This window comes from Oryzias latipes, chromosome 23 (genome assembly GCF_002234675.1).
Source record: "Oryzias latipes chromosome 23, ASM223467v1".
Taxonomy (NCBI): Eukaryota; Metazoa; Chordata; class Actinopteri; order Beloniformes; family Adrianichthyidae; genus Oryzias; species Oryzias latipes.
Window position 1 is genome coordinate 15,222,096 of NC_019881.2, and position 288,358 is coordinate 15,510,453.

The following is a 288,358-nucleotide window of genomic DNA, read 5'->3' on the forward strand; positions in this document are numbered from 1 at the left end:
AATGCAAGGGCGGGGTCATCTAAGATAGCACAAGGGTTAAAATGTGTGGAAATTATGTTACATTGGGAAAAATCATGAATCAATTTTAGAAGCAAGTGAAGTAATATCATAAGAAATTAATCAATTTAACCACATTCAATGATTAATTGAGCATTTTTTATTTTTTATTATAATAAGGTAATGCTGTGAAATAAAATAAAAAAGGGTCCATAATCTGTCGACTACCAAGGTTGGTTTTTCTGATTATTATAAGTGTCTTAAATGCGTTCCAAACAAAAACAAGAAAACTACAGTCATTTATCAAAATGTATCAAAAGTATTGTTGTTTCGAATTGTTTTTTGCTATGCCTTTGCCTATTTTTTAAATTTCGTTTTGTTTTTTTCTGTATGAACATTTATAACATTTGTTCACCCTAACTAAAAAAGAAAAACGACACACAGAGCCAAACACAGGGCCTATTACGATTATTGTTTGGTTTTATATGTGTCTTTGATATTTGCAAATGTTTCTTTATTGTGTAACTAAATGTGAATTTCTGTATTGAATTGAAAAATGTGCAATAAAGTTGATTGGAACAAAAAAAAGAACATTGAATCTTTTGAAGAAACGCCTTTTTTTCCTTTCTTATATTCAATAAGATAATATGAACCTCTGGACTGTGAATGTTGTTCATTTATCTTTACTGTCTTGCACTGTTTTTGTATTGTGTTCTTTACCCATTGTCAATCTAGCCACAGGGGTTGCAAGCCAGTAACTTCTGTGCCGGTCCCAAGCCCGGATAAATAGAGAGGGTTGCGTCAGGAAGGGCATCCGGCGTAAAAATTGCCAAAATAACCATGCGAATCATCCACAACACTTTAGACATACCGGATCGGTCGAGGCCCGGGTTAACAACGACCGCCACCGATGCTGTTAACCTACAGGGTGTCGGTGGAAATTTGACTACTGTTGGTGGAAGAAAGAGGGGAGGCAGAAGGGTCCGTTGCCAGAGAGAGAAGGGAAAAGGCAGGAACATAGGTTTGAGAATAGGGACTCTTAACGTTGGCACAATGACAGGGAAAGGCAGAGAGCTGGCAGACATGATGGAGAGAAGGAAGGTAGATGTACTGTGTGTGCAGGAGACAAGGTGGAAGGGCAGCAAGGCACGTAGTATTGGAGGAGGATACAAACTTTTCTATCATGGTGTTGATAGGAAGAGAAACGGGGTAGGAGTGATTCTGAAGGGGGAGTTTGTAAACAGTGTTCTAGAGGTGAAAAGAGTCTCAGACAGGATGATGAGCCTAAAGTTAGAAATTGAAGGGGTGATGGTGAATGTAGTCAGTGGGTATGCGCCACAGGTTGGCTGTGAGTTAGAAGTGAAGGAGAGATTCTGGAGTGAGTTGGATGAGGTCATAGAGAGTTTTCCCAGAGGAGAGAGAGTTGTTATTGGAGCAGACTTTAATGGGCATGTTGGTGAGGGCAACAGAGGTGATGAGGAGGTGATGGGCAGGTTTGGTGTGAAGGAAAGGAATCTGGAGGGACAGATGGTGGTGGACTTTGCGAAGAGGATGGAAATGGCTGTAGTCAACACTTACTTCCAGAAGAGAGAGGAACATAGAGTGACATACAGAAGTGGAGGTAGGAGTACTCAGGTGGACTACATCCTATGTAGACGAGGTCATTTGAGAGAGGTTAATGACTGCAAAGTGGTGGTAGGAGAGAGTGTAGCCAGACAGCACCGCATGGTGGTGTGTAAGATGACTCTGGAGGTCAGGAAGAAGAAGATAGGGAAAACAGAAAAGAAGACCAAGTGGTGGAAGCTACAGAATGAAGAAACTTGTGAGGAATTTAGGCAGAAGTTGAGGCAGGTCCTGGGTGGTCAGGATGAGCTTCCAGAGGACTGGGAAACTACAGCAGAGATTATCAGGGAAACAGGTAGGAAGGTGCTAGGTGTGTCATCTGGAAAGAGGAAAGACGGTAAAGAGACTTGGTGGTGGAATGAGGAAGTACAGGAATGCGTCCAGAGGAAGAGGTTGGCTAAAAGGAAGTGGGATGTAGAAAGGACTGAGGAAGGTAGACAGGAGTACAAGGAAGCGCAGCGTAGAGTGAAGAGAGAGGTGGCAAAGGCCAAACAGAAAGCTTACGATGAGCTTTATGACAGGTTAGACACAAAGGAAGGAGAGAAGGACTTGTACAGGCTAGCCAGACAGAGAGACAGAGATGGGAAGGACGTGCAACAGATAAGGGTGATTAAGGACAGAGATGGAAAGGTGCTAACAACCCAAGAGAGTGTACAGAAAAGATGGAAGGAGTATTTTGAGGAGCTGATGAACGAGGAAAATGACAGGGAAAGGAGGGAGGAAGATGTGGTTGTTGTGGAGCAGGAAGTAGCAGAGATTGGAAAGGATGAGGTTAGGAAGGCTCTGAAAAGGATGAAGAGCGGAAAGGCCGTTGGTCCTGATGACCTACCTGTGGAGGTATGGAAGTGCTTAGGAGAGACAGCAGTGGAATTTCTAACAAGGTTGTTCAATAGGATTTTAGAGAGTGAGAAGATGCCTGAGGAATGGAGGAGAAGCGTTCTGGTCCCGATCTTTAAAAACAAGGGTGACATGCAGAACTGCAGCAACTATAGAGGAATAAAGTTGATGAGCCACACAATGAAGCTGTGGGAAAGAGTAGTGGAAGCCAGGCTTAGGAAGAAGGTGGAGATTTGTGAGCAGCAGTATGGTTTCATGCCCCGTAAGAGCACCACTGATGCCATTTTTGCTTTGAGAATGTTGATGGAAAAGTACAGAGAAGGTCAGAAGGAGCTGCATTGTGTGTTCGTAGATTTAGAGAAGGCGTATGACAGGGTGCCGAGGGAGGAGCTGTGGTACTGTATGAGGTCGTCTGGAGTGGCAGAGAAGTATGTCAGAGTAGTTCAGGACATGTATGAGAGAAGTATGACGGTGGTGAGATGTGCTGTAGGTCAGACAGAGGAGTTCAAGGTGGAGGTGGGACTACACCAAGGATCAGCTTTGAGTCCTTTTTTGTTTGCTATGCTGATGGACAGGCTGACAGACGAGGTAAGACAGGAATCTCCCTGGACAATGATGTTTGCGGATGACATTGTAATTTGCAGTGAGAGTAGAGAGCAGGTGGAGGAACAGCTAGAGAGGTGGAGGTTTGCTCTGGAAAGAAGAGGTATGAAGGTCAGTCGTAGTAAGACAGAATACATGTGTCTGAACGAGAGGGATCAAGGTAGAAGCGTTAGGTTACAGGGGACTGAGGTGAAGAAGGTGCAGGAGTTTAAGTACTTGGGGTCAACAGTTCAGTGTGATGGGGATTGTGGAAAAGAGGTGAAGAGGCGAGTGCAGGCAGGTTGGAGCGGTTGGAGGAAAGTGTCAGGAGTGTTGTGTGACAGAAGAGTGCCAGCAAGACTCAAAGGAAAGGTGTACAAGACAGTGGTGAGACCAGCTCTGCTCTATGGGTTAGAGACGGTAGCAGTGAGACAGAGACAAGAGGCTGAGATGGAGGTAGCAGAGATGAAGATGTTGAGGTTCTCCTTAGGAGTGACCAGGTTAGACAGGATAAGGAACGAGTACATCAGAGGGACGGCCCATGTTGCCTGTGTTAGCGACAAAGTCAGAGAAGCCAGACTGAGATGGTTTGGACATGTTCAGAGGAGGGATAGTGGATATAGTGGTAGAAGGATGTTGGAGATGGAGCTGCCTGGCCGGAGGGCAAGAGGACGGCCAAAGAGGAGATATATGGATGTCTTAACAGAGGACATGAAGTTGGCTAACGTTAGGGTAGAAGATGTTCATGATAGAGTGAGGTGGAAAAGGATGATTCGCTGTGGCGACCCCTGATGGGAAAAGCCGAAAGAGAAAGAAGGAGTTCTTTACCCATTGTCATGTAACTAAATCTTAATAAACTGATTTTATTTTTAAATGTGGGTCAACCCTCTACAGCATTACTTTCAGTACATGCTTGTAGTACACTTAAAAATACTACTTTTTGATAAGGGTATGTATGAAACATAAAGAATGGATTTGCTTCAAACTTTCTGTTGCTCAACACGCACCCAGGCATCAATATTGTGCTTTTTAAATTCTCAAGTTTCTTTCATCTTTTAAAATGTATCCAAGTAATAAAGCATAGCAGTTTTCTTTTTCTTTTATCTAACATTTTTTTATGGAAGATCTTTTTCATAAAGCAAAACTGTAAGAATTAGATTTACATAATTACCCAGGTTGTTATAATAAGATTTTAAATATACATACATCAAACAGGGCTAAATGATTTAATCTAGCATATCATCTCATTAGGATCATGATGAAGTTGTAAGTGTTCAGGTGAGGATTTTGGAACCAAGAAGAAAAAGTGGGAGACTTCCTTTGAACTTTCTTGTTTAATACTAATATTAATAGACAAGAAAACTGTACACATTACTTTCTTACCTTCAAGGAATTTTATAACAAACCTCCTATACTGAACAATGTCTTTTAGAAGAAAAGAAAAACAGCAAAATACACAACTAAGTAAGATCAACACAACACGTTATGAATAAGAGTTGTTTAAAACAGGCAAATGGGCCAACTTACTAAACAGTTCATGTTAAGATTGAAAAAAGTTGAATTAATCTAGTCATAGAAACTAATGGAAGTCTTTAAAAATAGAAGAAAAAAACTGAAGATGGAAAATGACATAAGGTAAGTAAACTGGAAACAGGCGCTTGTTAACTAGCCAGGTTTCTTCAATTTAGAATCAGCACAGGTCATTTGTGTCTTTCCTAATGACAGCAGCATCAATCATTTCAATGCCGTTTCAAAGCGGTATGTTCTTGTCTTGATGTTGAATCTGGTTGGGAACTCTAGATCCAAGTACTGACAAAAATGTTCTATTAAATTCAAAACATATAAGATAAGTGGCATGTTAGTGACAAGACAATAAACCCTCAAAGTTGGATAGTTTTCTTTCTACAAATATGTAGAAAACATTTGCACACCACTTTTATTTTCATCTCACAAACCAGTCATCAAAATCAAGAGGATACTGGGACCGTCAATTTTGATTATTTTATTTCTCAGAGACGGTGTCCATTAAAAACATCAGAATTAGCCCAGCGGCTATGTTTCATCTGTAGTCCTTGGACAGATGTTAAAATTGTCTCCAAACAAAAAACAATTGAAAATCTCAATACATAGAATACACAGTGAAATGACAATATAGGTTACTGCTGCTAGACTTGAACTTCTAAAATCCTGAGTAATGAGCTGCTCTGTTATCAGCTGTTATCAGCTACCGTGGCCTTGTGGTGAATTGTAGTTGTCCCCTAAAATGAAAGAAAAATGGAAGAAAATTTGTTTTATATTTCCTTGAGAATATGAAACACCAGTTAAATTTGACTGGATTTGTGGCCATAGATTCAAGCATATGGATGTTTTTGGTGTTAGAAATGGAAAAAAAATCAATCATTTTTCTTCTAAAATGACCTATGACCTCAAACAGTGCTATCAACAAACACCTGCATTTTCTTTTTAAAGAGTCTACATTTTGTTGCATTTTAGATTACTGTGATTTGCCTTATTTATTTCAATCCTTCTCGAGCTTTTTAAAAACAGCCCAATGTTCTCTCAAAATCAAAAGACTCATGTGTTTTATTCCATTCACACACACATGAGAAAAAAAACGACATTTCTGACAGCTTTCTCCTGACTTGATGTAAAGTTAATTTTTAAAAAGCACTTTACAACCATCACAGAAACTCATAAAACCTTGCAGAGCAGAAAAATGCTGTTGGAGATCTGATGTACCTCGAGGAGAGAGGATATGACAGTTCATCGTGTGAAGCTGATGTATTACATGCACGCTTGGAACTCAGAGCAACTCTTGTACAGCTCTTTTCTGCTTATTGTTGCATTTTGGTGTTTTCTGTTTGTGCATTTGTCATGATGTAGAATAATAAATCAATGGAAAGGCTTTTAGAAATTTGACACGGTACTATAATTGAGAAATTTCATGTAAACAGAGAGCTTAAGTAAATATTTTACACCAAATAACACTTGCCTTTCTCCCTTTCTGAGGATTTTTCTGTCTTGCAGGATTTTCTGACACACAGCAGAAATCCGAGTCATTTTCTTGTTGTCATATGCAAAGAGGATGAAATGAATCATTCACTGTGGGAGGGAGACTACAAAGACCCCATAAAGAATTGTAATGAGGGGGATTTCTTTTGGGGCGTCTCGGAAGTGCCTCAGGTTGAACTTAATAAAGCACTAACATGCTAAAGAAAAAAAAGACTTTCAAAATCTACAGCTTGAAACATGCATTGCTGCATAATATACCATTATCATCACAGCAAGAAAAATTGTTACCATAACAGTGCAGCATGGTAATTTGCAATACTTGACACTAAATATATGACTTTGAAGCAGAGGGAAAATAAAAACTGTTCATGTCCTGTATACCTACAAAAAACATTTACTTTTGCTTTAGATTTGTAAATTTATGTTACATCATTACGTCTGTTGAACTCGTGTATTCTATATCTTCCTTTTTTATTATTATTTAAAAAGGTTTACAGTGTATCATTTTACACATCAGTTTGGTTTTTTTTGCTGCTCCTAAACTCTTTTTACTCATGTTTTTCTCGTGGCTAAAAACCACACAAATCCAAACACATAAAAATAAGTACACAAGTAAAGAAGAAAAAAAGAAAAATAAGCTTATTCTTATTAATTAATATAATTTTTCTTCATAGCATTGTACTGACATATCGGTGTATTGTGCAATATTCTGCTGCATCTTTTTCCATTTCTAAAACTCACAATTTTACTTAATTTTATTCAGTATTTTCATGCCAATAAAAAATTTACAGCTAAAGCAAGAATTGTTGTAGATAAATCCTCCTTAAGTCACACTTCAAATGCAAATGTCCTCACACGTGCAGCAGGAGGATTTCTGCTTTCATTCACTGGTGTCAAGGCACATCTTAAGGCTCGTGTTTGAAATGACACAAGTAAGAAAATGTTTTCACGGTACAGTTTTCAAGCCTTTACTCTGTGAACTGAAACATTTAGCTTGGAGCGAATGTTACATTGCTTTTTACAGTATAGCTGGTGCATGGAAAGACTTGTGGGCTTCATTTCACACAAAAAAACAGCAATATTTTCATCGGTACGATGCAGAATCAGATTTACATGTAGTTAGAAAGGAAATCACTTTTTATATGTGTTTCTCTTCACATCAGTTTTGACCTTTTTTCATGTTCTTACTTTAAATTATTAGGTTCTTTGTTTGTTTTTTACTTTGACGACATTTTCAATATTTTTCTCAAGTTTAACATGCAATGCTAGCTTAATTGTAACAAATGGGCATGAAGGTTCTCACTTTTAATTTTGTGTATATCATGTGCAGAGCTAAGTACCTTTTCCAAAAAGTTTATCACTTTACTAAGTGAAAATCCTGTTTTTTGTATTAAATCCAGCTCAAGGTGACTAATACAAAAGACTTGTCATGCAAACATCACATTTCCATGGAAACAAGTAAGGAAACTAAACTGAATTACCATAAATTGCTATTTTTTTATTTAATCTAATTGTGGGTTCTTGGCATGAAACAATAATTCAAATTTTTCCTTATGTGGTACGATGTTCAAATTGTATTATTTGGCAAAAATGCTATTATTGATTGGTAAATGAAATTAAAAAAGATACATTAGGGGAATAAACATTAAGTATTTTGTAATTGCTGGAACACATTGGAAAGACTAACAAAAAGTAAATCATTTTTGCATTTTTTGATCCTTAATTATATGGATTTTGTTTAGAAGAAAGAATTTCCAGTATATGATAAACCTTCAAAGAGCAATTGCACCTCGTCGTGATCTTTAAAATGACTATTAGCTAGACACTGCGTAATTATCTAAGTTGACCACTTGCCCCAAAAGATAAAAAAAATAATCCCCTAACAACCATTTTTCTTTGGACTGAAATAAACAAACAAACACAAAAACTGGTCAGCTGAGAGCATCCGTTTGGTTTCTACTAAACAATCTTGTTTTAATCTCATTGCTGAACAGAAGCCTTGCACAATAACCACTAATGGAATGTGATTTTAAAGGTAAAGTGATAATAACTTCAGTTTGATTTGTTGCTTTCAAAATAAATAAGAACAATGGTTTCAATATTGGTGGGTAAGGAGATGGAAGGACACAAAAACTACAAACAATGTTATCTCATTGGTCCAGGGTCACATCAGTCAGAGCTTAGGGTACTAAAGATTGACTTTCTTTGCTCCAAAACAAAGGATTGCTTTTATTTTTACTGGTGCAGTTTCTACTGTCAGAAATACAGAACAGAGAACCATTGCATGTTATAAATGAGGTTGTCTGGAACATTTGTTTGGCACGACTATTTGGTTTTGACAGTGAATCATTACGATGCAAACTTGTGTTTTTAAGACTTATACATAAGAGAAAAACTATAGAAACTATATTTCTTCAATACTCTTTTACTACTACTCAATATTACTTCTATTATACTAATATTGATGTAATAAACAATAAGCCTATCAGATCAAGCTCAAGGGTATATTTTAATAAAGCACTACAACCAGGAAACTGTTCTATAAAAGTTGTACGACAAAGAAGACAAACAGAAAACATAAAAGAAGCAGCACGTACAATTTCAGTAAAATAAAATACAACTCAAAATAAAAATATCTTTAAAATGAGCCCTCTTAAATGTATGATTATTGCTTAATTATAACAGGGAGAAAAGTAGGTATGAAATATGTTTTAAAACTGTTAAAAATTGGGCTGATAACAATTCTTTTGCGATTATTTTTGTCATGTAAAATAACAATGATGAAATATATTAAAGTACATCTATATTTGTATTTGTTATGAAAATGTGAATATAATTACAGAGCTTATCTTACAACTCTTAGCCCAGACGAGCTTCTAAAACATTTTACATATAAAATAATACATAACAAATTAAATTAAATTGAATTAAACATTGAAGCCCTGTGTTATTTAGCCTTAATTCTGCAGCAAAAAAGTAAAAATTATAATTCTGGCATTTATTAAATGAAAAAAATGAAGGGAACCGGGTTTGCCCGTTCAGAAGTCATTCCGAACAACATTTCCCAGAAGCCTCGTGTGAAACCTCGCGCTCCCGACTTCCTGTTTGAGTGCGGCAGCTGGAAAGATGGCAGCTGAAACTGGGAAATACAAGAGTACTGTCAGCAAAAACAAAGACCCTTCAGGCCTTCTTATCTCTGTCATCAGGTATGTTTTCCTCACACCTTGCAAATGGGACTAAAAACATTTACAGCTGTACGATTCCCTTTTAAAGCGCGCCTGCATTTGCACAATGGCAGAAATTGACAGCTAGCATTGATGCTAAACCTTCATGGGCGGGGATAACTACATCCTCCCTGTTTGCTAACTTATCTTTAGAAATGTCCGCTGGTTTTATTTCTAAATTAAGGATATATGACCTTTAATACAGATCATTTTATATCAAGTAAGTTCCCTATGTTTTTTCTTAAGCATAAGGAAAAAATAGAGATTTTCCGGTTAGGTCCAGTTTAGTTAGCATCATGCAAAGCTAGTCGAATCGAAAGTTGTTTTGTTTTATTGAAAAACGATCTGCTTTTTAAAATAACCCTTAACAAGAATCTACCATGGAGGAGCTATAAAGTTGTATAGAAACACAACAACATTAGTGTACGTAGACTTGGTTTTGCAAGACGCAAAACTGAGTAATTGAATCTTTTGAAAAGCTGTTTTACCTTAGAATTATGTTTAAATGATATTCACTTGTCTTCTTTATCTTAGCTGATTTACCTGTGGATTTATATGTTTTATTCTTGTTGAATCTTGCCTCTTGTCTTCCCCTTTGCTGCAGGACTCTGTCCAGTAGCGATGACGTTCAGGACAGAGAAACAGAGAAAGGTCGCCTGGAAGAGGCCTTTGAGACGTGTGACAGAGATTTGGATAAACTGATTGTCCAGCATTATGCTGAGCTCACGACTGCGATCCGAACCTACCAGAGCATCACAGAGCGCATCACCAGCTCCCGCAACAAAATTAAACAGGTAGGAGGCAGAGGGATGTGCCTACATCTATTAGGAGTGAGATCCTAGATCAGCAACCTTTAACACTAAAGGAAACGTTTGTCCAGTTCCACTTTACTATTTAGAAAATACACTTTATTTATGACTTCTTATGCCGTTTATTGATTTAAATGTAGCGTATACACATTCACTATACAGGAATTGAACTGTACTTTTGATAGCAGCATATACAAGTTCCTTTTTAAAATATATTCAGTGTCAAATAAGATCCTCCTGCTGCAGTAGATTTACTTGCAATCATCTTTAAGAACTTTGCCTCTGAACAGCAAGTGGACATAAGATAAAAATGTAGGTTTAAAGTTATTCTAATAATAAACCTCTCTAAAAACTGATCAAACCTGTTACCATCATTTTGCTTAGTTATCTGATGTGTGCATTTTGAAGAAATAGTTAATAAAAAAAGAAAGAAAAGAAAAAGACAATCATTTTTTTCCTCATGAAAGATCCCCTCAGTTTACAAATGTTTAAAATAAATTATAAAACTTAACTTACAAACCTATTATTTTTACAAACTGTGAGCACGATGGAGGGATTAAAGAGCCACATGTGGCTCCGGAGCCTCAGGTTGCAGACCGCTGTCCTGTTTAGGATGAAATGAAAAAGGGGATCAAACATTCAGTATTGCCCTGCTTGAAGATATCTCTTCACAGAATGAAGTTTGAATCCTGACTAGATTGGTTTGTGTTCTTTATTTGTTTTTGTGTTAGCTCCAAGCACTGCCATAGTACAAAGAGAGGCATTTCTGTGAAACACATGCATGTGAAAATATTTCAATGAGTTTCCCTTCTATGCTATGTTTTTTTTTTTTGCAGCTGTTGATTAAACCGTGTTTAGTTCCAAAGCCTGTTTAGGTCAGCATTGATTTAGCTTTGCACTTGAAGGTTGCTGTTAAAATTTTTTTCAAGCAACTTGAAACTGTTAGCAAAGACATATGTATTAAACATTGGCTGGCACACTAGTCTGATTTTTAGTCTCATATTCTTTAAATTTAGGATTTTAAGTTCACTAAAAATAGATTTTAGATCACAAATTTAAATACTAAGCACAGTATTAAGCTGGGAAATGTGTACAGAAATAGCCAAAAATGAGATTCCCTGATTTTTAAGACGTACTTTGACAAATGAGTCATTTGGATCCCAAAGTATATGTTTCTTGGTGGGAATCGCTTTGTTCATTCAGCCTGTGTAGAACGCGCCGAGGCTCTACACAGGACTGTTACCCCGCCCTGACATCAGAGTGGTTGAGTTGGGACTGCAAAATGTGACAGAGAAGCAGAGAACGTTAGGATGCCAATCCCCTGTTCTATCAGTCCTAAACAGAGGAAATTCAGCCGATCAAACACGTTTCAAACACGACTAGTAGACCTGACTGATCTGTTGCAAAAGTTGAAAGTTGACAGGAAATATGGGTCCACAGCACAATCCAGATAACAAATAATCTCCCAGCTTTAGTTTCAGGGAATTTTTTTTTTTACATTTTTCATGTATGTCTCTATCATTTCAAATGGCCACCAAAAGGACTTTGTAATCTATCTTTGGTAGAATCTCTAGATCAACAGAGTTCTACTCTGTACAAAACAGAATGTTCCACAGAACAATGCTTTCAATGACTTTGTGTCATTGTGTTGTGCAGGTCAAGGAGAATCTCCTGTCCTGTAAGATGTTGCTCCACTGCAAAAGAGATGAGCTGAGGAAGCTGTGGATTGAAGGCATCGAACACAAGCACGTCCTCCAGCTCCTGGATGAAATCGAAAGCATCAAGCAGGTTCCTCAGCGTTTGGTAACCTATATGGCCAGCAAGCACTACCTTCATGCCACAGACATGCTGGTAAGAACAATCATGGAGGTGGAAACCATTTTACATATTATATACCAGGTTTTTGCCCCAAAAAAGTCTGTGTTGAGGGTTTAAATGTTTTACTAATTAAATACAAAGGGAGAACAAAGATATTTTTTCTATTCAAAAAAAAACAAAAACTAGTTAAAGTTATAATAGGACAAAAGGCTTTAATGGAGAAAAAGCAGTGACTGTAGTGCATCTCTTATATTTGAGTTCATTGCAGGTGTGTGTGAGTACCTGTGCTTCTATAGTGTGTTTTTCAATGTGTTCTGCAGGTGGTCGGAGAAGTGGCACCATGAACTAAATCAAGTTTTAGGGAACTGTTTGTTCATTTTTCTTCTTTTCCATCCAATTTCAGTCATATACATCTTTTTTTTCCTTTTGGTAATAGTCCACTCGCTAAAATAGGATTATGTGAGGAAAAAGCTGGGACCAAGAAAAAGTCATTAAAATTCCTTTTGTGAAGGTTAAAAGAACACAGACTTCATTCAGCCAGAGTTCAATCAAAAATGTGGGCTTATGACAAATTTGAATTCTGCTTGACGTTTTGCCTTCTTCGCTCTCTTTCTTTATTTGCAGGTGACAGAGAAATTATAAAATAAAAGTTTGTTTCAAAGAATCAGAAGCCAGAATATAACATTTCTGTAATTTGTCAATTCAATGTAATGGCTCATACATAAACAAGCTTTTAGATGCCAAAGTATTTTATAATAAAAAAAAAATCAATGGAAGTCTTTCATTGATTAAATTCAGTTATTGATTTTAAAGTAATCTGTCGTCTTTTTTCATGAAAAAAAATATTTTTTTGTATTATAATTTTAAACTTTTTTTTGCAATAAAACTTTCACCTTAGTTCAGTTATTATAGTTATTATTATAGTTATTTTATATATAAAAAATTAAAATACAAATGTTACATAAAATCAGAATTTTAATCCAATTTAATCAAAAACTGATTATAGATTTGAGAATGGAAATTGAATAAATTCAGTACAAACTATGCACAAAAAATGTGCATTTTATGTTTTTGAATATTTTTATTAGAGTTCAAACAACAATTTTTCTGAGATTGATTTAGATGTTGCTGCATATTATTCTGCTAATTTAGAATTTATAAAGAACTGTTGCAGTAAAATTTGTTTAAAAAGTCTTTTCTTTATCTTTTAGACCTTCTAGAGTAAAAGTCTAAAATTAAATGACTTTGTTTGGACTAAATGTTTTTTTTTTTTTTACATATTTTGTTGTAATTTATACAGTCTTTGTTTTTTGTGGTTGTGCTGGGTTTTAACCCTTGTGTTATCTTAGATGACCCCACCCTTACATTGACGTGTTCTTCCTACCATGACAAAGGCGGATAAAGGTGGAAAGATTTCATGTAATCCATGGACACCAGTGAAGATCACAAATCATTGAAGAAAAAAGGTTCAGCGCACTGTCTAGTGGGTCTAGATGACCCAACTCCCAACGTTAAAGTGCCTAGGATAGCACAAGGGTTACGCTACATTACTGAAAGGATTTGTTCCATTTTTTGACTTCACACTGATCTTTTTGGAGCTGTTCCATGCTATAAATATGAACCAAACATGTTTTTTTCTGTCTGGAGTGCAACCATTGTTAGGCTTCCCTTTTGTGTTTCCCTTTGTTATTTAGCTCAGACCATCTGTTGCATTTTCATGTCCTTATAGTCCCTCGTGACCCTCATATCTCCCTTACTCTCTAAACATAGATATTCTGGGATGCCAAATATCCATGCATGTTACTCGTCTTGTGCAATTGAAGGTGTTTGCATACAGTGAACTCACACTCACTGTTGATTGTGCTGCAATTTACCTTTTTGTTTTGGGTCAGTCATCTGCAACCTCCAATTTTTCCCTCAGTTTCTTGTCAGTTGAATGAATTCCTCTCATCTGTAGTGACAAACAGGAAAGAGAAAAACCCAGACAAGATATCTAGGGAGAAATTGACCAGATTTTTAAGTAATTTCCCAGAAGTTGTCACACACCTGATTGTGTGAAATTTGTTCTCCCCAATTCATCTATCCTCTGAGGGAGAGGTGAGCTGCAATCAGAGCTGTGTTTGGGAGCATTTAGTGGTTTTCAACTACCGGTACCTTGGTTGTGTCTGTGATGCAGGGAGGCATCAGGTCCTGCTGTTCCGTCTTTAGCGTAGAAGATTGTCAAATCCTTTTGTCTTAATGAAAAACTACCAATTTAATCACAAAGTGTTATCATTTAATGACAAATCTCTGATTTTTAGATTTTTATAATGTCAAAAGAAGTGGCGGGCACAGATGCTTTTGTTGGAAAAATGAGAACCCACAGACCCAATTAACTAAAATGTTGAGAGCGGATGTTATGTGTCTTTTAAAGGTGATGGGTTGAACTGATTATTGCAAACATTTGAGTCAAATGTTTAAAATAAGGAATTGTAAATCCCCTATGGTTTTCTCCTTTATGTTTAAAGTAATGCAGAAATTTTTGAAATGCTTTCAAAGTGACTGATGTTATAGGGAAATATGTTTTAATAACAGTCTGGAGCTATTTTGTTGGCTGTGGACACACAATAACAACACAATAAGTGTTTCTTTTTTTCTTTTGCTGTTTTGATTAAGTGCACATAGAGACAAAGTGAAAGAAAAAAAGCTGACCCCATTTAGATTACTTGTCAAATCCAAAGGACCAAGAGTGTAGTGACGAATGATTAGATAACATTTGATGTTTTTTCCTGCTATTATTTTTATTTCTGCAGAAAAAATTTGTTCTTTTTTAGCAGTTTTATCCTCACTTCATCTGCCTTTTTCTTGAGAACTTTCTGAATTGTGGAAATTGTGTTTAAAAACCCTTTATGTTTTTCTTCTAATCTTGTCCCGCTTTGTGAACGTGACATTTTATTTTTGTATTTTTTTAACGTTCTCCCTGTTTTTCTACCACATTAATGATTCTGATCTAGAATGATTCTAACCAGCCTTTCTTTCTCAGTTGAACCAACTCGGTGCTAATGAGATATGTCCCTCCACTCACGTGCTCACAGGAGATGTCATCACACAGAAATGTAACCAAACTCCGATCCATCACAAGGGAGTGTTTGTTACACGGAGAAGAATATGGAAGTGTCCCATCTCTTATCATATCCAATATTTTTTCTTGATTTTCCATTGAGGAAATCCACTTTTCCTTTTACTTTAGGACTGAGTTACAGATGTCCTTACAGGTACATACAGGCTACCTTTTGGCGTAAAGTAGACAAACGTCCATAGGACATGCAAATTGCAAGGTCATAGACCGCTCAGTCAGCCCATAGAGCAAAAATATTAATGCACGTTTTCATATACGAATAAGCTGTGAAAGACGGGTTGTAGTGAACACTTAAACTACACATAAGGGTGAAATAGATGAAACACATTTGTATGCTATGAATTTTTCACTCTTTACTTTATTATTTGCTGCTTATTACCTGGATCAGGTGTGTTTAGCCGATGAGGAGCTTCAATGACAGTTTAGTTGAAAAATATGTTGGAGACGGGCCCTCAAGGCCTGGAGTTTGACACCTATGGTCACAGTAGTGTGGTGTAAACACACCCTATGACGGCGTCACTTGTATGTCGTAAGTACATGCATCTTGCATTACCCTTACAAATGCTTTGCGATGCACTTTTTGCATACACAGCAATTGTAAATTCCATTTTCAGCTATTCTCAAAGGAACTGCAAGACTCACCTGTGCTCCCTTTAAGATGTGCCTTAAAGCGGCAGCTTTTCTCTATGACCCTCAACAGGCCCAACAACTTAATAATTCACAACACCTAAACGAATCAGTCCTATGTTGACCTGTGACATGTGACTGAGGCTTTAGAACAGGCCAGATTTGGAATTATATAATAACATAAAATGTAAATGAACTAGTTTATGACCACTGAACATTCAGTCATTGGTATTCTCACACACCTGACTCATACCTGCTGTAAACTCATAGTCTTCTGCATAATAGCTGTGGCCTCCTAACCCAACCTAACCCCAACCCAACCCAACATTAAGTGCAGGCAGAGCAGAACTGCTGCTGCCCCTGTAGAGCAGCTCGAAAGGTGAATAAGTTGTGAAACATGATCACCATGACACCTGCTCCATTCATAAAAACATCAATACACACAAAGCCCTCATAAACGGTGTTGAATTGATATATTAATGTATTTTTTTGTATCACGTCCACTGATACCATACAGAGGATCTCCCTTTTGTTGGTGTGAAGAGAGGAAAAAAATCATATTGCTTATACATTTGTCATTACTCCTAATGATTTTCTAACCTGCAAGGCTAGTTTGACTGCTGCAGATTGATGGGTTGACTTAATTTCCCAGTGAGACTTTCAACTTGATAATTGACCTATGCTGAAATTGCCTCCTAGCCCTTTCAGGTAGAACTATTATATTTCTAGCTTGTAATGTTTTTATGGCCAATGGTTGCAATATATTTAGATTTACAGCACTATAAGGTGCAGTTGGTCTGGTTCAGGTAACTCTGGCACATTTTCCTGCTCTGTTGACTTGTATTTTTGATGAAAATTACAGTCTTAAAAAAAAGCAGAACAGACATAATCTATCTTTCATTGAATATTATGCTATGTTGCAAATGTATTGTTTTTTTTTTTTTCTGAGATGGGCCTATTAAACCAGTAGATTTCTTTTTAGGAACACTTGAAAAGCTAAGAGAAAAAATAAAGCCAAATAGATTGAAGTGGATTTTTTGATGAGTGGAAAGAAGCCATAAATAATTTTTATTCTAGTTGATTGCATAGAGTTCTAGACTTGTAAGACAAAAGAAATCTTTAGAGGATACATAACATTTACCTGACTTTGTATGGTCAAACTGCATTTATGCAGTTTACAAATGCTGAAACTAAAAATAAGTAATTGATTTTTTGGCCTTTGTTGGGCAAATATCTTCTCAGAGACATAGTAAAAACCTTCATTTGAATCCTGAGTGGGGCTGGACTTAATTTGGGCCTGCTCGGAAGTCTCTAATATTGAAATGAATAACAATCCTGTCAATCAAAGGGTCACGGTTTGCAATGGGATGTTGTCCAATGCAGGTGACGGCTGTGGCGTCTTTAGAGGGCCCCTTACTGCAGGTCGAAGGGCTCGGAGACCTGCGCCTGGAACTCCACAACAAGAAGCTCAACATGCACCTGGTGCTCATTGATGAGCTGCACCGACATCTTTACATCAAGTCCACAAGTCGCCTCGGACACAAGAACAAAGACAAAAATGCCCCACGCCTTTCTGGGTGAGGAACGGCTTCTAATGTTGTATTATTACTGCTTTGGTAAAACAAGTGATCCACAAATGTAGAAAATGAGAAAAACATTTTTAGAAACACGTTTTTTGTGTTATGCACAGTTGACTTATGTCTTTAAGCTTTTGTACTGATGGGTTTTTAATGTTGTTGAAGCCTCAGGATGGCAACCAGTTTCTGCTCAAGTTAGTCTGTAATTACTTGAGTGTCTCATCCAGAACAAAGGCAAGTTTTCGGACTCTCTTCTGGAAAGAATGTGACTCCAAAAGTTTTCCAAATGAAGGTCAGGTACTTGAGAACAATGCCTTTCCTTGAGAACAGAGATCAAGCATGTTCTTTCAACCTTTCAAAGTTTAGATCCGATCAGCGAGTCTTCATTATAAGTCACTTTGTTGCTGGGTCAATTAGGTAAGAGTTGCCAATTATATGCTGAATGGAGATCAAGACCATTACGGTCGAAAACAATTACAGCTGGTGCGACTTGCTGTTTGTATTTATGCAGTGTGGTGTTAAACTCCAAAGGAATCCGATGAAAAGCTTTTCCACTTGCATACTGTTGGATACAAACAGAAGTAGTTCATTCCAAACTAATTAGGTGGCATGCAATTAATGGCAGTGGTAGGAATACTAGTCATGCTGTAAAAAGATCACAGAGATGTCAAGATAATTTGCCTTAAAAAAAAAAAAATGCGTCAGTGTCCATCATTAGTTCCCTACAGAACGACAACTGTTATTTCAGCATGACATCATTGATGCTTTTAATGTGGAAGTAGATTTTGCAGCCTCTACGAGATTGACTGTGACCTGCAGGCGACTTTCTTTGTTTCTTGATGTGGCTGTATAACCTATTAGGGATAATGCGACCCAGTTGCTGTGAACACACTATTGCTTCTGTTGTGCTTCCTTGGAAGGCATTCAGCTAAAGTGTTGTTTGCAATTTTACGGTTGTGTGTGTGCGTTTATGTGAAGGGGTGCAATAATTATGGTGGCAGGGGGTTGGTCAGGCACAATGATTTATTACTAAGGGTCAGCTAGTGACAGGTCCTGGCCTTCCTGTATTGGGTTGCCTTTAACAACACGCCAGCCTCCATACAACCCACTCACTTAGCAGGCACGCTGTGTTTATACCGCCCAACTTAAAGGAACTGGATTGCTTTTACCCTAGGCTTGATAAATAGCTCATTGGAAAGCAGCGCTGTGCTCACAAACCAGGGATGTAAGGTGTTTTTAACTGTAAATTTTATTTATTTTGCAAATGCAGTTGCACCCTTGTGTTTCTGTTACTGCATACTAATATATTTTATTTTATACTTAAGGATTGCAGCTTACTCAATTCTGCCTTAGGTTTTTCCAGCTCCGGGAGCATAGATACATGGGATGAAATAAACAACATTTAATTGCAAAAGCACATAAAGTTGATTTCTTTCTTTTTGTAGATCCATTACCAAAGACACATCTCCGATACCTGTGTTGGAAGTCAGCAGTCTGTCAACTCCACGCAAGCTTCTGGATTCATCTCAGTACAGCACACCTGGATCAAGCAGCGGTATGGTTTTTGGAGGAAATTAGACCCATGGGAGGAGGAGGATATGCTGATGGGGGAAGAAAAAGGAGAACACTTTAATATAATTGGTGACATAAAGCTAGACATTTCAAGTAAAAACTGTCAACATTTTAGTTTTGCAAGTAAAATGTTTTTTTAAACTTAATCACAACTGTTTTCCATTATGACAACATAAGAGATGAGAAAAGCAACACTTTTTTTTTTTAATTTTATTTTTCTCATCTTCAATGTGGAGTCATTAGCATTGCTGCAACTTACACCCATTTGCATGTCATTATGGTAAAAAACAGAAACACCAGTCCTTTTACTGTACTATTTTACATAGAGAAGTGCCGATTCAGCTTTTTTTAAAACCTTTTTTGACATGGACAAACCTACATAGTTAGTCAAGTCTTGTTGCAACTACACAACAACTTTGCTCAGGGACAGAAATATGTGTTTTTTTTATCTTGCAATCTAAATGGCACCATCTTCACCTGTGATCCTAACACATATTTCCCTGGCAGATATAATGACTATCACATCCCTCCTTACATGTGCTATTAGCCACCCAACCCCTCTTTTTTCACAGCAGGGGAATTGCATTTATTATGTTCTAACTGGTAACTAGCCCTTTTACCCCAAGCGGATAATGCAGGATCTAACTGTGTGCAAAAATGTATGAATTCTCTCTCAGTTGTAGGGGCGTAGAGTCAGCATTACATTTCTACCAAGCAGTGCACAGAGGCGCGCAAACAAGAAGATAATGAAAAAAGTTAATCCTGCAATAACTTGGCGTTCCCTGGGTGTTTCAGAGTTTTTATATTAAGCCAAGCACTTTTTTTTTACCACCCACTCGCTTTTGAGGTTAGCAGCTCACCACTTTTATCTGTGTTGAAATCAGGCAACCATATTGTCCATACCTTTTACTGTGCAGTTAGCTAAATCCTTACAACTGTTCGCTTCTCCCTTGTCATTAACTCATTTCCACTCATCAGCATGCAAATGTGTTCTGTGACCTCACCACACACAATAGTGCACAAATGTTGGAATAACCTGTAATGTGTTTTAAGCAACTGATCATTTCTCATGGAATTAAAAAAAACAAACAAACTAGTTTTCTCCAGAATATGCAAAAAGAGTTCTAATAATTAGGTGCCACCAGGCTGTAAGTGCCTGTTTACCGCTATGTTAACAGCCTTGGTCATGAAATGGCAACCAGCCTCCATCAGAGGCTTGGCTTGCCATTTTGTATAATAGCATTAGAGCACCTCATTTGTAGATTGTAATTGTCATAATTATTACAAAAACTGCAGTCGGAATGGGTGAAAAGAGGAAATACACCCAAAGTCCATTAACTTTCCATAAACATTAAGTCTCTTAATATGCTTTGATGGGGAATTTGAAGGCTCAATCTAATGGAAATTAGAGCATCACTCGATACTGCCATTCTCAATTTAGCTGTGCCTAAGTCAGCTGCAGAGGCTGTGGAGGTGTGGTTGTTGGGGAGATGTAGATGTTGGTTGTTGCTACGCAAACTCAGGAGTTCAAACTCAAACTGGTGTGTTTAGTTATTAAAAAAAGAAAAGATGAATATGGAAATGATTGGAGTTTTGCTAAGACATTGGATTTGTATGTGTGTCCACTTATAGTGCGAGAGATGCAGCAGGATACGAAGGAACTAAACCAAGCAGATCTTCCTGAAGTGGATCCAGAGGAGAACAGTGCAGAGTTCATGGGGATCCTCATAAGGGTAAATCAAGTTGAACCTCCTGAAGCACCTTGATGGGCCCATTTTTGTATCATGTATAGGGCTGTGGATTATTACTTGGCTGGTGATTCGATTTACTTTCAAGATCAAACCACGATTTGCACTATATAATGTTCTATGAATGGTTGCTATATGTATATGTCTTTTTTCTCTTCAAATGGCAGTTAAAATATGTATTTTATCCCCATTATTTATACCTTTTATCATGAACAGAAGATTAAAATCCAGTAAAACATAACATATTAAAACACAGAGTTTCAACGAAAGAAAAGGTATTTATCGCTTTAAACAATGTCACAACCTCCAAAGGTTTTCTGTCATCCTCCTGGTCAACTTCAGCAGTGAACAAAACATGAATGTCACTGTTCCTTTGGATCATTTAACATTAGGCCTGCACAATATACAGCAAATTTACCATTATCGCAAAATCCAGCTCTGCAATATCAATAACGCAAAGGACGGCAAAAATCGCAATAAATCGTAAACCTTAAATGTGTTAAAACAATATTATGGCAAGCTTGAGGCATTTAACGAATCAAATAAATCCCTTTATGCATTTGACCAATCGGATGGATGCCTTCACGTTGTTTTTGGGTATTTTGCTATCTGTTTATATACCGCAAATTATAACGTTATCGCAATAATAATCTCTAATATCGCACATCGCAGGTTTTCCTCAAATCGTGCAGCCCTATTTAACATCAATCATTTTCTATTTCTACTTTCATCTTTGACTGACTGCAGTTACTGATAGTCAATGTATCCCTAACGATATTTTGGTAAAAAATAAAGTTCAATAGATAGATAGATGACAAGAAGACAAGGTCCGGTGCGGCTTCTCCGCCATGCTAGCAGACAATCATATAATGTCAAATAATTGATTTTTGTAATATTCTTAATTTTACATTCATTAATATTTTATTCAAATTGTCAGCTATATTTAAAACAAAATCAGTTTTTTTCAGAATTTCTTTTTAGAAAACTGAACTTCAGTCTTGTTGTTTTCATTTACAAAAAGCACTTTACTTTGAAGGTTTGTTTACTTCCTCTGACTGTAGCGTGTACAGTTTGTTTAGTTTATATACCTTAAATCAAACATAATTCTGTAGTTTTAGAGCGACAGTTGATTTGCCTGCAGCGTATTTCTACTATCCTCTGCTATATTTATAAAGATAGGAAATCAGCAATCCTGGACATCACAAATATTCATTCTGTATTTTTCTGTAACAGATCGTGAATATCCAAGTATTTGGATACTCGATATTTGTGTCTGTGTAAATCCCATTTCCACTTCAGAGCCCTACCATTTGTTCGTATCTCTAATTGTGAGTTCATATTTAAGGGTTGGGATGATCTGTGAAAAACGAAGGAATGAAAAGTCAAATTACTTTGAAGTGTTATTAGACTCTTGCCTTTCCTTTATTAGCCTTTAAAAGAAAAAGCTTGGTTTAAGCAAAGGGGTGGCGCTTAAATGTGGATCTGAGATTCATTCCTTTTTTTTCTTCAGGCTTTGGCTAAATTGAAGAAACTCCCTGAAACTATCAAAGCCATAATGGAGCGACTGGAGCCGGAGCTGAAGCAGATTGTGAAGAGGTCCACCACCCAGATAGCTGACCATGCCTACCAGAGGGGGGAGAACCTTGCCCAAGAGAGCCAGCCAAGGTGCGGTAAAAGCAGAAAGACAGAAGAACCATTAGATTAGAAATGAATGACTGAAGCAGAAAATGAGCATACAGAAGTTTAATGATAACTATTATCATATTTTTCTGGCTATAAGTTGCATTTTTTTTGCATTTCATACTTAGGCGTGACTTCTGTGATTTAAAAAACCAAAAAACAAATAGCAACAGCCGCTAGAGGGCGCTGTGGGTTTGTATATCAGTATTTGCGACGGACAGCAACGCAGAATCGGCGCTGCTCATTTTTGCGTCCATCTTGGAGAAATTGTTCCAAAGCGACTCAGAAGATGAAGAATTCAGTGGATTTAGTGATTTGAAGTGATTTAAAGAGTTAAGTTGACTTGTTAGCATTTACGGGGGCCGGTTTAGCTCGTGCTGGTTTGCGGCGCCTTCCGTCCGTGAAACCAGGATTCGATTCCGGGCTGCTTCCTATTCCCTCCTCTGCTGCTGTGCCGGTCCCAAGCCCGGTTGGATTGAGAGGGTTGCGTCAGGAAGGGCATCCGGCGTAAAACATTGCCAAGTTAACCATACGACTCATCCTCGTGGGAGGGTTGTTTCGCTGTGGCGACCCCTGATGGGAGAAGCCAAAAGTGAAAGAAGTAGTTGACATGTTAGCATTTTCTTAATTATACGTTTATCTTGATTATTGTTCAAATGCTAATATAAAAGATTCCTCCTATGTTTTCATGAACATTAAAAAAGGATCAACGTGGTAGTGAAGTGTACATATTGTCAGTGAATTATCTATTCATTTATTATTATTTGCCTTTCAAAATTAAATGTCCGTTTTTGTTTCTGTATCTTCTTAAATACATTTTTCCCAAAAGTACAACTTATGCTCCAGTACGACTTATGGTCGAAAAAATATGATGCATGAATTGCAAAAAGGGAGATAAAGTCGGTAGATCACCATCATGAGAAAATTTTAAGCATTCATGTTGATAAATGAAAGCTACATTTTAATAAAGAAGCATTGCTGCCATTTAGAAGATAGAAGATTGAAAAGGGCAGTATGTTAGTGCTGGCTAAATACCAGTGTTGTTCATTGTGAAAGCCCATTGCCCTCTTCCTCTTTTTTTTGTTTCTGTACTCATGTTTGATTCCATTTTCCAGGTTGATAAAGTTGAGGAACTGGTTTATCAGCGTACTAACTTACCAAAACACTGAAGCTCATTATGAGTATTCCTTTTCGGTGGGTCTTTCTAGATGTATTTACACCTAACTGAAGAGGCAGGAAACAGTACGTTTTGAATGCAGTCCCAGAGAGTTCGTATTCAGACAGTCAAGCACGTGTGAGACATAGTAAAGGCTTGAAGCTGAAACCCACCTGCTCCAGACCATGAAAACAGAGCGTCTGCTGCTTTAAACATAGCTGTGTCATGCTTAAACACACCCATACACACCGTTTCACACCTGCCTTATAGGGCTGCCACCATTTAGAAGCAGTGGTGTCAGAGGCTGCAGACATACACAAACAGAGTGCAGTCCTGAGCGTCTCAGTCCACTGATCCTGAACCGTTTAGGAGGAACGTGTCTTTTTTTCTGTCAGAGATCTTCTCTCCCGCCTCATCTGCATTGTTTCTTCTGCTTCCTGCCCAGCCACGTCTGACCTCAGTGTAGAGGTCCACCTTTTAGCTCTGCAAGTCTCATTGATAATTGTTGGTGTTGAAGGCCTATGGATGCATACACTGCTACCGTAATTCTTTGTGTGTTGGCCTTAGAAAGTCGATGCTTGTTGCTGTGGAAACTTGCTCCAGCGTAGTATTTGGAGGAAACAATGGTCTTAAATTTTGCATGCTATTTTATTGCACTGCAGACCAGCAGGCAACACTTAAACTCTTTACAGCTGGAAGAGTAGTGGTTCTCACTTCAAGGTTTTAGCTGTTAACCGTTCTCTTGAAGTAGCTGGTTTTCATTGCATGGCAAACCAAAGAATTCTCACTATGATGGTTATTTAACTGGCAAATTAATCAGGTTTCTTAGACCTTTTATTGTAGTTTACGTATTACCTTTGTTTTTAAGAAACAATCAAGGTACTTTACCCTTTAGAGCTGACACTGTTAGAATGTTTTATTGTACCAAAGACGCATCAGATTTTGTTTCAAAAGCCAAATGTGGACTCCTTTGTCTCTTTTCTGCTCAGTAGAGTGATCATTAGAGCTTTAACACAGACAAGTCTGTTTGAAAACGGTTTTTGTTCTGCATGTCCTTTTTCTGTGTGCAGCACAATGACCTGACACACTCACTCATTATTTCAAGAACATTCTTTCAACACTCGACGGGCCACTATTTACAGTAATTTGATGATCTTTGACTGACAAGCGGGCTAATGATAATTTAATTTGGATGTTGCTCTTGCCCTTGTAAAATGAATCGCACACACTCCTTCCTGCTGCTGGTCAGTTAGTTAGAGACTGTTCTCCTGACGGTTCGTCGGCCCGGCGTGTCAGCTTCGATCCTGAGGGGGAAATGAGACGTGAGGTCTCAAAGAACTGACAATATGGCTCAGGAAGGCTTCCACGGGGAGATAATGAGAAGGACTAGGTTGTTTGCACTTCCAGGTTTCTGTCTGTTGTGGGTGCAAAAAATGAGGTGAAGACGGTAGAAAGTGAGGAGGTCGTGTCATATTTGTGTCTTTAGATCTGCTTTTTTGTCCTCTGTTGCTGGTTGATATTTGCATTTTTCTGCGCTTAAGGTGTTTTTTTTTTTGTTTTTTTTTAGCAAGTCCACCATATTAAATCACACTTGTCATGAATGTTCATGGTGTTGTAGATCACAGTGATTTGTTCTTCCCCTCAGTCCATTAATAACATTTACTCAACGCTGCTGTGATGTAGTGACAGTCAGCCAACTCAAATGGCTTCTAGCAAAAAGATCCATCTCATCTCTATGTTGTCTTTACGCCTTCCTATTCTGACTCTGCTCCATCCCAGCTCACTATCTTTTATTTTCTCTTTTCTGAAAACAGAATATGATACTGTGATACACAGATGGATGTGATGCATAGATGATCGACACTGCTTTCACTTGTGTTTGTGGGTGGCTTGTCTGCCTAGAAGGGCAGTTTTATCTCTGCATCCTCCTGATCCACTTTATTATCTGTACTTGAAGATTTTTTTTTTACGTTTTTGTAAATGAGTTCACTATTTGGGTATTAATTTTGTTGGAAAAAATAAAAGGATGCAGAAATGACTGAAAGTTCTTGTGGTTTAAATACTGAAAACTGGGGTGTGTATCCACATGGAACTTGATTCAAAGGCCTTTATGGGATTTTAATTGTCCTTTTTCTAATCCAATAAACCACAGCAAGAAATTAATATTTGGTAAATCCTGCGCATGATCGAGAAGAAGCTATTTTTGCAACCCACTATAGTTGACAGCGAGAGCTGTGATTAATGCTGTTGTCACATCTGTGTAAAATGATCAGGGGGTTGCAGGAGTGGGAGGTGAAACCAAAGCAGTTGAGCCTCTTCTCTGGATGCCAGGTTCAACACCTGAGGTCTTTGTTCTGTAGACTCCAGTTCACCGAAAGACTAATAAAGAATTCTCAGCTTCTCAAGCCTCGAGTCCCGTTTAGAGCAGTCTTTTTAATGAGTTATATTGATTGAAATTGAAAGACTTCATATCCGTCAGGTGAAACCCTGTAACATATGAAATGATGGGACTAAGAGGTTGGGTAAAACAAACACAATATTACTCAATATTTGTGCTTTTGCTTTAATGTGTCCACTAAAATTAAGTGGCAACTCACTTTTTATATGTGCGCTAAGAACTCAGTGACTCAACTAATGTATCCTGTCTTTTTTGCTTTACTTTGAAAGCCAAGTCCTTGTGCTGAAAGCGGATATATCAACGTCTGCTTTGAGACATTAGTGTAGATGAGGCAACTGTGAGTTTTCCAGCTGGAGTGGAGCACTCAGATCAGGGGGAAGGTCAGTTTAGTGCTGCTTGCACTTTCCTTTTCAGCTCCAGCCATTTAAGGCTAATGAGAGTGACTGTTCGTTTTGAGTCCTGATTGGGCAGCTCATGTGGTTTTTGACAATCCCTCCAAGTGCAGATTTATGACTAAAGCGCTGATATTGATGCACACACTTCAAATGGAACTGCAAAATCCTATTATCAATTAATTTTCTTTTTTTCCTGTAATGACATTTTTGTCATTAGTATTAGTTGCTTTTTTTCATCATTTGGACAGTTATTCTTTAGGATTTTAAAAAAAAAATCTCACTTTAAAAAATAATTATACATAAAAAGTACATGTTCTCTTTTTTTATACACACAACAAAAAGTCACACAGTGAAATGAAAACATAAAATGCACCACAAAGACCCCGCATTGATAGAGTTGTAATTCATTCATAAAGTGAAAATAGAGTTTAAACTGTTTTTAAACTCTAAAATATACCTATATTTGAGAATATAATTGATGGATGATTTTTAATCAATTAATTGCAGCATATCTTGGGTATGCAGTTTCTCAACTTCTTCTCAACGTCTAACACTTGCCCTCAAAAATATGATTTTCAGAAAAAAATCTTTTAATGTCTTTGTTGTCTAAATATTGCTAATTGTATTACAAGTAATAATGTTTTTAATCAAAAATTAATTTATTTTGCCTATTTTTGTAGAGTTTTTTCTTCCCCAATGATTCATTCACCTTTCAAGTGAATGATGTTTGTGTTTCTGACTGTAGCTGTGCCGTTTCTGTGCTCTCTGTCTCCCTCTGCAGGCTGCTACTGGATCTCCTGGAGCTCCTGTTTGAGAAGTTTAAGGCAGTTGCCCAGGCGCACAGCGTGGTGCTGTCCCACATGCAGCAGATTGCTGTGCAGGGTCCTAGCCGAACCCAAGAAGACCACATCAAACTTTACGAGCAGGCTGACGTCTCTGCCAAAATCCAGGCAGTGCTGCAGGTTAGTTTCATGCAACACTGGTGGAAAGACAAAAATTACAGTCACTGTTATGAGTTTAGAAATGTGCTTCATGAATAGCAATGTTACAAAGCTCGTGACGGATTTCTGTTAATAACCTACAGACTCAAAATATTATAATTATGAAAATACATCTGTAAACAGGGATTATTGGGTTTAGTGTATTTATGCTCAGTCTATATGGATGTTAGTGAGTGCTGTAAAAACTTGGCATTGTGCTGTACTTTTTTTCATTGCCATTGAATAGTAACATGGATTTATATTGTCCTACCATTTGTTTAAAGACGTGTTTAAAAAATCTATAGCAGCACATAGAAGGTATTTACATTGTCAGCAACCAAAAAAAAAAAAACATGCAAAGACTAAGGAATTTAGGTTGCTTGGATCAATTTTTTCCTTCTTAATTGCCGTTTATTTATGCTTGGTTCCTGATCCCTGCTCCTGTTTGATTGGCTGAGGAGGATGAACAGCTGTTCAGCTGACCCTGCGGTTGCTCTCAGAGGAAAATCAGTGACAGTTGTTGCTTTCAAAGTGCCTGGTGAATGTGTGCCTGCTGTGTGAGTGTGTGCACCCAAAACATTCAGTTCTCTGGGATGCTCCTCAACTAAAATGTGTTTTTTTGAGAATTTCTGCATTAAAAAAAAAAGATTTCTCTAAATATTATCCAATAAAAAAAACAGAAATGCCTCTATCTTTCATTTAACACTGGAATGTGTATAGTTGGAAAGAGATGGACAGATGGTCTGTGATATTTTCGTTGATTCATAGGGTTAATACTGCCATGTTGATTAACTGGTGAGAAAGGGCGTCATAAATAATCAATGTGCTTCTCACTTCATCTTCTCAAACACCCTTTTTTTCTATTCAATACTATTATTACTAAGGTTTTTGGTTCAATTCAATGCAATTTTATATGTATAGCCCAAATTCACAACAACAGTCGTCTTGATGGGCTTCGTATAGGTAATTGAAAAAGTTAAAGATAAAATCAAAAGGATCATGCAGACATAGAATTCAATAGGAAAATCATAAATGGAACTAACAAACTGACTAAACTAAACTGGACATCCCTGCCCTTGGACCCCCCTTCGCGGTAAGTAAAAACTCCTAAAAAAAAACGGATTCCGGAAAAAACCAAGAAACCTCAGGGGTGCCCACATGAAGGAGGGATCCTCCCCCAGGACGGACAGGCGACTACTAGAACTCATAGAGAATAATTACCTTATCTAACTCTACAACTACATATTTAAAGTCCAGCAGACGAGCTTCATGCAGACGGAATTGGGGGGACAGTCAGGGGCGCGAGTCGAGCCAGATACAGGATCTACAGCCAGGTGTAGGAGCAGGAGCAGAGACGAGGTACACGGTCAGGTACAGAGCAGAGACGAGCCGGAGGCAGGATCCACAGCCAAGTGGAGGAGCAGGAGCAAAGACGAGGTACACGGTCAGGTACAGAGCAGAGGCGAGCCAGAGGGAGGATCCACAGCCAGGTGTCGGAGCAGTAGTAGAGGCGAACCCAAGACGATGTTCATGGTAAGGTACAGGAGCACTCCCACTCCCCAGGAAGGGAGAGGGAAAAGAGGGACAGTACTGCACCAAAGAGAGGGAACTAGATGATGAATAATGATCAAGAATAGAGGAGAGAAGGAGGGTAGTAGTAGATGAGAAAAGAGGACAGAACCCCAGTGCACCATAGTTACCCCAGCTTCAACTTCTAGCAGCCTGCTAAGAACTAATTGTTATAGTTATTAAGTTTTATTTAAACACATTTACATTAAGTTAACTAATCTCAGAATACTAACTAGTCTGATAATAAGCCTGTCCAAAGAGGAACGTTTTCAATCTAAATTTGAATGTAGAAACTGTGTCGGCCTCTCTCACATAAGCTGGTAGCTTATTCCATAAAACAGGGGCTTAGTGGCTAAACGCTCTACTTCCAACTCTACTTTCACTAATTCTAGGAACCACAAGCAGTCCTGCATTTTGGAAGCGAAGTGTTCTATTTGGATGGTAAGGGACAATGAGGTCTTTGATATAGGATGGGGCCATACCATGTAAGGCCTTATAGGTTAACAGGAGGATTTTGAACTTGATTCTGGAATCAACTGGGAGCCAATGGAGTGAAACTAACACAGGAGTGATGTGATATCTTCTCCTAGTTCCTGCTAACAATCTAGCTGCTGCGTTCTGAACAAGCTGGAGACTTTTTAAAGAACTCTTAGGACACGCTGCTTACAAAGAGTTACAGTAATCCAGCCCTAGACATAACAAACACATGGATGAGTTTTTCAGCATCACTCTTAGAAAGTATATTTCTGATCTTAGCAAAATTCCGCAGGTGAAAAAAGGCAGTTCTACACGCCTGAGATATGTGAGCCTTAAATGATAAATCCTGGTCAAATAAAACCCCATGGTTTCTAACTGTGGAATTGGGGGCTATCTGAGCAGACAGAGCATCTCTGAGGTTTTTGGACCTAGTATAATGACCTCAGTTTTTTTCTGGGTTAAAGAGGAGGTAATTAATTGTTATCCAGGTCTTGATGTCTCTGATGCAGGCATTCAGTTTCTGTATATTGTCATTCTGGTCAGGTTTCATGGATAAATACAACTGCATATCATGGGCATAACAATGAAAATTAATGCTGTGTTTCCTGATTATGTTTTCTAGGGGTAGCATATAAAGCATAAACAGGATGGGTCCTAAAACTGAGCCCTGTGGGACTCCGTAGTTAACTCGAGTGCACTGAGAGGAATGTCGGTTTACATTAACGAACTGATACCTATCGAATAAATAGGATTTAAACCGCTGGAGGGCAGATCCTCTGATCCCCATGTCATGCTCTAACCTTTGGAGTAAAATACTGTGGTCGATAGTGTCAAAGGCTGCACTGAGGTCTAACAGGACCAGAATAGAAAGTAGGCCCTTTTCTGAAGCCAATAACAAGTCATTAGAGACTCTACTAGTGCAGTTTCGGTGCTGTGGTGAGGTCTAAACCCCGACTGAAAGTCTTCAAACTGGCTATTGTCCTGTAGGTGGCGGTAAAGCTGCCTAACTACTACAACTCTTTGTAGGATTTTAGAAATAAAAGGGAGGTTTGATATTGGTCTATAGTTGGCCAAGTTGCTAGGATCTAAACTGGGCTTTTTCAGAAGAGGTTTAACAACTGCATATTTAAAAGACTGTGGCACATAACCTGTTTCCAGAGAGGTATTTATCATCGATAATATGGAATCATTAATTGGGGGAAAGGTTTCTTTAAAAAGTCTTGTGGCAATTGAGTCTAACAGACAGGTTGAGGATTTGGAGGACATAATAATTGATGCTATTTCCGCTTGATCCACAGCAGTGAAGCAGTCTAATGTTACAGAGGTTTCTATGGATGCCTTCACTTCTACCACTTCAGCCTGCTCTGGGCTGATAGTAGGAATAACTTGATTCAACTTATGTCTAAAATTTAAGACTTTACTATGGAAAAATGTAAGAAAATTATCAGAGCTGAGAGAAACAGGAATATTTGGTTCTACTGAGCTCTGACTGCGAGTTAATTTAGCAATAGTGCTATAAAAAATCTTGGATCATTTCCATTCTCTGAAATTAAGGTTGAATAGTACTGGGTTCTAGCTCTACGCAGAGCTTTTTTATAATTTAATAGGCTATGTCTCCAGGTATTCAGAGACTGCTCTGAACCGGACCCTGAACCGGTCTTTCCAATGTACGGGTTTCTTGTTTAAGAGAACATGTTTCAGCGTTAAACCACGGTGCTACTCGGTTTTGTCTAACGAACTTAGGTTTCGGGGGGCAACAACATCGAGTGTAGTCCTGAGGGCTTGTAAGGCATCATTTTGGTGTGATGATTGTTTAGTAATTCAGGAAATGGTTGATGTTGTTTTAGGGCTGCATTTGAAAATGTTTTTTCTTATCAAATTAAATCGATTTTTACAAAAAAGATGCGATTAAAGTCATTAAAACCATGGATTGATTTGCCTTCAAATATTAATATTGAACTGGATCCAACTGCAGATTCAATTGAATCCTGACCCTATAAATGTTACTATATACATAAATTAATATTCCACAGACAACTGTCAGTAGTGTAATGACAAAAGGAAGGCAAATGGGAGAAACGACTCAACCATAAAGTGGTAGACCCTGTAGACCAAACAAGTGGTGTCATAGGATGCTGAGACCAAGAGGGCACAGAGATCTGCATCTTTTTGCACTCGAGTACTATTGGTCTCCAAAAGTCATGTGGCCTTAGGTTTGCTAAGGAACAATGCGTAGGGAGCTTCATGACAAGGGTTCTCATTAACCAAACATTAGGGCTGCACGATATGAGGAAAACTTGCAATATGTGAAATTAGCTATCAATATTGCGATGACGAGGTAACTTGCAATACATGAACAAATAGCAAAACAGCCAAAAACATAATTTCCATTTCACTGCAACAGCATAATTTAAGTAAGACTTAACCCTCATCTACATAGGAGGCAAACATCTAACTTAAAAGGGCTCTATCCGATTGGTTAACAACGTGAAGGCGTCCATCTGATTGGTCAAAAGCATAAATGGATTTATTCAATTAGTTAAATACTTCAAGAAAATTTTAGCACATTTAAGGTAATCATTAATTGGAATTTTAACCGTCTTTTGCAATATGGGTATTGCACAGCTTGATATCGTGATAACGATAAATTTGTGATATATTGTGCTGGCCTACCAAGCAGCTACAGCTAGGTGGATGCAGTAAATCATGCTATTAATAGACTCTAGAAGGCATGCTTTCTGGAGTGTCAAATCTCAATTCTTTATCTAGAAATCCTATGAATGTATCTTGGTTTTGCAGTTTCCAGAACAGTAGTTGGCTGGCTGTATTGTACCAAGTGTGACGTTTGGTGGAAGGGGATTGTGGTGGGATGTTGCTCCATAGAAGCTGGATTTGGGACCTGAGTCGCAGGATAAAGAGCTCTTTTGGGTTGAATAAATCAGTGAATTTTGGATAATTCTAAGGAAACTGTTTGGAGAAGGTGCATTTCGGATTAGTGCACCATGCAAGATCCATTAACCCTTGTGCTATTCAAGGCACTTTAACATTGGGTGTGGGGTCATCTGGACCCCACAAGACAGTGCGCTGAACCAAAAGAGTGATTTTGGTGTGAAAGAACTTGACTGGCCAGGATGGAGTTGAGACCTCAACCTGATGGGGGAAAAGTAAAGTGAGGAATGAAAATCAGACCTTCTGTCTGACATCAGTGTCTGAACTCACAAATGCACTTCTGCCAGAATGGTCCAAATATTCCAAAAAACACAGCCATAAACTTTGTGGAAAGTCATCTATGAAGGGTTGAAGCTGTTATAGCTGCAATGGGGGGAGTGCCATGATTTTAGACTCCAAAGACTATGGTAAATGTTAAATGGCGTATACTTATATAACGCTTTACAAAGTGCTTTACAGACACAGTTTCATTCACCCATGTACACACACATTCACACACTGATGAACATTGACGCCAACCTGTAACCACCAGGAGCAATGTGGGGTTCAGCATCTTGTACACTATGAATGGGATGCCAGTTAAGTTCATATATGTGGACATATAGTGAACACAAAAAACTGTCTAGTTACATTGTAAGATCTTCCCTGTTTGTGGTTCAGTGTAAATGTTCCCAAGACAGTCCCCAGAAAATGACCACTGCCATCATGAAGTCACCAGGGGCTCCACTTCCTTCTTGCTCTGTAACGTAACACCATGTAATCGCTCGATTTGAATACTCATTACTGGAAATTAGATTTTGACTTGGGTCACTTAACATTTCTAGAGTGCTTGTATTGGTATGAAGGCCCCTCATTCATTCCGCTCTCCATTTACAATTTTTCTCCCCCCTTGCTTGTTCATTCATCTCTCAATCCTCTTGTATTTCCCTCTCTACTTGCTTCTTTCGCATCATCCCCACTACCCTTGTTTTACAATCTCTCTATTTCCCACTACCTTGTGCATAAGCCTCTTGGTCCTTGTAATTTCCTCCTTAATCTCATTATCTGGCGTTCTTTTTTTTTTTCTTTCACAACTCCCCCACTCCCATTCACCTTCTTCATTTTGCCTACTACATCTTCCAGGGTCGCATATCGGGTGAAATGAGTGAAATTAACTTCCTGCTGCTCCCACAGTAGATACGTTAAATTTTATTGGATACTGAGCCAGTTGTAATCTTAGATCTTCAAACCCAGGAGTAAGCGGAGGCAGACAACACTTGCCAGAGTTATGAAACTTGTTGGAGTTCCTTGCTTCTAATTTACTGGATTGTTTTTCTGTTAAATTGTGACTTACCTCCATAGGGGAAGACACTCCCTCCAAGTAGAGTAAAACCTCGCAGAAGCAAATATCCAGTTAAACAGAAGCAGGCAATGTTTCCTTTGATTCTCATAGAAAATGTCTGATTGCTGGCAAATCTTTTCCACTCTACCAGCTAAATTTTTTGAATCCCCAACTGGCCGTTGCAGTTGATATATTTTACATCTGCAGAAACCATTTGATGGGTGTTTGATCCCCCCCCCCCCCCCCCCCCCCCACTTTCCAAGGTGGAAAAACCACCTTGACCTTTCCACATGACATACCAGTAGACAGATTCAAGAGTTGACAGAAACATAGGGTGCACCCAGTTACAAGGCTTTGGCTTGGAAATGCCGTTCATCAGTCTGTGACTGAAGCTGCGGGTAAACAAGCTTTTGAAAGTCCGGATTCATGTAAGGGTTCTAAGCCATCTCAGAAATGCTCAAGATGCTTCTGTGTATTGCTCATTTTCGGGGTGGGGGGATTGATTCCAGGCAAAGGAAAATGGGATGGTAATCAGTTGTATTGATGCACAGAGTAGCGTTTTGTTGCCACTTCACCATTTTTCAAGTGGCTTTCAGTGGAACCCGTGCAAAAGCATGATTGTTTACAACATCAGTGAATATACATGCACACACCTCCACATTCCCCTGCTACTCTTTTTAGATTTATCTAGTTAAAGTCCTTATTTACTATTCAAATAAAAAAGGCTTGAATGCGGATGTTTCAATATTTGTTTTTAGCCTTAAAAGAATGAAAGCATCTCTAACTTAAGGCATTTAACGATGTTAAACGGACTATTTTAATTGGATAATCTCCCATTTAAAACGTTTGTGAGAAAATGCACACGTTTTTATAGAAATAGTGAAAGATGTCACAATAAGTTATCAGATAATTGGATAACCTAGTTCATATAAGATCACACTGGACACATTTTTGGATGTCTGCTTAATTAAGACCACCCAATGTAAGTCCTACGATCTATATTCAGCAAAGGGTGTCTGTGTCCATCACCTTCTCACCTTATCTGCGCTTTGGTAATTAGCTTGCCATTTACGCTTTCTGCAAGATTTTGATTTGCCATGTAACTTCCTGCCACGTCCATTTTCAACTCCAAGTGTGTGAGCAGGGTGCAGATCACACTTTTAATGAGGGGCTTTTTATTTGCAGGCATAGGACTGTATTTGGAGGGGAAAATGGTTGATAGCTGTTGACTCTATAGCTTTAAGAAGTCACTCGGGGATTAAAGTTTGCAAAACTGGAACTGAAGTTGTATACCAAGCTTTAATGAAGATCTAAAAATGGGAAAAAATAAGACACGGATAAACTTTTTTTTTATCCCACCATTGCTATCTTTTTTCAGTCTCGTCTGATTTAACTGTGGATGCCATATATAAAACTGCATGGGTTTGTGCCAGAATGACTGCTTTAGTGGATTTGGAATCATTTCAAAATCGACTTTAAGTACAGAATGGCTATTTACAGATTGTTCTGATTGTCTGGCACCAGATGGCTCATGCACCTGTTTTCTTAACTAAAAATCTAGCATAACACGTTCCATTTATGCTTGCATGTTTGCTGTGTTGCTCACATATACGAAAATGTTAGTTTTTTATACCTGTATTAGGAATTCTGTTTGAATGCCTGCTTTTACGGACTACTTTGATAAGTTGACATTGACTGGCTTAACCTCATTCTGCTTGATGGACAGATGATTTAACTAACTGACTTCTGATAACCAAAAACTGTGTGTTATGTAAATGTGTTTTTTTAACATGTTCTTGTGGCATTTTTCTCATGATGGAGGACAAATATAAAGAAAACTAAGCTTAAAACTGCATTTCTAAGTATTTCTATATTTAAATAGTTGTGAATTAGGAGCAAATTAAAAAATGCTGTTTGAAAAAGCTTGTAGCTGTGACATAGGTGCTACAGAGCTGGCATCTGGTGCAAAATTGTACGGCTGGGTAGCTCCAAAATTGCTTGCCATTTTTGTTGCACCAGTAATGTTAGGTTGGGGATGTACGGGGCCATAAGCTAGCAGGAGAGCGTGTAAACAGATTGATGATGGGAAATGTTGGCAGGGTTACACCGTGCCAACGGACACAGCTTAGCAGTGATTCCAAGGACGTACTGCTGCTCTTTCATAGAAAACGACCGTTTTTAAAAATTTGGCTTAAAACAGCATAACCATAATTAAAAGACCACTGTGAACGTTTAGATATAGATTATCAGAGTAGGACTTGGAGGTTTTTGTTCAAAGTAGCCTGAAAATCCATTGATGGGGGAAGAAAAACCTTTTTCGCACACTTTAAAAGCATAAACACTGCTAATGTAGCTCAACGTTTAAATCCTTGACTCACCTCTTGACATATTGGTGGAGTACAATGAAGTCAGTGATGTCGATTGTCTTGTAAGCTCTATCCTTTTTCAGCTCTGCCTCTTTCTTCAACCAGACTTTCGCATTGATAGCCTTTATACCTACTTATACTGATCAGTACTGTACATCTTATTATGCAGTGTTGTGCACAGTTTTGTGTTTAGGCAAGGCAAGGCAAGGCAAGGCAAGTTTATTTGTAAAGCACAATTCGTACACAAAGTAATTCAAGGTGCTTCACAAAACAGAAAAATGCATTAAAATCACAATACATCATAGAAATAATCAACGTAAAATTTACTTTAAAAGAAAAGAAAAAAAAATAATAATTGAAAATTGATTTAAAAATAAAGGAAGGAAAGGAAAGAAAAGTGCAGATAGGACCTTTCAGTCATATACACGGCTAAACAGAAATGTTTTAAGTCTAGATTTGAACATGAACACAGAAGAGGCCTGTCTTACGACTTCAGGGAGGCTGTTCCAGATTTTAGCTGCAGAATATTGAAACGCTGATTCCCCTTGTTTAGTTCTGACTCTGGGAATCAACAGGAGGCCGGCCCCTGAGGTCCTCAGAGTACGAGATGGTTCATATGGCACTAACATGTCAGAGATGTACTTTGGTGCTCGGCCATGGAGAGACTTGTACACAAGCAGAGCTGCTTTGAAGTCTATTCTTTCAGGTACAGGGAGCCAGTGCAGAGACCTGAGCACAGGACTAATGTGATCATACTTCTTGGTTCTGGTCAGGACTCGAGCAACAGCATTCTGGATGTACTGAAGCTGTTTTACAGCTCGTTTGGAGAGGCCGGTGAGCAGGCCGTTACAGTAGTCTAACCCAGTGTTTTTCAACCTTTTTTGAGCCACGGCACACTTTAACCTTGAAAAAAATCCTGCGGCACACCAGCATCCCAAAAAAAAACAAAAACAGAAATTCATGGTCTGTATTGATCGACAGCCGCCCCCCCCCCCCCCCCCCCCCCCCCCCCCCCCAGCCCGCAATCTCACGTGCATTTTTGTGATAATTGTGGCCGGAAAAGCAGGAAGTTGCGGCTGTTTTTTCTAAGAGATGAAATGAAAGTTAAATTAGAAAATTTAGAAACTGTTTGTTTGTTGTGGTTTCAAGGCGTTTCTCAAGGACAACTCATCGTGCGCTGGGACACTGGCCCTTTAAGCCAATGCATCATGGGAGATGTAGTGTGAAAACTGCCGAAAACTTGCAGAAAGACTCGCGTCTCTGAGCTTCATTGTATTGTCCACTTGTTCTACGGTCTGACAACGGACTCTGTGGAAAGCTACACCGCTAAAGAAGAGCTTTAGCTGGTATTTTTGTTAGAACAGAGCGACTTTATCAGCAGAATTAAGAACAAGGAAGTGAAGACTTTAACCACTTCTGATTGGTCAGACTGATGACATGTGATTAAGCCTTCAAGAATGATTGGTGGAGACAGTTAAAGGGGCGGGACTATTCCGCAAACTGTCATAGCTGCAGGCAAATCGCGGTAACATCATTCTTATCAAAATGTCTTTAATAGAATTAAATAAACACAAAGAAAAAGTAATTTTAAGATCTTTTATATTCCTAACTACTCAGTGTTTTATCAGGGCCAGTTTGGATGAACAAAGAGCTGATTTCCTGGAGATGGGAAATGTTTTTAGATCAGTTAATGATTAATGAGGGCAATTTCCCACGGCACACTTGACCATCTCCCACGGCACACTAGTGTGCCGCGGCACACTGGTTGAAAAACACTGGTCTAACCTACTGGAGACAAATGCATGAATAAGTATCTCCAGGTCTGGCTTTGACACTATGTTTTTGATTTTGGCAATGTTTTTCAGATGATAAAATGCCGCTGATGTTACTGACTTGATATGGCTGTTAAAGTTCAGGTCAGAGTCCATGATTACCCCTAGATTTCTGACTTGATTTGAGGGTTTTAGAGACAGAGAATGAAGGTAGCTGCTGACACTTTTTCTTTGTTTCTGTGGGCCAAAAATAATAACTTCGGTCTTGTTTGAGTTTAGCTGGAGAAAGTTGTTCTGCATCCACGCACTGATCTGTTGGAGGCAGTGGCTGAGTGAATCCACCGGCCCATATTCACCTGTTGTCAGTGACACATAGATCTGAGTATCATCTGCATAGTTGTGATAAAATATGTTATTACTGCGTATTAACTGCCCTAGTGGCAGCATGTAGAGGTTGAACAGAAGGGGTCCCAGGATCGATCCCTGGGGCACACCACAAGTCAAGGCCATGTAGTCTAAGACACAATTCCTAATTTCAACAAAATCTTTCCTGTCTTCCAGATATGACTTGAGCCAACTTAGATCAGTGGGTTGGCATCAGATCCAGAGATGCCAACCCAGTCTTGGAGTCTGTGCAAAAGGATCCCATGATCAACAGTATCAAAGGCAGCACTCAGGTCTAGCAGGATTAAGACAGTGACTTTGCCATCATCAGTGTTCAGGCGGATGTCGTTGGTTACCTTGATAAGAGCAGTTTCTGTGCTATGATGGGGTCTAAAACCTGACTGGAAAACATCAAATTATTTGTTTAATAAGAGAAAATCAGTGAGCTGTTGGTAGACAACTTTTTCAAGGACTTTTCCTAAAAATGGCAGATTAGAGATAGGTCTGTAATTATTCAGTACAGTGGGATCAAGACCGCTTTTCTTCAGGAGAGGTTTAATGACTGCAGTTTTTAAGGCCTCTGGAAATATTCCAGATTGAAGAGACATGTTCACTATTTGAGTAATTGATGGCAACACACTGTTCAGGACAGACTTTAGAAATCTAGTGGGTAACACATCAAGGCAGCATGTAGACGAGCTCAGACGGGTGATGGTCTCTTGGACAGTTTGGTCAGTGACAGGCACAAAGTGAGTCAGCTTAGAGTGAGTAGGTGGCCGTTCGATAGTTATGTGTTGTGGAGTTGATGGCTTTTCTAATGCCCTGAACCTTGTCATTAAAAAATACAGCAAACTCATTACATTTAGGTGTGCAAACCAGTTCTATTGGTAGCTGGGTTGGAGGGTTAGTTAATCTGTTTACTGTTGTGAACAGGACACGAGAGTTGCTGCTGCAACTTCCAATGATTTCAGAGAAGTACCTTTCCCTTGTTCTGCATAAGATCTGGTTGTAAGCGTACAACTCCCCCTTATACATTTCATAATGAACCTGGAGTTTTGACTTGCGCCACTTTCGCTCAGCTCTGCGGCACTGTTGTTTCTGTGCCCTGACTAGATCATCGTTCCTCCAGGGAGCTTTCTGTCTATGTTTTCTCAATTTAACCTTCATAGGGGCAATGGCATCCAGAACATTCAAGATGCTAGAAGTAACAGAATTCAGCATTTCATCAACATTGGCACCAGAGGCGTTTTCAGGGTTAATCATTTCTACAAACTGTGCCCTAGTGCTCTCATTTATTTGTCTCCTTTGGACAACTGCAGGGCCTGGCGGTGGTTTCGGAGCAACAGTCAGGTCAAAGAATACACAGAAATGATCAGAGAGGGCGACATCAACCACACTGACATTGTAAATATTAACCCCCTTTGTGATGAGCAGGTCCAGAGTGTGCCCTCTGCTGTGGGTGGGGCAACTTACATGCTGAATTAGATCAAAGGTTTCAAGGACAGCATTGAGCTCTTTTGCATTTCTGTCATTGACATTATCAACATGAACATTAAAATCACCTGTAATGACTAGACCATCAAAGTCTGTGCACACAACTGAGAGCATTTCAGTGAAATCATCAATGAAACTTTGGCTGTGCTGAGGAGGTTTGTACATGACTATGCAGAGTAAGGGAGGAGTTAGTTTTAACTCAATCTTAAAGGACACATACTCAAATGATGAAAACACACCAAATGATAGTCTGCGGGTTGCAATATTATCTCTAAACAGTGCAGAAACGCCTCCACCCTTTTTATTTTCTCGTATTTCCGATACATGTTTGTAGTTGGGGGGAGTTGATTCGACTAGAACTATGTTTCCTGTGTTTTTGTCAAGCCATGTTTCAGTTAAAAACATAAAATCAAGATTAAAAGAAGAGATAAGATTATTGATTAAAAATGATTTGTTGCATAAAGATCTGACATTGAGTGCAGCAAGTTTGAGATTAGTTTCCTTGGGACTGGTCAAAACCTTCTTGCAAGGGATATCAACTAGATTTCTTTGATTGGACAGTCTAACTGCCCTTTTTTGAATTCTACGTGGTGCAACTACAGGTATAGCACCAGAAGGAAGCTGTTCATCACAGGGCCCCAGTTTGACATAACCTTTCCTAGGACACTGGGGGCCCGTTTCATCCTAGCTTTGTGTTTATTATATGTTTGGATGGTTGAAGTTTAAAAACCATTGGAAATGGCGCACTATTCGGACACCACTATAGTATTCTCCTTGTAACGCAATGACAAATGCATATATATATTCACAAAAAGTGTTGGACAATGCAAGGATACGGGGATTCACTGAACATGCAGGCAAATCTTCCTTCCTTCTGTCAACAAGATAGCCTTCACATGTTTGACTGTGTGCAGCCAGCTCCAGGTGGGAGCCCCCACTGTTCTGCAAGGGTTCAGTGTTGAGAGCGGCTGTGGCTGAGGCACTGTCAGAACTCATGAAGGTTATTGAAGTTACTGGAGCAAAATCGATAGAGGATGTATACAGAACCCTCTGTCTGACGGCCAAGGACACTTCAGGCTTTAAACTTTAAGCCAGCAGTCGAGGATATCAGTCAATATGTTTTGTGACAGTGTGCTTGCCAAAGGACTTAGAGGGAAAACGGCTGATTTTAATAAAATTCTGAGAAAGGAAGAAAGCTGATTTGTTCCAAACTATTTGTAAGATGACTTTATTAAGCAGAAAAGGGAGAAATAAATTGATATTTAAGTTGAAATTGTACTTCAAAGTTTATCCAGTGTCAAGTGCTCACCTGCAGAGCTTTTTCCTAATTGCTTTGATTGTTTAGCTGCTGCACACTAATGGAGAGGATGGAGGATGGAGGATGGGAAAACACTTCTTCCAAAAATAAAGTGTGACATCTGAACATTTTAGCAAGCACAGGCTAGATGGAGGTTCTGGTAATGAACAGCAAAGGTAGGCTTCCATTAACCCTTTTCCCTAGTTAGTCTACCTTGGCATTCAACCCAATCGACCAATTTACCAACCCATTCCTCTGCAGAATTGACTTTAATATTTGCCAGCGGAGGTGGTCTTTTTAAGGTGGAGTGTTGTGGATTCAGTTTTTTTAGAATTCAGTCAAACACACTTTAACTTTTAATGCTTAATCATTATAAATATTTTTCCATGTCCCTCAAAATTAGAGACCTCCATTTCTTTCCTACTGTATTTAACAACCTTTATTTTTAATCATTCTATTTTGCTATAGCTTACTTTTTATGGCCTTTTGGTGAAATTCACCATAGAGTTAAAAAATAACTAACGAATGTAACTTGAAGCTAACTGGAGGCTATCCTTTCCTGCTTTAGTCATTTGAAGTGGAGAGGAAATTTGGAAAGACAAAGTAGAGTTTGTCGTCTGTCTGTTGCTGGCTTAGCAGATAGGAAATAAAGATTATTTTAATTGTGCCTGTCCCTTCATTCCCACACTACTTGCATCAGATCTTATCAGTTCTCCAGGATTTTTCTAAATTAAAAGCTGCATCCATTTGGAACTGGGCTTTGGGGCCAATTCCTAATGACTATTGTGGACTATTTGTTTTGTTTTCTTCTGTATCTGAACTCTGAGCATTTAATCTTGCTCAAAATGCAGCCACAATAGAAGGTCTTTGTCTTGACATCCATTTAGTGATGATCACTCAACACCCTTTCAATGACCTTCTTTATTTAACACTACCTGCATTCTTGCCTTTGTATTTTAGTTTGTCTGTTGTTGAAACGATCTCTCTTTGCTGTGTGAAAACTGTCCATCTTGTTATATCTAGAGTTCCTTCTATGTACATCGTCTGAACATGTAGATACTCTAGTTGATGGTTGTTTTTTGTGACTCTTTGTGCTTTAAGCAACCAAATTTCAGGATAAAAGTCCTTCAAAGAGGACCAAAACTGTATTTCTTCTTGATGCTTGATGAATCGATGCTGAACCAACGATCAGTCAAGCAAAAGAAACTTATTAAAAATCATTAAATTAAAAAGATATCCAGGTTCAAATAAACATTTATCATTTTGATAAAGACTGACTAATTGTGTTTAATTATTAATTTTCGGAAGGTTAGTGAGCAACCTTTGATTTGTTATAGTTCTCAAACACACTTTTTGTTATGTTCCAAAGATCATTATAGTTCCTTTTTCCAGGACCATTTCCAGCTAATATAATTGACTTGACAAATAAAACTACAAGCTTAAAAACCCCCCCACATGTTTTCATTTTATTTTGTTTGTAATTTATTCTCCTTAATGTTTCTCTGGGGAGTTGTTTCGGCTATGACCCCGCCCCCCCCCGGGGAAAACCCAGGATACGCTGGACAGGCTGCGTCTCTCAGCTGGCCTGGGAACACCTCTGGATTCCCAGGAGGAGGTGGAGGAAGTGGCCGGGGAGAGGACAGTCTGGGCACCTTTGCTTCAACTGCGGCCCCCCGTGACCCGGCCCCAGATGAGCAAATGAGTAATGGATGGAATCCTTTCTTGTAATAATCTCCATACTGCATGGTCGGAATAAAAAAATCTACAATTAGAGAAGAAACCTTCTTGCTAAAGCTGCGCTAAAAAAAATCTGTTCCTCACTGGCTTTGTAATAAAAAATCATTGTTTGGAGCAATGAAACAACATTGTGATGGATGCTCAAATAACTGGATCTTTGTCACACAGTTTGTCTGTGCATAAGAGGAAGAGAGGTAGAAGGTTGGCTAACTGATTTGCACACATAATGGGAAGTTCAAAGCCAGAAATCAATGAAGGAGACCATTTTACACGCATTATCACCTTATTTAGTGTTTGTTCCTTATTATGTTCTTAGTCAGTCTTCCTTTCTTATTAGATTTTATTTATTCTTTAGATTTTTAGTGTCCACTTCTAATTCTTCAGCATTGCTGCCCCTCATCCCTTTCTGGCTCTATCTTTCTCCCTGTCCAAGCAGTCCTTTTAATTGCTTCCAAAGTTCACCCCGTCTCTCGGCTAATGCAATTTAGGAAGGGTCGGAACCCCTTCATCAGCCCAGCCCTTGAATTTCATTAGGTCTACTTGGGTGTTAGCTTGCGAGCAAGTGAGGTTTTTGCTCCATCAGCTCATCATTAGTAATTAATACACTGATAGGATTAGCTGCAGCATGAAGCCTGCGGCATGTCGCATCTCCGGTGTTGTGAGTTACAGAGGGTGTGTGATGGAGTGAATTGAAATAATGAGATTATGTATGTGTGGTGGAACACTTTGGTCTGACCTGCATGATTTCGACAAGTTTGTAAATTTGACATAACTTACAACTACATTTGATCCCAAGTTATCTTTATACTTTAGCATTTTTTTGACCATATCGATCAGATTTTAACCCATACAGGTTTTCTTTTTAAATCAAATCAAATCAAATCAAATCAACCTTTATTTATATAGCACGTTTACAACAATACATGTCACTCAAAGTGCTGTGCATAAAAACAATAAAATTTAAAAACAAGATGACAAGACAAACAGTGCCGACAACCCCCCCCCCCCCCCCCCCCCCCCCCAAACACACACAGACACACACCATAATAAAAAGGTGATAAAATGATGGAATGTACAGACATTCCATTTTATTTGTAAATTTGAACCTATGGACAGCCTTACTGTCATGCAAAGGCGTTCCCATTTATGATGTGGTTTGCATTAATTGCATCATCATGGTTGGGAAGGCCCTCCATCTGCTCAGGCATTACTCCTCTCCCATCCTGGGCTGACCCACACTGTGCCTCAGATTTAGACACACGGGGGCTAAATGGCTCTGTTAAATTATGAAGCTGTTAGAAATGAGTGGCTATTTTGGAACATATGTATGTGCACCGTGAGGAATGAAGAGGGAGAAGGAAAGGCATAGATGAACTGGCGTACAGCGAAGAAGAAGAAAAAAAAAGAAATGTGACAAAATGAGAAATGGAGCCCAAAAGAGATTTTGAAAAATGAGAGCAAATGAAAGCAACAGAAAGAATGTAGAGATATAATGATATAGTGGAGGAAGTGAACTTTTTCTGTCTGACCAGACTTTCAGTGTGCTTATTCCAGACTATTGTTAGACGTTGATAAGACTTTTATGAAGCATGATGGATTTCACCATGGATCATGCAGATGGATCAGACAACTGGAAGACAAGATTTTTATGGAAATCATTAAAATGCTCCTTTTTATGTCAGTCATTTTTCTTTTTCAGATTAAGATTTTTTTTAAGAATTTGTAATGCATTTTTAAGAGTGTTTGTGCAAAACATAGGTGTAAAAAGATTATTTTTTTTAAATTTGTTTCCTTTTTTAAATTCACTAAAAAGTTTAAGCACTTAAGTGTAGAAATGTGTTAATTTTGTGCAGGCTGATAAAAAATCTGCAGTTTTTTTTATTTTAATCCACAAAACTTTGTGGAATTTTTATCATTAAAAAAAATTTTTGTTTGTTTTTTTAAAGTTCCGCTGATACCTTTTTCACCTATCAACCTGGCTTTTCTGTCTGTTGATGTTTTTGTTCATTTTTTTTTCTGTAGAAAGTACATAAAGAAAATCACTGAAAAGAATACAAAGCCATATATTCTGTCTTACAGACATTGTTCTGTCGAAATAAATGCCAAATTCTGTTTTCATGGTTGTGTCTCTGCTTTGTTGTTTTTAACAACATGATTGATGTCTGTGTCGTACAGGTTCTGCTCATGGAGTACCTGGACGTGAAGAACAGCCGCAGTGCCACAGAGCCGTCCGCTCAGCTCTCCTACGCCAGCACTGGCAGTGAGTTTGCTGCATTCTTTGCCAAGAAAAGACCACAGCGTGCCAAGCAGTCTCTGTTCAAGTAAGAATCACACTTTGTTAAATGGATTATTTTTAGAGGAGAAACAAGTACAAAGAACAGACTGTATAAGAAAAAAGACTAACTATAAGCACAACATTTATTTTATGACTTTCCAATGTTATGACCAAAGGTATATTTTGATTTCTTTCTTTTATAATAAGGACTTCTATCATTTTGAAGCCTCTTGTCTTAAATAATGAGGGCTCTTTTTGATTTTTCAAGGCCAATGTGTTTTGTCTCGAGAGCTCTGAAATGGAAAACAATCCAACAAAGAAGTTCTGAAATGGATTTTGGTGCATCTTCAAGTTTAAATGTTGTTTTCCAGTTTTGTTTCAACCTTTTGTTCCCTGCAGGTTTGAGTCATCTTCCCATGCCATCAGCATGAGTGCGTACCTCAGAGAGCAGAGGCGAGAACTCTACAGCAAAAGTGGAGAATTGCAAGGTAAGGAGGCAGACGGGGGTTTAATTTGGCTGTGGAGACACAAGATAAAGGGTTTGAGAGGCTAATGGCTGAAACAAGGACACATGGATAGATAACAAGAAGGAAATGACAGTAGGAGGGGGAAAAAAAGAGTAGAAATGGGCACAAAAGTTATGAATTGGATAGGTGAAAGATACTGGAGAGATACTAATCAGTATACTATATCCAGAGGTAGAGATCGGAGGAGTTGAGTCAAAGAGGAAAGGATGAAGGTTATGGCTACACTACTGAACTATATGTGGCAGTATGAATAGAGATCAATAGGGGAGGGTAAAAACACTCCAAACATTGGAGATAAATGTGTAAACTGAAGTGAAAAGGTGCAGATATGAAGATTGAAAGGTGAAGTTTTTTTTGGGTCATTTGGATGTGAGGAAGCAGATGAAAAGATGGAGGGAAGAGAATTAGAGAAAGGTGAATGTGGAGACTGAAAGAGCATTTCACAGTTCAAGAATGTTTGCCTGTGAACCTAAAAAAGCAGACCTTTTTTTCTTAAGACAGCAAATCATGTAAGTTCCTTTGAAAATAAAATGCACTCTGTCTCTGTTGAATCGATTCTGGAAATTACTGGTGATACCAAGCCCTACTCTTTTGTTGTATGCTGATGTTTAAAACAAAAATGTCAACATTAATTATTTCTGCTTACAGCTTTTCATTACTTTCAATTTGTGATTACAACTAGCACTAAAAAGTTAGCCCTCCTTGAACTTTAGTTCTTCGCTCTTCTACTTTGGTCCAAGAGCAACTAAGTTTGCTTTTGTCCACCCTGCTTCCACAGCTTGGTTTTGTGTTTGCAAAATAATTAACGCTTGAATGTTTGAGGATTTTTTTCCCCCCAAATGTTAGGCATTAGTAAAGACCACATGATTTTATTTTATTTACTTGTTTTTCTTTAAAGTCGCAACTGGAACTAAAAAGCAAGTGTTCTTTGTTTTTCATGGAATTGTATTCAGCTAAAGAACCAGACATGCCAGTCATTACTATTCAATCCGTAGCTCTGGGTAAAAATCAAACATTGTCTTGTAAATAGAAAATGGAAGAAGAACATTGATTAACTGTGAATAAAAGACAACCACAAAATGGTCTTTATATAAAGAATCACTTTTGTTTTTAACTTCTATCTGTCAGTGCCTACGAAAGAAGGTGGAAAAATATTTTTTGACTGACTGAATGCCTCGAAGCGTTTATAAGAAGATGAGATTTCTCTTGGCTTTCATTTCACCTGTCACAATGCGTAGCGCGGGCCACAAGTGCAGGCCAGGGCCTGAATGGCTGAAAAGAGATTGAAGGAGTAAGAAATCATTTAGAAAGTGAAATAAGTCGACTGTGATGGAGAGAGTGGAAAGATGGAAAGATGTTGGGGAGAGGGAGGTTAGAAGTCATTGTTTTCATCTGGGTTCAGTGAAGAAGCCATTAAAAGATTTCTGAAGGAAGAAATTAGAAAAATTATGTAGTGAAACAGATGGTATGGGGCTTTTTTCTCTATTAGATAAGATGAAATATCAAGTACGGATGGAAGAACTGAGGTTGTTAGTTAATGCTTTAGCTGTGCGATTTGCCCCCCCCCCCCCGCTCCGCTCTGGGTAGGCTGCTCCAACGACTCAAAGTATCAACTCAATGGCATACCAACCCAACATAGGACAAAAGGTGCTAAGAGATCGAGTTGTCTTAGGATCTCTCATATTTCCTTAAAAAAAAAAATGTTTTTTTGTGTGTCAAAGGTAATATATTATCATATACATGGACATTGTCTACAATAAAAGGCTTAAAAATAGCATTATGTAGGCCAGGGGAGCATAAATCCAGGCCTCGAGGGCTGGTGTCCTACATGGTTTTTACAACCAAACTGTCATCCAAGCTCCTTATTGTATAAACACACCCGATGCAGGTAATCAGCAGCAGATAAGGCAGGATATCTGGAAAACCAGCAGGAGGTCGGTCTTTGAGGCCTTGATTTTGGCCCCCCTGGTCTAGGCCCTTTAACGAAGGTTCTCATTTTTCCTTGTGAAGTGCTTTTGAAGTTTTGTCAATAAGTGGTTTCATCAGTCTGACATGGTTTTTAAAGCTATTTAAAGAAGTATCTGTGTTGCTTAGAACTACTGCTAGTGCTGCAAAAATGATTGCACATTTTAGTGTCCTTTCAATTAAATCGCGAGGAAGGAAATATTATTAATTTAATTGTTTATTTAAAAACGGACTCAACTATTTCTGCATTTTAGGAAGATTTGTATGTATTTGTTTTTAAATTAACTATATCCTACATCTGCGTGGATCAAAAATCATTGAGAAAAGATCAATTGTACCAAAGTTTGAAAAGTTTTAAATATAAACCAAAGCATGAAGTAGCTCAGAAATGCCTTGTTCTAAAACCCACAGTCATGTTTTCGCAGGTAAATGTAGTTCAACTTTACACCTAAAGCTAATATTCCAAGTACCAGTCGGTAGGTATTTGCCAAAAATATATTCCAATCATGATTACACAAGGCCAACAAAAGTCAATGTTTTTGACCCAAATGTGATAATACAACATGAAGCAGTCTTAACCCGACATCTTAATAACGCATGCTCTTTTACATACTGTAACTTTTTGACCGTTTACACAATCACCGTGAATTTAACTTTGAGACTAAATGCAGCACTTTATGAGCGTAAAGTGTTGCATTACGGTGCAAAACTGCTTTTCTCTGTGACAGAATCAGAGGATTTACGTGGATTTCACAAGCACTTCACTACTGCGAGGGGCTGCATATCAGCAGCGCAAGGCTGCTTTTTCCATTTGAACAACTAGCAATGTCTTGATCCAATCAATGCTGCTTTCCTCCACTTCACAATCTGCTGGAACTACTTTAATTGTGTAAACAGTTGAAAAGTTACGGTAGTTGAAAGGGTTAATGACAAAAGTGCACATTAATCGATGACATTCAGAAATGAAGGACCACTACTTAAGGTTATCGAAAACTTAAGACTCCTTCATTATAGTGGTTCTGGGCAAACAGTTGGGCTTCCTGTGAACTCACCAAACTTATTACCATCATGAAATCCATCAACCTCATATAGTTTGCAGTACGACGACTGATCTAAAAAGAAAAAAAAATCGCAATCAAAGTCAAGAATTAACAGAAAGATATTTTTAATGATTATGATAAAAGAGTGATTCAAGTAATGTAAAAAAACAAAAAGAACCATTGGTAGTTCAAGGTGTTTCTGATCTTTTGTGCATGTCAAAAATCTTCTGTTGGATCTTTTTAGCATCAATAAAACCATCAGTGAGGTCAGTATAAATTATTGATCTTAACACAAGTTCCTAGACCTTCTGTAACTTAGGATCAGAGCAGTTGTATATGTGTGTGTAATACATTTGTAACCAGTTTACTTTTTAACATCTCTAATGAGTTTAAATTTAATCTGTAATATCTGTAATTCACATCTCTAGAGTGTTGTATGGACCTACCATGTATCATTATTACCCCACCCCTCTCTACACACACACACACACACACACACTCACCCCTATACACGACTATGCACATCGTCACATGCCCCATATACACATTTGAACACACAAGGGAACTTAATTGCTTTCCTTCTCATTGTGTATGCTTCAGTTAGTCCAATTCTTCATCTAAAGACTTAATTACAGCTCCATATGCGGCCACATCTGGAATGTGTGATCTGAATGTAAGTGTTGGGGCCACAAGTTTGCGTATGTATTTGTTGTTTTTACATACTCAAGGTCTTCAACTGTCAGTAGAAATAAACAAGGAGCATTGTATTATTTGTGCTCCTATGAACTCCTGGAAAAAGTCTACCATATTTCTCATGAATAAGAAATAACATGTTTTTCACCTGCAGATGTGTTACCATTCCCCGTGTCTCACAGTCTCTCGATTTTTTACACTCGTAGCTTCTGCTTTTTTTATTGCCTTTTCTGTATAGTGCAGACATGGAAGAAGCACTGTGGTCATTGGGGAGGTGAAGTGTGAATATATTTTAATAACTGCAGCAGTCTTGCAACACTTCGTAATGCATTTACAGCCCCTCTTTTGATTCATTTCTCTTTTACGTCCCAGCTGCTCATTGTGTTTTGTAAGATGTTGCCTTGCTCCAGGGCACGTTTGAAGTGACAATCCCCCCCACATTTGATGGCGGTACACTCAGCCCGGCTGTCAGCACACGGTAGCACTGTACGTGCACGTAAACTGGCGCGTGCATGTACCTCAATTCCCAATGCTCTCACCTTTGACCTCCCTCCTCCTCTCAGATGTGCTCATAATCAACTTCGTTCCAAATCTGTTCCGTGCAGGTCCCCCCTTTTCCTTTGATATTCAAATGGACTTATTTGCAGTATGTGTACCGAAGATAAGAGTGTGGTTGACTCTCCCTATGCAAGTAAAATAGTTACAAACAGCTCTTTTTGCTCATTCCTTAATACCCAATGTGAAGTATGTGGTAGAAAAAGGCTGTGCTGCATTAGAGACTTCTTCTGTGTACAGTGGCATCATTTTCCCCTGACAGAGGAAGGAACACGGAAAGGAGGAGGATGAGGAGGTTAGTGGGGTGACCAAAAGTGGTGTTCCCTGTCAAGCTGATTTGTACACCCCAATTGAGAGGAGAGGGAGAAGAGGTGCAAATGGAAAAATGTCTGGAGGGAGACAGAGGAGTAGAGGTGATGGCGGTTTGGATATTGGAGGTGGGGCTGCCAGATGTGCAAAGCCACTTGCTCAGCATAGGTGTGTGTGCGTTTGTAATGTGTAGCAACAACCAACATGGTCCTGCCAAGTGATGTGTGATGTTGCACTCCCCCGTCATTGTGGTTTCTTGGTGTGGAAAGTAATATATGGAGGCTGTTGTGAGCTTCAAGCCTTTTTTGAAGGTTTATGGGTCACTATTGAGGCTTTTGAAAGAACAGAAAAACTTTACTGTCTGTCAGAGCAGACCTTCTTCATTACATAGCGTATTAGGAAACTAATCTCTTTCCAGTTGTAATCTAATTTTGTGGCCAGCAAACATGACCCTCCACTAGTTGTTCTATTGATGCACCTAAATATTACCTTAAACCCTTTTTTTAAGGTCTTCCAAGAAGTCTTTGCTTTGTCCTATCAATTATATATTCCCTTGATGTCATGTTCTTAATTTATCAGCAATTTAAAAGATAGATTGTTTTTTTCATTTCGTGCAGTGATCAATAATTGACTCCAGCTGGCCTTGCAATTAAAATTAATCATCTTCGTAAATGAAGCATTATATAGAAGGTAAATTTGTCAGCAAAGGAAAGGTCATTGATTATTACAAGATGATAACGTGGGAATACCAAAGATATGCACTTAACTTGGTGCGAAAGTTCTTGCTTCACATTCTTTCCCCACTCATGGTTGTTCTTCATGGAATTAGTCATCAAATAATCCTTTAACTTCTTAAAATAGATTATAAAAATGATAAAAATATAATTGATCTAAACAAAAGAAAAACTAATAATACTTTGTTCCACCATCTTTTTTTTTCCTAGTTGTAATTAAACTTTTCAACGTTAACACAACATTGCTCAAATTATGTGTAAAATTTACTAAACATGCCACTGTTATATAACTTCAAATTTTAGTTGACAGGTGAAAGTTGCTCCTACACAAACATGTAAAAAAGTTTGCCTTATTTTAAAATAAATCACTGATCTGGAATTGTGTTGCTGCTGTGCATTTCTTCTGGGGAAACATGAAATTGCACTTCAAAAATTGGGGGGAAAAAGCAACCGCTTAAAAATTTGTACGCCCTCCCAAAGCTTTTAAATAATGATTGAAAAACATTGCAACTTTTTAGAAAAATGATTGCAACTTCAGGCTTTTTGTGTTCTAACATTCATAAAAAATGCTTGCAAGATCCTGGAGGAACTGCTTTACCTTTGAGTTTGGACTTCCCATGTTCAGTTTAGTTGCAGATATATATACCGGTACATGATGGTGTCAGGGACCAGAGTTTTCTTTATCATTTACCTCACCGCAACGTACACATTACAGACTCACTCTGATCATCTTCTGATCAATAGTAAAGGTGTTTCCACTGGTCTTTTAATTATTGTTTATACTATTTTTAGCCCAAATCAAAAAACCTGTCGTTTTGAGGACATAATTTCTGCAGAGCATCAGAAGTTCATCAGAAATTTGCCCTCTGAGTTGTGGCCGCAACTGTTGGAACGGAGTGAGCCCACTTTTACTTCCCATCATGCGTCTGTTAACATTCTTTTCCAGTAGTTAACAACCCCTCCCAATCCCGACCTAACACTACCGGTGCAATAAAAATGGCGAGCATTATTGGAGCTATCCAGCAGTACAATTTCAAGCCAGATGCCAGCTCAGATGAGGAAAACAAAAACATTCATGGATCAAGTCTACAAGTGGATGCATCGGCATGGAGTGGAGTAGGAAATTTGTGGCTCACCAATTGTATTTTCTGTTGCACAAAATGCTCTTTTTCTTACTGCATTTTTTTTAATCTGCTCCTGATTCACAAACATTTGAATAAAGAAATACTTGGAAATGCAATTTTAAGCTTAAATTTTCTTTATAAATGTCCTCCATCATCAGAAATATTCCACAACATGTAAAAAACATTAGAAACACACCATTTTTCAAGTGGGTCTTTGATATTTAATCCACAGAAAAGGGCCAGTAATGTGACCACAGTAGTTTTCTTGCTAAAGGAAAAAAACAATACCTTAAAAATGAACTCTACTTTGAAACAAAACGATTGATTTTCCCCCCTCTTTTTATCAAAGGCAACTTTGACAATCACCAGTAAAGTCCAGATTGATCTACACTTTGATAAACACTTGCTAAACTGATTCTTTCATCAGGATTTTTTTCTTCTTTTGTGAGTTAATTTATTTTTATCTTTGTCAAAAAACTACTCTGTAAGTAAGACTTGCCGAAAAATGTCAGTCTAAGAAAAAAAAAAAGGATAATTTTTAATTGTTTCCTACAATTTCACAAACTCCCCAGTTAAAGCTATTTCTTGTAGATAGTCTTACTAAGTAAGCAACAATAAAAACACGGCTACAGAAAGAAAAACATTCTTGTTTAATAAGGCATGACCTATTGTCAGACATCTTGTAAAATTATTTAGTGGTGCCTTATATAAACATGTTGTAAACATTCATATTCTTTAAAAGTTTATCACAAAATATGAACCTTTTTTGATGATGAATTTGATCAATCTAAACTACTGAAAGTAAAATTTCTCAGTCCAGATGACACCCTTTAGATCTTACAAAGGAGTATCAAACATGAATCTTTTATATGTTAAAGCATTAATAAAGTAAAACATTCGAACATAAGTTAAGTATTACAATTTTATAAGACAATCATGTGAATCATTTATTATAGGGCATTCAGGGGACAACAAAGAAAATAAAATGAAGGATATAATTGTTTACACAGTGCGGACGTTTAATCATAGAATTTTTAGTTTTCTAGCCTCCGGCTCAGTTTTATCAGCAGTGGACCTATCATCATTTCTGGCTTTGACTGTCACCTCTGTGTTTACATTTAATCTTGCACTTGCTGATTGGAGAACAAATGAAAAAGGATGGAACTTGTCAAGGGAAGGGTGGGTAAATGAAGGGCACAAAAGACACGAGGCTGGAAAGGATTTGACATCTGCACTGTAAATACATTGATAGTCCAGGCAGGTACATCGACAAACACACACTCTCAATTCTGGCATTCACAGCCTTCAACAGGTTGTTCCGGGGCAGCAGAGGGTGTGCAATATGCTTCCAGGTTCCCTGCTGGGTCCAATCAAACATTTGATGACACTTGGTTTGCTGGCAGGTTAGTTCTCCCAAGTCCCCAAACAAATAAATACACATTTATGTGCCTTGCCTGTCAGGTTACTTGTGTCTATTAAATGCATTTGGTATCCTATCTATCTCTTTTTAAAGTGTAAAACTCCTTGAGGAACATTTGTGATGTTGGCTATATAAATACAGTTGAATCTACTGGAGTAAACCCTATTTTCAGTGGTGTGTTTATTGCCTTTTTTTTTTCATTTCAAACTTTGCTTTCACTTTCTACTAGTATAAGATGATAAATTTATCTTTTCCAGCAAACGAAAAATGGCATCAATAAATTTGAATTTGGGCATTTTTCTGTTTTAAGAAAAAACAAAGGTCTAGTGTTATGAAATGCATGTTTAGGTCAGAAAAAATAAAAAAATTCTGTCAAATGATAGTCATTATTTTATGATAATAAGCCATGATTTAAAAATCACACATGTTCTCATGGGGGTTTTTCTGATGATGGTGGACATAGATACAAATATTAACTTAAAATTGTGTTTCTAAGTATTTTTTTATTCAAATCTTGAATTAGAAGCCGACTGAAAATTGCAGTTGGAAAAAAAGCAGTGATGTAGGTGCTACAATTGGCAAGCTCACTGTTTCGCTCCATTCCAATGCATCTACTTGTCAACAGGTAGATCCATGTACGTCTTTGTTTTCCTCATCCAAGCTGGATTGCTGTAAGCTAGCAGGAGCGCATTGAAACAAATGGATGATGGGAAGTTTGGGAAGGCCTACACTGCACTGACGGCCCTGCCCAAAACCCAGAGGTGAATTTCTAATTAACCAATGCCGCTTAACAGTAACTATGTCCTAGAAAACAACACAGGTTTTTTTTTATTTAGCCTAAAAAGTTATAATCATAATTAAAAGACCACTGGAAATGCCTTTGAAATACATTAAAAGATGATCGGAGTGAGAATTTAAAATACGTTTTTTAAAGACTTCTGTATTTTGTCATTTTACCTGGGAGTAATGTTGTTCAATGTAACAAATAAATGGCTTAGTGATTGTTTTTGCACACTGTGAGGTGCTTTTGATGCATATAGGTACCTATGTGCTGTCACAAGTTAACCCTATGAAGATGCATGTTTGAATGTAATGACGTACAGATAACTACAGAAAATCTACTAGCACCAATTCCTAATATTTTTGAGCAATGCACTTCTCTTTGTATTCCTCTTCCATGCTCTGTGAATCTATGCTCCATCATTGTGGAACATTTTGCTTTCTGTCTCATGTGGTAATATTAATTTTAAGGAGGCTATTGTTAAAAGTGCACAGAAAATATAGTTTAACAGGTCTTTTCAACTAAAGTGAAAACCTTTTTTAGATCCTTGGCCCTGGCAGTAATAAACACCTGTTTTTACAGGCTGGACTTTTATCAGAGTCGGCTCATAACCTTCATCGACAGAATTTCCAGTTTGCTCAGATCATGATTGCATCTTTGCTTCTGAAGGTTATGTGATGTTGGAGATTGACAGGTGAATAGGGGACATGCTTGATAAGGCCTGGTCTGCATTGGTCTTGTCTTAACAGACAGAGAGGCAAGCGAAAAGGTGAAGCTGTCAGTTTTCTGGCTGATTTACAACACAGCCCTCACTTATGACACTAAGTAGTGACCAAAGGAATGAGGTTATAAATATTGTCCTAAATAACTTATTTTTAAAGAGGGATTCGTTTCCTCTTAGGACTATGGTGAGGGGCTTGGTCATCCCTTTGAGGTTCGGAGGGAGCCAGTTCAGTTGGACATCAGATCAGCGATCTGTCCAGACATCTCCCAAAGGTAATGCTTCATAGGAAAGTCTTCATAGGAGTACTCTGGGGCAGACACAGGGTCCTCTGGAGAGACTATAACTTCTGTGCCACGAAGGAGCAGCTGGAGTTGGCATTCGGTAAGAAAAAGAGGTTTGCGGATCTCTGCTCAGACTATGACAGGTTCATGATGGTGACAAAAAATAAGCGAATAGGTGGATGAAAAAATTATTATCCAATTTTGAAGTTGACAACTGTAATTTAGCGTTTTCCTTGAGAGAAGGTGTAGCAGCCGTGGGCCATTGTGCAAACAGGGAGAGGCAGTTTTCGTTGGCTGAGGGCCCTACTCAGCTTTTCATGAGATTACAAAACCAGTTGTTTAAAAAGTAAAAAGGAATATATAGGCTAATCCAATTTTAGCCCTCAATATTCTTATTTGTCTATAATGGTTGCTCCATGGAAATTAGTCTAGGATTGATAAAAATCAGGTCACATTCTTCATGTTCAAGTCAAACGCATTCAAATGTATGTGCATGTTTGCAAAAAAAATTAGACTGGAATTAAGCTGCATATGTACAGAGCTTAAAGCTGCTGATCTAATAGGATCAGTTTTCTAGTCAATAATTCATGAATCTGGTCAGTGCCAAGCATCTTATTCTGCTTGGATCGTCTTCATGTCTGATTGGATCTTAATGAGAGGCTTCCATTATTAAAATTAATTTGATGGGATCTTGTATGCTGCTTCACCAGCCATGAAACCAGCCCAACTGAGAATAAAGCACATAAATAAATGATTGTAAAAATAAATGCAGGTGTGAGTTAAGTTGGATTAATTATTAAAAGTGTCACCATGGTACACATTGGGATTTAACTTTACGAAATGTGTATCTGTCAGGCTATTATGACAACACTAACCCTTAAATATTTACGTTTTCTATGCTAAGAATGATCTGCCAAAGTCAAAACTGACATGGTCGTTTTGTCTCTTGTAACATCGAATTAAAAATAAATTCGAAGAAAAATCTTAGTTGAGGCTTTATGACAACCAATTTTTACCAACCAAGTTTTAATTTTTATAATTTGAGTTTTACAGGCAAATATATTCATAAACTGGTCTTTAAGTACATGGCAAAGAAAGTGAGTTGGACTTTAATGAGTATCTGAGTACTCGGACTACTCAGATACTCGCAATCTGTTCCTGAAAAAACGAGTGCAAACATTTGTTTCTTGTGATTTGATATACGAATTGTAAATCCAAGTCATTTAATGGAGTTTAAAAATACACCTCGGGCTATGTAATTATCACTCCAAATTGGAGAATAATATAGGATTTTAAGTACGTACATAAACTAAACCAAACTGCATGCACTACTGTGACTGGAAGTAAATAAAACCTGAAGTGAAGTGTCTGGGAAGCTTCTCATTTTTAAATTAAAGCTATCAAGTGGTTTTTGTAGATGAATAAAAAAAAATAAGAGACTCAAGTTCTGTTTATTAAATATAAGAATGTGTTTAATTTGTTTCAAATATCATTAAAAAAAAAGAACTAAAATATGATGGATAAGAATTTTGGAATATTATAAAAATCTTGCGATCAGTTTCCTCTAAAGAGGAAAAAAATATAAAACAAATCTGTTGTACACAGTGTCAGTTTTGAAATGAATGGACTTTGACCGTTTCAAGTTGTTGCGTTTTTATTTAGGTGATTCTGTCTTCTTTATACATGCAGTGGACAGACACACTGAGATTTAGACAGGTCTTACTTTTTGGATCACAGTCACATCTATGCCTGTGTGTGGCTTTCCTGACCCGCCCTCTTCGCATTTGTCAAAAGCGCACAGACACAGCGCGCTCAGAGCACATTGAAGTGTGTTAAAGAAGGCATCACAAGTTCATTCTTCCTCTGCCTAAATAATGGCATGGCTGGAATTCATCACAGGATCAGACAATTTCTCATCAAACTCAGGAAAGTGTAGCTAATGCAATTTCACTAAGTCACTGACTGACTTGATTAAATGTGGGCTGGAGAGTTCATAGTTAGACAGAGCAGAGGTCTGTACGGGTGTCACTGTGTGTGGGAGGATATTCTAACATCTGATCTATGCGGTTTGCTTGAACTATTTTTATTGACTTTTAAACACAATTCATTTAGTTGTTATATTTTTTATATATATATATATATATATATATATATATATATATATATATATATATATATATATATATATATATATATATATATATATATATATATATATATATATATATATATATATATCCATTCATTCCACATTCTCTGCATTTAACCCCTCTGGGTGGGATTACTTGAGTAGTAGCATTCTAACAGAACCTTGTTCTCACATCTAGTCCATTTCCATCTTGTTCCAGTAGCTTACTTTCCATCAGGGTGCTCTGGTCCCTCAGCACCTGACGCAGACCTTGTTTGGCCGGGCGACGTCTGAGCCGGCATGACATGTGGTTCATTGTCTCTCATGTTGTGAGGTAGGCGGTAGCGTTAAGGGTGTTGCCCAAGGACCCTCACTGGGTGATGTTATTTGCCCGTCATTGTTATGGTAATTGCCCCATTTCCATTGTCATGGTAATTGCCCCATTTTTCATTGCCATTAATTGTTCATTCCGCCCTGGGAATCGAACCCGGGTTTCCTGCATGACAGTCCTGCACCTTACCAACCGAGCTACCCAGCCAAATGACAGTGTACTCAGTGAATGTCTCAGGCAATGGAGAGCAGAGGACACAGTGCTGGAGGACAGATCCTCATGGGAGGACAAACCCCTGCATGGGATGTACCACCGGACCATAACTGAAGTGGCTGATATCAAGAAGTCCTACCAATGGCTAGAAAGGGCTGGCCTACAGGACAGTACTGAAGCGCTCATCGTGGCAGCTCAGGAACAAGCCCTGAGCACCAGAGCGATAGAGGCTCAGATCTACCACACCAGACAAGACCCAAGGTGTAGGCTGTGCAAAGAGGCCCCTGAAACAATCCAGCACATAACTGTAGGATGTAAGATGCTGGCAGGTAAAGCATACATGGAGCGCCACAATCAAGTGGCTGGAATAATATACAGGAACATGTGTGCAGAATATGAACTGGAAACCCCAAGGTCAAAATGGGAAACACCTCCAAAGGTGGTAGAGAATGAGAGGGCAAAGATCCTGTGGGACTTCCAGATCCAGACTGATAGGATGGTAATGGCAAACCAACCAGACATTGTAGTGGTGGATAAAGAACAGAGGAAAGCCGTTGTGGTGGATGTGGCAGTGCCAAGCGATGGAAACATCAGGAAGAAGGAACATGAGAAACTGGAGAAATACCAGGGACTCAGAGAAGAACTGGAGAAAGCCTGGAAAGTGAAGGTGACAGTGGTGCCTGTGGTAATTGGAGCCCTCGGGGCAGTAACCCCCAAGCTGGAGGAGTGGCTACAACAGATACCTGGAAAGACCTCAGACCTCTCAGTCCAGAAAAGCGCAGTGCTAGGAACAGCTAAGATACTGCGTAGGACCCTCAAGCTCCCAGGCCTCTGGTAGAGGACCCGAGCTTGGAGGAGAAACCACCCGCGGAGGGTGAGAGGGGCGTTTTATATATATATATATATATATATATATATATATATATATATATATATATATATATATATATATATAATAAATTAATATTGGTGCACATTTTACATAAAAAAACCCTATTAATAGTTTTTTTGTAGATAGGGCAGTGGTCCTTAAGAATTAATTTAGAGAGATTTAGCTTGATTAAGGCCATGTCATACAGCCACTGTGTCCATCTTGCACATTTTCCACATATGATATTTTGATCTTTCGTGATATATGTAGTTTATAAGTGTTTCTTCATTCGTCAACATGTGCAGATGTCCGTCGAGGGGTTTCAGCGTATGGTCCTTACTTGCATTCGGTTTTGAGCTGTTTGAAATGTTTTGGTCAGTTGAGAAATAGGCAGTTTATGTGAATTGTGTGTAGTTTATACGCAATTATGACGTAAATCTTGTGCAATTGTGCATGATTCTTGCAAAATGCAGATGCAAATTTGTGGCTTTCCACTAACTCCATGTATGTCCAGGGCTCCAGACTGCGACCATTTGCTCGCATTTTGCGACCAAAATTTGAGACTGTGCGACTGAATTTTACATCCAGTCGCACATGCGCGACCAGTAAATTTGCCTCCCCCACCCTCCGTATTTTTTTATTCATTAAACGTGGAAGCGGCCCGTCAATGATCAATGAAATGACCAATGAAATCATCAATGAGACGCGAGCCCACACGCACGCAGACAGACACACACACACTCGTGAGACTGGAGCACACGCGAGCGCATATCGAATTACATAAATGCCAAAAATTGAAAGGGCGTAAAGACAACTAAGCGGGCGTATTTAGAAACTGAGTGAGTGAAACTTACAACTGTGATGGCGTAATTCTAACTAAGCGACCCCGCATTTTACAACTGAACGGCTGAAATCCTAACTGAGCAGTAATCCTGCTCGGTCAGTTCTCTTTTGCGCCCTCACCTGGATTTACGCTCAGTGTTAAGGGGGCGTTTTTGTCACTTGGGGGCGGTATTCAGGGGTGTGTTTGTCACTTAGGGGCAGGAACATTTCTGGTTGATCTGATTGGCTGAAATTTGCATGCCAAGCAGCGGGGCGGGACTTTCATTTTGGGGCTTTAATAGAAAAGGAACAGCGGCTGTAACGTGGATTAAAAGCATTAAAACTGTAACAAATGCTGTGAATTTCACATGAGAAAAACTTCCCACCACACCACAAAAAACCCGCTGCACTTTCTTACCTTAGTTTTGGGTCGTTGGTTAATGTTTTAATCCACGTTACATCCGCGTTTTTTTTTCTATGATTGCCTCTAACAGGGGGGGGGCAAACAAGTTTGACACAAAGAGCCGACATCTCTAACTGTGATAGTCAAAGAGCCACAACACACACTGACCTGCCAGACACACACACAATTAAAGCCATATTATTTCTCGTAACCCCCTCCTCTCCTCTCCTTACAACAGCACTGGATTTAAACGGCGCCGTTTCAGTTCTGAGTGTTTTTTCTGTATTTAACGTTAACACACATACCGGTGAAACGTGCACGCTGGTGTGTGTTTAAAAAAGGCAGCGAGCACAAAACTGAGTTGGTTGTGATTTATTTTTTCAGTCATCATTCAGCATTTCTAATCCATCAAAGTCTTCATCTTCTGTATCTGGAACAGCTGGACTACATCTCTATCAGACACGCCGGCTTCCCTTTCCTCATCATCAGAGTCCGTCTCTTTGCTATGCGGCTCCAAAGAACAGTGAAAGCAGACACCTCAGGCCAAGTTTAAGTCCTGCAGTCCCAAAGTGTAGCGTAACTCGCCCGTTGCTGCGTCCCGGTAAGGGGGGGATGATGATAAGCTTTTCACTGTCATCTGCTGGAAGTAGCAGCGCTGAGCCTCGAGTCGATCTTCCAACACAGGCCTTTCCTTTTTCGCGGAAACTCAGCTGCTGCTGCATCTTCTTGTCTTGTCGGAGTTGGTTTTCCAGCGTCCTCACTTCCGAACCATGGATTCATTATTTTAAATTCTCTGGCAGCTGAGGTTCGATAAGTTAGAAAGATCTTCACAGATTCAGACTTCCTGCTTCAATAACTCTTCTGATCAACGTTCAAATGTGTCAGCAAGTATCTCAATCCTTTTGTATTAACACAGAGAGTGAACCACAAATGCATTTCTGAAGAAAAAAGATCGTTTTTTTGCCTTTTAATCAGAATTGTTCGCTTTAAGCTGTCAATGCAGACATGCAGCAGCCGGCTGCCAAGGGACCGTCAACAAAGTGCAACCTCTGTGAAACACCACTGTGTAAAAATCAATAATCTTACAAAAAAATCATAAAACTATTATAAAGCATATTCTTGTTACAATACATATTTTGTAGGAAAGTCCATCTTTATTTTATCTTGTTGCGTATACTTTTTCAAATTTTAATAGATATGAATCATGACTAAAGTTATCAGTAACTTGACATAACCTTATTGTCATACTAAAATAAAGAATGTCAATAGTTCACTTTGTTTATTTATAGGAATTTTTCATAATTAAAAATGGATCAGATTTGGTCAAAAATCCTCAATAGCTCTGAAGGTGCCAATTTTTTTTTTTTGCATAATCTTTGTTGCAGTAGGACAATGAGGTCATGATTAGTCAGTACAGGAGGTTTGGTGACAGAAGCTTTAGTATCTTCAGAGCTATTGAGCATTTATGTTATGATTCATATCTCTATTAAATTTTAAGAACTATAAGAAATAAAATAGAGGTTGACTTTCTAACAAAATTTAGTATAATAAATAATAATGTAGCATGACTATGCTGACGAGTCTTCATTACCAGTTCATATAAATATAGACATTTATTCCCTTTTTAAAAGTTCACTCATTTTTACAGAATGCTGTTTCACAGAGGTTGCACTTTGTTGACGGTCCCTTGGCAGCCGGCTCGCTGCTCTGTTTGCATTCACAGCTTAAAACGAACAATTCTGATTAAAAGGCAATAAAAACGAACTTTTTTCTTTAAAAATGCTTTTGTAGTTCACTCTCTGTGTTAATACAAAATGAGTGAGATACTTGCTGACACATTTGAACGTTGATCAGAAGAGTTATTGAAGCAGGAAGTCTGAATCTGTGAAGATCTAATTTAACCGAACCACAGCTGCTCCATTCCCGTGTTCCTCCGCGTAGCTGGTAGCTGCAGTTTAAACTATGCCTCATAATCGTGTCTCTTTGCATTTCCAGGGTTTCCAAAACGAAGTTGTTCTGCATTATTCACATATCTGCTCCTTTGTACTATGGGGGGGGGGGGGTGTCTTCTTTCACGTCCTCTCCTCTCTCCGTACCGTCATCATGCTGTTCTCTCCTAGATCTTCTTTACCGAAGTCACACAATAACACATTAGGGCCGCTCTGTACATTTTGGAGAAAATGTAAGACTTTCACCTTATGGTTGTGAAAGCACTGAATATAGAAAATATGATAAAAGGCAGAGAGCGACATGCAGCTCAAGAGCCGCCTGTTAACCCCCCCGCCCTGAAAAATGAAGGTCCCGCCCCTCTGCCTCGCCGATAGGCCATGCAAATTTCAGCCAATCAGATCAACCAGAAAGGTTCCTGCCCCAAAAGTGACAAAAACGCCCCCTTAACACTGAGCGTAAATCCACATGAGCGCGCAAAAAGGAAGTGACCGCGCAAGATCACTTCTCAGTTAGAATTGCGCCTGCGCGGTTTTAAGGTTCACTCACTCAGTTCCTAAATACGCCCGCTTAGTTGTCTTTACGCCATTTCAGTTAATGGCAGAAACGTAATTCCATAAGCGCACACTCGCATGTCATTGAGTGATGCCTGAGGCGGCCAATGCGTGTGAGAAGAATAGGGAAAGTCACTGCAAGTGGCTAAAATATGTGGAGGGGCGGGGCCTAGAGATAATCGAGTGCGCGTTAACGTCTGTGGGAAGGAAACGGAGACAAATCATCACAACCTGATATGTGCGTCTGAGCTATGAACAGCTAGCGAACTATTGATTCGTTCTTTCGACCTGCGGCTAGTATACCAGTGCCAGAGTGTACAGCAGGGGTCTCAAACTCGCGAAGCAAACCACGGCTCTCATACACGGCTGTAACGACAGCACATCGCTCCCGCGGGAGATGGTCAGCTGAGGAGCATAAATGTCCCACACCTACATGCGTGACAGCTAACGGGGCTCGAACATAAACACGTGTGAGCGACAACACGATTTAGTCTTAGACGCACTTAAAACACGTGTGGAAAATGCAACGATAGACGTGTTTAAGATGAACCAGCGCCCGGGGGGGGGGGGGGGGGGCATGAAGGCAAAGCTGCAACAGGAAGTTGGAGTTGTCCTTAACATTCAATTTAATAATTATGCCTCTCCCCCTAAGTACGATCTGTGATATTACATCTTTTATAATTATTTCAATGTTTTGTGATGTATGTAGCCTTTTTTTAATCAGTTGGTATTTTAAATTATTTTAATTGATCAGTGAACTACAAAAACCCATCAGGACGCATGTCCCATAATGCATTGTTTTGTAGTCTGTAGGGCAGCTTTCAGTCAGTTCAGTACTAAATTTCCAGCTGTGTTTGGTCAGGTTGGGGTCTTGCTTCCGCCCCTTTCTGGTGATATTTTGGTTTTGATTGACAGGTGATGTTAGAACAAAAACAAAAATATGTCTCACACCAGGTGATCTGTGCAGCGTTACGTCCATCTGGGTGATCTCAAATTATTGTGCATCTTGGCTGCACCTATTTGGTTTCGCCAACATGAATTTCCATCCCCTAATGTTTACATACATTTAAGTATTGTTCTTAACTGTGAAATGACCGAAAGGTTATTACGGTAATCACTTGTTACTAAAAACTTTTTTTATTCTAAATTTATGGTATATTGTTTACTATTTTTTTTTGTCATGACAGCGATGCTGCTGTCAGTTTACCTTCTTGTTGCATCTTCAAAAGTGCAGAATAAAATCTGACACTGAATTTGAAAAAGCAGATTGTAATTTTTGCATCTATAATTAAAGTATTTATTTACTTTATTTATTTTATTTAGTGTATTTATAATACAGTGGAAATTAGAAGATCTGGTTTGCATGTTGATTTACGGTATGCGCCCCTAAATTTTCAGGTTGTGCCCCTAAAATTTTCATTCAGGGGCCACAGTGCTCCTAGTGAAAAAAGTTAGTCTGGAGCCCTGATGTCTAACAGACTTTTCACACATGTACCACCGATTTATAACTTTAACATCGTCCATATGGCGCACACATCACTTTAAAATTACGTAGTTAATGCACAAATCTTGCACCAGATTTTGACTTTTACGTTGATTTAAGCGTTCTTTGCCTGATTTGGTCATACTTCTTCCGTGGTTTTAACGTGGTACATTCGTGATATTTCTGTGACAATTTTACATGAAAGACCACAACTTTTTCACGTTTATTCACGTATATGAAGTGATATTTCTGCCACCATATTATGAACAAAAGTCAGTTTTGAGATTAAAATTTCTTAATTGCAAACAAAACATTCCGTTTTAAAAACAAAACTTTCAAAGTTGCAATAAAAATATTAAATGTTTGCTTTCAAAAGGCATTTTTGCGTTTGCAACTCAAAAGTTTTTAGATGTGTTTTCTCTCATCCCGCTTTCTCCCTATCTTTGATTTTGTGTTCATACGTATGGCCAATTTTCATCCACGGGCAAAACAGACATATTGGTTCTGTGACACGGCCTTAAGATTGTGTCGTTTCATCGTGCCAAGATTTTAGGTGTCGTCCCAGTGAGCGCTACGCCTTCTTCACACACCCTTCTTGCTAATCTTGGATCAGACTACGTCCCAGGAGATGAAAATCCACGTGTACACCTATCCAGAATCTACCAGCGCATACTGTCACACAAATTCAATCTCACAAGGTCTCACAAACTAAATTAAACTTTATCAGGCAGGGTAAGGAAAAGACTGGCAGTAGTTTGCTGACTTCCTGACCTGAAACCGCAGGCGCTCTGTCACGTCTAGACGACTCTAAAAATTGCCATGCATAATAATAGGCTCCTAATTAATATTCATCAGTGCTATGCCCTGTTGGCAGCTGGTCCAAGACCCGCTGGATCAATGAGACCTCTGCCTCGCTTCTTTGTCTGACACGGATGCAGATGTTTAGAGCATGAAATTAAATTGGTCACTGTCAGTGGGAATTCATATGTGGTTGTCTATTCTGTGTGTGGGTGTGTGTATTTTCTTTTTTATAGGCATTGGAGCAAACAAATAATACCATCTTTTCCAGTGTGTGTAACGTGAAGATTTTATGCGTAGAACCCTCTGTGTTTGCTAGTTCGAAACAAAAGTTTTGCCAGCTCTGTTTTCACAGTGGTGATCAGTTGGCGAGAGAGAGCGAAGCACTGGGGGTATGACGAAACTCGAAAGATAAACAAGAACGTGCGTTGGCTGGAGCTGTAATTGAGCCTTAATTGAATTGGAACCAAACGAAAAGGGTGAAACGAACACGAGATGGAAAAAGATAGTTAAAATAACCTGAACCTCATCTTCCCTTAGCAACAAGGAAGTTGGTTTTACCATTTAAGGAAATTTCAGGGTAACGGATTAGAATAAGACACCTTTGATGTGAAAGTGTGGGATGGAATGAAAGCTTTTCTTTTCTTTTTGAGATAAAATATGGGGTGTTGTCTCCCGTACTTTCAAATGATACTTGTTCCATTAGAAATGTATTTAAGTGCCCAGCATAGGGAACAATGGCCTGATATGCATTTGAATGCAGGCCCAGGAAGACCGCTCAGGCAATGCAGAGCAGGCTTTCGCACAGTGGCGAGGTGTCTTTGTATTAGAGCATGTGAGCTTTGCTTGGCTGTATTCATCTTAAAAAAAAACAGAAGGAGACAGGAGTGAGGATTTGTGCCAAGCAGAAACCCATTTCAAGCACACATACACAAACAGGTGCCCCTCATCTAACTCTCACATCCTGGTTTGATTTTTGATCAATCTTTTTGCCTAACAACTCTTCAAACTTCACACTTTTTTGCTTCAGGAAAGAACTGTACAGCCACGGTGATGGTTATAGTATGTTTCTGTGTCAGCTAATAAATAATTGCGTAAAAGTTATCCCATGCATAGTGAAAGGTTTCGCTGTTTTAAGTTGGAATCACTGACTATATAGAACTGGACCAAGTAAGTGTAATGTCACGTCGCCCAAATAAAAGGGTTAAGTATCCATTTTTTTGTAATTCCAAAGCAGCCGAGTTGGAGCCAGACCATGTCAACAAGCAGGAATTGGTCCAAGTGGGTTAGGGTTAGAGTCATTGGTTCTATGGCAACCACTTACCAATCAGGAGTGACCTTATTAGATGTCCACATCCCTTCCACTTAAGAACGGGCTTGGAAGAATCTGTCAGGCTATGTCCAAATTCCCTCTCTACTCCCTAACTACTAAAAAACGATATTGGACTATCTAGCGCCCTAAAATTTAAAAGCAATTCAGACACCATGCTCACCACAATTTATCAAAGTATCAGAAGTTCACAAGTATAAGACTTTATATGAATCCACCGTGTTTTGTAGTTGAAAACTTAGATGGTTAAAAAAAAGAAATTAATAAAATAAATACATTCTTTTCATGTGAAAGATGGTATATAAGTGATGCATTGTGGTCTATAATAGGGTTGTGCCGATGGACGATATCATCGTCCATCGTGATGGGTGACTGACATCCCGATGGAGAGACCACCATCGTGATGCCACGCCCCCGCCACGTTGCGCGTCGACACCATAAGCCGCGGTTACATGTACAAAATATCCTGATGGGATCAATGGTCGGATTAGAATCCAACCGTGTACATGGGCCCAGAAAAATGTTTTCAGAATATAAAAACGTTCACTAAGGTCACAATTTCGGTCGGAATAAATCATTCGCACACGCGCAGTATTCGCACATGCGCAGTTTGAAAACCGGAAGAGGATACAACTTCCGCCGAGCGGCTTTTTTTCCAAACTTTATTGAAGGTAACAATTCAATTCAAAACGATAACAGCGCCGAGCGGCTATATACATTGACATGTCAGCTCGGTAAAATACGAGACGATCTTCTAAACGTGCTTTTAATAATGTTACGGTTATTATGAAACACCTGTTAGCTCATCATTTGAATTTTAATCCGTGTGGTCAGTGCTTTTTCTGAACGTAGCCAGGATTAGCAGTATGCTAACACACGGGCTAACAACATTAGCTTTGGAGCTGCGGGACGGATCGCAGTCTTAAATCTCCCACACATACCGCTCATGTACCCCCCCCCCCCCCCTTCCCATCAAACACAAAGCTGTAAATCCGCACTCCGCCGGTCCACTCCGCTAAGTGCGGGAGTGGACTACTTCTTTTCTATTTTGCTTGTTACTTTTTCTGTTAAAGTCACTTCCCTCAGTTTATACTGGATCATCGCGGATTAACCATTAGTTGGGAAATAAAATGAAAAAAGCAAAATAACGAATAGCAGTTATATAAGAACGAAAAATGTAAAAATACCCCCCCCCCCCCCCCCCCCCCCCCCCCCCGACGATGTCATCGTCCATCCCGATGGTTGACAGCAAACATCGTCAACGGCCAAATTAGGGGACATCGCCCAACCCTAGTCTATAATCCCAGAGACTTCTAAGAGATTTCAAGGACACTGGCTTTTGGAGTTGCAGATTTTGAAGGCTTTACAAAATGGCAAATTTAGTGCACTAAGTAGTGAGTAGTGAAGGATTTGGGGACAACCATAATAAAATTTTGGACGCTCCACGTGAGACCACATACTTTTATTAAGGCATCTGATTTGCCAGTTTATAACTTGAACAACATGCACTACAGAAGTATAAAATATGAAAAAATAGGATTAGCAAGAAAAGGTATCAGAGCAAGAATGGTTATTCTGACAAATAGAATGACTGAGAAATAGTTGTTTATTTCTCAATAGAAGTCTTTGGGATTTTAGCTTCTTGGAGCCCACGGTTACTTCCTGTTTGAAAGGGAAAGGTTACTCAGTCCAGTTCTCAAATACAGACAATGGTCAGAATATTGTTAATTTAAAAAAATGTTTTTGTATTGCTGTGACCATAGAAGTTATTAAAAATGTGAAGAACAACTGTGGATCTTCTCCATGAAGAGAGAAAAACAGTTTTAATCAACTCATTAAAATAGATTTCTTGTGGCCGATAGAAATGCATGTACACACATGTGCTTTCACTCATACGTGATACTCTTAGAAAACATTTGTCAATGGGTGTGTTTGCACAGGCACTCTTTTTTTTTTTTTGCGCTGCAGTTTGCCATATTAATAACAAGTGGCAATTTCTTCTCCATCAATTCTATCGATTACTTCAGGATGAGTGAAGGTAATGAGCTTCGGTGTTCTTTCTCTCCCCTGTGATCTCACCTCTTCCCCTGTCTGCTGCAGTCTCTCCCACCCCCAGGATGTTGCATGACAATGATTTTCTGATTAACCCTGTTAGGTGTTGGGTTCACCCACACTGTGACGCAGGGGCTTGTGGGGGAGTAAGCATGTGGGAGCATTTTGATTTATGATGGAGAGCCTTGTTGATCAGAGGGTGAGGCTATTATTGCTTATGCTGCACCAATGTTATGATTGAGTATTTGAATATGAGGAATCATTACTTTGCACCAATGACTAATTTGTTTTTGTTTTATATTAAATTGTCTCTGGTAAGACGAACCTTTTTCAGTAAACATTTTTCAAAAAACCTAACATTAAATACTGACCTTTTTTGCTAACTAGGGACACGCTCATTTTTGTTTTAGTATAATTTAACTCTTAAAATGATTTTTCAACATTACTTTTTATCTAACTGGTGTATAAAAACCTCATTGGGGCCCCTATACTATTTTCAAATTAGTATATTTATGTCCAATTCTGTTTCTTGTCTTTAAGGTGGTGCAGATGACAACCTGATTGAAGGAGGAGAAATGAAGTTTGTCTGCAAACCGGGAGCGAGGAATATCACTGTGATCTTTCAGCCTCTTCTCAGGTGAGTCGCATAATGATCTACTCAACATAAAAACAATAATTGGTTGTGAAGGTGTCCAAAATTATTTTTATTAAATCAGAAAGCACATTTTAGTAAATCAAAAAGCACATAGAAGAGTGCAAAAACATCTTAAAGTGCACAGGATTTAACCTGTATAGAAACATTTTTTTCATTATTTATATTGGTTAGCTTTATATAATACTTCCAGCCAAAAGTGCATTGAAAAATGAAATTAGTCGTTTTCTTAGATCTTTTTTTTTGGTACTGCACAAGTCAAAGAATTGAGTGTTTTTGCAAGTTTGTTATTGATGACAAAAATGACAAATGACTATAAAGTCGTGATAGTTTATTTCCCTCAGCTATAAATTGATGTTGTTTTTGTATAATGTGAGAAACTTTTTGTTTTTGTATTTTGTTTTGTTTTTTTAAAGAGCCTCATCTTGATTTATTTTAAGCTTTTAATGAAGCACAGACAAATACAAGTTCATAAATCAAAGAAAAATTGAATGTTTTACTGAAGACTTTTTTAGGTTTTGACTTTGTGATATATGTTCAAAGGAGCTATTGTGCCATACTGGTTTGCTGAAGAGGAAACCTAAGGCCTCTTAAGACATATGACATGACTCATCCAGTGCCAGTAAAATGTAAAACTAATTACATTATATAACCTTTTAGTGGCTACATATTGATTTTAGCCTTTTTTTAATGTTTAGTATAATGCTATAAATCAAGCTTGATTCAATATAATGGATCTTAAGTTCAAAATGTTCCGTTGATATCATCCAGGACTGGTTGCCTCATTTTTATTTCCTTTCAGATTTTACTATTTTTGAAGGGCTGTCTTTCAGATAACATTCTGGGGGTTTTTCTTTACAGCACTGACGTCTCAGTGGAAAAGAGTAAATCTAATAGTAAATCAATTCAATTTTTTTCCCCAGGCAGTGGTACATTACTCTTCAAAATTATACTTTTGTTAGTACTAAATTGCACACATTTGAAGAATTTCATATCATGTTTTTTACATTTCAGTTTAGATTTTAGGTACTTACCTTGATTAGTTCCTACATACCACTATCTTTTGTAATATTGACCTATTTTTTTGCTATGTTATGCTAAAAGGCAACGTTTCGATGTGAGGAAACATATATTTCAGCCTATAACTATGTAGTTATGTCAGTGGACAAAATGGTCGTGCCGTGTCATTTCAATTGAAAGTTTGTATGCCAAGGATTGATTTTCCTCGTTTGAAATAGCGTAAAAGCATTTTGCAGGCTGTAGCAATTGCTTCTTTACTACGCACCTAAATGCCTCTGAAAAACAAACAGTTTGTAACTTAAACTAAGAGAAAATCCAACTCTTTGGGATGGTTTGATAAAATCGCTTCCTTATAATTCCATGTCATTTTTAAAGCAACATTTTTTTTTGGTTTTTGCTTTTCTTGAAAGAACATTACTAGTTGTGTTGTCGTTTGTGCCATGACTGTATGCTCTTAGGTCTTTCCTTGGACACTGAGTGTGTTTGTGTCCATTTTCTGAGGGTTTGGCCTTGAACTGCTTTTATTCTCTTTTGCTGTACTTCTCTGCTTGTCACTTTTCTTTTTGCCACACACTGACAAACTCTTGCAAAGCTTTTGTCTGTGAAAGAAAAAGGAGGAAAAAAAGAAAACAGAAAATAGCTTTTTACGTGTTTCTCCCATGTCGTCTATAATGTTTCATATCAATCAAAGCAAACTGCCTAGAACTCAGGGCTCACTGCTTTCTTCCTTCCTCCTCTCAACCGGGCCTTGCTAGACTTCTAGCGCCAGTGAAACGCTGTTGCTTGCAGATGGTTTTCTAATGGCAAAACTCTGGCACTCTGCTGATAGATCACTACATCTCCTGCCGTCAGCCAGGCAGGACCTTACCGCTTTAATGACAAAAGTGGTTGGGGGTTTCAACACAAGAAATCGACGGTGCATGGGAAATGAGACGAAAGGAGTCCTAATGTTCGATTGCAAATTGAGTTTTTTGATTTTTTTAAACGTGTTAGTTTTAGTACTTTACTTTTTGGTTTGTTTTGTCTTTGTCACTAAAACATCTGCAAAGTCTATCTGCAAAGTCCAACCCAGGGACAGATTAATAACTTCATGTGATTAGCATTCAATTAAAAATGGAATGTGACTAAAGAGGATTTACTTCAAGATGCCATTCACCCAGGACTGTTAGAATAATGCCACACAAAGCCAGGATCAAAGGAATTATACACGGAACAGTTGAAGGGTTGTTTGCGTGAGCAGTTGCAAACGATGCATCAGATGTTTTGTTTTCTAGATTAAATCCATTCGTTGACTTTATGATAACCTTTAATATTAACAGAACCACCGAGAGATGTTATGTGGAAGTGTTTCATTTTGACCTTTTGCACCTTGTCTTCAGAAGATTTTTTTGGAAGCGGTAAGATCCAGGACAGCACAGGTTACATTTTTGCATCTGAGATAAATGTATTCGGGAGTGATTATTCATCCCACTTGGCTAGCAAAGCTGCAGGGTTCTTCATACGAGTAAGAGGTGTTGGGGAGAGGGGACATCTGGACTACTTTGATTTCACGATTGGAGCCACAGCTCACCTCTGGCCAACTGCCAGAACATTGAGTGTAGAGAAAAGCACAAGATAGACTTATTTATTTTACCAACAGTTTCTTTGTCTGTTTTATATTTTGTGGTATTTCTCATCAAGAACATTCACTTCTGACATTTAAAATGTTTCAAATTACAGCTTTTTTTTACACAAATGTATCAAAAGTCTAATATAAGATTCACAAAGCTACTGGACTTGTTACAGTATCTTCTGAGCATGGGAAGTTTGCTAGTGCATAGGTAATCCCACTGCTTGCCATGTGTTTTACAGCTTTTCTTGCTCATGGATTTTTACCAGACTCTATGATAGCTGTACTGTTAGCTGTACCAGGGATAAAAAACAAAGCTGGAAAAAATGGTTGCTCTGAAAATGACAAACCAATAGCTCTAACCAGTATTCTATCAAATCTTTTTAAGATAATCTTGCTGGAGAGGATTACAGAGTTTGTGAAAACAATTTATAATGGATTTGGGTTTAACAAAAAGCTTGGTAATGATGATATGTATAGATTCTCTTGTAGAAATGATTTACAAATTTAGGAATTTAAATGTCTCTGTTTTTCTGTGATGCCTAGATGCCTCCAAAGAATTTGACAGTGTAAATCATAAGAAATAATTTAGAAAATGGGCGAAGAGAGGGGTACATAAATGTGTTGTGCCTTTTCTAGCATACTGGTATGCTCAACAAACAACACAGGTTCAATGGGGAATCCAGGTGTCGAAGCATTTTAAGTCTAGCAATGGGGTGAGACAAGGGGGTGACACTCTGTCCTATTTTTTTTTAAATTTATATTTAGAGGAATTATCTCTTAAAATGAAACCCTGTCTCACTGGTTGTGTGGCTAAAGATCTCATTATCAACAACTGGATGTATGTTGACGATATAGATCATCTATGGATCTGATATTCCGTGTTTTTTAGCTCTGACTCTGTTTCCCTGCCGCCTGCCCCGAATCTCGCCTGGATCCTGACTATCTCTGTTTCTTCTCTGATGCTCTCATGCTTGTCATTGACCCCTGCCTGCCTGACCCTGATTTAGTTTTGTGGACTTTTAGCTGAGCTAATAAAGCTGCTGCAATCGGATTCGTGCGTCTGCCTGTTCTTGTGACAGAAACCCTCTTCCTCAGAAGTTTGGCATGTGAACAGAAGATGTCAAGGTGATGTTATTTAAAGCATTTTGTACTCCTCTGTATACAGCTCATCTGTTGGCAAACTATAAAAGTGCCAGTCTGAGAAAGCTGCAGGTGGCATACAATGACGCTCTAAAAGTGCTTTTAAACAAGCCAAGGACGACAAGTGCTAGTAAGCCATTTGTCTCTCTCAGAATTAAGACTCTCTGGGTTTGCATGCACTCACTCATGTTCAGGTTTATCTGCAGGATAAAGGCTAAAAGCTTCAGAGAAGACTCTCATCTTGGCCTTAAGTAATGTTAGATTTAGTGCCAAATGCTTCCAGTCAAATTTGTGGAAACACTGGAGGGACTGCAGGGGTTGACATAGCCCAGAAATTTGCACTGGCCCACAGGGCCAGTAGTTTTTGAAAGTCACTGGCCCGACACCGCGCACAGCGAGACCCGCCGCTCCGCAGGTGCTTGCAACTTTAGGGGGGTCCGGGGGCATGCCCCCCCGGAAAATTTTAATATGGTGCAATTTGGTGCATTCTGGTGACATCTAGCACTTATTTATACACTTTTCAATGACTGAAAATAGAGCATATCAAACTTAAATCTGCTCTAGTCTGTTTCAGATGTTTTGAAGAGAGCGCTGCAGTGTAGTAGGAAACACTAGTTAAGAAGTTTTCATGCTGCTTCTAATCACTGCTATTTCACATTTGTTCCTAATCAATAGTTAAGAAGTTTTATTGACTTTTTTGCCCTGACTGCCTTAAGATTCTGCTTTTTGTTACTGTTGCAAAGTTACATTTACTTTTTAGTTACTTTAGTTAACTAATTAAATAAAATAATTGAAAAATTAAATACAATTAAATTACTGAGATCATTCAGCTAACTAGAAATACTTACTGCTTACAGTGTTGTAAAGAAAAACAAAATTAAGTAGTTTGACCTTATACTCCATTTGAGTCTGAGATTCAGGTATTTTGAGTTGCCTTTGATTCTTTGACATTCAGCTTAAAGCTTAGTGCATACAGTTTCATCTTCAATGCATTCATTAAATATCTTGCTGTCCATAGTACTAATTCCACCCGTCACTCCATCTAACATATTCCTATCTATTCCTGCCATGTCTTCCACATCTCTGACATGCTTCAGTCTCTCTTCAGTGACGGTGTTGGATTTATGATCATCGTGGTGAAAAACCACCAGGGGGCGCGCTGATATGTGTGTCAGTTTAAATATATCTGCCTAAAATGTAATAATAACCCACTGGCTTGTTCCTTCGTTGTTGCTGTTTAACATTGTTTAGTATTGAATTGTTACATTCAATAAAGTTTGAAAAAAAAATTGAGTGAGCGCGTGCCGCGTGGTGCTCGGCAGCGACAGCCGCGCGCGCAGGCGGGAGAGGAGGAGAAGAATGATAAAAGGTTTCCCATAGAAACCCTTGAAGTCTGAACACAGGACTAGCAGAAAAAGTGAATTATAGAGACGAGGTAAATCTACACGTTTTCGCAAAATATACTTTATTGTAAAAGGTGAAAAATGTATTAATTGTTAGATATTTTAGTGGCCCAAGCGGACAAGTAAAAAGTAAAGTCTTGTGGTCCGTACTGCTCGAAAAACAGGACCGGGCCAGCGGACAAATGGCTATGTCGAGCCCTGGACTGTCTTTTTATTTGTCCTTGTAACTGATGTTTATTGTGCGTTATGTATAGTTAATGTTTTTTTATTTTTTTTATTCTTTTTTAATGTATTTATGAATTTTAACCATTGTATTCTTAAATTGTGTATTCTTGACATTGTGCTTTTTTAAGTGGGTTTGTGTACTTCTTTTTATTGATCAGACTAAGAGTCTGGAATAAATTATCTGTCTCTCTCTCTCTCTCGCATTAAAGGATACCATTGTAAACCAACAGCTAAATGTTGAGATAACATAGTCACATACACTTATTACACAATGTTTTGACTTCTCTATCTACTAAATTATTTTCTTAGTTCATATTTTTTCAATATGATATATCTTTAACCAAGCAAGAGGTCTGTGTTTGAGGCATGGCCTTGCTCTTGTGTATGTTCCACAGATGTGTTGGAGTCTTTCCTTTTAGAGCGGCAAACACAAAATTGGGGCATAAGCAAGCGTTTGTGCCTGTAGTAGCCAATTTAGTTTGACTTGTACAGTCTTTTCATGACATTTGGGTGGTATTTACTGCCCTCACTCTGGATGTGTTTGGCATTTTGAAAAGTTATACCAAGCCCTTAATCTCATTCTCTTGGAAAACCACAGAAATACCAGAAAGGGATGTTTGCATGCCTGTACACATTTTTTTAAGAAGTACAACTCATTATGAGTTCACGCACTGGAAAAAATCCATAGAGACGTTATTCTTTCAGTGGAATTGCTTTTCTTTATGTGGCATAATTGACTTCAAACCTGGTATTTTAGTCCATTAGAACAATCATGTTTTTTTAAAGTCATAACCTTAGTTTTAAACTGAGATTACAACTTAATTTAAACCTTCAATCTAAAAGACTTTGACGTTTGCAAGTCCACCCTGAGATCTGCATACATGAAAAAATTGCAAAGTTGTTTAGCTGACTGTAATCTCGACTTTTTATCAAAATACTGTAAAGCTAAATAAAAGTTACATGTTTTGAATTTTGAGACCCGGGAAGAACTAGTTTACGTGGTATTAAATTTTGACTGAAGGCATAATTTATTTCTCACGTCCCTGCATATCCCACACAGCAAAACTATATTGAAAGTTGTCAACAAAATGATGCATCTCTGATATTATCAACACGTCAAAAAAAAATATTTTTCGCCTCCAGCTGCCAAATTACTTGTTGATGCACCTCATACACGGACTCACAGCTGTGCGGTTTGAAAGCCATAAAAACATGACTAGAAAAAGAAAACTTGAGATTTCAAAACCAGCATACTCGGGGGTGGTAAGGAGAGGGTCCTGGACTTCCCATTGATCTGTAAAAAGAGATTCCAGAAGTGATTTTAAAGCTGCAGCACCGAGACAAATTGTATATTTGTTTTGAGCAACCCCCCCTCCGATGCTATTTATGGAAAAATTGCAAAAGGTTTGTTGTGATGTTTACCTGTGTTTGTAGCAGTAAAAAACAATCATTTTATACTTGATCAGAAACAATGTTGTGTGCAAGACAACCACAGGACTATACGTTTCATATACAATTGTGGTTTTTTAATATTTTTGCATAACATCATCCAGCATGTATGCAAGTTACCAAACTGTCATGCAACATGTGCAATTAAAATACCGTTAAATCAAAGAGGTGATAATAGGCCTGCACAATATACCGCAAATTTATCGTTATCGCAAGATTAAGCTGTGCAATATGCATATCGCAAAACACAGCAAAAATTGCAATAAATGGTTACCTTAAATGTGCTAAAACAATCTTATGGCAGCTTAAATTATTTAACGAATCAAATAAATCCCTTTATGCATTTGACCAATCGGATAGACTCTTTAGCGTTGTTGACCAATCAGATGGAGCCCTTTTATGTTAGATGTTCCATCCTATGTCAATGAGGGTCATTTGGAGTACAATTCTTAAACTGTTGCAATAAAATGGGAATGATGTTTTTGGTTGTTTCGTTATTTGTTTATATACCGCAAATGATGTCGTTATCGCAATATTAATCCCTCATATTGCATATCACAAGTTTTCTTCATATCGTGCAGCCCTAGGTGATAAGGTAGGATTACAACAAATGCAAACTCTTCTTTTATAAATAAAAATAGAACAGGACACAATGGCATCTACAGTGGGGCAAAAAAGTATTTAGTCAGCCACCAATTGTGCACGTTCTCCCACTTAAAAAGATGAGAGGCTTGTCATTTTAATTATAGGTAAACCACAACTATGAGAGACAAAATGAAAAAAAATGAATCTAAAAAATCACCTTGTCTGATTAAAGAATTTTAGAGAATAGACTTTGTTTGGTTCTGAAGTACTTACCTGTATGTGAAGGTCATGCTGTTTATTCAAAAACCCAAAAGATAGCACTTTTTCCCCCTAGTCCCTCTTTTAAACCTGCCTGCCCTCACAGTATAGACCGATTGCCATAACAAAATTATCTAGAGAAAAATTTTACATGAAGTCCAAAAGGCCTTCTACCCGTTTTAATTTTGTAGAGAGGTAAGATCCCCCAAAACACAAAGCAAAACCATTGAATAGCATTGTCAAAGTACCGGTATGTCAAAATCTGCCCTATTGAAAAGCTGACCCAACTAAGCTTGTTATTACATGGATATGATTTGTGGGTCAAATTTTTTTGTTAAATTGAGAATGGAGTATTTATAGGTAGTTTTAATTTTGAATAATTTTAAAGATTTAAATATGTATATCTAGGCTTTGAAGAGTGCAACGTGTGGATTATGTAGACATAATTTTCCTTAGATGTAAGACTAATGGTTTATAAATAGATGATGAAACACCAAGTGTTCATTTGCCAGAACCTGTTAGACATAGAAACTGGAACTTCATCTACCAAAATGTTGTTACATTAAAGATTTATTTATCATTTTATTACTCACTTACTATTTTTAGAGAGGAAAAAAAAAACTTCTTGATTGTTGTTGCTGTCAAACAAGTTCTACCATTGTTGGCTCTGTGTAACACACTACCATGGAGTGTGTTACACATAGAATGAGCACCATTATTCTTAAAACACAATTTAAATGCTCTTAGTCCTGCAATTACAGTTTTTGTGATATTGATCAGCAAGGCCATTCACTTAACCTTCACTAGAAAGATATGACAATATAAAAATATCACATGGAATCTTCCCACCTACATCTCACAAAAAAAAAACCAACTAATCCAAAGAACAAATATTATTTTTGGAAAGGTTGGGTGTTTATACTTATTCAGCCTTTACCTTTTTTAAACTGACAAATTCTGTCAGACATACAACAGAAAATGGCCAAAGAGCACAACACTTTTATGGGTAAACGTCAATTTAGACATTTGCTATTATGTTAAGAAATATACACTGTGTGTAAATCTCCATCTCATGTTAGACACACACGTAACACACGCAGTATGGTTTGCCAGTAGATTCAATAGGAGATATATACTTACCATGTCAGTTTACAGAGCATTACATACGGCATATTACTGAGATACTTTGATTACTATATCACCGCGGTGATCAAAAATCCCACACCGTCACAGCTCTAGGGTTAGATGAAGGAACCTCCCTTCCACTCGTCATAATAGCATTCTCTGTTCTTTTTAAAACTCAGAATTGTAGGTTGCTCGTAATGTGCTCTCAATGTTAGATAAAAAATAACATCACACTTAGTCTGTTTAGTTTAGCAATCAGCTATTGTATTTTATAATGGATTTTATGTTTTGTACAATTAGTGAAGCCCCATGAGACACCTGTGTTGTAATATTGGGCAATATAAATAAAACTAAATTGAAAACAAAAAGTAGGAGTTGTTGTTTGCGACAGAGCTGGGAGAGTTCATTTAAAAGAAATGCAGTTCACACACAAAAAACAAATGGCATTCTATTGTATCACGTTTTGTTGTTGTTGATTTTGGTCTGTTTGTTTTCTAAAGGAACTGTCATTCAGTGACTTAAAAAGAATAAGCAGTGAACCGGTGCCACTTAGCGTATTTTTTGGACTATAATTTGCTCTGGAGTATTAGTCACAGCAGCTCAAAAATGCATAATAGAAAAGAGAAAAAAATCATAGTTAAGCCTCACTTTTGGGAGAAATGCATTTAATAAAATACTGCAACTGGAAGGGAAATTTCATGTCGAAAGGCAAATCATAAAAATGTAGTACTGTAAATAACAACAGACAGAATGTCTGCTCGCTTCACCACTGTAACACACTGATGCATAAAGCTTCATGAAATGTAGGAGGAATCTAGTATATTAGCGAAACATATTAACAATTAATATTCAGATAACCATTGCATAAAGAACATGCTAATAAGTCAACTAAACTCTTTAAATGACTTCAAACCATTATATCCGTTGAATCCTTCATCCTCTGTCGCTTTTGAGCTATTACGAAAAGCCCAACATAAGACTGAGCGACACTGCTTCTTCTGCATTGCTGTCAGTAGCAAATATTAAAACACACACCTACAGCGCCCCCTAGTGGTGAGTCATTAACCTCCCAGTATGTGGGCATGTTCTGAATAGTTAGACCCTTTTTTCTCATTCTTACCAAATATAATAAGTTTTTCAAATCATCTTTCAGGATTATTCATTTTGCCACAAAAAAACAAAATAACTTCTCTTCAAGCCACATTAAAACAGTGGTGCAAAAAGACAGAAAACTAAAAAAATAAAGCCCCCACTGTTATATAGTAATAGTCAAAATAGTTCTTATTCTTTAACCAAACCTAGCTAATTAAAAAAAGAGGAGGTCATTTAACTAACGGAAGCAATTCTTTTTTTTTAGAAGATGAATAGCTCTACAACATGCTGCATCTTTTTTCTTGTCGGACAGCTTACAAACATACTGCATTGTAGAGCAAACTGTTGTCCATTTCATATTGCTTTCTAAAGTGCCGCTTCAGCCTTGTTCTCGTCTTCCAAGCACACATACACAGGAATGGACAGTATGGGCTTGAAATATTGTCCAGATGATTAGATCCATCAGTTTGGGTGTCGTTTCTTTTGCTGCTGAAGGTGAACAAACTCTTTGATTGCGTTTATCCATTCCATAATGGAATCAGACTGAGCTCTCCAGGCAACCTGTCCAACAGGCTCATGTGAAGCAGGCAGTCGTCAATCGGAGCTTAAGGGGGTCTGATTTGTCTGAACGCTCAGTGGTAGACTTCTTATGAAGTCAGCTTAGAAAGTCCCAGGTGGTTTAGTATTTTGTGGGGGAAAATAGTACCACACTGTGAAATACTGACCTGTCGGATTAAAGGAAAAAGATGCGTTGAATTGCACATAAATATCAGCATTACAGGCATTGAAAAGGTCAGTACTAATTGAAATATATTTTACTTTCCCATATTTTGGAAACTCATAGCACTCAGTTTATGAAATATCATGCAGACTTAGAAGCTATTATCACATAGCTGTTGATATAGTCATGTTGTCTTCGTCAGTTGTGTCTCCTTGAGTGTCTAATTGTATCCGATTAGCTGGTTTTGAAAGATACTGAGTTGTTTCTTTAGGCGATTTGAGTGTGCGTATGTTGTGGCACATTGTGTTACCGAATGATAATTAAATTAAATGGAAAGTCTCCATTTTGCTGAGTGTATGATGATTTAATTAAGTCTAATGCTGGTCTTCAGACCTGTTGCTGTGAAAAGACAGAAGTGGGAGGACAGAATGCCCTTAATGCTCACTGAATGAATGCCAGAGGGAACTGCTGCCAGGAGAAGAATTACTGAGTCACAGTGGAACAGAGAGCGCCGGGTTTTTCATAAACAGTGCTCTGTTTTTTTGCTACATCCTATTTTTCTGTGGTATAATCCTACCCAACAAAGGTGGAAACCATGACAGCTCTTAACTGCTTATTAAAAACTGAAATTCTTCAACTCTTGTTATGCTCCAAGGCTGCATTACTTTCTCCCCTTCTCCTTCTCTCTGAGCAGTGTCAAGGTGAAGAGAGATTACCAGAGACGGCGGATTCCCAGTTTTTCTTTTGTTCCTGTCCCTTCACACTTTGTTCTTGTGTTTTTTGTTTCTTTTTTTTATTTCAGCCACAGTTGCCTTTCTTTCCTCTTTCCATCTTTTTTTTTTTCCTTGACACTGTGAGCTGCCACTCTGTGTTACTGTCACATGAGCGAGTGCCAGCCCCCACATCACAGCAGCCTTTGATTGGCTGGGCCTTTCCAGGTCGGTGAGCTGCTGCCTGATAATAACCTTGTTTGATTGCTGGAGCAGAGATGTAATTGATTGATCTGCTCACCCTGTCTGGGGCTGTGCTTCTGAAGAAGCCCTGTGTGTGGGTGTGTATTGAAGCAGGGGTGGTGGTGGTGATTGTTGCACAGGGTTCTAGATAAGCATACATGCACATGTGCACACGCATACCTCCACTCACTATGAAGAATAAAAGATCTTAACACACATTTACCCACTCTGTTATGGTAGTATAAAAATATATTCATGAGGCAACGGTGAGCAAAGATGATAAAAAAAGGTAGAGGGAATTTATTTTTTAAACTATCCCCAGCTCATCTTTCCTTTGTATCTCACTAAACAAACCCAATCAACCAATCGCTAAGACATTAAACCTCATTAAAATTCTCCCGGTTCCCTTTAGAAAGGATTGTTTACTTCCTAATTGGGGGTTATATAAGTCGGTTCATCTTTCGGGATGCTTAATTATTCGCAAAGATAGATGGCCTCCGTTCAGTTTACTTGCAAGCCAAAGTGGCAAAACAAGAAATCCAGACAGTTTAGAAAGGGTTTTGCAATAAATAATTGGGATTTGAGTGCTTTTCCTCAGCATGCATTTGTGTGGTTGAACTGAAGTCGACAAGCTAACACAGGCAGTGAGTTAATGTTTCTGTGCTGTCAGCTTCTTTCTAATTTGTTTGGTTTCTTTTTCATAGGGATGTTTGTGATATCACAGCATTTTGCACTCAATAGAAATACAAATAATTTATCTGCTTTTTTGTGATTCAACTTTCAAATCATTGTTTATCTTTTAAAAGGACGTTTTTGGCTATTCTAAACAATAGAGTTTAGAAAGACAAAGGCACCCTTGGTAAGGGCACTTTGGTAAAAACGTTAAGCCCAAAGTAACTAACCCCAAGCTGTGAAGTATTCTTTGAAAAACAAAACAAAAAGATGAAACCACCAACACTTAGAACCATTTTAGTGGTAAATCAGCGGAAAAATCAAACTAATTACTGGCTCTTTACCCCTCTCTTTTGCTTTGCTTTTTCTCACTTTGATTAAAACGTAACCTGCAGTTGCAAACAAAAATCAGTTTGTATACAAAAATCAGTTTAGCTTTTTTTCTTCAAAATCTACCCTTACTAGTCTGAGTATGTGTGGGGTTTTTTTGCCAGTAACTGAAAGAAAAAATCTCTCTGAAGTAAAACAAGTCGTTAGTGTTATAAAGGTGTGAAAAAAAAAAACATAAACTCTTTGGCTAAATTCTTAATATCCTTCCAAAACAGATCTTACATTCACAACAATAAAGATTGAAAAGGGATTTCTACCAGAGTAAACGTTAAAAAGAAAATGAACAACAGAAGGGAGACGAGGAGTGAAGGGAAAAGTCAGAAATCCATTATGTTTGATGTTAGTGTCTCAGCCTTGCAGTAGACTTTGTTGGAAAAGCCTTGGGAAATGACATTAGGGGCATCTTGTAATGTGATTTCTGTTATGTGTGAATATGAGATTTCTGATGGATCTGAGGCACATTAGAGCAGTCTTTATCTCCAGTATTTATTCCCTCTTGGTTTTCAAATGCAATTTACAAAGTACGACATTTCACTCTACTCTAGCTCGCGAGCTCTCTGCCTCGAGAGAAGGTGGGGGAGGATTATACTGTTTTTCTTTATAAGAGGGAGTACTACATAAACCCATGTGTTTGTGACAAACTGTTATGTTATGAGAAAGAGGAATTATTTCTGTAATGTGTGCCAAAGCATGTAAATACTACAGCTCTATTTATGGATGTTTGAGTGTTTATCTGTATGGATTAATAGTAATTTGACAGTATTTTTGCTCCGATGACAAAAACCTTGAGGAAATCTTATGATGCTTGTTGAATTACTACACAAAATGACAAGGCTGTGCTTGATTGAATATTTCAATTTTATGAACTAAACCAGTTTCTGACGGAAAACGATGAGGGACATGGATAAATATTTCCTTAAGGGATTATAATTTGTCACAACTTGTTGCCCATTACCATGTTGAAATCAATTAAAAATTCATCTTTAGAAGTACTGTCTTTGAAACAGTTTAAGGCTTTGCGTGTCCTTTAGATGACAATGACTGCATTCATCTGTTGATCAAATTAAGCTTGTCCTGTTGATGTCTTTTAACACCGGAGCTTTAGCTCCAGTATTTTATAGTCTTTCGACTACCGCAAGTCTTCATCCGTTAACACCGTTAAGGTCATTCGAGCTGATTCTAAAACAGAGAAAAGCAGCTTTGTGCTGAAATGCAACACTTTACAGTTGTATAGTGTTCACGCAATCCCTGTAAATCGGCTGATTCAGACGCAGAGGAAAGCTCCTTTGTGCCAAAATGAAAAGCTGCATTTCTCCGAGTCTGAATCAGCTAATTTGTGTTGATCCCAAAAACGGTTGAAGATTTAGGGTATTTCAAAAAGTGTGTGTTATTTGGATGTTGCCGGGTAAAGGGTTAAATATGTTTCTCTTAAAATTTTTGAAACACTTGTATAAGGACTTCTGTATTAGTAAAATTCATTTTTATTCATACAGACTGTGATGCTGCAACCTTTAGTTTTCATTTCTGATTGTTCTAGCTAGTTTTGCACCAGGCGTAACTATAAAGGTTCATATACAGAAAGTAAGCCTTACAATATATACTTATATAATTAAATTCAAATTCAAAATGTTATTTTTTTTAAAAAGGTAGAGTTTTTTGCTAACTGTTTTGATTTAACCTAAAATGAATCAGCGGTGAGCTACCCCAGACCTCAAGGATCAGTGTGTTTGCCTATTGTTCAGATATCACTGCCTTAATTAGGGCTACCTTGATCAGGTATGTCCAGCCAAATAGAATTTCCCAGAGTAGTGTATGTTGGAAAACAAGTAAGAATGCAGTTCCTGGTTTCCACCCTTGGTCCCAACAAATAAATTTGAGAAAAACAGGTTAATACAAAGTTTGCATGTAGCATTTCTTCACAGGGACAAGCAAAACCTGTCAAAGTCCCAACTGAACTTTTATTGTAGTTTAACCTGATTGTGAATGGGAGCAGGGAAACATACAAACCATGACAGTTGCAGAAAACTCACTTACATTCCAACAAAACAAAAGATTTGTGTTTATCATACATTTTTCTGGCACTCTAACATCTCATTTCCACTGATTAGGGCCTCATTATTGCCAGTTAGCATGCATAGATTCATGTTTTTTTCCCCCATTTCTCCAAATCGTCCCAAATTAACAAATAAGTTGCCCTCTAAACTCTCTGCAGGTTTATTAGCCTAGATTAAGAAGGGAATCATTTAACCCCTGCCTGCGACACAATCCTTTACACATCCGTTTGCTCAATCACAGCCTTGATAGGCAGACTTTCTCATGACAACCAAACAAGCAACAGCATACAAGCACGTACACACGCTCAAACTTTCTCGCCTCCGCTTTGTATTTCACCAGATGGGAGATGGAGCAGGGCCATTATGTAAATGTCAGGTGTCAAGTGTAAATGAGGTTGGAGGGATGGCTAACTGAAGTATTGAATATCACACTGGCTCCCTTGGCAACCACACTAAGGTACAGTAATGAGAGCATTCCAGGGTGTGGGCTGGCAAAAGCCTTCGATGCAGGAAAAGATGGCTCTGTGAGAATGATGAGTAACGTCTGTCAGGTCTCGGATATTACAAAAGCAGAGATGGCATGTTAGCTCCTTTCTCATTACTTGGAGTCAGACCGACAGACTCAAAAAAATTCTTAACACTTTATATAAAGTATATACTTTAATTTGGTTGATTCTGATCAGCCAAAATAACTGATCTGGTACCTTTAGTCATTCCAGTGGGATGCAGATGTCTTGGGCCTATTGTGTTTTTAGAAAGACATAGAACTCTCAAGGTGCACATCGAGCATAGATTTGTCTCAAAAAGTTGTAGACTCATTTTCTTTTGGTCATGCACCTTTTTCTAAGCAAAAACAAACTGCAAGGAATGTGAATGAAAAGGTAGTGGCTTAAGTTTTATAGGCAGACGTCTACTTATCCATCCATTTTCTATACCTGTTCAGGATAACGGAGCCTACCCAGCTACTTTAGGGCAAAAGTAGAGTACACCCTGGACAGTTCGCAAGTCCATCACAGGGTCACACAGAGACAGAAAACCACACACACACTCACATTCACACTTCAACACTAGAGCTTTAGAACCAGTGTTGATGTTCATTGAATTACCGCAATTTTTTGACCATCTATGCAATTAAGATAACCACGACTGCTTCTGTGGCAACACTTGTGTTGCGTGTCTACACAAAGCTACTTTTCTCAGCTTCAGAATCTATTGGATATGCTTTAATAGGGGTAAATGGTCAAACATTGACGGTAGTTTGAAGAGCGTGTTTTATTTCCTTGTCTCCAACGACAACTGTACTTTTAAAAAAATAATTGTCACCAATTAGCCTATGTATTTGGACTGTGGGAAGAAGTTGGAGGGCCACGCAGACATTGGGAGAACACAAAAAAGGAGCCAGGGCCTCCTCGTTATGGGCAATTGTTAACCCACTACAACACTGTGCAGCCTTTCTTAGGCAGACTTAAGATGGCTATTTTTTAAAAAGACAGCATAAATATGACAAAAGAATCATGATAACAACAAGCAAGGGCGGGGGGTATTTAGATTAAGACAAACAAACATTGACTTACAGTAAATGCAACAAAGAGCTCCACACTGTCCACCTTTCTCTGAAGACTCCTGCCTCTTTTGATAGTCCAATAGTATCAGCTTGAGAATTCTTATGACTTACTTTAGAATTTTATTTTAAAATGAATAAAGAAGCAACAAAAAAGTCAACTGCGAAAGTCTCCATTGTTGTCCTAAAACTCACAGCCCTGTCTCGTTCAGGGGTTTAACACATGGTTGAATATTTTCCGTTTCTTTGACTATTCCATGGTGGTAGAACTTTTTATTTTGTTCCTAGACGGATGGCAGTCCAGAGCAGAAGCTAAATAAGATTAGTTGCAAGATATTTCTGCCAAATAAGAGCCATGGCTGCTCCCACTGACTCAATAACTGTTTTCCCTGGACTCCCTTTATGAAAGAATAGATATTGCTGTTATCCCTCAGACCCGAATCTCCAGTCATTAGTACTTTTGAACAAATAATTGTGGAAGGGTCAACTAAATGTTAAAATTAAAGTCACCTCAATCAGTCTACAATTTTAAAAATCCTTACATATAAATGTTATTGCCTTTTGTGCAACAACAGATCTTAAACTTTTATTCTATATATACAACACATTAAATAAATGATATAAATTCACTGATAAAATCATTCATAACTAACGGTAATCAAAATCAAGAAAATCATTTTTTATAATTCTTCCAGAAATGGTTGGACTGTCTGAGAAGCAAACAACCAATTCTGTCTTTAGCTTTCTTTTTATTGAGCCTGAAGTCAAAGAACTTCTTTTCACTGGAAGTTTTGTGTGTTTGAATCGAAAGCTCTTATGAGTGCAATAAAAGACAAATTTCTATGGAGCCGCTGGACTGAAGTGGGGTTTACTGAGCATTCCTTTATTACCAGCAGCCTGGCAACCCTTCATCCCTGAAATAACCTGCACATTTTTGGTCCAAGCACTTTTGTGGAAGTTTACCAGAGATTATTTCAATTTAATAAGTCACCCCAGAGCTGATTATGAAAAAGGAAAATGATAAAAAATGTTTCTAGCTTTTCTTCTAGCACAGAGAGAAAAAGAAAAGTAAAAATACTGTACTTATTTTGTTTGATTTTATTTTTTTGAAGACATTACAAACTGAATTTTGTCTACCCTTTTACGCGATATTAATAGAATGAAAAACATGTACTAAAGCCAAATAAAAATTGAAGTTTTAATAAATATTCAAGTGGTTGATGTCTTTAAACCATTGTTTCTTCTAAAGTAGAGACAAATTAAAATTTTTGTTGGTTAAAACCAGAAAAAAATGCCGGTGCCATTGTTATCCAACCATTTACCTATATTTTACTTCTCTTCAAAGGGTTTGCATTAAAGTGATCGTATTTCAGTGTCAGATAATAACCATCAAATTACCAAATCCAGCTCAGGCTGCCAGTGTATGGCTCACATGGTTATTAAACTAAAAGCATTGAGATTTTTTTGCATTGTCTATTAGAACTCAACCTTTGTTGTGTGCTTTTTTCCGTTAATTGGATTATGTCAACTAATACAATGCATAGTATTTAAAAATCAATATTAATTAAAATTATCCTGTTTGGTAATTTAAAACCCAGTGATCTGCTCTGGATTTTACCCAACAGGGAATCTTTTCTCTTCGTCTTCATTCCTCCCCCTCATTCAGTGCCCTTTGGTCCTCTTGATACCTGAAATATTTCATAGATAGACTTTCTGTTTACCCAGATGGTTGTGTGCATAAAAGCTCAGCACACGCACACATTTCTCACACACCTGTCACTTTTTTAAAGTGAAACACTCAAAGTTAAAGGTCAGCCCCAGCTCAAGGTTGTCTCCACGCCTCCTTTCTCTTTCCCCAGAGAGCCCCTTTCAGGTGGACACACACTCACACACGGCACAAGACATGACTCTACAGAAAGCAACCTGGAAAAGGCTACGAAAGGATCAATGAATAATTTAACCCATAACTTCATATGTCCCCTGCCAGTAATGTATATGTTTGACGTGGGTGTGTTCATTTGGGTGTATTGCCACTTTCATTTTGCAGATGCCCTTATGTGCCGGGAGCTGGCTGTTTCGACACTGTAATGTGATGTGTGGGAGTGTTATCAGAGCTGTAGGTATGACAGACACACAGCCCTCAAGCTGACTTCCTAGAATTGCATTTTGTTGGCCGTCTTCAATATGAGACCTGTCACCTTGTTCCCTCCAGGCCATGCAAACTGTGATTGAGGCATTTTCTGTGAGGTGTCACTAACAAGGGGTACACGTTCGTGAGGCTTTTTGTGTTTCTGTCCATCTGCTTGCTTGTGATGGGTAATAGGCTGGTTATGGTTGTATGGTTGGGAGTTTCATACCTTCTCAGACTACATGTTTTTCTACTTTATCTGACTTTTTTGTCCTTCTTCGGTTTTTTTTTAATCCCTATTTAATTCTCATATTTCTGCAGTTTGTTGTCATTGCGTCCTTGTGCCTTCTCTTCTCCCTCTTTTCCTTTCTTGCCACCCATTCTCCCCTCCCACACCCCCTCCTCTCATTTCCATCCTTCTGTCAACACTGTCACAGGTTGGAAAGCCCTTCAGTGTATTACAGATCTCTCAGCAGCAGTTCTCTTTATGGCTTTTTCTCTTTTTAAGTTCAATCAGGCTTCAATGGAGCCACCAGAACCATTTCAATTTACTACCTGGATGCCACAGGATGGAAAGTCCCAACATAAAGCTTTAAATGGAATTGAAGACCACAAGAGGAGGAGGGAAAAAAAGAAAGATGGAGGAAATGTGTGGAAAAGGAAGGGGTCGATGCATTGAAATGGTGCCACAGAGATAACGGAAAAGGAGAAGTAAAAATAGAAAGAGGCAAGGGAATTAGAGGAGAGGAGGCAAGAGAGAAATAGAAGGCAGAGGGGAAAGTGGTGTTACTAGGGATAAGAGACCGGAGATGACACGCGAGGAAAGGAGGAGGAAGATTAAGGCTTGGAGATTAGGGAGGAAAAGACCACATAGTTACAAGACGAGGGGATAAATATTGTAAAGTATCTGCTTTTACTAACTGAAATGTTCACTGAAACTGCTCACCTACATGCTGACAGAATTCATCAATCCTGAGATGTCTGTCGTTGTGGTGTCAGTATACGGTGTACGTGTATGTTGTTGTTTTTTTACTGTTTTATATGCGTGTATGTGTGTGTATATATATATATATATATATATATATATATATATATATATATATATATATATATATATATATATATATATATATATATATATATATATATATATATATATATATATACATGTACATATATGTATATATATATGTGTACATATATGTATATATATGTATATATATGTGTGTGTACATATATATATATATATATATATATATATATGTGTGTACATATATGTATACATATATATATGTGTGTACATATATGTATACATATATGTATATATATATATATGTGTACATATATGTATATATATGTGTGTACATATATGTATACATATATATGTGTGTATATATATGTATATATGTTGAGCTGCCAGCCTCCTTAGCTATGAACTTTTATGGCTTACCCAGACTATAGATGGGATCAATGATGGTCTTCTGGCTAGTTATTGAGTCTGAAGTCTTTCCAATATTTAACCGAACTGAACCAATTCAATGACATCTGGGGAACCTGTGAAGGTGCTCTGGGTTAAGTAGATAATTAGTTGGTAAAACTGAGTTTAAAACATTCACGTTCTGCAACATTTGTTGAGATTTTAAATTTTATTTCCCTGAAATCCTGTTTTCATGGGTTTTATGAGCTGGAACTCAAATTTATGTAAAACAAACAAATAAATACTTGAAATCAATTAAACAGTGGGCCCTGAATCTGTATTCTAAGACAGTTTCATTTTTTGAAAGGAATTATGGAAATAAACTTTTCCACGATATTCACATTTTTTGGAACTGGTCTGAATAACCTAAAGACCAGATATGAAATACCCCCCCCCCCTTTATATAGTTTATCCTTTGAGTTTTCTTCTTGGGTTAAAATTGCAACCGTTGCTATTTTCAAAAATGCTTTTGACCTCCAACTTCTTACTTTCTTCTGGGCAACTTTCCACCCCCACTGGGCCAACTTTGACTCATGTTCATCCTAGCAGCCAGTCTATGGTGTGTTGTGTCCAGGTTAAGTGTTTTTTTTCAGTGCTTTTCACGCGAATTGAAAATGGCCTAACACTTTGCTCTCACAGGAATCGTTGCCATTTCAGGCTTGCTGAGTCATTCACTGAACCATAAGTGTCCTTCAGTGGCACAGAGGTTTATATTATCAACCATAATTAGAAAAAAAACTGCTGTATTTGCTTGTGGCAGTGTAAAGTGGAGCAAAGATGATTTTTTTTTTTTTTTAATTCTACATACAATTTTTGAGTTGTGTGGCGACTTTCTTCACATATGCAGCACTCGCTCAGATGCCTGCTTTTCCATATCCAGGAGCCAATGCATTGGCCTGCATTATAATTCTTTTCTCTGTCTCTGTCTCCAGTGTCAAGACGACTGAATCATTGTTTGGACAGTACTGTTAATGAGATCTAAAGCTTTCAGTCCTGATTTCTTTGAACTTTTGAATAAATGAAAGTGATCTCTCATTAAAAAGGCAAACAACAGCCAAAGCTTGGAGTATTTTTTTTTTCTTTTCTTGCTTTTAACCTTTCAACTCCAGTTTTGCTTCTTCAGTTCTGCCCTCAAACTTTAGTCAGAATAGATTCAGTTTATAGATTCATGTGATTTAATGATAACTTTAGTTGTAATGAATTGGTGTTAACTCTATTCTGCCTAATCATCTTTCTCCCCCTTTTTTTTTAACTTCCTTGCTGTCTTTAATAAGCAGGGGCTTTTCCCTGTGGGAGGCCACTTACAGCTCTGCTTGTTAATAAGACTTGTTTTATAAGCAGCAGGGGAACACTTACCATACTTAAGCACCTAGCAGAGTACAATCAGAACTAATACATTTTTTGTCTACACCTGGCCTTCTGACTAGAAAATGACTTGTGTCCGAACCGAGCAATTGGTTGTAATCAAGAAAATAAGCATTTGGGGGGGTCTTCGGGCCCTTAAACCCCAGACCATATACAGAGCCATCACCTGCTTCTTTGCCTGTATTGACTCATATTGTACAGTGTGCACAAAAGCAGTAATTTAGTAGCCCACTAGCCTCCCATTGTGCCATTCAGGCATCTTTGCCTCTCTGTGGTGTTAATGGCTTAGAGTAACTGGTGAGAGAGCTGGATCCCTCCTCACATCTCACAGACCTCCTCTATTCGCTGGATAGCAAATGAATAAACACGGGAGGGTTGCTGAAATGCTGCCCCTGAAGGACGGCAGATTTATTCCAGGTCTGCGGCTGTCTTTAAGGCATTGTGACTTTTCATGGTGGAGTCCATTTTCCTGGGGAGTTCAGAACACACAGCAGATAGAACAAAAGAAAAAAGGTGGACACTAATATCATCTGCATATATTTGCTCCGCCTTATAATTGCAACATTTCTGGGCATAAACATGCTAAAAAAAAACTAAAAAAATTAGGAATTTGAGAACAAAAAAATTCCTAAAAAATAATAAAATGATACTAGAAACTTGGTCTTTGGTCCACCCGTTCCTGAGACATGTGAGGCTTCTCTGGTGAAGGCACAGACTCCTTAACACGACATATTGAAATGTATGTAAATAGTTTAGCTAGGATGAAAATCCCCCGGCGATAAAACCTTGAATCTTGAATCTAGTGCTCTATGGGTTAATGAAACAAACAATGGATTTCAAAGAAATCAATATTCGATCAAATTCTGATGAAATGTGATTTAAATCAAATTGTGAAGCAAAACCTAATCCTACCCTGACTAGATAGATAGGTTTAGGTCTCGACAAACTTTGAACTGAATGCCCCTTGATTTCAGTGCTCTCCCCTGGAACGACTTAAAAGTCCCAATCTTTTATGGAATTAGTAGAAAATAAGGAGATGAATGGTGGGAAAGTTGGCTGACTTGAGATGGAGGAGCAGGCCAACGTGGCTGTAAGGTGGTGATTTGTCTCTGAAGCTCTGTGGTGTTGTTGGCGTTGGCAGAGTCAGCTAAACAAGGCCTTCATATTTCCTGTTGTCTGCAGGAAACGGCTGTCTGCTGCTACTGCTGCTTCTCCCTCTCAGAGCCCGCGGTCATCAATCTCCCTCTTTTAATTGGTCTGCACCACACTGCGACAATCCAGCGCGCGCATGCACTGACGCACACACACACTCAGTGGCATGTGCATATATTGATAAAAAATACCCCAAAAAAAGAGTGCAGAGGTATAAATGTCAACTGAAGCAATACACGTGAGATTGCAGTCTGAACTTCATTGCAAGTGAAAACTTTTCCAGACATCTCAGTTTTATCCTAATTGTGTCTCATTTTTATTTAAAACTGGTTGTTGTTCAATCTTTTTGTCCAGTACTTCACAGTGACACAGCGGTAACATTCTGTTCCTGCCCATTCGGCGCTGCACACAAAAACTGTGAGATTCTGCTTCCCAAGGTGTTAGTCAGGTGTTTGGCAAATTCCCTCTCTTGCAGCTATAGGATCTTTTTGACCTAATTGGCCATGTGCTTCTTTCCCTGCCTGCCCTTCGGCAAGGTTCTTCCACACGGACAAACAAAAGTGCATAGATCTTAGTTGTAATGACCGTTAGATTGTGGCTCTCTAACCCTGCCAAGCCACCCCGATACACTTTGATTGGAGAGGAAAGGGGAAAAAAATCGATAAGCAATTTACGGAGGTCAGCAATTTCTTCATCAAGTGGAAACTTACAGTGCAGTGTGGGATGTCAATAGTCTTTGACATTTCAAAAATACTGGAATCCCCAACACATATGTTTTGGGGGAATATTTTCCAGAATCCTATTTTAAAAACCCACTACGATCCTTTTTTGATCTATTTTAAAAGTGTTTCCAGTGGTCTTTTAATAATGATTGTGCAGTTCTTAGACAAAAAAAAAGCCAAAAGAAAATGGTGTTTTTTTTAGGACATTGCTTCTGCAGAGCAGCAGTAGTTTCATAGAAATGAACTCCATGTTCATATTAACAGGGGGTCATGAGCCCCTTATGGTCAATTTACCCTTTCAGTTGGCTGGTTTGTGTTGATACTTACTTGCCTTTGAGACATGTAGAAGTGCTCTCCTTCCATTTTGCTCATTAGGGGCGGTCAGTTTTACCCACTTGAGATGTTAGCCTAAAAGTTTCTAAAACACTTGTTCGAAAGTTTAGGCATTTTTAACCAAGGGGCTCTCGTGAGGGGACGAGGAATTGAAGCAGGAAGCTCATCAAATGACACCAGGTGCAGCATTTCTCTCTCTTCAACCACATGTGGATACGGAAAAACGTTCATTGGGAACGAGCAGAGGAAAATGCTGGGATTTTCTAAAAACAAAAAGAAAGTGGCGTGAGACAAATGTAATGTGGATGCTCATACTAAGTGTTGCACAACAACAGCTCTGTCAATGGCATTCAGTAACTAAGGGAACTTCTGATTGTGGAGGTTTGGAGTTGAAATCTTTTTTTCTTGTTTAAAACGGCTCTTTTTTTTTCATTTTGTGGCAGGGTCAATTAAAAACAATCATGAGAAATAATCAACACCAATGTTTGAGCTCATACATTATATGAATCGAATATGTTCTAAACAAAGGCTTTCTAGTTAGGGATGCAAGGAAATCAACCTGTCTTATAAATTATTTAAATTACATTCAGTTCAAAAAATTGCCATTGCAGTCCACTTCTTTCACTTCGAACCCAAGCATGTAGACACACTCATTCAGTTTCCATCATGCATTTTCATTTTGCTGTCTTCCTCCTTTGTTTTCGCTTACAACACTTCCTCAAGCCCCCACACCAATCCCTGCGCAAATGTATGTAGTACCCTCACAAAAAAAAAAAAAAAAAAAAGCACGTAAGCACAACAAAAGCCTTGAGCGCATGCAATGCAGCATCAGTTAGCAAGAACAGAGTAGAAAACAGCAGGGAGCCTGACAGAGGCGTGGGCGTTGTGTGGGAGGACCATATGCATTTCATCAGGGACTGATGAAAACACACCGTATTGTCACACACACACAAAGTATTGCTGCTTCTCTTTCGTGTTTTCCTCTTTGTCTTCTTCACTCCCCTACACACCCATGTAGAAAATCCCGTACAGGCTGCAGATGGCGCATACCAACTGGAATCTTAATTCTTGTTCCAACCTGTTTATGATTGTCCTCTATCAACTGGTCATGCAACCTGAGCTGGTAGAGAAAGCTGAGGCACTGCCATCTGGTGGTGGTCGTAGTAATTGTTTGTTCAGTGCACTGAAAATGATATATATTTTAAAATGTCTGAGTATAAACTGTGTTCAAGATTAAAACAGGAACTAATCGTTCAAGTTTTTGGAAATGTGTTGATTCCTTACTGTAAAAGGTGCATGTATGCCTCAATTATTTTTAATGTATAAAGAAAAATGAATAGTTAATTTAAAACAGTGTACTGGCCTATAGCCAAATACTTTTCCTCATTTGTTCTTTGTAATAAAAGCAGTATTATATGTTGTGCTGAAAAGGTCAATTTTCCAAACACTGCAGTGGAAGGTTGTAGCGTGAGAAAACATTACAGATAAAAGCTTTCACTTGTCTTATTGTGACATATTGATATCCTGTATTGACCTGTGGTGGGATGTGTGTGTGTGAGAAAAAAACAGATAGATTTGATAGGTTCCTCACCTGCAGGTATGCACAAACATGTGGCTGCACACCACCCCACTCCGTGTCTCTCCATTGCTGTAGTGCAGTTTGTCCTGTCCTTGGTGTGTGACAGAACAAGCCTTCCTCTGTGGGCGGCAAAATCAGAATTCATCGTAGCTGATCGGTTCGTGCCTGAGGGGAATTCTGGGAGATTTAAAAATGCTGAGAGCCTCATCGATCTTGGCACATTCTTACTAGGCTGTCTTTCTTTAGTCTTTGTCTTTATCCCATTTCTTTTTCAGCATCATTACTTTGCGGCTGCAGACAGAAAGGATGATGGCATCCCTATTCTTTCTGTTCAAAGAAGCATGTATTACCTTTGGTTTTCTTTTCAGCAGGGAATTAATTTGAAACTTTTGCAAAAATACCTCTTATTCTTTCTTTGATCCCACATGTTTTTGCTGTGATAAAAATATCAAACTTTGGCTGGATATGCCTCGTGCAATCTTTTGAAAGGTTACAGTCAGTTTACTCATCTTATCAGTGTTGCCATGAACACAGCATGTCTGTACGTTTTTCCTGTTTTCTTTTTCCTTCTGTGACATCCACAGTTATAGCTTCAGACCTGAAGCTCTGACATGCTTTCTAATGACAAGATAATTGCTAGCGTCCATACTGTTGAAGGTGTTCATCAGGCGTTGCTACCAAAAGGCTTAATTTTAAAAAGCAGTGATGCTGCAATGCAAGATCCTGTTTTCATGTTTTTTTTACCACTGTATATTCAAACTGTTTTACTCAATCTATTCCACTTTTGCTTTTAACAAATTTAATTTGAAAAAAACCCTAATTATTGCAATTTTTGGAATAGCAAAAGTAGGAATTTGGCTCTGTGTGTAACGGTAGCTGCTTATTTTAGCTCTATTCCTCAGACAGATCATGAAACATCTACAAAATGTTTATTTCTAAACTAGGTGTGTCAATTTATCACGTTAATCGCTGTTAATTAATTACAGATAAATTAAAATGCTTTTTTTTTAAATGACATTAATCCCAATTTTAATCTATAATTATCATTGTCTAGTTTATAAGAGATAATTCCTGACGAGGTGTTTTTTTTTAATAATATAAAGGACAAAGCGGAGGCTTGATTGTATCAGACAGTTATACTCGAGAAGTCCATTCATTTCTGAGAACGGACACCTAGAATGGCATGATCCTGCTTTTACTATAGTCATTCACAAAAAAAAGAAACAGTAAATTACTTATTAGTACTGTAATCTTGTAATTTTTTAGGTGAAACAGCGAATTTTAAACTGTGAATAAGCGGGGGAAAACCTGTATTTGATGCACAGTATGATGCCTTGTCATGATAACGGCTACAGCACTTGCACTGACCTCGCTCTGCAGCAGCAGAGGAAAGAAGGACAAACCATTGTTTCAGAGGAAAAGTTTGTCTCTTACCGCTTGTTTTGGTCCAGATGATGAAGGAAAAATTAGTCCAAATCGTTCAAATCCTCCGGTGTCATCTCCTCGTGTCTCATCTCCTCCTCCTGCTAATTGCTCAAAAATCGAATTGGTTGATAGCACTAATTTTAACGTCTTTTTACATCAATAAAGCATTATTTCCTTTTTTTGACACTAGTAGTTATTGGTTTGCAAATTTCCCAACTGTGATCGTTTTACCTTACTTAAATCTTTTGATTAGCCATGTCCCGTACAACATTGGGTTGTAATGCAACCTGAAATCCTTTGCCCTGATCATTACTGAGATCAGTGGTGCTGTTTATTGAAATTAATAAATTAAATGGCATCACTAAAGCTCCCTGCTGTGGTGTCCTTTTAGTGATCCAACAGTTATTCCCTCTTTATTATTAACAACTTCTATTATGGCCTCTTGTTACATCTCGCAGTAATTTTAGGGTCCTTAAACATGGGGTGTTTGTAATCGGGTGAAAAAAAGGGTGATGGAGCACAACTTTTGGAATTTATTGTGATTTTGTTACCTCTTATTTAAAATGTGTATAAACAATAAATTTAATTCCAGTACATGGATAAGATCTAGATATTTAGAATTCATTATATGTTCTAAACTGTAAATGAAAATACTGAAACTTTATGTTAAGCAAAAAAAACAAAATGCCTTTGACATAACCACTTCAGACCTTACGATCTGGTACTTTGGATATTTTAGACTGTTTTGTTCTGTCGTTAAAATAAAGTGTGTCAAATTACAGTATTTTATTCAGGCATTGTTTGCGGGGCTGTCAAAAAAAGGGTCATCATAACAAAACATACATCCCTCGATGTGGTTCACCTTCAGCCAATTGGAATTGAACTTAGTAGAGGCAAGCTTGTGATCAGACATCTATTTGTTTGCATCACATATATAGAAAAAGACAAAGACAGTAGAAAATACAAGAAGAGAAACTAACAAAGTTTGATAGAAAGTTTATTTTCTTCCAAATATATTTTTTTCCAACAGTATCTTGTTTGTATTTATGGTATTCAACCAATGCCACAGTTTCTCCCAGTGCTAGGTCAATTTTGAGATACACATGTTTATCCTTTGGCTCTCTGTCATTAGAAAAGTTCATTCTGCTCTTTGTTTGGATGTTAAAGATTTCTGAAAATACATATTTTTGTGTCAAAAATTCTTAGTCCCATTTATTGTCCTCTAAAACCCTACTTTCCTATTCTTTTATGCATTACGAAGGTAGGTCAAAGAGGGTTTCGGCTGTCGGCTCTTTACATGAAATCTGTTTTGAGCTGTTCAACAAATTTGTTCGCTTGAGAATTACGCATTTGACGTATTTTTTACGTAGTTTATACATAATTATTATCTAAATGTTACGCAATTGTGTGTGATTTTTGTTAGATGCATACGCAAATTTGTGGCTTTCCACGACCGTTTCGCCTGTCATGTACCACCGATGTATGACAAATTTATCACGTATACAGAGCACATATCTCGTTAAAATTACGTAATTGACACAAACATTTTGGACCAGATTTGACCAGATTTTGTTCTTTGCGTGGTTTATTCGTACTTCTTCCGGCATTTTTACATGGTACATTCGTGATACACCTGTGAAAATGGAACGTGAAATTAATGTATTAATATTAATTAATATTAATGTATAACCAATTTTTATCCTTGCAACATGTTCAAAATGTACGTAGTGGCTCTGTGACACGGCCTTGATTTTGTCATTGGGTAATGCAGTGAACATGTTCAACAAAAATGAAGGATTAATAAAAACAAATGTCTACTTTTAGTGTATCTTTTAGTATTATAGTGTAAATGTTTCAATCCCGTTTTTCTTTACTAAAACTGTAAATGTGCTTACATGCACTTTTGGAGCTATCTAAACGCGATGGGCCCCAGCAGTGTTTTTAGCCTAGTTAGCCATTCTAAACTCTCCTGCATCACCCTGCGGACTCAGTACACAGAAGAAAGAGTCTTGTTCCTCACAGCAGATGGCATTCTGGATAGACAAAGCCATTTTACTGCTCCATCGCTGCAACATTACTCAAACGTTATCGCCCATGCCTACAAAAATCCATCTGTGTTCACAAAGTAACTTAAAGATCCATCATTTTGACACTTGTATTGAAACAATGACAATAATGACAGCAAGCAATAGATTTTAGAACAACATAACATACATTATACTAAGCAACTTTTTATCTTACATTGATTTCGAGAAAAGGAAGTTGTCAAGAATATTTTTTTTGTCCTCCCTAAAATACCATCTTTACTGTGTTTCTTTCATACGAACGCTGTAGGTTGCTACTATGGTTTGGCAAGCTTGGCGTTTTTAATGAGGCCGCAGAAGAGTTTTTCCTACTTAACTTTCTGTTGTGGTACAGTTTCAGTGGGAATCAATGAAGGATTTAGAATGGGTTTAGGCTCCTTGCTCACTTTTGTCTTTTACTCAGACACACTAGGATGCACACACTGTGAAACACACTGCCTCTGCTTTTGCTGACTAATTGGGTACAGATGTTTAGTAGTGTGATCCAGAAGTTTGGATTTTTTATTTTAATTTTTTGCAACTGTATTTAGTCAGTCATCCATCTGCTCCAGTCTATTCTTATTTTGACCATATAGACCTTTTTTTTTGCTTGCTCTGCAACTTTTAGTATAACCACATTTACAAATAAATTCCCATTTGTGGCTTTTGTCCAATGCAAAGTCGATTTTCTGCCATCAGTTTTGCACGATTTGTTACAGAAAAACCTTTTCCTTCAATACTCCATGAAATGTTTCTCTTTGGAAGTTTATATCGTATATTAAGTGTCTCCCAGGTTAAAGAATTCTTTTGTTAGAGGTTTGATTTATTTGTGCGCTTATACGGACTGAGCGCTTGAGAAGGCACTTACTCTTGCATGGATTGCCCTGTGGTGTGTGTGAGACAAGGCCAGTGACCAGTGATCCACTGATAAATGATGTGCGTATGTGCCTCTGCAAACCCATACATAACTGTCTGACCCTATCTGATACAAGCAGACACCAGTGCTTGAGGAGAATATAGAAAGAAGACTCTTTATAGACCATAGATGTTTTTGATTATTAATTTTTAATGCAACTTTAGTATATTGCAGTTTTTTAATTATATAATAACTTTCTAACTATAATCTGTTGTGCATTCTGTTATTTTTAACAAGTTGCTACACATTTACTACTTTACAACCCTACAGATTAGATGGTTTCCATAACGATCTGTTCAGCTCCTCTGGAGCCATTTAGGTTTACTGCCTTGCTCAAAGACACCTTAAGAGACACTTACAGCTATCTAGATTGATCTCCCAAAACACTTTCAAGTTGTAGCTCGGCTGCAAAGTGACGTTGATGTTCTCAGCCCCTTGTTTGATTCTTCCCATGATAACCTCTCCAATGTTTACTGAACAAATGGACTCATCCTTATAGCTGTTTGTCGTAACTTTTTTCCTCAGATTTATTCAGGAGATTGAGATGAATATGGGGCCGGGTCAAGCCAAGCAGTGTCAGCTCCGAGCTTTTCTCACCTACTACATTAATGACCTCTTCCTCAATCAGGTTTGAAAATGACAAATTATTGTCTTTTTTTATTGTATTATAAAGCACAGTATCTGTACTTTTCATGACTTGATTCAAAATCCATTTGTGTTTGTCCCATTGTAAGCAGACCAGCAACAATTTTGTCTTTTAAATAGTATTTTTATTCTGTTCTTGAAAGTCTCAACATTGAATGGCAATGGTTCTGTATTGTATGCAATGTTTGTTGGCCAAAAGAAAAGTGAATTGTCTTTATGAAGAAGCGACTTAATCATAACTTTGCTGACAGAAATGAAAACAATCTTCCACAGACAGATTTATTTAATCTTTCCCAACTTCTGCCAGCTTTATTGTTAAATGGAAGATAGATTCTGTTTTTTAAATAACCGTTAAGACAGACACAATTTACAGGTAGATTTGAGTTTGTAATATTTTTTTTATGTTTCCAACATATTGGTCGATTGGAATTAATAGTATTTTTGCAAAATCCCTTAGATTTGCTTGATAGACATTACTAACAAGGATTTTCAAAGTAATCACAAATATTGTACAACTTTATTAGGCCTGGACGTTCACAAAGTCATCAACCCACAAGTTATTTTAAAAAAAATGTATACAAAACATGTTTATCCCTTTTATTTGCACATATGACCTCTTTTGGAAACTTTATGTAGGAATATGATATGTTTTGTAAGCATTCAAATTTAAAGTAAAAATAATACACTTTTTGATTTGGGATTGATATGTTGCCATTCAATTGCCAATGCCTTACAATACAACACTTTGCGTCAGGTGCGGACGGAGATCAACAAAGAAATTGAAGCAGTGAGTAAGATAGCTGACCCCCTGAAGATCCTTGCAAGTGCTGACACTATGAAGCTTCTTGGCGTGCAAAGACCTTTGCTGCAGGTGAGAGAAAAATTTATTTATTATTAGATCATACAATTACTAAAATACTGACATACAAATTATTATAAAGGTAAACTGTCTATTCAGTGGATACTGAGAGTTACTGAGTATATTATTGATAGACTGAACCATTTTTTTATTTCATGATACACTTTCCCTCTGAAATTTTTATTTGCATATTATCTTTACTCAAGAAACAATTTTTGATGATATTTATCTTTATTTGTTGTTGTTTTAAAAGCCTAAAGAACATGGTAGCTCTGCATGGTTATTGAGTTTTTTTTGTTTGTTGTTTTCACAGACGAATGATGTTTACAGAGATTGCAACACAGATGCATGCATAAGCATGTAAACATATCTATGTCTGTCTGAGTCACTTTTTGTTAAATTCAGAACAACTTTGGACATTGGACTTTTTGTTTTGCGTTTAGTCATTTTTTGATGTCTCTTCATGTTTGCTGTTGTGTGAATGGCATGCCTTTGACACATTTGTCAGTGTGTCTGGGAATGTTTCCCTGTGCTCTTGTTTCTGTTGGTGCTTTTTCATGACGGTCCTCTCACTGCGGAAGATTAGTGGTGGCAGTTTATTTCATGCAGAGTCTGTGGGCGTTTGGAGTTCAGCGAGGGTTTGTTTACCACTCTGGCCCCTCCTTGAGGACTTCAGCTTTTTTGCTAATTATGCTACTGTGGTTAATGAACCTTTTTCTACTGATAATGGAGAGAGTCATAAAGTATAGCTTTAGTTTGGGGATTTTTATGCATTTTAATTTAGCCCAACAACAGAAACCCTCTTTGCTTCCACCAATGATGATCACATTTAGGGTTCAAGGTGACATTTTTTGTATTTTTTTACGTGACATTTGTAGTAATCTAAATTGATTGCTGCCTGTCTGATACTGTGTTGTTGGTCACCAATTTGAGAGACATTCTACTGGATTTCTTTGGGGGGATGTTGTAAAAGTCTATAATCCAACGTATTCTGACATAGCGGTACATAGTTGTTTACATTTTAAATGATGTTATTACGCCAAGCGCACAAGCTGTTGCAGATGTCAATCTATCCAGCTTATATCATTAAGATCTCAATCCGTTATGGAATCCCAACGTCTTTATGTCAACAGAATGGTTAACGGTTGTTGATATTGATATTTGATAGTTGAAGCTGAAGATAAATGCATGTTTTTAATGAAATAAATGTAAGTCATTGAGTAAATCGTGGTCATATAGCTTTTTTAAAGAAATGTGTACTGCTATTATCTGAGATAGACACGCCACCTTTTAAGAACCAGCATGCTTGGTATAACGAAGAGAGCACCATGATGCTACACTACATTACACTACATTACACTCTCTCATGCAACTCAGCTGTAGCCATATGCAGGAAAACAACAGGGTACCGCATTTTATTAAGGCATCTGCTCTGTGCAGCCACTGATGCGCACGCATGAATGTGTAAGAGGGTAAATTAAAGAACGATATTTGCAATTGTGTGTTGTGTCTTCTAAGATAACAGCTGAGATGAAAAATGAAATGTTCTGTAACATGATGCATGCATGTGTCAGCAGGCGCAGAGACCTACCCGGCACGGCAACAGAGCAGAGTTTTAGGGTTTATTCACACTCGACGGGTTTGTTTTATGACATCAGAAATTGGTATGAGATCAATGATAGTGCAGAGTTGCACAGGTTTTCTGAAGCATCGTGGGTAATGAATTGGTTTCTGAGTCATTAAAATAAAACATTTGACTACGGTATGTAAATGTTATGGCAATGACCAGAGACATGCAAATGTGCAGGATTAATCTGAGGCTTACCTCTTGACTTGTCAATGTGCATCTTTAAAAGATTTATGTTCACACTCTTTCAGTTATTGAAGCCACTATTTCCCTGGTTGAAGTCGCACTCTAGTGATCTTTTGATCTTTTAATGATGATGATGTTGTTTTTAGCCAAAATAAGAAACAACCGTCATTTTCTAGGACAGGGGTCACCAACCTTTTTGAGACTTAGGGCTATTTAATGGGCACTAAGTGGCATGAAGGGTGCCACAGGACCTGTTTGCTAAAACAGGGGGGGGGGGGGGGGGGGGTGTCAAAATTAGTTGCAGAGGGGGCCTAATTCCAAAACAAACTTTAGGTTGTGGGCCGAACAAGATAAACATTAATTGAACACACTAAAGATAAACTTTTAAAACTTTAACTTAACTTTAACTTTTTAAACACAAGTATGAATAAAAACAGACAGGAATATTAAGCCAGAATAATAAATATATTCTATCAAAATTATGCAAATATTAACAAAGCCAGGAAATATTAACAATTAGAAATAATGTCTATGAAGACTCTCATTCATCCAGGTTGGTTCCATTGTAGTAGGTTTAGGGGATGTCATCTGGACAGGGGACAGACAGCTCCAGGTTGAAGTGTACAGGAAGCCTACTCACACAGATCAGTACCTGTTGTTTGACTCAAACCACCCCTTACAGCACAAACTAGGCGTTATCAGGACACTACAACACAGAGCCCAGGAGGTGCCCACAAGCTCTGACGGAAAGAAGAAAGAAGAGCAACATATCCGCCAATTCCTCCGAACCTGTGGATATCCCAAGTGGGCATTCACCAGATCCCAACATACACAAAAACAAGACAAGAAGGAACAAGAGCCGAAACGGAACAGTATTTCAATTCGGTATATCTCAGGCATGTCTGAAAAACTTAAAAGGATTTTCAAACAACATAACATCCCAGTTCATCTCAAACCAGTTAATACTCTCAGACAAAAACTGGTTCATCCAAAGGACAAAATTCCCAGCTACAAACAGAGTAATGCTGTGTACTCTATCCACTTGAGAGCCAACCCAGGTGGACCTGAGTCTGCAGTGCATATCCACCTGAAAGCCACAAACCACTCGTTCGAAGACAGTGAAGTCCGAATTCTAGCCAGAGAGAAAGGATGGTTTGAGCGAGGAGTGAAAGAAGCCATCTTTGTCAAGAAGGATAAACCTTCTAAGAATGGTGGTCTCAGGTTTATTCTTCCATCCATCTACGGCAGTGATTTGAAACCTAAACAAACCAAACCAGTTCCACCTGGGTTGTTATTAGCTAAAAGAGATGACCAGTTTGGTCAGGGGGTCACTGGCTCCCCAACCCCCAGCTGAGGACAAAGGACTCTTAACGACCCGAAACCATGTTGGCTAAGTTGACAATACCATCCAGTTTCAGGTCTGACTCCTCCCCCATGAGCGCATATATATATATATATATATATATATATATATATATATATATATATATATATATATATATATATATATATATATATTAGGGCTGCACGATATGAGCAAAACTTGCGATGTGCGATATTAGTGATCAATATTGCGATAACGATATAATTTGCGGTATATAAACAAATAGCAAAACAACCAAAAACATTTTAAAAAAATGATACTCCAAATGACCCTTGTTGACGTAGGAGGCAAACATCTAACATAAAAGGGCTCATCTGATTGGTCAACATTGGAAAGGGTCCATCCAATTGGTCAAATGCATAAATGGATTCATTTGATTCGTTAAATGCTTCAAGCTGCCATAGAATTGTTTTAGCACATTTAAGGTAACCGTTTATTGCGATTTTTTCTGACTTTTGCAATATGGATATTGCACTGCTTGATATTGCGATAACGATAAATTTGCGGTATATTGTGCAGGGCTAAAATATATATATATATATATATATATATATATATATATATATATATAGCAGAATTGACAAAGCCTCTTGGATAAGAAGTCAAATGTCTTCTAACTTTAAAACCAAGTCCAGATGACATCCCCTAAACCTACTACAATTCGAAATAATAAATCAAATTATTTTCTTTAATTCTCTACTGGAGATGTCGCTTTTTTTGTGTCCCACAAAATATAAACGTTATCTGCCTTATGTAACTCTACAAGTCAGTCAATTTTCCGTTAATTAATGAATTTTAGGCTTAATTTTCTTTATATAAATCCTCCATTATGAGAAAATGCTACTAAAACATTTTTTGTGTTTTTAGCATGTTTTTGTCTTTAAATATTTCGCCTCATAAATATAGTGCAGGAAATCCTTCGAGTATTTTCCATAATTTTGGTTAAAAAAACACCTTTTTTTCTCTTTACTTTCATAGGAACAAGACCTGCATTAGTAGTCCATTTTAACTTGTTTCTTTTTTAGTCATGTGTTTGAATGATTAGAGTTCTAAGCCACATGTTAAATTAAAATTTCAATTTGGAATAAGTGAATGAAAATAAATACAAAACAACATTGAATCACTATTGGAAGGAAAGACTGCAAGTAGGAATAATCTGCAGTTTTTTACTTCAAGCACTTCTGAAGAAGTTTAATTTTACTTTATTTAATTGTACTGTATGTTTTTTATTTGTAATATATTCACTGCATTCTTCATTTTTTCCCCCTCTTTTTTGTTTTACTTTGTTTATGTTGCTCCCAGGAAATAACCACATACAGTTACATTATCCACTGCTTAATTGCCAGAGATCCACAACATCATGCTGCTAATATTAAATTACTTGAGCTTTTTGGAAAGGGAAACATTTTTTAAACCTAAAACTGTTCTCAGAACTGTCTCAAATAATATATTCCCCTAAATATTTACCTATTACCCATTTATATTATAAAATCATAATTTATTGACATAAACTTTACTGAAGTCATTAAAAGTAATGAACAGTTGAAAAGCTGGCTCGAACTTGTTAATATACACAAGGTATATAAATCTAACTCAGATGTGTCAGTTAATTTTAATTTGTTTTAAGCATTAAAAAAGCTGCTCTATTTAAGTTTTTTTTTTTTTTTTTTTATATATAATTGCTGTTTCTTTTATGGCAACAACAGAATAACCAAATAGACTGAATTGAATCAAACAGTTGTGTATACGCACACACAAAGAGTTCATTTGTTAAAATACAATATATGAACATTTTAAACAACTTTCTGTGGACATATTTCTATTCAGAGAAAATGTACTTTGTCAAGGTATTTTATGTTAGAAGGATGTTGTAGTTTCTGTCCACTAATTGCAACTCAAAAGTCAAGAAAGAAAAAATAAATCAAATTCCAACCAGAATTACTTTACATTTATTTGTTCTTGTCGTTTATTTATTTATTATTGATTTTAGGTGATAAAACGATGCTTAAAAAATAGTTTTTCCTGAAACAAAACAAGATCCAAAGTCCTGCCAATGGCTTGCAATTAGGGTTGGGCGATGTCCCCGAATTTGGCCGTTGACGATGTTTGCTGTCAACCATCGGGATGGACGATGACATCGTCGGGGGGGGGGTATTTTTACATTTTTCGTTCTTATATAACTGCTATTCGTTATTTTGCTTTTTTCATTTTATTTCCCAACTAATGGTTAATCCGCGATGATCCAGTATAAACTGAGGGAAGTGACTTTAACAGAAAAAGTAACAAGCAAGATAGAAAAGAAGTGTAGTCGCTCCCGCACTTAATTAGTGAAGTGGACCGGCGGAGCGCGGACTTAAAGCTTTGAGTTTGATGGGAAGGGGGGGGGGGGGGTACATGAGCGGTATGTGTGGGAGATTTAAGACTGCGATCCCTCCCGCAGCTCTAGGGGTACAAGCAACCAAACTCAGAACCGGGTCTAAACGTGTGTCTGAGCACAGCTCGGATCGTCAGCACACACAGCGGTTTGAGCATCAAAGCAGAAATGTCGCTCAGTCCTTAGAAAACATTCAAACAATCACGTGGATTTGTGTTTAGTCGTGTCCCGACTAAATAAAGGCTGATGTTATTCTTACACGTTTACGTGCAGCGCCACCCAAAGCTAATGTTGTTAGCCCGTGTTAGCATACTGCTAATCCTGGCTCGGTTCAGAAAAAGCACTGACCACACGGATTAAAATTCAAATGATGAGCGAACAGGTGTTTCATAATAACCGTAACATTATTAAAAGCACGTTTAGAAGATCATCTCGTATTTTACCGAGCTGACATGTCAATATATACAGCCGCTCGGTGCTGTTATCGTTTTGTATTGAATTGTTACATTCAATAAAGTTTGGGAAAAAAGCCGCTCGGCGGAAGTTGTATCCCCTTCCGGTTTTCAAACTGCGCATGTGCGAATACTGCACATGTGCGAATGATTTATTCCGACCGAAATTGTGACCTTAGTGAACGTTTTTATATTCTGAAAACATTTTTCTGGGCCCATGTACATGGTTGGATTCTAATCCGACCATTGATCCCATCAAGATATTTTGTACATGTAACCGCGGCTTATGGTGTCGACGCGCAACGTGGCGGGGGCGTGGCATCACGATGGTGGTCTCTCCATCGGGATGTCAGTCACCCATCACGATGGACGATGATATCGTCCATCGGCACAACCCTACTTGCAATTGCTAATTAAAGCAACTTTGTTTTCTGCTGAATTGCTTGATGCCCTCTATTAATTAAAGCACACAGCTGGAAAGTGAAAGTTGAGTTGAATTGCGCCTATTTGTTTTTTCTTTTTTCTATAACTTGCCCTGTCCAACAGCTGAGCAAACAGATAACAGCTGAAGGCCTCTTGTGTTGGACACATTTTTCTGTTACAATAGGGTTATAACGAATCATTTCATACAAATTACTTACAAATAACTTATTAGGTATTATTAAGTTTATAGTTTATATATTTTACTGGGACATTATTTTGTATTGTTAAATTTTCCCAATTTTTTAACTGTTACCAGAATATCTTTTAAAAATCATATTAAAATAAATAATATGTATTATACTTAATATTATTATGCAGACTTAAGCTACAACATTATACATTTACAAAATTGAAAAAACCCAGGGTCTGTCACTTTCTAAAATCTTTGTCGCAGTGCTTTACGTCCTGAATATTTATAACAGATTTCTATAGCAATATCTTTGCTAGTGGACGCATGGTATTAAATACATTTTTTCTTAACTGTCTGACCTTTAGTCTGGGATATTTCTTCAGCAGAATTGAAGAAAGTCACTTTGTGAAAACACTATACAAGTGTCAGGCTGAATATTCCACTTAATGTTTGTCTAAACTGGCTTTTATAATAAATGCATGTGCATTTTGTACTTATGGGTCTGTTGATAATAATGATAAAGGCAGTGATTTAGTATCCATGTGGCAGCAGGGATGTCAAATACTGCCCTTTTATTTCATTTATATGTATTACACAGCTATTGATATGAACATGAGCTGCTCTCTATTTATATATCCTGTCTAGTTTAAGATAGAAGTCAGCAGGGCTATATAGTTTAGTAAAGAAGGTCAGTGTCCAATCATGCATCCGAGATAGCCATTCCTACAGAGATAAGTTCCCAAAGCAGCAGAGGGGTAAAAGACGAGTAGAATCTACATAAACCATAGACGTCTGTCCTTTTTTACACCTGTTTTTTTTTCTTAAATTAAATCCATTGTGACCAAAGGTCTTCCTACCAAAGGTATAATCCCCCAATCCACTAGGCAGCATTGTCACAGTATCACTCATACACATGCTGTTTTGCCTAGTAGTGTGATGCTATCTGTCCAGCTTTGTGCTGCTACTGATTGATTCATTTAATTAGAGCTGGATCAAAGGAAAGGCGTGGAGACATGGGGAATAGAACACAGGGATAAAACGGGATAGGGAGGGTGTAGTCACTCTGCTGGTTAACTCTGGAGATTGGCTCCATTAATCTTAGCAGAACCTGTGCACATGTTAACTTTGTGACACACTAGCATACAGGCATGTTCCCACATGAAAACTTAAAGACTTACTCCAATAAAAATAGTTTTATGTGTTTTTAACATGGACAAATACTAGGAAAATCAAGTTTAAAATTCAATTTTTGAGTATTTATTTTTTTAATTGCTGTGAATCAAGAGCAGACAAACAAATGCCGTTGGAAAAAGCTTGAAGATGTGACAAAGGATTTACAAGGCAAGCCACAAGCTCCCTGCTCTGCTCTATTCCGATACATTCAACTGTAGACAACTAAATCCAAGTACGTCTTCGTTTTTCTAATCCCAGCTAGCATCTGGCTCAAAACTGTACAGATGGTTGGAAATGAAAGCAGGCTAATTTCACGTTAACAGTCCCGCCCACATCTCAGAGGCTAATGAATCACTGCCACGGTGCATAAAGTATGTCCTTTAAAACAATACATTTTTTATTTTTGCGAAAAACTGCACACAAACTGCAATCATAATTGAAAGATCCCTGGGAATGCTTTTACAATAGATCAAAAAAATGATTGGAGAGGAACTTTAAGGAGACAGACCTTTTGTATTTTTACCTTTGTTCACTAATAACCTCATCAAAGCCACAACTATATCATTTTATTTTCTCTTTACTGCTAAACATTATGCTGCTTCTTGTGTCATCATAGAGGATGCTCTAATTGGACCTGTGGTGAGACCACATTAGTGTCATTATTGTCCCTGCTTTCAGGTGTGCACCAATTAGCTTATTTTGGGGATGTGTTTTGAATTCAACCATAACTTACGCTGGAGCCAACTGAGAACGGATGTAAAACTCTCACTTTGCTGTTTGCTACATCGCAGAGGTTTTCAGCTGCCACTGTCCTACTAATGATGTTGACCTTTTCAAATGCATATTCACATGCAGCTTTTGTGGAGGAGGAGTAGACACAGGCATCACGTGTTAATTGTGCATCCGCACACACCTCCTTCCCCAATGTCTGTAATGACACTGACCTTTTGATTTGTGATGATGTGTGTCGGCAGTGTTGTTTGCGGATGGGGAGGGGGACATTGATCAGCGTTTGTTGATTGGCTTTCCGGCCTTTCTCACCTTGAAACACACACACACACATGCAGGCATACATTGAGAAGATGGAGGTGGCTTGTTCTTCATAAAAAGAGACTTTCCTCCCCCCAGCTACCATCGGCAAACACAGCAGTCACAACAGAATATACCTGTTAGCTCCATCTACCAGGCCGATGGCTGGAAGAAAAGTAGCTGTGGGAGGAAGCAGGAAATTGGGGCATTTGAGAGAAAGGTGTACACTCAAGGGCATCAGGCAGACATTTAAACATGCAACAACTGCTCTTGCAGAGGTTAACAGCAACAGCAGGAAAAAGTAACCCCTCCTACTTTATTCTAGACCAGGGGTGGGCAAACCTTTTGACTCGTGGCCCATAAAGGGTTCTAAAACTAGACAGAAGGGCTGGAGCAGGAGCAGATGCAGAGAATGTTTTGGTTATCCACTTCATAAGAGAAAATAGTAACATGGAATCTGGTCAAAATATGCTTGAATTCTGATAGAAAATTAACATGTATATTTTAAATGCCCCATAGGGAAAATCACAAACTTGGAGAAATGTTGTGTTCATGTGGTGTTAGAATAATCAGAACAATGACTTTTTGACTCGGAAAATACACATGAACATCTGAAAAACAACAAATCTTCCAATCCTCCAATTTCTATACCCCTTGTGCTTTCCTAGGCACTTTAACATTGGGAGTTGGATCATCTAGACCCACTAGACAGTGCACTGAACCTTTTTTCTTCAATGATTTGTGATCTTCACTGGTGTCCATGGATTACATGAAATCTTTCCACCTTTATCCACCTTTGTCATGGTAGGGAGAATACCTCAATGTCAGGGTGGGGTCATCTAAGATAGCACAAGGGATACTTAAACAAAAGTTTATGCACTTGTAGTGCACCACCTATGGGGCGACACTAGAATTACAAGGAAAAACAAAGCACTAAGAAATTTTATCAACATAAATGATTCCAGTTTGTCGGGCCAGATTAAATATCTCAACAGGCCACACATGGCCCCCTGAGCCGTAGTTTGCCCGCACCTGTTCTGGACAGATTAACAGATTAAATGACTTAATCTTTTTTCACTCCATAAATGTGTCTATTCTGTTAGAGAAATTATAATGTCTTAAAAAAAATCTCATCCCAAAAAATTAAATTGAGAACTAGTAATTTTTTACCCTGACATGAAATAAAATCAACTTGTAGTTTTTTTTCCTTCTCTTTTACAAAGAAAAGCACATTAATAGGTTTTTAAAATCTGTCATTGTACACTTAATGTCATTCTATATATATATAGAGAGAGAGAGGAATTCATTTGTTTTTCTTTTGCTAAACGCAACATTAACCCTGACTCACTGAGTTTTTTTTTTATATTTATTTCTCATTCCTTAAACCTGTTTTGGTTCTAGCTCTTTCCTCACTGCTTGAGGTCTAACTGCCTGTTACCACCTACTGTCATCTGGTTATCTCCCACCAAACACATGTACTCCTGAGGCTCACACCCAGTTCCTCTGGGCCCCCAACCTGCCTGAACATGGAGATGTTCCTGTTCTCAAATGTGATGGAGCTCATCTTTCTTTTTATTTTTTATATTCACATCCACTGTGGTTCTGTGGTGATACAGCTATAAATATATGAATGTGTTTGTGTGTGTGTGTAAAGTTTTTGAATAAAGGGAGACTGAATTGAAATGAGAAAAGAAAACGGCGTTAGCAGCTACACCCCAAGGTAGCACAGGTTCCCTTCACGGAACAGTCAGTCTGTGTATAAAAAGACACAATCTGTGGTTTTTGAGTGTTGGTTAGAGGGTGAAAAGTTGAAATGTCAGCTGTATGACAAACATAGCCTTTGGTTTAGAGAGAATATGGTTTTGGGCTGTGGGTGCCTGATAAAAGTCGGAGCTTATATTTTCAAAGCAAGTTAGTGTTTTGAGGTTAGAAAAGTCAGTCTTGTCTGTGTGGCTGTGAGCGCATTTTTATGTGTGTGTGTTTGAGTTATTGCGTCAACCACAAATGCAGTTAATGGGGCACAAAAAAGATTGTACCCCCCACAGAACAAATTAACTTCACTAAATTACAGCTTTTCCCTCAGCCCTGCAACTTTCAGTTGCTGTCAAAGACAAAATAATTTAAAAGAAAACCCAAACTTTCTTTAGCTTCACTGCTCCACCTGTTTATGGTTTTGATCAAATTGTGTCTGGCCTTAAATGCTATACATTTTTAATGTAATTTTAACACTGATATTGCACCATATGCATTATTTTTTTGCTGCTGCAGTCAAGGCCGGCTAAGCGGTGCATTGTCAAGATACTGTGACAACTCACCACATCATGTATCAAAGAGCTTTTTGTGAAAAACCATTCTAAACCAAAAAAAACCAACCCCCCCCCAAAAAAAAGCTTCTACTTTGCGGAAGCGGAGCCTTCATTTTGGACGGTTCAGGCTTCCACAGCGTGCATTCATTTCTGATAATGCACACTTCGTCGGCCATAATCCTTTTATAGGTCTAAAGTTATCCTCAATTGTGTCAGAAGAGACAAAGTGGCTCCTCTGTTGTTTGTCTTCTTCTTATTTTTACATTTGCATCTAAAACCAGTTGTAAACAGATAAATTAAAGAATAAAAAAGAGAGTTGAATGTTTTTCTAATTCATTTTGACTAAATGATATTAAAATAACTTCAAAGCCCAAGGAAATTATAGTCATACACCTCTTTTAGTGCTACATCATCTAAAAGACCTTGTGTGCTTTTAAAAAACTCAATTATGTCCACCCAGAGGCTGTGCACATACATTTGTTTTATAGCCCACATATTTTGACACTGTTACCATCAAGGCTGACTTCCATTATTTTACTTCCTCATGCTTGTAATGATTTTTTAATGATCATGTACAAGCACAATGAAGTATAGAACTTTGTTTCTTAATGCTGCCTGAAAATAAATTATGATAATGATGGCACATGGCCATTGGCCATATGATGACTCTGTGGAGCCCACATTTCATTTAAAAAGAAACTTTTTTCAAATGTGATAAATTTGTGTGGTTTTAGTCTGGGTGTTAAAGTTGTCACAATAGAGTGCCTGACATTTTTTCTTCGGTTTTTACCTAATCCATGAAGAATTTAACCTTTAATACTTCATCTCAAACAGGAAACCAAATCGTCCGGTTGGAGTTAAGCCACAAATTCCCACCACTGCCTTATTTGCTACGAATATCTTACTTTTCTAAATTAATTACAGAACAATTTAGATTCATTGGTTTTAAAAACTTTTAAAGTCCTGACAGATTTGTCTACATGGTTTCCTTCTAAATTACTTTGAAATTTTTGTCAGAGGGGATTATAAATCTTAAATAAATGTAAGTTTTTTCTTTTGTTTTTTACTTATGCCACTTTGATGGACCTGCTCACATTTTAGCTGTAAAAAAATAACAAACTGAAAAGTCCATAAAAATGCACTAAATTGGGTTCTTCTGACACAATACCAGAGAAGAAATGCTGAGCCACTTCTTTTACAGTAGGGATTAAATGGGATAAATATTAATAGTGGTGAATTCTAATGCTCTAAAAAGTAAAACTAGAAAATAAATACAATGTTTACAAAATGGGAGTTTTATTTCTAAAATACAAACACTTTTTGTCCACTGAATTTTATAAGAAAACTCCAAACCAGAGATCAACACTCTGCATTTCAAAGTAATAAAAATGCTCATGGGAATTGTTGATACCAAAAAAATCAAAAAAGTTAAACAGTTTAAGCTGTTGTGAATCAAAATACTGCTTTGTTTTCCTGACATTAGAACCAACTCAAAGAAAAACGTTTCATGGTTGCGTAGGCACAATCATGTGGGCTGTCCAGTTTGTGTCCAGGGAGGTTTTAGAGAAAGGGTCCACGCTGACGATGATGAATGATCTGTCATGACGATGTCCTACACATGCCCAGTTTCTCTTTACCCAGGAGAGGGACATTCTGTATGAATGAAAAGTGGAAGGCAGAGGTTATCTCTGCATGTATTCTTGGCGTCGTGTGGCCCAGTGCAGATGTGAGCAAACACTGCTGAGTGTGTGTTATTTTGGCAACCCATGGTTGAGCATGTGAATGGCAGGGCAGAGGCATTACACGTGTCAGCGGTTTGAGGTCAGGGTGTGAGTGAAATGGCAGGGAGCGCCGGGTTAAACACTTTAACCTCTGCAAAATCTGGATGGGCACCCCACTATTTTAATGGGAAAAATCCCTGATCCATTTCCGAGTCAAACCTGAGACCCTCCTGTCCTGACAAACAACCTTAATAACAAATGGAAATCTCTGGAAGCTGTCGTTTTTCAGGAGCATTTTGGTTGTCTTGTTAGAATTCATTTTTTTTACCGTAATTTCCGGATTATAAGCCACTACTTTTGTCACACGGTTTCAACACTGCGGCTTATTCAATGATGCAACTAATTTATGCATGTCTTTTCTTTTTTATTAATTTTTTTATGCATTTTTTCTAACGGCTCGAACAGAAAGGGTAAGAGTGAGACTGTTACTGTTACTACCATATTGCTGCAGTGTTACTGCCAGGCACTGTTTGGAAAGAAAAGCTCAGGTATATTGTTAAAACTTGAGAACTCTGTGTACCGTCTTTCTTTGTAAATCCTGTGTTGAACCTTTCCTGCGATTACTTTTTTTCTTTCTGACGGTGGTTGGAAAATGCAGGGGAGATCCTCTCCGCCAAAGGCGGATCTTCCTTGGGGTTTCAATTACCGTTCGGACCCTCAGAGCCTCAAGAGTGGGTTAATAAAGAAAACCTTTTTATCACAGTTCTCCTTCACTCTGTATATCAAACATAAACGTGCACCCCAACACGCTTCCGCTGCGCGCTCTCCCTCCCTCTTGCGCTGCACATGCTCCCTCCTCTTTCTTATACAGTGCACGGTTTCAGCACATACACATCCTCATTCTACAACAACAATGTGGGCACATGCAGTTATAGACAGGTGCAGCTTATATATGAAAAAAAAATTCTTAATCCTTTAAACATGTAATGGGTGCGGCTTATAATCAGGTGTGCTCTATAGTCCAGAAATTACGGTATTTTTCATATAATCCCATTCAGAGATTTGACACATTAAAGTAAGAATTGTAATTGTTTTCATGCACTCTCACTTCATTGGTTGTTGTGTTTGTTTTTTTGAGTCACATTTATTACCTACTAACTGCAGGTGCTATGGCAATGTCCATGCATTTAGAGATTTTTTTTTGCCTGTTTTTTCCACGAGCCACCACTTTTTTCCTGCATTGTTGCAATCATTAAACCATCACAGCTGTGGTTTTCATTTCACGTTGTCGCCTCTGGGTAGCAATAGTAACTCAAGTTCAACCGATACATTTTCACACTGAAAGAAGAGGCTAGAAAGAGGTCTTTAAGAAGTATTAAGGTTTTTTTTCACTTGATTCCACATCATGTTGACCTTTAAGCTGGAAACATTAGAAAGACAGGAGCAAAGATGGAAAAGTCTCAGCGATACTCGTATGTAACAGTCAAGTAAGATAGAGGAGACATAGCAGGACTTGCTTTCCGCAGCACTCTTGCTCTCTCTGTCTTAGCCCTCCCTTTCTCAATCTGTCCCTTGATTGCTTTTTAATGATTGCTTCTGCGTAAGACGAATGGCTGTGTTAAATGAGCAAATTAGACGAGGGAGCTGAGTGCAAGAGCATTTGTTAGAGCAAGAGTAATGGATCGGGTATTCATTGTTTACTCTTCTCCATGCATTGGCTTTGCCTTCTATTCAGCATTAGAACATCATAGAGTTGAGGACAAGATGTTAATTGTTGCAGAATTTTTTTACATGTCCATAACATACTACTTTGAAATTATGCATCACATATATATATATCTTTAGTACTCTATGGTACTTGTATGTTTTTCCTATTTTACCTGTTCTCAAATTTAGAATAATTAACTTTTAATTTTGGTTTTGCAACCCCTCCCCTAACATATTGTGTGCAGTTTGATGTTTCTTTTTTATGTCAAATTATCTGCTGGGAAAACAACATTTTTAGCCTTAAACAGTTTTGGCATACTGTTTTTTTAATTTAATAAATTCAACAATGTTTTATACAGGAAAATAGAAAACATTTCTCATAAAAAGTGTTTTTTGGTGTGTTCTTCATATGTGAACACACACAATAGAAAACCATTACAACATTTGCAATTGGACTTTTTCTATCACAGGGAGCTTAAAACATGATTACACATTAAAAAAACATTTTTTGATGGTTTTTTTAATGTACATTTTAAACTTTACAATTTTAATAATGTCCTGTATTTACGCTTTTTTGCATTTTGATTAAAATTGTAAGCAAATTTAATTTTTTACGGAAAAAAAGGTCTATATTTTGTTGTGTTTTATATTTAAGAGGAAAAAGAACATCTTTTAGGTTTTTGACTTTTTTTCAAAGCTTAAGTTTAATTATTCTTAATCTTTTAATCAGTTGTTAACAGATTTTTAAATTAAAAGATAAATTATAAATTGTGACTAGAATGTGTTAGGTGCTTCCCAAACTACCTTTTGCTGTTTTTATGTACATATTCCTAACATTTTAAATTTATTTCTAATGAAAATTGCTGCTGCAGCTTTAACTACATTAACGGCCAACTCTCCTGCAGGGATGTGTAATTTTTCCATCCTGGCAGGCTGACAGGGAGTCAGGCATGGACAGTAAAGACTGCTCCCCTGGCAGAGACAAGGCCTTGGTTAGCGCTCCATGAGTATGGGCACCGCTATGGATCATTACGTCTCTCAGTGGAGCTGCTGTTGTTGTGCGGCTGTGTATGTGCTTACTTGTCTCTTTGTGACAGAATGAGTAAAGGAAAAACTGAAGCAGGAGTGGAGCAATTAATATTCATATAATTGCATCACATCAATAGTACCTTTACTTTTATTTTTATATATATAATTATTTTATTTTTTTAATCACTTACAGTCGCTGCTGCCCCCTAAGTTTGAGAAGCCTAGCTTTTGCAGACAATAATAGCAAAGGTGCAGCAAGTGCTCTGGATTGATGTCTGCCATGAGACCGGAAGGTCGTCAGTTCAAATCCCGGCCGAGTCATACCAAAGACTCTAAAAATGGGACCTAGTGCCCCCCTGCATGACACTCAGCATTAAGGGGGTAGATTGGTGGAATTTAAACCACCAAATGGTTCCCTAGCACGGCTGTTTCTGCAGCTAACCGCTCCCCAAGGGGTTGGGTCACATACAGGTGCGTAACAGCTAATGGGACTTTATGAGTCAAAGTTTGAAGCATTAGGCTGTAACTGAAGGTGAAGGGTTGGAGTGCAGAACAATTAAATGCAACAGTAAAACATGGTAGAAGTTCCTTGAACATTTGTTGCTGCATTTCTGTACCCAAAGTTGGAGATTTGGTCAGGATTAATGGCATTCTCAATGCTGAAAAATACAAGGAGACATGTATACATTAGGGAATGCCATTAAGGAGGTGTATGAAAGGCTTCAAGTTTATTCTCCAGACAGACAAGGACCTCAAACATATAGGGTTTACAGAACTGTCTTTGGCATAAAGAAGAACTAGAGGTACTGGAAATGATAGCATGGTCACCACACAGCCCTGATCTCAACACCTTACAATGTGTCTGGGATTACATGAAGAGACAAAAGGATGTGAGGAAGCCCACACCCACAGAAGAATTGTGGGTAATTTTCCAAATTTCTGAACCTACCAGCTGAGTTCCTCAAAAGGCTGTGTGCAAGTGTACCTAGAAGAATTGATACCATTTTGAAGTCAACTTTTTAAGTTAACACTTCTCTAACAGAGTGGTGGTCTGTGAGCTACATGGAGCACTGGTTACAATGGCAAAAAACATTTCTTTTTCCATTTTCCATTCAAAACTTAACTCTCTGCATGACACTCAAAAAGCCAAGGAAATGAGCAGAATAAAAAAAAATATTTTGGACTGCCCTTTGATGTGTTGGTGCTTGGAAATACTCTTTTCTATTCTTGTAGTTGATTCAATTTTGTGGGTGCAGCAAAGCTTTCGGCAGGCAGGTTGTAAATGATCACTTTAAATCTATATTTACAATAGACCATTTAAGTGTAAGGAACAACCACGCTGGGCGATCCTTAGCTGTAATCCTATTTAACTGGTTTTAATTTGCTCAAAGGTGTACGGTTTAAAAACTTTGCTGACTGTTTGTATGCATGAGTGTGACTGGGAATATGAAGCTGGGCTGCTGTTCTCGGGCCAACTATTAGTCACGCAGGATTGGCTAATCTGTAATGGCTGCTGTCACAGCCCTGCCATCGCTCCTAGTGATGGGTGCACTGTGAGAAATGAACACACACTCACTATGAGCACAAGAACATACACATACGTTGAAAACGCACAAACGTGTGCACTCACACTGATTCACTTACGCACAAAGAATCATCCATTCGTCTAATACGGTTAAGACTTCTGACAGTTTCCCCAGTACTAGTCATCAGTCCAGCCCCAGGTGACATGTCAAGAAGTTGAAGTCAACCTATTAGAGTTGCACTGCAGCAGACTGGATTTGAGCTGACATCAATGTAAAATCTAGTTTTGTCTGTTGTTTTATGTCACTGTCTGTGTTTGAAAGTTGAAGCAAATATTTTTATGCTTCAAAACGATAATACAGAACAAGTTTTGGCTTTGTCTTTTTGCATTTAGAGCACAGTGGTTGTGGAGAAGTCTATCCAAGATCTAATGAACCTGATGCAGGACCTAAGTGCCTATTCCAACCAGTTCCTTGAGATGATCTGCGACAAACTTAAAGAATACAAAGAAATCTGCAACACGGCATACAGGTAAGAAAGAGCAGACACTTAAAATGAGTTTAGAAGCTTCAAAGATAGTAGTTTCTATGTCTTGCTTCACAATTAACCTGTTACTGTTTCTTTAAAAACACATGGAAATTGCATGTCAGATAGAAGGTGAAAAGAGTGAATATAAAGGCTGGAAACACCTGAGTGGACTGACAGACTGCTGGGAGTCCATCTGTAGTGTGTCATAGGTCACCTTAAGTCTCACAGGGGGCCTCTGAGCCATGAAGACAAGGCCAAAGTGTGTTTGTGTATGTGCCTATGTGTGCATGTATTTATTTCTGCCCTGCATAATTTATGTTGAAGGAGTCTCTGCTTTACTGATCGCCTTATGTGTGACTGAACTCGTAGGTCAACGTACAACTGTGGAGTTGCAGCATAAGACTAGGAGCATCAACTCAAAGATGAAAAAAAAAAACATCAAATCATATTTTACTGTAAAAGAGTACAAATGCTACTAAATTACACATACAGCTACCCAAAGAAGATGCAAATCTATTTTAAAATACACATCAGGCTGCACCGGGCTCAGAAACGTGCGTTCAAGAGTCCACTTCCAATGAAAAGTCTATGTAAACGCGCATATGTGCGTTTCGGGCTTTCGCATTCAAAACTCTTGTGTTTACGCCTTGCTACGCAGGTTTTTAGGTCAGTTTTCAGACTCTACGTACAAAACATGCGGCCAAAGTGCATTAAAAGTTAAACAAGTTGAGCTTTCACCAATCAGGGACTCTGATATGGTAGCGGCCTTTTCGAAACACAGAGGTACCAATTGTTTGAAAACGGATCTTGAAGGAGAAAATGACTAACCACAGTTTGTGCCCGGCCGGAATTATGTGACGCCAAGTCATTCGAATATCAGAATAGAGCTGTGAAAGAAAAAGCCTGGAGCAAGATTCACCAGATTTGCACCGCTTTGACATTTCACATCAAGCCTCCTCCAGCTGTGAGTACATGCACTAGAATGGAGTAGCAACAGTCCTGTGTGAACACCCTATGCTAAAAACACGTACAAGAATGCATGTTTAGAGCGTTCTTGAACGTGCATCACATTTACGGTGTGTACGTACAGCAGTGTGAGGTGAAATGTGAATTGTTGTGTGTTACAATCTTTTGGTGGGCTTCCTGTGTTTGTTCTCAGGGGAATAGTCCAGTGTGAAGAAAAGCTGACCATTAGTGCATCTTGGTCTAAAGATGAGGACATCAGTCGTCTGCTCCAGTCCCTCCCTAACTGGAGAAATATGGCTCAACCCAGACAGGCCAGGCAGAAAAGGGAGGATGAAGAGGACTTCACACGGTAAGTGCTCAACACAATTGTTTGTATAAGAACACACTTTAATGAAGTAAAGTATGTGTTAATATTGGTTGTTATTATAAAAAAATTGGAGATTAGTATGCCCGCTTCTTTTTCTTATTCGTACATTATTAAACCGTAAAGAAACAGTGATAAAACAAGTTATGATTGCTCCTTATAGTACCCGTTTTTTTTTTAAAGAAGTAAGAAAATGGGAAAAGGAAAAAGAGGGAAGCATTAAGAGAGCAGACAGAGCCACGGAGGAGTTTGGGGGGGTCAGTCTTATCAAAATTGGCTTTGAATGTGCACTCTCTTCAGGGAACACTGAAGCTCATCGAGGCAGAATAGCAAACCAAATAAATAAATTGGTTATGCAGCCAAAGAAAGTAAATGTGTTGTGTGTGCCTCCTGTGCCTCTCTCAAACTCATTTTTAAGACACACACATATAGAGGACACAAAGATAGCAAAGGGGCCTATATGGCGGTTTGATTTGAGACCTATAGATGTTTTCATCACTGCATAGCAGGGATTAGCTTTTGCATGATTTACAGCCTGGTGCTTCAATCCACTTGTCATTTCCCTGTTTGAATTTTCTACATTTAAGTTTTCTACCCAGTGACACCAACTGACATTCTCAGAAACTGTGAAAATTGTTGAATTACCTTAAACAGCTAATGAACTGAATGAAATGTGAGAAAGAAAGTGGCTATTCGCTTATAATTTTCCAAATATTTGCGGCCAGTGCTGAACTTTTTTTCTTGGCCACACAGACCCAGAGTAGGGGTTAAGTTTAGGATTACGGGTTACGGTTAAACTGCATTCACACAGAACGCGATTCGGGCGGCAGAGTGGCCAGTTTCAATGTTACGTCAATGATACAGACGCAATCTGATGTTCAGCGGCGCGATTTGAGTGCCTCAACTATACTAACATTCATCGGTTAAATCAACACAAGGCGAATATTTGTAACCGTTTTGTCCATCTACATTCATTTTCAAATAGATTTTAGTTACAAAATAATGCAAGGTTTGAACAAAAAAAAAATTTTTTTTTCCTATGTTTCAACTTTTAACATTTGAACTATTGAAACATTTTTGTCTGTAATCTTTTCGTAGTCATTTTTACCACCCAAACTCCTAACTTTCACTCTGTCTCTCATTTTAGGGCTGCTTTTGCCAAGGAGTCAGAGGTGCTGACAGGGAACCTGGGGGACAAGTTAATCCCTCAGAATGAGATTCTACGGGACGTCAGTGACCTGAAGGCTTTAGCCAACCTTCATGAGAGCATGGAGTGGCTTGCAGGTCGCCTAAAAACATTCTTCACTAATCTTCCTCAGACTTCCAGTAAGTACAGAAAATACAGGACGGATAAAAGTCGTTTTATTTTTTTTTATAGATTCCTGTTGAAAACTAAAGCTTTATACAGTGTTTTGTTGATTAAGATGAATTACACATTTCAAGATTAAACCTACAAACAGGCACTCTCTGTCAGTCATCACAATTCTATCTTTTGAAAAAACATGTTTCTTAGGTTGCCAAAATTTCCCTGGATATTCTTTTGTCCTTTTCCCCTAGATTGCCTTTGAGGACAAATTTTTGTCAGACAGTTGTGGGAGCCTTTATATCTTGCACTGACTCATCATAACAGGATCCTTTACTCATGGTAATGATCGTGTCAGTCCCTGAGGTCTTAAGGATTCTTTAACCAAAGTTCCCAACGGCGTGTATTTAAATTTTCCTCAACTGTACGTGCAACGTTCCTGTAACGACACTTCTTACTTGTGCCTCATTAGGTTCTTGTTCAAGTCTATTGTCAGACGCTCATTACCTGCTTCACTTGACTTGTCAAAACACTCACAACAGTTGTCAGCTGACATTCAGCAGCTTTCTCTGTCAAATTGTCAAGTATTACATAAACTTCTAATCAGATATTGCTTTAGTTTCAACATTTTAGCCACAATTAACTACTCAAATCTAAATATGCAAATTCATACACTCAAAAGACCTTGTTACGGAGCTGTGGCTGCCTGCGGATTGATAGCCAATGTGGCTTCAGCAAGATAGCTGTCAGCTAAAACAAGGAAACAGATTATAAATATGTGTTGAAAAGCAGGCATGGACTGTGACTCGTTGGATAAACAAGATGCTAAGTGATGAAACAGCAGTTTGTCTTTGATAAGAACATTTAGGTAAAACCCTAGTTTGGTTCATTTTCCTTTATCCATTACAAGTGTGGATAAATAATCAGGAAGCACAGTTAAAGGTTCAATCTAATAAATAAATAAAGTTGAACTTGACTCCTACATCTACCATAAAAACTTTTACCTTTATGAATCTGACAAAATTTCATCTATACTTTACTTGTCAAAACAAAAAAAAACTATCCACTAGAAACTGACAGCAGGTTTGGGAGTTGATTTTTGTCTCCAACCCAAAAAGGTCCAATTAGCTCCTCCTTAATGATGGCAGTCCCTACTGGTACCCCTCCTCCACTCTTTTCACACCTAACTTTTGTGGTCCTCTGTGTCCATTAGCCCCAAACCCATCCATCTGTTCCTTCCAGAGTCAGTTTTATTTCATCTTTCCATAACCCTTAAAAAAACTTGGCAGTGGTCTGTTTCTTTTTTTTTTTTTTTTTTTGCCCTGTCTTTTTTTTAACCTTAGCCTTTTTGTGAGCTCTTGACAGCTCTTGACAGTTTTACAGACACCTCAGGTAGATCTTTTTGCAGGTAATTTTCACTTTTCTTCTTCGTCTGCCTTTTGACTCCTGGCTATTTCCAGCAGAGTGATTCATTGTTGTCTCATCGGTTTAAAATCAATTTCAATTCAATTTAGTCAGTCATTAGTTTTGTTTTGATCTATTATACAAATTATTGACCTTTCAAGCTTAAATGGCTTAAAAAGAAAAAAACATTTGCAGAAAAGGTCAAATTGTTACCCAAAAAATAACCACACAAGTGGTATACATAAACTTGTTTAACTAGGCAACACCATTATTTATTTTAACAGATTCGTTTTTACTAAATACTACTTTAGACATTATGAAGCAACATTTCTATGCAAAAGCTTACAGAAAACTGACCAAACAAACAAACATCTAATTTCCAAATCTTAAAAATATTTCAGTTTTCGAGCAGGATTGGGTTTTTGGGAGAAAATTGGGATTTGTTTAGAAATGATCAACATTGATGAGAGTGCCAAGTTCCAAATTTGTAATGTGTCTCATTGAAACCAGCTTGTTTTAATTTTAACCATATGAGTTACCCTGGCTTACTTAGCATTGCCAAAAAGCTAATTGGTTGTTCGGTGACACAGACACAGCTTGTCACTTTCTTAAGTGGAGCCTAAAAAAATAAATGTGATAAATTTTGTTATAAATATTCAATTCATTACATACTTTTATTCCCTTGGAATTGCAAAATCAAGTTCTTGCCAGCACAAAAGGAATAAATCTATTCTTGCAACTCAACATTTTTGAACCCAAAAGTCATGTTCAAACAATGTGGATAAAAAGTTGTAAATTAACTATAAAGTTCATAATTTTACAAACTTTTTTTTTGTTTTGTTGGGGACCTATTTAGCTTTTTTTCTTGTTTACCAAATCTGTTTTCTATTTAGTTCTTTTAGTAAGTTTGGTGAGGTAATCACAGCATTTCAGTGCCACCTGAAGCACATTTATGTGACTATTTATTGAATCCCTGTCCTTTGTAGTGATCCGCTTATCGAGACTACACAAGCCTGGCTGGGTTCACAGTCATTCCTGAATCCTCTTTGGTGCTAGAGAGGGCTTCATCTTTTATCAGCCAATGTCACAACTTTCTACCGTCAGACCTGATTGTATGTTGAACTCTCTCTATTTTTGCTGTCCCTAATCTCAATATTTGTTAAGAAATGACTAACCGTGAACTATTCTTATTTGGTCAGGACTTTCAGGATATCTTTTCAAACTCTTCCCTCTCACTCTGACGCCACATTTTTTCCGTTTATTCACAGATAAGGATTCAATAAAAGTGCAGAAAGGGACGTGACATAATTACCATTAATTCCAGCGGGTGGCACTAATGGGAAGGATAGGGCAGTCACTTATCATGCTGGGACAGCCTCCGTATTGTTCATTATTTAGTGTTTGGCGAGTTGATGAAGGGGGCTACATGCGCGTTGGGATACCTGTGGTTGTGTGCGAGCATGCACGAGTGTGTACATGGCTGTGCACTGTGCAAGATGGGACAAGGGTACTGCAGGGAAAAAGTCCCCACCTTATCTCATCCTCCACCTCCCTGCGCCCCTCACGTCTATGCCTCTTCAAATTGGATTTTATATTACAGAAGCAGTCAGGTATGGACAAGTCATTTTCCTCTCCTTATTTTGACTTTTTCTTTCTTTCTTTCTTTCCCTCTACGTACTTTTCGCTTTATTCTTTCTTGGCTTTTTTTTTTTTTTACTCGCCGCTCTTTCCTTCTCATAGAGCAAGCACGTAGAATTCTCCTTTTTCATTTTACTGGAGTGGAAAGGGCCCGGCAGACTTTGGCTATGCCTGGCTGAGCTCTGCAGTTGACATTTGTTTTGATCATTTTCTTGGGCCAGTTGAATTTGACTGGAAGTCGCATATATTGTCATGCTCTGAAACCTGGAGATTAACATAGAAATATCACACTTTTCTGATTACTTCCACTATGTGATTAATCTATTTCAAGTTCTGCACATACAGATGAGCTTTTTGGGGTGTATTTCTGCTCGTCTTGTTTGTTGGTGAAGCCTGAAAGTCAGTGTTTGTGTTTTGAGGAGCATGTGTGTCTAGACCAGGGTTCACCAACCTTTTTGAGGCCAAGGGCTATTTCATGGGCACCAAGTGGTATGAAGGGCGCCACTAAAAACCTCCTAGCCCCCCCCCCCCCCCAAAAAAAAAAAAAACCAACACAATTTGAGGACTTCCTTTTGTGTGGCCTATTTAAGCTAAACTTTTAAACCTTTAAAACTTTAACTTAATTTTAACTTTTTAAACATAAATGTAAATAAAAACAGACAGGAATATTAATCCTCACATTAATCTTTACATTACATTAATCATAAGAATGTCCAGAAATTGTGTAATTTATTTGATCTATTTAAACTTTTGTAATAGACCCTTACTTTTAGTGATTATTTTTTAAGTTATATTTGTTTACATATTTGGGTTTTCTTTGTCTACCTTTATCTCAGAATTGATATTGTTGTCATTGACAGACATGCCGTGGTTGTTTGTTGAATATTTGCTTCAATAAAAAAAAATATATATATTTTTTTGGGTGCATTCCCTGCGGGCGCCACAAGGGGTGCTCGCGGGCGCCACAAGGGGTGCTCGCGGGCGCACTGGCGCCCGCGGGCACAGGGTTGGTGACCCCTGGTCTAGACAGACCCTTGATGGTGATTATGTGTGAAGGTGGCTGCAGAAAAGGATCTCATCATCCATCTGGTTGCAACACAAGACTTCTGATCTACTCTGACAATATTTACTCAGCAACACACGCCTGCAGCAGCATGAGCATAGCCTTGATTTCCTTTTTGTTCTCCTCTGCTTTTTGCATACATTTAGATTTATTTTTATAAAAGTATGAATTGTTTCCCACAGGCTTAATGTGCCTTTGTCTGCTAAACATTCAAAAAGTGGATCCTTCAGAAAAGTTGATCAATAGTTGAGGTAGACGGTCTTCTTTCTTTCTTTCTTTCTTTTGTCCTTTGCCATGGCAACATTAAGATGTGCACAGATATAAAATGTGTTTGGTCGCTGGAGGCTTGACCATCATTAGGTGGGCGTAGATAAAGGTTTCCAATCTAGTCGGCTGGGTTTCCAAGCAGTAATCATGCAGCCTGCCCATGGCAAAGGTTTCTTCACAGTGGCTTAGGAGTGATTCACCTTGACTATAGCAAGTCCAGGTTTTTCCTCTATAGCAGTATTTTTTCTTGGCACCATTCAATCAAGGACACTCACTAAGAAGACATTTGTATTCAATGTAGAAACCCGACAACTAACAGTAATGGTTTAAAGTCATATGTCCTCCATTATTTCTCTTTAAGTTTTTAGATTTTGCTTTAGAGTCTTTTCTTTGAAGTTAATTGGATGTTAGCTACAACTTTTTGTGCTCTTCCTATTTATTCTGGCCCTCAGCAGTCTGGATTTCAAGGACCATTTTGTTTTTGCAATTTGTCTTTCTTTACTGCAACTTTGGGCAAAAACGTTTCCCATGCCACATACTGTGAAACTCACCAAAATTTGCACAGACCTAGTAATGGCCAGAGGACGTGCCCATCCCATAATAATGTGTGAAATTTGGTAATTTTTCTTTTTCCCCCCACAATATGATTAAAGACGATTCTTGTTTGAGTGATCTTCACGAAATTTAACAAATACGCAGCCGGTTAAGTCTACAACCACAACCGCCTTTCATTTACCTTTGACCTCAATAAAAAGCAACAATCTTGAATTTTTCCATAAAATTTCCTTTAGTACCAGCTACAAATGTAAACTCCTCATAGAGATTTCGATTGATTGTCTCCTAACTCTTTAAGCATCATTGGAAAGCTACTAGGGAAGAAACATTGAAATTTGAAGATGTAGATTTTGAACTGCGTTAGCGTGGCGAGCTGGCCAAAGATTTGTTCCCCTGTTGCTCCGAATAGTTTGCTTAAGCCGAACAAAAATATATGATGTATGATATGAACAAATTAGAAATGTGACAACTTCTGTTGCCAAGGAAATCCACAAGCCGATTGACCACAAAAGGGGCAGCAGGTAGTGCCTGCAGGCCATATAATGCCACCTGTTGTTTTATTCTTCTTCTTTCTGTTTTCTCATCTGTTTTTTAGTTTTTTTGCCAGACAAAAGTTCAGAGCTCTGCAGACCAAATTGACTCATATCTACTCTTGCTTCCCCTCTCGATTATTCACAACTTTTCACAACACTGACCCTGCAGCAGTCATTTATTCAGTCTTTTTCTTCATTTTTCCTGGTTTTGTTTTATATTTTTAGTGTACACTATTTTACTGTGAAACATGAGCCTTTTTGCTGGATTATAGACCAGTAAATATTATTTATCATGTAACACTACCTTTCATTTGAACCTTACCTGTTTATTTGCACCCGTATGGCTTTTGATTGTGGGAAGATTCCATCACTGATGACCCTTAATGCCTCAGCCCTCATCCTCTGCAGATGGCAAGCAGCAGATGTTCCTCTTAAATGAGATTCCAAAATAATTGGATAAGCACAAAGCACAAAGCACACACACACACACACACAAGTGTGCATGAATACACAGAATATTCACAGGAATTTTTTCACATCTAATCATGCCAGTATACAAAGAGCACATAAATAAGACATGCATGTAATTTTAATGTAAAAAAAAAAAGTATAAAAAGCAGCAAAGTTATAAATCACAACTAATGTATCGTCTTCTTTACCAGTCTGTTCCAACTCTAATGGTACCCCCCCATGCTGCGACGTCTCACTCGCATCAAAGCAGCTCAGACTTGAAACAGCAGGAGTCTGAGTGTAGTTTTATGTGCACGCCTGTGCATGTGCGCTTTATGGACACCCCCAAGAGAGACTCCCAGCTGTGTGTGCCACAGTAATACCCCTTTTTTTTTGTTTTCATTCTGTCAAAGTGACTGAGTGTCAAACACATGAGAAGAGATATACCTTCAAGCCTCTTTCAACCATTTGCCTGTGTACATTGACACAGAAACTCTAAGGGGACAAAACTCCCAGGAGCAGCGCACGTTGCAAGTGACCTTTTGCACATAGAGAGACAAATATAAAAAACAGAAAAGGCAAACAGGAAGAGGTAAATATTCTGTCAGTAAATATCTGAGTGCTGCTTAATATTAATGTTAGAAAAAGTTGGATTCTTAAGAATAACTCAATATAGTGTTTCTAAAAATGAAGATCCTGGCTGAAGGAAAAAAGTTGCTCATTTTTTTTTCATTTTAAGCCTTATTATTTCAAACAAAGACACCATATTGCAACATTGTCTATCTGGAAGCTGCAAATTGATCAATGAGGCCCAGTAGCTTTTTGTCCTCTTGATCATTTCATTTAGCACTCCTTTGAGGTGGCTTCAATGTGCAAGTCCTTGCAGTGTGCACTGTAGTGCCCACATTTGTTTCAGTGATCAGTTTTTAATCTGTTAATGATCTTATAAGTTGACCAGGGAAAGTAAACAGCTTCAGCTAAGTATAACATAATTAAATCAATTAAAGTTGTAATGCTCCGCTCCCCTGAGACATCATAGAGGATATTGTTTTTGATTAAAATGGTTCTTGCTTGTTGGTCCTGTTGCGAATTTAGCTGAAGTGTTACTGATACATTAGCATGGATAAGGTTTAAACCCTGGAAAAGGCAGATGTTGTGGGCAGTTCTTCTTTCTTTTTCGGCTTTTCCCATCAGGGGTCGCCACAGCGAATCATCCTTTTCCACCTCACTCTATCATGGACATCTTCTACCCTAACATTAGCCAACTTCATGTCCTCTGTTAAGACATCCATGTATCTCCTCTTTGGCCGTCCTCTTGCCCTCCTGCCAGGCAGCTCCATCTCCAACATCCTTCTACCAATATATCCACTATCCCTCCTCTGAACATGTCCAAACCATCATGTTGTGGGCAGTTACTTGTTGAAAAACATTTTTCACAGTGGGCTTTTATTGTGAAATAAAGCTCAAACATGTAGAAGAGTTGTCATTTTAGTATTTTCCAGAGATTTCACCTTGTTCTTGTTCTGCTGGATGGTTTTCATGATTTTATTTTCTTTTTAAAATGTGTTTGGTAGCAAAAAATAATCAGTTGCCCAGAAAAAAAAACCTCCACTTTGAAACGTGGAAAACATTTTTGTTAGAATTTAAAGACATTCTTGACTTAAGGGGGTCGTCTCTTGTCAAAAAACAACTTCACACATTAACATTAAAAAGAAATGTACCCAAAACTTTGTTTAAATAGATGGAATGTTTACAGACCTATCTGAGAGCCTGACTCCCATTCCATATCTGTGTGTGTCAGATACACCATCTGTAAAATCTGCTGTCAAGAGTGGCACATCACAAACCCGGTTGTGTTTGCTTTGTTGATTGGACGCCCGGGAAATAATTCGGTGGTGTTTTCTGAAGCCAGTGGTTTCTTATCTTCTCAGAGATTCATTTAAAATAATTGAAGTTTGCACAGCAGAAAGTGTTCGGCACATGCAAGATGTGATGCGATGTGTATGTGGAGGCACTCTCTATGCAAAGAAGCAGAAAATTGGTATGGATTTATATCTTTATTTATTAGAAAATATAGGGAGAGGTGCAGAGATTTTTTGGTAAACAAAAAACATAGAAAAGAAATTCAAAATATTTAGAAATGATTACACTTTTTTCTTTTACTTTTTTTTCTTTTAATAATTGTGAATATTTTAGTTTCCCACTGTGATTATACAACCAGATTATAAACATTTTTTTATTTAGATATTTATCTCATTAGTTTTAATAGTCTGGTTATTTCAAAATAATTTAGTCTCTAAAAATATCATACGAGTTTCCAACATTTTAAAAAATATGGAAAATGCATCATAAAAAAACAAATAACTAAATATTATTTGGAAAATATCATTGAAATCGGACTTTAGATGGATCTCCAGGTGCTTGAAAGCTTACAGTGATTCCCTCTGCTGTGTCTCTGGCGTGTGTGTGTTTGTGCACGTGCTCCAGTGTGCGTGCAAGTGCGACCTTCGGAAGGGCAAGACGCGTGAGAAGGGAGCTGGGTTTAACTGCAGCACATCGATCGTGGACCCCTGCATTCTCCCGCTCAACAGTCACTCATTGTGCCCCCACACACATACACATCCCCACACGCCTCATTGGCCAAATAGACTAACATATGAGTGACGGGGCCAATTTCTCGCCTTTTCCTCCCCTTGTTAATTTATGGCCATTGATCTACACTGAGCTGAATTTATACACACTCATCATGCTTTCTGGTTCTTGCACTCACGCACACACTTTCAGGTCTTTTGTGTGGCTTACAATGCTTTGCAGTGACACATGCTCCTGCTGCGTCAGCACAAGAGGTGAGCGGGAAGTACAAGAACATACTGAAGGACTCAGGAAGAGTGTGAAGTTGAACTAATGGGTTTTTTTTTTTGGAGGAGCTGTTACCATTGACATTAAATACTGCTCTAGAGTGGGGAAAAATGCATATGGCCATGGAAAGACAGTACAGTTTATGTGCCCTCACGCATAAGTAATATTTAGATTAGACTTTTTGACTGATCAAAATCAGCATCAGCTCATATTTGCTTAAGTTAATACTTTTCTGTAAAAGAGGATTTTTGTTGACCTTTCTGCTCTGCTTCTGTTTAGTGCGACTGCATTTTTAATCTGGTACCTTCTTGTATTCTGTCTCCATCCAGCTGCTTCCCCATGCTCAGCTGACAACCAGGTGCTCGGTGAGAGTGAACGCAGCAGGGAGCAGATTCTTCAGGCTCTCGTCGACCTGTCTCGGAGCTTTCAGGACATTGCCGACCGCTGTCTCCTAGTTTTGCATCTAGAGATCAGGTTTGATTGTCAAGTTCACTCATGGAATTTCCCTTCACTGTAGACATATTTTGTAAGGAAAAAATCAAAGGGCCCTTACAAATAAAAATGTAAAGAATTTTTTTATTCCTAGTCTCATTGAATAAAAAAATTTGCTTGTTTAATAGTTTTGCATAAACATTTATTTTATTTTCGCTTATCCATATTATGTTTTTTGGCTTAATTATTCCCCAAAAAGTGTGTTTGCGATAAACATTTAAAGGGCTACATAAAATAGAGTATTCCACCTTCCGTAACATGCTCCTCTCCATTACCACAGTCACAGACTCCAGGGGCAACGATGTAATCATAAAAAAAACTCTTTAAGACTCCAGCAAACTTTGGAGGACCCAGCCTCTCCTGCATTCTCTGGTCACTTCCCCAGCAGCATTTTGTTGTTGCCAAGCAACTTGTAAACCCGCACAATCAGCACCCGCAGTGTCATAAGCGGTGAAAAAACGCCCAAAAAGGAAGAGCGGGCATGCCACTCATCTCACTACAGTAAAAAAAATGTCTATATCAGTCTAAAAAAAGGGTTAACAACAAGAGAACAAGCAAAACACAAAAGCAAAGTAAGATAAGTACGATAACACAGAGCTAAGGGATGCCAGTTGGGAAAAAAATAAAATAACATTGACCCTAATTTCAGGTGGGTTTTAAAAGGGTTTTTAAAATATAGAATTCAAAATAAAAAATGTTTTTTTTTATATATCATTTCCCCCCCTAACCATTAACAATTCTAGTATTTGCTGAATTTGAATCACATTTTCACAGTCAATCACATCCAAAGTTTAGAAACTATTTTTTACCAACATACAATGTCATCAGAACATAACAACTTTCACTAGATCCCTTGGATAACAGAAATGTGTTGCATTATTATGAAAACAAAAGCTCAAAAACCCCATACACTCCCTCCATTATGTGTTGTGAATACTAATATAAAGTTAATTTACCAGTACATAAACTTTTTCACTCTTACAGCCACCAGTAGTTCTCCATCATTCCTTCCCATTTCCTCTGTTTTTCCCAGCAGGCCATTGTGTAGCTTATGCAATATTCTTGATGATTTTAGTAGAAAACCCTCCCCGAGGCTAATGTCTAGCTATATACTACACCCCATTGACTCTCTCCATATAGCGAATTTCCCCTGATAGTTTTACCAGTTAAATGAAGCCATGAAGAAGAAATGAGGGGAGGTGGCAAGAGATGGAAGAAAGATATGCACGTTTAAAGTGGCAGAAGGGGGTTAAAGAAGGGATCTGCAGTTGATAAGTGGAGAAATGAGTAAACAAAGGGAGAGATGGCTGTAAGATGAAGGCATTTCATTTGTTCAGTTGTTGTTGGCCCTGCCTTAGGCAGTGAGAAACATTCATCTATATTATTAGATACCCTAATCTTTGGTGTCCAGGGATTATGTAATTACAAAAGTATTGACTTTTTGGAGTCTAGACATATATTATCCTTTCAGGGACCTAAAGAAGCTCAACCATAGATATAGGTTTTAGAGTAAAGATTAGGGGGAAATAAAGTGCTGCTAGCTTTTACAGAAATATTAGATGATGCATTTTATTTTGTAGCAGTTTACCAAAAATGTTGACACAAGGTGAAAAAAGTCCTCAACATGTTTTTTTTGCTCTGACTTTGTTGGGAATCCAATGACATCAGTGGCTGCTTACAGCGGAAAAAATGTCCTTGTGGAAAAAAGTAAGAAATTGAAAGCGCAAGATTTTTTTCCCCCTTGTTATAAATAAAAAATCTGCCAATAAAGCCAGTCGAGTTTGTCTTGGTCAGATTATTTAACATAAATAGGGATGTTCTGTTTTTTTAAAGACAAAAATGAAATCTTGATATGAACAATGAACAGTCATATTTCAGTATATTCCTCTGGTAATTGTAAATGTTATGGCTTAAAATAAGCGTGCTTTGCTTAAAACTCAGTTTTATATTTTCAAAGTAGGTATATTCATACACTTTTTCCCCCAAATATATCCTACTTTAAGAGTTGCAACAGTCCAATTATCTTTATTTCTAGATCATCTTAAAGTTAGACTAAAATGAAATATTTTTAGATACATTTGTCTTAAAATCATAGAGGTAAAAAAAACTCTGCCATATAAACGGCTAAGGTGAATTAGTGTTGTGTTTGAAGCTAGAGGAAAAAATATATGGTTTCAATAACAAATACAGAAAGCAAAAAAACAACGAAAATTTCATTTTTTCCTGTGGTCATTTTACTCGCTGCATTTCACCAACCCTCTTTCTTTTTTTTTTCCTCCAGGGTGCACTGTTTCCATTACCTGATCCCCCTGACCAAGCAAGGAAATTATGCCATTGTGGCTAACGTAGAGAGCATGGATTATGACCCTCTTGTAGTCAAACTGAACAAGGACATCTCAGCTATAGAGGAAGCCATGGGGGCCGCCTTGCAGCAGCACAAGTTTCAGTATATTTTTGAAGGTCAGTGGACCCCTGAAAACCTGAAACATGAAGTTTCAGGTGTTGTTTATCCATCTAAATGTTAATAGCCTGACTGCTTTTCCTTTTCCAGGACTTGGCCACCTGATCTCATGTATTTTAATCAACGGGGCTCAGTACTTTAAGAGGATCAGTGAGTCTGGTATCAAGAAGATGTGCAGAAACATTTTTGTCCTCCAGCAGAACCTCACCAACATCACCATGTCAAGAGAGGCCGACCTTGACTTTGCCAGGTTTGTGTTTTTTTATTTTATTTCTCTTCCCTCTTTCTTTGTTTGAGGGCAAAACAACCCACCTGTAACAGTCCTTCTGGTTCAAAAGGTTGAAAAACGCCTTCAGGATGGTTTTGAAGGATCTCATTTTTCTATGTACTAAGTAAAGTAGAATGATTTAGATAGTGTTTGTATGAGTGAGCTAACTGGTTTAAAAATGACAGCATTTTTTCCAAATCTAAATCCTGATCCATCCTTGAAAATTTAAGTCATTTAGCAGCATGTATTTTATGACAATTTAGCTTATGCAAAAAAAACAGACTCTTGGATTATGCATAGAAATATTTTAACACTTTTACAGAACTTTTATTGTACAAAGGGCGCTACATAGCTGCCACCAGGGGTTACCATGTAATAAGGACCTCCTTTTTTCTGTTTTTTTTGCTTTTATTTTGCCTGTGTGTTTTATGCCCTAAGGTCAATTAATCACACAAAAAGCAATTTCCCAGCACAGCACAAGTATTCATAATCTTGGAGACTCATGTGTGATTGTAACTATATGCGTGGCAAGCTACAGCTCAATAATTGTAATTATTAAACCATGAAATAATTACAGCTCTTTTAAGGTAGACAGCTGGTTTTAAATGAGTCACATGTTTAAGTGGCAGCTGGTGCTAATTGAAAACTCTTTAAATTACTGAGCAGGAACTTGGGCAGCATGCTAAAGGCATCGGTTCTGCACTGGCTTGTGTTAGGCCAGCTCCAAGGTTTTATGGGACCCTTTTGCTAAATTTGATTTGGGGTCCCAGCTAAACCCTTTGCCAACTCCTCAAAACCCCCAAAACAATCAAATGCCCAGTAGGCTGTGTTCACATCAGGCATGTCACACGATTGAATGCTTTAATAGAGCAAGTTGTTAGCCTGCCAAAGAAACTTTTAGTACTTTTCATAGGATACCCTATTGAATTGCTTTTCATTGCAAAGGATGTAAATGATCAAACAGATTTCTCCTTGATCTCTTTGTAGAAATGTTTTTTCTATTTACTTGTCAGCAAATTTTAGGATCTAAAAAAAGTTTTAAAATATATACGTTTCAGCTGATTTAACTCTGATAGTTATCTATAAATTCAAACAAGCCCCACACTGCCCATGAAAACATTTTAATTTAGATTGAACATATATTATTTTGTACCTCCACTGACAATTGACTAAAATCAAGAGCCTGTGCTTTATGACTCCTCGTAAATTCAAACCTGATGGCAAAAGGTTTCATTTACTGTCAGAGCTGTTCTTTATTGGAATAGATTTAAAGGACATTTTCTCTTCCGTTGCACCACAGTGTTTCGTTGCTGTTCAGAGGCAAAGATCTTAAGGTATTTTAATGCATTTACATGTATAGATTTTTTTGAAAATTTGATTCTACACTATTATTGTCTTGTTTATATGCAATAGTAAATGTAAAAAAGGATGACGCCGCACCAAAGTCATAATGTTACAAAATTCCCCGTTTGACTTTCTTGCATTTTTTTAATTAAGGTTAATTTTATATATCTTATTTTGAAAGGAACTTGTTTCTAAAATAGATAGTATTAAATAACCTGTTTTATACAGAAAAGTATAGCACTATTATAACTATGTAAGTTTTTAAAAGGTACATTGTGTAAATGAAATGCTTAATGGGCACACAAACATATAAATAAAGTGTTTTTTTCTAAACAACAAACTGGAGCTTTGCGCTTCTCACTGGTTTTTGGTCACTAAGAACTGGACCAAATGGCTTTTTTATGGATAAAGGTTGCAGACCCCTGACATAGTATAATAGAAAGTACTTGACTGTATATATTTTTTTATGTTTCCTGCATCCTCAGCTCAACTTTAACTCTGTTACTGGGTTTATTTTTCCCTCAGCAATGGCAGATCATATCTCAACGCTGCAGTAGATCCCTTGGATAATATTTTAATGCCAGAGCCTTTGGCAAGCTGATTATTTTATTTTCCTTTAATGAAAGCTGCAGCCAGATGTACTGCAGTTAGTACGTGTCAAGCTGTACACACCCTCACCCTGCGATGTGTTCAAAGGTTTATGGCTGACTCAGCACTTTAGTTTTCTGCTGCAGTGTCCAACTAATCCTTTGTTTAGAAAATAAAAGACTCTCAACAGAAAAGTCACAACTGAATCTAAAAAGCTTTAGTCAATTAGAAGCAGTTTAGCGCGTCTTTTTACCAAAGTTTTTATCATTTAAGTGAAAGTAAAAATCCAAATAAGCTTGGTTGAACACTTCTATGCTGCTTTTTGGATATATTATCTGTCCTTTTTCTGACATAAAAAATAAATCTTTGCTGTAAAATGGTCTTATGATCATCTTGCAATCAGCTTTGTGGGTGATTACACCTCAGACACTACAAATAAACTCTATTAATGTTCATCTAAACTGATACCATCTAAAAACTATCATTTTTTGTTATTTCTTGTGTTTTCCGCATTCATTTTCTGCAATAATTTCTTATGTTTTATGTCTATAATGTCTAAAAAACCCACAATTCTGCAAAAAGCAGTTCTTTGTTCTCAGAACTGTGTTGCCAAGCTTTTTTTTTGTCATTTCCTGCACCTTACTTTGTCAGGATCACAAATGTTTACGTTCTACCAGAACTTAAAGAAACCTAAAGACTATAGTAAAGCTGAAAAAAATGTATTTTTGTACAGATTCAGTTTTAATGTGTTTGCCACGTTGTTAACCAACCATGTAATTGTTATTTCTGTTAATAGTAACATATTTTTAGGAAAAATTCCAACATTCATACCAAAATAAAGGTTGGACATAAATAAGAAACTAAAAATCACCAAACAGACTAGAAAAACTGAGTCAGGACAGCAGCAGTCTGCCTTCCTGCTCTAAAATGTAGAGTTGTAACAGAATAAAGTCATATACCCAGACCTGAACTCCAATCATGCGGCCAATGTTCTCAGTGGAAGCAAGAATCAGAGACAGTGATATTACAAAATTCTGCAGCTTATTAACACAAATTAATCCTAATAGGACTTTCTTCAGAAAGCTCAGAAAATCATTGTTCTTTAGCATTTCCTCCAGAAATTGATGAATGTTAATATTGATGAATATTGTAAAATCCTAAACCTCACCTCATTGAGCAAATCTTCCTCAACAAATTGGCTGTTTAAGATTGTTTAGATCTACAAAAAAGTAAATTATCAGTCAATAGTTAATCCTACTTGTTGTTTTTCTCCCTCCTCAAACCCATAAAAGTGACTTAGATCTGACAACCAGAGACAATCCTGATCCTAAACCTAAAATGAAGGCGACTCAGGACTATCCCATGCTGCTCCTGCTTCTCCATTGGTCTTTACAAAAGTCTATGGCCCACATTTGTTTGGAAATTTGATATTTGTCCTCTGGATTCCTGTGACTGTTTCTATGCTGAGTAATAGATATCATTTACAGTGCTGTGAAGTATAGTACTTCAAAGAAAACATACTTTACTCAAAGTAATATTGTGGATGACGGTAAAAGGCATAAAAATGTGTGAACATGTAGTTTGGTGTTTATTATTTGTGGTCTGGGAAACCAAAGTCATTGAAAGAAAGGAGGACAGAGAAGTAAGCTAAAATGACCTGAGCTGTACTGGATGTGGACCACTTTTGATTAGCATGGTATTTCTGTCCTCTGTCAACTTTGATTATGGAGAAATAGCGGTGATGGCTTTTGTGTCTTTCCTCCCTTTCTCCCACTCTCTGATTACAAGGCGTGGGTGGTGTGGAGGTGTTGATTGGGAATTGCAGAGCACATTGTTTACAGATTCATGGCTTTCTGGATTGGCCGGCCTCCGGCTTCAAAACACACACCGACTCTTACTAGCGCACACGCACACAACCACACTGATTCACCCTTGTCTGCTGTGGATCCCTATTTTCACCCATGCACAGAGAGTAAGCCAAGGTAATCAGGACATTTCTGCGGCATATTTATATGCAGGACATGAATATTCATGTTCACACCTGCTTTCCTTAGAAACGTAGCCGTCTATAAAGCACAGCCTGAAGTGAAATACTAAGTTCAGTCATTAATAACTGAAATGTTTGTTTTAAAAACTAAATCCAGATTGCAGAACATTTGTGGTCCAAACCCACCCAGTTCAGTAAAACCGTTTTGGTGACTACCTTTGAAGTGTTAATGCTGTTGAGTCCTTTCTGTCTGGAGAATGCACATTCTCCTTGCATGGTTACCCCAGATCAAAAACATCTATCGTAAGTTGATTCTAAAATTGTTCCTCCGGGGTGACTGAGGACTCTAAGTGCCTTTGTGACACACTGGTCACATGTTATGCTGCGTACACACTGGGCATGTGTTCAAGAACACGCTGAACACAGAGTCCTGAACGCGCTTTTGGCATTTGGTGTTCACTCTGGACTGTCGAGACCCGATACTAATGCATGGAAGGGGACTTGGTGCAAAATGTCAAGGCGGTGAAAATCTTGCTCCAGGCCTTTTCTTTCACAGCTCTATTCCAATATGTGAAAGACTTGGTGCCATGTAATTTCGGCCTGGCGCAAACCACAATTATTAATTTCTCCTCTGTGATCAATTTTCTGCCATTTGGCACTTCAGTCAAATAAAGGGGACGTCATCCATATGTGACTACCAAATCCAAGTCCCTGATTCGTCAGTGTTCAAATTGTTTAACTTAAAATCGAATACTATTTGACAAAAACAGCAGCGAGATAAAAGCTAGTAATAAAAGCTGAATTATTACCACCTCTGGTGAAGAAGCAAGACAGAAATGAGGCAAGGCAGTGATCACAGCAGGACGCCTGCTTTGCTGAGAAGACTGCAGATGCTTCCTGTGTACCCTATATCTTTTTGTGCTGTATGTGTGCGTTAATGTATGTGTGTCTTTGACCTCACCTATATGCTTTTATAGAACAGGAGGAGAACTCAGAAAAAGCCTCTAACAAACATTAATATAAGATAAAGTGATAGCGAGGGCCATTGAACAACATGGCAGTAATAATGACACACACCTACATACAAGCATATACACTCACTGTTGTCCACTCTAATCATGTCCCAAAGACTGCGCACATAAATGGGGAAACAGTGCCCCTTTGTGGTTGAATTCTTGTTCTTCCACTGGAAAACAATAATAAAACCCACACTTGGTGAGTTTTCATTCTTGCAGCATATGACAAAAATGTGTGTGTGTTTCTGTTCGAGCATGTGCTTTAGTATTGTCCTGCAGCGGTCTCTAACCTCTCAGTCAGAAGTTTGGCAGCAAAATCCGCTTATAAGTCAAGGTCAAACACAATCACCTAAACACTTACACACAGAGACACACCCACACACACCATCTGTTCTTGGGCAGACTCTGCAGACCTGGACATCACTGCAAAGTTGCATTAATATTTATAAATGTGTGTAATTGGTTGTATTTACAACACTTTCAGCCTTGTCACTCCACTCATCATCTGTCATTGTCTGTTGTGTCCATCCAAATCCCCAGCTGCTCTGAACTCTGTTTTTTTTGACAGAAATGAGATCAACTTTGGTATTTATTAATGAGTTTTTTATTTCCAACAGACTACCAGAGGTAATAATGAGTACACATGACAACAGACTCTTATTTAGAGTTGCCCAGCAATCAACCACTGCAACCTTGAAAGAAAATGTTGGGCTTTGCCTGGCAACAGATTTAGTAGCTTTAAATAGATGTTTGGATCCATTAGCTACCATTTTGTGCTTGTACATTTTAGATTTCAGTTACACAAGAACTGATAAACACTTTAAACTGATGGAAGTTTTGTTTGTTTCTTTAAAGGACTTAAAAACTATGATAAAACCAGTTTTACAGATGAACAATCATTTTTCTGTTTTCTTTAGGTCACATAAACATTAAGTCCAGTGTCATAAGTTTTTTTGTTTTTTTTCTTTTACACTAATGACGCATGACCTATAGAAGATGAAAGAAATGTCAAATCTGATCATCCAAAATCTAGTTTAAAACTTTTAATTTATGTCTTGTCATTGCAATCTTAGACTTTAAACTCCAATTTTCTAAAAAATAATAATCATCTGGGGAAAAAAGCTATTGGAGCAAATCTTGTATAGTACACAATTTGACAGTTACTTATCAATCAAAAGGCCACACCAGATTTATTAGATGTTTTGTATGAAATGAGTTTTAAATCAAAACTTGATCCCCTGTGAAGTTTTTATGAATATTCGATAGCAGCAGAGCTAAATAAGGAGGTTTTAAATCATTTTTGTGGTCTTTTCTTGCTTTGGCATTTGCCGTTTGATGATCTTTGTGAAAAAAATATCTGCTTCCCTTGTATAACAAGCCCTTAGAGGTTGTTTTCTGAACTGCACTTGGCTGAAGGTAATTTTTCCTTTAGGCTTGTTTCTTTTGGCATATGTTTTTAATTTTTTTAAAAGCCATGAATAACACATCTGCATTATATTTGCTGCTTTTGAAGGTTCATTTAACATTTGAAGTATGTTTGCGTCCAACGGTTTGTTAAATGGCCTCCAGCAAAAGTAAAAATAATGCATTCTCATTCATCATTATGAAAGTCCTGTCTTCTGCAGAAGCTGTTTTTTTGTTGTTTTTTACCCAGAGTCGCACCTTTTGAGTTTTGCACTTTAGCCCAAATGTTACCAAACCACCACAGTTCAGTTTGTTGCACCCGTTTCATTTCCCCCGAAGAGTTACTGTATTTTTCGTGATGTTGTGTGTCTTTTGTGTTTTTCCAAAGCATGCCACCCCGCTTTGTGCATTTCTGTGATCCAGAATGCCAGCAAATAAAATGTCTTTTCATTGTGTTGCTGGGTGTCAAGGTGGCAGGCTGCTGCAGCGTCCTCTGAGAATGTGGTAATAAGTACAGTTGACGGCCATGTCAGCAGGTGTCAACAGATAAAAGTGTTTGTATTTAGGCTGCGTTGCAGTGCACTGTCACTTGTTTCTCCCGTCCTGTCACCTTGTGTTTCGTACTTCATCTCTCCTTCCTCTCTCAATCCTTTTTCCTTTTCCTTCTTCCCATTTTAACGACCATCCACTCACCTGCAATGCCTCTCGTAAATTGAAATTCTCTCCTCTTCCTGCTCCTGTCTTCTGCGTTGCATGAGTTAGACGCAGCGTGATGATGCCGGTCTTTGCTGATGAAGCCAATGTTTATGTGTTTATGGGTGTGCACCTCGTGAGTGATGGTGCTGATGAGGCCAGCTGCAGTGTATGTACGTGCGTGTTCTTATCTGTGAGGTGTAGCGTGATGAGGCCGGTCTTTGCTGATGAAGCTTCAGTCGGAGTCTCTGCAGACCTTTCCTCATTACCAGAGGAGAGACAAATGCAGTGCTCCAGAGGGAGATGGAGACAAAAAAAGCAGAAAGGGAGACTTCACGGAGAGCTTGAAAGCGGCAACATAATGTTTTGAACAAGATTACATGCACACAAAGCCTGCTTGTGTGGAAAAAAAATCATGCAATTCAGCTTCGGTGTGGATTATCTTTAGCATTTTTTGAATAAAGATCGCTTTTTTTTTACTATCTGAGTTCACACAATGCATCTAAAATAGTCAATCAAATAATATTGAAAACATTTTTGTAGAGATAGACGCTCACACTAGCTAACATGTGCAAAATACTTCATGGTTTCCAGTTGCCATAGTTACTCATGCTTTCCAACAGTCTTCCAGATGCATTGGAGTTTGGCATTACTGCTAATGAAGAAAAGCTGGAATAATTATCAAAAGAGTTCAAGCTGACCAGTTATGACACTTTTTCTCACCTTAATTGCTAATTTCACCTAAAAGGATGCTTGAAAAGATTTTAAAAAGTTTTCCACTTGTCATAACCTTTTACTGTTTTCATTTATTTTCAGTTTTACAATGTGTTATTCAATGTGAGCAGAAAATCTTCTATCTTGTGTTCTGCTCAAGTGTTGAATATTTTACTGAGACCAATCTTTATTTTTGCTGCTTCGTTTGTTCTAACTTTAGCATTGGCAGGTATAAATTTTGCAAATGTGTACTGTACCTTAAAACGTGCGAGTGAATTCAACAAAGTTGACAGAGGTATCTTGACTTGAGTGATATGTTTCCTTAAAACACTAAATCAAAGAAAGTCTTTGGAAAAAAAACATGTTTTTTCTTCTTTTAAAGGATACACATTTTGCTTTGTAACTGAAGATTTAGATGATTGGAGTCAGACATCAATTACCCAAAGTGCTATTCTGACACATCTTAAAGACCCACTTTGATGAAAATTGTGTCTTGGGTGTTTCTAACATGTTCCTGCGTTATTTTTCTCATGATGGAGGACATTTATTAAGAAATATTAGGCTTCTGTTTCTTTATCCAAATCATTGTGAATCAAGAGCTTTAAAGGGACGTCGAAGTAAAAAAAAAAGAACTTGTTTCTCGTGTGCATGCAAGAAAACAAACACATACACCAGTTAATCAAAGCAGGTAAATCCTCTGCGCCGAATCGAACCACATGACTTTAGAACTGGCTTTTCATAACATAACATTGAAATAAAACGGGGTCTGTTTTTATTTAGCTAATTCTGGGCTCCTTGTTCTGGACTGAGACGCAGTGAACGGAAATTCCGAGGACCTTGAACTCCTCATGGATGTAACTGCAGAACAGGAAACAGGTATGCACCTGGTATCGATCGGGCAAAAAAAGAGGAAAGAAAGGAGGCCAGGACGGAGCTCAATAAAGAGCAGATGAAAAAAGGCAGTTTAAAAAAGATTCAAGATTCAAGAGGTTTTTATTGCCATATTCTGTGTAGCTACACAGAGTAGGAATTTGTTTCGGTACAAATGTGCAACATAAAACAGAAGAACAGTAAACAACAAAATTTTTACACAATGGACAGAACAAAAATATAAATAGAGTCAGTAGTGCAAGGAGTGACAAAACAGTGCAAACTGAGAATGTTCAAGGTGCAGGTAGTGGGCTGGTGACTGATTGGACATTGAAGTGAAATCTGGGGGGGGGGGGGGGGGGGGGGTTACAGGGCGTTTAAGAGTCTGACTGCAGAGGGAAAGAAACTGTTCTTGTGTCTGGAGGTTCTGGTCCTGATGGACCTTAGCCTCCTGCCTGAAGGGAGTAGTTTCAGTAGGTAATGTCCAGGGTGAGAAGGGTCGGCAGCTATCCGGCCTGCACGTCCCCGGGTTCTGGAGACATATAGTTCCTGGACAGATGGGAGGCTGCAGCTGATCACCTTCTCTGCTGAGCGCGCAATACGCTGTAGCCTGTTAATGTCCCTGGTTGTGGCACTAGTGTACCACACGGTGATGGAGGAGGTGAGGATGGACTCAATGATGGCCGTGTAGAACTGCACCATCATCTGGGCCGGCAGCCGGGCTTTCTTCAACTGCCGCAGGAAGTACATCCTCTGCTGGGCCTTTTTGAGGAGAGAGCAGATGGATGGCTCCCACTTGAGGTCCTGTGTGATGGTGGTGCCGAGGAAACGCACAGAGTCCACTAGGGTGATGGGAGAGTCTGACAGGGGGATTGCAAAGACAACCGCCGGGCCCCAAGCTCCCTGCTCCACTCCATTCTGATGCGTCCATTTGTAGACAACTTGATCCATGGAGGTCTCTGTTTTCCCCGTCTGAGCTGACATCTGGCTTAGAACTGTACGGCTGTAAGTTAGCGGGAGAGAATCTAAACAGAGAGCTCTGTCATGGGTGATGGGAGGGGGGGGGGGGGGTTACTCTGCACCAACAGTCCCATCCACAACCCAGAGGCAAAATGTCTTAGAAGACAATACAGATTTGTTATTTCGCCTCAAAATGGCAGAATCATAATAAAAGACAAGTGGGAACGCTTTGAAAATAGATCAAAAGATAATCGGAGTGAAGAAAAGAAGTTGCTTATTAATGCTTCTCTAAGCTCAGCTTTTAGAGTAAACAGAAGATACAGCCATAAACTCGTAATAAATTACATTTTTACACAATTTCAGTCAGGTGCAACAAGTAAGAGACAAAAACATTGCAAAAGGCTTGTTGTTGGTGAAGGAGGCATTTATTTAGACGGCAACAAGCCTTGGTTCCGACTGATGGAGAGGTGGATCCACGCACTCATTATTTCTTCCCCTCCTCTTCATCTCTCCCTGACTAACTAATGTGTTGCTGCGAACGCGCTGACACAGGCAGACGGTAATGGCTTTAATACTGTACACGCTGGAAATGAGGGGAAATGAATTGTGCTGAATCCAGTTTTTCCTCCCACTTTTTCTTCCCCCGTGTTTCACTCTTGCTCCATTGTCATGTGTCGGTCCTGCACCGCATCCTCGCACCATAAATTAACTTAATACTCTTTGCATATGAGGACGAGGAGGGGGGGGACTAATTAAAATTTAATAGAATGTGCTCCAAGAAGGCGGGGCGATGTGCGCACACACACACACACACAAATATACAAAGGCTGTTTCATCTGAGCTTTTGTGCATGAAACTTCTGCTAGCAGGTGGAAAATGCTAGGCAAGAATTCAGTTTTCTATTGGGTGGTTTTGTGCACAGACTGAGGCTGAGAGCGTAAAATACTCAAAAGACATACAGAATTAAACTCCTTTTGTGGGTGAAAAAATTGATTGTTTCGTTTACTAGTTGCAAATCTAGCCAACAGAGAACACAACTGTGTGTGTTTGTTACAGTGTGTCACTAGGGGTTCTTGCTTGATGTGGGGCGCAGAGAGATTCTAATCTTATTAACAGCCCTTTGCCTGTTTGCCAAATGGCTTTCCAGCTGCTCGGGTAATGAAGTGTTTGAAAATGTTTTCGGCACACACCAGCATACATCATTCAGACACTTGGGTAGATTGACGAAAACACAGGCGTGCACGCGCACACGCATTTTTTTTCTTCTCTCTCTCTTTCGGAACCACTTTCTTTCCCTTCTGTGCCGAACAGAGGCCAGATTGCCAGCTGTCCGCAGAAACCAAAACAAACAGTCTCTTAAAAGCCAGCTGACGGCGAGACATGCTCTCCTCCTGCAGGTGCATCATGCTATTTTGATATAGGATAATCCAGAAAGGAAGGCCGCTTTAGTCCCAATTCATCAGTTTGATTTGGAACTAATTACTAGGTCTTATTTGGAAAAGTTTCATTGGGAAAGAGGATACAGGCTGTTAAATTACAAAAGTTTTCCTTTTTTTTATTGGCATATTTTCTTTATTATGGTTAACAACAGATGTGTCAAAGTAACCATAGTGAAGTTTTAAAGAGTCAAACATGTTTTATGCTTCTTTTTAAATGAACCTGCTTACTTTAGTCCAGTGTTTTTCAACCAGTGTGCCGCGGCACACTAGTGTGCCGTGGGAGATGGCCAAGTGTGCCGTGGGAAATTGCCCTCATTAACTGATCTAAAAACATTTCCCATCTCCAGGATTTTAGCTCTCTCTGTTCATCCAAACAGGCCCTGATAAAACACTGAGGAGTTAGGAATATAAAAGATCGTAAAATACCTTTTCTTTGCGTTTTTTTAATTTTATTAAAGACATTTTGATAAGAATGACGTACCGCGATTCAGCTGCACCTTCGGCTGTATTTTGGAAAAGTCCCGTGTTGGGGGGGTTAATCACATGTCATCGGTCTGACCAATCAGAAGTGCTTAAAGTCTTCACTTCCTTGTCCCGATTTAGCTCGTAAAGTCGGTCAGTTCTAACAGAAATACCAGCTAAAGCTCGTCTTTAGCGGTGTAGCTTTCCACAGAATCCGGTATCAGACCGTGGAACAAGTGAACAAAACAATGAAGCTCCGAAAACCGATATTCGGCCGTTTTATGCACTACATTTCCCATGATGCATTGGGTTGTGAGAGTGACAGCGCAAAAGGAGATCTGTTGTTAAACGTCTTGAAACTAACGAACACACAAACTGTTTTTAAATCTTCTAACTTAACTTTTATTGCATCTTTTAGAAAAAAACAGCTGCAGTTTCCAGCTTTTTCTGTAACAATTATTTCAAAAATGCATGTGAGATTGTGCAGGGGCTGTAGATCAATACAGACTATGAGTTTCTCCTGTTTTTTTAATTTTTGGATGCTGGTGTGCCGCGGAATTTTTTTTAAGGTTAAAGTGTGCCGTGGCTCTGAAAAGGTTGAAAAACACTCATTTAGTCTAAAGATACATACACGCCAAGCATTTGATGTATGTTCTAGAACATGGATTTAACCCATTGTGTTCACACTGGATCAAGCAGGGAGGGGCGTCTTCTGCTGCTGCTGCTGCTGCTGCTGTTTACCCACAAGTTTTAATTTCTCCTCCGTGCTCAATTTTTCAAACAGCTGACACTTCTGTGACACTAGAGGGACCCCATCCAAACGTGACTACCAAATATGAGTCCCTGTTTGCTCAAAGTTGGACCTGGTTTGAGTTGCAGTGCGCGTTCAATGGCCGCACGTTTTGCACGTACAACGCAAATATGGTCGTAAAAACTTGCGTCGCAATGCGAGAGTTTTGAATGCAGAATGCCCTAAACGCACAATCACAAAGACTTTTTGATAAAAGTTATGATAGAGCAATAATAGTTGACTTTTAACCTGAATAGATTCTGTTTTAACCCTCTTTTAACTCTGTTCTATAACTTAAAATAAAGCATTTTCCTTTGCTGTTAGGAATTGGGGTGTTTGTTTATTCAGAACAGGACTGGTTCAGAACTGAGCATGGACAAAAGCTGTTCTCAACTGCTTTTGTGGAAAAGAAATTGGCTTGTTTTGGGGCTTTTCTGTGCTTTGCCTTTTAGATCATATAATGAGTCAATTGGCTAAAGTCCACCGATTAATGGAAGTGGAGGAAGTGAAACGGGAAAGCTTTAATGCTTATTTTAGCCTTGAATGTTGTACACACATATACTCAAAAAAGAGAGCAGAAGGAACTCTTCATTTGTATTTGCTCTGTGGGTAAGGTCAGAGATGTTTGTATAGCAACTCTCAATGATCATTAAGGTAACTTAAGGATGCCAAAATAATATCAAATAAAACTCAAACATGTTAGAACTCCTGATTTTTTTCCTTTTCTTCTTTTTGCTTCGCCGCTGTTATGAAAATAGCAGTTTATCCATTTTCTCTACCACTGCTGAGGCCTATCCCAGCTGCCTTATTTCCATAACTTTTTTTTTCTTTTCTTGCCAGTGTATATAAAAAATGCATTTTGTGACCGTCAGCAGGTTGAATTGTGCGTTCTCCATAAATTCTTACAGTCCCTTTGTTGCCTCTGCCTTATCAGTATGTGCTTTATGCCCTCTTCCATAGCCCGTTGGGGCATTATATACTAATTAAAGCCCTATTAATTCTACACATATCTTTTTCCTCCTTTGGCTCTGTCAACAAGCGTTCATTAGAATAATCTTGGTTGTTTGTAGCCACTTAATTTACCCTCAACTCCCAGAAGCAGAAGGGTGAGGTCTTTGAATTTATTTATAGGGATGTTGGTTGCTGTTTTGTTTTTTAACCTTATTTGTTCCCTTTGATTAAAAAATGGAAACCGACAATGTCCTTATCCTATCGCTTTATTTTTTTCTCTCTGCTATGTTCATTGACGTATTTTCTTTCCTCTTTTTATTTCCCTTTCTCCCTTCAGGCAGTACTATGAGATGCTGTACAACACTGCAGACGAGCTGCTGAACCTGGTGGTGGACCAAGGTGTTCGCTACACGGAGCTGGAGTACATCAACGCCTTGTCCTTGCTCCACCGCAGTCAGACAGGCGTCGGGGACTTGAGCACTCAAAACACCCGGCTGCAGAGGCTGAAGGAGATTATCTGCGAGCAGGCCGCCATCAAACAGGCCACCAAGGATAAGAAGATCACCACGGTGTAACCATACAAACAGGACACAGATTCCATCACCTGGAGTTAAAAACACAAGCATTTCTGGTTGCATTAAATTAAATTGTGTTTGCAAGGTTAGAAATAGAGCCCCCTAAAGTTGAAATAAATTCTTGTTTTAGACCTGAGATGTGAGAATGTGTTGGAAAGTTTGTCCTCTGTGTGTCTCCTGCCTGATTTGATAGAAGACACTGTAGTAGGACGTTGACAAAGATGCATCTTTAAAGCTCTGGATGTGAAGATTATATGTGACTGTGCACTGCAGTGACTAACGGGTTGGTGACAAACACTACTGCAAGCAGTTAGTTAATCAGATAATCAAGACTTTCTTTTCAAGTTAAAAAAAAGGCAAAAGAAATACACTCGTCATGTAATAACTGTAGAGGTTAACACTCATACCTACAGCATCACTTTAAAAAAACTGTTTTGTTTTTTTTAGTTTAACGTAACCTTTTCTTTGTCTGTGCAGTGGGTCACTGATGCTGTTTGGAACGGCAGATGTCATGTTACTGATGAATGAGGTTGCATTTTTCTTTTTTTTTGTCTGATTTCACTTTGCAGCATTCCCTAAAAGTTATAAAATATATCTGGGACTACAAATATGATCATCAATATGCTTTTCTGAATGATAGTAGAGTAAAATGGTGTGACTAGAATTAAATTGTCTTTTTATTTTGTATTTTTCTTGGACAAATTGGAAAAGCAAAACCACAAAAAATATGATTTTTTTTATAGATTTTTTTTATTATTATTTCAGATCACTTGTGTCATGTTTGCATGAATGCAAAAACAATTTTGTCACCATTTAATTTGGATAAAATCAAAACAAATTAACTTCATTTGCTTATCTTTTAGCAGAGTAAACATTTAAACACTAGAGACTATCAGGAATCCTTCCCTTTTTCCTGCAGCCCTCCCTGCCTTCAGTTCATTAACTTGGGAGAGAGGTATTTAACAAGAAAAGGAGAGGGGAATTGGAGCCTCGTCAATACGGCGGGCTCAGTGCTGGTCTCCCTGCAGCCCACACAGCAATCCATCATAATGGCACATAGCCTGGGATCGATGGAGAAACAACGGTAAAGCTGCTGAGTGGATCGTCTACCACTCTGAACGCACTCTAGGTGTGAAATCTAAAATCTGCTCATTCATCTATTCAATCCAGAGCTGCTTTTGTAAAGGGGAACTTCAATACAATGGTAACCAAGTGTGTCATGCCACTCACACATGCTGTTAAACTTTTATCTTACAGGAAAAACACAGTACAAATATGTCCTCAAGGTTTTCCCTACAGGCATAAATGTAAGTTAAATGTGCTTTTCTTTATAATGCGCGTGCATTTTTGACATGTTACTTACACATATGTAGGATGATCACGAGTGTGCTTAAAATAATGCATTAAACATTTTCTTTTGTTTTGGTTTGGTTTATTTAGCTTAAATTCCAAAATGTGTTCCTTGCTTTTTTATGCATGTATGTAAAAAATGCTTTATTGTCATGCAAATAAACATTAGGTTATGTTTGTTTTTTCACGCATCCAATAAAAAAGGATTAATAAAGAAACCACTAAAGGCTGGTGTCTAGTATTATTTATTTATTTAATGCAGTGGCAATGTTTTTCTAAAAAAATTGCATTCTGTCTTTTAAAGTAAAAAACATTAAAGGGCCTCATCGCCATCAGCATCAGTCCTATAGGTCATACTATAGATTAATCTATAGTATGTATCCTAAACAACTATTTTAAAAAAACTTTTTGAAACGTAACATTGTATATCATATTTCTGAGAGGATGTTGATTCTGTCCTATTGTGATGCTCACATTTTATAATTTTTCTGAAATTGTATTTACATGACTTATTTGAAACAGATTATCTAAACCGATTAACTGATTATCTCAAATTTATTTGTGTAGTTTTTTTTGTTGAATTGTCTGTTTGCTGACTCACTAGCGAGCAAACTCTGTCTTCTTTGACTACAATACCCAGAATGCCATTCGCCGTGCTTCGCTACGGTGGTTGCTGCTAACTGACCTTTCTTGTTCCTACGTATGGAACTAAAATGTTCAGGTTTTCATGACAAGCCCTTTCGTCTGGTTATTTATCTGCCGAAAAAAAAACATTAAATTTACGTTTTTAACTAGGATATTATAAAAGTAAATTCAATTCTGTAGGATTCATTCGCGTTGCCATGGTTACTCACAGACGCCCGAAACAGGAAGCCACTGCCGCAAAGAAGTAAACAAGGACATGGCGGTAAGAAAACATTGTGTTACATTTTTGTCTAATCTAATTATTGTTTTTATTAAGCGTGTTGCTCAGCTGAAACAGTTGAGCTTTAATGTTCATATGGAAAATTCAGCTTATTAACGTCAATGGTTTAACCGTTCATTTTACACAGCGGCCTCTACTTTTCTTTGGCAAATTAAACAGCTGAACTTAGAGGCACAAACTGCAGAATAAGATTGAACTGCTGATCATTCACAACTATTAAAGACAATAAAAGCTTTTTTTCTAATGCAAATCATGCTTCTTGATGTAACTGACATCGAATATATATAAATATTTAAATATCTTTACTTGTTAAGATCAAGCAAAATACCCATTGAATATGTTCTGACCTCATAATTGAAGTCCATTTAAAAAGTAATTAAGAATATTTTACAGTTCTTGAATTTCATAGTTTTGTGTGTAATACATTTATTTTAGTTTATCTTTTCAATATGTATTTAATGTATTTAATTGCAGAAGGATGGAATTTTATCAGCTGAGATGGTGTCTGAAGGGATGGTGCATCAGGAGCGGTTTGTCAACAGGCTCCAGCACATGTACCGCAGCCTTTCTTTATCTGTAAGATAAACTCCCAGAAGGCTGTACTGATTTTTTTTTTTTTTTTTTTTTTTTACTAAAATACAAAGATGTTTACTTATTTCATTTGTATTTTTCTCTAATGAAGGGCCACAATCTCAGTGATGTGTCCGTGTTGTCTAATTATGTGCATCTTCAAAAGTTAATATTGCCACACAACCAAATTAAAGGTAACTTTTTTCTAAATTTATTACAGATAAGCAATATATTTTATTCTGTCACTATGGTCATAAAATGATATAGTTAGGGTATGGTTTATTTTTATTTGAAATGTTCATTTTGTCCTTTTTTCCACTGTTTAAACAATCTTTATTCATTTGCTAGATCTATCCTGTGTAAGCCATATGCCCTGCCTTGTCATTCTGGATGCCTCCCACAATGAAATCTCCACTTTTTTCCATTTTGAGCCACCCAAGAAACTCAAGGTAAAACACGGGACCTTGATCTGACAGAATAAGTATTCAGGCTTACACTTTATCTACAACACTATCCCTCTGGATAAATCTAGATTAAAAGCCGATCTGTAGTCACTTTGAATACTTTCCACTTTAAATCAATTGATCTTGAATAGTAGTGAAAATTATCAAAAGCTTTTTAGTCATTTTAGTCTTTAGTGAAGCGTCCTTTAAAATGTTTTGTCTTGTCAAACATATTTAAGTTTATTCGGTTCTTTAAACATAACATTTTGACTACTTTTGAACAATTATCAACATTAACCAAAAGGGACCTGGTTAAAGAATCACACTTATCAAAGCCTATCCAAAGATACAATTTACACCGAAACAAAACTTAAGTTGATAAATTTGACACAAACATAAAATCAAAAGTACTTAACCAAGTACATGTTCTTATATACACATACATATACACATGCACATACACAAATAAATACATATATTGACTAAGTCATAGGATATATATATTTCAATAAAAAAGTGACCTACTTCTTTAAAGTATTAACTAATTCAAGATTTTTATTTCCCAATTGTTCTTGTTCTGCATGATTCAAACATTCAAACATTAAAAATATCTCTCAAATAAAAATCTTCCTCTCCTCTTTTAAAAAAAGTAACTGCACTCCCAAGGGCAAACTACTTTTAAAGGCACAAAATGAAATTTCCAACATTCTTATATGCACAATATCCAGAAAATTGTATGTATTTGATTTTTTAGGTAGTGTAGATTCGGGAAAACCAACTTTAATTACGGCTCTCATTTTTTCTGAAGTTTATTATTGCGTGCCTTGAAGTTTGATTGCCTTTTTTTGTTTATTTTTAAGGAGGTCAACTTCTCCTACAACCTTTTAACAGAAATGAAGAGTCTATTTGCTTATGAATCCCTTAGTAAATTGATTTTGGACTGTATCCTTGCAATCATCTCCTTCTCTGTTAATTGTTTTTGTCATTCTTTAATAACTAACATCTTGTTTTACCTATTTTTTTGTGCTTGTGTTGTTTTGTTTATGAGCTGCACAGCAGGAGTGTTGTGTCCTTAATAAATCTGTGCCCAGACAACAGTATCAGTGAAATCACTGGTCTTGAACAGTGCTATAGACTCACCCATCTCAGCTTGGCTCACAACAAGATCTCAAGGATCAGTGGCCTAGATGGCTTGCCTCTCACGTACCTCTGCTTGGTGAGTTTTATTCCTTAAAGCACTTTGAGTGACATATGTTGGAAAAGTGCTACATAAATAAAGGTTGATTTGATTTGATCAAGAATCAGACAGACTAATAACGACTTTGAATAAAGACAATTACAAGCACATTTCCTTATAATGCTCATCGGAGATGATTAACTCTGTAAAACCCTCTATAGAAATTACATTTTGTTTGAAATTAAAAGGAATTTTAAACTCTTTGATGTAATCCACCAATAACTACAATAATTTTAATTATGATCCTGAGTGTTCAGCAAAAAGCACCTTATTTACCTACTGTCTCAAATTTGACACACACATTTTTAACTTGGTGTAACTAATTAATTATCAACAAATTTTGTATAATATCAGTACAGCAAGTAGCCGGTTATGAAAATAAGTAATAGATGATTTATTTTCATAGTCAAGTTTTGAAAACTAGCTGAAAATTTTCCTGCCTAAAGTGTTTTTGAGATTTTTAAGGAGGCAGCCATGAAATACCTTTTACTGCCCCTAGTGGAAAGATGATACACTACAGGGTAGAAAACATGGGGCTATGGATTTTTAAGGAAAGTTTTGATCAAGCTATCGAGATAGGAGTCCAACAAATGTTTGTTTTTGAATATGATGTGAAAGGTTAAAAAACGTTAATTATAAGGGCATTTTCTGCTAAAAGTTGTTTTTTTCGGTGAGTTGGCTGCTATCACATACATTGTTATCCTTTCATATATGCATCTGACTTTGTTTATTCTTGGTTTCACCTTTTGTTTTCATTTGATTCTATTTATTTTTTATTTTTTTGTTTTGGCCATGGTTTCACATTCAGCAGACCCTTGGCCTCATGTTCCAAAACCACCATATGGCTCAACAGCAGGGCTTTTCTCTAACATTCTGCCTCTCCACTTGTAAATGTGTGTGCATGTGTGCTGACATGCGCGTTCTGGTCTTTTATCTGTGTTTCCTCATTGTCAGCATGCATCAGTCTGGCTGCATCTGCCCCTGACTGTAGCTCAGCTTTGGGAGCAGCTGCTAGTGTTTGAGCGAACCTGGACAGAAATCAGCAGACACACACACACACACACACACACATGTCCCATCCATCCAGCTTCTGTCTAATCCCATTCTTGACCTCTCTTCCTCACATTCAGCCTCCCTAAACAGCGTGGCACTGTCAGCCAGCTTGTTTCGCAGCCCATCACAGCACCGACCCGGTTCTTCCAGGGACCAGCATGGTCACCCACCCTCTCTGACAAGAGCCCTCTGCCAGGCAACATGCTTGGCAAGAGTGGTACAAGGTGTGGCCAAACAACTAGAAAACAACTTTCGCCAGTGGAATAGAGGGAAGCTGACACCAGAGAGTGCCCCAGCCTTGTTCTTCTGTTAGTTTGCGTGCTGGGCTAGCACTTTGCCAGCTGTTAGGCTGTCAGTCTGCGGCTGTCAGGTTGTAGCAGCTGCTCAGGTCTGCCATTCAGCTTAAGACTCATGGAGTTAGAATTGCCAAAAAGCCTCTGATATTTATTATCAAGAATGACCAAGGTCATATAAATCAGAGCTGTCAATAGAAAGCTGTTTTGCATGAAAATCATGTACTTGCTTCTTAAAATGCTTTTTTTTTTTCTTCCTGTCTGTGTCCAGAGGGGGAACCAGCTCCAGAAGATTGACGGTTTAGAGAATGTTAAGAGCCTGCAGGTTCTTGATTTGTCTCTGAATCGTGTCACCTGTCTCACAGGGCTTCAGAGCCTCCAGCTTCTCTGTTCCATTAACCTGGAAAAAAATCAGGTAGGAGGCACAAATCATAGATAAATCTGAAGGAAATCTGCAAACAATAAATAAGCAGAAATGTGTATTTTCGTCAACATCTAAAATACTGTTCTTCAAAAGTGCTTTGAAATATGTTAACAAAGTTGTCATAATTAAAAGACTCGCTATGAGAAAATTAAGCCTTAATTTTTTTTCTGAGTATTTAAAAAAAAAAAGTCCTAGAAAACAACAATTTTTTAAAATTTTGGCTAGAAAACGGCTTAATCATAATTAAAAGACCACTGAGAACACTTTTGCAATAGATGGAAAGATGATTGTAGTGGGACTTTAAAATATCTACTCAATATCTATATCTAATAGTTGTAGACAGGTTTTAAGATATTTTCATGTTAAAAAAAGAAAACTAAAAAAATTGGTTTGTGTTTTGTTCCAGATTAGTGAAATTGATGAATGTAAACATATTCACAACCTGCTGCTGCTGAGAGATCTCAATCTGCTGGAAAACCCTTTGCAGGTGCAGAATACAACTATGAAATCTATATTTGTAGAAAACATAGCCTGTACCATTTAGTCTTCATTTTGTTTTGCTAATTAAGGTATTGGTGCTTTTTCCGTGTAACCTTTCTTTAGGATGGGAACAAAAAATGTCTTTAACGACTGAGTAGATTACACCCTTTTAAAAATGATTGTAATTTTAGGAGCAGCCCAATTACCGATTAGCAGTCATCTTCCTCCTTCAACACTTGACGATGCTGGACCAAGAAGTGGTTACCGCAGAGGAAAAGGTGTGAACGGCATAAAGTCTGTATGGTTCTGATTTGTGTTAGAAAAATGTGTACAGTAGAAAATAACACACTCTTGAACTCTAGGTTACATCCGCCAACAAATATGACCCTCCAATGGATTTAGTGGCAGCAAGAGATCACATGACCAATCTCGTGTATCAGCTGATGCAGCCCCAGGTCTTATTTGACAGGTTCGAATTTTTTTTTTTTTTACTTTAGTTTAATATTTTGGGTGAAATAAAACCTTTTCTATACCCAAAACCACTCTGATGAAGACAGATTTTTTCTTATTGTTGTTTGAGTCAAATCCCCTTTTGTGTTAGGAAATTCAAAATTTTCTACAGATGAAAATGACATTGCAACATATTTACCGTCTTTATTTATGTCGAAATCACTTTAGAAACTTTTAGAGTGTTAATTAACGCTCTCAACTTTACACTTGCACATGTAGGATCTGTCACTCTTACATGATTTAAAAAAAACGAAATTAACGTTTTACCTAACTGAATGTTAAAATTAATTGATGATTTGGTTTTTACATCATTATTATGGACGTTTCAGAACAATTCCAATAAGCAATACTTTGAAAAACAAAGAATGTAAGACTGTTGTTTTCAGATCAGAGCTGCAATTTATCTTCCCCCTGTAATATCAACACTCCTAAAGAAATAAAATTGCTTTATGCATCAGCACTTTTTGTAAACATTCATCATCGGAAAATAAAAACAGCAACTATAGTCAATTTGCAGTTCTCCTCTGCGCTTTTCAGAAAAAGCACCACCATATTACCCACAAGGCCACACTGTTTATTGGCTATAAATGGGGCTTTTAAGAACAGTGAGATTTTATTCTCTGGTTTCACGATGTACTTTACTCACTTCTTGAAACTCATGGTGACTTTTTGTTTCTATTGGAAGATAATGAAAGGCTTTAGTGTGTGTTTGATTCTGCAGTACGCTGCCCAGTGTGGACTCTCCATACCCGCTGCTGGTGCTAACTGGTCCTCAAGGCTGTGGGAAAAGAGAGCTAGTTCACAGACTGTGCCAAGAGTTCTGTGATTACTTTTGCTATGGGTTAGTCTCAACCATTTTAGATGTTTATTTCACATGATGGTGTGAGATATTCATATTTAATCTGCCAATCGTGATGTACGTGTTTAAAGGCTGTGCTACGTTGTTTGCCACTCACCTGAACTTAAAGACCCACTCCGATAAAAGTTGTGTTTTTAGCATGTTTTTGTGTCATTTTTCTCATGAGGGAGGATATATGTAAAGAAATTAAGATTAAAATACAATTTCTAAGTATTTGTTTTTTCAAATCGTTCCAAATTAGAAGCAGAAGAAAAAATGGCATTTAAAAAAAAGAGCATATTTGTGACTGGGCAGGGCCACTATGGGGAGGTGGATGGGGGCCGGTGTTGCTCCCGGCCATCGGTCCCGCCCACAACTGAGATTTTTAATAAACTCCTGCTGCTCTATTGAAACTATGTCCTAGAAAACGACACAAGTTTTAGATTCAGGCTAAAAACGGCATCATAATAGTAAAAAAGAGCACTGGGGACGCTTTGAAAATAGATAAAAAGGATCGGATCGGGACTTTAAGGAATCGTACATTTGCAATGCATCACAGGAGATAATAGCACATTACTATAAGTTTGAGGAAAAACACATGCAAAAGGGTCTGGTTCTCACCTGGCAATTGGCTCGACTGTTTGGCATGGTCTCAAAGACATAACCGGCCTTCCTCAGTCGATATAAATTTAGGATCTTTACATACCTGCACTTTGTAAATCAAAATGTCGGACATAACACCACAGATTTCTGGGACTTTAAATGTCTTCCAGCCCTCCATCTGGGTTTTGTGTGTTTTCCCAGGCTTTCTCACGCCACACGAGAACCATACAGTGGAGAGGAGAATGGAATTGATTACCATTTTATCAATGAGGAAGACTTTCAGAACATGATTCGCATGGTAAGTCCACCTAAAATTTAACTGCCTCTCTTTTAAGCTAAGTATCTGGAAGACCTACTAGATGTTGTAAAACTTATTTTTGCTTTATTCTAATGAAGAGTCATCATTTGTTTGTACCATAGTCAAGCCACAGTTTGATTTAAAGGTGCTTATTCTTAATGGAGTCAGACTCTTAGTTCATATCGACCCCTCCCGCCCCCACTTTTGGCTTCACTAAACTGCAAAGTTGGGATAATTGGTTTGTGTTTAGGTGAATTGATTTTATTTTAATTTGGTGACTCGGATCTCTTTTTTTTTGTCGTGATTTTTAGAGTCAGATCACTGAAAATGAGATTAAATAAACAAAACAAATTCCTAAGAGGTGTTCACTTATTTTACTTCTCTCCCCTTCACAAATGTCTTAATCTCTTTTTTTGAAATGAAAATAAATATCCTTTGTCTGCACATTCTTACTATCCATCTCCCTATTTCAAGCTGCTTTCGGTTTAAGAATGTTGGAAGAAAATCTATGAAGCCCTGAGTCGCGTGGTGAATTACTCAGGGAAGGCTTTGAAGTGGACATTCATGCCTTTTGTCAATTTCAAAGCCTTTAAAGTCTGTTACTCTCCAGTTTGATTCATGCATGTGTTTTTTTTTAACGTACTCTAATCTAAAATTGCCAGCCACTAAGTTTTTTGCAGTTTCATCTTCTGTTTCTTAAAATGTGCTCTTATCCTTTAAGAGTTGCTGACTCCTGTCCTCAGATGACCTTCATTATCAACAGTTATAACCTCCTGAAAACTGAAAAACTCCCTTTCTTTATAACTTTTTCCATGGAGCCAAAGTAAAAATAGTTGAAATGGATCCACATAGGCTTACGTCAAGTTTTATAAACATATTTGGGATATTACATTTATGAAAATATTATGATCTGGTGTGGATCATTGCATGATCTTTAAATTACACAATTTAAATACTTTTGAAACAAAAATATCCAGCTCCAACCAAATAAAGTCAATTCAGTTGCCATTTTTTTTGCAGTATGCACGCTGCCATGTTGGAACCAGAAATTGTTGGTCTGAGTGAACGTTTCTGTGGCAACCGCTCTTGCCAATCAGGAGTGAGCTTGTTGGGGGTTTTGGGAACAGTGGGGTTTTATTGTTCCCAAAACCAAAGAATACAACCTATTCTTGGAGAGCCTGTTGCCTTCACTGCAACCAAGACTGCTCTCTCTCTCTCCCTCATGAACCAACATTCACATGCTCTTATATAAGACCTGGCCCCTCCCTTGAGCCAGGTGGTTCCACTTCAGCATAATTGTCTGAATTTTGGTCAAGCGCTACGAAAGCCTACCTAACCCGGAGTTCGGTTCCTTGTGTGGAGTTTCAGTCAGGGGAAACTGCCACACACATTAAACTTGTGTGTTTCTATGGTAACTAACGTGCTCTGTTTGTTGGACAGGTAGAGTTAACAGCTTTGGTGGTAATGTCTTCTTTTTGTTCTTGTGACTTGATGCTTGGAAGGGCAAGTTTATCCAGACCATGCAGTACAAGGGCCATCGATTCGGTCTCAGCAGAGACACGATAGAAGGCGCAGCCAGAGAGGGGTTGGCCTGCTGTGTGCATATGGAGCTGGAGGTATGCATGTGAAGTGGTTGAGTGTATTTTCTTCATATCACTTTGTTGGAGTTGATAAGGTAAGATTTCTATTTTTGTCCGACAGGGTGCGCTTAGTCTGAAGAAGAGCTGCTTTAAGCCGCGATTCATCCTGGTCATTCCCTCCCAGGAGGAAAACTACATATCCCACCTGAAAAGCCGCAGCCTCTACACCCCAGCTCAGATTGATGCTGCTGTGTCACGCATAGACCTCTACATCAGGACCAATGAGCAGCATCCAGGATTCTTTGATAACGTTGTTCCCTGTGGTAATGAAGGAAAGCGCTTTGTCACTGAGGAGTTTTATCATAACCTACCGACTCCCTGGAGAGATATTTGGATTCTCCTTATGGATTTTATGATAATGATAGTCAAAGTTGGGGGGACCTTGGCATCATTCCTCTGCTCACAGACAGTTTGTTATTATAATGTCCTGCAAACTAGAGTCCAAGTAAAGCAGCAGATTGATGACATCACTTCACTAAAATCCATACACTATACTTTCAGCTTAATTACAGCATGTATCAAAGAGACACAGCTGCCCAACATTTGTGTTTATCTTCCGACATAATAGCACTCAGACATGTTAGCCTTTTTTAATGAGATGAACCTACAGCAAGAGTCACACACTCATCATTTTTATGTACTGCCAGCTCACTCCTAATTACACCAAGGTCCTCATTCCCACATCTTTGATGCATTACTGTTTAAGGGTGTTAGCTCTGCTGAGGAGCAGTTTTCTTGAATGCGTTTTGTTATGATTGCTTGCGCAGATGACTGGGAGGAAGCCTATCAGTCGCTGCGACAGATAGTGATGGAGGACCTGTTGCTGGAGGAGGAAGAAGGGCAGAGAAGGGGCAAAGTTAGCACATCTACAGGTGGCTCTTGCTTTGTATACAAAGACTTTATTCATTTGTGTAATAACACACAAACTGGAAAGTAGGATTTTGTGTTTGCATGTTTAAAGTCCTACTCCGATTATCTTTTGATCTATTTTCAAAGTGTTTCCACTGGTCTTCTAATTATGATTATGCTGTTTTTAGGCACTTATGTTGTATTCTAGAAAAGTTTCTGCAGAGTGGCAGGAGATTAAAAAATTCATCTCTGAGTTGTTAGCCCGACTGTTGACACAGAGTAAGCCCTTCTTCATTTCCCGTCATCCATTTATTTACACGCTCTCCCGCTAGTTTACAACCCCTCACAACCCCAAGCTAACATTACTGGTGCAACAAAAATGGCAAGCAGTATCAGAGATATCCAGCCGTACGTTGATCTAGTTGTCTGCAAAGAGATTCATCATAATGTATTGGAGCAAGGAGCTTGTTGCCTGCCATCTGCAGCTTCTATATCACAGCTACAAGCTTTTTCCTCCGGAATTTTTCCATCTGTTCCTAATTCACAACAATTTGAATAAATACTCAGAAATGCAATTTTGTGCTGAATTTTCTTCATATATGTCCTCCATCATCGTAAAAATTCTAAAAACACTAGAAGAAGAAAAACCTTTTCATCGGGTCTTAAAGGCTTCGTTTTGTTATTTTTTCTCTTAAAGGTTAGTTGGAGTGATGGAGGCATGACATGACATTGTGTTAGGCCTCTCGTTCTTAAAAAGCTTCTATCAGTTGCTAAGCGCCACCAGAACTCAGGAAATGCTTTGCAGTATCTGGATGCAGAAGCTGGTTTTGGTCCTGCGTCCTGCAACTTGATCAGACTGAGATGTGTGGAATTTAGAGATCAGGAAAAGCTTTAGCAAATCTCTCCAAAAGCTGGCATCACTTTTAAGGATAATCTGAGTCAAAGATGGGGTGTGTTTGATGTGATAGATTGTTTTATGAGTCAGTGGTGTCAAAGTAACATTTAGGAGCTTAATGTTTACTGCCTGTACATTACTGGATGATCAGAGTACATTCATTTTCTGTGTATGGATTGAAGGCTGCAATCTGTCACAGGAAGTTTACTACATTATTATTATTAAGTTGACTACTGTTTTTTTCTTTATCATTTATTCCTGTACAGCAGTATTCTTTTTTAACACCGAGTTCAAAAACATGCCTCAAACATGTTTTTTAAGAAGTTTAAAGTGTTGCATTGAAAAAATGTGGGGCGCTTAAAATTTTGTAATATTATTTCACCCAAACAGAAAGAAATAACCTTTTTCATGCTGTACACAACGAGTTAAAATGACACGAATTTTGCATAATTTTTTTTTTTTCTCTCTTTAGGACATGATTCAGCAGAGAAAGCACCCCCACAACAGTCAGAGCCAGCATCAGAACCCTTAGCATCCCTCTCTGCATCACCTCTGGATCCCTCTGGAACCCAATTTAACAACATCCAGGCCAAGATCGGCTCTCATAAGAGTTCTGCTGTGAATAAAACTCGCATAATGCCTTGTTTATTGGTTACAAAGCCTGCACATTAGTTAGGAACATGAAATTCTACAAATAAAGTGTCCTCTAAGAATATTTTTTCTACAACTGAGCATGATCCTGTCAGCCACTTCCTCTCTCATTTTATTTTCTTTCCTATCTTTTTTTCTCTATGCCACTACTGCAGGAGGCAGCATCCATCAGGAGGCGAGAACAGCTTTTGAGGGAGGCTTTGTTGGGGAAGAGTCCAGGGGTCTGCAGGCAGCTTTTCAAACGGTACTAATAAAGTAGGAGTCCCTCCACCCCTCTTCAGTGCTCCATTTTACGTAGGCACTCTCAGTTTGGTCAAATTAGTTTAATTGCAGCATTTGTCCCATGCAACAATATTTGGATGGTTTACTTTGCGTTGGAGCCTGAGGATGAAGTGGCAGGTGTTTCAATTATTTGAATGTAGCTGTTTTTTAATTGAAGTGGCTCACACAAAGCGCTCTTCAATCTCTTATCTCAGAACAAAAGGTGATTGATTGAAACTCTCCGAAGCGGCAATTTACTACAGAAAAGGGAAAAACCGAATGAGAAAGTGCTATTTTAGCATTTTCTTGTTTGTTTGTTTTTTTTTTTCGTTTTTTTTGGGACACTTCCACCCCATCATCGTCGCTTCACAAGGAGAATCCTGATACTCGCTTCAAGGAGGACAGCAGGCAAGAACACGCAGAGTGAAATATAGTATTTTAGCAAGCACAACAACCAAAAATACTAGGATTACTGACTGGATTGATATACTTAAAAGTAGAAAATAAGAATACTAAAACATTTTATTTTATCAGAAACATTTAGAGACTAAAGATTTACGAGCTTTTTCAACTTCCCAGGATCTGTTTTTGCAATCTCATGTTCATCTTTATGGCTCTCATTCTCCTCTCTTAAATCAAACTTGACCAGAATTACACAGACACTTCCTAAAACACACAAAAAAGTCCCACATTTAACAGCTCCAGAAGCAGTTCCAGAAGCAGAAGATCAGGAAGGCTCCAGGACCCGATGGAGTCTCTCCCTCCTGCCTGAAAGTCTGTGCTGACCAGCTAGCTCCCATCTTCACCAGGATCTTCAACAGCTCCCTGGAGATGTGTGTGGTACCTGCATGCCTCAAACTCTCCACCATCATTCCAGTCCCCAAGAAGTCCCCAGTCACAGGACTAAATGACTACAGACCAGTCGCCCTGACCTCGGTAGTCATGAAATCCTTCGAACGACTGGTGCTGAACCACCTGAAGGTCATCACAGAGCCTCTGCTAGACCCCCTGCAGTTTGCCTACAGAGCAAACAGGTCAGGGGACGACGCAGTCAACATGGCTCTCCACTACATCCTGCACCACCTGGACTCTGCAGACACCTACGCACGGGTCCTATTCGTGGACTATAGCTCTGCATTTAATACCATCGTCCCAGAGCTCCTCCACCAGAAGTTGTCCCAGCTCGCCGTGCCTCTCCCCACCTGTCAGTGGATCATCAGTTTCCTCACCGACAGGAGGCAGCAGGTAAAACTGGGTCGCTTCACATCCAGCACCCGGATCCTGAACACTGGCGCCCCCCAGGGGTGTGTTCTCTCCCCTCTGCTCTTCTCCCTCTACACCAATGACTGCAGATCAGGAGCCCCCTCTGTGAAACTCTTGAAGTTTGCAGACGACACCACAGTCATTGGGCTCATCCGGGACGGTGATGAGACTGCATATAGAGGAGAAGTGGAGCGGCTAGTCCTCTGGAGCAGCCAGAACCACCTGGAGCTGAACCCACTCAAAACAGTGGAGATGACAGTGGACTTCAGGAGGAACCCCTCCACTCCCCCCCCACTCACAATTCTCAACAGCACTGTCCCCTCAACAGACTCACACAGGTTCCTGGGGTCCACCATCTCACGGGACCTTAAGTGGACCGCTCACATTGACTCACTCCGGAAAAAGGCTCAGCAGAGGTTGTACTTCCTGCGACAACTCAAGAAGTTCAACCTGCCTCAGGAGCTGCTGACCATTTTCTACACTGCAATAATCCAGTCTGTCCTGACCACATCCATCACGGTCTGGTTTGGTTCAGCTACCAGACACGACAGAAACAGACTTCAGAGAATCATCAGATCTGCTGAGAGGATTATTGGTACCAGCCTTCTCCCCATTCAGGACCTGTACCGATCCCGTGCCAGGAAGCGGGCTGGCAGGATCGTAAAAGACCCCTCTCATCCTGGACACTGCCTTTTTAGCCTCCTCCCGTCAGGGCGACGCTTTAGGACACTGCGAACCAAAACCACTCGCCACAAAGACAGCTTCTTCCCCCGAGCTGTCACTCTTATGAACACCTGACTCCAGACTACTCAAGGACACTGTACAATCACATAAACTGTCCAACTGGAATTACTGCTGCTGCATTTTTCATTTTTTATTTTTTATCTTTTTGTCTTGTTATTTCAATCTATTTCCTTATTCAGTTATGTTTATTTATTCATACAGCTACCTTACACTTACCTTCTTTTATATTATTTATCCCTTTATTATTTATCCTTCTACCTTGCTAGTTTGCACGAGAGCACAAGTAACCGAAGTCAAATTCCCTGTACATGCGCTGTACTTGGCAAATAAAGTGATTCTGATTCTGATTCTGAGCTTTTGCTCGTTTTGACTCTCACACCCAACAGGTGTTTCTGTTTGGGAGGGCAAATTTCTTGAAATCTTGGTAGCTGCTGTTTTTCCACAAACCATTTTAACATTTGCTTTTTTAATTTCAATCTTTTGTCTTTCACCTTAATAATTTTTCTTCTCCACTTTTTTACAAGTAGCTCAGATGAAACACGGAGAAGTTCAGCCCTTTCAGTTCCCAGTTCGGCTGGAGCTTTAATGGAGCTCTTAGCTGTATCTATCCCAGGACAAATCCAGGAAGCACTCAAAGGTGAACCATTATAATCAATGTTGGTAAAAAAATAAAACAATGTTTGCAATGTTGAATTTTTGAGAAAAGGTATGTCTGTCTGCATCCCTGAACTTAAATATTTTGATTTCAGATGATCCTGGATCAAGTCAAGCTTCTCTTTCAGGAGTCGATCACCCCATGGTTGCCGTGTCTCCATCCTCTGAGAAATGCCCCAAATCTAACCTAAAATCTATTTTGCCACCAATTCCTAATGGAAGAAAGAGTCCTGCAGCCACCAATCCAGGCTTTTCCCCTAATCTCAGCACAAACCCGGGAGTCTCAGAGGGTGGGAAATGAGGTTTTCGTAAGTTTGTGATTTTGTGCACTTAATTGAAGCTAAATATGTTTACTGTTGCTGTCCTAGTAAGAATCATTTGTAGTTTTTGTAAAAATAAAGATTTTCCTAATGTCCCACTCCGAATATTTTTTGATCTGTTGTAAAAGCAATCCCAGTGGTCTTTTAATTATGATTATGCCGTTGTTAGCCACAATCCAAAATCCTGTGTCATTAGAAATCTGTTTCTGAGTTGTGGGCGGGATCGTTGTGAAAAAATTGCCACAAGAACAGGTTAATTTTCATCGGAGTGGGTCTTTAACCACATATGTCACAGCAAAAGCATTTAAAATTAAGCTTAATGTTAATTGTTAGTAAAAAATTTGTCACAACTTATAGACTTTAAGGTCATTTCTGGTACAATTAAGGTTGACTTGCACAAAAAATACTGAGGGTTTTGCATTTCCTGCTCTTCATCTTCAGCTTTGCTGCTGATGTGTCGACGGTGATCTTCTGTGTGTAACCCGGAGCTCTTGTCATTGATGATAAATACGTCATTAATCTTTATCTGTTCTGAGGGGATTATTTATTCAACTGGAAATGCGCTCCTGTGGAGGTTGTTGACAGGTTTGAAACAATCACAAGCATGTTTCTGAAAGCGTACGTCCTGCTCACAGCCAGCATGCTCCTGTCGTCACGTTTCAGAGTTTCATCCGGCATTAATTAGTGATTCATCGCAAATAGAAATTGTCAGCTGTCACAGATGCGTGCATTGCTTATTTAACTGCTCCCTCAGCCAGTCGGCTTGTATGCGCATGTGGGTTTGTGCACACACATCGGGCTCCTTTTGTTTCCTGACGTATAGGTGTGTGTACAGCTCGTTTTGCGCACACACAAAGCACACCTGGCCATTCATCACTGTCTGTCTTCCTCTGAGGCAGCAGATGTTGCAACCCTGTCATAATTCTTTGGAAGTTTGATGCCAGACTTTGTCTTTAGGGCCCCTGGGGTCTAACCTACTTACACTGCAGCCTGCACCTCCCTAAGCCTTATCACGGACAAGCAAGGTGTTTTATTTATTTTTTTTTTTTACATTAGATAGGTGCGTTCAAGACAAATAGGTATGAAATGAGATGAGGATGAAAAGAATGGGAATCTGCGTCTGTTTTGTTGGATTTTTCCTGCATCTTTTAATTCCAAGGAGGAAGACTGAATCCCAGCAACAGCTGGGATTCTTTTAAGTGACACACAACTGACCAAAAGCAAGGAAAGTTTTTTTGTCTCCCTGCTCCGTTCCACGGTTTACCAATCTGAACTCACCTCAGAAGCAGCTAAAACATTAACATGTCGTGAGCTTTTCCTCTTGTCGTAACTCACAGAGACACTTTTCATCAGAGTGAAAAAGAGAGCTTATGTTTTCTGGTTTGTGAGATTTATGTCTTGAGGATGTTAAGGACAGATTTCCAATTTGAAGGCTACAAAGCATTTGTGGGGATGTAAAGTTATTTCTTTTAAAAACATTCAAAGATTATTTAGATACTTTTTTAAATTAGAACTTTTTTTTGCATAAAATGAAATAAAAAGGTTTAACTGAGGTAGTATAGTCCAATTACTACAATGAGGCATTCACCAGCTCGTTTCTAGAGTGAAAACAAGCTGAGTCTCCTCAGTAAAGCTGTTTTTATTCTTCAGCAGATTAACTGTGAACAAATTTCTGACTGTCTTCAGACTTTTAATGCATTCATTCGTGTTCAGGAGCCAACTTCAGTTTAACATAATGATACTCTCACGTTGCCAAAGCTATTTCCATACTCCATTTCCCTGTGCCAATACAGGATAATACTCAGCCTGAACCTCCCATCGCTTTCATACAGCTCGCAAAATGAGCTAACTTGTCTGATTTTTAAAAAGATATATATCAAAATGGTTTCAAACATTGTGCTTATTTCTGAGTTTCACATGTCCATTTTTAACTCAAAAATCGCTCATGTCTGCTCCTGCATTCTTTGGAAGATACGAGGCCCTCTGGTCAGGCTGACACTTTAAGAGTCTTCTGAGCAGCTGCCATATTTCCTCATAGCGTTAGTTTACACTGGCATTTTGTTAGGAGAGGCTCAATTGAATTTCTCATTGTGAGTCTTCCTCTAAAAAGGGCCTTGTGTAAATGCAAGTACAGAAAAAGGGGTTTAGAAGGTCCAGAATGGCCTTTAAAAGCAGTCGTAGTGGAGCCGGTTATTAAATTATCGTCCATTTGGTGTTACAAGAACCACATTTGCCAAGGATGCACCATGGGATGATCCCACCTTTCAGAAAAGCACATTAGCCATGAAAATATCCAATATTTTAAGTTTAAAGAGTGCATTTTGCTCATGAACCATATTGTTAAGACTAGGGTAAATAGACATTGAATATTTTTGTAATAATTGAGTGTATGGCGGCCCTCTTTACAAATGGCCACCACTTTGGATTTTTCTCATAGCTAACACGTTTTAAAAAAAAATAAGGAATCTTGTGGAATGCATGCCAAAATTGGGTCTTGTATCACAAGAATTATCAACCTAATCAGCTCCACTATCTGTAAAAGGGCAACATTAGGATTCCAATGCAGCATTTATGTAACAGCAAATTCTCCCAAAGCAGTAAGTAGTAACAACTCTTCCTTATTAAGGAAGAAATATGCATACATTTGCCACAGAAGCAAAATAATCTGTTTTTTTGATGGTCCCTGGCACACTTGTGTTCTCTTTTTGTCATTACTGACAGCACTTTCTTTTAAAAGACAAAGCTTTATCAAGTAGTCAAATTTGTATTTTTTCCTGCCATTATTTAAAATCCTTTATCTGTTTGTTCTTCTGTTGGAAAACAAGGAATGCACCAACGTTTGTATAAAGGTTTTCTGTTGAGACTAATTGAGTACATTAATCATAAACTAGACAGCTTAGTTTCTTTTTATTTTCCATCTCATGCAAAAATGTGCTTTCTCTTTATCCAAACAAACATTTTGATTTGTATAGATGTTAATATACTGAAGTCACCAGTAATATTTGAAGTAAAATATGATAAAAATGATAGAAGATCCAGAATTTAACAAAAAACATTTGAAAAAATCACAGTTTATGTACAGAAGAAACTGTTGTCTTTGTCAAACCTTTCCATCATGAAAACTTTTGAATGTTGTTTACGGCCTACTCCAAGTGTCTCTTGATCTATTTTCAGAGCCTGAAAAAAATTGGTCTTTTAATCATGATTATGCCAGTTTTAGCTCGAATCAAAAAAGCTGTGTCGTTTCTTTAGAACTGTTTCTGCAGGGCGACAGTAGTTCATTCAAAATCTGGGCGGGACTGCTGGCGCGGAGTAAGCCTGGCCACCTTTCCCATCATCCATCTGTTTACAAGCTCTAACGCTGCCTTACAATACAAGAAAAAATGGTAAGTAATATAAGAGCTATCCAGCAGTACATTTTTGAGTCAGATGCCAGCTCGGATGAGGAAAACAGACGTACACGGATCTATTTGATTCTGCAAGTTGATCCATCAGAATGGAGCGGAGCAGTGAGCTTGTGGCTTGCCGTAGTAGCTTCTGTGTCACAACTACAAGTATTTTTCAACTGCATTTTTTGTCTGTTCCTGATTCACCATAGTTTGAATAACGATATACTCAAAAATTCAATTTTATGCCTAAGTTTATTTATATGTGTCCTTCATCATGAGAAAAATATCACAAGCCTATGTTAAACACCATTTTCATTAGGGTGGGCCTATAATGAGGAAGTAGTACAGATGAAGCATCTTTTCCCATTTTTTTCACCTAAAATGGGGTTTAGGGCACTTGTTTTTGGAATTGTTTGTGTGGGTTTCATTGTCTTTATTATTGAAATAAACAACAATTAATGTTGTCCACAGCTTTTCATGTATCACAAGAGGCCAAACAAAAATCAGACTTGCTTTTTTTCTTTGATTAATTTAGTCCAGGCTAGTTTGTGTCAAGAATAAATAAATGCTTTCTGTAGACCTCAGATTTTCTTTTCTTTTAGTGAGTCATGTGTATATTTTATCCCAAGGCTAAGAGCCACACACTTGAAACCTTTACTAATGCCACAGAGTTCTGCCGCTTCACCAGGAACACTTTGGATTCATGCATGCAGCCTTTCTGGCTGTGTGTGCTCAGACAGAGCATGTTGGAAAAGGTCAGGACGGTGATATAATGAAAGCTTAAATGAAGCACACACCTCTGCATTAACTCTCCTGCGTGATGTGCCGCCACAGCCAGTATCCATGGCAACGGCACTTTGCAGCCTGTGTGCTGGAGTGTGCGCGCGTGTCCGACTCGTCATTGTGTTCCCCGAAGACAGATTAATTCCCTGCCAGATTCATTCGCTGTCAGCTCATTGAAACAAAAAGTTTCTTTTTTAATTAGTTGGGTGCAGTGTCTCGCTTCATCTGTCTGTCTGTGTAGGGTCTCGCTCTCGCTTTCACCGCCCTCCTCCTGTACCACCTTCACTCTTCCTCCTGTTTAGTAGTGTAATTAAAGACAGCCAGTGCACATAATAGAGCGGTAATAGTGTGTAACTGCAAAAATCAATACAGAGTGCAGATTTAGGGGCTCACAATTCTCTAGTATACAGATTTAGAGGGAAGTGCATAGATGTCTCCGAATGCAGATGTCAACCAGGGACCTAATTCATTTCTCCCCATTAATGCTAGCACTGTTCATACTGTTAGTGTTTGGCTAGCATGACTACAAAGCCAGTCAAAAATCTGGAATTTATGAGTTAGTATGTACAGGTTTTAAACGGAACTTTCGACCGTCTGCATAATTAGATACCTTCATCAGCTTTCGAGACATTTGTCCTGAAGGAATTTCTTCAGCATCTCCAATTATCAGTAAGGAAGACAGCAAAACCCAATCTCCACTGCTGTAACTATAAATATAAAGGTTCAGCCTGCAGTAAAACTCAGACAAAAACTGCTTTCACAGGCAAATACAGTGGGATGCTGATAACAGTTTGTTTGGAGGGAACTATTAGAAAGAGCCAGAATCCAGGTTTTATTAAGGTGCTGCACAAATGGCAGGACATATCAAGCCAAGCTAAATTCATTTTGTTTGTAATTTTACAGTGCTTGAACAAACAGCTTTTGTCTGGTTTACTGTATCCCTTCTAATGACCACATTTACATTGTAATCTACGGTGGCCCTGCACTGCAACACATCAACAAATCACTGAACGCAAAAGCATTTCATAAAAAAGCAAAACAATTAATAATTCTTTTTTTGAAATGTATACATTAAAGCAAAACTCCAGAAACCAGAAACCGTTTTAAAAAATGAAAATAAATAAAAATAAAATGTTTCAGAAAACAAAAGTAGTTTTCAAAAAATTTAAGTGAAATGTTAAAAAAAAGGACTGACAAAAACCCATTTCAGATTTTAAGTAATACCTTGATTAGAAAAAATAAATAGACTTCTTTGCAATAATGCATAAAATACATACAAAAGTCACAATAGATTCATGGAATATAATGATTGCCAAAAACCTCAAATGGAATTTGATTTGTTGCTCAAAAGCAAAGAATTGAATTTATAATCCCAACTCTCATTGTGTTTTTTTCTATATATATTTCCTATTTTTACATAGATGTCAAAATCCAGTTCTTATCAGATCAAGTGCAGATTATTTATCAAGTAACAAAACATTCTTACATCATTTTAGTAAACATTATTTTGAATTATATTCCATGTAACAGACATGTAATACGTGTATTTTCATCAGAAAGCATTATTACATTAATCCAGTATTCATCATATCTGATCAGGTAAAAGAAATCGATTGCTTATTGATTATCCACAGAAAACAGTTATGGTGTAAATGATATAAGACAATAAGGATGTTAGGAAATTAATTACCCAAATTTACATTTCTGTCAGAAAGTAAAAATGAATTTCAAAAAAGTTCTAAAAAATAAAGTGTGCTAAAATAAACTTTGAACTCCCATTCATCATATTTAAACTTCTCTTCTAAGTTCAGAAAATATGGTACCTAATCAAATCAAAAGTGTAGCACTTTTTGCCAAGGGATACCATAAGGCTTTGTGTTTGATCTGAAATGTTTTAGGATAATATCTTTCATTTAGGTGCAAAATTTACAAAATAGATCATTTTTTTTAATTTTTTTTGGCTTTGCACTTCAGGGCAATTCTCTTCTGTTCAAAATTATATTTATTGTTGATAAGAAAATTACAAATCAGCACAGTTTGGATGGTTGAACAGTGATTTGGCCATTTATAAATATTTGGGGTCAAAGATCAACTGCATTCCTGTCCCATTGTAACTAACAGGGTCAACCTGGACCCAAAGGAGACACCATGAACAAAACTCACATTACTCTTTGCATCTTAAATTCCTTAGGACTGTTGCCTTGCCCCCAGGCTGTTTTGTCAGGTAAAGAAGGGTCTTAGTAGGTAGTGGACAAGCTCAAACCAAACACCCTCACTAGAACAATACTGCCCCCTCCAGGGAAAGCTGACCCCACCTAGCTTGGGAGTGGGCTGCCTGAGGGAAGTAGGACACCAGCTGAAATTATGCAATTGTGTTTGTGGTTTTCTGTGTTGGTCCTCTTAAGTTTTACAAGCTGCCATGTGGAGGAGGAAAAATGTGGATGTGTGAATGTCTCTTATCTGATCCTTGGTCTTTGACCTTTTCTTTGACATAAGCTCTTCAAAGGCTAACACCGATTTTCCCAAACCTTTTATCCCCTCATACCCAACCATGCCCATCTTGTGAGCCCTCTTTTTCCAGGGGTCCTTTACTCTTTTTACCCATATGTTTCTCCGTTTGGCCAGATGTTATTTCCAGTCTGCATCTTTAAACTTCTCTGCATTTTTGTCTCACCTCTCCATTTTTTGCCTGTCATTTTCCCCCTCAGAGCGACCAAAAGACTGCTGATTTGTCCCATCTTCATCAAATGCTTCTTGTGTGCTTCATTTTATGCCAAAATAGTATTCCTTTTCTTTGAAATCCCGTTCCAGATCTCTTTTATGGAATTGCCCTTACCTGCTTTTCCAGCTGCTGTTTCCCAGAACCTGTTGCCCTCCTCTTCCAAAGTCCACTTCCCATGAAATCAAGTGATCCTCTAAATGTTTCCTCTTCATCTAACAAATTGCTGTCCTTCTGCCCCAGCTGTGCCATGCATATTAAATTAGGCATAAGATGGACATTTCAAAGGGCACACACAATAGGGGAGAAAAGTCAAAAGAGACAGTTATAGCAGAGAGAAAAAGAGGGTGGGGTGGATTATACAGACAAAGGTTATGTGACGGTTATGAAAAGCCCCCAGGTGTCCCTGCTTTGAAATCCTTCACCTCACCATATGCTCAAGTTCTAACGAATTTGTAATCTATTTAATACTTGCTAGTCAGGGTTTGCAGAGTTCACACAGCCAGTTTGACGAAGAACAAAAGGCTACTTGAGTTTCAAAAATGGCAATGCGTGCCTCTAGTTTGTGTACAGGTTTACTAAATGTGAGCATTAAGATGAGCACATTTTCAAGGTTATCTGCTGAACTGCATGTTTTCAACAAAATGACCTATAATTTCAATGTGTAAAACTTTTATGTGACTTTTTACTCAAAAAAACCTTAAAGCCGTTTCTATAGAAGCAGCCTGCCCCTCGGCCACTTTTCATTCCGGAGAGCGTTGCTGCAGAGCTCCAGTGACCTGCTCTCATCAGACATTCAGCAGACTTGTTCCTGCTTGTGTGTGTGTCACTGATGTACAGGAAATAGGGAAGATGCATTCCACTGAATCCACTTTAGATTTTCTCAGCAGACAGGATCCTTCATATGAAGCTTTCTTGAGATCAAAAGTCAGGAGGGTAAAGATCACAGTGGAGAATACATTATAGGTGTCTGATGAAAAACATGTTGCTGCCTCACATTAATTTGAAGAAAACAGCTTCTGTAATATAAAAACAAAAGACAATGATCTCTGCTTTTCCTCTTAAAGATTACTCATCTCTCTTGGTTACACTTTTGTTTGTTGGGTTACCTGTTTGTCCAAAGCCTTTAGCCATTAATTACTCGGATTTGCTGGGCACTCGCATCTTGGAAGCTTGTCAAACTTTTTTCACCACAGAATGACTGAGACTGCGGTGCCCTTCAAGCAGCAGCAGTTTCTTTTTTTGTATCCACAGAACTGTCATCTCACAGATTTGTTCAGTGGGTGGATAAATCATCTTTGAATCCTTGAATAAAAGATACTTGTTGTTCAGGAATATTGCAAACGTTCATTTTACTCCACAGTCTGGAGCACACAGAGTACATTTATTTTAAATCATTCTGAGTCTGAAATAACATTTTTTATCTGTTCTATAAAGAAGTTGAAAGACTGACTTCATTTAAAAAGTGCTTTTTTTCTGTGTTGTAGGTGTCAGTACTTCTCTTTTTATTCCGTTACACCTTTTTATTTGAATTACTTTCCTGATAAGTGTATTTGGGAATCAAAAGGCAGATAAAAGACAAAGATTTTGCATCATGAAAATTATGTAAAAGAGAGGATTTTAGGTCCCACTCCAACCATCTTTTGATCTATTACAAAAGCATTCCCAGTGTTCTTGTATTTATGATTTTGCCGATTCTAGCCAACATGAAAAAAAAAAATCCTGTGTTGTTTTCTAGGACGTAGTTTCTGGAGAGCGGCAGGATTTCATTAGAAGTTTGTCTCTGAGTTGTGGGCGGGACTTTTGGCTTGGAGTAAGCCTCCTTTTATTTCCCATCATCTCTTTGTTTACATCCTCTCCCTTTAGGTTCCAACCCCTAACAACCCCAACGTCACATTTTACCTAGCAGTGAAACAAAAATGGTGAGCAATTAAGGAGCTAAATAACCATTAGGTCACAAGTGTCAGCTTGGAGGAGGCAAACGAAGACATACAGTACATGTATCTGTTTGTCTGCAATGGATGCACCGGAATGGAGCAGAGCAGGGAGCTTTTGGCCCACTATTTGCAGCACCTACGTCACTGCTACAAGCTTTTTCCAACATGAATTCCAACAGGATTCATAACAATTTGAATAAAGAAATACTCAGTATTTTATTTTAAGATTAATCTTCTTTATACATGTCCTAGATCATAAGAAAAATGTTACATGAACATGTTAAAAACACATTCATTGGATTGGGTCTTTATCTCTAACAGAGTTACACTTCCTGCATTTAAAATTTGCTCTTGCTGCTGTTCTCAAAGGTTCTGTCTAATCCCGCATGAGAACAGCAGGACGTTTGAAAGTCGAACATGATTTCATGCAGCTCAATTCAGGAACTCTTTGTGTTTTCAGCCACATTGAAGGATTTTGCATCCTTCCCAGCTGTAACATAGTCCCACAGGGAAAGACACCTCTTCTGCTTCTGCATCGAATTTTTTCAAAACAGTTGACTCACTGAAAATATGGGAGGCTAGATGGACTTTCCCACTGTAGAAAACTGTTTTTGTAGCTTTATTATTGACAACACCTCTGCATCTGTAGGTGTCTGTTTTTGCTTTGATGCTTTACTGCCACTCAGACCATTGTCGTTCATAATTTTGATATCCTTTGTTAGTTTGGGGGGTAATTGGAGACACCCGTGATTAATTCTTGTGGCGCAAATCTTTTCACACACGTTCCAGTTTGTGCTATGGTCTGGAAATTGTGCAAAATTTAATTCACCTTGACAAACATTGCATGAATGTTTTTATGCTCGTGCTTTTATCTTTGCTTTGTCACAGTGTGGGGTGTGTAGCCAATTATCATCTCAGCTTTGTGAAGGTGCATGTATGCATATGTCTGTTCGCGCCCCTGAAGGGTTCAGCACAGAGCAGACCTTTTGTAGTTGGCACCAGTGGGCACCAGCCTCCGTGGTTTATGGATTTGGAGCTTGCAGCAAGACAAAGGCTTCCTGTTCCTGGTGAGAAACCCCCAAAATCATGCCAGCACAGAGTACATAATAAGCATCCAAACTGACACCCGTCTCATGCTGTCTGTCCGTCAATAATTGCATTAACACAACACCAAAGGAGGCACAAAAACAAATCAAAAAGCAGCGAGGAGAACCCTCCCTGTGAGACTGATTTCACACAACAGCAGCAGAGGACGTGTTCTGATTCTGAAACTTTCATATTAAAATGCTCTAAAGTCGAAATAATCAAAGTTGGACTCACATTTCAAACGAAGTTGGTATTACCAGCTATAATTTCCCCCTCAATGCTTTTAGAAAGAATTCTGAGCTTCAACTTCAAATGTACATAATTAAAGTTCGGTGTGAAAAATTAACATGAAGCTTTACAACCAGCAGCTAATGTAATGTTAGAATCTCATAACCTGAGGAAGCCAATGAAGCAAAAAAAAAAGACATATGAAGATTTTACAAAAGCATTAAATGTGTATTTCATCAAATTAAAAGTGGGAGCCTCTTGAACTGATGCCATGAATGCTGAACGTCTGGGCTCCTCCAAAGAGATATTAATAGGCAATTATTTTCTCTCATACCACTGTTTTATACATCGTCAATGGGCTTGGCAGTTACACTGTGGTTACAAAGCTTATGTAGCTTTTAGAAAAAAGAAAGTGACAGTTCAGTATTTTTCCCTTAAATGGCTACAATCACTAACCAGTGAGATTCCTAATGGATGTCATCCACACACAACCACACATATCAGCATGAATCATACACTTGTTCAGCCATTTTTTGTGCACTCTTGCTTATGCTCTAATTTCACCCCGATAACTAATTTCAACCTAAGCTGCTCATTTTTTATCTTCTTGACATGCAGGTTTGCCTACGCATTTTAATTTCAAGTTCACTTTTCTGACTTAGAAAAAGATCACCGACAGGTCGATAGTGCACCTTTTGATAAAACTTTCCTCATGAAAAACAGATCTCATGATGCTGCAACTTTGAGAGAAAATCCGTTTGAACATTTGTGGTTTTATTTCATGTTGGATCCAATTTTACAGCTTTGCATACACACTTTGAGGTGGAGAAATGCACGCACTCTGACCTTTGGCCTGATGGAGAAACTAGTCCTGATTGATGTTTTCCCCTTTGAACTCCTCAGCATGTCTTTAGGGTCACCTGTGGGCCAGTAAGTACCTCGGATAGACAAACTGATGTACCACCCCTTTTCCTGTAGCTTGAGACTTGACATTTTTAGAGAAAGATTTGCTTCCAGAAGTTCTTGAGTGGTGGGCTGCTTCTGCTTTCCTCAAAAAATTATTAAGAATCCTCTCTTAAAGTTTTTAGGTACTCTGTGACTCTTGTTACTATTGCACAATTTACCATATTTATGAAGTGCACTGAAATACTTTAATTTTATCCAAAAAAACAAGTTTGCAGTGTACAATCTGGTGTTACTCATATATGAATTATTTTTGATTGTGCTTACTGATCTTGAAGCGATTTTGAGTTCAAAAATAAACCATTCAGCCCCTTACAATCTGGTGTAAACCAAAGACACGTAAAACGTTGAGAAACCAGGTTTATGTTTTTAAGAGCCCTATATAAAAGCATCAGTAATCACGTAAGCAAACAGTTGTAATTGAGAAAATAATGAATATATGTGGCAATTTATGTTTAAAAAAGTCACAAATAAGTTGCTCCTGGGTATTATTCGCACCCCTGGACAAACTACAAAAACAAAACGTGACTTATACTAAATATAGTAATGATAAACCATATTTAGAACAGCGTTTCCTTAAAGTCCATTTTGGAAATGGAAATATTAAAGAAGCCAAATTAAAGGTTGTTTTTATGTCCAGGCAATATAAAAAGTAAAATATACAAAACATAATTCATGGTTTACATTCACTTATTTGCTCTTCATAAATTTAGTGTCAAAGAGTTCATCTGACACAAAATTGAAGCAACAAGAAAAAGAAAAAAGAAACAACCACAGAAGTGGCGTCTATCCAACAAAAATGATGCGAAACATGAAACTCACCAGCATGTGAAACTACAAAATTAGGATACCTGATTAAAAAAAGACATTTGTGGAAAATTAAAAGAAAAACCTGATAAACACCAAACACTTTACAGTGAGCTTGCACAGGAAGTCTGGACCATGTTTCACTCATTCAAATGTATGTTTCTGACCGACCCAATAGATGCTCCTGTCCTCAAAACTAGGTCCCAATTAGAAAGATAAGAAAATAATTAGGTGGGGCTTTAAATATGGAGGTAGCGAGTAATTGTGTGGTATTATCTCCATGTGGATGCTTTAGTGTTTCCTTTGCACGAGGAGATAAGGGGGGGGAGCACCTTTCCCTATGACTCAGAAAATTCGACCAGCGCTGATAATGACTGAAGCTCAGACACATGTTGGTCATTTCACTCACCTAGTTAACATGCAAAGAGAGACAAAGACAGAAAAAAAGTGTGAAAGTAGAATGAAAAAAGAAAGTCAATGATCACAATTTTACTTTTTTCATTGGATTACTTACTAGTCAAACGGTGAATGAACACAGCTTTTTATCATTTCTTATATTACGGTCAAGTACCACATTCTCTGAAATTAAGTTAACCAGAATAAGGAAATAGTATTTCTGGAGGGAGTTGTGAAGAAGTACATTACCAACCACAGTGTTTCCAATGAGAAAGATGCTTGAGTTCAATATGCTGCAGGAGAAGTGGGAGGAGATGACTCAAGTGTTTCTCTCCACACTTTAAAACTTGCTGCAGGGATCAGAGGTGTAGGGACTTGTTAAAAAAAAAAAAAAGATACACATATTGTCTAATCACCTCACAAACGTTTCAGTCTGTCCTTATTTTTATCAAGTTCTTTAACCTCAGGAAAAAGTTAACGTTACTGAGTTTCTCTTGTAAATTGTTTCCCAAAATTGGCAACATAACAGACAAATTTAAAACTTCTAAAATTGCAATTGGCCAACATGTAAAACATACTTTTTCCATAGTCAAATTAAAAATAATGACCTGATTTCCTTAACTACCTTCTGCATTTCTTCATAGATAAGTAAGTGAAGTTTCGCTTAAGTCTCTATAAAATCTGCCTTATCCACAACTATCTCCACCATTATTTTCCACACGTTGCAGCATATTTTGTGTAAATCTGCTCAGGAACCAGGTCCACCACAGGAGTGTGGGCTGATTTAGAGCAAGTCAGCACTGACAGCTGGCTAAACCCCATTAAACTGGCCATTGCATTCCTGGAGCTGGCCATTAAAGACAACCCAATGCCCCTAAACAGGCGGAAAACACACCCACACACCCAATCGCTTCTAAAACATGGCAGATTTATCTTCATGTTCTGAGATGGTGTTGCTTCAATGAGCTGCTTTGTCCATTCTATACTAAAATTCAGTTTTAAGTGACAAGCAGATGAAAGTTCGGGTAACTTGTCAAATATCAAATATTTTGTCCCTATTGTTCGTTGCCTTCCCTGCTCACTTCCAGGATCCTCCTCCCTGCTGGGCTTTCCCTACATTAAACCTACATCCTGACTGGGACGATTACCAATCCTGTCATTTTTACTTCTCAACATATTTTTTATTATTTTACGTGAAAACCTATCTGCCTCTTCTACACAGCAGGAACCCTACAAAAGTGCAGATGCATTTCAAACAGGGCCATCGTTGTTCCACATGTCTTTATGTCTTTTGAGTCTCTCTCTTATAACAGGTCGCTGCAGTTTCACCCCCACCCACTTTTCTAAAACTTTCTCAAAGCCTGCCAGGGAAAGCCCTTAATCCATTCAACTACCTCCTTCCTCCAACACAAAGATTCAAACAGCCCAGACACATGCATTAATGTTTTTAAATTTATCATCTCCATAAGCAGATCCTGCACCTGATTTTGGCCTAACCTGGACTTCTTTTATACGATATTCTCTCCTTTGTTGACCCTTGGAAGGTCACCTGGATCGATTGGGGGGAAAAAATGCCCTCAGTGGTGAGTAAAACTTTATTTTCCATTACTTTTACTGCACTTTCATGTTTTACACAGTGGTTATGACTTACAGACTGCCCAGATACTCTTCCTCCCAGAGACTTTGGACTAAGGCCAACGCCTTTTTATAGCAAACTATCACCGCCACAAAATTTCCTCTCTGTTTTTAGTGCTTTCTCTTAACTGCTTTCCAGTTCCTGCATGTGCACACATTATTCTTTTGATGTGTTTGTCTTGCCTGGGTATCCCTGCAAATTGCAGCCTTTCAATTTTAACAGAATCTCAAATAGAGGATGTGGTTTTAGGAGGGAAAGTCAGTCATGAGCATTAAGAGCTGATCAGATTATGAAAATCATGCACAGTTGATATTTTCTTTCCATGCATAAAGGCTTGCCCATGCAAAGCATAAGTAATATCCAGATATTTTTGTGACTTTTAGGCTGAAACAAAGCAACTGTGTTAGTAACTGTTGCACCAAAACATCTGGACATTGTAGTTCAGGGATGGGCACATGTGTCTGTGTGTGCATGCCTCTTCACTGTCACCGGTTTCCAACCTGCAGGGATAATCCATCCTGTGAAGTGGTGAGGTGGAAAATGCCATTATGCAGAAATAGCTGACACGCAGTTCGACTTGCAGGCGCATGAAGTGAGAGCGTGCAAATGTGGATGTGTGATAGAAACGGAGATAGGGAAAAATGAAGGCGCATAAGGACCTTAGATGATGAACTTTCTGTTAATCTTTTGAAAACAGTGATGAGTTCAAGACCTTAAGGAGGAAAAAGACTTTTTTCTCTCCCCGGGAGGCAGGACAGAACCGAAAACAACCAAACAGAGGGATGTAGTTTTTTAACACATATTTCTGGTGTGGGATCATGTAGGCATGCCTGGGTACTTGATCTTGCAGGAATGCCTTGATGAGCTCTGACAATACCTGTCATTAGCCTGAATATATCGACTTTCTTGGTCCAGTGTGGAAAAAATAGCTCTCATGAGCACATTTTCTGATAGTCACAACAGGAATTGCATAAAAACTTTAATGAGTCTATAGTCTTTCCCCCAAATGTTTATGGTGTTGCCAAAGTTTATGCTACCATATCCAAAATTAGAGACTCATAGAAAGTTTGCTTTGCAAAATACGTAAAGTTGCAGACTCATCATCTTAATTTAACTTAACAGAGAACCAAGCATTGCTTAAGAGATCAAAAGCCTTTTTTTCTCATTTTAGTCACACAGTTTGAAAATTTTTTAAACATTGCCTTCAGAATCTCTCAAAACCCTATATAAACACACAAGAAATTTGCTGCACCTTCAATGCAGCACATAAAGTGTCCATTGTGCAGACGTTCATTCATTTCAACACACTCTTCAGTCTGTCTTTCATGCATTTTAGCTATAGGAGGATGCATGCAGAGACACATCTTCTATCTGCACAGGTATGTGCGAGGAAGACTGCAGCTTTTTGGCTGCTACATTGGAGTTCAAGCCCTGCCAGTTTTTACTTCCATCTGTGGTGGCTGTAAACTATTCAGCCCTTAGCTATACTGGCTTCCTCAGACCAGATGGTCGAATCAGACAAGATTCTTCTGGAATCTGGGCTGATTTAAATTCATCTTAACTGTTTGATGTTGTTATAATGCAACCTGTTGCCTAAAATATTCAATCAAGAGATAACATTAAAGAATGGCTCGATAGAGAACATTCTAAAGCATCAAACCATTATGTCATTGTGAGAACAATAGGTAATGAATAGTCTAAAAATAATTTCTCCAGATTCCTGAGTTGATTTGTTACTGAAATTATTAAGCAAATCAAGAATAAATGCCAAAATAACTACCGGTATTCTTTTTTGACAAAAGAACAGATGACATGTGTAATTTTAGAAATGCTTTGACTTAATGTGGATTTAAATTTGGCTTTGTGTCAGATTGTTAGCATGTTTTAAACTGCAGTGTTTGGAGATAATCAATTTCTTATTTATACTTTGGTGAAATAAAAGGAGGAATGTAGGTCACCCCCTATTTTGCCTTCTTTTGTTCTCTTTAAGAAAACGTTCCTTTATTTTGAAAAGCACAAAGGTACTATCATCATTCAACAGAAAAAACAAAGCATAAACTTCTTTGAAGGAGCCAGATCCAGTCTTATTTGTAGTTAGGCCCAGTAATAATATCAAAGCTCTATTATATTATTAAATAGATCATTTGTGCTTCCATATTTTATTAATATGAGATTTTATCAGTTAATTCATGACTCCTCCCTTTCTGTCTGTGCTCACCTGCAGCCTCAGGTGTAGTACTTTGTTTTTTAGAAACAGTGAGAAGAAGTCAAAGAGGAAGTCAACGAGTATTTTTGCCGATGCGACCCTCCGCCCACAAATACTATTGTGGCTGTAACATTCTTGTTAAATTGGTACTTCTTTAATATTAGGATTACATGGAGGCTCATGTGTTTTCAGAAAATGGTTTCTCCTTCTGTCAAATGTAGAATGGCATCCTTATGAATGAAGCTTTATTTGTCTTATGCAATATCAACACTGGTCAACAATGCAATGAAGTGAACAACCCTGGGAGTATTTCGGGCAGGCAACTCTAGCAATGCGTTTAACTGGTTATTCCTACCTGCGGGCGGTTCAGTCTAATCAACTCACCTGTTCAGCGTCCTACTTAGGTCCAGGTGCGATCAAATCCTCCTCTTCCATTTCCGCGAGCTCTGCGTTCGTCACCCCACCCTCCTCCCTGGCTTCCACCTGTGAGCTCCGTTAGGAGTAGTTTAATACCCAAAGTTTTCTATGGAGATCTTTGTTTCATGTATCTGAAAGGAGCCTTATGCCAAACTAAAAGAAATATGGAATAAATCTTCTTTACTGCATGAGTTGTCTGACTGAAATGCTTCTGATGGGAGAAGCCATTCCACTCGCCAAAAATGGTCAGGAGGTACTCATCCATGCAATAGTGGCACCTTGTAGAAAAAAAAATTAAAATCTGAAGAAAAAAAAAAGAATGGAATACAGGTAACATATGCTGATTAAATTATTAAGTACAAAAAATCTAAAAATGTATTTTGAATACAGGTAATGGGTACCAGGTGAAGGTAAAATTAGGGGATTATCACACATATAAGCGTTGCACATGTCCTGCCTTGATCACTGAAGGAGCTATTTGGAGTTCAGTAGTCTGATAGTTTGGGGTGATAGCTTTCTCTGAGTCTTTCTGCAGGCTCCTTTAACGTCTTCCAGGGAGTAGTATTCAGAAAACTCCTTAACCTGAATTACCACAAAATTATGTTTTCTTCTTTTGGACACACTTATAGTATAAAAAAATCTCACACCATGTTCAATAATGTGGAAACAAACAACAAATGAAAGGACAAGAATATTAAAAATGTAATTTTTGCCTTTTTTTTTTAAATTTATCTCTCATTAGTTTTACTTGTTTTTTTTTGGTTCTGTTCATCGTAATAAAGTCTTGTGTACTTCTCTTGTTTTGTATAAAAATGAACAAATACGTATTTTCAAAGTAACATTTAAAAGATTAAAGTCAGATAATCCTTTTTTCCACTGTTAACTAGGATTTTCCAATAGCTTTAAAGATCTCATGTTTAATCAATCCTATTCAGTACTTTCTGTTTCTTTTGACTTTAAAGAATTCAAATAAAGAAATAACTGAATAATCACTTGGGCACCTTTTTTGCTAGTAATTAAACATTTTGCTGGAAAAGCTTCACAAAGAGCATTAGAATAAATTGGGTCCTTTGTCACAATTAATTACATCTATCTTTAAGTTCATAACACACAAAGATTTATAGAAAAGTTGCATTTAAAAAAGGTTTGCTTTTATGACAAGGCGAGCCTGATGTGCAGCCTAACATTCTCCACTGTAAGTAATCAATAGATGTGCTGTCAAGATTCGGCTGCAAGCTTCCAATTTTGCCGAATCATTCAAAAGTTATAAGGCTTGTTATTGTCAGAGCTGAAAGAGAATCTCAACCTCCAAAATTGTGACTTCTACATAAGAGTGCTTTACTAATTAAAAACGGCTGAGAGCTTTTTATCTTTGAGGGTCTTTAATTACTTTTTTCCTCTTTGCTCATCTTGTGTACTTTCAGATATGAGTGAACAAACGTTGGAATTGATGATTGTGGAGTGGAAATTAGGAGAAGGATTTGTGAAGAGACGAACCTAGGAGGAGGAGGAGGAGCGAGTGACTGAAGGAGAAAAGAGGAGAGGAAGAGCATGGGCCGCTTTTCAGTGTGGATCTTTCTGCTGCACCTGTCTTTGTCTCATCATAGTGTTGCAGCACAAGCTGAAGGTATGCCATGACTTCCACCCACAATCTGATCTCCTTACTCCTTTTCCCTTTTACCATTTCAAGTTGTTCAATAATTATTTCTTCTAATTGATTAGTAATGTACAATTTCCTCAGATGTTGAGTTTCAAAAGACAACACAGATGTCTGATTTACAAAATCAAGATCCTCATCCAAACTAAAAGGTTGCTGCTCAGTGAGCAGAGAGTGTGAGAAAGCCGGTTCAATAAATCTCTTGCATCAGTGCACAAAGCAGACACTAACCCTGCTATGGTTTCTCTCTGGAGGATGTCTGGTCAGGTCGTTTAAACATCTGCTGGCCTCATGTGAGGTTCAGAAGGCTGTCAAATACAAGCTAAGATACAGAACCTTATAATAAGGTTGCTATTGGATGCCACCCAAAGGTCAGCTAGCCAATAAAAAGTTTAGGTTCCTCTATTGTGGAATGTTATTGGCAGAAAATAATTGGTAAAGTTGTTGGGATAAATGACCAAACCACTATAAATAGATCCCTACAGAAACTCCTCTCCCGTTCAGTTATTAATTGTTCTTCCCCTTACTCTTTAAGTCCCACCGATCATCTTTTGATCTATTTTCAAAGCATTTCCAGTGGTATTTTAATCAGGATTATGCCTTTTTTTTGCCAAATTCAAAAACCTGTGTTGTTTTCTAGATAAAGTTTCTGCAGGGTGGCAGGAGTTAATCAGAAATTTCCCATCATCCGTTTCTTTACATGCTCTACTGCTAGCTTGCAGCCACTCAAACTCTCAACTGAACAATATGGGTGCAACAAAAATGGCGAGCAATATTTGAGCTATCCAGTTGAACAGTTTTGAGCCAGATGCCAGCTCGGACGAGGAAAACAAATCAATTGTAGACAAATCTAGTCGTCCGCAAGTGAGCATATCAGAATGGAGAGATGCAGGGATCTTGTAGCCTGTGGTTTGTAGCACCTGCAAGCTTTTTTCGTCTGGTCCTATTCACAATGATTTAAATAAAGAATTGTTCACAAAAACAAATGTATGCATAATTTTCTTTATATAGGTCCTCCTTTATAAGAAAAGTGCCACAAGAACACATTGAAAACACCCAAAACATTGGAGTGGGTATTTCAGTCACACTGGAGATAGGATTAAAACACAGTTCAAGCTTTCATTACAGTTTTTTTTTGCGTTAATAGAGATTTTTATAACTGTGCAAAAGGTTCCAGACAACCAGAGAAACCACAGAACTCAGTTGGCTACAGTTGCCATCTTTATTTCCTTCTGTGGCAGGCTGTATCTTAAATAATATGAAAAAAAACAAAGACAGGAAAATTCTTCATTATGTGGTGTATTTAAAGGAAGCCTCTCTTATTTAGTCCAAAACATAACACCTTCCTCTTCAATAACTGAGTAAAACACTCATTCAGGAGTTTGTTTTCTGGGGTAGATAAACGATCCTTCACAGTAATTTTCCCCAGATTGTTTCTGTTTTCTGAATGTGCTGTAATCTCTCCTCCTCTTACTTTTACTGCACTGATTATACTCAAATGAGCTCCTGTATCCACATACTTCCAAACACTGCATTTCTAATCTGTTTCAATTATATCTTCCAATAAACTCACAGTCCTCAATAATAAAATGAAGAAACCCTTTAGACCTTCTTCTCCTTGCTCTTGCCCCTCCTCTGCTTCACTTTTTCAACCCAGAGAAATTTGGGTTGAAAGCTTCTTACGTATGTAAATGGCATTCTAGGTAAATAAACCAGTTCTGTTATACAGTGATGGCTTCAATTGGTATAATTATTAATTTCAGCTAAAAACAAAAATTTTAAAAACATCCAATTCAAACCCCTAAGATCAAAATCCCTAAAGAGAAATTAAGTGTCATATTTGATACACGCATTTCTGAGAACACTATCTCTATAGGAGGATTAAAACCCATTGTATCTAACTTGGTCCATGTTTTTTGCATTGTAGTTCATCATCAATACATAAGGGGCAGTAGAAGGTAGGGGGTGGGCGATACTGGGATTTTGGCTATCGAATTTTAAATAGTTACAGGGCTAGTATTGCAGATACCAATATGTTTTTTCTTGAAATGTTGTATTATAGAATAGTTTCAGAAATACACAATTTTTTGATAATTAAATGCATAATAAAACACAGGACATGTTAATTAACTAACTACAATATACAGCTTAATGTATATAAAAAGTGAATTTTATTTCATTTTTTTAAAGTAGATCCTTTACAGGTCTAAAAATACAGCATGTAAGAGTGTTAGTAGGATGTGTGTAGGCCTTTTCCCAAATTTCTTTGATTTCATTGACACAAGGCTGTTAAATACATTAGAAGCATATTACTGCTGTTTAGTCCTTTGGTTCCTTTTGTAATGATCTAAGTGTACTTGTAGTGGACTGTTCACATTAAAGTGTGCCTCTTCTACAACTCTTTTAAAGGTAAGACTCCAGATCTTTGTGGTGCTGATTGCAGAAGCGTGTCCCTAAAGGGTGTTGCTCTGTTGGCAGAATTTCCAGCAGAATTTGCTGAAGCCACTGAACTACATCTAATGCACAAATCAATGGTGTTCCAACAAGAGGTGTTAAAACCTTTGAGATATCAGCACAGATAACCTTCAAGAAAACGATTCCAAATCTCCCAGCATGGGTAGCGTCCTCATCCTTTTCACGGAAACAAACTTTTGGATAATTGATCTTGTTTTGCACCCCGATTTGTGTGACAGATACAAGCCTCTGGCTGCCTCCCTCCTGAGGGTCTCCATTGAGTTTTATGAGCTTTTTGCAGAAGTCAAAGGGGTTTAAAAGGCATCACACTGCATAAATTGTTTATGCAAGTGAGGCTACTTAAAAAGGATGCTGCATCTTGTAAGGCCAGATCGCCAATACATTCACTGCTGTATACAGTACATAATACAAGACATTTTATGTAGGCAAGGTTGATAGCTCAACACGACACAATCCTCCAAAAGGTGATTTCGAGTAATATTTTACTGCTTTGGTAAGATATATGGGAGTGTGAAGGAGAACATAATGTTAGGTCGCCATGGGCTGGGGACATATGTCACCCACAGTGGATCCTGGGATTTCAGCCAAGGCAGGAAGGCAAGGTAATAGAGGAGAGCAAGCTCCGTAATGAAATAGAGCACCAAATCACTTATCACTTACAGAACAATCAGTGGAACCTATCTTTAATTCAATGGCTTAATCAATGCTGTCGTCACTTTGCTTTATTGCATATGTAATGCCTGAGTATTGACTCAGAAAGGGGTCTGCAGACACAGCAGATTGTGTGTTCACGTGTGCGTTTCCAGCACAGCTGCACTATTGTGAGTGTCTTCCTTCTCTGAGGCGTGTTAAACGTTTGCTCAGGCAAACTCCGCTGACACTGATTTTGGGTGTGTTTACCTTATTATTCGAAGCGTCTCTTAACGCTGTTCTGAAGTTTTATTGCCAGAGTGCTCAGAATATTGATGGTCTCTTTGGCTTACTTTTGTCTCATTAAAAATTCATGGTGGTTTGTGTGGCGGCTTTGGCTGCCTGACAGGATGAAGTGAAAGGAGAACTCTACATTTAGTGGGGTGGAACAAGACTGCCATCTGGTGGTTGAAGCAGTTGTCAAACACATGAAAGTGGTTGCTATGTCTTATGCAATTGTTAAATACAAGGAACAGTTGCTTTAAAGTGAGCTTCTATTTTTTCTTTTAATTACTCAGTCATGCATTCCTCATTCCTCTATGCAAACATAAATTAAAGTTATCTGTTCTTGTCAGCTTGTAGGACTGTGGTGCAGGCAGACATAGCGTTTCTACTGGATGAGTCATGGAGTGTGGGCCAGACCAGCTTTTCCAAAGCCAAGGACTTCATCTTGGCCGTAATGTCCGCCTTTCAAGACAACAATATAGGGACTGATGGTGTGCGCTTTGGAGTCACTGTCTTTGGAGATATTCCAAGGTATCAAAGCACATTTATGAATACACAACACTATTAGACTGTTTTTCTAGGATTTTCACTCCTTGTTATTGCTGTCCAGGATGCAGGTTGCTTTGACAGATTACAGTTCACTTCAGGACGTGATGCGAGCTGTTAGGGACCTCCCCTACCAGGGCGGATCCAGGAGGACTGGCAAGGCCCTCAAGTTTCTCATCGACTCCGTGTTCAGCCCTGCCATCAGTCGAGATTTTGCCCCAAAGGTACATTTCCTCAGCCTGTTATGTGTGGTCGTGTGTCAACTTCCTGGAATGTTTGGTGCATCTGCCAAACATAATAATTATCATAGAGGTTACTTCTCATTCAAAGTTATGACAGAAGTTTGACAATCTGACAAAACTTAGTAGAAATGGCTGAATTGATAAAGTTACAGACATCTGCTATTTTTTTGTTAAAAAAAAGTGTTTGTTGGTGTTCTAAATGATCTATTGCAAGCATAGTTACACCCCTGTTATGCAGAATAAACCCTTTACTTTCTGTGCCTGGAATTAAAATCAACTGTGGTTTTTCAGATAAAAACAGATTTGACTTTATTTGATTTTTTTCCTATTTTTTCAAAGAGAAAAAAAAGCCATTTCTTTTCCAGCACAGACGCTATAGTCTGATGGACAAGAATAGATGATCAATGGAAAAACTGAATTGTGAGACTCAAAAACGTATCACATCAATATCCGTCTTTTTCTTGTCTTGTAAATCCAATGTAATTGATTGGTCAACCAACAAAGAGATCTTGTGCCATCAAAAGGATTTCCTTTCTTACTTGCGTCCAATAATGTTTTATCAAGAGCTTTTATCTTACAGTGCTCTGGCTATATAAGTCACTTGATCAGCATTACAGTCATCGGTTGAAATGTGTGACTCATCTTGCAGGAGGACACTTGATGTGCAACTGAAAGAAAGCAAAGATTCAGACTGATGTGTTGGATTGTACAAGAGAAGCACGTGCAAAAAGAAAACGTATACGTATAAATGAAGAAATTATTAGACTTGCGATCAAGACAGCCTGACTGGATTACCTTTTTCCTTTTTTTTTTAAAATAGTTATGCAGAACATGTCAAAGTCCATGCAGGTTTCTTTCATGTTTGCTTTATGTTGCTGAAGCATGATTGACAGTGAAGACAAAGGCACTAATTAAGCACAACACAGTTCTGTGCATTTAATGCATAAAAGAGAGTTGTTTGAATCAGATGCACAAATCGCTATCCATGTTGTACACTGAATACTTGTAAATACTTGAAGAATTAAAAAAAAATTAATCCATTAATAAATTGTAATAAGGTAAAAATGTCCTTTTTTTTGCTTCAGATTGCAATTCTGATCACAAATGGGCGCTCAGAGGACCCAGTTGACTCTGCATCCAGAGCAGTTGCAGACAATGGGATCACGTTGTTTGCAGTTGGTGAGTTTGAGTTCTTCCAACAGTTGTTTAAATTTGACCCAAACTTGTCCCTCCTGTCTGCAGTGTTTGTTGTCAGAACTTTGTGTCCGTGTCCTATATATTGGAATTCATGGATTTGCTTTTAGTACTTTTTGGCAGAATGCATTTCAAGAAGCATATTTTTGTGCACTAAATAGGTGATTAATCCAAATTGGGTCACATTGAGTCAAATTTCTTTTTCTTACTCCTTTCCTACAACTTTGATTTCACACAATGTCAGTATTTTTCTTTTCAACACAATCACAGGGCAGACAAGGTAATATCTTCTTCTCTCAGACAATACTTGCTGATAATTGAGGCTACACAATTAAAAGTTTCTTTGCTGCATCTTTGACACAAAACATTTTTTATACTCAGTTTTATTTCTCCAGGAATAAGATTTTTTCTGTTTTTATTGGACTTCTCATTTTTTCTTTCTCAGTTTCAGGTTTTTATAACTTTTGCTCTGTCAGTTTGCTGTTAGTTAACATCTCCTGCTATTAAATTGGCTATGTATCTGTTTTTTTTTTATTGCTTTTGTGTTCTTTGTCATTTGTTTGGGCTGTCTGGAGCATTTGATTTTGTAAAGCCCTCCATCAGATCATTGAGTGAACTATAACTCCCCCTGGTGGTCATTATCGTTATTTTTATTATTAGTTTTTTTTTTTTTTACCAAAATGTATTTGTTTTTCAAAAACATAAATAAAGCCTTGTAGCTTATTCTTTCGATTTATTTTTTGAAGAAAGTCCTATACTTTTGTCAATATCAATATCAGGTTTGTCACTTCTCTTGTCTCCTTCTTCGTGCAGGAGTTAGAGAAGCTGACGAAGCAGAGTTAAAAGGAATAGTGTCTGAGCCTCACGAGGAGCATCTTCTATTAAGTGCCGATTTCTCTGTCCTGGAAACTGTCCTTCCAAAGCTGTCCCGCAGACTTTGTTTCACAGCTTCTGAACCACCTCGACCTGTAAAAACTGCTCAGCCAAGTGAGTCTTTTTTTCACATAGTTAATCATGAAAAGCAACATTTTGCTTAAAAATGTCACAATTACCCTGAAGGCAGTCTTCTATTTCATATTATAAGCCAACACTTCAAAGGAGTGGTAAAATGTAACAGCTTCGTTTAATGTCAGCAGATCTGCATTTTCCCAAACTGCACAGTTCATCTTTTTATGTGTCAACTTACATAACATCTGTACATCTGTGCTTCCATTCCATTGTAGGTGAGGAACGCGTGGTAGGTCCCAGAGACCTGCAGGTCAGTGAGCTGGCATACAACTCCCTTAGGCTTACCTGGAGCCCGGCCACAGGGGATGTGACCGGATATCGCCTCATGGTCTCCCCTCTCAATCCCCGGGGACTCCGTGAACATCTACAGCAGAGACGGGTAACTTTCACATCAGTTAGAAAAGAGCAAAAACATAAAAGGTTAACATTTTCTTACACCTGCTGTAAAATTCTCATAATTCTTTGACACATATGCATGAGTCATGCTTTTATTACTGTTTCAATGCACGTCATCTTGACCTGGCAGACAGATAGATAGATAATTTGAAGAAGACATTTCTGATCTGATTTATGCAGATCTAGCTCCAGGTCAGGTACAATGTGAGTCATTCCTTCTGCAGATTGAGCTTTTTTTTTTACCCAATGCTCTAAAGTAATATAATGTTGATGGAATTACCAAAAATGGTTGCTTTAAAAATGCATGCAACCAAATGAGGTCCAGAGTAATATGGATCAAAGAAAGGAAGAAACAGTAAAAATTAAGAATTAAACATCTGCTCTGATGTGAAATGATTTACATGAACTATTTTTTTAGATTACAGACTTCACTGTTTGTGTTTCATTCTATCTACCCCCCCCACACACACACACACTGACACTCACACTCCTTTCTGCTTCTGTCTGGTCTCACATTTGTAACAGATGGACCTGAAGGCAGATGTGACCACAGCCATGGTGACAGGGCTGAGTACACAGACAGACTATTCCCTCACTCTCTATGCCGTCTACCCAAACCTGATCGGGGATCCTGTCACAATCACAGTGAAGACTAGTGAGTTTTACATTTTAGAGAATGCTCATGCAGATGTACTGTAGTCCTAATCACTAAGCAACATGTTTTGTGTCCCCTAGACCCGTTACCCAAAGTGTCAAACTTCCGTGTCATCGAGGAGGGTCTGTTCTCTCTTCGCCTCGGCTGGACTCCTCCTCTGGGGAAGCCCAGCGGCTTCAAACTCTTCATCCCAAGAAGTATGCATCTAAGATAATCAAAAACCTTTTAGATTTAATGTCAGTACAGATTCTTTAAGAATTTCTTTGTAAATGAGTGTTTTTGCCTTCATTTGGATCTCTACAGCCAACCGGCCTGGATTAACATATGAGCAGCTGCTTCCAGGAGATGCCTTTTCTCATGTGGTTGATGGCCTGGAGGAGGACAAGAAGTACACCATCAGTATTTATGCCATTTATTCTGAAGGACCAAGTGAACCCGTCTCATTAGTGGGAAAGACATGTATGTTTTTTTTCTGGATATTTATGTTGAATTTGCTTGAGTTGAAAACCGACTTTATGCTCCTCATAGTTTAGGTTCTGTTTAAACTTCTAAAAAGGGGACACGTCTATAATCTTTTAGTTGTTAGTCTTGGAAAAAAATCCATATTATGATGTTGTTTCACACAAATAAACATGCAGTACCACAACATGTCCACAGCAGGGAGTTATTGTTCTAGAAAAGATGTGTCAATTGAAACCTATTGTATAATAATAAATCCTGGAAAAGATCTCATTTGTACTTGTTTACTTTTCTTCTTTTGCTTCTCTAAAACTGTAAAATTGTCTGTTAATTTTTATTTTATTTTTTTCATTTGGGGTGTTACTGACAGTAAAACTAGTGCCAGTTCAGCAGTTCCTGGTCCAGAACGCCACCACAGACACAGTCCAAGCAAGGTGGGCATCAGTCAAGGGAGCTTCGGGATACAGACTGACATGGGCATCCTCAGGTAATGAGACTATTAGTCTTGTTCAGTGATTACGGTAGTACAAACATTTTTTTGTTTAAAAAACAAAACAAACATTTGGCACCTTTCTTTTTGTTACTGTCTATGTCCTGCAGATGGTCACATAGAGAACATCAACCTCGGAGACAACTTTAACTTCTACATGATCCAGGGCCTCCACTCAGGCTCTGACTACACCGTCACCATCAATCCCATCTTTGGGGATATAGAGGGCCCCGTTACCACTGCCAAAGTCAAGACGTGTAAATGTCGTATCATATTCTGATTATCCCGTTTAATGGCTGTTATCTCCTCTCATCATCCCTGGAGATTTGATAAGAGTCTCTCAAATATCTTGAAAGGATAGATATTTTTTGTAGATTTATCTTGGTTACATCTATAATCCATCTAATGAGCAGATATACCCTTCTCTCTTGTCTTTGTTTCAGTGGAAAGCAGTGCTGTTCAGACTCTGAAAGTGTCTGCTGTGAGCACGAGTACGGCGGTGGTTTCTTGGAACAGCGTCCCAGGGGCTACTGGATACAGACTGGCATGGGGACCCACCCCAGGTGATTTACTTTCTTCTCCTAAGCCTTCTCTTCTTAAAGTGAACCTACAGTAGTGGCAGGATCCACTACTCCTACACTCATTATGTATTTATTATGGTTTATGATGTGCACTTCAACCTGCCAGTATGCAGTGAGATGTATATGTAGAGGAAAGAAGTGAGAGTTCATAGTCCCATTGGAAAATGGTTTTAATAAAATAACTTTTTTGTTTAGAGTTTGTTGGTCGAGATCGTCCCAGACAGTTGGCCCTGAACAGCAGCACCACAGAGTACAAGCTGAAGAATGTAGCTCATGATACAGAGTACGTCCTGACTCTGTATGTGCTGTTCGGGTCTGCGGCTGGACCTGGCATCTCTGCTACCTTCAGGACTTGTGAGTGTTGCGGTTTGGTATTTCACAAAAATACTTTAAAAAAAACCTGAAGAGTAAAGAAAGATTGTGCTTATTTTTTTTTTTACTGACAGATCTTTGAAGTTGTTGTTTTAAAAACACATTTTTGTGTTACAAAAATATATATCTTTTTGTATTCATGTATTCATATATATAAAAAGTCATTTTTTCCTGAAATGCACATTTTACCAACATCTGCTGAGTTGTGGTAAATAGATCCTGATTCTTCCTCTCTGTACATTAAGCCATACACTTAATGCTGAATTTGCTTAATCTAGGGAATCACATCACTAATATGATCACAAAAATGAGTTAATCAAAGGTCAAAAACATCTAAGATTATTGTTATAAATGAAATGTATGTCATCCACAAAGAAAGGGTTTTTTTTGTGTGTCAATCTTTTGTTAGAAAATAACAAGACATGCCTCTTTCAACACAAAAAAACCTGGAAGGTGTTTAACACTTGCCAAAAGTGAAAGTTTTTAATCTATAAATGACAGAATTTTCCATTAAATATAAAAAAAGAATAATTGTTTTAGCAATAAAAAACTCAAACTATGATATTCACAACACTACAGCTCAGAGAAAAACCTCAATTATTACGGAATTATTATAAATTCTGAGAGAATACATTTAGGTTTTTTTTGTAAACAGCAAAAGTGTGAATTAAAATGCACCGTAAATGCATTTAGTGAATTTTCATCAACTATATTAACATATTCTTTAACATTATATGAAAACTTCACCTTAGTCTAGATGTTTTCTGATATTTAAAGAGCACTATGCTTTAATTGTGGCATATTTTGTCATCTTTCCATTAGTTTTGCTGTCAGAACTCTTCAATCATCAATACATTTTAATTTTTACTAAGTTATTCTTCAATTTACCACAAAACTCTGTATCTTAGTGTTTTTTCTTTACTTTTTTAGCTCCTTTGGGTTACGTGTCCAACTTCAAGGTTACATCCTACACCAGTACGACTATTGATGTGGAATGGAGTCCCATTGTTGGAGCAACAGAGTACAAGCTTTCCTGGATGGCAGGTGATTTGTTATATATGTTTTAAGGAGTAGTGTGTCTTTATGATTTGCAATTATGTCATCAAATCTCTGTGTGCACGCTTACAGAAAACAGCAATCCTCAGCTTCAGTATCTGGATCGCAGCATCCTCTTCCACAGAATCAAAGAGCTCAACCCGCGCTCTGCTTACACAATCACCATCTGTGCGGTTTACGGAAACTCAGAGGGGCCAGAAATCTCTTTGTCTCAGCTCACAGGTACAGAGAAGGTTGTTCAACTGACTATGAATCTTATTTTCTGTGTCTATGTGTGTAACAAAACCTAATGCTGTCTGATTTACTTTCAAATCACGGACTGTCGTCTCCCACAACTGCTGTTCCTGTCATTTTTAGTGTGTTTTACTGATTGATGCAAAAAAAATATGCAATTTCAAATGATTCACCTGGGAGATTTTAAAGCCATTTTACTTGACACATGTTTTTTCTTTACATTATTGTTAGGAATAGGATTGAAAACAAATGTTGATAATAGTCTGATGTGACTGGGTGATGTGTTTTTTTTCAGCTGCAGTTTCAGACTCAGATCCAGTCGAGGCAGTAAGGGAAGTTAAAGTCATTGATATTGGAGTAAATTCTTTCACACTGTCCTGGAAGAAGGTTTCAGGGGTTTCTGGTTACAAGATATCCTGGATTCCCTTCCTTGGTAAGGAACCAAAAACCTACTCTGGTAATAATATTCTCCAAAAACATGTTTAAATGTTACAGTTCTCTTTTACATCCACAATCTTTCTTAGACAACTACTTTTTGGGGGTAAAACAGATCATTGCCAATACTTGAATCTGTATTTTTGTCATGAATCAGGAGGCCAGGAGAAGTCCCAAGCTGTATCTGCTGCTTCCACATCCTTTACCATCCAAAACCTGCAGGAAAGTTCAGCCTATAAGATCCAGATTTCCCCTGTGGTGGGCAGCAGAGAGGGAAGCCCAGTTCTGGTCACTGCACGCACACGTGGGTGCATCATAATTACATCATGAATCTTGCACCAGGCTATTTCTTTCACAGCTCTATTCTGACATTTGAAAGACTTGGTGTCATATCATTCCAGCCGGGTGCAAACCCCAATTATTAGTCTCTCCTCAGTGATCAATTTTCGCTTTATAGTTTATTTCTTCAAAGAGTTACTGTCATCAATGCTCTTTACACATTGAATTTTTCAAACTTTTTATTGATTGATTTTCCTTCACTTTGGTTTTGGTCTAACTAAGATGTAAATTCTACTATATTTGTCCATAGCTGCACACAAATAACAACTTCCTTTCGGTTTGAAATTTAGTAAGTAAGTTTTAGTACGTTTGATTTTCTTAGTTCAATTCTAAAGTTTGGTCCATGGCTTAAATTCTCTTTCTTTTCTTATCTGGAATTTCATTAATGACATTTGTTGTTATTTCTTTTGTGTGTGCGCGCGGGTGTGTGTATGCTTCAGTGGATCTTCCAAAAGTGGAGGGATTTGCTGCCTTAAACACAACAGACAGCAGCACTATTCTGAACTGGACCCGTGTGGCCGGCGTCTCTGGATACCTTCTCTCCTGGAGGCACATCTCAGGTCAGAAGTGAAGCTCAGAACACTTGAGGTTTTTTGTTCAATTTACATGTTTGCACATAAAACAACCTTTCTTTGCTAAATTAAAGTTGACAATATAATTCATTATTTTTTACTTATTACTATTTTGAATCCTTTTGACTTTGAAGTTAGGATTTTGTGAGATCCTGATATTTACCTGAAGTGTTTTTTTATATGTTGTGATCAGTGCTGGATACAAAAACAGAGAGGCTGGGACCTGGCTTCACATCCTATAAGATCGATGATCTCCTATATGGAAGAACATACATTTTCACCATCAGGCCTTTGTATGGAGAAGTGCAAGGACCTATAAGCATCATATTTCAACGAATATGTAAGCCATCACTAAACCATTCAAGTATAAGCCTTTATTTGCTTTTTTATCATTTAGGAAAATTGTTAGAAATAAGCTTTATACCAATTATGTGTGCACACCAGTCCTGTTCTATTGTCAATGACTTAAGCAATTGATAGGATACAAGTACATTCAGTTCAAATTATTCACTTATGAGAAGTGGATAAATAGGAAAAAACAGCGTTTTTTTTTGTTTGTTTGTTTTTGCAATTTTAAGTTGCTTGTTTCACTTTTGGCCCCACCGATTCTATGATCTTTGTAGTTTATATGACTGAGATTTTTTTCTAATCTCTCATTTTGGTTCTGGACGTCACAGTGGGGCCGGACAACCCTGTTCAGACAGACCAGTCAGTACCAACCACAGTAGCTCCAATCTATGCACAAATCACAGCTGGTTCCCTAAGTACCACCACAGTGCTCATCACTGAATCCGCCCCCACTGAGCAACCAACCAACGCACCCCCAACTGAACCCCTCACCATCAAGACGCCGCTAAGAGTCACCAAAGCCAACGCAGCTGCGCCCCCCACACAACAAAAGACCACAGTGAGCATAAAGAAAACTGCTCCAACACAGCCAGGTATTTAGGCAGTCCCCCGCTCATAGTTTACATTTCTACTGTCAGGTCATGTCTGTTGAATATTCAAATTTCTATGTTTTTATTTTTGTCTTTTCTCAGTGTGTGGAAGGTCCAAAGCTGACATAGTTTTCTTAGTTGATGAGTCCTCAAGCATCGGTGTCAACAACTTTATTAAAATGAGAGACTTCATGTTCAGAATGGCTACGTACTTCCCTGTTATTGGTCCGCAGGGCACACAGGTTTGTCTCTGCTCTGTGATGTTGTGCTGAGAATATAACTGAATTTATGTCCAGTTTTTGGATTTTGGTGGCTTGACTTAATACCAGTGTCAGGATGTTTGCATTAAAAAGCTCGTGGCCTCCCCAGCAAATTTTGTATGTCACAAATAAGCTGTTTTTCCAACTGCAACTTTCGTCTGGTCTTGATTAACACCGATTTGAATAAAAAAAATACTCAGATTTGCAATTTAAGCTTAATTTTCTTCATATAGGTCCTACATCATCAGAAAAATTTCACAAGAACATGTTAAAAAGGCCACACAAAAAAACCACTGCTATTTTCGTCAAAGTGAGTCTTAAAAAATAGATTATTCTAAAATAACAAGTGTCCTTTAGATTATCAATGTTGTTAACAAGGTGATAAAGTAAAGGAACACACGAAACAAAATTCTAAATACTTTTACCAGAATTTTTAGTTCAGCATACTTGCAGAAATGAGGATCTGTTTATGCTAATAGCAGTAATGGTGCTTTGCAATATTCTCTCAGATCGCCGTGGTTCATTACAGCGACGAACCGCGCGTTGAGTTCCGTCTGAGCGACTTCAAAGACAGAAACTCTGTGCTCAGGGCCATCAGAGGGCTGCGGTATGTGGGAGGCAACACTAAAACAGGTTAGTTGAACGCACTCCAATCAACAAAAGGGTTGTTGTGGCACCTGTTATCAGATATGGTTTATCTCAAACAAAAGAACTTCATTTGGGGAAAAACTGTTTGTGTGCACAGGTAAAGGCATCGGGTACGTTCTGCAGGAACTCTTTCAGGAGTCCTTGGGGATGAGGCAGAGTGTGCCCCATGTTCTGGTGCTTATCACAGATGGCAGGGCCCAGGATGATGTGGTGCTGCCCTCCAAGATTGCACGTGCTTTGGGTCAGTTTATTAAAGCCTTTGGTCAAAATCACACCAGAAACATGTGGTTTCTACTAACTCCAAGTGAAGTAAAATAATTTCATGACAAACTCGTGAGCGGAAAATTTAATAGCTAAGAATTAAACTTTATAGACATGCTATTGGGATGGGGAGTATTTTGTATATCCAGCTTTCAATAAGATGCTAAATTGAGGTCATTTTGGAGCCGAAGTGGTTTGATACATATTTGCATCAATAGGCATCAAGGGGTTAAAAATACTAGTTTTATTAATAAACCTCCTTGGAGAAAGAAGCTATGGCTTACTAAGATATAGAAACTAACTCTAAAAGTTTGCACCTATAGTGTTTCAAAGCATTAATTTGGCTTCACCACTTCTCTGTGTAAGTCACTCCCCTTATCATAAGACAGATAAAATATATATATTTTCTTTAAATCTCAAAAAAGTCCAAGGCATTGTTGGCATCTTTCAGCTATTTTAAAAAACTAGAAAAGTAGAAAACTAGTCATGTTTGATGTAAACGCTGTGGAAAAAACTCAAATGTTTTGAATATCTCTGGCAGGAGTCAGTGTTCTGGCAGTTGGAGTTTCTAACGCAGACATTGAGGAGCTGAACAAAATCGCAGCTCCCACCAGCTACAAAAATATCTTCTATTCCCCGACCTTCGATGATTTCCACTCCATAGAGAGAGAATTTATCAACAGTCTCTGCAGTGATGACCTTCTCTCTGAGTTCAGATTTGATGACGAGGTGAGGAAACTACAAACGTTTTTTGCAGAAGTCCAACAAATAGATGGGAGGATTTCTATTTTGCCTTAGAAAGTGTCCTCTACTTTCACACAAATGCACTTAAATGATGAAATCATAACTTGTTATTTGTCTTTTTTTATGTCCAGTTTGCACAATTAGACACTCCAACTGAAGACCCAGAGGAGCTGGACGAGCCTCAGGGTCCCTGTGCCTCCCAGTGTCAGAAAGTTAGTTTTCATGATAAACATTGCTTAACTGTGTGTTGCTCACTAGCTTTGAGTCATGCATTTATTTTTTTTCATAGGGCCAGAAAGGAGAAAAGGTAAGTTAATTCACAAGGGATTTTCAAATGTATGCAAAAAGACTGTTTCATGGTGTAATTTTTGTCTAGGGAGATGGCTTTGGTATTGGAGGTCTGGTAGGTTGAAATTGATTATTTACACTTCAAATTTAGCAATTCAATATTCATTTATTAATAATAATGTGTCTGTAGAAATTTAGGAAAAGCCCAGGACAGTACGACCCATTTACATCTGCCAAAGGAGAGAAAGGAGAAAGGGTAAACACTTTATTCTCAAGACACAACAATGCATTTTAAATAGTAGCCATGTCCAGTTAATAATGGATGCACACAGTAGGATGCAGTAAAAGCTTTATGTTAATAATGTTTTAAAACTTTTTTTTTTATATAGTATTTTTATTTATTACCGTAATTGACCAAAAATTTACATCTGACAGGGACCTCCTGGAACAGATGGCGTTCCTGGGTTACCAGGGCGACCTGGGAGAACAGGGCCCCCAGGTTCTGCTGGCCTGAGGGTAACTAAATTTAGAAAGTTTCCCTTTAACTTGAACTGATTCCTGAAAATAATTATATTGTAACTCTATTTTCAGGGCCCTTCAGGAATTCCAGGAGATATGGTAAAATCTAAGTGACAATTTTCTTTATACAGATACAAAAGTTTAATTATTGTCACGGTCATATGATATGTATACAGCATTATCTTTAGTTACCAGATCAGAGTTTTAAACACATTTTCTCTTGCTTTTATTAAAAACGGATTTAAACTTAGTACAAAATATTGAAAAGAAGCATATAATCAATTATTTTTAAGAATTTATGTTCCTTTTTTTATTGGTACAAAACACTCATATTTGTTGCTGTTCACGCTAAGCATGCATGTTTCTTAACAACCATTTAAATGACAAACAAATATCATTTCTAACTGACCCTATTGTGAAGACATTCTATATTTTAATGTAAAAAACTCACATTTTCTGACTGTTTTTGCCAAGTTAAGCAAAACTTTTAAGGGTTCTAATTTCTTTTGCCACAGTCTCTGGTGTTTTATTATAGCATCTTTCAGAAAAATTAATGAAGAGTGTTTTCATCTTTCCTTGCCTGGCAGGGTCCTCCTGGACTGCCTGGTCCAAAGGGACAGAGAGGAGAAAGAGTAAGTCTGCTCAAGACTGAACTCATCACACAGCTTCCTGCTGGAAAGTTCTGTTTTAGGACTGGAGCACTTTCACAACAAGCAGAGAAATGTATATATATTTTTTTCCAATTTAGGGAGAGCCTGGATATGTTATAGCTGGCACTGATGCAAACTATGTACCTGGACGAAAAGGAGAACCTGGATCTTCAGTAAAACATCCCACAATAATTCAAAATATTTATAAATACACTTTATATCAGTTGTTAACTTTATGCTACAGGGTCCCCAAGGACCACCTGGTGTACCAGGAGTCAATGGAGCTCCAGGCCTGCCCGGGCAAACAGGACCATCGGGGCCACAGGGACTATCTGTCAAGGTAAAGACGGAAAGTCGTAAAAAAACAGTTGTAAAACTTCAAGTTAACCTTTAAACAAGCCTTATCGAATAATTTTTTTTCCAAAAAGCTCTCAGTTTTTTTTTTTTTATATACGTTCAGTGTCCATTCATAGATTCAAAGATCATTTTGCTGTTCTCTATTTCTTTGTAGGGAGACCCTGGAGAGCCGGGGGAAAAAGTAAGTGTGTCTCCCTCTTCTTGTACTTTTGCTTTAAATTTACTTTAATATAATTCTTGCACATCAGCCTATTTTAAAACCACAGCATCAGTTACTTTGTTACATAAAAGGCACGCTTTCTCTTTATAAGGAATCACATATTCATTTATTTTTCAAAAGGGCTTAAGGGGGAAGCAGGGCATGAAGGGAGACAAAGGAGAACCAGGAATAGATGTAAGCACGTAATTGTTCAAGTTATTAAAGTTAACAAAATGCATTGTATAACACCCAAAAAATTCTGTTTTTGTATGAACTGGTTTAGGGGATTGCTGGTTTACCCGGTCCCATTGGCATAGATGGGGTTCCAGGATTACAAGGCCAGAAGGGAGATAAGGTAAAATAGCTGATTAGTACAACTGTTTCTCAAGCTGTATACAGAAAAAAACATCTGAAGCTGGTATTCACAAATCTTTTATAGGGGGAAAAAGGAGTCGGGATACAGGGTGTTCAAGGTCTACGTGGAGAGCAGGGAGAAAAGGTACATTTTTAATTTACAAGCTTCACGTCAGAGGAAAGACAATCAAATCATGTTTTTCTTACTACAATGTTTTGTTTTGAAGGGAGATGTTGGCTTAACAGGACCATTTGGCCCAAAGGTATTACAAACCAAACTCTAACTTACTTAAAATAAAGGTTTTTTGTTAAATGTTTTCTTTGTTTTTCTTTAAAGGGGGAGCAAGGCATCCAAGGCGTTCCTGGACCTCGGGTGTGTTCATGATTTTTATCCTAACTTCACTTGTTAACAGTGACTTTGTCCTATTTTACCCCGAAGTGCAAATAAATTATGTCTGCCTCCTTTTAATGGGATGAAGGACAAACTCTATAAAATGAAGGTTTGGAAGAAACACTGATTAAAAGACCGATATTAAGTGATTCATTTTTCCTTGCAGGGGAAAAGGGGACTCAAAGGAGACCAAGGTGAAAAGGTAAGGTCATCACTGCTATTTATTTCCTTTTTAACGGATAATGCCAACAATACCGAAATTATTAAATTAAATAAATTATATCAAAATTAGCTGACCACATTAAACTGAGGATGTGCAAAAACAAAATCTTTGGTGTTTGTAGGGAAATCAAGGTGACTCAGGACCTGCGGGACTACCAGGAATTGAGGTGAGGGAAAAATAATATTTTGACACCTTTTTTCCCAGAGAAATGTCATCAACAGAAATGACTCAGACTAAGGGAAAAAAGTATTTGTAAATAGAGAAAGCCAACTTTTGGAAATGGCCACTTTTGCTGAATAATTGTAAAAAATATTTAATAAAATACCATTTTATTTCACCATTTTAGTCATTTTGAAAGAGCAGAAGGAATTTACATTGTGGTCATAGTTTTTTTGAAAAATAACTTTTGTCTTTGGTGGTTCTGATCGATTATTACCCCAAAATTTTAAGTCTTTTTTTGAAATTGTCATTTCAAAGGGACCAATGGGACCGATTGGACTCAAAGGAGATCAAGGTCCAGTGGGAGTCCCTGGGGACCCTGCCAAGGGTGTAAGAACAAACTATTCATTTTAACTCCACAAATGGAAAACACCATTACTCAGCTCAATTATTTTTTTTCATCCACTACAGATAATCGGTCCAACTGGTAAAAAGGGGGCCAGGGTAAGTCAGTTTTTCCATGCCCTTTTCTCCAAGGTCTTTGAAGCATTCTAAATGTTTTACAAAAATGCTTAGTTAAACCCCTTGCTAAACAAAAAAACAAAACAAAAAAACAATCACATTTCTAAAAACCTGCTGACTTGCAGTACTTGTATCTTTTCACAAACTGCAGCTTTAAGCAGCTGTTTGGTTTTTTTACAAAGGCTTGGCTGGCAGCCCTGCAGCTAACTTGATTTGACTGTGTGGCCCAGCCGCAGGGATGGATACTAACAACATCATAACTTTGCATTAGTCAGGTCCTTGTTTCTCATTTTAGTGAGTCAAACAGTTGTTCTGGAAGATGGCATCACCCAAAAAATAATCTGAGTAATCTAATAACATCTGTCTGCACAAAATTACTGAGTATAAATCAACTGTGCAGCTTAAAGGGATAAACAGAACCTGTTTTCTCCTGGAATATGTTTTCATTTAGGTCTTCAGTTTTAAACTACCTTCAACTTTGGCCAAATTGTAAATAACTTCAGACAAGTTTAGGTGGTGAAATAATTCAGAAACTTTATGGCTTGAACTTAAATAAATCTCTCAAATTTGTCAGAATTGACAAAGCCTTTTGGATAAGAGGTGAAATGTCTTCAACTTTAAAAAACTAAGTCCAGATGACAACCCCTAAACCTACTATGATGGAATCAACCTGGATGAATGAGAGTCTTCATCGACATATATGAATTAAGATTCTTTAATAAAGTCCTAAAAATGGAATTTCAATTAAATTTATTATACATTTGAATGATTTGAATGCATTTTTTAGTCCATACAGGTTGTAACATTTGAGTGATTAAAGAAGGAATTAGTAAATAGCTTGTTTGATTTTACATTCAAAGTTTTCCCTTATTGAAAGTTATTGATATATAAATAAAATCTGCATCACTTAAAATTGGTTACAACCCTTGAATAAAGAAGTCCTTTGCATGTTTTTATTTGAATTTAAATAAGTCAAACAGCCTGAGGGAAATAGTTCTCTAGACATTTTAGGAAAACATTGTTAATGAATTATTCTGTGTATTCTGTCCCACTGCATGCTGTGACTGCACTAACAAAACACAATTGTGATTTCTCTCATTAGCTTTTACAACTCCCTTTTGAATGCTTCATTGGAAAGTACCTTATTAATCTGAGTTCATTATACTGATGGAAGAGAGTGTCTGCCTGCCAGATCTGTTCATAAAGCATGTTTATGTGTAAACACTGTTTAAAATGATCTGTTATAGGGCGACATTGGTCCAGTTGGTCCTACAGGACCTCAGGGAGTAAAAGGAGGGAAAGGAGACAAAGGAGAAAAGGTTAGTGGTTTAAAAAGATACCCTTTTTTTGTGTGGTTTTGCAACTTAAATAGGAGAAAAGTACAACAAATTTTCAGAAGCGGGTTCCTTTTAATGAGTGGTATTGGTTTTGTTCGGTATGTTTAGGGAAGTCCTGGTTTTGGGATTCCAGGCCAGCAGGGACCAAAAGGAGAAAGTGGAGAGAGGGTAGGTGAATAATTCCCCTTTTTTTGGTAAAAAGTGTATTTTTGGTCTTTTTAACATTCTTGTGGGATTTTTTTGATGGAGGGCATATATAAAGAAAATTAAAATAAAATTGCATTTCTGAGCATTTCTATATTCAAATCATTTTGAATCATGAGCAGACAAAAACTGTCACTTAAAATAATAACACATAACACACAATACTTTTTTTACGTATAAAATATGCTGGGCAGGCTAGTATGGAGTTAATTCAGTCTCAATAATCAGAAATGCACACAACCTGTTTTACAAATGCACACGCTCCGATTCACGCTACAAGCTTCTTGCTCCATTAAAGGGAGAAGGAGGAGGATGAGGCTGCTCCTCACCACCCACAACTTTGAGGCAAATTTCTAATGAACCACTGCCATTTTGGGGGAAATATGTCCTACTAAACAATTATTTTTTTTCAATTTTGGCTAAAAACAGCATAATCATAGTTAAAAGACTAATGCTTTTAAAATAGATCAAAAGACAGAAAACAACTATGTATTACTATTAAATATTTCTGTATTTTATATTAATTACAGGGAAATGTTGGCTTATCAGGAAAACCGGGACCAAAGGTATGTGAAAAAGGATCATTTTCATTAAACATACATTACAATGTTTTACGAGCTCGAAAAAACGTTTTTGTACATTAAAAGTAGAGTCTTGGTTTCAAAGAGGATACTTTAACCAGTGTTTTTTTTTTTTTTTTGTCATATTTGTTTCTTTGTGTGGGTTCTTGACTCGAATAGAGCCCCCACACAGAACTGTGCCCTCCTTGGTGGAGCCGTTCCATTCAGACTCTTTTCAGTAATCTCATTTCCTATCTCAGCAGGGAGCTGATTTCAGACAAAAAGCTTGAAAATATATTTTATCTGCTCAGGCTTGTGTCCACTCTGAAAAATCTGTAGAAGCAAATAGTTTGATCCTGAAGAACACCAAAACACTGATAAAGAAATTAGTAGTAAGATTACATTTAGCATATTATTAGCAATTTAAATCAACCAAGCCAGCAAGGCAAGTGGGTCCCATATCGTTTAAAAGTGGGCAGAAAATGTGGGCCCCAAATGGATTTGTCTACAGTTTTCATTGTGGTCCCACCTGTGTTTCCCCACATTGGCTTCAGTGGGCGCTCAGTTGCCCAGAGTGCAGTGTAGCGAGCTCCTCCACCCAGGGCCCGGCAGAGCAAATTATACCATAGGACATGAATTCTATAAGGAGCAATTTCTGATTTTATTGAAAATATCACATACTTCAAGTTTAAATTATTTTTTAATTTGTCTTGGGCTTGTTTTTTTCAGGGAAAAGATGGAGTCAAAGGTGATAAAGGCAGTACAGGTTTATCTGGCAGAGCTGGAGAACCAGGATTAAGAGGTAAAGATGTAAGTAAATCCTGAGTGGTTGTTACTGCCATGAGAAATGAAAACATTACTTGTGTATTAGTACTTTTAACACAATTTCAATAATGAGATTCATTCACAAAATAATTCTTGTCAAAATTAACAAACTAAAACACTGCAACTGTCAGCTTTAGTCTATTATCTTCATTTGAAAAATTCATAGCTTTTTTACTAAATAGTTCATTATATTATTTTTTTAGATACTCCAGGTTGTTTGCTTAATTGTGATGCAGGCCAAACATGCACACTCTAATCCACCAGAAAAAGCGGCTCTTGCAAAGCTTGCAAATGAACTCTGATGCAGTTAGCAACAGTGTGAATGTGCATAGACAATAAAGAAAAAGCAGAATTGAAACAAGGATAATAAGAAATGCGAGTGCAGCTCATTGGTAGTAGCAAAAACAGGCATTTTTTTCTAAATATGGAATAGTTTGACTTTTAACTAATGTTGATAAGACTTCCTTTCAAAATAAAAGACACTGTGCAACACAGGATTCCCCCAATGCAGCAATTTCAGCAGAAATAAATGTTTATTTTACCATTTTTGGTGCATATCAGCCAGAAATGCATAAATCTACCTACCATACATTAAATCAGAGCTAAAAAAGTGATCCTTACTGTATTTTTGGAATCATAAAATCCTTGAAATTGTTTAAATAGTTTTTAAGCTGTTTCAATTGTGTTGGACGTTCACATTACAAGTGTGTGCCTCTGCACTGATGCACACCTTACAGCAAAATACTTTCCTCCAAAAATGTGCTTCAGAGTTTGGAATTTTCTTGAGAAACCAAACCAAATTAAAAACTAATTTTCTTCAACTGAGTCCTACAGTTAGAGTTCTTTTACTTGAACCTGTGTGGATGACATGGGTCTCTCAGAATATAAAGTACAGAAAAATATCTAGTTCTGTTTGTTTTCAGCTTTATCATTGAATTGTAGCGTTTTAAACTAAATGCAGATTTTGTGAATGTCCTCAGGGAGCACCTGGCAGTGAGGGAACTCCAGGAAGGAAGGTAGTCTGTTTTTTCAGTGATTTTTCTAGATTAATATAACTTTAATATGTTTCTCATGGAATATTAGGTAGTAGTTGAAAAATAAAATAATAAAAATAAAAATAAAATAAATATACGTATTGATAGATTATTCTCGTTTTTGACAGGGTGATCAAGGACCACCTGGAGAGCCTGGTGAAAGAGGAATAAGGGTAATTCAAAAAGTCAAAAAACCAGCAGAAAAATCAGTCAGGCGATCTGCAAACAAGAAATTTGCATTAAATATGTAATTTAATGTAATTTTCCCTCTCACTTTATGAATTGGCAGACCTTATAAATGGGATTCACCAAATTTTTTTTATCTTACTTAATGGCATAGCAAGCAATACATTGACAGCTTTTTTAGTGTAATGTCTTGTGTTTTTGGTGATAAACAACTCTTCTGTTTGGGTTCCGTCATTTCGATGCAAGTTCTACCTTTATTTAGTTGATAACATTATTCAAAAAACATTTTTGAATAACAAAGCAAAATTGGTTTTGAACCTTTAAATAGAAAAATAAAACAACCTACAATCCATATTTAAAATGATCATCAGGGTCCACTTGGGTTACCGGGGCGACCTGGGGAACGTGGTGACAAAGGAGATCCTGGAAATCCCGGCCTACCTGTAAGTTCTTCAGCGTTATGTTTCTTGAAAAGATCCTTTAGCCCTCACAGACCAAGAAAAAAAATACAAAAAATACTACTATAAATAATAATTATTACAGCGCTTTTGTAAAATGTCAAACTTTTTCACTTTAAGGGTGCTGATGGGAAAAAGGGAGATACAGGCGAGCCGGTATGTGTTTTCACGTTCACCCCTCCTCCTCTCATTGATAATTACGTTTGTAATTTCTCATTATTCAGCGTGATCATTACCATTCACCCTCTTTATCGTCAGATCCCACTATCTCCTTATTACAATAATTATCATGCGATTTCTGTTTTGATTTGTTATTAATTAACTTGGCTTTTGTGCGTGTCACTTCCCGCTGCATCCTCTGACCTTCCTTTGTTTTGCAAATGTGGAACGTGTGTCGGATTTTAGATTTGAAGTGTTCTGTGTCTGTCTCTCTTTTGGTCACGGTGGATATGTCACAAAGGGGAAACCTGGGCCTCCTGGAACACAAGTAAACAAGCCTCAATTATCATTTCATCTTTGATCAAGCGTGACGCATTCATTGCAACAAATCAAAACAGAGCACAAAATCTGGAACCAATCATTCGAAACAGTGACCTGTGATTCTTTTATTCACCAGATCTTTACAGACAACAACGTATTGACCAGAGTCATCAAGGTGATCCCGAGAATAAAATGCCACGTTAATTAAAATTAATGTTATAAATTGTTGAAATTTGTATTTTATCCTGTAGGGTGAGCCGGGAGAGCCTGGTCAGCCTGGTTCAAAAGGAGAAATGGGTCTTCCTGGGCAAAGAGTGAGTTTCTCCAGCTTTATCTCATTGTTTAAAGACCCACTCCAACGAAATCGTGTTTTGGGTATTTTTACATGTTCTTGTGGCATTTTTACAATAATGAAGTATATATGTATTAAAAAAAAAGCCTAAAATTGCATTTTTGAGTATTTATTATTTCAAATCATTGTGAGTCAGGAGCAGAGGAAAAAAATCCAGTTGGAAAAAGCTTGTAGCTGTGACGTAGGTGCTACAGTTTACTGGCCACAAGCTCCCTGTTCCGCTCTTCATCCACTTGCAGAAGACTACATGTACGTCTTTGTTTTTCTCGTGAGAGCTGGCTTTTGGCTCAAAACGTACAGCTGGGTGGCTTCAATAGTGCTTGCCATTTTTTTTGCACTGGTACTAATTTGGTGGGGTTGTAAGGGGCTGCAAGATACTGGGAGAGCTCGTAAACCAAAGGGTGCTGATTATGTTGATCCCGATCGATGGATGTGACGGTAGATTGTGGCACATCAAAGGTAAACAAAAAATATATTTAAAAAAATCCCCCAACGAATCATCATCTTCCCCATGTAATACGCCACTAATACAGAACAGAACGGCCAATCGAGCATCCTCTGTCCACGGAGCAGGGGCCGCTGTATACTCAGCAGCGGTTAAGCCAGCCGAGCTTTAAAAATTTTATGCTCCCCCCCATAACGCAACATGCAGCAGAGCATTAAACGCGATCATCACTGTTTTCATATTAAAAAACACCTTATCTGTTCTAAATATGTATTACTACAAAATACTATTAATACACACAATAAACATTTGTGTAGTCTTTTTAGAAACGCTTTACAAATAGTTAAAAAAGATTATCAGAATGGGTCTTTAAATTCATAAATTAATATAAAAATTTGTCTCTTTCCAGGGTCCAGAAGGGAGACCAGGATTACCAGGAATACCTGCAGTATGTGTCACAAAAAACTTGATATACACTCTGAATCAGCAGGACTTGATGTTTACTTTCCAAAAAAGATCCAAACCCTGTTGCTTTGCAGGGCGGTTCTGGCAAAGATGGACTTAACGGTGTAGCAGGAGCTCCAGGAGCAAAGGTTGTGCACTTAAAGAAAACACTTTTACTTTTTTATTAAGATTTTAAAATTATTTTAACTCATTGTTTGTGATTATTCCAGGGTGAAAAGGGTCAAAAAGGAGAGCTTGGACCAGTAAGTGTATAAATATTTGTTTTCTAACTCTCAAAAGTTCATCTCTACATTTCAATTTTTGCACACAAAAAAGAATCAAACTACAAAGAATAGTAGTTTTTCATTATTGTTGCTCAGCAGATGTTACCACCTCATAGAGCTCGAGCAATATTTAGGTATAAACAGTTCCCTCTGGGGATAAAACGGCAAATATTAAATTAAAACAATAGATTTTAGCAAAATATTAGTATGGAGTAGTATGTTAGTCTGTCTGTGGAAATAAACTACTGACTAACAGTTTCTATTATTGCAGTGAGGTCTCTGGATGTTATTTCTTTTTTATTTAATGTGAATAACTTATCCTGATTCTCAAATAGGATAATCATCCGTCCATTTTCGATCTTATTATTCAGGAGCAATTTTCAATAATGACATGTTCTTTACATATTTCACAGTAGCTCTGTCAAATTTTAGAAGAAAATGACCCAATGACACGTAATTTTAAGTGATAATCCCCCTTTTTGGTTTTCATCTAATGTCATAGTTAAACCACATTTATTTTTATGTCAGGCTGGCAAAAAAAAAATGTTGACACTGACAAACATCAATGCGTGTGGAAGGAACATTCTACAAAATATCTACATTTCTTTTTTTCCCCCAGTAGTTCTCTCTCTGGTTTTTGCATTTTACCTCACCAGTTTCTAAAATCCCTTCATTTTGTCTTGTTTATTGTGTCCCTGGGATATAATTTATTTTAAGGATTTCAAAATAGTTTTTGGTGATGCATAAATAAACTCCAAATATTTAAATCCAGTTCTATTTTATTACATTTGGAACTGTTTTAATGTAAATGTGCAGCAGAGCATGTTTATAATGTGTATCAGGTTTTAAATGTTTTCATTTTTGACAAAAGCGTGGAGAAAAGGGTGACCAAGGTGGGGTTGGAATCATTGGAAGGCCTGGAATACCAGGATCTCCAGTAAGTATACTTTAGTTGTATAATATTATCATTACAGTCCAACATAATTGCATGAATTTAAACTGTGGGATTGCACACATTAATTTTACCCTAATCTTTAGAAAAAATACATAAATAAATACCGATTAAAGAAGAAATTTCCTTTTTTTTGCAGGGGAAACCTGGTGTTGATGGGAAAAGAGGTATACCAGGAGTCAATGTAAGGAAATAAGATATTTTATTTGATATTTAAAAATATATATATAAAAAATATATATGTATATTTTAAAAAATATTTTTTTCAGGGAGAGAAAGGATTCAAAGGAGATGAAGGAAAAAGGGTCTGCTAACTGTCTTCATTATCCTATTGCTTTAGATTGTTTTGTCCGTGCTTTAACTTTCTTCTTTGTTGAAGGGGGACAAGGGAGAAGCAGGTGCAAATGTAAGACCTTTTTAAAGGTACAAAACAATTAAGTCCATTTTGCAACTTTTAAACTGAAATTATAAGTGAGCACTGCTCTCTCTCTCTCTCTTTTGTTTTTACTTTTGTAGGGTAAAGATGGAAGCAAAGGGGAACCTGGACCTCCAGGTTTACCTGGTAGCCAAGTGCTTGTCACTCCTGAGGTAAATATAATATTTTGTCTTTATATTCAGGGATGTAGATGTTTTATGGTTTCTTTCAATGGTTTTAATTCCCACCCTGAACATCTTATCTATTGTTAAAGCGTTATCAGTGGTATTTTTAAAATGATTATGCCTTGTTTAGGCAACATGATAAAACCTGTGTTGTTTTTTTAGGACATTGTTGCTGCAGAGCGGCAGTAATAAATTAGAATTTCACCTCTGATTTGTGGGCGGGATTGATGGCACGGAGTAAGCCAACCCCACTTCCGGTCATCTCATACTAGCTTACAGCCCCTCACAACCCCACAACAATCCACCTGTACAGTTTTGAGACAGATGCTAGCTAGGACGAGAAAATTGAAGACGTATATGGATCTATATATGTCTGCAAGTGAATGCATCAGAATTGAGCGGAGCCTGCCCATTATAGCCTAATTAAGAATAAAGAACAAATAAATACTCCAAAATGCAATTTTTAGCTTAATTGTCTTTAAATATGTTTTCCATCATGAGAAAAACGCCTAAAGAACGTGTAAAAAACACCAAAAACACAATTTTCATCAGACTGGGTCTTTAAAAGAAAACCTTTCCTGATATTTCAAACCCATTTTTTTAGAAGAAACATTTGCAACAGCATCGATCAAATTACTAGTCACGTACTTTATGTATCTAGCTCTGTGCAATAAACAGGTACCAAATGAAAATGGAGAACTTGTACATTTTGTAAAAATGTTTTATTTTGATGTGACTGTTGTCAGGGAGCCACGATGGATGAAATCCGAAAAGCTTTTCCAATGCCAATGGGTCCTCCGGGCGCAACTGTGAGTTCACTATTTATACACAACATGTTTCTTCCTGTGGCATCTATTGCTCATAAATATTCACTTCTACTGTTGCACAGCATAATTCATATGCTACCTGCGTGAAATCTGAGTCATCATCTGGTTAAGACTTCAACACTTTATCATGCTTACAACAGGCTGTGAATAGACACTAAATGGGCACATTTGACGTCATGCATTTTAAATGCATGTTCCAATGCATTCCTCTTTTGTTCCTGTGTTTAGGGAGCACCAGGAATGAAGGTAAGATGGTTGAGATACTTATAACACATGTGGGTTTTAAAATGAAAATGAATGCAGCAACATAATACAGACATTAGGGTTATTTTTTCTTTTCTTTTTTTTTTTTGCAGGGAGAGAAAGGAGAAAGGGGCCAGAGAGGGGAGAAGGTAGTGACAGATGATTGTTGTAAATACAAAATAGGAAAGGGGCAATTACATTTGTTCATACCATTTCCATTTCTTGCAGGGTGATGCTGGAGCTCCTGGAAAATCTCTTGAGATGAAGGTTGAATACATATTATCCTAATTACATTGTCATTTCATATGCATGAATCCTTAATCAACACATTTTGCTTTAACTTTAGGACATTGAAGAAATGTTTGAAGCTTATGGAATAAGGGTGAGCTCTTACAAAGACCATTTTTACATTAGGGTGACAGATTTCCATTGCGAGTAGCAGACTTTGACTATCTTTTTCTTCAGCTGCCTTTGCTGAAGGCTTTGATTGACAGGTTGCTGCAGGACGGGATAGAGGAGCTGCTCCACGTGCTTATCCCCGCCAAGAAAATCAAAGAGAAAGAAACACACACCAACGTCATCTCTGACTACACTGTATGTATCATCTGCAGAGCGTCCAAATTTAAAATACTTTACCCGTGCCTTCACCCTTCTGCCTTTGGGATATTGTAAAGCATCATTAATGGAAAAACAAAAGTGGCACAAACGTGATTGATGGAAATGATTACGTGACAAGAGTTTCAGAAGCTATAATTTCTTTGTAAGCAAAGTTAAAGAAAAGCCAAAGAATAAAGAAAACAGTTTACAAAAAGTTTTGATCAAATCCAGTCATTAACTTTAAAATGACTCATAATGTGGCCATCAAGAGGATGATAATGACATGCAATCTGATTATGAATCAGATTTACTCTTTATAAATGATCACTCAAAGTGAAAGGAGGGCTAAAAAACTCACATAATAGACATTTGCAGAAAAATATACAAAATACATTTAAATTAATGTCACAAGAAGAAAACCAATGCCAAGATGTATAAGAAAACATTAAATCCATTATTTGTTTTTAAGTGTTTCTGGACTCAACCTCCATGCTTCTCATTTGTTACCATTTCCACCTCAAAACCAAGCTTTTCTTTGCTAAAATCTTTTAAACTAAAAGTTGTCCACATTTTCGTTCATGTAAAGGGCAGTACAGAATTTTTGTTTTTTATAGGGATCAGTGAAGTTTGACCTCACCAGCCAGCCGCTGTCAGAGTTGGAGGACAAAGGTGGCTCTCATTTGGACGACCAATCTGCAGAGCATTTGTTGACAGTAAGTTATTTCATTTAAAACATTGAGGGGGTTTAAAAGTAAAGCTATTTTGAAATCCACATTTTTGTTTCAGCTCAGGGTCACTTTTACACTTAAATTTAGGGTGTATTCAGACTGGACACATTTGGTCTGCTTTAAGTGAACCAGAGTCTGTTCTTCCAAAATTCTGGAATAAAGTCTAAATACCAGAAACCGCTCTCAGAGCCATCTTTGGAGGTGGTCTTGGTTCGTTTACAATTAGACTGAGCTTTGTGATTTCACAACAGCTCATTAATGCAAACTGAGCATCTTTGTGACACTTTGATTGGCGGCTATTTAAAAGGACAAACACTCAGAAAGCAAAAATGTATTTTTTTTTACATGTGTTCTCTTTCATAAGAAAAATGACACAAGTATATGTTCAAAACTCAAAAAACATAAATTTTATTGGAGGGGGACTCTTAAAGCACTGCCACAACACCACAATGATGAGACACAGCAACTCATTGAAATGTGGTTGGATGAATGCAGGATCATTAAATCAACTTTTAGCGTGATACACATTGCTTCTCCCTGTTTTGTCAACAATCTATTTGCTGCTGCAAGACACAGTGTCAGCTACACAACTGACGATGTGTCTCGCAGGCGAAACGTAATGGAAGTCCAAGAATCTCAAGATTTTCTGAAGTTAAAATGGTAAAATTTTAGGGATTGTAACACCTACTACTTTTAAAACAACATCATAAACACATAGCAGCCTACCTTCATACCTAATGTCTCCTCCGCACTGCAGTTGCTAGCATCCTCTGAGCTAAAATCTCCTTGCCAGTAACCGCCTTGCAGCATGCCTCCACCATATCAAAGTTACAGGTAAAAAGTGTTGTTCTTGACGTTGAATACTGGTAATCGAAATATAAAGCTTTAAGAAGTTAACTGTCCCGATAAAAATTGTAAAGTGCAGCACGTCCGCTTCGACCTGCCTTCGTAGTTCCTGGCCACTGACTGATGAGAACTCTAGTAACGTGGTTTTGTTTACAAGCTTTGGTCTGTGACAGAATGGTCCGCTTGATGACAATCTGAATACAGACCAAATGCAAGGTTTGGGACTCGATCCGGAACAAATGAAGTGGACTCGATCCGGAACTAAGTATTTTTTTAATACACCCTTAACTTTTAGTTTATCTGTGTACTTTTTAAATTTTTGTGTTTTTGAAGGAGCCTTTAAATGGAACTTTAGAGGCTCCAACCTCATGGACCATCATCACCGCAGACCCACAACAAAGGACTAAAACTGACACCAAGCTAAATGGGTCCAAGGAGAAGGAGCCGGAAGACTTGGAAGGGGATGAAGTATCTTCTCTGAAAATGAATCAGTCTCTGCTCACTTCCACTGTTAACTATACAACCACAAATGAGGTGAGAATATAACAGCAAACGCAAGAATTTAAGCATAGTTGTAGAAGACGTTTTGTCACAAAGGAGGTTTTAATTCTGCTCAGTATCTTTATTTTCCCTCTGGATCATCAAATAAAAACAGTCAGTTTAGTAAATGCACTGTAAAAATGTTAATCATAAGGATTTTAAAGCATGTATCTCTAAACTAACCCATAATATGTGTTTTAAGCCAAAAGGTTTTTAGATTTAACTGGAGTGTGTGTAAACTATTAATTCTCTGGTGATTTTAACAACTTTCAAACTTCAAATTTGGCTTTAGATGTTTTCCGGGTTACCTGAAACTGTGAAAGAGACTCCTCCACTCAATCAGGAAGATCCACTAAAGAAGAATTCCACAGCAAAGAAGAAGAACAGGGCGCGTGGGAAAGTAAAGTTTCCCTATTTTTAAGAAGGTTCCTTTAAAGTGTTAAAAGGCCACAGTGACATTTGTAGGCTTCTCTCAATTTCTATACACACCTATCAAATCTATAATTTTACAGAGTGTAAATGAACGTGTACAGACACCAGAAGTTTGATCCTAACTTTTAGGTTTCACCTTTTTTGTGTGTGTTTTTTTTATTGGATCAGCTGTATATCACATAAAAAGGCTCAAACTAACAGTTACTGCTTGAACCAGTTGGTTAAAACAACCCAAACCCATAAATTAAACCGCGAATAAAGGTCTTCGGTTGTGTTATATTTTTAGATTAGATCCTGTTTATCGATGTGCATCATTTACCTCAAATGATCCACAGTGATGTTTTTAATCATCTGAATGGACAAATAGTTTTCAGTATAATTTAACACAATAATTAAAACACACAAAAAGCACAAATCATTGAACAAAAGCAGCATGAGTGAGATGAAACAGAAGAACCCTCCAGTGTGATCTGCATTAATAAACATGAATAACTAAACACATTTATTACATTGAAAACTGTTTGTCCTGAATATGAGTATTAACTATTAATTTACTTCCCTTAACTAACTAATAGCAGTTTCATATCTGTTTACGTTCAAATTGTACAACATGAGAAACTTCTATCTGTTCTCTCCAACTTTTAACTTTTTAACCAGGCCAAAGGAAGCAAAGGACGCCAAAAGAGGCAGAGACATCGTCTGGTAATCAATCCCAAAAGCGTTTAGATAAAACATGAAAACTAACCCTAACCCAAAATGGAATAAAGATACAGTGTCACTGTCACCCTGCAAACTACTGATCTAAGTCACTGACTGTATATAAGAACCGGACTGAGCAGATGTGATGTCACCCAATGAAATAAAGTCAATTTAGTCGACATTTTTTCACGGTACGGACCCTGCCATTTTGGAGCCAGATGACGTCAGTAAGCAGTCGTTGGTTGTATTTAGTCTGAGTCAACATTACTATGGCAACCACTCTTACCAATCAGAAGTGAGATTGTTGGAAGTCCACACCTCAACTACTAAAATTAGGTTTGGGACAATCTGTCAATGAAACAATTTGAATGATCAACATGAGATCACATAAAATAAAATAAAACACATGTAAAAAAATTAGGATGCATGCTAATAAAAGGTTTCAGAACAAAAATGGTTGTTCTGACAAATTTAATGACTGACTAATCGCTGTTTAGTTCTTAATAGAAATCTATGAGATTTTGGTTTATTGGAACCAGCAGGTTCTTCCTGTTTGGAATACAAGGGGGGGCGGGGTCACTCAGTCCAGTTCTTCCATACCGTCATTTGTCTCAGTGCAAAACCTAACATGACATAATCTGTGTAAATATAAGTTTTGTTTCTAATCTTTTATGCAAGATAATTACTTATAACTAAATATAAAAAAGCACAACCAACTAACCAGTTCTCTCTAAAAAGCATGTGTTTACCTTCTGCAGTCTACCGTCACAAAGAAATCTTATATGGATCTTATCTGAATCTTATATGTCTTCTTTTTTTCCCCGTACGGCAGCCCTGACGTGCGAATGACATCAACAAATCCCTCAACGTAAAAACATATTAAAAACCACAAATGACAATTAAATAGGCAAAATAAATAAAAACTAAAAAAACATTAAATTTTAGGAATTAAAACAAAATTTCAGAAACCAAAACACAATTTCAAATAAATGAAACTAAACAAAAACGAAGAGACGTTTCAGAAAAGAAAAAAGTCATTTCCAGAAATCCAAATAAGTTGGTAGAAAACTAAAGACAAAAAGAAACCAGAAAAAGTAGGGACTATAGGACATCAGTGACAGGATGACGAAATCTAGTGGCTTCATGCTTAATAACTCGCAATAAAATGATGGACAAAAGTCATCATCCAATCTGTGATGTCCCACAGTCTCTAGCTTTTCCATTTTTTTATTGTGGTTTTTTAACATTTCATTTTGATTTCTAAAAATTTCTTTTGTTTTCCACAATGTTTTTCTTTTCTTTTCATTTTTATAATTCTGTTTGGTTTCTGAAATTTTCTTTTGATTTCTAAAATGTAATGTATCTTATTTTTTCCCCTCTTTCTTATTTGTAGTGGAAACTTTAATATGTTTTTACTTTTATGTGATTTGCCCTTTAGGGTTTGCTCTACTTTTGACCTCAAATGCCATCTTAAAAAACTATCAAAGTGTCTTCCTATAACAATTTTATTTCTTTACTTTGAGACGGGTGAAGACAGCAAGCAAGAGGAGGAGGAAAAGTCTTCTAATGGCGAAGAATATATTTATGACTATGAGGTGAGCAGCTGCTGAAATAAATTAGTAATTCTTTCACTGCTGGAAACTTAAACCTGCTGGTTTTATGTGGTTTTTGGTATTTGTTAATATGTTTTTGTGTCAGATTTTGAGCACTGGCTCCTTTTTCTTAACCATTCAGTCAAATTCCTTTTTTTTCTTTATAATAGAGCATAATTCTTTAGTACTCAAATACATTTGTTCCCAAATGAGCACAAGAGAAAATTGATTAATGTAACACCCACTACCTGAATTTGGCCATTAAGTCAGAATGAGTCGGTTGTTATATTTCTCTGCATCTGCTTTGCATGTCCCCTGCTGCGAGTGTGTGAGTTAAAAAGTTATGATGAGAGAATTGTATTTTTCTCTGAAACAGGAAGAACTTTCCACCGATGACCCACCATCCTCTCAGGAGGGGGCAGAGAACAAAGAGGTAAATTTGCCTCAAACAGAATTTTCTTTTCTGTGTCAGATAGACTGGGTATAAGTGTTATGATTCATTTTTAATGTTAAATATGTTATTGTCTTCTTTGCACACAGCTTGAAGTCCAAACACATGAATTCCCCCTTTACATGGATAAAAAGGTAAGCCTGTTATTTCTGTCGCTCAGCTGTTAAAACACGAACTCCTCTGCTGATGGAAGGAGGGCGAAAACAGCGGAAGTAAGTCATGTACAATTACGCTGCACCTGAGGAAGAATTCTGCTTTCATTTGTGTTCTACAGTTTCCCACAAGCAGTCCTGGACACCTCGAAATCTACAGTCATCATGTTTTACCCAGAGAAGGAGACGCACTGGTAACAACAGTCTATAAATGAACTAAATGTGTTTGGACTGCAGAAAAAGAAACATCCAAAACCTTCTGCCATCATTTTGATGTCTTTGGGGTCTAATATTCACATTATGGGCAAATGTGACTCCATTTAGTTCTTATATGACCCACATCAGTCTGAAAATAACATACATTTTTGTATCAGGTGAAGGCTATATTTATGTGGATCACATTTTTCCAAGAGCAGCTTCAGTCTGTAATCATGTCACATTTTATCTGACCTTACTTACATCACCAACCAGTGATAAACTGGTACATTTAAGAAGTTATAATATCAGGCAAAAGTTTACGATTTTTTGTCAGTCACTTCCAAGTGAATATTGTATTTTATGTCATTGCACAGATTAAAATAATTGGATCCTTTATTACTTTTGATTTTAATGACTATGGCTTCCAGGTAATGAAAATCCCATATTTAGTGTCTCACAAAATTAAAGTCTTGTTGAAAGAATTAAACGTTGGAAACTCATCATGTCACACCCTGATCAGCTAATTATTTTAAAATACCTACAATTTTTTTCTGAGCCTTTAAATGGTCTTTCATTCTGGGTCAGAAGGCAGTCATGGGGAAGACAGCTGACTTGACAGATGTCCAGACAACACCCATCACTAGGAGGCAAGGCCACAAAGGGTCATTGCTAAACAGACTGGTTGATCACAGAGTGGTCTATCCAAGAATGTTAAAAAAGATAAAAATAAACTGAGAGAAGGAATAAAATCCTTCGAGGAATATCAAGCAAAATATATCCAAAAATTGGGGGAGCATCACTTGAGCAGATTGAGACGGAACACATTGACTATAAATGTTACTTTCTTCATGTCAAGCCACCACTGATTCATAGGGGTAAGATGCTGAACCCCACTTTGCTCCTGGTGGTTAAAGGCTGGTGCCGGGGTTTGGCAGCAGAGCCACCATCAGTGTATGTGAATGTGTGTTTTGAATGGGTGAAGGGGACTGTGACTGCAAAGCGACTTAGGCCTTTTAAGTAAGGTAATAAAGCGCTATAGAAGAATACACCATTTACCATTTACAAGGTCAAAAGTGTCTTACCTGGGCAAAGGAGGAATAGTAGCTCTTTTTTTAGGTCAAGGTAAATCTTGCATTGTTTTTGGAGATTAAGGGTGTATTCAGACTAGACACATCTGGTCCGCTTTAAGTGAACCAAAATTCGTTACCCCCGCCCCGATAAATAAAAATAAACCCGAAATAAATTGTCTGAAAACACCCAAGCGATCCTTGTCCTGGACCAGGAACTGGTCTCAAACCCATCTTTCTCACAATTTGATAACCATCTTGCTCCCTAAAGTTCACCTAAATCTAAACCCCAACCATAATTATGGGTGGTGCATTTGCATAGACTCTTGCACAAATTCCTATTAGCAGGATACCTAATGACACTAATGCATATGTACACTTGTTTTCAAATATAGGTTAAGAAGCTTTTTTCTTTTTCTGATTTAATAAAATGCTTTTTAAATATAAGTGTTGACATGCCGTCTTTGGTAACTGTATCTGTGTTATGATATAAGTTATTATACATTATACCTCTTCACTTTGTTTTATTTAAACTTTGAGAGCCATCTCCACCAACTATACTGTTGTTGTTAACCATGTTTGAAATGATAACATTCCCACTCACTCCAAGGCAACAATAGTGAAGGCAGGAACTAAAACGAAAATGAAACATTTACTGACGCTGGATTTTCCTTTTCATAGATTTTCCTGACAACCACGCCGCCACCCTTACAGTCCACTGAAGACAGTGAAAAGGTAAAACGAAAAAAAGTTAGGGATAAAGAAGTGGAACTGCAGTCTGAAGCTTTAAGGACACACCAGGCATATGACTCACGTTTAAGAATGTGCGTTTAGTGTATACGCACATAGCCAATGGTGTTCACACTAGATCAGCAGGAAGAGGCTTCTTTTTCTTTTCTTTTTTCTCTCTCTTTCGTTACTGCTTACAAGCGCATGTCCACCTCCTATAGTTGGAAGAGGCTTGTTATGAAAAGTGGTATACAAGCCATTTAACTTAATGATTGTTTAATAATTTTCAGAATAAAATTTTACAATGTTTTTACATCCAAATATTGATCTGTCCTGTTTTTACAACCAGGACACTGCGATGTTCCCTCTCCCTCCAGTTGCAACAGAAGAACCACACAAGGTACAGTTTCAATTTGAAATCCTTTGTACTTGAATATCAACCAAATGTGTCTTTGCATAATCTTTGCATGCCTTGGAAAGCAAATTTCCTATATGATCCTTTTTCGCCTATCCACAGAGGACTGAAGGTTTTGGACAAGGGATTTAAATGAACTGTCATATTGGTTTAAAATTACAAAAAATAATTGAGCTTACAGAGAAAAAAAATGCTTGGCATTAAACCTTCAGACCTTTCTTTTTCCACAAAAATTTCACCAGTGCAAATTAGTGCATGTTAGTTTGTTTTGCAAGTGCGATGTAAATTCCAACAGCACGAGAAATGGCCACATGAGCAGCATGCTATCAGCACGAGTTGTCTAAATTCTGTGTTAAGTTGTGGCCTAAATAAGACATCTAAAGAATGAGTCTGAGAGTTACTTATGACACCTTCTTTCTCTCGTTTTTTTTTTTAAACAGGACATCTCTTAATTCCCACGAGACTGAAACTATAATCTTAATCTTTCATAAGAAAGTACTACATGGAGGCTGAATAAACTGTGAAGCGTTTCTCTGGTGAGCAGTCCTGAACCCGTGCAACTTTTTTGGAAGGGGGACACCGTTCCACACAGAAACAAATTCACTCATCCAACTCTGCGATTTAGTTCACGTCTTGCAGAAAGAGACTTCTGTGATGGAGTATTGCAGCAAATCCTAGGCTCCTCTGAAAATAGTGTCTTCATGTTTAAATGATGGTGATTGTCCAGTGTAGTCTCCACTTTCAGACTTTCCCAATTCCTAATTTATTTATTAAAAGTATTTTTCTGCTCCTCGAACATTTTTCTCAACCTTCTGCTGGGATCTACATCACATATAATCTTGGAAATTTTATTTATTGAACTATGAAAAAAAAAAAATTTTCTTAAACCTTTGTTACTTTGATTACTATGATGCAATGTGAAATTATATATTCAAGTTAGACAATTTTTCACTGGTGAAATTTTTTAATGTCTTTTTTTTACTGTTTACCCACATTGTGCATGTAAACTTCAGTAAAGATCTACAACAAAACTTCACAATCTAGTCTGTTTCTTCTATTTTTGAACGTTTGCATCATCCCACAAAGTTAAAATCAGATACGTTTATTATTTTTGAAAAAATAATTATGACTGGAACTTTGTTCAGGAGCCTCATCCTAATATAAGGGTGAAAAGAGACACTTCCTGGCCTGACTCTGTGGTAAAGTTATTTACATTTTCTACACACAGATTGAGAAAAATCTCATTTGATCAAAGAAAAGCTGTATTTTGTGTGTTTTAGGTGTCTATGCCAGGTGCTCTGGGTGGGAGACACCAGTATAAGGAGGCAGATAAAGTAATTTTTCTCTTTTTCTGGGTATATCTGTGTTTTAAAAATTCATGTTATAAAACATGGAAATGCAATTCCGTAGTCCATGTGGACCGAATGTGAGATTCTTTGCCTTCTTGGATTTCAGCGTCTCTCCTCTGGAGCTCGAGGTTACAATAGTTGGAGAGTAAGTTCTTTTTTCTTTTTTTTTCCAGTCAGCTTTGCAGAATCTAAGGATGTCTAACTTGTAAATTCAGATTCAGATGTAAATTCAGATTAATTTGACATATGCTGATGGATATTTCTTTTCCAGAGCGTAATGCAGGCAAAGTTTCCAAGTCACATCAGAAGGAGTGAAGAAAGACAGGAATACAGTGATGGAGACAGAGAGATTCATACAGAGGAAAAGGCAGAAGACAATGATGGAGCAATGGCAGGTGGTTACACAACTCCTGATCCAGCCCTTGAGGAAGAGGAAAGGAGTGGAGACTATGACTGGGGAACAGAGGAAGATTTGGACCGTGAAAGGGAAGAGGAAGATGGGGATCTGGAGAGGAAACGAGAGAGGGAAAGGTTGGAGATGGAAAGAGAAAGAGAAGAGCTGGAGAGGGAAACTGAATTAGAGAAGGAGCGAGAGCAAACAGAGGAGGAGGAGGAAGAGTGGGAGAGGAGAAGAGCAGAGATGGAGAGAGGTGGGGATAGGGTCTACGATGAAGAAACTGGACAACCATATCCATATCCACCACAATACTTTTTTCTCAAGGTAAGAGCCTGAGATCCAGACCTCATTATGTTTGTGCAGTGAAACAATTTATGTTCTTATTGGAAACTTTGGAAACCCTCTGCACCGCCGTGAGGTTTTCCCAAAAATCATACACGTTCAGCCACAGGTCAACTTTGAAATCAACCCATCTGATAGCGGCCCAAACAACCACCCAGCTGCCTCCGTGATAGGAGCCACGCTTGAAGTTGCTCCCTTGTGCCCTTTAGAAATTCAGCCACCACTAGACACTGAGTTGACTTGTTTATGAAACTAAAATATTTTTGAACCAATCAAGTTCCAGTCAGAAAATCTAGTTGGCCAAAAGAAAACTGATTGCTAGAAAAAAAAAAGGTCTCTAAAGTCTTTACTTCTCTTTGGACCCGAATCCTTATCCCCCCGCTTGTTGCTCGCACGGAAAACATGTAAAATAGTTTAATTCTCTGAATAACTTTTAACTTTTCAGCAAGAATTGAATATTTCCCTAAAGCCTAATTACCTGAAATTATTAAGCTGCCTAATGGCTGTGCACATCCCATTCTAAAAGAACAATCATTTAGAGCATCATCCTCCACTACACAAATTAATTTCACCTGAAGATAATTATATCAAATGGTTTAGACGAATCAAACTCACTGGATTAATTTAATGTTTGTGTTCAAAATACAAGATTTAGTGGTAGTGTTTTTTAAAGACCCACTTTTGCAAATGTTCTTATTGCATGTTTTACATTATAGAGCATAAATATCACCAAAACTAAGCCTAAAATTGTATTTCAGAATATTTCTTTATTTTGTTAGCTCCAATATTGCTTTCAATTTTTGTTGCACCTCTAATATTAAGTTGGAGGGTTAGAAAGACCGTGTAAACAGATGGATGATAGGAAGTGGGGGTGTGGTTACTCTGCATATACAATCCTGCCCGTAACTCAGAGGCAAATTTCGAATGAACTACTCTGCAGAAACTATGTCCTCGAAAACTACACAGGTTTTTTTTTTATTTTGATTAAAAATAGCATGAGTATAATTAAAAGACCACTGGGATCTGTTTGAAAATAGATCAAAAGTTGATTGAAGTTTAATGAAAACTGTTTGATCCATGTTTCTTTTGTTAAAGGGACAACCAGGTGAAAATGGGCAACCTGGAGAAAAGGTAAAGGCCGATGCTATTTCTAAAATAAGCATTTAACAGACTCCTAAAAAGCACCACCAAAAGCAGTTGTCATTTTTATAATCTTTTAGCTCCCTTATTTGTTTTAGCTGATAGTTTTGTTTTTTTAGATACACTCGAAGAGTTTGTTTCAATAATGACTAATAAGAGTTTTACTAACGAAGTTATAAAGGAAGATTTGTGACATTTCTTTCTTTTTTTTAGATTTCAATGAAACTCATCCTTGTATCATAATTTACTGAGTCATAGATGTTGTCGCAGCAATTACACTGACAGCATCTTTATCATCAGTAAGAAGCATAAAGCAAGAATGACAGTCGCCACATGAAATGTGCCATCCCTTCATGAATATACCATGGCTGTTCTGCTGCCTATTCACATAACATCAGTAAATGACATCAGAGCTCAGGGAGAGCTCCTCTCCCGTCTCGCTTGTCAGTAACACCACTCAAGTCCAGGCCTTTGATGTCCCTCTGCTCTATTTCCGTATGACTTTTAGACAGTAGATTAAAGCAGGCATTAATAATTCCCCTTGTTAAACATGCTGACAAGTCATGTTTTTTTATTTCAAATTCCTCTGAGTTTGCTTATTCGAGCACATTCAGAAGACACGTCATAGTGATTTATTTATTTTATGTTTCTAACTGCAGTTTTTGTACTTCACAGGGGGAACTTGGCGAAAAGGGACAAAAGGTAAGAGTGGAGTTATTTGAATTCAGACTTCAATCAGCTGTGTTGATTTGGCTGTTTTGTGTTTCAGGGAGAACCAGGCATTGGTCTCAGAGGGCCAGAAGGCCAAGCAGGTCCACCAGGACAAAAGGTGAATTAAATTCCCCTTTCCCTGCTCGAAATGCAAAACAGAAGCAACAGATGACTTCAGAGTTCCTGGAAAAGCAATTAATCCCTGCAGCCTTCTACAACATTCACTTTGATGACGTTGTTTCACATTGGAGTTTTAATTTAGAAGAATTTAATTGGTCCAGTGATTCACTCTCATTTAAAGTTGAACTTTTGATTTAATAAAAGCAAGAATGACTTGTGCTGACATCAATTATTCCAGTGTAATGAAGGAGCCAGAGTAACAACATTCCATGAAGCAAACTGCCTGTTTGTCTTCCAAACATTCAATTTGTCTGTCTGAGGCTCGCTTTTGTTATCGTTTGTCTCTCTACCTCAGGGTGAGCCTGGTGAGCCAGGGCCTCCAGGGGCTCAGGGCATCCAAGGTATTCATGGTAATCCTGGTATCCAGGGCTCCCCTGGGCTTAAAGGACCCCCTGGGGATCCTGGAGAGCCAGGTAGAGAGGTACATCATCATTTCTCTTTACTTAAGAAACCTTTGTGCTCTGTTCCAATAAAACTGCAATTTTTAATCAATGTTTTTTGGTAAACGCTGCATGCAGAAACATGTACATTGCAACAATTAGTTGTTGGACTTTTAATGAAAGAGAATTACTTTGCCACAATAAAATGGAAGTCTGAGTTTAAAATGTTGGTGTGTGATGAAGGGAGAACGAGGGAAAAAGGGGAAAAATGGATCCCAAGGAGCTCCAGGACCTCAAGGTCCCCCAGGACTTGATGTATGAATCCATTTTACATTTCATTTCCCAAAGTCTTCCATTTTACATTTTTAATTTTAAGGCTCAAGGCTGTTTAAAAAACAAAGAAATGTATTTCTTTATTTATTAAACCATATTTTGTTATGCTTCTGCCCAATAAGGGACTCCCTGGTGTTCCTGGAGCAAAAGGAGAAAAGGTATCTACTAATAAAACTTAAAAGTTGTTCTCTCAATTTTTATAGTCTCTGTTGGGAAACTTATGAAGTACAAAAATAAATGTTCTTCTTTGCTTTATAACATTTTCAGTGCTCAGGTTCAAGTTTTGTTCATATTTGTGTCTGTTGTTTTTTCTGAGTATGTTTTTTTTATTTTCTAATTTTCTTTGGGTGTTAAAACTTCTTAACTATAACATCTCTTTTCATTTACAGGGTGACAGTATTCCAGGGGAACCTGGTGCGAGGGGGATGGCAGGCCCTCCAGGAAGACGAGTGAGTCTTCTTATCTCCCTTCATCCTCGGATATTGCCTTTGCTTAAATATTTTAAACATAATACAGTCATAATACACATAATGATGCAAACAATACATTTTGTTTTTAGGGTGACAAGGGTACTCCTGGTGTTAAAGGACCTCTTGGTCATATTGTGAGTTACATTTCAAAGTTTTTTTCTGTATATATGCATCTTTTCTTCTCATCAGATTTTTAGTTTTGCATTTTCTTTTTTAGGGTCCTAAAGGCTTACGTGGAAGTAAAGGTGAAAAAGTGAGTCCTTTCTTTATTCAGACGTGTTTGACTGAGTGAAACAATCGGAATTTAAACAGACACATTCCAGGGTCGGTTTCAGAGAATCTTATCAACGTGATACTAAGGACAAATCCATGTTTCAATCCATGTACGTGTGAAGTCAAACTCTTTATTTTTAAAGATGCTTAAAATATTTACAATAGGAGAATGTAGCCACGAGTGGGTCCAAGCCCGGGTCTCATTGTGCCTGGTCCCAAGCCCTGATAAATACAGAGGGTTGTGTCAGGAAGATCTTTGCCAAACCAAGTATGCAAATCTGACTTATGATATTGGTTGAGGCCCGGGATATGCAGAAAACAGGGTTAGATGGAGGAAGTTGATTTGCTGTGGCGACCACTAGAGGGTAAAACCAAAAATCGTTAAAATAAGAGCCCCTTAATGAATGTTAGTCATGGCATAATTAAGCATTATTTAACTAATAACTAAAGTATTAACAGATAATTGTATGCATTACTCAGCATTACTAAGTGTATTACTTAATGCAACGAACACAAAGTTAATGAATACATAATGCTAATCAATTTAGCAATTTAATCAATGAATGCTTTGTAATTCATTAGGAAATATTAAGTATAGTTAAATAAAAAATAGTTAACTGCTAAATAACTCATGAAGGAATACACTTTAATAAAAAGTAATTATTAAAAGTCCAACTCTTTAGTTTTTAGATATATATCCTAATCGTCACAATGTGTTAGTTCAGAGAGAAAGTTCACCTCTTACCGCTTGTTTTTGTCCAGACGATGACGCAAAAGTTTGTTTTAAAGAAGCTCAGTGATATAGAACATTTAAGCTCCTTTTTTAGGTGTGCATTATCACTGCGGATTATCACTTTTTAATGCACACCCAGCACCACAGTTTAAACTTTTTTTTATTAATTTAAAAACTGAATGCAAAATCAAATATATTAGATGCAAAGCAAAAATCTGTGAGGTAAGGAAAAAATATTATGCGGACCTGTCCACACAAGTGAACCCCCCACTTATATTCACAGAGAACGCTACCACAGGATCAATGCAAGGAGCCAGAACTGGGACATTCGGGAGAATTATCAAGTCACTTTGACTTGACTTGACTAGAAACAAATGCAGTTTTGGTCATGCCGTTTGCTGAGCGTTCACTCGGATCCATGACTATAAACATGTTTCTGTTGTGAACAGGGCAAAAAATGGCATTTAAATGAAAACGAAGCAATGTTTTTTTATTTTGAAATTTTAGTTCAAGCTAATTTTGTTTCTTCAGAGGTGATGTCACTTGTCATTTGGGCTCCTGTCATGTTCTTTTATCTCCTCTCATCAGAAGTGTCAGAACTGAGGTGTTGTTGACTGTTTGATTTATTTATGACACTCATTCCTGTCAAATACTCCTAAACCAAGGTCAGCTGAGCACAACAACCTTTCCAGTGATTCCAGCCAGTGTGTGTTTTATGTTGGATAAGATCAAACTGTTAAGCAGCACTGCTGCAGCAGGGAGGCAGGGAGTAGAACATGATCCTTGTTGACATCTAGATTAAAATAATCTCGTTTGGGGATTGGATTTGAACACTTTTCTTTTTTTTTTTCTTTTGTCAGGGAGAGCACGGGTTACCAGGTGTCAGAGGAGAAAGAGTAAGATGATTATCTGTTTTGACACTGCACTTTATTTCCACTATTTGAGATCTGATTGCAGAGTGCATGGTTCCAAGGTTTGTATACCTATAATCCCCCCCCCCCCCCCCCCCCCCAACTTTTACTCTCAAGGGGAGTGTGCTTCAGATTCAAGGACCTCGTGGGTTCAAAGGGTCCAAAGGGGATGCGGTGAGATTCTCTTCAGTTTTTTTCATCTTCCCCCCCTGCACAGAAAATTTGTTTTTCTGCCAAAGCTGTACTCAAGTGCTATAGGCATTTTTTATGAGAGGGCATCAATATAATATCTCATCCTGTTCAAACTAAATTTTACTTTAAAAACAAAGATAAAATAAAGAAATATTTCACAAAATGGAATTTGTCTGCTAAGGCCTTTTGGTTCTGGCTCTGAAGATGCTGGAATCAGGAAATGAAATTGTCTGAGATGAAACATATGAATTTTTATACTTGATTATATTTCTCAGAGACAGTTTTCTTTGTCATGGCCATAAATACAATGCTCCTGGTTTGGGTGTGAAAGATTGAAGGATGATAGTGGTAAATCAGTCAAATTCTTGATTTCTAAAGCTTTCCTAGAAAAACGACTGGTAGTTTTTTATGTGTGAAGGAAATTGTTTTATTATTATCATTGTTTAATTGTATTTGTGTAAATGTATGTTTAAATGTTAACTCAGATTGACCTTTTATGAAAACAGTTGTGTGTTTGTTCATCTGCTTCTCATCCCAGCAAGGATGAGGGGGTTTTAAGACACACTGTCTTTAGCAGATAAGGAATACTATTTGAACTTAGAATCCACCCAAAAGGGTCATTATACGACACCCTCTAATGAACTTTTTCTCTTTGTCTTGAAATTGTTACCTCTTTCTTGTGTTCTTAATAAAAGCAGCACAGGGAGAGGCAGACCTTTGAGAACAGAAGCGTGGTGGACCTTTTCTGTCACACTTGCTCTTCTCCCTTGTGCATGAGAAACTTGATTCTTGTTGTGGTCTGTTGTTTATAATTATGTTTTTCTTTAATTTCTAGATGCATTTATCTGACATTATGTCATCTTGCAAAAAAGACAATTAATAGTACTGTATATGATGATAATGATTGCATGGAAAGAACGTGTGAAAACTGAGCAGACCTTCTACTGTAGGGTGAGCGAGGTCCACCTGGTTTTGATGGAGATAAAGGGGAGAAGGGTGAGGATGGTCCTCCTGGAGTCAAGGTAACCAAACCGGATTCAGACATTAAAAAAAACTTGCAAACTCTTTAAAGGCTCACTCGCTTTAAAGGCTCACAATTAATATTGTGTTTTTGGTGTTTTTAGCACGTTCTTGTAGCATTTCTCTTGTGAAAAATCTTAAAATTGCATTTGTGAGTCTTTCTTTATTCAAATCGTTGTGAATAAGGAGCAGACGAAAAAATACAGTTGGAAAAAGCTTGCAACAGTGACTCAGGTGCTGCTACAGGTGGGCCACGATCTTCCTTTGAACTCCCTGCTCCACTTCGTTCTGCTGTATCCCCTTGTAGATAAATAAATTCATGTTCATCTTCATTTTCCTTGTCTGAGCTGGCATCCGAATCCAAAGTGTGCGGCTGGATAGCTCCAATATTGTACACTGTTTTTTTGGGGGGGGGAGCTAAAACGACATAATCTTAATTAAAAGACCACTGGAAGCGCTTTGAAAATACATCACAAGATGATCGGAGTGGGACTTTAAATAGTTAATTCCAAGCATTAATGTTAAGAGGTAACTCAATTCTTTTACAATTTTAATTAAAATCTCATTTCAAAAAAGGGTTTGAAGGGGGATGCAGGCGCCAAAGGGGCATTGGGACGGTTTGGAGCACGAGGACCAGTGGGCCAAAAAGTGAGTACGAGAGGCTGAGATTAGTATCACTTTGCATAAAGTCTTGACATCAGTCTGCATCAGACTATTCTTTTGTTCTACAGGGAGAACCAGGATCACCAGGTCTTAATGGACTGATGGTAAAACTACAACATGTGCAAGATTTTGATGTAAAAATATCGCAATTATTTTTTGAAAGCTCATTCAACAGTTACATTTGTTTTAAGGGGCGTAATGGAGAAAATGGAAAGGATGGAGCCAAAGGGGACAAGGGAGATTTAGGACTCCAAGGCCTAAGGGGAGATCAGGTACAATAAAGAATAAAAGTGATTTTTCAAAGTTTCCTTTCTTAACTCGGCTTTTTCTTTTTTTTATTTTATCTTTTGTTGTTGTTGTTGGTTATGATTTTATGAAGGGGGAACGTGGAGAACCTGGATTACCAGGAGATGAAGGAGAAAAAGGAGAAAAGGTTTAATATTCCATTATTGCTATAAATGTTGACACAAAACTTGACATATACAGACTTCTGTTTTCCTACTTTTGTATCTGGTGGTCGACTCCTTCAGTTAAATGTCTTTCATCTGCATTTTAAGGGGTTCAGAGGTTTTCCTGGACCTGTTGGAGGTCCCGGTCTAACTGGAGAAAAGGTAAAATATTAGTTAAACCTTGCACTCCGATATGATCAATGATGACAAGTTATCTAGTGGAAAAATGGCGTGGAAAGAAATCTGACTTTGATTGGATGTGACACAACAGGGAGACATAGGTATACCTGGAAGCCCAGGCATACCAGGCCTGAATGGACTCACAGGGAGAAAGGTAAATTTAATCTGTTTTTCTCTGCGTAGTACCCAAAAACATGCAGACTCATTTTTATTTTATTTTTTATTTTTTACTATTTCTAACATTTAGGGCAGTAGAGGAGAATCTGGGATCAGTGGGATTGATGGTGATCCAGGACAAAAAGGGGAAAAGGTCTACTTCTTTTCAGAATTCATAACTAGTGCCAGGTATATTTGACAAAGAAACCTGAAATTAATATAAATGAACAACACTATTGCTTAACTCAGGGTGCAACAGGATTCCCAGGCTTTCCAGGGTTTAAAGGATCACCGGGAAGTCCTGGGAGGGATGGAGACATGGGACCACCAGGACCATCAGGTCCTCGCGGTGACAATGGACCCAAGGTACGTTCATTTCCTCCAATTTTAGTGGCTGTATTAAGACTTTTAGCCGTTTTAAATCCAGTGTTTTTGAAAGAATCAGTCTTGTAGTTACCAGAACCTGTATGGAAGTGCAGTGATAACAGTTGATAATAGTTGGTTGCCCCTAAAGAGGAATTGACCTGCAAATCCTTTACAACTTTGCTCAATCCTACATTCCCTCAACCTTCTTTTGTTCTCTCTCCTTTGCTCGAAATTTCATTCCCAAATCCTGTTTGCAATATCTCTGGGAAATGATCACTAAACAAAACATGTTAGGATTTATCATAGCTACATGGAAACACCAAAAGAACTTGTTAGTGCCTTGGTTAAACCACGCGTCTTGATTTATTTTAACATGTTTTAGGTGTCTTTAACATGTTCTTGTGGCATTTTTCTGACAATGTTTGAAAAAGAGCTTATTCGTGATGTCGACATTTTGCAGGGCGAGCCACAAGCTCCTTTGTCCAAGCATTTAGCAACAGGGAGGCGAACAGGGGCGGGTTTGCTTTACAATCCCACCCACAACTCAGAGGCAAATTTCTAAGGAACTACTGCCGCTCTGCAAAAACTATTTCCAAGAAAACGACGCAGGTTTTTGATTTTAGCTAAAAATGTCAGAATTTTCAATCACAAGACCACTAAGAACGATTGAAAAATAAATCAAGAGATGATCGGAGAGAATCTAGTAAATGACACAGGAAGTGACACCTACAGATCTGCACACAAAGCCAGATTATTTTCTTTATTTTATTTGCTTGTAACCTGTCACCCTCATGGCCTGATGAGAAAAAAAAACAAATCTTGTCTTTTATTTGTCATGTGCACAAAGTTGGAGCAAAAAAATCTGAATAGTCATATCATGCCATGGATGAGTAGTTGAGGATTCAATGGTTGCCTGTCCATCAAAAGACCACGCCCACATTCACTTGCAAATTTAAACTTAAATGTAAAGTGAAACAATCAAATTATATAAAAATGTCCCATGTTATGGATTTTAAAACCAGCTACTGATTTGATTATAAACATTTTTTAAACCAAAGTGGAAGTATTTTCTTTTCCATATAAACATACATGACTTGTTACTTGGTGAGCTGACCTAGCCCAGTAAAATATTGCACTTCATTGTGTATTAAAAGGCTACAATATGAATGAAGTGCACTCAAATATTATTTCATTTAAATTCAATTTGACACTGAATAAGACAAATATTAGAAATGCAAATTTTACATTCAGATTTAGTATTGAACATAAAAAAGCTGTTTTCTTTGAATTGATGGTAGTTTAAGACAAACCTGCTGCCTATTAACAAAACAAAACTGTCTATTTGTCAAATTGCTGACATCCACCTTGTCCATCTCAGATTTATGAATCCAAGAAAAAGGAGCGAATTTGTGACAGAACCTGATGAGGACGAAGCGAGCTTGATTACAGTCTTTGTAGGAGAGTGGCAGCACGCTCCCTGGGAGCTGCAGCAGCACAGACATGTTGACAATTAACACACACCCCAAGGTCTATTTCCGTATGCAGCTTCCATATAATATCTTACTCAATTATGTCCTTTCAGCTACAATTACCAAATCCTTTTTGTTGACAGAAAGTAGCCCTAATCGACCTGTCCTTTATACCGTTTAGAAGTTGGTGATATGATGTGTTGGCATTGATTTCTACGTCTCACATGAAGTTTTCTTCTCTTGCTGAAGTTGATTTTTTATCAAACAGGGCGAAAGGGGCAGACGAGGAAGATCAAAACATTGTCAAAAGGGAACGCCGGGGATGCCAGGACTGAGAGGAGAAATGGTGAGACTAATTTCTAAACATACACCAACATCCAATTCTTTCAAGCAAAAGTCCGGATTATTATATTTCCATAAGAAAATTGAAAAATGGAATCTTAACTATGGTCCTTTTGCCTCTACTTGACTTGAAACCATTTATGTCAGTCATTGGACACAATTTTCTTTTTAAAAATTCACACTTTCTACAGTTTTCAATACTTAAAACACAGTTTTTTTTAATCTGATCATTATGACTTCATGTCTTAGAACTTAATACTTATAAAGTGATCTGCGAAAGGTATAAGTCACCCATAAACTAATAAGATAATAGCTCAAAGGAGATCTAGAGTTCTTTCTTTAGAACATTGCAAAGTAACAAGCTTTGTTTCAGCATATCATCGACAAGGCTTTTTATGAAAATCTAGTCAGACAAAACTATTTTCTATTATAAAAGCAAGCAACAGTTTGGCAGCCTCTAATTTATGTGGAGAATATGCATTTATGTCTTGTTAACTGACCTTTCCCCATTAGCGACCCACTCTGATTTTTTTAGTTTTTTAACATGATCTTGTGGCCTTTTTCTTATGATGGTGGACAAACATAAAGAAAATTAGGATTAAAACTGCATTTCTGAGTAATTCTTTATTCAGATTATTGTGAATCGTGATCAAAAATGCAATTTGGAAGTGTGACGAAGAAGCTATTAGTCTACGCTTTGTTCTGATGCATCCGCCTGCAGATAACTAGAACGCTATTTATAATGAACTCCTGCTGCTCTGCAGAAACTATATCCTAGAAAAACAACACAAGTTTTATGATTTTGGCTAAAAACACCATGACCGAAATAGAAAGATGATCGGCAAAGGATCTTTAGCCTGTTTAAATGAGATGATCTTCCAAAACAAAAGATGTACAGCTGAAAATAGTGTCAAAGCTGGTGAAACCCCAGTTTTAGTCTTTTATAAGCACACAGAAAGAAAGTTGTTTTCATAAGAAAATGCAGTAACATCTAGGAAAGTCCAAAATCAAATGCAACTGTGTTCTCATCATTAGGGGATAATGGGTACTGAGGGAGAAAAAGGTGAAAAAGGAGAGCCTGGACTATCTGTACGTATTAAACAAGTGACTTAACCACATTCTCACATTCTCTAAATTGACTGTTAATTGATAACGTTTTTATTTCTATTAAGGCAGAAGAAGTGAAGGAGCTTGTTACCCAGGAGGTGGTAGAAAAGTGTGGTAAGACCATCCATCAGGGCTTCTCACTGCATACTCTTAAACCCTCTGCAGAATATAAACTTGTTCTTTTCTTTGCATGAGTCCAAGCATGAATAAACATGTGCTTCAAGTATGGCCGCATATTGTGAATGTGTGCGTTTTGTTTGTGTTGTGGAGCTCCCATGGCAGCAGCATGGCACCCATGCGTGTTGAGCCATCTGTTATGTTCTCTCAGAAGAACACACACCATGGTGCCGGTGACATGCAGCCATTCACAAACACGAGACGACCATTAAGAGGGACACCTCCACAAGAACCCTCGACACATCCGAGACACTTGAAGGATTAATTTGTCAAACATCAGATTTTTGCATGAGATTATTAGAAGCATTTCCACAAATAAAATGTATTCTTTGTTTTGGACCATAAATATCTGCAAAGCCTGTACTGTCCTCCAGCTGTCCCATCAAATGTACTACATAATTTAACCTGAAATATTGACAAATATGGTCAGATTTTACATTATATCAGTCTGAACATCATATAGTGCTTATTTTTAATGGCAATTGTAGTAGCTAAAAAGATGCTAGTTAAATAAGTAATTACTTCAAAAATATCAAAAAATAGTAATAAAAGAAACAATAAATTAGTATTCCAGTTTGGTGTTTGTGGTACTCAACCTGCGCTTATATTGTTGCAGGGTTACAAAACAATCTCATGGTACAGTCTGTGAATCCAGATGTAGCAACTGCAGTGACTGGAAGTAAAATCGAGCCACCAGACGTTGGCATTTCCACGATCGACCTTTATTAAGAAACGTTGTTGGAAACTGTTGAAATTGAGGAAAACAACAAGTGGCATTCGTTAGTTCCCGATGTTGTAAATCTTCGAGAAAATAAGATTTCGCCAAACCGTACGGGGACAAGAAAAAAAAAATCAACTACAAATATTCATTTGTGGAGGTGAGGCCCCCGGTCAAACACAGACTTCTTAGCTCAAGTGTGAATGAGTGTGAAGCTAAATGAGCGCATAGATCAAACTTATGTGGAGCAGCTGTGTGAGATTATTATGATGAGGTTTGTAGCCAATAATGCACTCTAAGGTGTTGTGACAAAATAAAATGTAATTAGTCTGGGCTGGATGGGATTCAGTGATGCAACAGTGATGTGGATGAAATTGTTGCTGTGGTTACCGGGAAAGTGTTAAAAGTTCAAGTACAAATGTTGATGGAACTTCTTCGGACATTAAACCAAACTATGGATGGTTTATATTTATCAATGACCTATAAATAACATTAAATAGAAGTAGATGCTTTTTTTCTGCAAATATGTAAGAACTGTTTAATCTACTTGTTCTGTTGAAAAAAACTCAGTGGAGTGTTTTCAGATCAAGTCCATCTATGCTGGAAGAAGTTACCTTAGATCCAGCCTATTAGTGAATACAGCTGCAGGCAAAAATCTCTCTCTGCATTTTAAGTTATTATAATGTCTACTTCAGATAAATAAACCAGACAGCTAATCAAGGGCTAAAAATGTCATTGCTCAGAGTCAAAGCCAACCTGATCAGTTAAAAATGTTTTAAAAAAATGTTTTAACCCTTGTGCTATCTTAGATGACCCCACCCTTACATTGACGTGTTACGTCTACCATGACAAAGGTGGATAAAGGTGAAGAGGATTACATGTACTCCATGGACACCAGTGAAGATCACAAATCATTGAAGAAAAAAGGTTCAGAGCACTGTCTAGTGGGTCTAGATGACCCAACTTCCAACGTTAAAGTGCCTAGGATAGCACAAGGGTTAAAAGTCTGGGAACTTCAAAAAGACTTTTGCAAAAACCTTAAAATATGCTGCCCTGACCTTTAAGATGGTTAAAGATCCATACTGAATGTCAATGAATTTAACTGGACCTACAATTTATAAATGTTTTGATTCTAACAGCACTGCCCCAGGGCAATGCACTGGTCAAACTCACCTGGGTAATGGTAGAAATCAAAAGTTTTAAACCTCAAACAGATGGAAATTTACTTTATATAAAAAGCCTGATCATTGCTTCAAAAAAGTTTGATCTAAAATTGTGAAAAGAAAAAAAAAGGGATTCAATCAGAATTAAAATCGCTTCGCGATCTGAATCTACCCTCCTCTGCGCTCGCAGCCCTCTCTTGACCCGTCCTCACTGGCTGAGTGGCTGGTAACTGCTCCTCACTCTCCCCTTCTGCCTCTGCAACCCTCGTCAGAGTTGCATCGAACAAATTCATTTAAAACTTTTTTCAAAATGATGGCTTTGCCGTTGGTTTTATCTCCAAAGCAACCACTTTGTTGTTTGGTTGCCTGGGGGTGACGAACAGGTCTGTGTAACTTCTAGAAGTATTGGCAAAAGTAAAATTTGAGAGTTACTTAAAAATGGAAGGTTTTTGTATTGTATTTACCGCACTTTTCATGTATTGCATTTTGACAATATTTAAGAAAAAACGTACGAGCAACAGGGAATTGCTACTTTTGCGAGGTCGCCACACTAATGCCATTCAAAATCTATAACATTTTTTTCCAAGTTGCTTCTCATTGATGCTCGAGGATTTAGTAGGCAATAGGTCGGAATCCCCAGTTGGTATTTACGTTTTGAGAATGTATTAAAACAGATTTTTTGGGGGAAAATTTAAGATGACGGCCTCCTGAGGTCAAAGGTCAACAAAACTTCAGTTGTGGCTATGTAGACTTTAGCTGGTGGCGAGTGTGTGAAATTTTTGATTCCACGCACAAAAGCTTTGAAAGTATGCAAATTTCACACTTTGCCCCAACATGGCCACCAAGCAGTCGGTCCTGTGCCATCCCATAATGATTTCAAACTTCCTTTGGACGTCCCTGACACGTGGGTTTTGGTTTCGTAAGAGGATTTTAACATTTTTGTTGAGCCCCTTGAGAGATGTGGGCCCTGTTTTATTTATGCTGTGATGTCATCGTCTTTTTGGGGGAAGCGCAGCTCACAATGCCCAAATTTCATTTTCATCAGGTACTAGGTGTGCAAGTATTGGTGCTTCATTTCGAGACTACTGCGTGGACAAAGGGTTTTTTTTTTTTATCAAACGCTCAGTAAGAGAGACAAATTGCAAAAACAACATGCAGTCCAGGACTGCTGTGGTCCAAAATAAATAACCTTCACAAGCTTTAACCTCCAAAACTGTTACAAGGGAAAGGTCTACCCAGAAGCAGAAGTCTTCTCTGTAAAATAGTTATAAACTATGAATTCCAAGCAAGGCTCATCTCTCTATCCTAATTCCCAACTGCAACAGCTTAACCTTTTTTGTCCCTGACTATAAATATTTGTGCGCTTCTCTAACAAACAAGTCGGCTCTAATGCCCCCCTAAATTTGCAGTGCCTGTAATTTGTATAACGAGCTTGAAAATCAATGAATGGGGACTCCACTGCACCCTCATTTGGCATTAAAATGAGCAAATATGCTGCTGGCACTGATTAAATACTGCTGCAGTGGGGAAGATATTTTTTTTTCTGGTGGCTTTAGTGAAATGCCCAACTTTTTTCTCTCTGCTTCAGATTCTCATGAGGAAGGAACTGTAGAGTTGGGACAGAAGAAGAGAAGAGGAGCGTTTGGAGCTAAATCTGCTGGTGAGTTTCCAGTCGTTTCTTAGTCTTCTTTCTTTTGTTTCCCTGGATACATTTTTTTATCTTCTTTTATTGTTGAATAATGAGCATAGATATACCATTCCTTCAGAGCAGCACTGGAGAGAGAAAAAGGTTAAGAGCAGATTTTTCTCCTCATAATGACTGATAACACCTTTGGATTTCGGTTTAAAACTACAACAGTGCTTCCTATGTTATTACTTCAACTTTTTTTTAAAATTGTATGTACTGTATGCTGCTTTAAGCTATATAATAGAAGACAAAACATCACCGTTAAACCTGTTATACATGCTAAAATACATGCATCACTTCAAACAATCATTATGTTGGAAATGATTGTTTGAAGTGATGCATGTATTTTATGGGTTAGGGCATCCTAACATATATTTAAAACGTCAAAGTCATCTTTGATCTATTTTCAAAGCGTTCCCAGTGGTCTTTTAATTGTGATTATGCTGCCTTTAGCCTAAGTTTAAAAACCTGTGTTGTTTTTTAGTTCATAAGTAATTCACCTCTGAATTGTGAGTGGGACCTTTGGTACGTAATAAGTCCGCCCCACTTCCCATCATCTATTGATTTGCACTTTTTCCCCACTAGGCTACACCCCCTCACAATCACATTTGTTCCTTTGCTCCAGTTTCAACAATTTGAATGAAGAAATACTCAGAAATGCCTTTTTTATTTTCTATTTTCTTGATCATCATGAGAAAAATGGCCCAAGAGCATATTAAAAATTGAAGATTTTCACTACAATACAACCTATTTTAAAATGACTTACTCCTCACGTACCTCCCTTATAGTTTCAGAAGCAGACCCCTGTCTAGACCTGATGTCAGAGGGAGCCTGTTCGGACTACGTTCTGCTCTGGTACTTCCACGCTCAGTCAGGGGAATGCAGACCGTTTGTGTATGGAGGCTGCGGGGGCACCCAGAACCGATTCTCCACCAGGCACAGGTGCCAGAGCGTTTGTGGTACGCAGAGGAGAGTTACAGAGTCGGACTTAATAGGAGGTGTACCCCCCAGAAGCTGAATATGTAACCGTGGATATGACTTACAAAGCAATATGAATGAACATTTGAGGATGCAAAAACACCAGTTTGAGAAAAATGCATCTGTGATCCCTCAGGGTTGATTATGAAGATGGTAAATTTGATGCTGATTTTTGAACATATTGTTTACAAATTCATTTTTAACATCTTGCATTGATTTTATTTATATACATGATGATTACAGTTGTTTATTTGACTGATAGCTGTTTTTAATCTGAAGCAAATGAAACATTTTTTATACTTGTGTAAGTTAAATATAACTTGAATGTAATTATAGCGTATGTTTGTCCCTGCCTCCCCTCCCACAGAATACAACATTTACCTTTCTTGTGGGTTTTTTTTTAATCGTTTTGCAAAAATGTGAAGCTGATGGGCTGCTGCCTCCTCCAGCACCACATATGCTTTTTCAGCAGGGGGTGTTATGGGTCAGGCTGGGAGCCAGATGAGGGGCCAACAGGAACCCACTGACTCTCCATTAGATCAGCCCAGCAGTTGATGGTGATGTGGGGAGGGGGGGGTGGGGTCTCTGCATCAGCATGGATAAAAAAAAGTTTCTGAATTTTTGTGTCCTTCCCTTAGAAAATCCAACAGTAAAATCAGAAGATTCCACGGGTGGAGGCGTTGAAAGCGTCATGATTCACACTCGTGTCAATAATTTTCTCATGTTTCTAAATGAACAAATCATCAAGTTGATTTCCAGTAATAGTCTTGTCAAACACAGAGACGTATTTCAGGGCCGAGCTCCCCCGAGGCCTCCTTCATGCTGGTCGCGATTCGACTCCGTAATGTGCCACATGCTAAGATGGCCGACAGAGCTGTGAGATATGGTCGCATTCAAGAGCAGTTTAACTAAACTGTATTCACTTTTTCTTTAAGAAAAAAAAAGAAAAAAAGAAAGAAAAATATACTAAATTTTTGGTTATTTGCAAGACTGTAAGACTGCTAGAGCCTGTATAAATTAGTGCAACGTGATAAGTTGGCTGTTTAAAACAAGTGGGCAAGAAAGTCATTTATTATACAAGTAGGAGATTGAACCTCAATATATTTTTATTTATTTCCAGTTTTTGTCAGAATCAAAGTAATAAAACATTTTAATAAATTCTTTATGTGGTGTTAAAATCTTGCCGTTTTAAACCCGACATTAACTGTTTTACGTATTTGGAAACAGTTAGTAACCAAAATAGACACTAATTAAAAAGTGCAGACTCCCATTTCAGTACTGCAACAAATATGCAATTTATCCTAAATGTCAAATGATTGTAGTTTTTTTTTTTTTTTATATAAATTCATATCAAAAAACCTTTAAACAAAAAGGTATTTTATGAGTAAAATTATTTATTTAGTGCATCAAATCTTCATTTTTCTTTAACTAATTGATCATTTCTGTTTGAAGGAAGAATTGAAATATGACAAAATAAAGAAATAAAATCAAAGAATCAAATCAAATATTACCTTAATGTTCAGACTCTATCTGCAAAGGATTTACACATTAAGAAAACTTGACTTACTTCAAAAAAGTAGTCGTGCCAGTTTACCGTATCTTTCTGCTCATCTTGTTATGAAAGTTAACAAAAACCATTGTTGTTCAAATTCAGGTTTCACCTTAACCCTTGTGCTATCCTAGGCACTTTAACATTGGGAGTTGGGTCATCTAGACCCACTAGACAGTGCGCTGAAGCTTTTTCTTCAATGATTTGTGATCTTCACTGGTGTTCATGGATTACATGAAATCTTTCCACCTTTATCCACCTTTGTCATGGTAGGGAGAACACGTCAATGTAAGGGTGGGGTCATCTAAGATAGAACAAGGGTTATATACCTTTATTGTTTCTACGTGATGCCAATCCATTGAATTTCCAGTGAAAAAATAAATATTTACATAAAAAGGAAACAACTGTATTAGCTATTTGAAACAAATTTGAATGTCTCAGTCAGCTGTGATCAAGATTCATCACATTAAAGCTGAAAATATTGCCAGTAAAAGTGTTGTCACAAACTGCTCACTGCTCACTTTCATCATCCTGACTTCATTCAGACAAATCACCTTAGGAACGACTGAATGAAAACATCTGAACGTCATACCCAGAACTGCAGCCACGACGATTTTTGGGATGGAATTAATCCCCTTTCCTTTTTCGGGTCCAGGTTAAAAATAACTCCAAGGTTTGACAAAGCAGCATTAAATGGCCGAGATAATACCACACACGGTAATTTTGCATCCGGAGCTGAGGCCAAACACCAGATGATGCAGCGAAGTTCATAACATCCTGCATGTATTCTGGATTTTGTTTTGATTTATTTTTATGCAATAAATCTGTACTGAGGTTGCAAGATTGATCCTTTCTTCTACTGCAATTCAGCTCAAACCAACTAAAAGCTTGTTCTTTTTGTGTTTCTGATTAAATTGACATCTTTAAACACTATGACTTCCGTTCACACAATGTTTTTATTTAGATACTGTTCCTTTTATAAGCTTTGTTTCTGTTCATCTTAAGACTCAAAGTTCAAAGTGATCAACAAGCCTTCACATCTAAACATACCAAGCTGTGGAGAGGCGTGTAATTCCATTTCAGAGAGGCGCTGTGTTTCAGAGAGGCAGGAGTGGGAGGACGTCTTGTTGCATACTGTGTCACAGTGTGTGACTGCTCCAGCTGTGAGGACTTAAATTCATATTAATGAAGCTGAATGAAGTTGCTCATCAGAGCTCGACCCAACACCTCTTCCATTACTGTGCTTCGTCTTCATTTTCAGTTGCAGTCTTCACACTCTTTTTCCTTTGTGAACTCAAATGCAGTTAACTAACAATAATCTCAACTATCTGTTTGATTCAAAATCTTGAGCATCATTTAGATTTTATTAGGTAATCCTTCAATCATTTAACTGAGCTTCAGAGGTGACGAAATATGCTTTTTTTTATTTTCCATGGGATGCAAACTACTAATGCCAGAGATAAAAGTGGATTTTGACAACTATTTCTTTTTTAATTTAAGCCCGTTTTTCCCTGCATGACTTAAAACTAAGGGAGGAAATGCGCCTTTTTCTGGCACAGTCCTTAGGGTTACAGCTGCTGAAGACCTAGTTTCTCTTTTGTGTGTGATTATTTTACTCCTGTGATTCCATCTCTTCTTCATCTTTGTCAAAATACTGCTGTCAAAGTTATGGGCTTTTCCATTTTGGATTCAGAATAGAATTTGAAATTCTAAAAGTTTCTTCAGCATTCTCCAGCAATTGCTCTCAGGAATTTGCATTTAGTCCTGGATTTTTCAAAATAAGAGAATAAAACATTCCCCAGCTTGGGGGAAGCCAAGCTGTCTCTTAGTGTTTCTAAAATTGGTTTGAATTTCTGGGGATGCCCTTCGAATCTTCATTCTGAACCTTGCATTGTTGCAGAAGTTTTATTCTGATGACTGTGTTCCAGGGATTGCATTTTGGCTTAATCCTCCTTTATTCAACACAGCATTCAGACGCCCTGTTGTCAGTTGATAAAACTGGTTCTAGAAGTTCCCTTCGCTCAACAAAGTTACTCCACAGTTGTCACCTTTGTTAAAAATGCATTTTTTTATTGTTGTATGTACACTGTGAACACAGTGTTACCCACAAATGACCTTACCATCCTCTAGTAACCCACACTAAGCCAGGAGAGCCATTTTAAAAGTTGGCTTTGTATTCTGCTTTGTGTATTCTGTTGTCTGACTGTCCTCATTTCGGGTTGTACTTACAACTGAATTCATTCTTGTAGATTAATAAAGTACCATTTTAGTGTCATTTTTGCATTCCAATGAGAGAGGTCCAAAAAGAAAACAAGACGGTTCAGTTAAGTCTGCTTGCTATGAGGCAAACTACTATTTGTAAAATCACAAAAGTCTAATAGCTTTGATCAAATGTAAAAACTCACTCCGATGAAATCACGTTGTTGGTGTTTTTAACATGTTCTTATAGCATTTTTCCCATGAGGGAGGAAAGAAAATTAAGCTTAAAATTGCATTTTCTGAGTATTTCTTTATTCAAATTGTTATGAATCATGAGCAGATGAATAAAATGATGTTAGAAGAAGCTTATAAGTGTGATGTAGGGCCTACACGGGCCAGCCACAAGCTCCTTGCTCCACTCCATTCCAATATGTCCGCTTGCAGACACATAGATCCATATACGTCTTCACATTTTCTTCGTTTGACCTGGCATTTGGCTCAAAACTGTACGGCTGGATTATAGCTACAATATTGCTTGCCATTTTTGTTGCAAAGGTAATGTGCAACAATTACCGATGCTTTTGTGCCTGACCCATAGGTTGGGATTGTGAGGCACTGTAAGCTAACGGGAGAGCGTGTAAACAAAGGGATGATGGGAAATGGGGACAGCCTACTTTGCCCACAGTTCCACCCAGTTTAGAGGTAAATCTCTAATGAACTCGATGTATTCATTACTTTGGCATTTCCCGTCTTTAACAGGGAGATCCTTAAGTCTTCATTGACTTGAAGAAACATGACTTGAGATTTACAAAACTCAGTGTGAGTCTGGAAGTGTGAAATGACTCACAAAGTTTTGGGGTTGGGAGCTGTCCCTGGTGCTGAACCAGTGATTCAACAATTGTGTCCATAAATCTGGTGGTTTAAATCAGGTCTAACATGTTAAGATAAAAGTATAATCACGTAAAAACACGAAGGAGGGCTGTGTTTTGCATGAAAACAAGGCGTTTCATCATAATCGTTCTTCATCAAAAACTTTTTTTTTTAATAATTGATTTGTTCAGTAACTATGGCAAAACAGCCAATAGGAAGGCTCTGGCAAACCCAAATGTCAAGGAGATGACGTTGTTGCTGGCGTAGGGCTGCAGTTTGATTGCTCCTACTAAACGAAAGCTGTGGGGAATGGACGCAGACACTCAGCTCTGCTGACCTCCGCGCTTTCTTGTGCATGCTGACTTTTCCACGCGGGGACAGGCTCTGTTACCTCTCGCACACTATTTCTTCACCAAAGGACCAGCGTGGTGAGTTGCAGAGTAACTTTATGACTCAGTTGGCATTATTTGTATCTTGTTTCATGATCATGAAAAGTTGCTGATTTTGTTTTGATCTGAGTGTGAAAAAACACAATAACCTATTGGTTTTTATTAATTTAAACAACCACAAGGATTGCAAGATATGGGGAGGAAATTAAATAACATGCATTTTCATTATCTTTTATATGTTTATTGATATGCTTTTGGACTCAGAGGACACAGCATGCTGTCGTCCCTGAAGACTCTGCTGCTGCTCTCGGTCCTTTGCGCACCGACCTCCAGCCTGTGCCTGCGCTTCTACCCGACGCGCTCCCGTCTCCTCTGCAACGACTACATGGCAATCGGGGTCGGGAGTGACAAAAGCGAGCCCGACTACTCTACAACGGACGGGTGGGGGTCCCTCCTGCAGTCCGCGGAGTATCTCACTTCTTCTTCATCCTTATCTGCTGAATCCAGTCGGGAAAAAAGGACTTCCAGTCCCGCAAACTACCGCTTCATGAGCCGGACGAAGCTCAGAGGGCAGATGATGCGCAACAATTTGAACAAAGGGGACCGCAGGAGTAGACTGACCCTGTCCCTGGACGTCCCGACCAACATCATGAACGTCCTCTTCGATGTGGCCAAAGCCAAAAACCTGCGCGCAAAGGCGGCGGAGAACGCGCGTCTCCTGGCGCATGTTGGACGGAGAAAATAAAAAAACAACGGACAACTTCTCGGCGCACTACATTTCTTATCAAGGGAAACAACTTTAAAAATACAGATTCAGTAACGATGAGTAATTTGGTCTAAAGTTTCATGTCTGTAAGTTTGTGTTTTTTTTCATATCCTCAAGGAGTGAAGAAAGATAAACAACTTTTAATTTGAAAATATTAAAAAAAGGGAACCGTGGTTTTAAACAAAAACTTGAAAATTAGAGAAAATGTTGAATTCTGACTTTTCAATTCTGTGATCAATATTGATATTAATTTTAGAGTGCATTTGGGTTCAGAAAAACATGTTTTACTGAAACAACAAACATTTTTGTTGCCACCTAAATAAATGAAAAGCAAGTTTTCTAGCATTTGTTTTTTGCATTGTAAGTTAATTAGACAAATGAACTTTTATTTACCACAATTTACATCTTTTAAACTAACATTTGTTTTGAATAGCCAATGCTTTCCCAACCATAAAACGAAATAGATTTAAATTATAACAAAACAGTTTTTGTTTGCTTTTCTCAGCCAATAGTTCCATTCAAAGGGTTCCCAGTGTTTTATCATTAACATTTTATAATTATAATGCCTGGAAAACATATTCTCATTTTGCTGTTTTGTCTTTTAAATGTTCAAATGGAATATCCAAATTAAAATATGTTAAAAATGATAATAAAGAAGAGATACCCTAATATACCAATGTTGACAAAAAATGTACAAAAACCTTGTGAGATTTAGTAAAATTGCAATTGCATAGGAATGTATGCGTGTTCATCAGATGTGTCTTATTTTTATATTCAAAATAAAGGATTATTTTTCCTCAAATAAAGCATACATAACTACACACATGTCCCTCCTTCAATGCACTATTTAAAATACTATAATTTATAAAACGTAAAAAAATTTTTTCTTTACATCTAACAATTAAAAGCCAAAATCTGATTGACATATACTTGATAAATTTAGTTATGTTTTATCACGATACGTTATAAAATTATATGGTCATATAATAAAGCTCAAAAATATAAAACATGTTAAAAAGTTTTAATTTCTCCAGCAACACACGTACTGTGTGTACAATTTGTGTCCACAAGAGGGTGCCAAACCGCTTTCCCCACTTTTCTCTTGCCCTTTACCTCTACTTTGTGGCATTTATTGATCAAATCCGATCGGGATAAAAACTATTCATCACTTAAATTGAAGTATACTGATTAACTATATTTTTGGTTACAATATAACTTTTATACAAAGTTTTTTTTTTTTTTTCAATTATTTTCTAAATTAATTTTGCCACTTTTATCAGACATGACCTATTTTTGATTTCCATTTGTTTTCAATTCTGAAAAAAATATGGAGTAAAATAATCTCAGCAAAAACATAATATAAGCACAAATGATCAAACTATTTGGTCCATTTCTAGTAGGGGTGGGATTATATAAGCTTGCTTCTTTCCACTCCTTTTCAAGCAATAAATCAAACTCTACTTATACTTTAGTTAATGATCTGTAATGAGTTTGATAAATATGTGTAAATTCTTCATTGCTTTGACTACAATGCTTGAAGTAAATTAATAAAATCAAAAATCAAAAAGAAATAGCCAACTGTTTGATTCAAGACTCATCACAACGACAACATCTTATGGCAACTTGGATAATAACTGATAATAACTGACCTGACATGGGTAAAATAATAAATATCTCTTTCCCACAAAATAATATCTCTTCCTCGCACAATAATTAAGTTGTGCAAATAAAAAAAATATCTTGTTCCCACAAAATAATATTCCATTCCCTCGCATTAATTAATTTGTGCGAATTAAATAATTCACATAGGAGTCATTCATAAATACGGATATGAGCAATATTTGGATTTAAAGCAGATACTTTCACATTTCCGTCTGTGTGTATCTCATTACATTGCATGGAAGCCACAGAGGATGTTTAGAGATCAAATTTCTTTATTTTAAAAAGCACAAAAGCATCGGTAATCAGGTGTCCATGTCTGGATTCATTCACATACTCACTCCATCCTGCCACATCCAAATGCCACTTTCTGCCACTACCTCCGTGTCTCTAGTATTTTTTATATTAATTATCCTTTGATGTTAAGAATCGATTTACAATATTTTTTTATTTTTCCGCCTTAGCCTTTTCAAAAAAGAAAAAAAAAATTGTTTTGTTTTTTGTACAAGAGCTCCCTCTTTCGGCCATTTGGTGGTAATGCTTTGACGTCCGTTCCGTCGACGTGGACGCCGAACAGGAAGAGACTTTCTGCTTTTGGCTACGTGGAAGTAGCAGATCTTTCGTCCGAGGCTAAGAGCATCTGCTGCCTTCGTCCTCAGTCCTAAAAAATGATTAAAAAATTTGACAAGAAAGACGAAGAGTCTGGTAAGACTGGGGTTTATTTGGTTCAAAGATTGACAGCCTGACGTAACGAGTGTACTCGGCTGACGGCAATTTTAGGCTAAATGCTAAGCTAGGCTGTTAGCATAGTAGCTAAAATTAACGTTATATTGCAGGTTTGAGTCTAAAGTGTCGTTGATTGCGAACAAACGCCTTAAAATATTTTACTTTTGTCAGCAGTTAGCAACACTTAAAGATGATTAAACATTATAAATCTTTGTTAAATCTGGGTGAGAATTATTTGTCTTTGCTAACAATGGTCTTATCAATTAAGCTTATGTTGTGAATTTACTTCTTCTTGTTGCTGTGTCAGTAAATTATTACCCTTCGTGTGTTTTAACGTTATAGAATACAATTTTATTACAGACTCGAGGTCCAAATTGCAAAACTAAAGAAAAATTAGTAAATATATTAATGACGAGACATGCAGAACAATTAAAATACAATTAAAAAAAAGACTTAAAAATAAAACTACAGATGAAAAAAGTTTACTATTTAATACTCAATTAAAATTACTTTAGTCAACTATTTTATAATAGATAATCCCCTTTGAAGCAATTAGGTTTGGTAAAATTACTGAATCGTGTGTTTTATGTAAATAGGAAGTGGGTCAAACCCTTTCCAGCATCTGGAGAAGAGCGCTGTTTTGCAGGAGGTAAAGTCTATTTACTTATTTGGGCAAAAAAAGCTAAACAAAGATGTTTAACTTGTCCACTGGTTAAAGCAAAGTGTTGTTTACAGGCTCGCATCTTTAACGAGACCCCCATCAATCCGCGAAGATGCCTCCACATCCTCACCAAGATCATCTACCTGCTCAACCAGGTAAGATTTTGGGACAATTTTATTTGACCTACATATTTTCTGATTAGTCATTTACAATAATCACTAAATTTAACCCTTTTTTTAAATGATTTTGCTCATGTAGGGAGAGCATTTTGGAACCACAGAAGCTACAGAGGCTTTCTTTGCAATGACAAGGCTGTTTCAGTCAAATGATGTAAGATTTTTTTTTAAATAACTGGTTTGCCACTTTCATTCAATATACGCTATATTTGTTGAAAAACTTTAATCTAGAGACATTTTACCATCACTTTTATTAGCAAACATTGAGGAGGATGTGCTACCTCACCATCAAAGAGATGGCTAACATCTCTGAGGATGTGATCATCGTCACCAGCAGGTACGATGTTGAAGAAAAGCATTTCCGTTTTATTACTCAGCATGATTTTTATATCTATTAATTGTTTCTGTGTTCTGTAGCTTGACCAAGGACATGACTGGAAAGGAAGATGTGTACAGAGGACCTGCCATCAGAGCCCTCTGCAGGATTACCGATGTAAGTTTCTCTCCATCAATTTTTACTTCTTTTTTCATAGTTTTTTCACCATACAAGGGAAACAATTCGCTCCCCCTTGTGTAGTGCTGTCAAATTAAATAGAAGAAAATGTTGCTATTTTTTTTGTCTTCTTCCCACAGACCACCATGCTGCAGGCCATTGAGAGGTACATGAAACAAGCTATTGTTGACAAGGTGCCCAGTGTATCGAGTTCAGCTTTAGTGTCTTCACTGGTATGAAATGGCACAGTTTCACAAAAGAAATAGAGGTTTAATGCTTTCAGTTTTGTGTTGACCTTGTTTTGCTTTGTTGCTTAAACCCTGCAGCACATGGTCAAGATGAGCTATGATGTGGTGAAACGCTGGGTCAATGAAGCTCAAGAGGCAGCCTCCAGTGACAACATTATGGTCCAGGTGATTACTTAGAAAATGCTAATTCAATCAGTCAAATCCTTCCATCCATTTTCCTTTAAAGTTTTCATTTTTCAGGCAAGAATCAGCTTTTTTGTTGTTTATAATGTAAGAATTTCTCATTTTAGTGTGGAAAGTTCCAGATTAGCTTACCAGTAGTTTAAATTTCTAGTTATTTGAAAATTGTTTTCATCGTCAAACAAAATTGATTTGGGTATAACATTTTGACCAAAAATGTAATCATTAACCAAATTGTGTTGAATCGTAAAATGTAGTTTTGAACGTTGTATTTCAGACGTTTTACCGTGCCCTCGCTGCTTGTGAAGAGAATAATCAGGATGTGAATTAAAAAGTCATGCGATTTCTCCATCCTATAGTACCATGCCCTCGGCTTGTTGTACCACCTGAGGAAGAATGACCGTCTTGCTGTGACCAAGATGCTCAACAAGTTTACCAAGTCTGGCCTGAAGTCTCCGTTTGCTTACTGCATGCTGATCCGCATTGCAAGCAAACTGCTGGATGAAACAGAAGGAGGGTGAGTTCAACTGGAAAGAATTGATTGTTTTTTTTGTTCCCATTGTAAATTTTATTTGTGCGTCCAGTCACGACAGCCCCTTGTTCGACTTCATCGAGGGCTGTCTGAGGAACAAGAATGAGATGGTGGTGTATGAAGCTGCCTCCGCCATCGTCCATATGCCCAACTGCACCGCCAGAGAGCTGGCCCCAGCCGTGTCAGGTTACTATCTCACCCTCATCTCATTTCTAAAAGCTAGTTTTCGTCCACGGCTCACTCCAGTTCGCAACTTTAATATGTTTCCTTTTTTATCAGAAGTTTGCAGATCTGATCATAACTTGTTTGTGTTTCTGCAGTGCTGCAGCTCTTCTGCAGCTCTCCTAAAGCCGCCTTGAGGTACGCTGCTGTCAGGACTCTCAACAAGGTACTTCATCTGTTTCTAAGATGTCTCTCTTTTATTATGTGTAAACATAAGTGCGTCTCTTTGGGTAAAGGCTTGGGAGCACTTCTGTTTGTGTAATATGAAAATAGGCTTGATGAAAGCATCAAATCTGAAGTTTTTTTTCTTCTTTGATTTTAAATTAGCCTCAGATTTAATAATTATTTGTAAACTCATCATCTGCTTACAATTTAAAATCTTCCAAAACACGTTTTGTTAGTTTTCAATAGAACCCCACTGTAAAGGGCGTTGCTGTATTAACATGCTAATGCCAGTGATCTGTAGTTGTTTAGGTAAAATCTTTGAGGTAATTGTAGTTTTTGTTTCTGCCAGGTTGCCATGAAGCATCCATCAGCTGTGACTGCATGCAACTTGGACCTGGAGAACCTGATCACGGATTCTAACCGCAGCATTGCCACTCTGGCCATCACCACCTTGCTGAAGACGGGCAGTGAGAGCAGCGTGGACCGGCTCATGAAGCAGATCTCCTCCTTTGTGTCGGAGATCTCTGACGAGTTCAAGGTGAGACGAGGATTGTTGTTGAATACACCAGCTAATGTGGCAGCAAGAAACAACTTGATTCATAATGAAGTACAATCATTTAGTTTATATAAAAATAAAAAATAAATATTAGATATTGCAACTGTCGTGGGTGAAAATCCAAGACCTCAGTTAGCAAGAAGCAACTCTACTCAACCGTTTCTTCAGAATGTAGCCTGATATCCCTCCTTTCCCCACACCTATAGTTAAACCACCAACCTCACTAAAGACACCAACACAGCTTGATAAGCAAACAATAAAATAGTTGGCAAAGCTACACAAGAAGCCATCCTGTTTTAACATATCATTTTACAAAACTACTACTATAAGTAATAGTGCAAGGAGTGGAATGAAGAAAAACACAAACATTATTTAAGAAACACTCCAATAAAAAAATTTGTTTTTAACATGTTCTTGTGGCATTTTTCTGATTATTGAAGACACTACAAAGACAATTAAGCTCAATATTGTATTTCCGAGTAATTCTTTATTAAAATAGTTGTGAATCGGGAGCAGATGATCAATTTAAGGAAGAGCGTGTTTGTGATGTAGAACATAAGATGGGTGGGCCACAAGCTCCCTGCTCCCCGTAAACAGAGAGCTGTTAGTAACGAGCAAGGGAAAGGGGGGGTTGCTCCGTGCCAAGAGTCCCAAATTTAGAGAGAGATGAGTTGAACTCCTGCTCTGTAGAAACTACGTCCTAGAAAACGACAGAGGCTTTTTAATTTGGATTAAAAATGGTATATAATCACAAGGAAAAGACCACTGAGAATTCTTTTAAAATAGATCAAAGATGATTGGTCCATCGGAGATGATTTAAGTGTGAACTGCTTGTTTTGCAGGTAGTTGTGGTTCAGGCCATCAGCGCTCTGTGTCAGAAGTATCCCAGGAAGCACAGCGTCATGATGAACTTCCTGTCCAACATGCTCAGAGATGACGTAAGTTGATGGTGTCTTCTGAGTTAAACTTGGTAGTTTCACAGATTTCCAACTTAAAGCTGCGACTGAGCATCTGTGTCCTCTGCTGCAGGGTGGCTTTGAGTACAAGCGAGCCATTGTGGACTGCATCATCAGCATCATCGAGGAAAACCCAGAGAGCAAAGAGACCGGCTTGGCCCATCTGTGTGAGTTCATAGAGGACTGTGAGCACACAGTCCTCGCCACAAAGATCCTCCACCTGCTGGGCAAAGAGGGGCCGCGCACCCCGCAGCCCTCCAAGTACATCCGCTTCATTTTCAACCGAGTGGTGCTGGAGAGCGAGGCTGTTCGTGCAGGTGAGACAGAGGAAAGCAGATGGGAAAAGCCACAAAAGAGGATTCGAACTTTAAACCTTTCTCTCCTTCACCCTTCAGCTGCTGTCAGCGCTTTGGCTAAGTTTGGAGCTCAGAATGATGACCTGCTGCCGAGCGTCCTGGTTCTCATGCAGAGGTGAGTGCTGGCCAATAGAAAAGTGTCTGTCCTTCCCTTTAATCATTTTATCCTGGTTTTATCAAATATTACAGCATCGTTAGACAATTGCTTAAGTGTTGTCTTGTCAGTATGCATACAAGTGAAAATAAGAGATTCTTCACAAAGAAACTCTGTCCTTTTGAGTCTTAGTCGTGTGGGTTTTGTGACATGCTCTACATTACAACGATGGACGGGCAGCAGCTTAAAGATGAGTCGAAACAGACAGTTACACCTACGCAAGCAGCCCAAAAATAGGGGCTAAGAGGCGGCTCTTGAGCTGCATGTGGCTCTCTGCCTTTTGTCATAGTTTCTATATACAGTACTTTCACATCCATAAGGCAAACGTAAAAGTCTTACATTTTCTCCAAAATGTACGGAGCCGCCCTAATGTGTTGTTGTGTGACTTCGATAAAGAGGACCTAGGAGAGAACAGCATGAGATCGGTACGGAGAGAGGTGATGACGTGAAAGGAGACGCCCCCCCCACACACACACACACACACACACATCAAGTGACAAAAAAGCCCCCTTAACACTGCGCGTAAACCCTGGTGAGGGCGCAAAGGAGAATTGACCGCATAGGATCACCGCTCAGTTAGGGTTGCAGGCCTGCAGTTCTAAAATACGGGGTCGCTCGGTTAGAATTGCGTCTGCGCGGTTGTAAGGTGGTTCGCTCACTCAGTTCCTGAACACACCCGCTCAGTTGTCTTTACGCCCTTTCACTTTATGGCAGAGATGAAACGCCATAGGCTTTTACCAGAACGACGGAGTACGTCTGTGAATAGTCTGCACTTTGGATTCAAGAGGTTTGACACGGAGCAGAAGACGGCAAAATGCAAAAATACTACTGCCAACACAACAAACCCCTTTAATCCCTTAAGGAGGCTCCACAAAAATGAAAGCACAGGATTACAAAAAAGATAAAAGTTGTTGAACAGCGGGGACACATTGAGACTTCTACTCTGAAACTTGAATTTGTTTTGCTGCACTAACATGGATGCTTCTCATTTGTGACTGTTCAGTCAAAAGCCCCTTCAAAATAAAGTTGGAAATGTTTGAGAAAAACGGAACATTTATATTATTGTGAATCGAAATAATTCATATGTTGATATAGGACTTTTTTTTTTTTCTTATCGGCCAGCGCTAGTCTGAGTGCTGCTGACCTCTAAAACAAAACGCTTTATATTTAAACTAAAACGCTTTTGGAACGATTTCAAAGCCACTTTTGCTTTGATATTGTGTACTTATGGTTAATTTTAGGCAGGAAGTAATGTCATGACACTTTACCATGAATATGTGACTTTTATTTTCCTAAGCCCCGTTTTGGATGAAGCTGTTCATTTAGCTGCTCTGCTCTGGCAGGTGTATGATGGACAGTGACGATGAGGTGCGAGACAGAGCTACGTTCTACATGAATGTGCTGCAGCAGAAGCAGAAGGCCCTGAATGCAGCTTACATCTTTAATGGTACGGACACGTCGGGGTTTTCAGAATAAAATCGCTTTCATATTCGCCGAGGGTTAAAAAAGTGTCGACATGTTTGTGCTGTCCAGGACTGTCCGTGTCCATTCCTGGGTTGGAGAAGTCCCTCCATCAGTACACCCTGGAGCCTACAGAGAAACCGTTCGATATGAAGTCTGTGCCTCTAGCCACGACACCGATCACTGAACAGAAAACTGGTAAATCTCTTGCCCTTCCAGCTCTGGTGCAAAAAGTTATGAATCAAATGAAAAAAACAAACATTTTTGTCTTGCAGAAATTGCACCTGTTGCAACCAGCAAGCTGCCAGAAAAGCTGGCCCCATCACGCCAGGATATTTACCAGGGTAAGTCTAAAAACATCTTTAGAACTTATCCAAAAGTTTACAACATCATTGAATTCTGGGGGATTACATTTGTCTCTCTGCCCCGTATCGCCTCGCAGAACAACTTGCAGCAATCCCAGAGTTCCAGAGTCTGGGGCCACTCTTCAAGTCTTCTGACCCGGTGCAGCTAACGGAGGCTGAGACAGAATACGTGGTGCGCTGCATCAAACACACCTTCGCCAGACACATGGTGTTCCAGTTCGACTGCACAAACACTCTGAACGACCAGCTGCTGCAGAAGGTCAGACGCCAAATCCGCATTCTATTTGGATACACCTTTATGGGTTGGAACCCCAGGAGTCGGTGATTAGAAACTTTTTATTTTATTTTGTTATTGTAGGTGGTCGTACAGATGGAGCCCTCAGAAGCTTATGAGGTCGAACACTACCTTCCCGCTCTCAGTTTGCCGTACAGCCAGCCGGGGTCCTGCTACACTTTGATCCGCTTACCTGATGACGACCCCACTGCTGGTAGGAACTCTGGGGTTTCAACTGCTGCACATACATTGAGATGGGAAAGTATGTAACCGTTTCATATCCTGCAGTGTCGTGTACGTTCAGCTGCACCATGAAGTACCTCGTCAGAGACTGTGACCCCAACACAGGAGAGCCCGACGATGACGGTTATGATGATGAATATGTGGTACGGAATAACACACACACACACAAAAATAAAAAAATCACAGCTGAGGTAAAAATGCTTAAAATATTTTTTGTTTGCTGTTCTTTTTTTTTTTTTGCTTTAGTTAGAGGATCTGGAGGTAACGGTTGCAGATCACATCCAGAAGGTTCTCAAACCAAACTTTGGAGCAGCATGGGAAGAAGTAGGAGATGAATTTGAGAAGGAGGAGACGTTTGCCTTGGCTTCTGTGCGAACTCTTGATGGTGTGTCCTTTTTTTTAATGAAAATAAGCTTCCGTATTTTTCGGACTATAAGTCGCTCCAGCCAAAAAAAATACACAAGTTGCACTTTAGGCTGAAAAATGCAACACCGGATGTGATTTACGTGCCAAATTCGTCACTCTTGTCTTGTCCAAAATGTGTTCATAAACTTTAGATGCGTGTGGGAGGAGCTACAGTTGAATTTTTAGCTTCATCGCTACCTGGACGCTTTGACTGTATATCTCATTTACAATGCATAGAAGAGACAGATGATGTTGACAAATGAGTTCATGAGTCTTTTTGCGAGAGGTTCACCATTTACTACAGGAGCTGCATCTGAATGACAGCCGCTTTCAACGCTGGTTCCGTCTCTGTGACCCAGTTTGATGTCTTGCTGTTTCACATTAAACAATATCTTAAAAGGTCCGGCAGAACGATCGGATTCTCAACTCTACCCACTGCGCTTCTTCTTTGTTCCTGTCAGAAGCAAAAGCTACCCCTGCAGTGCCCTCTAGTGGTTTTTAGAAGGAAAATAAACACATGAGCCTCTTTATTTTTTTTAAAAAGTCACCTGAGTATAAGTTGGCCAAATGATGCAATAAAAAATGCGGTTTCTACTCCGAAAAAAGCGATACTTATCTAAACACAAAGTGCAGTTTTATTTCCTCCATTTGTGTTGATCAAACTTTGCTGTTTCTGTTAAACAGAGGCTGTAAACAACATCATCAGTTTTCTGGGAATGCAGCCATGCGAGCGCTCAGACAAAGTTCCAGAAAACAAGAACTCTCATGTCCTGTTTCTTGCTGGTGAGTCGTTGGATTTCTCATCTGGTTATTTTTCTATAAGTATAATTTACATTCTGATTATTGTAATTTGATGGGTCCGCCTTTTCCTCAGGTGTGTTCCGTGGAGGCCATGATGTGCTCGTCCGGGCGCGTCTGGCGTTGGCCGATGGCGTCACCATGCAGGTGACGGTTCGCAGCAGCGAGGAGACGGTTGTAGACGTGATCCTCGCTTCTGTGGGCTGAACTAACGTTTCCCGTCTGTGCTCATCCCGTCTGCATCGACACTTCCAGTGACAGTGATTATGCTAAACCATCTGTACAACTTCAAATGTTTTATAATTTCTTGTACACATTTACCGCTTCTTTAATTCTTCGAAACTTTTGTTTCTTTAAAATTTACCTGCACATGTCTAAGCTGCAATACACTTAAAACAAAAACTGGTTTGTGTTTTTAATCACTTCGAGACATTTCTATTTTCTTTACAAAACTAATTTTATTTAAAGAAAGGATGGCATTTCATTGAGTCACTGACATCAAAAGAAATGTATAAAATGATCAAGTCATTCAGGAAGTGGCTGATTTTAGAACTAAACCACGGAGGAGATCGTCTTGTCTTATTGGTCACAAGTCACTCCTTCAGGAAATTCATGGGTCATTTCTGTGATTTTCTGCATCAGTTTTAGCATTCTTTCAGAAAGAGTGAATAAAATTAAAATATGCATTTAAGAATCTGGTGGGGTCTTCCAGCTGAAGGTAGTGGCTGATGTGTTCATCCAAAACCGTCACAGTTGACCTCTGAACTTCACGCCTGCAGGAAGAAACCGGTTTTCAAATTCAGTCATAATGCTAACTAGGGCTGCACGATATGAGGAAAACTCGCGATATGCGATATTGGTGATTAATATCGCGATAACGATATAATTTGCGGTATGTAAAAATATAACCAAAAACAGAATTTACATTTCACTTCAACAGTTTAAAAATTATACTCCAAATGACCCTTGTCGACGTAGGAGGCAAACATCAAACATAAAAGGGCTCCATCTGATTGATCAACAAGGTAAACGGGTCCTTCCGATTGGTTAAATGCATAAAGGGATTAATTTCATTTGTTCACTATTTCAGGCTGCCATGAGTTTTTTTTGCACATTTGAGGTAACCATTTATTGCGATTTTCGCCGTCTTTTGCGGTATGCATATTGCACAGCTTGATGTTGCGATAACGATAAATTTGCGGTATATTGTGCAGGCCTAATGCTAACAGATCAGTTGGAGACAAAACTGGAAAGATTACAGATCTGCTGGCGTTTTTTCCCTAAATTTAGTCATGCAGGAAAGCAAAAATGAACACATTTTGATTTCTTTAAATGTTAAAAAAAATCTCATTTCTGTTAGCAGCCCTAAAGACTTAATAGAAAATGAGTTAGAGGGTGTAAAATCCTCTTTCTGAGCAAGTCGCTTACTGGTACAGCCGAATGAACTGGGGATGAGGGTTGACTGGGTCCAGAGGTCCGTAGATCATGTGCACTAAAAAAAAAAAAAAGATTTATCCTTTGGCAAGCATGATTGTTATTTTTATTTGAAAAATAAGCCTAGACTAATTCATAAACTGTGGATTAAGTCATCTCCCAGCATGAGATCTGCTCCCCCAACCTGGGGGCCGGATCACAGATGGACAAGGCGGCTGCTCCACACAGGGTAAGCAGCTTAGCATCAGCTGCTCTCTCTGGCTGAAGCTGCGGAGCTAATACACCTTCAGGAAGCGCTTGATTGGGATTTTAGGACATGCTAAAGTGTTAAATGTAGCTGTGAACTCACATGGGATGAATGTAGAAGTAAGCGCGCCCACCCATCGGTCTCTGTGCTTCAGCCTCTGGTTGATATACTGGAGAATGCTGAGGAGACGAGTGAGCAGAGTGACCCTAAAGGAAGTCTGGGACTTTATTTAGGCATCAAAACTACACACACCTGTCCAGTACCAAGTTGCCGTCATTGTAGCGCAAACCCGTCCACATGTCCCAGAACTCAGCATCTGTGGGCTGTGTGTACGGCCCAAACACTTCTCCTATCCTAGCACACAGAACAGCATTCATAAATCTCAAAGTGAATCATTTTTGGAGGGAAAACAAACAAAAAGGTTCTTCTCACCCCCTTTGGAAGATCATGAAGTTGGTGAGACGCATCAGAACTGGAGCCAGGAAGCTGGAGTCTTTGAGAATCTTTGGAGGACAGAACAAACATGTTAGAGTCAAAAAGCTCCATCATTTCCCATCCGAGGTCGAGAGGCAGGACGGAGAAGATGAAGGTGGCTCACCCTCTGGAGCAAACGGGGGTGATGTGTTTCTGGAAAAAGTCCTGAGAAGACAAAATATATAAAAAAACTGGTTCCAGATGAAAATTGTGTTTTTAACATGTTCTTTCTGATAGAGGAAAATGAAGCTTAGAATTGCGTTTCAAATCCTTATCCAGCAGACAAAAAAAATGAAGTTGAGGTGACGGGAAGGGGGAGTGGAGTTGTTCTGTGCCGACTGTCCCTTCCACAAAGCAGAGGTGAATTTCTGATTAACTACTTCCATGTCAAAATAGATCAGAAGATGATCGGAGTGGGACTTAAATTAATGAATCCCAAAGGAGTGAAACACCTGCAGTCTGACCTCAATGCTCAGTTAACTGTTCATTTGGGTTTCTTTTCATGACCATCTGCCCTTAATGTAAAGACAATCTGAAAAACGTGATTATAATTAGATCTCATATTTCAGCAGATTGGCCATCTTTTAAAGTCCCTCTCCAACCTTCTTTTGATCTATTTTCAAAGCGTTCCCATTGGTCTTTTAATTCATTGGAATGGAGCAGAGCAGAGGGGCCTGTGGCCCAACTGTGGTACCCAACTCACAGCTACAGGGAGTTTTTTGTATGCGTTATGGAGTCATACATAAACAATTAAAAAAAGCATTTCCGTAACACTCTGAAATGCTTTTTTAAGCTTAATTTTCTTAATACATGTTCTCCATCATGTGAAAAATGCTACAATTGACACTGATTTCCAGCAGAGTGACCTTCAAAAGGTTTTAGATAAGTTTGCCTCAAATCTTTCCATTGAATAACAGGTTCGACATTCGGTTGTTTCCAATAACACAACAGAAGGAAAGTCAACTTTTAAACTGAACAGTACCTCCGTTAGAAAGACAAAGACTGTTTAAGGTCAGGTGGCCGGTGCGATTGTGGTCACTCCTGCAGAGACCAACACCAACTGAGAGACTGGCGTTTGCTTGACGATGAAGTGCTGATCTGATGTAATTAGACGGTTACCTGTACAGCAGCTCCAGAGCGACAGTATCCCCGTAGTCATGGGAAACCAGATTCACACGCTGATTGCCGAGGCCCAAATGGGCCACCAGGGCCTCCACTAAACTGGCCTGCTCAAAGATGGAGTACCTGTGGGGTCTCTGTGACATCACAAGAATGCATGAGTGATGGAGCTCCAACCAGAGAAGCAGATAGGCTGCTCACCGGCTTGTCGCTGAAGCCAAAACCTAGGAAATCCAGGGCAATGACTCTGTGGAAGCGCTGAGCGAGGGGATCCCAAATCTGACGGAACAGAAGCAGATCAGCTTCAGAGCTCAGAATAAAGGGAGTCATTATTTCTAGGCACATGCTGCTGCGCATGCGCGGTGAGCACCTTGTTCCAATCATAGCTGGACGTGGGAAATCCATGGAGAAGAATCACAACATCTGAGCTTCCCAGAGCACCATAGGATTCTAGGAGGGACACGGTGAAGCAGACACGTCTGGGATGACAGACAAGCGTGTTTACCAGCGCCGGGTTACCTCTGTAGAAGATTCTGCTGCCTCGGAAGTGGAAGACCTGCCCGGCGTTGTGCCACTTCTGCAAGGCAGGTGAGAGCTGAGGGGGCGGGATGTGCAGGTAGACGGCCACCAGCGGGACGCAGATCAAACCCACATGGATCCACCATTCTCTCATCGTGACCTCAGCGGTGGGGGGGTCTCATTCCCGCCTCTGACAGGTGGAAACACAGGTAAACGGAGAACTAACAGAGCTAAATCTTTAGTTTAATCAGTGCCACATGACTCCTAGTCTGAAGGTTTTCTGAAGCCTCGATACCGGTAAAGAACCACAACAAAAAACACAGAGCTGAAAAGTTAGCAGGAAACCACCACAACCAGTTTCCGGCCCCTAGAGACAGAGAAACCGCTGCACTTACTGAAATGACTCGCTGTGTCCTCAGCGGACCTTTACTCACTGCAGCGGCAAAGGAAATTCCTAAGAGGCTGAAAGGAACAAGGCTTTTCCGTCGAAGAGAAGTAAAATTATGAGGTCTAACTCTGTCGTTGTCTTCGAGTACGGTTTTCCAAGCAAATTTCCTTTAGCGTCGGAACGAGTCAATCAGGAAGAAGTGACATATCCTGTTAATAGATGATCTTTGAAGTGGCGAGAGAAGCACGAAGGAGACGTTTACTGCCACCTGCTGGTTTGGATGTGTTATAGCAGTTAGCCATAAGCTCATTGCTGAACAAAACGTTTTCAGTCAAAATTTTTCAAAATTACTGTCATTTAATATTCGACCTTCATGTATGGAAACGTAAAAACAATAAAAAAAATCTAACATTGTATTTTTTTTTCAAATTTCTGTATAAAAGAATTATAAAAAAATAAAATGATCATTTATTAACATTTATTTAAAATATGACTGTTTGGAGGTCGTCACTGCATAAAACGTTGACCGTTTCTGTCAATGATCTGTAAACGGGTATTTTGGTCCAGTCCTCAAACAAAAACAAAATTGTTTGGATGTAAATGATCAAATTCATAGGTATTGTTTTGGGTCATTCTCCTGTTGGAAGAGCCATGACTTACCTTCCCGACGCTCCAGAAGGCATTGATGGTCAATATATTTTATTATGTTCTGCAAAATTCCAGTAGATTCCTGTGTCAGATGGGCATCTTATTTGCTTTCAGTGCCTTTTTGCTCTTTGGTTTTCTCCCAAAAAGTCCATTGTGACCTAAACAATGGCAAGCGTTGTGATCTGACATCAATACCTTGACCTTGGAGTTCACCTTTGATGTCTTTGGAGGTTAAGGCTTTTTGGTAGATGGATAATACTTTATTCATCCACGTTAGGAGAAATATTTTGCCATGTACACATCACACAGAAATCCACGCAATAAAACAGAAGAGTAATGCATAAAATACTTAAAATGCTTAGTTACCATTCATGTTATTCATCTCTTCAACTGTTTCTCCTGCAGCCACATCCAGGGAGTCGCAGTCGTCATAATTATCATAAACTTGTGAATAAAAGTTAAGCCGTAGTGTTAGTGGAAGAAAACATGGCCCTGCATTTAGGCTAAATACATATTTTATTTTTAAAAACCATACACATTACTCGACAAGTTTCAAATGTAAATCCAATCACGATATCCATTTAAAATGCTAGAGATAAACAGACATGGATTAATTTTATTTCCAAATGTTAAAAGATAAAAAAATAATCCATAAAACAGATGGAAAAACATTCATTCCCATTACAGGAAGAAGCTACAGAACAAACTCCTCATATGGAAACCTGTCATTGATTCAATTGTCTCACTCTGTAGGCTGTTTTGTCACCTGTAAAACAAGGAAAACAAACTGAAAAAGTTATGACTGAGCATTTTCACTGCTTCCTCTGAACGTGGCCCTTCGGGTGAGGCTGCAGGGGGGTTTACAGCCAGCAGCCTCAGGTCGTGGCGGGCCAGCACCTTCTTAAATTTCAGTGTCAATATGCAGACTAAAAGAGGCCTGTTGTTTCGCATCATTTGCACCCTGAGATAAATATTCCAGAACAAAACACATTTTAGTGGCCAAAACCCTCCCTCATATCCTAAATAGTTCAAACTGCTTATGTACGTCGTCAAAAAAGTACAAAGTTATAATTTTAAGATTTGTATCAAAATTCTTTTTTTTTCTCCCAGGAGACATTACGAAATAAAGTACCCTGTGCAGATAGATACCAGTGTATGCCTAGTCTTTATTTGTGAAAAATGCAAGTGTCCAATCCTTTAGTGTTTTCCAGTACATCAGATTTCAAAAGTATATCACAAACCAAATGCAGAGACATTTATTGTGAAAGGGCTCTTGTGGACAGGCTTTAAAAAATAAAAGTCCCTCTCTTCTGGGTTTTTGGATGTTCAAAAACGGCAACAAACCAGAACTTTAAAGTGTGTCAAACTTTTTGTTAAAGCCACAAATCAAAGGTGAAAATATAAAAACACTTCAGTTGTATTTTCCCAAAAACAATGTTTTGCTACCTAAATACAAAGTCAGAAATAAGGAGGTTGGGTTGTTTTTTTTTTTTTGTAGATTTCTTTAAATAAATTAGGTTTAATGGTTAGTTAAAACAAACAAAAAAAGACTAGATCCATATTTACCAAGCATCTGAAGGAGAGTTGACTTCTAACCCAACCAAAATGTTGTAAATAAAGCGGTTTGGTCCTGTTTTCACCTGTAGAATCAAGCGCCATTCATCTGCGAGGAGCTTTTGGAAGGTGAATACAGGAATTGCAAGAATCTAAATCACTGTTGTTGCCAAGGCACATTCATGTTTAGTCTTTATGAACATCTTGCGGGGAAATCAATCAGCAGAAGTGGCTCAAAAGCTGGTTTAAACAAGCTGGTTTAAACAAAAAATAAATAAACAAAAAAAAGGATTTGCATCCTTCAAATCAGATCACAGAAGGTCCATACTTGTAAGCTCTGCAAATCTTAAATAACCTTTCACTGATAAAAGCAGAATTCACAAGAACCTCACGTCTGCGTTTTGCTTCCCCACAAGCTTTCAAGCTCAAGATGCTTGTTAAATACAGGCCAGATATTTCCCAAACTCCCTTTTAAATCACCTTTTTAACATGTGGAAATTGTTGGACACGACATAAATAATAGAGAATCCAGAACTCCAGAAGGTTTCTCTGAAGATGAAAATATCAAAGGAAGAAGTAACTATTTATAGCAATGTTGGTGAACAGAGGCCTTTGGTGGCTTTCCTGTCCCGTCTCCTGTGAAAACACCTCGTCCCGTGGACCTCTCTTCTATACTAGCCTTAGTGTTTCTGTTTGGCTAGAAGGTTCTATATTTTATCTACAAATATTTAACAAATAAAACTTGCAGGCAAAAATAGTTAAGTTTCAATAGAAACACCCTTTTTTCCTGAAAATACAGCAGTATCTGAAAGAATCCTCTCATTTTTCTCCGTCTCAGTTTTCTGCATTATACATCAGGAAGCTCTTCTGCCTACCAACAGAAAAAAAAAAAAAAAAAAAAGTATCTACAAACTTTGTAAACAGACCTGCTTTTTTCCAAAAAACATAAATAATTCAAAATATTAACAGCCGGTGGAGCAGATATAAAGTTTTGAATGAGCAAGGGCCAAAGAGATAAATATACAACACCATTTAGATAAAAGAGAAGCTAAAGGTTCTTTCATAAACGTACAGACGATCTTCGAGCCAGGAGGAGCATCTCCCCTTCTCAATTTAAATAGTAGCAATAATAATAGAATAAAAACAGGTCACTTTCAATCCAAGTTTATCATCACCCCCTGTTGCCCAGAAAAACAAGTGTTACCAAGGAGGGGAGGGGTGAAGACAGTCCTCGTGTTGCAGCAGGGTACTGAGAACAAAAAAACAAAAAAGAGGACCAAAGAATCCACACCAAGCCGTACATTCCTCTGAATGTTTAATTTTCTTTCATTCCAGCCTACGCCAAGCTCACAGAAGACTCCGCTCTCAGTCTGAGCCCTTCGTCTCTTCTCCAAGTGTTGGTTTGTCGAGTCTGAGCTGAGCTCCTTGGTGTTGTGGGTAGAAAAGAGGTGCAGACGCCTGGAGCTGGGTTGGATCAAAGAGAGGTCTCTAGGCTGTGTAGCGGACTTCCAGGAGCCGAGGGGGTCCCTGGCTTGGGGCCCTCTGGGAGGAGATGATTGCTGCTCTCAACAGCGTTATTGTTCATGTTTGGGGACGGAGAGACGGGTGTGGTGGGGGCCTCGGTGGTGGCGGGTGAGGGCAATGGTGAGGGCGGCGTGGGTGTGGTGTTCCGGGGACTGGCCGAATTGCGCTTGGTGGGCGCGTCGTCCTCGGCATCCGTGTCGTCGATGAGGGGAATATGGGGCTCAGAATCCTCTATCCGGAACTCCGGGTGAGTCATGAAGTTGTGGATGGATGTTCGGGACTCGGGCTTCTCCAGACCCTCATAGAGGGAGATGGAGCTGCGGAATGCTTTCACCACCCGGATCTGGAAGGAAAGAAGGAATAGGGAGGCGGGAAAAACATTTTTAGTGACGTCGGGCCGTGATGATCGCTTTAATGTTCTAACCTGGATAAATAAATCCACAGATACAAACCAAGGATGCAGGTTTTATTTGGATCAATAACAGTGAGTTTGCCAAACTTCCAAATTAGGAATCTGTCAGGTGGAAACTCAAAGACTCGTGCAGGTCGGCAAACTTCTAATTTGTAGTGAAAGTGACCTGATGCTTAGTTGTTCTCACTGACGTAGACAGTTAGTGACAATAAAAACAGTCGTTTCATTTTGACGAAAGGATAGGAGCAGCTTTTTTCTGGAGGTTTCACTTGAGTTTCAGTTGGGGTTTTCCATTGCGCGGTGCGGCTGACTCGCCTCAAGTACTTTCCCTACTCGTGTCCTCATAAAGGTGGACGTACGGCTTCAATAAAACCGCGGGAAAAAGCCTGAACTGAAGACGCGCAGCCTGGTTTTTCCCCGAGTCCGTGGTGAGGTGGTGTCAACACATGCTCCACCAAACCTTTCCACTGAGTGACCACAAGTCATACCATGCCGCGGAAAAACAACACAACTACCGAAAGCAAACAAACTAAAGAGAAGTTTGAGATGGCAAAGACAGAGTTTACAGTTTTGAAGAGCCAAATTTTTATTTTTTTTTACATTAAAATCTTGAATCTACTGAGCTACAATTCCAACTAGATAATCACAGAAAAATGTAGCTTTAAATGAGTCAACATTTAAGAGAAAAGGAGTTAAAGTAGTGGCTGGTTTAGTAGAGTTTTTGTTTTGTTTTTTTAGGAAGTTCTGGATTATTTTATACACACTTTAGGTCCGTTTTAATATATTTCCTGGTTCAAATGAATCAGAAAAAGGAGAATTTATTTTCCTACATAAACAAATGACAAATCTTAAGAGAATATAGACTACTGCTGCATTCACACTGGGCTCAGAAACGCGTGTTCAAGTGACCACTTCCAATGAAAGATCGACGTCAACGCAAGTTTGGGGTTTCAAAACTCTTGGCGTCACTGCTATGTTTTTAAGACCGTGTCTGTGCTGTAAATGAACGCACGTTGAAAGTTAAACCAATTGCACTTTGACCAATCAGAGACTCAGATTCGTACGGCAAGCGACCTTTTCGATTCGCTGAAGTACCAGGCGTTTGAACATTGGTCACGAGGGACAAATGAATAAATATTGACACCAAATCTTTTGTGTATCACAGTAGAACTGTGAAAGAGAAAGTCTGGAGCAAGATTCACCAGATTTGCACCAAGCCTCTTCCAACTGTGAGTGCATGCACTAGAATCGTAAAGCGACAGACCAGTGTGAACACTATATGCTAGAAGCGCGTTCAGAAAAGGCCCGTTTAGCGCGTACCGGAACGCGCATCGCGTGCCCGGTGTGAACGTAGCTTTGAACTCAACTACAGTAGACCGTTGTTGGACATGCGTAGTGAAGAGGAAGACAGAAAGAGACAAGAAGAAAACTTGAGGACAGAGTGGAAAAAAAGAGTGAACAGCAGAAAAGAAGGCAAAACAAACAGATGGAAAGAAAGACAGAGGAAGGAAGAAAGAAAGTGGTCAGTTAAAGCTTATGTTTGTGGAGTCAAAACAAATAAGCTGCAGCAGCCAAGCATGTCTACAAGCTGGTATACAAGTCCGAAACAGCACAGAGAAAAACTCACAAACGAGACCAGAGACTTTGAACCCATGCAGAGCGTGGTGCTACCTTTCGTTCAATGGTAGTAAACCTTTGAGTATAGCCCATGACACATTTCACAGAATCTAAAGAAGAATATGTGGGCAGTCAGTGGTATTCATCTTTTTTTGGAAGAAAGTGGGAGGGGTCAATGTGGCAGACGCTGCCATTCTGTCAAACAGGCATTTACAGCAAAAGACAATGGAGGAAAACCTGGAAGGAAAAGTTTAGACGTTAAGAGGAAAACAGTGAGAAAGACTTCATTTAATCTGCTTTTGATGTTTATAGTTTTTTTTTATTTTATTATTATTTTGTGTAAAGGTGCTCTTGTGAGAGATTTAAAGTCCAGTGTTGGTGAGAGGGGCTGTATGGTTAGATCTGAAAGAGAAAGAGAGTCACAGTCAGTAAGTGCAGAGTCCTGGTAAGAGCACGGCCTTTTGAAACGCCTCTGATCCAGATCCTCTCAGCATCAGGAGCAGCATGATGCAAAAGGTGCCAGGGGACTGCTTTTAGGTAAACATGTCAACAAACACGAGTCCCAGCCAACAGGGCGATATTAGGAAAGCACACTGAAACCCACAAAATAACAAAAAAAAACAACCTTTTATTTCACCACTGACTGGCAAAACTGAGGCTGAAGCGGCTTTCTGAGCAGTGGAAATTTCCTGGTTCATCTTTTGGTTTTGGTTTTGTTGTTTGTTTGTTTTTTAAACCGTGATCATGGGCATATACTCAAAACATTTACCCGACTAAAGAGCTGCGACAAAAGACCCATGAGTGCTACAGAGCAGACTGAGGCAGCTGCAGACAAACCCGCCGAACATCCACTTCCAAAAATCTATACGTGGGGTTTTTTTTTTTTTGGATCAAGAAGAACACACATCATCCAAGAGAAACAGTGAAACTTTCCATTTCTGGGACCAAAAAGCAGAAGCGGAACAGAAGACGGGATGACACAGAGAAAACATCTCGACGTTAGAAGCAACCTGCTAACAGGGTAACATGTATATAAGTATATATACACAGCAGTGTTATCAAAGCAGTATGGAAGGTGGTTTTGGCGTCTTTGAGAGAACAGGAACACATTAGGAGGAGGATGAGAGTCAAAGTTGAACGTTAGGTGAGAAGGAGAGTGAAGGAGAAATGTTAGAAGAAGGAAATTAAAAAAAAGAAGTCTCATGCACTAAAGGAGAACACGCACTCACACCCCAGAGTGGTAGAAGCGGTGCTGACTGCAGTGGGAGTAGTAGTAGAAAAGGCTACATGTGTAGGGCTAGAAACATTGGTTACATCGTGCTGTTGTTGGCTGGAGTTGGAGGCCTGCCGCCTTAGAGCCCCCTGAAAGGAAGTTCCACTCTGGAACGCACTCACTACATCCATCTGCAAAGAATCAGACAGCATGACAGGAGAAAGCCCAAAGGAAATCAAAGAACAGATGAGTGAGAAAAGAGGAGAGAAAAAAGGCACCCAGAACCACAGAAAAAAAAAGTTACTTTGAAATTGGACTTAAAGAGTTTAAAATAGCAGAAGAAGAAAAAAGGAAAATTTGAGTTTTAAAGGCACTGAATACACTGAGCTCTGACTGCAAAGCTCGACCTTAAGCTCACTCTTCTCTGCAGAATCCTTTCAAAGCCATTCCAGGACTTTAGTGGGCAAACTTTCCATTCAAACACATCCTTTCTCTTCTCAGTCCCTTTAAACCAACATTATTTTTAACAGAAATGGAAATAAGAATCCGCTTTAGCTTAAAGCAGAGCAGAAAAATACAGGAAGCTTTTGTGTTTTGGACACGACTCGTGATTACAAAACTCTGGGAGAAAGGAACGGACATCTCCAGCTGGAAGTGTTGTGGAGTGAAAAGATTTATGGCTTTTTGATTCCCTTGATGGGTGTGATGTTTCTACAGACACAGGTCAGTTTGTGGCATTTTTACCTGAGTCTGGATGCGGTTTAGGCCTCGGAACCAGAGGATCTGGCCTCTGCGAAGTTCGCGCTCTGCGTGGTCAATTTCCTCCATGTCATCCAGTTCGTCCAGCTCTTCGTCGGGGATCTCTTCTTTCTGGGTGCCATGGCCTGCTGTTTTCAGGAATTTTAAGCGGCTGGTGGGTATCGAGGAGATGACCTGGAGGAAATCAGAAATTGCATGAGGACCACCTGATTTACAGCTACAACACAGAACCTTAAGTCTTTAACACCAGCGCTTTAGCTCCAGTCTTTACACTCTGGACTACCATAACTCTTTTAACCGTTTACACAACTAATGTAAATCCAGCGGACTCTGAAGCAAAGAAGCATTCCTAGCACTGATTTGCAACACTGTAGTAGCTGATTCTTCAGGCTATGCGTCATTATGCAACATTTTACGTTAGTAATGTGTTGCAAAGCTGCTTTTCTTTGCGTCAGAATCAGCTGATCCAGGTTGACTGCGGAAAAAGTAACCGTCTGTAGAAGAGCACGCCAACATCTATGGTGTTAAAGGGTTAACCAAAATTACAGTTCCTCAGTATTTAATTAATTTAAATTATTTTAGTTTTCAGTGAAAGCTAATGAAACAAAAGAAAATCAGTAAATGTCTTTTTATGAATAGATCAGCTTTCTAAAACTGTTTAACTGCTACTCTTATTTGTGATCCGTCTAAAATTATCTGCCATTAATGATGATAATAACTACTGATTTATTACCATCTCCATATGTGGTAATATTTAGTAAATGTTCATAAAATTGCTCCAAAGTTATGTTTATTGAAAAATAGCCTAGAAATGTAATTTAAAAAAATTCCCATATTCATCTCTTCTCAGAAGTAGAACAAAAGGTTCTTTTGTATTTCTGAGTCTCTGAAGTCGGACACAAGGGGGCAGTGTGATGCTATAATCTAAGGTCATACCTGTCCCCACAGCAGTGAACTAAAGCCAAAGAAGGTGCACCAAAGCCACTGGTCAATGGTCAGAGCCACACAGCTGAAAGGCTTCCCCCCAAACTGCACTATAACAATCTAGAAGAAAAAAAAAAAAAGACTATATTATTATACTGGATGAATAAATATGATTTTGATGGGATTTTATTAAGGAAAATGGTGGAAGTTTACCTGAATAACAAAGGTACCAAAAACTATGCTGCAAAAAATAAGGTTGTTGAAGATGCCGTCGAAGACGTTCCTTTCCCCGTGGATCTTGCGGGCGTTGATTTCATTGAAAAGCTGCATCAGTACAAAGGTGTTGAAGACAATGGTGTAGTGTTCAGAGGGAGGGGCGTTGAGAGGCGCATTCCTCCCATTGTCAATATCAAACAACTGCTCTCCTGCACAACAAGAAAAAAACAACAACAACCATGAAATCTTACAAAATACAGAAATGTGCACAACCAATTCATTCTGAAATGAAAAATATAGAAATATTAAAATTAGGAAGACTTCCTACCAGCAAACAGAAGGGAAAAAATGATGATTAGCTGGTACACTCCATGACCTAGGATGTTTTTCATCATAGTGCGAGAGATAAGAGGCTTGTTGCGCCCATATGGCCTCCTTAGCAGCAGGGATTCTGTAGGGGGCTCTGTGGCCAAAGCTAATGAAGCAAATGTGTCCATAATGAGGTTGACCCACAACATCTGCACAGCCTTCAGAGGAGAGTCCTAGTGGGAGAAAGCAAGGTATGCAATTAGGAGGGTTTTTTTTCTTTTACATAATCTGAAATTGAGTGCATCCAAGGAAACTGTTTAAACATGAATTAAACACAGTGAAGAAACGTTACGACAGCTGCATTAGTTGGTTAGAAAGGGAACATTCAGGAGAGTTCTGCCAATTGGTATTTTGTATAGAAAAGATGAAGGAAAATGAAATGCTTATGCAATATTTATGCAACACCAGAAATTGGAATAATAACAAACAATAGAAGTGAATTCTTCATTGCTGGTATTTAACAGACACTAACAATCTTTACAGTTGAAAGCTTTTTATTTTTTTTTTGACTTGTGCTTACCTGTGTGATGCAGGCTCCAGTAAATGCTACAATGACAGCCACCACATTGACAGTGAGCTGAAATTGGAGGAATTTTGAGATGCTGTCGTAAACGTTTCGTCCCCACATGACTGCTTTGACAATGCTGGAAAAGTTGTCATCAGTCAGAATGATGTCGGATGCCTCCTTGGCGACATCTGTTCCCGCAATACCCTAAGGAGAAAAAAAAAAAAAAAGGTCTCTTACATTCTCACATTTATATAAACCACCATTTCCTTGCTCGGCCTGCTTTTACTGCGGTGTCTTTTTTAAACTTGCATTCTAGCTTGTTTAAACCCTAATTGTTAGGGAAACATGCTTTAATGGAAACATCAGAAAGAATTCTAGTCCTTTCAAAATCAATCCTTACCATAGCAAAGCCAACATCTGCTTTCTTCAAAGCAGGACCATCATTAGTGCCGTCTCCCGTCACCGCCACTACTTGTCTTTGTTCTGCTACTGTGCTGTCAATAATACCTAGAATAGTAAAAGCATGTTAGAAGCAAACAAAAAAAATTAACTTTTCATAATAAAAGTGGCAACATTTAAAGTTACAGCAATGATGACCTTTTACTAAGGTGTGTTTATCTGTTGGAGAAGAGCGAGCTAGTACTCGTAGCTTGGGCCAGATTTTGTCGATGCGTTCTTGTTCAATCTAAGAAAAAAAAAAGTGAAAACAAAACTGTATCAAGATTCCAAAAACCCCATCTTTTTAAATCTGTGTTGGAGCATTTTGCAGTGGCGCACCTCTCCTTTTTCGTTGCGTATCCGGCGATTGAACTCTTTTCCCTCCAGACATATAAAGTCATCGCCAGGCAGGAGGATGCCGCATTTGGTGGCGATGGCTCGAGCTGTGTTAATGTTGTCCCCAGTCACCATGCGTACAGTGATGCCGGCACGCTGACATTTTTTAATCGCATCTGGAACCTGACAAAAAAATACAAGGGAGAACCAAAAAGGCTGTAATCTCGCATGTCTTAAAATTAGTGGTAAAGAAAACCCATTAAGAAATCAAATAAATATAAAAATGTTATTTTTAGCACTTTACAAAAATGTAAATGAGTCTTCAAGGCAGGTTCTGAAATCGAAATGCAGTTTTTTCAGTACCAAGCCCCGAGTCCAGAACGTCTGACCGGCACAAACCAGCAGAAAACCAAGGTAAATAATTGATAATCCTACAAAGCAATTTGATTTTTTTCCTCTTACAGTTTCCTTGTCTTTTATAGAAACACTTTAAAGCTTAAATAAAACAAAAAAAAGAACACTTTTATTGTATTTTTGGCAAACAAATGTCTCCAAAAGTGCCTTTTAAGCCTTGATTGACAAAAAAAAAAAACACTTGATTTACCCAATTAACTATACTTCTAGATATTTTTATTCCGTTGCAACAGTTGACTCCAATTCTCTAAATGCCAGTTTGAAATATATGACACTTCATTACATCCTTAATCTGTTGTTTTGATTTTGTTTTAAAGTATATTCTTTAAAAAAAAAACTGTGGCATTTGTACAACACTTAAAAAATGCAGAATTTACTATGTGAAATGTGCTATTTATTTGACACTTTTAGGCTGATATGGCATCATTTTTAGCTTTACATTATGGGCTCCTCCACAGTACTCTAGTTTTAGGACATTCTGCACTAAAGATTTGATTTTAACCAGCTAACACACTGCTGAACATGTGACATTCACGCTTTTGAAATATAACCTACAAAGTTAAAACGGAGGCTCAATTTTTTTTTGTTTTTTGCATGACAGCAGTTGGTGTTTTATATTAAAATAACCTCCTACCTCTGGTCTTACAGGGTCCTCTATGCCCACCACAGAGATGCAGGTCAGTCCACTAAGAATGTCATTTTCATTATCCCAATCGGGTTCGCCCTCTGTGGCTGGAAAATCTCTATAACCAAGGCAGATGGTCCTCAGACCTTCTGAAGCCATAGGCTCGATCACTTTTTTAACCACATCATCTCTGTCCCGTGGGCGGAACACCTTTGGCTCACCATTCGCTGTAAGGATTTTATAGCACCTGAAATTGGCAAAGAGAAAAGGGGGAATATGTAAATGGATATAAGTGAGGAAAAAGAAAATAAAGGAACAGCTAAAAAAAGAGGAAATTGGTAAGGAACACCAAAAGTAGAGAAGTACTAACTTTAAATGTCAAACAGCATTTGGTAAATGTGATGAGGGAGAAAAACTCCAAGCATTTAAAATTGTACTGCAGCAGCAAGAAGTGGCACTAAGCCCTTTGTGGGTTAAAAAGGAGCCTACTTGGTTAAGCAGCTTACAGAGCTGTTACCAGTTCATTTTCTCAGTGCCTGTTTTTAAGTCACAATCCAAGAGGCTTGTGTGGGATGCACTTGAACTTCTTAGCAGCTAAAGCTACTATAAATATTTACTACGAGTCTGGCCAGCAGGGCCAGGTAAAAAAAAAAAAGGGAACAATTCAACTTTCAGGAACATTTTGTGGAAATATTTAAAAACAGAACTGACTGACAACATGGCAAATGTGAGCACAAAGGATAAAAATTGTTCTTACTTTTTTAGGAGAATCTCTGAGGCTCCCTTACTAAACATCCTAAAGCTGCCATCGGCCATCTTCAACACAGTGCTCATTGATTTGCGCACAGAGTTGAAGGTGTAGACTTTGTACAACTTCTCTTCAGGTATCTCATTGCGAATCGTCTGGTAGTCGCGTTTCAAGTCGTTACAAAAACCAAGCAAGGCACATTCGGTCTTGTTACCAACTTGTCGGGGCAGGCCTCCTTCCTTCTCTGGAGACTAGGGGGAAAAGAAAGAAAACAAAAAAAAAAGATAGTAAATTAAATTTGAAAAACTATTGCACAGTGCATTTTAAGAGCAACCTTTTTAAGAACCTTACCATGATTTTAGAGGTGTAAGCACAATTAACTGCAATGCCCAGAATCAGGAGCTCTAAAGCGTTTGAAGGGATGTTTTCAGCCTCGGGAACCTTTTTGTAGTGTTTCTCAGCTATGTAGGCTTGTACCACAGTCATGCGGTTCATAGTGAGGGTACCAGTTTTGTCCGAACAGATAGCTGTTGCATTGCCCATAGTTTCACAAGCATCCAAGTGGCGGACAAGGTTGTTATCCTTCATCATTTTCTGCATAAAAGTGGAAAAAGTTAAAACGAACATATGTTAACTAAGCTGAAATAAGAGCATTTTTATGCTTTCAGAAAACAGAAGATCAGAGCAGACTTAAGTGTATCAGTTAGCGCTATCTTAACGGTCTGCCCTGCTAGTTTTAATAGGCTAAAGTGTAAGCTGGTCAGCCGTGGTGCAGCTCATTTGGCAGGCTTAGCAGATATTACCTTCACTGAGTATGCCAGGGAGATTGTTACAGCGAGTGGCAGGCCTTCAGGAACAGCCACCACCAGAACAGTGACACCAATAATGAAGAATTTCACAAAGAACTGAATGTAGATCGGTGTGCATTCCTTGACCCAGTACAGATTCTGGATCCAGAAGGTGTCTACTACAAACAGTACCACAAGGATAATGACAGTGATGGCAGACATGACCAGACCTAGAAAGAATGAGAGAAAGCACATCGTTACACAAAGACAACACAGAAGTGTCTTATGCGTTATTGTGTAACAATCAATGCATTTGCAGCTATATATGAGTTACACAAAGCAGGAGAAGAATATCAAATACTTAAGAGCAAACAAAAGAGGCTACGGTAGAGTATCTCACAACATTAAAGACCGTCCGATCATCTGTTGATCCATTTTCAAAGAGTTCCATTTTACCTCGATCCCAAAAAAAATGTGTGGTTTTTTTAGGGGAAAGTTTCTGCAGATTTCATTAGAAATTCACTCATTAGTTGCAGGTGGGACAGTTGGTGTGGAGGAACCCCGCTCCACCTTACCCATAGCTGAGAGCTGTGTGCACTTACAACCCCTCAAAACATTACTGCCACAACAAAAAGGACCAGCAATAATTGGGTTATCACGTTGTGCAGTTCTAAGTCAGATGCAAACTTGGATGAGGAAAACAAAGATGCAATTGGATCTAGTCATCTACAAGTGGATGCTTCGGAATGGAGCAGAGCAGGGAGCTCGTGGCCCACCTTGTGTATTTTCTACGTCACAACTTGAAAAAACTGGAAAAGCTTGTGCTTTTCCAATCAGGTTTTTTTTGAATAAAGAAATACTCAGAAATTTTAATCTCAATTTTCTTTATGCATGTCCTCTGTCGTCAGAAAAATGCCACAAGAACATATTAAAAACACCCAAAACTCAATTTATCGGAGTGAGTCTTTATTTTGAGTCTTATTCAAAATATCAAATGTGTTTGTCTGCCTCACCTGCTTTTCCAATCTGTACGGCTAGTTTGGTTAGTTTTCCTTGGAGAACAGACTTTTCCTTCTTTGGCAGATTGGATTTCTTTTTTTCTTCAGCGTCTGCTCCCTCATCACTGTTCAGTGGCTGCATTTCCATTGCAGCGCCGTCGTGTGCTTTAGCTTTAGGAAAGATGGAAGGCAAATTTTAAAATGAATTATGTAAGCCGGTTCACTGGTGCAACAACAACAAGAACAAAAAAGACTGAAACAGAAATGTGTACAGGACAAAATAACGTCAGAAAGACCACAAAATGTACTAAAAAAACATAATAGTTAAAATACTTTTTCATACCACAAACTTGTTTCATAATCAGGCTATTTTGGGGACTAAATAACCTCTAACAAGTGTGTGTGGTCGTCTATCTCTATGAGTGGCCCTTCAGTGGACCGGCAACTTATGATTCTGATTCAGAAGTGAATAAAGTAAAAGGAAAATTAAAATATGAATAAGCCAAAGAATGAAGACAGATCAGCACCCCACGGAGATTTGGAGATCATCGTAAAAAAGCAACCAGGGTTCGGTTTAAGAAGCAGTTCTCTTCTTTGACAACCACAAAAAAATTAAAATCTCTTGTCAAAATAGCCCCTTTATCAAGTAACCTTTCCTGCTCGAAGCCTGACAAGTTAAAGAGTGGAGGATGGACTGAGTTTCTTTGTGCCACATGACAGATCTGCCCTTTTAGCCCACCAACCAACAATCATGTTAGAAACCCTAGAGAACAGTTTTTCCTTCATATTTTGATACAAAAGGCATGAAATGTCGCGCAGACTCGGTGTGTTTTTAAAATGTGTGCTGACGGAGCTCTATTGTAATGTAGTAGAACATTTGCAGCTGGAATGCTGGGAAACGGAAGCTTCTGCGGCTTGCTCTGTACTTACACGTTCAGCGTAATCTCAATCTAAAGGATTACTGTTGACTCCTGGCAGGCAGAGGGAATCTGTGCACCAGGGACCGAGCGCCACATCTGTGGTCTCAAACCCAAGCACCTCTGGTTTTACAATCCCAGCACGTCTACAACTCTCGCTTGCTGGGGTGCTAACTATTTAAAGCCTCATTATTTTCTACCCGACACTGCACTATGTACTTTTAACATGTTTTGGTTTGGATCATTTATTTTTAGACTTTTAAAAAAAAAAAAAAAAAACTCTGCAGTGTTGATTTAGCATTTCAGAAAAGAGGGATAGTGGGAAAGCAGATGTTTATCCAGGAATTATATTGATTTATTGATGTACTTGGTACATTCAGAACCAGCGTTTCAAAACCCAAAGAGCTAGAGAGAGACAAAAAAAAGAGGCTAGACTAAGAGCAGAGGACAAGACCGTGTGTGCACTGGATGGCACAGACCAGTCTGCACTAAGTATATGCTGATATGGGGTCATTACTTACATAAAAAGCCCTACAGCCAATTAATCAAAGAAGCTTATATCTTTACCCAGCACTGAGAACTGTGAGGAAAGCTCCAATAAAGCTGAATGCTAATACCTAAATGTAGGTGTTAAGCTGCAAGGCAATTACAAACAGCTTTATGTGTGGGAATAAAACCTGCCTTTCTTTCGGTTTTCCAGAGATCCATCCTGCTTCTTGCCTGTAAATATACATTTTAATATCAATAAGAGGAAAATATTTGAACTTGCAGGATTATTTTTTTATCCAACATTGATAAAATACAAACTTGACATGAATTTGTTTTTCTCATTGGATTTTTTTTTTGGGGGGGGGGTTAAAGTTCTGGTATACTTTGGTATGAACATTCGCGATGTCTTAATGTGACATTAGTTGAAATTTCTATTTAAACACGCTGGAACCTACTTTTTCTCTGTTTTTTCTTTTCCTCCTTTTCCTTTTTCTTTTCATCTTCATCTTCGTCTTCATCTTCATTAGCCCCAAGTAAAGTAAATATAATTCCAGTTTGTGAGTTGACACCCACAGCAGTGACCACCATTTTCCCTGAGCCTTCCATTACATGGGTGCCTGGAAAAAAAATAAAAAATAGAAAAGAAAAAAAGACATTATGAACAGAACATTTGTGTATAACTTTCAACTTTTATTGTTATGTTGTTGTTTTTTTTAACTTAGTAAAAAGCCAAATTTAATGTAAGAGAAATTCAAGAAATAGTGAAGACACAAAAACCCCTGAACCATTCAATCTACGGTAATTAAAACGCTCAAAAATATCAATGCTTTTGGTATTAGGGTCATAGCATTTTTCTACAGAAAGTTAATTTCAAAGCTTGACTAAGCCTTTTTTTCCCCGGACATTAGATCCCATTTATATTAATATAATTTATACATATTCACTGTTAAAGGAATGTTTTAAAAAATCTAGAATGCAATAAAATCAAACTACTTGGAAATACTTGGAAAATGTTGACTGATCCTTTTATTAAATGGTAATGTGTAGTTTTGCATCCTAGACATCATTAAGTTCAAGCCCCAGCAAGATGGTAGAAGCTACCAATGGTCAACTAACATAAGGCTAATAAAAGACTGAATATGTATAAACAGATTTTTAAACAAGGTTATGCAGAATCACATGACTGAGTTCAGCTTTGAAGGGCTTAGATCTCTTAAAGATGTCTTTTTGAGGAATGATTTGTAAAACGTGTTATGTTCTTCAAGTACTTTGAGAAAAAAATGTCCCACAGAGAAAAAAATCCAAACTTGGTGAGTCTGACAAAAAATGTGCAACTTCATTTCTTACATTTCTGGTCGTACCAAATATGTCTAGTATGTAAAGAAAATTCTCTGTCTACTTCAGACCCATGAGGAAAAAAAACAAATAACCTCAGTGATGTGCAACATAAGCTGTTGCAATTCTTAACTAAAGTGTGTCCTGTATGTTTACAAATCTACCCACATATTTTTTTTCCATAAGTGGAGACAATGGTAGGGCCCACTTCGAAAAACCAACCACTAAAAGTACCGTACATCAGATTATAGTTCAGGGGAAAAAGGAAATGGAAAAAAAATAAATTTAAGATGATGCAGTTTGCAGAATTGCATCATCAACTTTAATTGCACTATAAACTTTAATACATAATGACGGCCAAAATATAAAACCTCCTACCTGAAACCACAAGAACAATGCTTTTTTAAAAATTTCTAGTCAATGCTGATTGGAGGTTTTTGTCATGTGACCTTAATGTCATAAAAAGGGGCGTGATTTTTTTTACAATTTCACTTAAAATGTGGAGTTCTCCTTGTCCTCACTATTTATTGTAAAAACTCAATATGTAAAAGTTTGCTGATATTTTTGGCAACCTTTGGAACTTAACAGTGGCTGTGAAGGCTTAAATAATTAAGTTTGAACTGCCTTAAATCAAAACAAATCTATTTAAACTTCTGAAAATGCCATCTAGATTCAAATCTGGATTTGAAGTACCCTAAATCTTATTGTGAGGTTTACCTGATAAAAGCATTGGATCTTTTTCTTGTGTCTTTTTAACATGATCTGATTCCCCTGTTAAGGAGCTCTCATCAATCTTGAGATCATTGCCTTGGATGAGAACGCCATCAGCTGGTAAGAGATCACCTGCAACAACAAGAAATCTTTAAGATGCAGGATCACGTTATCATTTTTGCAGCCATATTTGCCGGAAAAAAAAGAAATAAAAAAACAAAAACACATATCCTTGTTTATCCTTAAAATATCCAAACAAAAGAATTTAATGACCACAAATGATCACTTCTTCTTACCATATTTTATTTGTGCAACATCCCCAACCACAATTTCAGCCACAGGAATTTGGATAACTTGTCCTCCACGCACAACAGTAAACTTCTGTTCCTGCTCGATGCGACTCTGGAGCCCCCTAAACTGTTTCTCTTTGCTCCAGTCATTGAAAGCTGTCACCAGCACTACACAGATAACTGACAGAAGAATTGCAGCACCCTCAATCCAGCCTGCTTCAGATTCGTGCTCATCCTCCACCCCACCAGCCGCTTTTCCACAGTCTGCAAAAAAATAGAGGGAACATTTACCAATATTTATTTAATACATTTTTTTAAAAATCACATTTGACACAGCTTTGCTGCCATAATTGTAATAAATTATTCTTGGTCACCTGTCATGCTACGTTCACACCGGCCTCGGTAAAACGCGTTTATGCAGCCACTTAAAAGGTCTGTGTAAATTCCGCGTTCAAAACTCTCACGTTCACACGTAGCTATGCAAGTTTTAAGCCCGTGTTCAGGCTATACGTACAAAAGAGGGGCCATTGAACGTGCACTGAAACTTAAACCAGCAGAACTTTGATCAGGGACTCCGATTTGGAAGTGACATATGGGTGGCGTCCTTTTTAATTCATGGAAGTGTCAACCGTTTTCAAATTGATCATGGAGGACAAATGAATAGTTGCGGATTGTGTCCGGCCGTAATTATATGACACCTTATATGACACCAAGTCTTTAAGTATATCGTAACAGCACTGTAAATAGAAACCCTCATATGCTAAAAGCACGTTCAAGTACCCGTGTTCAGCGCGTTCTTAAACATGTGACACATGCTCAGCGTAAACGTAGCATCATAGTCTTAAACTCATACTAATATACCGTAATTTCCGGACTACAAGCCGCTACTTTTTTCCTGCGCTTACAGCCTTGCGGCTTATTCAGTGACGCGGCTAATTTATGGATTTAATTAGCGGCCGCCATGTACGTACTTTTGAACTCAGTGAATAGTTTGTACTCTTTATCTAACACCAAGCACAAGACATTTATATTCAACACACCTCTAAGCAGCCAAACAGCATGGAGTTGACTTCAGGTCTTAGACACTTCAGTCATGGTTCAACAAAATGAAACACGCATGCCCGGCCGCATCCCAGAATCCTTTGGGGCCATTAGACCCAACGTGCACGTGATCGCCGCTACAATATGATGAAGCTTTCAAGTTAAAAGCAATCGTTAAAAGCAGCGTAAAAAAGTCCACCGTCACCAACGGGTTTGGAAAAGCCGGTTTGCTGCGTGACGGAGAGAACAGCGCATGGAGTGAATGTACACTCCATTTACGGTTTCTAAGGAAACCGTAAAAGCGGAATTTTGCTTTGAAAAACTCACAGCCTCCGTGTGAGCTGGAGACATCTGCCGATTGAGCTGCGGGGCCGATGGCAGTCTGAAGGCTCCCACACGTAACAACGCATCCGCCCCTCATACACAAAACGTACAGTATTAAGTCCGATTGCTTTGCACAGAAACGATTTGCTCCATCCACCGGCGCAACGGGGACGAAGTGCTCCTCCTTGAAGCCGCCCTGGCCAGAGGTGTCGGAGTAGATAGGAAGGGGAGACAAGGAGCGCGCGGGGCGGGAGCGGAGCGCAGAGGCGTCCGCGGAGTGCAGAGGCTTCTGAATTCTGACGCACGCGCCGCACTGAGGCGCGCGTATCACGCTGAGGCGCGCGCTTTTCAGTCGCCGCTGCTGTATTTTACCGTTGTGTTTTCTAACCAGTCCTGTTACTCCCATAACGCTGCCGCGACACAAGCGGAAGGAGAGCTTTTCCCGTTCACCCCTCCATGCACTCCTGATACTTGCTCATTCTTAAACACGTACAACAGAATGGCGAGCCGGGCATTGGCCCCGCCTTTAGCCCCTAAGACTCATGGGAAATGTGGAATCGCTGATGTAAATTTCCTCATCATAACTGAGGGATGTAATGTTGATTATATGGTTACTGTTAGTAATTTTATGTATGATACCTAGATTGTCAATAAATAAAAAAAAAATGAAATAAAAACACCATAACTGAGGAACTTGTGAACAGAATTAGAGGTCCATGCTGTTTGACAGATGTCGATACACTCAAATACATGAGCTAGAGGCAAAGCTGGAACCACCCACAATGTGCTAATGAAATGCACTCACTCTGGGATTCTGGCCGTGATCTGTCAGGACGGCCTAACACATGCGCGGCTAGTACTCTGACGCGGCTTGTGTATGTATTAAACTAATTTTACACGTGAAAATGGGTAGGTGCGGCTTGTAATCGGGTGCGCTTTGTAGTCCGGAATTTACGGTACTCAACATTGCATCTGTGCATCCTTTTAAACAGAGGGCCAATATCAGGAATTCAAATCAGACAATGTGGATGGTAAGAATAATGTTGCTAGATGTTGTAGATCCATTTTAAGGTAGTGGTTTTAAGGTTTAAAGATGATCAACATCAGCACCTAACATGTTTAGTGAAAAAGAGAACACTGATGCACAAGAGCTCAAACAGGCTACATTAATATGAGGATAAGTTTAAAAAACTTGCATAAATGATTAATAAACAACTTTTAGATTTTCTTCAGTACAATTATTCTGGCTATAGCATAATACAAAAATAGAGCACATTTCTAACGATAATAATATTCAACAAAAATAAGATTTACATTAAACAAATGTTGCTTACTCTCTCTTTCAGCTTCTGGTGGTCTATAAAAAGAAAGACCTAGTGAAACTATAGCTGCCACTTCTAAGATGATTAGCGTGACATCCTGTAGTGCCTCCCATACTAATTGTAAGAAAGTTTTAGGCTTTTTGGGAGGTATTAAATTTTCCCCAAACGTTGTTTTCCTCTTCTCAAGATCAGCAGGTTGTCCACTGAGACCTGAAAGGGGAAAAAAAAAGCAAGTTTCTAATTAATACAAATGTATTTCTTCTACAGTTGGATAACAATTTAGAAACTAATCACTGAAAATAACCCCAAAATTATTGGCTAGATATTTCAAGTGTAAAAAACCAAGTTACTGCAGACATTTTGTTGCCAGACAACAAGCTGGTTTGACAAAGGTACCGTAAGAGTGAATAAGCTTTGCTCTCTGTGCTTTGACTCAGCATCATTTCCCAAAGGAATCAGCATTTTAGGGACACAGAATGAGACAATGCTGGACAACAATGGTATGCATTCAGTGGGCATGACAAACTTGTCTCTTTCAGGCTAGCCAGTCAGTGAGATCAGAGGTCATGTCTGATCAAACAAGCCGCTCGGTGCAGCCCCCAAACGCTAAACCAGATTTAGACATGCAGGTGCTGTGCCGATAGGTTCTCCATTATGACGCATTATATTTCTGACTGCTCTAAAAAGCATCCATTAGTGTTCTGTAGCAACTCTTCATGCTTCAGTCCATTCAAAAACAGTAGCCTTTTGATGACAGTTTTTACTGGCGTCTTAGGTGTTTTTGTTTGCAAGCTTTTCTGTCAAAACTTTTAGAAGCAGGGAGATGGGTGTGGGGCTGGGGTCAGAGGTGATGGCACAAAAAACAGATGGAGTGCAGGAACATGAACAAAGCTGCATAGGGTGTAGTATACATTTTCTGTTAAGAAAATGTATACAAGGATGGACAAAAACAGCAATTGATTGGAATAACTATATCAAAGACGAAAAGATATTTTAAATTGTGTTTTTTTTTTTCCCTGGAAGCTTAATTTTCCTTACAGAGAGACTCTAAGGGCAGGAATGCCCAGTTTAGCTTAGTTTGTTTAGTTTAGCAATCAGTAATTGTATTTTTTAAATGATTTTATCTTTTGTACAATTACCAGTATGAAGACCTTTGAGACAACTGCGTTTTAATATTGGGCTATCTAATAATTGAATTGAACTGAATTGGAATACCAATGATGTCAAAGTCAAAAAAATTACTTTTAGTAAAAACTATGCATTTAAAATTTAAAAATCAAAGATTAACAATATTTAGATTATATACAATTTTTATATAAAATGCTGCACGTTGTTTAGATCAAGTGGGATTGAGTTAAGCAAACACAGTTTAGCTTCTTCACACTTTCTTTTTTTAAATTAAAGGTTTTCCTATACAGTCAGGATACATTTAGGACATATTTCCCATATTTTTCCAATATCTTTGAAAGGTTCTCATAAAAATTATATAAAACTGGTAAGGAAAATGCGGGATCTGCACAAAAAATACATACCAGTCAAACACTTTCTCTTCACTTTCTTACGTAGTTTATGCGTATTTTACGTAGCTTATTACGTAAATCGTATGCAATTGCGCGTGTTTTTGCAAGATTCATACGCAAATTTGTGGCCTTTCACAAACTTTCCACTTAGGTCTAACAGACTTTTCATGCATGCACCACCAATGTATAAACTTTATTTTGCATATATAATATATATACTTATAATAAATAAGGTGCACATATGTCAAAATTACGTAATTGATACATGAAATCACTAATGAACGCATAAAAACAGTGCTTTTTTCACGCATGGATCATGTTCTACCTTGATTTACGTGTTCTCTGCATGGTTTAGTTGTACTTCTGTGGTGTTAATATGGTTCATTGGTGATACATCTGTGAAAATTTCATGTAAAGACAACACATTTTCTCACTTTTTCCATGCATTTTCACATATGACCAATTTCCATCTGTGCAATATCCGCAAAATCTATTTAGTGGCTGTGCGAAGTACTAAAAAAAACTAAAATAATTTGGTACAGTTTAACTGACTGTTAAGTCATGAAACTACTTTTTTTTTTCAAATCATAACCCAAAGAGTATTTAAAGATTATTTCACGAAAAGGTATGGATGAAGAAGATTTTAACGAAGAGATGAGAAGATGAATGACTCACCAGCACAAAAAAGGAAAAAAAAAAAAAAAAAAAAGAGTTGAAGGGTTTAACCAGCAGAGCTGCCTGCTGCTGCTCTGGGCCTGTCACTCGTCATTTACTTCAACTCCGTTCACCTCTAATGAAAGCATGCTGACAGCTAATACTCCATTCAATTTTACACCACATTTTAACTTTGTATAGAAGCAATAAATGTTAGTGACAAGACGATCTAGGTGCCATTGGGTACAGGAACAGAAAATAGGGTGGCATGGTCTCTCACAGTACTTAATTCTAGTCAAGCGGCTAATCATTAACCATTTAATTTGGATGCTTGTCCTTTAGTGAACCTTTTCAAAGGTTGTCATTTTTGTCAATAGTTGGATGACAAAGTAAACCAAAACATTTACAAGAACATAAACAAATACATGTTTACACTGCTTGGAGGCCATTTATTTTAGGCATGCTACCAGTGTACACTGCTTTGTTTGAACAGTAATGGTGAACTATAAATATTGTTCAACATTTAAAGGAGATGTCGTATTCCTAAAGCCAGAATCAGAAGAAAGAAGGCAACTGAATGTTACCCAGCTATACTAAGAAGCACAATTCTTTTAGTGACAAAATGAGCACAGAATTTACAAAGACAGTGTGTTGACAAGGCTCAACAAAATCTGATCCATCACGGATAACTTCAAGTGCAATAACTAACTAATCAAGTTTTCTCTCTTATCACATTTGCAGATTAAAGTTAAAAAATCTCAAAACCCATCAGAAGTACAAACCACAACTCAACTGTCCAGCTCTAATAGCTTAATATGCACAAACAAGAAAACCAATTGTGCTCTCAAAATCAGTTTTCAAACTACAGTTTACAAGTGGATCAGCAGACCTCATTTCTCTGGGCATAAAACAAAATTTCCTGGCCATGAGACATTTCCAGTCATATGCATGTTATTTTGCCTTGGCAAAGTTTCCAAGACTCCCTTTAAAAAGATTCATCTCTATGGAACCTCTGGGTAGTGGGGGTATAAAATGTGCCAGTGCAGTTTTTTTTTTTTTTTAAGCGATTTGTGAAACATAGTTAATGTGCAAGAACAAACGGTGCCACAATTACGACAAATGATCTGCTGTATTAAACAGCAGATTATTTTAGACTGCCAGGCAGTAGTGATAAGCGTTCAATGTGTAAAAGTAATAAAAAATAAAAAAACATTTAAAAGAAACTAAAGCTTTAAAAGCAGCTGCACACGTGCAGGCAGGAGGGCCAAGTATCGAATACACCTAATCTGACAACAGCATTTTGTCGGAGTATCAGTAGCGTTTTTATTTTTGCATAGTTTGGCCGGGGGTGCGACTCATGTGATTAAAAATAAATAAATAAATTAAAAATAGCAACAACCGCTACAAGGCACTATAGGTGTGTGCATCAGTGTTTGCTATGTAGAAAAAGAAGCGCTGCTTAGTCTTAGACCGGGTTTGGCAGAACTGTTCCAAGGCGACAGAGAAGATGAACAATTCAACGGATTTAGTGATTTGAACTGGCTTAAAGAGTTTAGTTGACTTTTTTTCATGTTCTTAATGACATGGTTATCTGAAAATCTTCATATATTGCACTAATATAATTGATTCCTCCTGTGTTTCATGAAGCTATATGAGGTAAGCGTGCAGATTTTCAGTCTAATAATGGTATCTATTCCATTTTTCATGATTTGCCTTTCAAGATGAGAATGTCCACACTCCTTTTTGGTTGATGCAACTTATGGTCTGAAAAATACTCTACATACATTGACAATGTTTGTTTATCATATATATATCATATCATGCTTTGATTTCTACCTTGACCACTTTTATGCATTTTCTGTTTTATCTCAGACCATGACTATGAATGGGTAAATGGGATACAATAAAATGTTACAGTGAGCCTTAAAAGCTGTAAAGTTTATCAATACAATTTTACTTCCCAAGTCACTGATAAGAAATATATTTCTAAAGTTCTATTTGAATCACGGTGACCTTAACATAAAATTGTGTTACCAACCTACAAGAAAAAAAAAAAGGCGAAAGCATTACGGTAAAAAATAAAGATTGCTCATCTAAAACAAATCCCATCCTGTACCTAGTTAAGAGGGCAGATTTACACTCAAACACAATTCAAAAAGTTTATAGATCCTTTGCATGTTAAAATGTGTTTGAATATGCCACGGATTATCATCTTAAGAGCTTGAAAAAAATGACCAAACAAATAATTACAAATCCCTTGTCAACTATAAGTCACTTTTAATCTTAAATAATTGGGTATGTTGCAGGCTTGTTAAATTAAAGTAAGCGGAAAGTCTCAAAGCTCAGTAAATGCATAATAATTGGACATGCAGCTCCTGTGAGAGGAACTTGTAGAAAAGTAGTCACTGCAATCCATGTATCAAACAATTGCCTTACGGAAATTTACAAAACACTGGACTTAGGTCAGAACGGCAGGTTGGACAGCTTTTAGAATGTAAAATAGAAAAGACAATTGTAAAAAAAAAGGAAAATGTCAATAATCCTATTAGGGCCATTTTTAAAATATGACTGCAAAAATCTTAAACACCTGCGCTTCACAACAAAATGCACTAAGGAGCCGATGCAGTGTAATAAACTACATTGTGTTTTGCAGCACACACTCAAACTGAGCAGGGGAGGGCAAATTCATTTACAAAACAACCAATGTCACTCATGCTACAAATATGGCAGGACTGATATGCCCCAACTAGACACATCCCCATGGATGTTTAGACAACTCAGCTCTTCTTTATAGCTACACATTATTTAGAAACTTTATTCTCAACAGCTTACACCAAGTAAAAAAGCAGCTATGATAAAACCAATGAATTAGTTAAAGGTCAAAAATCTAAGTTAATAATGGAAGCTAAGATTTATATTTTTTCCACTGCAGAAAAGCAAATCTTTAGTTTAAAAACAAAAAGATTAGAACTTTGATTCTGCAAAGGAAAACCATTTTGTTGCTTTGCAGTCAATGCATTCAGAGGACTGTCTTGCTGTTACAGCGAGTATGTGGTGCCGTTTTAATCTGGGATCAAACTGAAAATCCCCTACCATAAGAGTTTATTCAAGGTCATACAGACGATTAACTAGATTGTCTATAGAGAGACAAAAATCTGACAGAGGTAGATAAAAAAAAAGAATAAAATCACAGGACTGCCCAGAAACTAAAAAGGGAAACAAAAACTTGTGGTCTGCTTCTGCAATCTGGTTGATGTTTTTTGAGCCACATTTATTACATTTGGTCGTTGGTTAAGAATTTTGGGTCACGTGAACTTCATGTGTAAAGTTTGCAGGAGATGAAACCAATCTTCTGTAAACTTCCTTTTAAAAAGATTACCAATTGGCTGTATAGCCACCGTTTTGTCCATCAGGCATGGGACAATGGCTTGCCTGCAAACTGGTGCAGTGCCCATGCAACAGCTGGTCTGTCTGAAGCCTACATACAGACATGCAACAGACAGACACAGAGGTGAAAGGGGAGAGAGGGAGGGTGTGAGGGACATATCCACAAGGCCTTGAAATAGACCAGGATTGGCCCAGGTCAGAGCCAGCCTGCCTGACCACCTGTCTGGCATATAAGTGTTTCCAAGGAAGTGATGTCAAGGTATGTGTGACATGGAAGACATGAGCAATGACCCATCTCCAAAGCTATTTGCACAGTTATAATTCTACCTGCAATTACTGCTAGCACTGCAGCTAAAACACAATTTATAGAATGTGTAAAAGTTACATTACCATCGGCAGGTGATGTTTTTAAACGATTGCAAAGTCCTTGAGTATCCCCATAAGATTCTCCAAGTTTGCTAATTGCTTCAGCGCCTCTCAGCTCCATTAAGGAGCGCAGTTCTTTAAGGGTGCAGCCAAATTCTGCATCGTGGTTGGCCTCCACCAAGGAGTTCTTTACCCCACTGTACGAGTTGTTTGCCATGGTCTTATTGGTGCCCAGTCCTATACAAAGCACTGCTGCTTTGACTCGCCAGTGGGGTCAAATAGAAAAGTGTAGTCTTGGGGGGGAGGGGGGGAGTTAAATCCTTTGGAGAACAAACACACTTATAGTTCCCATAAACAAGTGACAGGCTCTTCACAGGCAGCTGGAGTCATATAGCAGGTGGTAGAGTAGGAATATTACAAAACAAGCCATTTCCCTTGGAGAACTGAGTCCCATAGAACCAGAGGTCACCATGTATGCAGATCTGAAAGAAGAAGAGTAAATAAGATGCAGTTAGTAACAAGTACTGATTAAAAAAAAACAAAGATTTCAACCATTGAAAATAATTTTCCTCAAAGCGTAAATGTAAATAATGTAAAGAAAAATAATCTTGAAAAATGTAGAACCCTCTTAAAATCAAGGTTTTGGCCTTTCATAGCAACAACAAGGAAGACTAAATATGTTTTATTAAACAAAAGTAAAATGCAGAATACAGAGGCCCATGCAGTTGAATAATATCTATTCAAGCAGGCTGCTACTTGTTATTATGCGAGCAGTCCTTGTAAAATCAAGATACCTTGTGTCATTACTTTCAGGAGTGGGAGTTTAATGCAATTAAATATTAGCAAAAATTTTAATGGGAAGAAAATACCTAATTAGCAAGTAACTACTAAAAACTAAATGTGATGTACTTATCTGCAATACTTCTTAACTGTTGTAATAGACAAAAGAAGGCATATAGTCCAAAAAGCAGTGGGATTCAAAATATAAATTTTTGAGAATGTTGTGAAAAACAAGCAACCCTAACAACCCAATAGGAAAATTAGTTTTGTTTTTAATAGGAAAAAAAATATAATGTTTTTTTCCAGGTCCTAAAAAGGGATAGGAAGGTATAGTTGAGAACATCTTGTATTCTATATTGCATAGTAATTCGTTTGAAACCCTACTTAACTAAAATAATCAAGAGGGAATTTAAAGAACTTCCTGCTAGTATTTCTGCAGAAGGAACAACTATTCACTTAGGTATAAAGACCACTGTTGAACACAGTTTGTGGCAGGATCTACCAAAGTCTGGAATAATAATCTACTTTTTACCATGCAATTACCCAAAAGTAAAAAGAAAAAAGAAAACAGCTTTTTCTGCACTCAAGCTTCCTTAGGACTGGCAAATGTGAAGTGGAACATCATCTTCTAGTCGGAAAAAAAAAAAAAAGTTCTCGGAAGATATAAAAAGCACTTTGACCTCCAAGCAAAACGAAAAGGGACCATCTGGCTTATTATCAACGCATGATTCTAAAAAACCACCATCTGTATTAATGCAGGCGTGCATTAGTGCATTTGACGGTAACTTAAACATCTGTGGAGAGAAATCCCAATTAATGCTGAAAGTTAAGAATCCCCAAACTCTTTGTGAACTATAGTCTGTTTAAAAAAAAGCAAACACTAAAGGTTCTTAATGTAAAAAGCTTGCACAAAACTGAAAGCAAAGCTACATTATAGAAAATGTACCATAGATGTCACATGAAAGGCTTCACTGGTTAAAAATACAAAACCACTGCACAGTTCAACTTTTCCCAAAAGATCTTAAAAAGAAAAAAGGAAAAACCCCAAGATATTTACAGGGCTAACCTGCCTCACTAACAAGAAACATTCAAGCAGCAATCTCCAGTCATAACTACATATCTTTTGAATATATCTTTAGAAAAAAAAAGAATTGTGGAAAGGGCAAGAACATGAAAATTTTCCATAGTACGTTTGGAGGACAGTATGAAAAATAAGAGCACAGTACAAAATCTGTGTGAAGAAAAACAAGGACACATGAGGTATGAATCAGGGTTGGGCGATGTCCCTTAAATTGGCAGTTGACGATGTTTGCAGTACACCATCGGGATGGACGATGATATCGTCGGGGGGGTATTTTTAATTTTTCGTTATTGTACAATTGTTATTCATTATTTTACTTTATTACTTCATTTATTTTATTTCCCAACTAATGACTCATCCGCGATGATCCAGTATAAACTGAAGGAAGTGACTTTAATATGGGCTATTTCATATTTACGCCATTAGAACAGAAGCAAACCACACCAAGTCTGTTTGTTAGAGGGTCAAGACCACCTCTACAGACAGGTCCAGACCAGAGTTCGCATGAGTTCATTTATACTCAGTTAATCTGGAATAATGTGGGATGTGAACGCAGTTCTGTTTAAACCAAACCAAAAATAAAAGTATGCTTTTTTCACTGCATCCATGGTCACATGACAGTGGCTTCAGTTTTGTTGAGAAGCTTTAAAACACATTCAGATGAATGGCTGTGATTCTGTTGAAAACAAATTGTAGGGTTGGAGATGCAATGGAGGCCTAGAGGAGGGTCAAAGACGAGGTTCATAGATTTTGTAAAAGAGGGTGAGGGTTGTTGGTGTAAATAAGGAGGATGCCAAACACAGTTGCATTGAGTGTAGAAAAGCAGAGAAGTGCTTCTAATTTTGATAAAAGAAATGCAGTATTTAAGCTTTTTTTTCACAGATTCCCTTGAAATCATCCAGATAAATTTGAGTATGGTCTCACACACCGCCTCCCCCATTAAACAAATTAGAGGTCTTTGGAAAAATGGAAAAAGAAAAGGTGCAATATCTCAATAACATTAACATACAGACTTTGCACCAAATTTTCCCGTAGCAATTCGTTAGCTGCTTTTGAAAACTTTGAAAAACTTGGATCAAGTCCAACTTTGGTTCAGTTTCACATTTCAAAGCATCTGAGAAATTAGCATTAGCTAATGAAACGTTTGTCCGGCTTAAAGGACTTAACCCTGCACAGATTTCTAAAAATATATTTTTTCTCTACTGCTACTGTATCAACTCCAAACATCTTTCAGCTGTTTCAGAGCAAATCACTTCCATAAGAGCTTTAAATAAAATTTTAATCGCACGGTTTCAATCGCTTTGACTGTCTATTTAAGTACACATTAAATCAGGGGTCGGGAACCTATGGCTCGCGAGCCATATATGGCTCTTTTGATGGTCACATGTGGCTCGCAGACAAATCTTTAATTATAGTTTTTTTTTTTTCATTAGACCAGTCCTTCTCGGGCGCGATGCGATGTCAGAGGCGCGCAGTAGTAGCGGTGCTTAGAGAGAGAAATCTGCGCCAGCGCTATCAGTTACTATTATCTATTATTTCACAGAGTTTGTACCAGCTGGAAACCTGTGAATTGCCGTGCCTAAAACTGCGCGCTCCCGTCTCTGAGAAAGAGCGCGCAGATGCGGGGACGGGATGTGTGAGGGAGAAAGCAGAGGGTGGGGGTTAGGGGTTGTGGGGACCGGCAGCAGGTGAATCGCGCAGGGATTGTAAAAACGTAAAACCCGCTTCCCGTCACTCACTGCAGTGTGTGAGTGTGTGTTTGGCTCCCCGTCTGCATGTGAGCAGTCTTTGTCACATCTACAGAACATTCAGACCTACGATGACGTTTAAAGTCTCAACGCCTTAACGAAGCAGAAACTCACCACGTATCAACCAGACTAGACCATCAGCAAAACTACCACGAGAAATACTCATCATTTATTAGCAACAGAATAACAATATTAAAAAGAATCCACAGACTTATTGTACTTTAAAAATGTTGAAATTAAATCAAATGCACACATTCACTTGTATATTTAGTTTTAAACAAATTGTCGCGGACTGAGTTGGATGGCTGTTGGGCCGCGTTAAAAGTTCTGGAGTTCATTGAACGCGTCAAGCAGAGCTCTGATTGGCCCTCAGTTCTGTCGCTCAGCCTGTTGTTAGGTAGTTTGGACCAATGGGGTTCAGCTATGGGCCAAATAAGGGAAATGGGAGGGCTGCAGCGGGAGCAGGGGAATATAAAGTTGGGAGAAGCGCTCTCGTGTCGGCGGGAGAGATTCAGGAGTTGCTGAATTAATTGAACGGCGTTTGTTGCGGTTTGCAGTAATCGGAATAAAGAACTTTAAAAGAGGTTAAGTCTCCGTGCCTCAGTGTGGGGAAGGGACACTACATTATTGTATGGCTCTTTCGAAATTACATTTCAAAATATGTGGCATTTATGGCACTCTTGGCCAAAAAGGTTCCCGACCCCTGCATTAAATACAAGATTATATTTACTGGTACTTTTAAATTCAGTCCTAGTGGCTGGGGGAGTCTTACCAAAATGTTATAATAATGAAGGAATATTGCAAGCTTAGTCACCAAGACAGTTTTCAAGTAATTGTGCCGACACAAACACAGGAATTGGGTATTAACAGGTAAATCTAAAAAAGTTGTAAAAAGTACAATATTTTTCACTTCTTTCAAAAGGTGAAAATATTTCAATCTTTTTTTCATGGTTATGGTTTTGTTTTTTTTCTTCCTTTTTTATAGGGGGTGTGGTGTGTGGTCAGAGTATTTTGGCGTGTCTGTCTTTGTCATGTGTTTGTTGTTAGTTTAGCGTTATGTCAAATTTTTTATCTTGTTTTGTTGTTACAAATGTTGTTGAGTGTAAATATCTTGTTTCTTAGAAACATAAGCTTCTTTCATTGCCCTTTCAAATCGTTTTTTCAAAGTGTATGTGTAGACTTATTTTTCATTTAATGTAAATTGTACTATAATGTAATACTATAATGTAATGGTCAACAAATTATGAAAACCCAAAACGTATTCTCATAGAAAACTAGAATATCAAATCAAACCAAATAATAACAGTTTTATTACAAACATAAAACCTCTGAAAAATGTTCCTATGCATTTGACACTTTGTTGGGCCTCCTTTTGCATGGATTACTGCACACAGAGGCATAGATGTAAGGTTGCTTTGAGAGTTCAGGTCAGGCAAGGCTGGTGACCAATAAAGCATACTACCACAACGCTCAATGAACTAGCTTCTGGTACATTTGGCAGTGTGGGTAGGTATCAAGTCCTGCTGGGTGAATCAAACCAGCACCTTCATACAGCTCGTTAGTAGATAGTAGCATAAAGTGCTGTTTGGAAATGACATTTTCTGGCTAGTTGCTGTCAGCTGTCTTTCCCATGATTGCATACTTTTACAGGAGTTTGGGTTAGTTAGGGGAATATGGTATGACAATGAGTGGAAAACAGATTTTCCTTTCAAAGAATCCTATTTTTCCAAGACATTTAAATTTGGGCTTAAAGTCTCTTAATCTTTGTGCAGTGCTTCTACATAAAATAGTATTTTCACTTTTTCTAACAAGGGGGAAAAAATATTGAACTTTTACACAGTACTCAACATTTTTTAAATGTACTTGTAATTCTACAACAACAAGCAGATCACGTGTGATTGAGAAAGTGTGTGTTTTGTGTTTCTTGATAATTGATCATCAACCCTTGGAGATTATTTCCTAGCCTACCACTTGGCACATACAACCAAAAAGCTAAAAACTACATCTGATAACTTCTGATAACCATGTTCTCACAGGTGCTGTCCCTTCTTGACAGAATGTCTTCAGAGGGGCTTTTTACACAATGCAAAGATAGTTCATGTTAAATTATGCATAAAAATCATGCATTTTCAAAAATGGCTTAATGAAATCGCTTATTGTTTTCTTCACCAAGCACTTCCTACAATATAGTTAACACTTTTAGTGTTTCATCGAATTTTTGCAACTTAAAAAATACACCAATTGAGCAAATAAAAAAAGCTCAGGTCCAATTGGCTTGATGAACTATAATGAATGCATGAAGAATGATTCATCGACATCTATTTACTGGCCAAGAATAAAGGGTTAAATAAATAAGCATGTATATGAAGAGTAAATTCTGTTTCAACACAAACATGCAAGCTATAAGGATGCTACAGTACTTGGTTGAAAGCTAAACCCTATGTTACACCATTGAATCAAACAATGGGTAAAGTGAATTGTTGCATCCCTACAGCATACCAGTATATTTATGTTGAAAATGTTAAATGTGCTAAATTAAAGAAGGATTTTTTATTAATATTTTTTGTTTTATTACATTACACCAGGCTTATGCGAGTCAATTGAAAGGTTTTACTTCATTGTTACTTCCTAATTTAATATCTTAAAGATTTTTCTTAATTTTTTGTTTTTTTGTTGTTTTTTTTTTAATACACAAATCATAAAAAGGAACTGAAACAAAACTGAGCAGAAAATTGAGGTCTGAACCGAATCGATGCAAAAGAGAATCGATGCATCTCTACAAACATCTGATGTACTGCGTAGTAGCTTTGAACACAAAAGGACATTTTGCAGGCAGGAAAAGCAAACTTTTGAGTTAGATTTGCAACTAAGGAAAATGTATTTATTCTGCACATTACAGGCAAGCACATTACTGTTGGAAACGATTAACATTTATGAGATAAGAAAATGTTATGGATCTCTTTTATAAACACAAATGCTCTTCGGGTACACACAAAATAAAAGCTTAGCCTTTGTCTTGTTTCTGTCTTGACATCTCTTATCCAATGGATTTTTAACTGTGTCACATCATGAAACGTTCAAAGTTCAAATTTGATAATGTCAATTCAGCACTCCAACTGTGCTTTGCCCAGTTCAGTTACAATGTGCTGATATGCAGCATAAACTATTGAAATGAATGCGTTTCTTTGAGCCTTAGTGTTAAACACATGATAAACAGCTGCAGCATACAAGGGCATGTCCCTTAAAAATCTGAACCCATTTACGAAAGCTCCCTTTTTAAAACATGAAGCATAGCAACCACTTAATCAGGAATGCATGTCAAATGTTGTACTACAAAAAAAAAATATTTAAAAAAAATATTTAGACAAAAAGTTAGTGTTGTAGTCATGTAACAAAATATTGCCTAAGCATAAACTAGTAGCATGAACTAGTTAACTCTCCTCTTGCTTCCATGCTTACAGAAAAATGCAGCAGCGCAAGATTCAAAACATTTAAACAATATCTAAATACCACCGGTATTTTTCAATGAGCAACCTTCTTTTCTGGTCTACAGGGTAATAAAAGCCAGTTTGGCTAGTCGGTATGCAAATTTCTTGCATATTTTTAGAAAATGACATTTACAAA

General features: G+C 38.1%; 7 protein-coding genes across 19 annotated transcripts in view; 5 read left to right on the plus strand and 2 right to left on the minus strand.

Annotated features, from left to right (window-relative positions):
* Window positions 1-9,136: 9,136 nt before the first annotated feature.
* Window positions 9,137-147,101, plus strand: exoc4 (exocyst complex component 4). The gene is made up of 20 exons (XM_011491137.3): window positions 9,137-9,257; window positions 9,880-10,069; window positions 11,741-11,935; window positions 17,031-17,224; window positions 18,670-18,779; window positions 20,429-20,529; window positions 22,055-22,209; window positions 26,955-27,135; window positions 44,695-44,840; window positions 45,194-45,282; window positions 68,420-68,516; window positions 98,477-98,579; window positions 99,351-99,467; window positions 116,975-117,111; window positions 118,268-118,423; window positions 119,586-119,764; window positions 128,840-128,984; window positions 131,284-131,462; window positions 131,554-131,713; window positions 145,287-147,101. The coding sequence occupies exons 1-20, from the start codon at window positions 9,178-9,180 to the stop codon at window positions 145,522-145,524; spliced, it is 2,952 nt and encodes a 983-aa protein (XP_011489439.1). The 5' UTR covers window positions 9,137-9,177; the 3' UTR covers window positions 145,525-147,101.
* A 413-nt stretch (window positions 147,102-147,514) lies between these two features.
* On the plus strand, window positions 147,515-161,930 carry lrguk (leucine rich repeats and guanylate kinase domain containing). 5 transcript variants are annotated; one of them, XM_011491135.3, is made up of 20 exons: window positions 147,516-147,781; window positions 148,274-148,375; window positions 148,482-148,563; window positions 148,718-148,818; window positions 149,673-149,754; window positions 149,904-150,028; window positions 151,667-151,810; window positions 152,226-152,306; window positions 152,491-152,577; window positions 152,662-152,768; window positions 153,531-153,650; window positions 154,452-154,548; window positions 156,051-156,164; window positions 156,250-156,451; window positions 156,956-157,060; window positions 158,405-158,550; window positions 158,739-158,827; window positions 159,190-159,252; window positions 161,379-161,488; window positions 161,601-161,930. In XM_011491135.3, the coding sequence occupies exons 1-20, from the start codon at window positions 147,776-147,778 to the stop codon at window positions 161,804-161,806; spliced, it is 2,169 nt and encodes a 722-aa protein (XP_011489437.1). In that variant the 5' UTR covers window positions 147,516-147,775; the 3' UTR covers window positions 161,807-161,930. The 5 variants fall into 5 exon arrangements, with proteins under 5 accessions (XP_020569818.1, XP_011489437.1, XP_011489438.1 ...); XM_020714159.2 differs by lacking the exon at window positions 153,531-153,650 and having other exon boundaries at window positions 147,515-147,781; XM_011491136.3 differs by lacking the exon at window positions 159,190-159,252 and having other exon boundaries at window positions 161,376-161,488.
* Window positions 161,931-175,191: 13,261 nt separating this feature from the next.
* On the plus strand, window positions 175,192-234,480 carry LOC101174717 (collagen alpha-1(VII) chain). Of its 3 annotated transcripts, XM_023952395.1 has the most exons (108): window positions 175,193-175,716; window positions 179,817-180,019; window positions 183,790-183,970; window positions 184,050-184,209; window positions 185,313-185,406; window positions 186,235-186,408; window positions 186,645-186,808; window positions 187,351-187,480; window positions 187,561-187,677; window positions 187,784-187,939; window positions 188,310-188,426; window positions 188,540-188,686; window positions 188,873-188,992; window positions 189,206-189,364; window positions 190,313-190,426; window positions 190,511-190,660; window positions 190,968-191,105; window positions 191,265-191,411; window positions 191,887-192,006; window positions 192,212-192,358; window positions 192,696-192,959; window positions 193,059-193,198; window positions 193,726-193,849; window positions 193,962-194,105; window positions 194,667-194,854; window positions 195,001-195,081; window positions 195,159-195,176; window positions 195,246-195,272; window positions 195,348-195,413; window positions 195,593-195,673; window positions 195,749-195,775; window positions 196,264-196,308; window positions 196,425-196,499; window positions 196,571-196,666; window positions 196,838-196,864; window positions 197,024-197,077; window positions 197,166-197,237; window positions 197,322-197,381; window positions 197,464-197,499; window positions 197,574-197,609; window positions 197,794-197,829; window positions 197,972-198,016; window positions 198,328-198,399; window positions 198,481-198,513; window positions 199,779-199,850; window positions 199,977-200,036; window positions 200,603-200,638; window positions 201,362-201,442; window positions 202,438-202,473; window positions 202,620-202,664; window positions 203,049-203,120; window positions 203,256-203,291; window positions 203,596-203,622; window positions 203,752-203,790; window positions 203,867-203,929; window positions 204,822-204,860; window positions 204,952-205,005; window positions 205,087-205,119; window positions 206,012-206,077; window positions 206,232-206,276; window positions 206,362-206,397; window positions 206,472-206,498; window positions 206,609-206,680; window positions 207,439-207,501; window positions 207,748-207,765; window positions 207,876-207,911; window positions 207,991-208,029; window positions 208,109-208,144; window positions 208,228-208,356; window positions 208,974-209,072; window positions 210,267-210,467; window positions 210,766-210,873; window positions 211,563-211,607; window positions 213,128-213,199; window positions 213,573-213,629; window positions 213,737-213,781; window positions 213,922-213,993; window positions 215,746-215,799; window positions 216,143-216,193; window positions 217,354-217,407; window positions 217,489-217,542; window positions 217,664-217,702; window positions 217,829-218,278; window positions 219,392-219,427; window positions 220,112-220,138; window positions 220,206-220,265; window positions 220,623-220,748; window positions 220,951-221,022; window positions 221,163-221,198; window positions 221,430-221,489; window positions 221,600-221,644; window positions 221,728-221,763; window positions 223,377-223,412; window positions 223,545-223,601; window positions 224,570-224,641; window positions 225,216-225,287; window positions 225,371-225,406; window positions 225,494-225,574; window positions 225,682-225,735; window positions 225,860-225,913; window positions 226,023-226,085; window positions 226,179-226,241; window positions 226,337-226,453; window positions 228,191-228,268; window positions 229,300-229,353; window positions 229,437-229,485; window positions 233,018-233,089; window positions 233,905-234,480. In XM_023952395.1, the coding sequence occupies exons 2-108, from the start codon at window positions 179,944-179,946 to the stop codon at window positions 234,132-234,134; spliced, it is 8,805 nt and encodes a 2,934-aa protein (XP_023808163.1). In that variant the 5' UTR covers window positions 175,193-175,716; window positions 179,817-179,943; the 3' UTR covers window positions 234,135-234,480. The 3 variants fall into 3 exon arrangements, with proteins under 3 accessions (XP_023808164.1, XP_023808165.1, XP_023808163.1); XM_023952396.1 differs by lacking the exon at window positions 211,563-211,607 and having other exon boundaries at window positions 175,192-175,716; XM_023952397.1 differs by lacking the exon at window positions 210,766-210,873 and having other exon boundaries at window positions 175,192-175,716.
* A 4,584-nt stretch (window positions 234,481-239,064) lies between these two features.
* Window positions 239,065-240,014, plus strand: ucn3 (urocortin 3). The gene is given in 2 exon segments (NM_001128520.1): window positions 239,065-239,140; window positions 239,366-240,014. A coding segment is annotated over 1 exon segment (471 nt). The 5' UTR covers window positions 239,065-239,140; window positions 239,366-239,375; the 3' UTR covers window positions 239,847-240,014.
* A 2,050-nt stretch (window positions 240,015-242,064) lies between these two features.
* copg2 (coatomer protein complex subunit gamma 2) lies at window positions 242,065-250,903 on the plus strand. The gene is made up of 24 exons (XM_004083042.3): window positions 242,065-242,231; window positions 242,849-242,901; window positions 242,988-243,068; window positions 243,172-243,243; window positions 243,347-243,426; window positions 243,507-243,582; window positions 243,723-243,815; window positions 243,909-243,995; window positions 244,370-244,527; window positions 244,595-244,728; window positions 244,863-244,930; window positions 245,279-245,467; window positions 246,328-246,423; window positions 246,515-246,758; window positions 246,837-246,912; window positions 248,295-248,398; window positions 248,485-248,610; window positions 248,688-248,756; window positions 248,855-249,036; window positions 249,136-249,265; window positions 249,340-249,437; window positions 249,541-249,679; window positions 250,384-250,482; window positions 250,574-250,903. Exons 1-24 carry the CDS (start codon window positions 242,195-242,197, stop codon window positions 250,702-250,704), a joined length of 2,622 nt encoding a protein of 873 aa, XP_004083090.1. The 5' UTR covers window positions 242,065-242,194; the 3' UTR covers window positions 250,705-250,903.
* A 32-nt stretch (window positions 250,904-250,935) lies between these two features.
* mest lies at window positions 250,936-254,878 on the minus strand. The gene is made up of 12 exons (XM_004083043.4): window positions 254,686-254,878; window positions 254,291-254,480; window positions 254,142-254,221; window positions 253,973-254,050; window positions 253,772-253,908; window positions 253,635-253,693; window positions 252,777-252,817; window positions 252,611-252,681; window positions 252,431-252,532; window positions 252,281-252,357; window positions 251,926-251,989; window positions 250,936-251,270 (listed from the first exon to the last, which is right to left on the minus strand). The coding sequence occupies exons 2-12, from the start codon at window positions 254,442-254,444 to the stop codon at window positions 251,153-251,155; spliced, it is 981 nt and encodes a 326-aa protein (XP_004083091.1). The 5' UTR covers window positions 254,445-254,480; window positions 254,686-254,878; the 3' UTR covers window positions 250,936-251,152.
* A 945-nt stretch (window positions 254,879-255,823) lies between these two features.
* The window catches only part of atp2b1 (ATPase plasma membrane Ca2+ transporting 1), a 41,714-nt gene continuing 9,179 nt past the window's right edge, over window positions 255,824-288,358 (minus strand). The window contains exons 2-22 of one of the 7 annotated variants that reach the window (XM_020714109.2): window positions 281,150-281,607; window positions 275,211-275,408; window positions 272,518-272,775; window positions 272,228-272,353; window positions 270,631-270,792; window positions 270,368-270,406; window positions 268,785-268,940; window positions 267,787-268,001; window positions 267,335-267,577; window positions 266,993-267,234; window positions 266,245-266,482; window positions 265,200-265,379; window positions 265,020-265,107; window positions 264,823-264,929; window positions 264,435-264,626; window positions 263,874-264,087; window positions 263,543-263,754; window positions 263,342-263,449; window positions 262,391-262,579; window positions 261,748-261,837; window positions 255,824-258,747 (exon numbers count right to left, since the gene is read on the minus strand). In XM_020714109.2, the coding sequence (XP_020569768.1) occupies window positions 258,355-258,747; window positions 261,748-261,837; window positions 262,391-262,579; window positions 263,342-263,449; window positions 263,543-263,754; window positions 263,874-264,087; window positions 264,435-264,626; window positions 264,823-264,929; window positions 265,020-265,107; window positions 265,200-265,379; window positions 266,245-266,482; window positions 266,993-267,234; window positions 267,335-267,577; window positions 267,787-268,001; window positions 268,785-268,940; window positions 270,368-270,406; window positions 270,631-270,792; window positions 272,228-272,353; window positions 272,518-272,775; window positions 275,211-275,408; window positions 281,150-281,342 (3,843 nt within the window). In that variant the 5' untranslated portion in view covers window positions 281,343-281,607 and the 3' untranslated portion in view covers window positions 255,824-258,354. Of the gene's footprint in view, window positions 258,748-260,730; window positions 260,836-261,662; window positions 261,838-262,390; window positions 262,580-263,341; window positions 263,450-263,542; window positions 263,755-263,873; window positions 264,088-264,434; window positions 264,627-264,822; window positions 264,930-265,019; window positions 265,108-265,199; window positions 265,380-266,244; window positions 266,483-266,992; window positions 267,235-267,334; window positions 267,578-267,786; window positions 268,002-268,784; window positions 268,941-270,367; window positions 270,407-270,630; window positions 270,793-272,227; window positions 272,354-272,517; window positions 272,776-275,210; window positions 275,409-281,149; window positions 281,608-288,358 lie in introns of those variants that run through there. The other 6 variants (XM_020714115.2, XM_020714112.2, XM_020714113.2 and 3 more) reach the window with 6 other exon arrangements.

What these genes read in the sequence shown, in the direction of transcription:
- mest (XM_004083043.4), bottom strand. Translation starts at nt 254,444, where the DNA reads ATGAGAGAATGGTGGATCCATGTGGGTTTGATCTGCGTCCCGCTGGTG. An exon ending in CAGCAGAATCTTCTACAGAG is followed by an intron (nt 254,222 to 254,290) that starts GTAACCCGGCGC and finishes TGTCCCTCCTAG; the next exon opens with AATCCTATGGTGCTCTGGGA. An exon ending in CAGTTCATTCGGCTGTACCA is followed by an intron (nt 251,271 to 251,925) that starts GTAAGCGACTTG and finishes TTCTTCCTGCAG; the next exon opens with GCGTGAAGTTCAGAGGTCAA.
- copg2 (XM_004083042.3), top strand. Translation starts at nt 242,195, where the DNA reads ATGATTAAAAAATTTGACAAGAAAGACGAAGAGTCTG. An exon ending in TCATCTACCTGCTCAACCAG is followed by an intron (nt 243,069 to 243,171) that starts GTAAGATTTTGG and finishes TTGCTCATGTAG; the next exon opens with GGAGAGCATTTTGGAACCAC. An exon ending in ACGACCAGCTGCTGCAGAAG is followed by an intron (nt 249,037 to 249,135) that starts GTCAGACGCCAA and finishes TTGTTATTGTAG; the next exon opens with GTGGTCGTACAGATGGAGCC.
- lrguk (XM_011491135.3), top strand. An exon ending in AGCCACCCAAGAAACTCAAG is followed by an intron (nt 148,819 to 149,672) that starts GTAAAACACGGG and finishes TTTATTTTTAAG; the next exon opens with GAGGTCAACTTCTCCTACAA. An exon ending in TGATAACGTTGTTCCCTGTG is followed by an intron (nt 156,452 to 156,955) that starts GTAATGAAGGAA and finishes TTGCTTGCGCAG; the next exon opens with ATGACTGGGAGGAAGCCTAT.
- LOC101174717 (XM_023952395.1), top strand. Translation starts at nt 179,944, where the DNA reads ATGGGCCGCTTTTCAGTGTGGATCTTTCTGCTGCACCTGTCTTTGTCT. An exon ending in AAGGAGAACCAGGAATAGAT is followed by an intron (nt 197,078 to 197,165) that starts GTAAGCACGTAA and finishes GAACTGGTTTAG; the next exon opens with GGGATTGCTGGTTTACCCGG. An exon ending in AGTATAAGGAGGCAGATAAA is followed by an intron (nt 217,543 to 217,663) that starts GTAATTTTTCTC and finishes CTTGGATTTCAG; the next exon opens with CGTCTCTCCTCTGGAGCTCG.
- exoc4 (XM_011491137.3), top strand. Translation starts at nt 9,178, where the DNA reads ATGGCAGCTGAAACTGGGAAATACAAGAGTACTGTCAGCAAAAACAAA. An exon ending in AAATCCAGGCAGTGCTGCAG is followed by an intron (nt 27,136 to 44,694) that starts GTTAGTTTCATG and finishes TGTGTCGTACAG; the next exon opens with GTTCTGCTCATGGAGTACCT. An exon ending in GTTTCAGTATATTTTTGAAG is followed by an intron (nt 131,463 to 131,553) that starts GTCAGTGGACCC and finishes TTCCTTTTCCAG; the next exon opens with GACTTGGCCACCTGATCTCA.